At 41.6% G+C, this 277,603-nt stretch overlaps 5 protein-coding genes across 7 annotated transcripts; 2 read left to right on the top strand and 3 right to left on the bottom strand.

Annotated features, from left to right (window-relative positions):
• The first annotated feature begins 2,522 nt into the window (after positions 1 to 2,522).
• On the top strand, positions 2,523 to 59,187 carry CD247 (CD247 molecule). Of its 2 annotated transcripts, none has more exons than XM_069849919.1 (8): positions 2,523 to 2,897; positions 49,874 to 49,980; positions 51,410 to 51,463; positions 52,856 to 52,939; positions 53,652 to 53,687; positions 54,682 to 54,738; positions 56,627 to 56,668; positions 58,095 to 59,187. In XM_069849919.1, the coding sequence occupies exons 1-8, from the start codon at positions 2,774 to 2,776 to the stop codon at positions 58,158 to 58,160; spliced, it is 570 nt and encodes a 189-aa protein (XP_069706020.1). In that variant the 5' UTR covers positions 2,523 to 2,773; the 3' UTR covers positions 58,161 to 59,187. The 2 variants fall into 2 exon arrangements, with proteins under 2 accessions (XP_069706020.1, XP_069706021.1); XM_069849920.1 differs by having other exon boundaries at positions 56,630 to 56,668.
• A 10,444-nt stretch (positions 59,188 to 69,631) lies between these two features.
• POU2F1 (POU class 2 homeobox 1) lies at positions 69,632 to 184,488 on the bottom strand. The gene is made up of 17 exons (XM_069869495.1): positions 184,416 to 184,488; positions 122,502 to 122,567; positions 115,158 to 115,258; positions 112,202 to 112,255; positions 110,322 to 110,522; positions 108,490 to 108,669; positions 101,352 to 101,478; positions 90,258 to 90,352; positions 87,761 to 87,934; positions 84,012 to 84,153; positions 80,533 to 80,678; positions 79,495 to 79,674; positions 76,735 to 76,840; positions 75,981 to 76,326; positions 74,990 to 75,078; positions 73,108 to 73,782; positions 69,632 to 71,662 (listed from the first exon to the last, which is right to left on the bottom strand). Exons 1-16 carry the CDS (start codon positions 184,477 to 184,479, stop codon positions 73,472 to 73,474), a joined length of 2,382 nt encoding a protein of 793 aa, XP_069725596.1. The 5' UTR covers positions 184,480 to 184,488; the 3' UTR covers positions 69,632 to 71,662; positions 73,108 to 73,471.
• A 26,699-nt stretch (positions 184,489 to 211,187) lies between these two features.
• On the bottom strand, positions 211,188 to 223,984 carry STYXL2 (serine/threonine/tyrosine interacting like 2). 2 transcript variants are annotated; one of them, XM_069869474.1, is made up of 6 exons: positions 223,853 to 223,984; positions 222,984 to 223,117; positions 220,563 to 220,657; positions 219,219 to 219,450; positions 218,076 to 218,293; positions 211,188 to 215,902 (listed from the first exon to the last, which is right to left on the bottom strand). In XM_069869474.1, the coding sequence occupies exons 2-6, from the start codon at positions 223,094 to 223,096 to the stop codon at positions 213,063 to 213,065; spliced, it is 3,498 nt and encodes a 1,165-aa protein (XP_069725575.1). In that variant the 5' UTR covers positions 223,097 to 223,117; positions 223,853 to 223,984; the 3' UTR covers positions 211,188 to 213,062. The 2 variants fall into 2 exon arrangements, with proteins under 2 accessions (XP_069725575.1, XP_069725586.1); XM_069869485.1 differs by having other exon boundaries at positions 222,984 to 223,121.
• A 6,123-nt stretch (positions 223,985 to 230,107) lies between these two features.
• Positions 230,108 to 239,584, top strand: GPA33 (glycoprotein A33). The gene is made up of 6 exons (XM_069852601.1): positions 230,108 to 230,238; positions 234,788 to 234,939; positions 235,813 to 236,023; positions 236,577 to 236,735; positions 238,810 to 238,923; positions 239,451 to 239,584. Exons 1-6 carry the CDS (start codon positions 230,205 to 230,207, stop codon positions 239,582 to 239,584), a joined length of 804 nt encoding a protein of 267 aa, XP_069708702.1. The 5' UTR covers positions 230,108 to 230,204.
• A 16,266-nt stretch (positions 239,585 to 255,850) lies between these two features.
• MAEL (maelstrom spermatogenic transposon silencer) lies at positions 255,851 to 268,925 on the bottom strand. The gene is given in 13 exon segments (XM_069849921.1): positions 255,851 to 256,542; positions 256,545 to 256,577; positions 257,374 to 257,452; positions 257,705 to 257,837; positions 258,733 to 258,795; positions 260,005 to 260,146; positions 260,709 to 260,763; positions 261,590 to 261,717; positions 262,725 to 262,766; positions 263,278 to 263,433; positions 265,362 to 265,464; positions 267,572 to 267,658; positions 268,791 to 268,925. Coding segments are annotated over 13 exon segments (1,299 nt in total). The 3' UTR covers positions 255,851 to 256,399.
• Positions 268,926 to 277,603: the final 8,678 nt, after the last annotated feature.

Genomic DNA, 277,603 nt, shown 5'->3' on the forward strand with positions numbered 1-277,603 from the left:
CATGCAGCACTAGGTTTTGGTACTAATAATACTAGTAATTTTAGTATTGGCTGGTACAAAATATAACAATTATTAAATAAAAGCATAATACTGCTATATCGTTGTATTAGCCTTCATTACTCTGGACAGGCAAGGTGATGAATTTCCTGTTCTCTTTCTTCCAAGAACTTCAATTTACTTTGCTTTCAAAAGGCTATAAATCCTTACTACTTACATGCACCATAACTCTCACCCCGCCAGCTGTCTTCATGCTGTTGGGAAATAGTTATCACCAATCTTGTTCTTGTACCTGCTGGGGATGCACATTCCTCTTTCTAAGAATTAGAAATAGAAAAAAAAAAAAGTAATTATTCATCGAGATACTTGTGCTTCCTCCCAGCCTAAGCTCTGATCCTGAAATCTAATAATAGTATTACAATTGTAAACACTCAGCAATCTTCTGTCGAGCCAGTTGTTCTGTGACAGGGGGAGGAGGCTGAGTTTCAGGCTTTAAGGTGCATCTAAGTCATGTTTTCAAACTTTTCTAGTTCATGGAATTCTAAAATGTACTTTTTATTTCTATTAATGAAGTGAATTTTCTTGTTTGTTCACATTTGAAAAGAGTACAATAATGTGATATTTCTTACAAAGTGAGAGTTGGCATCACTGTGTCAAGTGGTATGATTTTCATATAAATGCCCTAGCACTTGCTGGAAAAATTACTTCTATTATCTCCTTTTCAGGAAGATATTTCTGAAACTCCAGATTTCACCCTTCTTAATTTCATTGCATTATGCTGGCTTTCTTCTCCCGTCTGTTGTCCTAAATTATTCATTTTATTAGCTGCTGCTCCTTCTTAATAATAATAAAATAGTAGTAATAATGCAATGAGACGTGTTGAGGAGGAAGTACTGCTAGCCACACCTTGTCTCTGCTCTCACTTTTTTTCTCATGCATTCTGTGGTGGTTGGTTTGGTTTTTTTATTTGTCTTTTTTTGTTATAAAGAAAGCCAACATCACCCACCACCCCCACCGAAAACCCAACCAACTCCAAGGTGTCCCTGTTTCCTGGTTCTCTTTGAGTTCTAGTGCCTTGTTTTCCCCATCTCCCTAAAGACTTAATTTCTTTATCTGTAAAAGCTTAACTGCCCTGGCTTTAATAAGACTAATTTGAAAAGCATGGCGAGGTCCTCAGGTGAAAGCATAATGAAATGACTTAATGTTGTTAACGTAACTCAGTTTGTGTTTTCCCACCTCATAGTGCAAAACGTTTTCCGGAGTGGCATTTGCTGGGTTACTGCTAAAGCACGCTTGTTCTGTTGCCTGTGTAGTTTTCCACCCCTGCCCATGTAGTGCTGCCTTAATACCGCCTGATTTGATTACTAGCGTGACTTTGCAAGGAAACAAGTGTTGTGATTCTCCTGGCTCGGCCTGCTACTCACCACCACCCCAACCACTTCTGACCTGAGGGTCAACATCAATCTAGCTAAACAAAGGAGACTCAAACATAACCCATTCCTACTCATGGTTTTGTGTAGCTCAGTGCAGCGATCTTTAGTCTCCTTAGAGCAGCAGAAAAATGAGGGCATTTTCACTTTTGCGCTGGGTTGCTGGGCTAGTCAGCACGGAGCACGTACGTGTGCTAGCTGGAGCTGCCTACCCAGCCACCTGGTCCCCACAGAGGAGGGTGATGGAGCATAAGGCAATGTGGGAGGCACTGCACTCATGCTGGACCGAGGATGTGCACCTGTAGGAAACCAGGCTGCCAGTGTGGCTGCTGGGCAAACGTGCTTAGGTTTGTGTCCAAGGACCACGTTGAAAGTCGAGCCTTCAATGTGAGGCTGAAAAGCCTTCTTAGCTCCCAGACCACAGCTGCCTTCAAACCATTTGTCTTGGTACTGGGGTATGTTGGTCTGCCTTGGTATCTGTCTCTAGAAGACAGCTTCAAGCAGCAAGAATGTTGAATCCCATGGCCCACTTAGTAGGTAGGAGTGGCAGCTGGAAGCTGCCAAGTTTTCTGTTTCAAGCCGAGTGAGGAAGAGATGCACACTGTGCTCTCCCGCAGAGATGACACGGGCTCTCCGCCCTACAGGCTGCAGTGGCTCAGAAGACAAAATGGTTCCAGAGCTCTGCACACACTGGTGCCCTTTCACAGTACAAAGATGTGGTGTGCTCACATCAAAAGGCATCTCTGTTTCATGGATGGGTACAAATCAAATGAGCTAGGCAGGGCCAGTTGTGCCGATGTTTTATGGCTGTCTGCAAGGATGTGCAGAGTCCAGCTCACCCTAATGCCAGCCACCCCATGGACCTGAGACTGCAGTCACTTCAGGTTGCTTACAATAAGGTCATATTTCAATTAGGTTTAGAAATGAACTTTATATCTCTACCAGTTTAGCCAGCTACTTGTTCAAGAGTGACTATAACTTAGAATTTTAAACTTCTATTTATGCCATACTGCACACTGAGCATAGTTATGTAGAATCCCTTTTGAAATCAGGCCAAGTTTGATACCACGTACACTTTTTAGGCATCTTGTAAAGATCAGCAGCTGCTGACTAGGATGACCTAGGAACCATCAGACAAAGTGAAAAAACACCCCACCAAAAAAACCCATCTTGCAAAGAGGAAAAGAAAGAAATGATACAAAAGGAAACCCCAAGCATCAATACCAAGAATGTAAACCCCAGCCCACAGAGGAAGGCGCATGCTTCAGTGCCACTGCCGGCAGGTGGACTCCAAAAGCCCTCATAGGAGGTGAGCTTCCTGTGGGGTTGGCAGACGAGCAAAGCCCATGGAGGTGCCTCCTCTCCTCCGCACCCCTGGCCTCCCACTCCCCAGCACTGCTGGGGCGAGCAGGATGAATTGGAGGAGGTTCGTGATCTTTGCTGTCTTACAGGCACAGCTCCCAGTGGCAGGTAAGGCAGGCTTTTGCTTTATGAGGAGGTATCTTAAATCTCTTTTGAGGAAAGAGCACTTTGTTTCTGTGGTGGATTCCCCACTGCTTTGGTAGTAGGGGGTTATGTGCAGAAGGACCTCAGCCACATCTGTCCTCCTAATTGTGGCTGGAAGCTGCAGAGGCATCTGCACGAGGACCTCGGCCATGTCTGTCCTCCTATCAAGGCTGGAATCATGGCTGCTCATGAATGAGGTGGCAGGATTCATATTGAGCTGCCCTGGGATAAAGAGACCCTCAGGACGGCTGGGAGGAGGAGGTGGCAATGAGGGCAGCCATTGCTGTCCGTGCAGTCTCTTCTTCTGCCCAAGTAGTTGCCACGGCTGAACAACAACCCATAGTTAAATAACGCTCTCGGCGCTCACCTGGGTGGCTTTCCTTATGATTTAAAAGGAGAAGTTTGGTACAATAATGAAGATGTAGTGATTTGCAGTAATCTGCACAAGAGAGGCTTTTAACTTTGGTAAAATTAGAACCGTGCTGCTGGGGGGTTGGTTTGCAGGGAACGGCATGAACAGCAGCCGAGAAACAGGACAGGGGAAGAGATGAGACAAAGCGTAGGGTCCTTCCGTTCCTGTCTCTGCTAGACATGTTGTAAAATGAGGTCATTTTTACCTTTATCTACGTTCTCACAGTTGTATGTATGCTGGTCCCGCCTGGGCAGAAAGTGAAGCAGCTTTGTTATGCACAAATCTTCAAATTGTATTAATTTTGGGGGACAGGAATGTGTCTCTTGGTAGGTTAGTAGATCAAAAAATCAACAAAACTTACACCCAGAGAATGTCTGGGCTTGGAGAAGTTGATCAATACTTGTAGGCCACGTCTGAACATGTAATAAAGCAAAACCCCACAATGAAGAGTTTCCTCCATGATGTATGTCCTAACTGTACACAGTAAACACCCATCCTTACACTGAAGAGCCTCAGTGACTGCCACAGGCTTCTTATTTGCGAATTTTCTGGAGATTAGAGAAGGGTTTCGCGGCCATTTCCTAATGCTGTGGAAGCACCTCTTGTAATTCATGGAGGTTATGTTTCTGGAGGATTTTAAGCAGAGCTGCATATTCTGTAGCAGACATACCTTCTGTTTCTCTGCCATTCAACCTCAGGAGCCTCTCTCCCTTTCTGACACTTGAGAATTATACTGTACTTTAGTATGATACTTCTGGTACTTAGATTTTCTACGTTGCTCTCTATCCGTAGATGCTTATAGGGCTATAAAGATATGGAAATTGCTTTAGGTCAAAATGCACCTGCAAAAAATGTTTCTGTGTTTTGTCCTTTTAATCTGTCACACGATATCAGTAGTTTAGGCTCCTGTTTGTATGTTTTTAGTGGAAAACTTCCACTGAAAAATAGGCAATACAGTTTGTAGATGGGTAAGGCTAGCACTGCAGGCATCTCTGATGCAAAGCTCTTGGGGGTATCCACACTTACAAGGAATACACGGAATCAAATTTTGAACTAGCTGCTGTTGCCATTGATTTAGAGATGGTTGCCTGTGGATTTGAGGGGAAGTATTTTTGAGTGGATACCTGCAATAGTTGGAAGAATAGTAGCATTTAGTTGAAGAATATAGGTAGACTGGAAGAAATGCAACACAGAACTTGTGGAGTTGTTGATAAGTTGTTGATGCAAAATACACAGTAACAGAAATGTAAGATCACCATGAATTTTGTTCAAAGATGAGACCAAACAGGTGAGTTTTTGAGCTCAGAGCTATGAACAGAAACAAAGATCTGCTGCTGCCTGGCATGCTTTCAAGTCTTCTTAGAGTGAAGTGAAATTTTACTTTTTTCATAAAACTAGCTCAGACTGGACAGAGATTCAGCAAGCTGCATAGCCACCTAACAGTGAATTCATTCCACTTGACTATAATGCATTTTGTGCTTTTTCTTCAAATGGTCAGTTGAAAAATGCTACCAAGATTGGAACTGATGAACTTGCAAAGCCTTTCCTTTTCATCTTTTGAGTACTGAAATAAAGATGTCAGGCATGTGAAAAAAATTGTTTCAAAATAAGTAATTCTAGAGATGGGCCACAAATTCTGATGCAAAATTTGAATTATTGACACCAGATCACAAATTTCAGAATGCTCAAACTTAGCCTTTAAGCAATTACAGAGCGAAACCATATACACACATTTCGTTTTCTGTGTTTCCCTCTTCAGAGGTATAGAAGTGTACATCTGGAAGTTTAGCTGAGGTCCTCCTATAAACCCTCTGTTAAAAAGTGCATAAGAATAAGTAATTTGAATTTCTGAGCAGATTACTTCATCATTCCTGTTGTTCATTGAGACATAAAAGTATAGAGAGGCTTCTAATGGAATACAACAATCAAAATGGCAAAAATCTTTGTGCAGTTTACAGAGCTTTTAGTCTGAAGCATGACAGGTGTCAATGGCAACGTAACAGTACTGTGGGCAATGTTGGAGAAATGCTTTTTTTTGTTTTTAAAGGCTGATAACACTTTGATTTGTGCAAATACACAACACATGCATATAAATATATGTGCAAGAGTCCTTTGAGTACGGCCCTTCCCTGCTTTTCACTTCTTTACAAAATCACTTTTCTCGGCATTGTCTGCTGAGCGGAATTGGACAGTGTCCTGTTTTTTTTGCTAACTCTGCAGAAACTAAAATGCGTCAGCCTTTGGCAGATATTACTTGCACAATTTATTTTTGCAATGTTTTGCTGCTCTGCATGGCTATGTCTTCTGCCCATTGAGTGCCATGATGCCAGGAGCCTTTTTTTAATCGGTTCATGGACAGGTAATGGGTCTTAGGTTTCGTTTGTTCCTTCTTTCTCATCAGATGACTTCACAGGTCCACGAACTACAACTTGTTTACAAGCCTAGCTGGGAAACGCGAACAAGTAAATAGAGACTATTTTGGCTACTGTCGCCATGTCCTTATGCGCTGTCTTAGGTTCTTTCAGCTGAGTTCTTGTTACACCTCAGGGGAAAAAAAACCAAAAAAACCAAACTAAAGGCTTAATTTTACATGTTTTATTCCTTTTTTTCTCTGCCTGTTCACAATGATTCATTAATAATTCATGGAAAAATCTAAACGGGCACATTAGCAAATGGAACAGAATGTGGGCAAATGTAGCCTGTTCCTGTAAAGGAACAGTTGTTGAACCCTTGCAGTGCTAGATTCAATTGTCTAATGGTCGTTATAGAATAAGTGCTTTCTATCTGAACCCTTCCAAGCAAAATTCTTAATGAATGATGTAACAAGTTAATGATCACATTCCTTTTGGTTTCTCCTGTATGCCAGATGGGAATTATATACACAATACAGAAAGCTATCTGAAAATATGCTTGTATTTATCCTGTGTAAGTGTGTTCTTAAGTAAGATGGCGATAAAACACCAAAGTGGGGAGAATACAAGAGATTCACTAGCAGCTTAAAGGGGGTGAGAACTTGATTTACAGATTAACGGTCATGTGAGGAATGCTTTTGACAGCCATTCCTGTTATTCACAGACTAGCACCATGAGTAAACCATAGCAAGGAAAAAAAAAATTAAATCCCTATAAATAAGTATATATAAGTATATTCCTAACTAGCTCCAAACGGTAACCAACCACTCTTTAAAAAAGAAAAAAAAAACCCAACTTGCTGGCAGAACTGCAGATAACTATCGAATCCCCCTCCACTCCTCCGATTCATCATATATCTGAATGTCTATATTGTATGTAGATCTGTAAAATGCATCAGCTATTCTGGCAAGAAAATAGAGTAAGTTTTTAGGGTGGCATGAATGGAAAATGCAACTTCTTAAAAGTACTTCAAGTATTTATCCTGTTAAGGTTTTTACTTTGTCCATTTGCCTGTGTACTAGTATGCATATTGTTTTTCACTGTTCTACTTCTATAACTTCAGTCAGCACCTAATTAAAGTTTTGCTGATGTTTCTTTTTACCATTAAGAAAACAATTTATCCTATTCCAGAGTCTCTAAGAAGCTGGAATGTTGCAGATTTTTCTGATTTGCACTATTGTATAATGTAATATTTTTCAGACAGGTTTCAAATATTGCTTTCTAAATTAAATTCAGTTCTGTTCCTTAAAAAAAAAATACATAGTATTTTTAGCTTTTAAAATACAAAAGTCCAGAACTTTTTTTTTCAGGGAAGCAATGAAGGCATTTATCTCCACTTTGCCCGATGCAACTGATTTATAACTTCATATATAACCGATAAAATGAACAGGAAAACTAAAAGCTTAGTTTGCAATTCTTCAGCCTGCTCTCTCAAATGCACAGATCTCTGGAGACAGTGGAAATGCATGTGTTTAGCCACATACCACGGATATATCCATCTTTATGAAAGTTAGACTTACTGATGTGTAGTTCTTGCAGTCCTTTGACAATTTAGCTATTAAAAATAGAAGTGAAAATATCTTGCTCCTAAGCCTCAGAGACCTCAAGCACAGATGTCTATGCAAGTTTTGCTTAAAAGGTGGAAGTCATCTCATTTTTTGAACTATAGATTGGAAATATTTGAATCCCTACAAGTTTCCTAGGAATAAACCATCAAGGTTTGGAAGCCCTTTTTGTATTCTGTTCTTAAGATGTCGTTATACAATGAGAAGAAGAGCAGCAAGTTTGGAATTTTCCATCTTCATGTACTTTCGGTATATGAAGAGTGTGATAAACATTGTCCTTCTGGCAAACAGATTCTGAAGCCCCATTAAATGCTTTTACTACTTCTTTCATGGGATATAATTGTAGTGAAAACTTTATCTATGTCTGACTCCTTCTGCGTAGCATAACATTTTTTTCATTTGTTATATTTTTAAATGAAGGAGAAGCCGTAATGATAACAGAACTCTTTGAAAACTCAGATAGCACGGAGTTGAAATATACACAAAATTAGAATTTGAAGGAAGCTGACAAAGGAAAAATGTTGGACAATTTTCAACAAATAATAGCTAAACTATAGTAGGGCACACTGAATAATTCTAGAAGGTGGCTATTTGTCAGCACCTGCGGGTTGGAGTTTTTTTAAGAAATATCACCATAAATTATTTACTTAAAACCCAAGCTGTTGTCTTAGGTGAAAATCTTCACTTTCACGATAAATAAATAAATGTTTTTAGTTTCCTAGTCAAATTTCCTAGCTTGTAAAGGAAACCTTGAAAATGCAAGCCTGCCTGGCTCCAGAAACAGAGAAGGAGCTAAGCAGCTGTATGACCTGTCACTTAAAATTTTTTTTAAGGCAATTGCAATTTTTGGGGGTGATAGACCAGCCCGGCTCAGGATACCACAATGCTCACTGATAACGGCTTCCTGGTCAAAAAGAAAAGTACATCAAGCACTTAGAACCGAAGAACACTTAGAGAAGTTTTCCTAAGAACCCCAAAATTTGAATCATAAAAGCAAATTAACACATTTTATTATTTTAAAATCAAAGTAATGGACTGTAAGACTTTTCAAATGGGATAAGATGTGATATCCACAAAATTAATGAGGGATTATTAATCTGAGTGATATTTTAATTCTTTTTAATTAAGTGTACATTAGCCATTGAATAAAGGAAAGAGCTGTGTGACTAAAAACCCTTTTTTTATTTGTTCATCCAAATTTTATTATCATTTTTTTCCAGCCAGGAGCATGGATATTTTGCATTCGTTTCACTTGGAGTGTTGCTGTCATCGGCATGACAGCCAAGACCTGAAATAAACAGTGCTAAACATTCATAAAAATGTTTCCCAAATACTTAATGTGTGAGTATCAAATTCATTCCGGTCCCCCATGGCATATATCTCGTCACACGGCAAACTAAGGCTTGGGAGGGGCAAAAGAGCAAAATGTCCAGAAGGTAGTTATTCAATGGGTGAGAGCAAACCCTTATACTGACAGAGATCCTGCAAGTGGATTGAGATTCTTTGCACGGGCATCTGTATATAGGAGTGGGGCCCTAACTGGTTACATACTTTGTTTGCAAAATGTTTATTTTCAATTAGTTAATTTAAAAATTCAGCTGAAACTAAAAGTTAACATACAATAAATTATTACTTATCAAATCAACTTGAAGAAATAGTTTGGTATAGAGTGACAATGTCACTTTTCACATACTCTGAAAACATCACTTCACTGAAAGAGACCAGTTTCCTAACAATAGATACTGCAGCTCCTAGTTATCAAGTATTTGTTTTGTCATTCAGAAATAGTTGAATGGTTTGCATGACGTGTTTAAAAAGAATACATAAACTGGAATCCAGTAAGGGCTGGGACCTTACAGCTCACAATTAATACAGCAGATTTTTATACCTTTGTGAAGAAAAATTTTGACTTGTATCATATCATACATTGTAGTGGATAATTACTATAACATTAGATATTTTTTTCCGTTGCATATCAGTAAACTTCAGACAGAAAACCCAACATCAAACCTTTGGGAGAAATAATTTCTGTGTATATCCACTGTGTCTTGTTGCGATTTATTTTGTTTCCCATCCAATCATGCAAAACCATTTGCAAGAAAGAAGTCTTACCATAATTATGTGGAGTAATCTCTCTCTATTTCTCTCTCCATGATGCAAATTTGCACAGAATCATCACTTCGGGCTTTTATGTAAGTAACGTATGATAATTTCAGCAGCACCTTGTGCAGGAATGTACATACGTTCCTGAAGACTGAAAAGTAGAATAAAGTCTTGCAAGATGTGTTAAGAATCATATTCTGAAGGAAGGAAGACAGGATACAGAGAAAGAGAGAGAGAGAGAGAGAGAGAAATGTTATGTAATTGGTATCTTGTAAAAGAAGTCTACCAAAGCTAAGGAGATTCTAAAAAGCAATCAAACAATTCTGCAAATTATTGCAATTACAATTGCTCTGTTCATAAAATGTCTTGTAGCAAATTAATTTGAGTGTACAGATTTCTTATGAACAACTTGCTGTTAATTTTTAGGATTCATTTGCCATTTTATGTTATTTTATGGCTTATTACCTAGAGGTAAGATACCCGACTGAGTTAGTGTGCATGAGGAAACTCGTTCTTAAAGTCTAAGCTGTTATGGACTAAAACCTGTTAAAGGAATTTGTAATAGGAGATTTTTCAGGAGAGGTGTAAGGGAGTGGTGCTTTTTCAATAACGTAAGTATATTTTTTTCTCTGTTTTTTTTTTATTACTTTTTATTACTTTTAATATAGAATTCGTATTTCTCAGGAAATGCAAAAATTCCTGCAATTAATATTGGTTCATCACTTAATAGTCTGTTGGATTTTGAAGAGTTACAAATGCAATACAACCAAAGTAATTCAGTGCTAATTAACTGACTTTGGAGGCTTATTCTAGTGATAGATCTGACCTCACACTTGTTTTTTCCCTGTGGTTTTGTCTCCTCATTTACCTGTAACACGCTCTTTGTTAGTAACAAGCTTCCCTGGGCACGTGAATTCTCTGCATAAGTTTTGCTGGGGGAGTGGGGGGTTGCTCTGATGAATAAAGTATAAGAATTAAATCTTTGCAGGTGGTAAGCTTAAAGAGAATTGATGAAAGTAAATGAGATAAATGCACCATTTTCAACAACTGCCCTCTGATTTCCCTTCTCCTGAGAAGGAAAGGGAGTAATACACTGTTACAAGTTGCATAATTTTTAACTTCTAGAAACTATTGATGTTTCAAATGTAAAACTGAGCATTTGTGCTATTATGAATGTGACTATACTCGGTGGACCAGAGAAGAAAAGCAATGTTAACGCATCCGGATTTCAAGCAGAAGGTCAAACACCATTCCAGTTACTTTAAAAAATGAGCATCTAATATATGCCACAAAGGCTTTCTGGAACTTAACTTCTTGGAGCAAGCATCTCAAATGAGGAAGAAAAAAAAATCTGAATCTCTGTCAGTAAAATTAGTTTTAATTATGCTTTCAGTAGGACTCAATCTCACTTCTGTTTGAGATGGGAGCGTTTCCTATACGTGCATATAACCAGAATTATTCAGCAAAGACTAGCACACAGCCTGGTGCCATAACCTGTTCCATGTTAGTCAAGGTGCAGGTGGGTGGCTGCAAACTGCTGGTGAGCCATAAAATGTACTCGCTTGAAAGCCTAAACAACTGCACAGAGTGACGGCTTCTTCATCCACAGTTTTGGCAGATGGCCTCTGCTTTCTCCATCAAGCCCAATTTGGTTTGCTGAGAATATGGATTTCTCTTTCCCTAGCAAATTAGGAATAATTTTATTGAAAATAGCACAATATTTTCCATTTTCTCTCCATTTTCCAATTTCTGAGAAAATTCAAGCAAGTTGTTTTAAGGCAACTGCCTCCCAGATTAGCAATGCTGTCTTAGATATGATCTGAAGTGCTGATGAAGACTGCTTGTAACTTCAAAATGATGGTCCATGCCCAAAAGTTTGAAAATAACTACAGATCTTCAAGAGGTTTGGGGGTTTTTTTTGGCAAGACCTTTAGGTAACATAGAATGAAATGTGAAAAGTTATGCATACTAGGTTTGTTACTTGACTTTTTTTCTAAGGTGCATTTTGATCACATCTCTGAGCATTTTTCCTTAACTTGAATGTTAAAAACCCAGGAGATTTTTTAAAAAAATCCTTCTCTCTAGAAGAAACAGCTGTAATTTACCTTGTTTTGAATTCTCTCAAATTTCAGATGTGTCTAGTATTAATGTGAACTAGATGGAACTGGATTTTTCCCTCTCCTGTCTATTCATGCAGCTAAATTAATGTCTTTTCTTCTAATAACTCAGACATTAATTTACTACTTGCCTCAAAACCCAGCAGTGCTATAATGTGCTTGTTGCTGCTGTTAGCTATGTCTCTTCTGACGGAAAAGCAGCAGCAGATTTTCAGGCTTGAGACAATTTTTTTCTTTTTTTATAACTCTCTTAGGGAACTTACAGATACGAACCTTCAGCCCTATCTTATTGTGACATCTTTTCCAAGATGTTTTTTTTCTGATTTTATCTTTCTCAGCTGCAAAGAAGCAGCTAACAGGTTTGCCCCCTTTCTCTCTTGCTTTTCCTCTTACATCTTGGGCCAAATACCTATTTGCTAAACATGATGGCTTTAGTAGAAGGAATGTCAAGTTTAATTTAGAGCTTAAAGGGAAGCAACAGTCTGCAAAACTTTGCTGGATCCCCCCCTCCCCCCTTGTCTGCCACTGGAGTAAACCAAACCCTTCTGAAGTACTTTTGTGAGACACAAAACAAAGTCTGTGAGCCATTATTGTTTTGCAGTTGGGGAGAGGGAAACCCAGATTCAAGTTCTTATTCTGTCTGACTCAGAGCAGAAGCTTGAATGGGACTCCCATGTGCCAAGCCATTCAAGAAACATTTGATTTTGATGAAAACCTCTAACAGGAGACTGCAAACATTCCCTAATTAATATGCCATCAGAATTTACACTTGGAAATGTTTCTGATGAACAAATGTTATGTTGATAAACCTATGCAACAAAAAGAAAATAAGTCACAGCTGCAGTGGTATTTTATAGCATCAGTTTAATCATTCACAGTCAATGAAGTACATGTATTTTTGTTCTGCAGAAGACTTGATGATGTTCTTGACTGTTTTGCAAAGCGTTCTAAGTAAGGGTCAGTGCTACTGAGTGGGGTGTTTCCCCATCCATCCTTGCAAAACTTGTGCTGTCTCTAGTAGTGACTGGGGAGACCTTGAACCTGGTGTTCAAAGCCAGGTTGGATGGTGCCTTGAGCAGCCTCGTCTGGTAAGAGGTGTCCCTGCCCACGGCAGGGGGGTTGGAACTGGATGATCTTTAAGGCCCGTTCCAGACCAGCCCATTCTATGATTCCATGACTCTGTTTCAGGACTATCAGAATCCCTAAGCAGGCTCCTGTGTGTAAGACTGTCTGCAAAATGGGGCATGGAGGTGGTGCTGCTCTCTTACGAGTGGGTATGCAAGAGTAACATCAGTATGAGTACTGGTAATGTATGCTTATAATTTGATGATTCTTCCACTTCTACAACCACATATTATTACTTATACAGGACAGGAGGATTTAGAAGAAGGTCCTAGATTACTAAATCTTAAGGGTATGAAGAGATCTGAGGGAGTCAACCACATGAAATACAATCAGAAGAGGCAATTTGAGAAAGCCCAGCACACGCTCTGACCTGTCTTGAAGGGAAGGATTAGCTGGAGCCAGAAAGGAGGGTTTCGGGTATTTAAAAGGATTTGGCAAGTAGCTTCACCTCTAAAGGTGCTGTCTATATGCTGTAACAGTAATGTGGGGATAGTAATTAATTTCTGTCAAACTTTCTTCTTCTAGTCAGGTCACATCAGTGTTTTAGTAAATGCCGTTCATTTAAACATACCTGAATTAGCTTTACGCTAGCTGCATTCTGTAGGTAGCTCCCCAGTGATGTCAGCTGGAGTTTTACTTCAGGCAAACTTCTTGGGCATTTACTAAACTGCTCAGCCAGATTTTTGCAGGTCGCACAAAGATCTGTGCTAAAGGAAATGCGCTGTTACCAGCTAGCTGAAAAACAATTTAGCAGTGTTTTTGTGAGCTGCTGCTGCCTCCATAATGACTAGAGCATATATAAATGTTTTGGAAAGGAGAACGTTTCTCATTCTGTGCCTGTGGGTTCAATAGGGCTTTCAAGCTTCGAGAACATACTATAGTAAAAGCATAGTAGTGTTCAACTTTGTGCATAGTTAGTAAGTATCTTATACCAAGGAAAACAGTGTCCCTAAGTAGGCATGCTATCAAGCTTTTAATTGTCAATTTGCATGCATAAGCATTACTAAGTGATTTTGTTGAAATCTACAGTTAAATAGTATTTAATTCCTAAAGCAGTTTTGTTTTGAATTTTTATTTTTCAGTGTTTTTCTGGTTTACTCCTTGTTATCTTGTTTTCTTGTAGTTGTAAGTATTTTTAATGTATCTTCTGATGCTTTTTAATAATCTGATTAGAAATATTGCCATTAGGATACTAAGAAAACTCAGTGTGAATGGAAAGTAAACTTTTTAAATTGGAAAGTTTGAATTTTGGTATCTCATCTAAAGGATTTGTAGATAATTCTGACAATTCCCATCATTCCCACAGAGTCTTTCTCCTCTTAGTGAAACAGATAGAAACACAAAATGGAAAAAAGAGGTCACAAAAGTTTTGTACTTTCAATTGTATCTGATTTATTGTGTAACCTTTAGAAAGCCACTGGAATGTGCGTAGGCTTTCCAATAGACCAGTGTCCAAACTTAATCAAGATGGACCACTCTGTTAGCTGTTTTTATTAACTCTAAATTGCTTATCTGGTTGTTTATATACAAATAACTTTTTCTAAACATGTTAACATGGATGGTCCGGAAGCCTATTGCTTAACCAACAAAGAGTTTTATTTGCCTGTTTTATGATGGTGTTTTGAAAACTGAGATCTATTGAGAATCCTTTAGAGCCTCCAGTGTAATGTATTTTATATATGGAAATTAAAATATTAGCTGTCTCTAATTTGCTGTTACGTTCACAGTGACCTGTGCTGCTTACAGGACACCCTTTGCTTGTTTTATGAACAGTGACAACCTTTTTACTTCATTCTCGTTAAAAATCCTTCTAGATTTGATTGAACTGATGAGAGGAAGAAAAAAGTTACAGAAATGCTGTTAGCGTTCCTGAAGTGAAGAGGGAAAAACAATGTCCTGTACAGACAGTGTGTTATTTCACACTTAGAAAGGATCTTGTGCTCTTTAGAAAACATGCTCTGGAGATGAAAAACATTTACTGTTCTCCATGCAACACATGCATGCTGTCATTGTTCAAGCTGGTACAGCTCTTAACGTGATGATGTTTAAAGCTGGTGAGTGGGTGTCTGAGTGTTATTGTTTAGAGACTGCAGTACTGAGATTGCAAATATATTTGGACAATGATTGTAGTCACTTTTTACGCCCACAAGAACACCTACGCTAGGACCCTGATGATTGTCATCTCTAAATATCTCATTTAGACTAATTAAAACGTACGTTATTTTTAATGGAAACAGTTCTTGTTATTTCAGTAAATGCTGTAGATCCACTGTCAGCTATCTGGCTTCCTATAACTAGATGCTGCTTTTCTCACAGGTAGCTCCTGGCTACTGAGGCCTTGCCCTATACATTAACTATTAACCAGGCATCAAGGCAAGGACTTCCTTTGGGACTGACTGCAGTTTATTTGCTCAGCGTGTGCAGCCTCTTTTGCCTCAGGTGCTGAATAGAGCACCTCTGTCTTGAACTCCCTGGTCTTTGGCTTCTGAGAGGCAAAGTTGCCTAAGGGAAGATATACTTCAGCAGAGCTTTTGTTCAGGGTGTTTTGGCTTATACAGGGTAATATCTGTAATGTGGCTTGGAAAATTCTCAGTGCATAGCAACTTATCTGTTATCTGTGTCGTATTTGAGAACCAGAGAGGTGTGAACATTCCTGAAAGCTTCTTTGGATTTATTTTTTTTTTTGAAGCCTTTCAGTACTGGGGTCTCAAGCTGAGAAGGGAGAGGGGAAAGTGTGAAATATTTGCCAATAGAGTCCTAAAGGCAAGTAGCACCTTAAATGGAGTTTACGTATAATTCATCAAAACATTACCTCTTAAACACCTGTGTGTAGCGTGTAAAAGAACACCCACTTGCATATTTGTGCAGAGGATTTGCGACAGGCGATGATTACTGTCTAAAATACACTGCGAGGAGAGTGGATGAAATAAAAATGAGTGCAGATTAGGAAAAACAGCCATAAAGTGGTTGCTGCATTACATTAGGGGGAGCAGAAGAAGGTGCCACACCATCTGAATAGTTTTGGCATAGGTTATTCTTGGGGCAAAGGGGGCAGAAACTGAATTCTTACCCGGCAGCAGTTTGCTAAGTTTATGGAATGGAATTTTTCAGATGGTGATCTGTAGGAGCAAAGGAGACCTTCTTAGGTCTGTTTTCTTATTTATGTATTTGAGAGATGTATAAGAATACCCAATGTTTTATCAAGCTTATTACAGACTTATTTATGCTATAGAAGTTAATAGCTGGGTACAAACACAGATGCTATTGACATTGCACAAGAGTATGTACAGAGATCAGGACAAAAATGTATGGATGTGTTTGTAAGCAGATCTGTTCATATGTGCATATAATAGCATTAAAATATGTTTAATTTCCCTTATTGAAGCCATTTTAAAATGTAGATTTAATAAGGATCGAAGATGATCTTTAGCAAGTGTTTGTTTACTGCTGTATGCATACATACTAGAAGTACAATATCTATTGATACTCTTTCATCATTTATGAGATAAACAGCAGTTTTCTGTGTCAGTGAAGTTCTAATATTACATACATTCAGCCCAAGGGTGTGTGTGTGTGTAATATTTCCTCAGCTGTGCCAGGAATAATGAAATATTTCTTTTTTTCATCTTGACATTACTATTTCAAAGGCAGTGAGTGCTATTGCTGCTGAGACCACCTCTGTTTCTGTCCTATTTCCTTTCCCTTTCTGAGTATTTACCTGGATTTAATCTTTTATAAGCAAATGATGTGGATATATCTTTCTAGTTATTTACCTTCCTACCAGTAACACATCTGAGATTTGTTATCATCTCTGTAATAGCAAAGACTGCTATTAAATTGTTTAAAAAACCAAATATAAATCAGCAAATCCAGAAATACCAATTCATAAATGCCTTTTTAAGTTTCATTATATTGTCTTTCTCTGACCATGCTATGTGTACATGTATGTTCTGCTACCCGCACATATGTAACGTTTTGAATGTGTCCAGTGCAAGTCAGTCATTCCCAGGTATCATTCCAACCTAACATGCTGAACTTATAACCTGGTCTCTACTTAAAGTCACTTTTTGAATGAGCAACACAAACCCCTCTCCTTTGATGAGCCACGTATGTATTAAAGATTCATCTGCTCTGATTCAGCTTTCCAGTACGAAATTGCAATTTCAACATTTGTTCTTTCAGCTAGTTTGCAAGTGCCTTATTCACCCTTTCTAAGGACTAAATCTTGTAAACCCTATTTGTGTTCTTATTTTTCATTAATCTTATTTATTTACTTGCTATTTTTAAATACAAATATGAGATCATTGCAACTGACCAATTACCTTATCTAATTCACAGAAGAGATACAGTCTCAATAAGAACTGCTACAACTAGACCAAATGCTTTAAGGTATATTTCTATTAGAATGATGTACAGGTCTTAACTAAATCACAAAAATTTTTGCTTGGGTCACACAAATATTAATGAAATGTGACATAGTGTTTGATTACACCCAGTTTCCTCTGATCTGTGAAGAAAAACTTTAACATAATTGTTGAAAAACAAGATCGGTACAGTTTTCTAATATAAAAAAGAGTTTCTATGTGCCAGTCACCATTTAGAATTACATTATTGAAAGTTAAGGGCTAGCAAACTTCCTGGCTTTAAAATATTGAATCTGTTGCATAACAAGAGCCTGCTAAAAGTAACGCTTTTGATATTATTTTAGAGAAATGTGTAATTTCCCTGCTGTAAGAAAGCTTTGAGAGAGAACAGAATTCTCTCAGTCTTCTATTGGGTCAGATTTGCTTTATTATCCCTGAAGGACAGGTTGAGAAATGAAAATACAAAGACTCGAAACCACTTTCCTCCAGCCTCATAGCGGAAGAATTTAGAATAGAAGACCTAAATGATTGTTACTGAGGATAAAATAATGATTTGACCAGCTCACCAGGTTTTCTGATTCAGATGATGTTCATATAATCCAGTGAAGCACATTCAATAAATTGTATATTTTAGGTAAGAGGAATATGTAAGAGCGATTATGTAAGCAATTAATTTCTTCCTTTAAAGCTGCAGCTATAACTTTCTGTGATATTTCTGTCTCCGATTGTTCTTCTGTTTGGTGTGAAAGTAGGTTGTTTTCTTTTTATTATGGTTGGCTTCATGTATCTGCTGTCTGGAATCTAATGCTATATTTTAGTAGCATTTATTTTTAGCAGTGAAAGTTATAAAGGAAAAATAACTGGTTAAAACTACTGCTGCTTCAGGAGAATTTAAAACTGAGAGTGGAGAAAGGAATAGTACAGATATTTATAAAGGAATTGTGAGACAGAAGATTTTTCCCGCATTGTCTATTCCTTTCATATACAGGCTCTCTGAACCTTCAGTGGTGTGGCAAGAGCAATGGTAGCTGCAATTAGATTTAAAGAAAGGGGTTTTCAGCAGCCTTCTTGCTTGGATTCCTTAAACAATAATGAAGTAAATATGTTTAATTTCTAAATTTTTGTTGTTGACAATCTTTGTTAGCCAGCTTACAGGTATGAAAATGTGACATGCAGGCTCTAAAACCTACATCAAAACCCGGTTTTCTGAATCATAAATAAGTCTGAAGTTTCTAGCATAACAATAATTGCCTTTGCAGTTAACGTTAAATACAAACAACTCATCTGTTGAATTCAAAATTAAAAAAAAGAACTTAATGTTTTTCTGTACTTATTTTGATACTACTTCAATAGAATGTTTGATTTTAGGACAGAAGATATCTCTGCAGTTGATCACAACCATGTCAATTCTGTCAGCTCCGGAAAGGTGTCGAGGGGTTGGTTTGTTAGAGGGGAAAGAAGTCAAGACAGGAAACCATTAAACCATTTATCTACTTGGCTGTATGAATAAGACTGAGACATGCTGGGCTACAAGGAGAGAGACAAGTCTAATTCGTTGTGCTGCCTGATAAGGGAAGAGTGGGGTGATGCTCTGCTGTAAGGAAATACACCTTTGATATGTCTTTTTCAACCAGAGAGGCCTTTTCACATTGCTCAACCCCAAGGTATATTGTGGGGCTAGGTGGTGATTTGTTAACCGAAAACAATAAAGATAATATTGCCTTGGCAGGCAGGAGACTGTGGGATACAGAAGGGAGGAGACCACAGGACCCTGGTTGTTGCTAAGAGCTGTAGATAATTGTGCTAAAAACAGACTTTGCAGGGCTGGAAAACAAGAAAGCATAACTGAGCTATTTGGGCAAGTGGAAAAGCAGTGCCTCAATGAGGCAGGGGTATAAAAGGGGTTGCTTTTGCTTAATAAAGATCTTCGATCAGCACTCAGACTCCGTGCCTCAATACACTGTATACAATGACTGTATACAATGACAGTATATGTCATTGCCACAGTTGCCTTTCCTTCTGCTCCATGTAGACCACTGCTGGCAGGTGCATTGCGTGGGGTCATAGTGTTGTGTTGTTCAGTGCATGACATGTCACCTTCATACCCAGCATTGTGTATCAGAAACTAACGGTGAGAGTGTTGCACCCAGTATACAGAATTAGTCTAGGTTGTACACCGGACTTTTTAGCCATTTAAACTTTGACCATTATTAGCACCTCAACAAATATCAGTGTTGGAATATGAATGGAAAGTCTCCTTAAAGCCTCATTGTGGATGGACTCTCTTGTGAATGCAGACAGAAAGAAGCCACTGTGAAAAATCAGCCAAGCTATGCTGAAAAATCAACTTTTGGATAGTTGACATTACATCATGGTTGAACACACTTTGGCCTTGCAGCATAGACAGGACTGTGAATTGCATCTTCACCTTGTCCCCCAATTATGTGATAGCCTTTAATTTTGGTTGGGCTGTAACATGATTTGGGAATGTGCCTTGACGCTATCTACACTGCAGAATAAACCATGTTCCTAGCAGGGCTGAGCAATTATCTTCTCATGAGTACCTTTTCCTTCCCTAGTGTAGACTTTTAAAATCTTCTAATGAATCAGCAGTTTCTACTAATCATGTTACTTTCAGTAATCTAATGATTTCTTAGAAATTTGAAGTGCTTCATAAATATTAATAGGTCCTCACACTACTCTTCTGAAGTGGTATGTTCCTGTAATCTCTTTCCTAATGGGGAAAATCAAGGCACAGAATGCTTAATTACCTTCAAGAAAGTCACTGGCAAAGCCAGCAATAAAGCTGTAATAAGTTCCCATGTCTGAATTTGTGATGGACTAATAGAATGGAAGACCACACTAGAGTGGGCAGGAAGCTATTTATGCAAAAGTGTATTTCAGGACCCTTTTTTCATGTTGCCATTTGTGAAAGAAAAGAGCGATAAAAATAGAAACCCATATTAAGGTAAGAAAAGTATCTTCTCACAAACTGTTGCAGCAAGAATAAAAAGAACTGGAAAATAAATGCAGTAGTGAAGCATGCCATGGATGTGTTGTATAAGATACTCTGCATATCTTTACAACAACCAAAAAAAAAAGAAAAATTGATCAGCCAAAGCAAAATCTGATTGAAAGAAAAGAAGTCCTACATGCAGTAAGCAAAGGCCCAGACATAGCAGTATGACATAGAAAATGGTTAAAATCCATTCAGTGCTTTATAAGAGGATGCTGGGGGTGCTGAAAGGTTACTGCTGGCCACAGCATTTCTGATGCAAGCCAGGATGCTGTTGGCCAACTTGGTCACCTGAGCACACCGCGGGCTAGTGTTCAGCTGGTACCCCCAGGTCCTTTTCCACTGCTCTTCCCCAAACCTGTAGCTTTCCATGGGGTTGTTGTGACCAAAATGCAGGACCTGGCACTTGACCTTGTTAAACCACATACAATTGACTTTGGCCCATTGATCCAGCCTGTCCAGATCCCTCTGCAGAGCCTTCCTGCTCTTGAACAGATCAACACTTCCACCCAATATGGTGTCATCTGCAAATTTACTAAGGAAGCACTCAATCTTCTCATCCAGACCATTGATAAAGATACTAAACAGAACCACTGACCCCTGGGGAACATCATTTGTGAACAGCCACAAACTGGATTTTGCTCTGTTCACCACAGCTCTCTGGGCTCCTCCATCCAGATAGTTTTTTACCCAACAAAGAGTACGCCTTTCTAAGCCATGAGCCACCAGCTTCTCTAGGAGAATGCTGTGGGAAACAGAGTCAAGGACTTACTGAAGCTGAGGTAGATAACATCCACGCCCTTTCCCTCATCCACTAGACAGGTCACCTGGTCATAGAAGGAGATCAAGTTGGTCAAGCAGGACCTACTTTTCATGAACTGGTGCTGGCTAGGCCTGACCCCCTGGTGATCCTGCACATGCCCGATGAGCACACTCAAGGTGAACCACTCCACAATCTTTCCTGGTATCAAGGTCAGGTGGACAGGCCTCTAGTTCCCTGAATCCTCTTTCCAGCCCTTCTTGTAGATGGGAGTCACACTGGCAAACCTCCAGTCACCTGGTACCTCCCCCGTTAACCAGAACTGCTGATAAGTGATGGAGAGTGTATTGCCAAGCTCCTCCAAAAACTCCCTCAGTACTCTTGGGTGGATCCCATCTGGCCCCACAGACTTGTGAGTGTCCAGTTGGTGTAGCAGGTCCTTAACTGCTTCCTTCTTATGCGAGATTTATTCTGCTCTCCGTCCCTATCTTCCAGCTTAGGGGGCTGAATACTCTGGGGATAACTAGTCTGACTATTAAAGTCTGAGGCAAAGAAAACATTAAGCACCTCGGCCTTTTCTTCAACCTCGGTAGAAATGTTCCCCCCTGCACCTAATAAAGAATGGAGATTCTGCTTTGTTCTCTTTTTGTTGTTAATGTATTCGTAAAAACTTTTTTTGTTGTCTCTTACCACAGTGGCGAGATTGAGTTCTAGCAGGGCTTTTGCCTTTCTAATTTTCTCCCTGCATGACCTAACAAGGTGCCTGTACTCTTCTTGAGTTGCCCGACCCTTCTTCCAAAAGTGGTAAACTATCATTTTTTGATTGAGTCCCAGAAAATTCTCCCTATTCAGCCAGGCCAGTCATCTTCCCAGCCAGTTCACCTTATGGCACCTGGGAACAGTCTACTGTTACGCCTTTAAGATTTCCTTCTTCAAGAATGTCCAGCCTTCCTGGATACCTTTGCCCTTCAGGACTGTCTCCTGAGATACTTTCTCAACCAGAGTCCTGGACAGGCCAAAGTCTGCCCTCTATAAGTTGGTGGCAGTGGTTTTGCTGACCTCACTCCTTACTTCACCAAGAACTCTGCAATTCCATCGTTGTTAAGTCCAAGACAGCCTCCAACCACCACATCTCCTACCAATCCTTCTCTGTTTGTAAACAGCAGATCAAGTGAGGCACCTCCCCAGTAGGCTCACTTACCAGCTGTGTCAGGAAATTATCTTCCACACTCTCCAGGAACCTCCTGGACTGTTTCCTCTCTGCCGTGTTATGTTTTCAGCAGATGTCCTGTAAGCTGAAGCCCCCCATGAAAACATGGAGTGAATGAGATTCATCAGTTAACATTTAGGCTAGTACAGAAAGGGCATTGGGAAAGGGAAGTATTATCTGATATGAGATACAAGATTTGGGACTGGTTGTCAAAAAGATAATCTCTTCCTACTACTCTTGTTACCGGGAATGCTACAGACGTGCTGGAAACCGCAAAAGTAAGACAGCAGGATTTCTCTTAAGCAGCTGCCTGTTAGATGGAAATGACAAATTTGGGGTTACCTTGTAGCAGCTGGACATCAACAGCTGACATTAGAAGGAGGTCAAGGTGAAAGTAACCACCAAAAAATAACCAAATACCCTGCCATGAATTTGTTCTTCTCTAGCAAAATGATAAATTGTGTTACAGCCAGAAGGGAAATCTCTTTGCTTTGAGTCTGTTTTTGTCTTGAAATGGCAATACTGCAACTGCTGTATCAAATTAAAGGCTTCGGTGGAAAGAAAGTGGATCAATCCACCTTTTTTTTGATTTATTTCTTATTTCTGGCAATATCTTCATAGAGAAGCACATTTTCTTTTGTTTCAAGCAAAATATATATGAAGAGCAGTAATAAGGTCTTGAGTTCTCAGAGGATTGCTACAGGACTGGGTAGCATGACTATGTTTACACAGATGTTCTAGGGTTTAGTGCCGGGTAGCAAACCCTCAACAAGGCTGCTACTGGTCTTCCCAAGGCAGCAGGATGGTTCACATTTGACCACCTCAAAATGTTGGCACCTGTAACTGAGAAGGTATGTAAATGTAAGACAGCTGGGGTTTTCCAAGGTGTTGAAATGGAGTGGGAGGCAGAGGAGTCACCATAGATCTTCTCCAGGCATAAAGGCTGAAAAGACTTTGAATGCCTTCACTGTTAGACTTGGAAGGCTAAGTTAATGGCAAGATCTAGAGTGGCTTCCAGGAAGGCTCTGCATGGAAAATAAAAATGTGGTAAGGTCAAAGCCTTCAAATTCGTACAATGAGTAATTCAATAATGTCACTTGTTTGCTTGGATTCTGTAGCACCTTGTACGGTCCAGAAATTAATGTACTCATTGAAGCTAAGATTAAAGAGACACACAAGTCTTTGTTAGACTGAGGTATGTACAGTCTTTTGGGGGCAATTGCTGTATTTAAGCAGGTACACCTGTAATGCCACAAACAGTATCATCCAAAACTGTGATGATTGAGGGCTGGAGCCCTCAAGACTAATGATTTACGATAGCAATTGAGTCTTGGTGTTGTCATTTCACGGGCACTAGGCACTCATCAATAAGCAAGACACAGCACCTATAGTAAAGCAGGTTGCTATTAGGAGTTTCGTGTGAAGGTAAACTCAATAGCCAAGTACCTCTGACAAAAGTCTCTAGGTAATTTGAAGAGAGAGGGCTCAGTATTTTTGTGCATTTGTTTTGGAGTTTTTTGTTTTAAATTTTCTGTCTGTCTCCAGAGACAGTGGTGTGTTCTCGCAAGAGCATCACAGAAGCTACTTCTCTTCCTCTGCTGACTTGTTTAGGGACGGAGAGGCATTTCAACAGAAACTGACCTCTTTTGTTTCCAATGCCTTTTGTGCATGGCCTCTGAAATGCACAAGTTTCAGGCTGCTTTCCCTTCAACTCAGCAGAAAATGTTAGTGTTGCTGATCTCTGTGACAGAGCAACGGGTGACAAACTGCCTTGTCATTTCAATCAAAGCCACCCACACTTGTCATTAGATTTATCCAGGGTTAAACCGTTCATTACGCACAAGCCCAGGCTGCCTGGGGTAGCTGTTTTTCTTAATCTCTTGTCATAAACGTTGGAGGTTGGAATGAAGGCACCTGCTGGCTGAAGTGACAGCTTCATTCTAGGAGCTAGGGACTCAGTTGAAAGAGAAAAACAAATGGGGATGTGAATTACTGGGTATGCAGTTCAGAAGAATAATGCATTTTGTAGAATTAAGAGTTTGTTTAAAGGAAATTATATAGCAGTTCTCACCTCCTCCTTTTTCCTACATCCCCTACTTTTTGCACACGATTTTCTATGTTCCTCTTGTTTATGAAACTGCTTTTTAGGGTTGTTTTGGGGTGGGTTTTTTTTTGTTTGGTTGTTTTTTTGGGGGGAGGGGGAGCCAAGAGACACTGCTGTTTTAATTGGAATATATTTAACAAAACTCGTTACAAATTCTTGTGCCAGCTTTTGTTTAAAAATGCAAGTACTTGAGAAAAGATGACATAGACCAAGTTGGTATAATCCATTTCACATTGTAACAGCACAACTCCAAATGCATTTTATTTTTAATTTGGTTGTGTTATGTCTTAGTGTTTCAACTGTCTCTGGATTGTAAACTTATTTTTCTTCATCTTGTCTCTGTGGTGTTAGGGTAATACCGTTCAATGCCTTATCTCTTGGAAGGAGGAATCTTGTTTTGAGTCTGACACTTACTTGCTTTGCCTCGTACTTACCCTGCAGCTAAATGGAGATGAAGATTTTTAAAATTTATTTATTTATTTTTCATTAAGTACCATGCTATTTCCTGTAAAAAGCCTAGCTATATCCCCAGGAGAATGCTACTCCCTGAGCAGCTAAGGGAGAAAAGAATAATTGGATTTTTCATTTTTTTCCTCAGCCACTGGAAATAAAATGACTGTATTCAAATTATTTTTAATAAATACTCTACATTAGGATTTTTGATATGATAAAATTTACTACAGATTCATTAGATCTTTGATTGAATTTTTATAATACGTTCAAGTGCTTGATATAGTGCACATGTATATTTTTATAACTTAAACTACCTAAATTCTGGCAATACTACCAATTGTGTTTTGCTACAGCGTCGTTTGTGATGACTCAAACATCCTAAGCAATTTCAGTGGCCAGTTTTGAAACAATGTAGTCTATTACAGAGTGTTTTCTTATTTTCTCCTAGTTTGTCTAACCCCATATAAATAGAAGTAGTATATAGGTAATAAATATATATAATTATATACTGTAGATCTTTATTTATCACACATATATTTTATATTAAACTTTATGTATTATTGATATATATAATATCTCAATATGCTGTATGCTAAAAATAAGTATATTCTAATATTGTTGAAGCATTCCAAGAGCACATAGCATACACCTCAAAGTTGCACTCTGGAGCAAGTCTTTATGATGGTGGCCGTTAAAATGAAGGCTTCTTTTCATATGGAAAAGCAACATTAGTCATCTGACATGCATAGAATCATAGAATAACCAGGTTGGAAGAGACACACCGGATCATCGAGTCCAACCATTCCAAACAATCGGTAGCTTGGCCTGTACGGGCATCTTTCCCTTGGTGCTCTGAACAGCATGACTTTTATCTGTGAAATTTCTCTCTGCTTGTAGAAATCCAGCAAGTAGTCTGGATGGTATTTAGAAGCATCCTAAAATTTTGCTGTCAGGTACCTGTTTTTTTCAGATCCTAGTACAGCATGGCAGGCATAGGCAGAGAGGTTTTAGAGCTGTTTGTTTCAGTTGAGCTGTCAGGCACCTGCGCATAACTCTGCTTGGTTAAATTTCTGACATGCTGGATGTGCCTCCTCCCCATGCAATGTTCAAGTGTTTGGGGGCCACCAGGAGAAGGACAGACCAAGGCTGTGGAATACTGCTGTTGTGGAGGTGTTTTGCGAGAACACAAATCCAGGGAATCCACAGAAGGACAAAGGAGAGCCAGGGGCCGAGAGAAATTATCACAGCCCCTCTCTTTTACCAGCAGAGAACTTGTGAGGACTCTTAGGGAAGAAGCAAAGGAGAACAGAGTAACTCCAAAGGATTTGTAGTATTGTTGTTAAGAAAAGAGAAGCAGAAGCCATCCCATATGATGGGAGGTGAAATAGTTCCGAGATAAAATGGTTGTCATTAGGAACTCATTAAATTATTTATAAGGTAGCAGCAGGTGAATCTTTTGAACTGATAATGTGAGCGGAGTGGACCTAGGCTTTCCATTGAGATGAATAAGAGCGGTGAGACCTCGGTGGTTACTCAGAGTCAGACCTTCTGTGGTTATATGGGATTATGTGGTTACTGATGCTCTGTTTTGGGTTTGATTGTAATTTATTGTTGGATAATTTAAAATTGGAAAGCTTTTCTGTAAGATATATGTGGAGGGGGGAGAAGGGAAGATGAAAAGAAGGGGAGGTGAGAACAAGGCAAATATTCTGTAAAAGGTTCAACTACTTGCAGAGACAGCCAAAGTGGGAACAAAAGGGAAAGAATCAGAGGATAAGCAGCAAAGCGTAAGATTAAGGGGAGAACTGTAGATATGATGGCCCAGTAACTTACCTTTATATTATCCTCTTCATGTTAGAAATGATCCTGGGGAGCCAAGCTGTGGTTCAAAGACAAGATGCAATTCAAACACTCCTTTGATTGTGACCTCTAAGGCAAAGGTAGAAATGACCTTCATAAAGTTTTGCTTACATAGATGAGGATGAGCACAGAATCCCAGAAAGAACTCTGGCATCATCTGCTAAAGACTGTGGTGGCTGAATTTCATACCACACGAAGCTGTGATAGCAGTAGCTCCCTTGCAGGTAAGTACATAGTTTTTAATAAACATCTATGTTGTTCATCTGAACCATCCACACCAGGGTTTGCTTTCCTCCTTTTTAACACTTTTCATCTCATTAATAATGTCAAATATGATACACTCAAGTATCATTCATACAGCGACATTGGATCCAGTTCCTTGAGCATACTGCTAAATTCAGAGGGAGCAGGGCAAGAGCCCTAGTCAAAACCAGCATGTGTAGGTTTTTTCCTGTATTTCTTTTCAATGCTGAAGGCATAATATGCTTGCAGGAAAATGTGGCTCTTGGAAGAAAGGAGATAGGTTGAAAGATGGTAGCTTAGCTACCATCAGAGTGCCCAAGATTGACATTTATCCCTGCCTTGCTGTCTGCATGACTAGACTCGATCCTGCAAAAAATAGTTATCTGGTTCTGTTTGTTACAGAACTGTCAATATGTCATGTTTTTGGCAAGTATCATGTAGTTTTGGTTTTGTTTATTTCTGAATGAAATCTAATTATTTATATAATCCTGCCTTTTTTTTTTTTCCAAAGCTTGCAGGGTTAGCAATTCAGTGGCTCTACTGTTTCCAACATGTCCTATTGAAATTTGCTTGTACCTTGTCAGTAGCTAATGGCTGCCTGACTCTACAGATGTTTTCTGCCCTTCTGTAGCAGGTGCATGACTCTTCACTGCGTACGCAGATTTAGGAGTTGCTGGGTGCTTGTTGATGGTCTCTTCATGACCTCATTGCACCCTCTGGTTTTTAGATCTGAAACTTGCAGACATGCTGATGAGCTGGAAAGCATTTCTTTAGCGGAAAGGGGTGTGTTGGCAAACATATTGGCCATAAGACTGGGGTGGAATAAAGTGTTGGTGATGATCTGTTCAGTAAACATCTCCGAGTGTTGCAGCGTCACCAGATTGTGACTCTGGAGAACAGCTTGGGCAGTGGAATATATGTAGTTGCACTACAGAGACTGAAAACAAGCAGAAGAAAAACCCATGCAGAGTCAGAAAGCTGATGACTTCTATGAACTCATGTGTTTCTGTGTGTGAGGTTGACTGGTGTGGAGTCCACACTTGCCTTTTATCGTAAGTGATAGCAGGCAGCTGAGCCGGTGCTTGCCAGGCAGACCTAAGCCACAGATAACTCGGGTCTGACATTTCAGTCACTGAATTGTCTCCATCTGAAACTGCATAGACCAAATTAAAAAATCAACCTGTTAATAAGTTTCATTTATAATTGTAGTGAATTAACTGATACGTGCTGATTTTTTAATGTCAGTGTAGCAAAGAGATGCTACTGAATCACACCAAAACAAGAGATTCCAAAATGGTGAGACTTAAAACTTTGTTTCTAAAAATGAAATCTTTTATATTTTGAATTTTTTAAAAAACAAGTTTCCTTATAACGGCAAGAATATTCTTTGATTTAGAAAAGACTATTGTTTGATATTTTAAAAGCTGACCTCATAAGAATTAAAGATTAAGTATGAGATGAACATGTACGTGGTCTTACTTCTGATATTTATAAAGAATTATAGTGAAAAGTTATAATGAAAAATATTTTGGTTTTAATTTTTCAGACAGAAAATGCTTATAAGTTGTAAACTCCTTCAAACAGGTACTTGGAGCTGTTGTGCTCTACGAGCACTTAAGCAAAGAGATTTTTAATAACTCCATGACACAAGTTAGCAGCATGTACTATTAAAACTGTATTTTTGCAACTTTCTTTAGTGTCCTAGGATCTTGTTTCTTTAAAATAAAAACAACCGCAATGTTACCAATAAAAACATTTTTATTTATAGCACATTGATAAACGTAGCTGGAACTTTTTAGCATGCAAATTCAGCTACCAGTATGGGGCATGAGGGTGTACGAATTTCTATCGCTAGAATGACTTAGAGCACACATACCATTTTCTTCCAAGTGCACTGGGACAACATAATTCAACTTTTCAGGGTTTTTTGGGGTGAGTTATTGGGTTCAACTCAAGGTTGAGAAGGATGTTCAAGCAGGCAATTAACTTCCCAGTATATGATAGAGCTTCGGTTTGCTGCTTCAAGGAGGACATAACCTGAACCCTGAGCAGTTACTTCTCTTTTAGCATAAATTAACACATCAAGTATGAAATTTAACATGTTCTTATTTCTGCAAAGAAAAATTTTCTCATGGTAACACAGTATAAATGCAAAGTACAACATAATCTGTGCTCACAATTGAAGACTTTAAGATCAAAAGAAAAGGGAGGAATAATGTGTAAATAGTCTATTTGCATAAAACTTATTATTTAAGTGAAGTTATTTAAGTTCTATTACTTAAGTCCTTTTTGTCTACTCACACATGAACAAGTTAGTCTTTTTTGTTACAAAAGTTAATGGGCTGTACTTCATTTATGTAGTTCATGTATTTTATCTTCTTGTTTTCCGGTGCCCTGTAACCAACTTTTGATGTCTGGGGCTCTGATATCTGACAAGACAGTTTTAGGCTGGCATAGTGCAGAATTTTGAAGGAGAGATGTAACAAGCTCTCCCACAGGGATTTTTGTTTCAACTTATTGATTAACAACCTAGCTTCTGTGACTGTGGAGACTGGACTTTCTCGAGTACCCAGAAGTTAGGACTATTATAAATAAACTCTCAGAGAAGGAAGAAAACAGCTGCTTTTATTGCTCTTTTCTCCATGCAGTTAAGGTATTAAACTCATCTCTCTGTAGAGCACTATACAAACTCTCTAGTGGCACAAGATACCATCTGCTGATTTCATTTATTAACCTGATTTCTTTCAGGCTCTGAAGAATAGATTTCTGACCCATCATTAATTTCTTACCTACCTAAAAAAGGTGAAAATTTTTCTCCAGTCCTTGGCTGCTGAGGTTCATGTGATTTCTGATGTCTTTAGGGTTTTGTTTCCTCAGAAAAATACATATACTCTTTTTGGACATCTCAGTGACAGAAAAACTTGAAAGTGTGTATGGCAAAGACTCTGATTAGTAGAAAAAAAAGGGATGCTGCTCTCTTTGTCATGGTCTTGGGGTGAGAGATATCAATGTAGTTCGTAGCAGTTTTGATTGCCTTCAATAACACATGTCCTAAATAAGAGATTGTTGAAATACTTAACAGTGGATTAGGTGTGGTGGCACATAGATGTGTGTACTAACATGTGCGTGTTGCTTTAAGTGTTAGCACTGTCCATGATTGTCTAGTGGCACTCCAGGAACGCCCTCAAGCCTGGACTGTATGAAAGGAAATACCACACACACACAGAGAAAATTACAGATTTTGGTGAGGGAGAACAGCCCAGTCCCTCTTTGTGAGTGGGATCCTTACTGTGCACCTTGGGCATCAACTGTTCCCTGGCTATAGAGGCACATTCAGAGTTGGTGGCAGGACTTGCCCACCAACAGGGATGGTTATCACCAGCAAGAACTGGACAGAAAATGCTGAGTAGATATAACAGTTTAAATTTCCACTGTTTTGTCTGTATTGCTTAGGTCTCTTCCTTTAAGTGCAGGAGGCAAATCATAAATGAATCTGCAGTAGCCTCTCCACTCAAGTGGAAAATATGTTATTATCTGTTTTTATGAGTCCATTTAAAGCTGCTTACTTTTCTTTTCCATAGCTGCCTTGACTCTTTCTCCTGCTGTTATCCAGATATTTATCACCCTTCCCAAAACTCCTTCCACTCCTTTCCTACCAGATGCTGAGGTGACAGGAGGCAAGAGTGACGCAACAGCAAAGCCAGGCTGGGTAGATGCTGAAGGTAGCATCACACAAGCACCAGGCATGCTCTTCCAGTTGCAGCCCAGAGAGGAAGGGACCGTGCAGAAGGAAACCCTTGGGGAGGTGGGAGCACTGTGCTGAGACCTATATCAAAGGTGATGTGGCTTCCTCTGCGCTGCGGTCCCCAGTGTCCCTGTTTGTGAGGGGGGAGGCAGGGAGGCCCTCCTGCAACCAGGCAAAGGAGGGCAGGTGGCTCCCTTTGTTACTGAACCTTTTTTCCTTTCACGCATGTGTCTGCCTGACTGAAAGTCACTGGGTGTTACCCGAGTGGTTTGGTTTTGCTGGGCATCCTCTCTACTCTGGTCTGTGATCCTCCAAGGCAATGAGAAGAAATGGCAGGGATGAGGGTGTGTAAATGGATCCATATTTATGCCTATACATGGATACATATACTCATGTATATGCACAGATACCCTTAGGATACGGTATTGCATGTATTTTCATATGAAAGGGAAAGACAGCAAGCATGTTGCACCAAAGTGCAGACAAAATGGCAATGGGTGAACTAAAATGTTTGAGCTGCTCATTTTAACTGACTAGTACTGCTGTTTTGGGAAGTCCCACATCTCTGGAAGATGGCATTGGAGCAGAATCCTATTCCATCTCTGAATTTCTTTCAGTATACCTGTCACTGGCTTAGCAATAGTCACTTGAGGAGCAGAATGCTCTGAGGCGAGATAAGTGGAAAATAAAGGGGAGAAGGCAAAACTGGTGTTGTTGGATTGGATTGAAGATATTTATCAAAAGCTCAGTATAGAGATTTTTATCTTGATTATTCCAACTCAAACACATTTGGAATTAAGTGACTTAATCTTCTTGAATAAGCAGAAAACCTTCAAATACAAATATTTTGTGATGCCTTTGCATTTCTAATTGCAACTAATACCAGAAGTTCTAAAATACTGCAGGTCTGTGAGCAGTGCTATATTTTGTGATTACCTAGAATTTGTCTTTCTTATGAGAAAGATATAGCCTAACCTCATAAGACTTGAATTTAAACTTCTGGATGTTCATTCTGACATCTGAATGACAGAAACCATGTTCATGTTGCTTGCTTATGGGAGCCAATACAGTATATTTCAGAGAATGCAAACAGGGCTTTCCTACCCTTTGACATAGCAACTTCACTTATTTTTCCCTAAATCTATTAAGTCGGTTATTCAGATTGAAACCTTCCAGTTGCGATTTGTGAAGGAGTGGGAGTTGGCAAGAAATATTCAGAAAATTCAGGTTGCAATTCTGGGTGCTTCTTATAAAAAAAAAATGAAGGGAGGAATGGGGAGGGAGAGAGAATTTATGTACCGGTGTTTACTCCATATGGATGTGAATTTCTTTTCCCTCTGGCAATTTCATTTTTCAATTACATTCAAAGCTACCTTATGAAAAGAGATCTGTATTTTGCCTTTTCTTAAAAAGAAAAAAAAAAGAAGAAAGAACAACTTTGTAGCCTTCTTTTTCTCTCTTAGTGTGTTGGGCAGTGTTTGCAGTCATGCTGCCCTGTTACCCCCTGAGTCTGGCTGTGGAACACAGGATCTTTTAGTGCAGTTTTCTTCTCCTGGCACCCAGGGTGTGCAAGGAGCCAGATTCTTCAGCTCAGGCAGCAGAGGTCCAGGACATATTAGGTGTTGAAGCATTTGGTACTCTCTGCTGAACTATCCAGGCATGTCCCATTTCACAGATGAAAGCAACAACTCCTGCGAAGAGAGCCGCATTTTGAAAACAAACAAACATCTTGCTTATAAAGAAAAAAAAAAAGGTGCGTTGGTGTATAAGATTGCGTCATATACGTATTGCCTTCAGGGTGTTGAAAGGGCTTTCTCTGGAGGCAGATAATTCAAAGGAAAACCAGTCCCTGCATACTCTGTACCATGCTGTGTAGTGGGGCTGGTGCTACGCCTGTGTGTGTGGTTGATCACCTACGCGTCTTCCTCCAGGGTCTGACACTTAGCAGAGGTGGGATGGTGATCAGCATTTACTGCTGCTTCTTGTGTCAGTGGGGTCACCTATCTGATTGCTCGTGGCATTTCTCAGGGGATTGCTTGCTTGCTCTGATCTCCTTCAAGCCCTAAGTTTGGGGAAAGGGATGCCTGCGACTTAGATTTAAGGAAAACGCTGTTGGTGTTGCCCTGTTGTAGTCAAGCACTTCTTTTTCATATTACTTTCTGTAAAAACAGAGACTGAAGAGCCCTGAAATTACCAAGCCCTCTTTTACACTTACTTTATTTTGAGGTAACAATTTCTAGCTTGGTTACAGCAGCTTTCAGCTACTTTGAGCAAGCGCTTTCTCAGACGCACCTGGTATTGCCTGTCTTTGCTAACAAAAGTCTCAGATGTGTGTTTGCTGGGGCGGTTGTGTAGGGGGGAAGATGTATATCTGTCTAAGGGAAGCGTAATGTCTCGCTTTGAGCCTCCAGAGGGGCTGAGGTGTGCATGAGTGGGGGACCATGAGCTCTATTTCGTCACTGCAGCTTATAAGTGAAAGGGACTCAGTGGGCATAGATATTGCTGTTGTTGTCCGACAAGCAAGCGTGACCCCCCGTGATTCTCTCAGAGGGGGGAAAAAATTCTGTGTAAAAAGTGTGTTCAAGCCATTTCATAATCTGCTTCATAGATGGGTCTTGGAAATGCACTCGAACAAGGAAGAAAGGCTGAAGGAATGGAATAGAAAAATAAACAAACATGAAGTTGCTGATTTTAAACTGTGCTGAGAGACAAAGAAGATGGAGATTTCTAAAAGAAGCAGCCAGCCAGTGCTGTGGCAGTGGAGCGCAGTGCAGCGGGTTGTGCCATGCTGGAAGGGAGCAGGAGCAAGGAGCAGGCTCCCTCCCTCGCTGAGCCCACGTCCTGCCTAGCATCAGGTGAAAGTAAACTAGAAAAATCGCAGGCAATCTGTTGGACAAATGGCTGCTGAGGAGTTCTGAAATGGCCAAGCAGGCCTGATGTGGGAGTCGTGTGGTGTGCTAGGGAGAGCAGCTCTTTGTGGTAAATGATGGGAGACATTCCGAGGCTGCACAGGGATGCAACAGCAAGGTATCGGAGCAAGAAAACGCGTTTGGTTTTCTGAAAGTATGTCATCAAGCTCTGATTTGTGTGGTCCACACTCACACTATACTTTGATCAGAAAGGATCAGATCTGTGTTTATCTAGAATACAAATGAAGGGCAAAGAGAAGCCATATAGTATCCATAATATCATATATTATCTATGCAGAGAAGCATATTGTTGTTAACAAAATCCAGTGATAGGATGGTTAGAGGCCAGGGTGGAAAGCTGTAACATTAGAGGTGAGGGAGCTGGATAGGTGCAAAAAAAAGGTGGTTTATCTGTCTGCAAAATCTAATAATCATTCTTTACTTAACTATGGCTATAAAGCTGTTATTAAAACCAGCCTGGAGAGTATGTAGTGTGCAATGCTCAGGGGGCAGCAAGCGTAAAGGGGTGCCCTTGGCTGATATCACGGCTCCACATTTTCTGTTCCTCTGAATTAACATGATCAGCACTGAGAACGTCATTAAACTGCAAGGGCTTTTTCATGCGTGGAAGTCCTATTTTGTCTAACTTTCTATAGTAAAGAGTAATTTTAAAGAACAGGAGAGACACCGAACAGTCTGTAGGTAACTATAGAAAATAATTAAATGAAATAGATTTGTTAGTTTTCTGTCCTTTTCCCCTGCTGAGATTGCGTGCACTCTTTCTTAGCCTTTTGACAAGTACTTGGGAGGTTTGTGCATCAATTATTTGGGTAGGATTGTTCTGATTTCAACACATAATAATCACTGGAATGCTTGTTCTATAGGCTTCCGTCCCTGCGTAACCTAATAAGTTTATAAAGTATATTTTTAAATAAAGTCAGACATGATTTTGCTGAAAGTGCTAGGGTTCTCTTTTGACTTAGAGTGGTGCATTTGTGATTCGAGGAGTTCTAATACAAACCACTAGGAGAGTATTTCCAAATTCTCTTGCAAGCAGCGTGTGGAACAGACTTCTTTCACTTTTAGATTTCTACTCAATAACAAAAATAAAATACAATTCCTGACTGAAATAAGTATATTAATTTTGCTTCATCAGTTGCAAAGTGAGTAATTATTGAACAAAACGGCTATACATTTTTTTCCATTAAAATACTGGTGTCATCAACTACACTAGAATAAGCACAAAACATTTCTGTGTTAATTAGTAGAGTTGGTCAGGGTTTCTGGAAGTCAACAGAGGTCACAAGTTGACACACAAGTGTTAAACTTTGGTGTTTTTTTATTTTCAATTTCAGCACTGATAGGTAACTGCATGGATGGTAAAATTTAAGCTGCTCATATGCTAGTGGAACATGATCATTCATCTGCCTTAAGTATGCAGAAGAGAAATAGGATCTTGATTAGAAGCACATTTGTATGCAAACTGACAAATGTAATTCCTTCACTAGAATTGCACTAATCTGCTAGGATAAATTCAAATAGCAGAGTTTATTTTGGTTTTTAAATGTAATTTGCTGATACTTCATAAAAAATTGAAAGTACAACTAACTTTGAAATATGGTTTGAAAAAAAAAACCCAGCTTAATAATTATGTTATGCCTTGAGTTACAAATTTGTTGCATGTGAATTCTAATCATGCCTGCTACCTGGTATCGGGTTGTTAGGCATATAGCATAAAGACCTTCAGAATTTAATGTAATTTCCTTAAAGCTGCAGAAATACTAATCTCTAAACAGTCTGTCTAGAGGGTGTTTCTATGCTGTAGTGGCTGAGAATTTTAAGTGAAGCAGTGTATTCAGTGCGATACTTTATTTAGCTTTACCTAGGTTATAAATCTCACCGTAAAACTGCCATTCACTTACTGTTCCTAAATAGAACACAATAATTTTCCCTAAGATTTCTTGAGTATTTTTTTTGCCTTATATGCTACAATATTATAATAGTTAATGCTAGAAATGTGGTGATGCAAAGAGAAAAAATAGTGCTTCCGAGCTGGTAAACTATGTCTTAAAACCATAGGGTTTGGATCACTGATTGTTAGAACGGTAATAAAATACCCAAATAGACAATTTCTCTGTCCCAGGTGGTTGGACTTACTCTGTTTTAGAGACTTGAACTGTTCTGATCATAAACTCACAAGACTGAAATACGTAAAAGTGGGGCACTGGAGGAGAACAAGGCTTGTAGCAGGGAAATTTCGCGTTAGGGGCCTTAGGTCACTATTTGGGGAAAAACAAAATTATCTTAAGTCTATGCAGTTTCGCTTATTATTTCATTCTTGAAATTTTCTTCAGTGTTTTCCCCGGCATATGAAATACAATGTATTTTTTTAATTTAAAATAATGTTTTCTCTATAGCTACAGCTGAATCTTGATCTGTAAGTATATATTTAATTTACATTTAAAGAGCACCATGTGACTGTGGGTACCGTTGTATTCTGTAAATTTCAGGTGACTGCATGGAATCTCTTAGGTAATGACATTTTGTGTTATGTCCATGCTGAAAACTCACTGACAGGACAAATACATAATGAATTTTTCCCCATTATTTTTTGTGAACCAGTTTTATATTCTAAGCAATATCAGGTAAAGCAGGTCACAAAGTCACACTTCTTTGTTTTATCCACTTAGACTTTTCTCTTAGACCTTTGTGTCTCGTGCTTGTGCTGTGCTCTTCTTCTATGAAATTGTTTGGAGAGTTAGATACGTGTATTTGGTCCTGTGTAATGAGAAAGCCATCTGGTCTTCCCTCATTTTTTTTGCCTTTTAATAAATCATTCTGATGTAGGTTTTCTAATGAACTTAGAGTAAATCAGTGTCAATTTTTGTTGATAAAATAGAAATATGTGCTTTGGGGAGCATTTCTAGAAAACAAGGCTGTTTAAAGTGAAATGTTCAGAGACAACTATTTTTTCTGGCCTTTGTATAGGCACGTGAAAATGAATTGCAAAAGAATACATTGTAAAGTTACTCTGAAAGCAGGCTAGAATACAGCAAAACTAAAGAAAAGTTATTTTCCAGAAAAAAAAATTACAGTATCATAGCTCCCCAAACTGAAATTTGTTACAATAAGTAAAGGTTTCTTCTACAATGAATATTGTGTTAGAAAAAAACATTTGTGTCTATCTTTTAATCATTGCTTATCGCCACACATTTCTTGTGTGTCTGTGAAGGTACAAGCATGTTTGCTTTGGGACTGAACCCATTTTCATTGAATTAAATGGTCTATGCTGACTTCTGTTGAAATCAGTGGTGTGGAGAACGAACTTACTCCATTACAGAATTTGGTCCTTAATGGGAAGAGAACCAGGCTATTTATTTACGTTCACTTGTGTTTCTTCCTCCATTTGGATGCCATAAACCTGAATATAATTCTCTTGAGTGCTATCAGTTTCAATAGCCTTACTTTCTTTGTCTGGAAAAACAGGGTGATTTCTCCAGTTTTCAAGGGATAGATTGAAATAATTAATGCACATCTAATGGCTAACTTGGGATAACACTTTGCTTAATGGGACTAAACCCATGCTTACATATACAAGAAACTCCCAGAGGCACAAATGAGGCTACTGCAAAGCATCTCAAGGTAATATTTGTCCCTAGTACCTTCCCTCTTCCCTTCTGTCATATAATGAATACGCACTAAATCCAGATGTGAACAAATTATGGACTAATCAAAGTTAATCTCAAGAAAAGCATTTGTTTTAAGAGGGAACAGTGTTTTGTTTTATACAAGCTCATGCATTATCTGTGCAGCCCAGCTGTGTGTGATGTACTTTTAGTAGTGCAATATACAATAAACCGTTCTGTGGCAAGAAGAAATTTTAATGGATAGAAGCAGAAGTATTTTCACAGAGAATGCATAGCAAGAAAGTCTAATGCTAAGGATCCTTTTCATGTTTAGGAGAAAATATATATCCTGTGGGCATTTGATCACCTGGAAGGCTTTCACCCCATCCAATGGCTCTGCAACTACCCTTTCTAACATGGTGTTCGAATGAAGTTACCTTAGCTACAAGTCTTATGACAAACTCCATCTCAGCTGTACATAGAAAGTAAACAAACAGTTTCCAGGCAGTCTTATCTGCACATCTTACGTCTGCACATCTCAGAGGGTTCCTGATAAGGCTTTTCCTGGGGAGAGAACAGGATATTTAAAGTAAATACTTCAAAATTTTCACCCATTTTAGAAGGAGCATTAAAGATCTTAGAAGAAAATGTTTTATGAGATTGACAAGCAATTTGATTAGTGTATGGATCATGCAATACATAATTCTACACTTACAAAACTAGTAAGAGTGATAAAAATCAGAATGAATATTATATCCCGTCTTTAGTGACCGTTTCATATATGTGCTCTAAAACTCTAAGGTCTGAACAGAATTGTTCTGTAAACTATACCTCAAGAGTGGCTAAGGGATGCTTGTCTACATTAAGAGGCGAGGAACAAATACAAGGAATCAAAATGCTCTAGAAATAGCTATGACATTCCTCCAGGAAAAAAAAAAATCAAAAAACTAAATACTCAACAAACCAAAATCCAGTCCTAACCAACAAGACAGGATTTGTGTGTCTGATGTTTCTGCAAAATCTTTTCCTGAAAAATCCCAAAGTAGAGCCAATAGAGTAAATTCAGTTCTGTAGCCTAAATTAGTTTACATTGCTGATTTACTCACCTTTCCAGGTTCCTTATACTGATTTACGTGACCTAGACAGAGCTTTTCGGAAAAGGACTCCTCTGTTTCTACGTGCTTTACAAAGTATGATGTACACATACTAAGCTTCACAAATAAGATCAGCGTTGTAGCTGACAGCAATGTGCGCATTCTTATCAGCCTTATTTCCTAATGCGATCAACCTTATTCAGTCACTATCTCTATCAGTTAGACCATTCCCACTGAATTTTAACTGAGGGGTTAAGGTTTCAATCGGTGGTTATGTTTCTTCAGGTTTTACGAGGACTGATGGAGGGAGAAAAAGGAGGCAGTGCTGGCAAGGCAGCAGTACAAACTCAGCAAGGACTAGTTTGGTTTAGGCTGCCATTGACTGGCTGATGGACCTCCACAGCTGATACCACCGCTGGGCAAGGCTGGAGTTGTGTGACCTGCAGGGATGTGAGGACAGGAGGTTTGAGGCGTGTTCAGAGATGCTGGAATTTTATTATAATGTAGGAATAAAAATGGAGGGAGGAGAGGAAGGAGAGATTTGCATCTGGGGATATAAAACAGAAAATACAAATTAGTATGATGACTGATTTCAATAACTTCTTTTTCCCCTCTGTTTCTGCTGACTTAATGTATCTATAATTCAATTTGTTCTTGGTTTAATTCAAGTACAGATCAGCTTCTGAAATCCCATCTCTCTACCATCATGTGTGCTTGACACTATAAACATAATAGATCTTTCTGTGTTTGTTTTGGTGGACTGATGTCAAACTCTAGTACTAGCTCTAGTGGGTTGACTGGTGCCGTATGAAGTGCCATTTTTCTTCCTTTACAAAAAAAATCTGCAAGAACTCTAGTGTGTTAGTGTTCAAATGCTTTCCTCTTCTACCCCTCTGAAACCAGCACATTTAAGAACTGTATGAAATCTCAGGATCTTTCATGTGTTCCTGTTGTCATTCCATCTTTTTTTCAGCACACAGAACACAAGCTGGCCACTTCATCATGAAATACTTGAGGAATCCATGGAGAATTTATGGATAGAGGGAGTGCAGAATTTGGCCTGTGCTTTTCAGACTAGCTGACCCAGAGCATTGCTATAGATCACTAAAGCTTTGCGCAGTATTGGCTGTAATTATCACTAGCAAATTAACTCGGAAATTGAGCCTTCTTTGGTAAAGGATTTCATGTTATTAGCAGGTCTGCAATACAAGTTTAAATACAGAGCAGTTACCTGGACAGCCAACAACGTATAGCACTTAAAAATTTACAACTGCAAAAAAATAAATGCTTTTCCAGAAAGCTTACAATGTTGAGAATTCTCTGCTTTACAAAAAATAAATGCAATTTTAATACCTGTATTATACATCAATAACAGAATTGTGATTTATTATTTTCCTAACCCTGCACCATTATATTATTAAATTCGGTATTCTTCTTAATTTCAGTTAGCTTTGCTTGGAAGCTCTCACATTCCCTTTAGCACAATAGTTCTGACCAATGAACAACAATAGAAATGAACTACCAGAATAAATGTAAGACATGGCTTTAGACTTTATTTAATATTAGAAAAAGTAGTTTGATAGCTTATCTCTCTTAACACTTTTCGTTTATTAGTGGTGATGTAGAGATATATGTTAATGTGTATATTGACTACTGGCATTAACTCAATAAATTTTAATCCTAGCAGCAGGCACTGTAGCTGTGCATAAAGCATAGTTGTTTACTTTCATCTCTGTCACAAGCACTGACGTAGGAAAGTTTGAACTCTAACTGTAAACATGCAGCAGATTTTCTGCTGATGAGACCTTGAGGTCCCTTATCCCTCTTTGTTCTGCCTTTTCCACAAGTCTGTCTCTCCAAAGAGAAGCTTTTAAGAAGGCGCAAACTCCTAGTGTCTGAGATTTTGAAAGCACTTCAATATTTTTGACAGTTAAAATGTTGCTTTTGTTATTCTTATCTTATGGGTGGCAAAATAAAATTATTCTGTAATGTCATTAATAATACAGAAATTCTTTGCTCCAATTTCCTCCACCCCACTTTAGGAACGCTTTGCTTTTTAACAGTCTTTAATTTGGTCAAAATCTACATACAGGCGCTTCTTATCTGCCATTTCCTACCTATGTATGAGAGGTTATGTCTCAAAATACAGCCCACCCTTTTTTTTTTTTTTTTGATCTTATCCTGTAATGCAATCTGAGATAAGGTTTTCTAAAATTGGGTGTAGTCCCTCAGGTGGTTTGTAATGAAATGCAGTGATGGAGGCATATCAGCCACCGTTATATCACTTGACAGAGGAGCATGGGCCACTGCAGTGAGTTGTTAGTGAGGACATAAAGCTGTGCCCCACTCGCAGATACCCTTTCTCTTAGCAGTGTTTCATTTTGCCACCAAATTTATAGATGTTTAATCGCTACATATTATGAAAATGTGAACGCTCCCAAATTAGATGAAGCACGTTTCAGAAGTGGAAGAAGTGATTCCTTCTTCTCTCATGGGGAGTTTGTGAGAGTCCTTGGGGTTAGGGTTTGTTCCGAGACCCTTTGCTGAAGGGCTTCATCAAGGACCAGGAGAGGTTTGTTCAGATATTTCCATTTTGTGATAGCTTATCCGTTGGCTCTTTGTTATGAGGCTTGTGAAATGCTTCAGGCTAGGTGTCATTCTCAGAGTCAAATATTTCCCAACAGTATTATTATTATTACTACTAAGCTTTTGTGAGCAACCATGCAGAAAGAATATGCAGGGAATTAATACTAAACCAAACCCTTAATCAGCCTTTCTCTTTACTTGGTACACTGTAGCTGTAGCATGGGTTTTAGTCTGTGCATTTTCTAGCTGAGGCATAACATGACATGCTTGGCTCCCAACTAAGTGGGTCAGTGGCAGGGGATTGAAAACCCGCTTTGAAACATCACCTTCCCCGATGTGTGCAGCTACTGCAACGAATGGAGCCTCAGCCGTTGGGGCCAGTGTAACCATCTTCCTGCCTGATAACCTGAGGCTGCCGCTGCCTCTTTAAGATGATTTAACTGTTTCTCTGCTAGACACCAAGCTTCACTAGTAATTTCTTCACTCGGAGCAACTGAGAAGCCTTCTTGCAAGTGGATGTTTATTCACGGACGGCAATGAAAAAGTCCTGAGACTCTGCGAGTCCTAAAAAGGGCTGCTCACTGTTGTCCTGCTGGATGAGCTGACGTAAATCTTGCAACCTTTCAGCAGTTTGGTATATATCTACCTTCATCATGATTCAGTTTCTATATTTATCTGCTGAAAAACATTATAGGAGGAATGTGTTGAAAGCCTTGGATGACGACCACCTGTGTTTGCAAGATGTTCCTATAGGCTTGACCTAAAAAAGTGGACGGCTTTCATTGTTGCTGGTTTGGTGCCCTTCCTGACACTGACTCTTTTGTCATGAGTTAGATATGGTGCTATGAGTGAGCTTAGGTGGATCCTGGAGAAAGGAAAGGAAAACGGATTTCATCCCAATAGGTTTAGCTGTGATGAGTGTGCAATCGTAGCTTTGACCATACATCACAGACGGCTCCTGTAATCATTGCAGCTTTGGTCTGTGTTGGCTGCAACACAAGGAATTGCTCATGGACCAACTCAGGTCTGTAGCCTTGTAGCTGTAGTTCTCCCTCCAGCACCTCTACCCTTAGTTCACATTGTTGTGAAGGAATTTTCCTACTTTTCTTCTCCTGCAGCTGATCAAGAGTTGAAACTGAGCTCAGTCTGTGACAAAAATGTCCTTTAAGGCTCTTATTGGGCTTGTTTATCTCAGCACTTAGTTTGACATGAGCTGTGAAATCAGAGTAGTCCCCACTGCTCTAACACTGAGACAAGAAGAAAATGCACTAAGTCTGTGCTTACTGACTGAGTCTCAATGTTTTGTGCACAGATATTTCTATGACTTCATCACCCAGCTACTTTCCAAAAATAGCGATAGCCAGTGTAAGCTTAATGACTTTTGGAAGTCAGAAACCAGGTTAAAAGGGGGTGGGGGGGCACCCGATTGGAAACTGATCTTCATGTTATCAGTGTATTTGGTTACTGGAGCCGTTGACAATAAGCTAGCTGCAGGATGGTTAGAATAACCGTACTTTCACTGCTTTTTGTGAAGTCTAACTTAGAAGTGTTAATTTAAAGTGCTAGAGGAACGTCTTCCATGTCTGTGAGGTGTTCACTGAACAGAGAAACACATCTGATTGTGATCAACAGGCTCTTTTGTCTGACTTTGTCTCTTTCTTCAGCCTTGCAACATGCAGACCCTTTGGGATTCCCAGTAAGCAGAGGTGTGAAGACTGAATTATTTGAAGTAATCCTGCATTGTGTGTGCTGGGTTGTAGGAGCTATACGTGAAAAGGCCACCTAATAGTAAATCAATCTGGACTGAGTTGCTGTTGTGCGATGCACAGAGAGAACTGGTAGGGGAAGGGAAGGGACAAGTGATCTAGAAACAGCGTTTGAATAAGTCTTGACTTTTGGGACACTTAACACCAGATTGGGTTAGACAATAGAGAAGTTGTAGTGGGGAATGTCTTTTGCATTAGCTACATGTGTCTAATCTAAAGCCCCTATAAAATCTGGAAGAGCTACAGGGCTTGCATTTGTCCCCTGAGTTTGTGGAGTTTCCAGGTTCTACAATCACCTTACACTTCAGGAAAGCCCTTTGCACCAAGTTCTTGCAAAACTGAGAAGTGAAAGCAGTTGCTTTTTCTGAGAATGACTGGCTGTTTTGGTGAAGTGAGGAGTCCCCTTCCAGGATGAGCAAGGCACTCCTCTCCTTTCTGTTTCTGACAAGGCTCTGGAAAGGTTTGGAGGGCAGAAAGGTAGTCTGATTTAATGATATGTTCAACATTAATCTTTTTCACCCTCGGGCTGGAATGGTAGACCGTCTATTATTGTTTTTTTGCACGCATTGAGTCCTTTTTCCACAAATCAGATAGCTGTTGGAGGTATTCCTGTTTTGGTCCTGTTACAGTACACTGGACTTTTTATTAGAGTCACCATTCCACGATGTGCTAGAAAATCTTTGGACCTTTATGGCATTATATTTTCCTTCTTTTGATTCTATTTCTATATCAAATGGAAACTTGCATTATTTGAACATTGTGATAGTGCCTCTTTGAAAGGGATCCTAGCAGGAATAGGAAGGCATCACCGAGATTCGTATTGTGACCTCACATTTCCGTAATGTTAACATACTTTGGCATAAAAAAGTAGAAGTTAATGACCTGAAATACTTTCCTTTTTATAAATGTAATTATTCTGGCTGCCTAACATCTGATAGTGATCATATCAGCAGTTTGTTTCTTGGCTTTAAAGCTGAGGACAACAGCAAACCATAATGCTGGACTTCGTGGGCACAAACTCATTGTGGCCTTGCTGTGTTTCATAAATATGTGATGGTGCATTGGTGGCAAATTCGGGAGTCTTCCTTAGGACTAAAGGAACTGGTGGTGAGGAAGAGGAAAAAAAAAGGAAAGTAAACAGCTTTTAACTTTTTTTTGCCAAGGCAACTGGCTAGTATGAAAAGACAAACCTGGAAATTTCTTCAGGAAACAAGCTCACTGGCATTTGCTGTGGTGGGGTTATTGTATCTTCCTGTGATTAGAGCTTGCTGGCTTTCCTTGTGTGTCTTGGTTTTGCAGGTACAGTAGTGGGGCTGCTTTATGTTCAAAGCATTACTTGGCCCTGTAATCTTAATATAATTTAGTGATCAACAGGGCTATCTTTGGTCGATGCACAAAGAGTCGCTGCCTGCTGACTTCTCATACTTGGTTTGATGCGAGGGATGCCTTTCATTCCACTCATTTCTGTTACCAGCCTGCCATGTGCATCAGACCTGTTAGTATGCCATGCCCAGTGTAATCTAGTCTTTTTCTTCCTTCAGTTAATTTTGCTCAGATTTTTTCATTGATGTGTCCAGACAATGGCATAGAGGAACATCTTCCTTCCGTGAGGAAGGGAGGATTTGGTTTCTGCCTCTTCAGTCTTGGAGTGTCCCAGGTTTATTATTTATAAATAAAACCTATATATATATATATATATATATATATATATAAAACTACAGCTAAAGCCCAGAATAAATACATTCTTTATGAACAGAATTATCTCTTACAAATTTAGGTAGCTAATGTTTAGGCATTCAGTCTGGGCTGTCTCTTCAGATGCAAGCCTGTACACGCTTGAAATAAAGCACCATGCAGTGTGCTTGTCCTCCTTCTTGTTCTGCCTTGAGCCCAGACACTTACTTTGAGTTCAGCCTTCTGCTTTCTGACAGCAGCAGCGAGGCAAAATCCACCACACCCGGCCTCTCCCTGTGCTCAGCCTCCATAGAGAAATCTTGTGGGCACCTGACGTGTGGTGTGATGGTACCTGCAGCTGTGAAAGTCAGTCCCTTGGGAGTGTCTGGGAAGACAAACCTGCAGCAAGAGGTTTTTGGATGATAAGGGGTAAAATTAAGGTGAATTGCATGCAGTGACCGCGAGTCCCTGGGGTCACAGCTGGTGGAGGATGGGGGCATCTGAGAAATGCTGCCTGCTTCTCTGTGGCACGTACCTGTGATAAGGTCTCACTTGGTGGGAGAAGGTGCTGCAGTTTCTGCCTTTATACACCCTTGTATGTAACTGCAGTCGCATCAATAAATCTCTCACGCTGGAACTGCTTTTCATGGGCTTCACTGAGAAACTCGGCTTTAGGGAAGATAAAACTCTTCATTTATAACCATGTTACTGAATTTTGCTAACTGCTAAAAAACCACTAATAAAATTCTTTGATGAATCACTTAATGAGGGCCATGTGAGAGAGAACATTTCATGGTGGACAGATTTGATCTCAATTTACAAGTGGTTCAGCTTTTATCTTCTGTACTTCTTAAACTGTCACCAGGAACCATGATCTAACTCAATCCAGACAAATGCCAAAAGTGTTGAAGGGGGAAAATCCTATTTTAAAAATAATGCACGGGCATGTTTCAAGAGCCCAGGCCGCGTTTCAGTGGTTTGCTTTGGCAGATCCCACTGGGACTGTTGGCACTGAGCTGGTGCTGGGGCTCAGCCCCGTGGACTGGGCTCTGGGCGGTTGTGGGGCACGGCACCCACCAGTTGTGCCACATTTTGGAGCGGGGCAGATGCGTCTGGATGTGGTTTTGGGGTCTCCCCAGCTACCACCATGCATGGAGCAGGACAGCGGGAGGAAAGACGCGGGGAGATAAACCCACAGCCTCGTGCAGGGAAGCTGGTGCTGGGCTTGAGACAGCAGGTTAGAGCTGCTCTCCAAAACCGCATGGTGCAGGGCGAGCTGCCGCGCAGCAGCACCCGCAGCACGGCCTCCCTTGTTGGCCCCCAGGCTTCCTCTCCTTCGGCTACTGGCGTTGCTCTCGGTCTGTTGCTGCACGTCTTTTTTTTCTCACTTGCTTGTCACTAGCAGTTTCTGTGAATTGTCCTGTTTTTTTTTTTCACCCATGAACTATAAAAAGCCAAAGGCTTCAGGGGGTTGCTGTATGGGTGCTGCTGGGAGGCTGTGGGGCAGAAGGGAGCTGTGCAAGCCTCTGGTCTGGGGGTGTGCATGCATGGACCTGAGTAGCAGGTCATAGAAAGCAGGGCTGTATCACTGGCTGGGAGAAGAGAAGAGGAGGGGAAAAACAAGCCCAGGCTTTGGAAGGAGGAGGTGCTGGGAAGAAACTCCTGGGTAGCAGAAGCGCAGCCTGGGGAAGAGTCCAAATGATGGTGGCAGGCACCCAAGGTTTGGGATTGAGAAGGGATAGTAACCTTGTCACAAAACACTGTAGTAGTGCCCCCCTCACTGACCCCGCTTCCTTTCCTGCTGCCTCACCTGCTGTGGCTCTGCCGGTCCTCAGCCTGTCAGCTCCTTGCATGAGGCTTTCCACAGCTTTTCCTGTACAAACGCCCCTCAGAAATGTAAGTTGCGTAGTTCTTTCTGGTTTCTTCAACATCGTGGGGGTCTATGAGTAAATGTCATCCCCACTGTGCAATGGGAGATCTAGCTGTGCAGCTGCTTGCACAGGAGCACGTGGTGAGCAAGGCTAAGTGCAAACTTCCTAATTGTTATTCTTCCAGAGCTTGCTTCCCTCTTGAGTGAGAGCACCACTTTGACCTCATCCTTAAGCCCTGGTGTATTTGGGTACCTAGATGTCAGCTTGTGACTCAACTCCTTTTTGATGCCTGGAGAGAGAGATGCTGTTTGTCTGAGCCACGTTTAAGCAGCAAGCTTGACATCCTTTACAGTGTATTCCCTGCTGGCCTGTGGCATGAGCTGTGCCTGTACTTAGGCATCTTGCTTTAAAACTGTACTATATTTTACTAAACTGAAATTTGGACTGATAAAACTCTGCTAGATGAATACTGAAAAGGTGCCGTGCAACTTGTGGTGGGCCCTGGGTAACCTGTAAGGTTAATAGAGTGGGGATTATCAGTGAAATGTTTATCTTTTGTGCTCTGCTCTGCATGAAGCAGCTGAATGTGACGGCTCCCTCGAGCCCGGCGGGCTCACCTCTACCTAACTCCGGTCACCATCCCATCCACCGCAGCAGTGCGACCTTGGCCTCAGCCCCTCAATCCGTGGCTCTGGGCTGATGGGAGGTAGAGGGGACATTTCAGTGGTGCTTAAGGGACTGGCTTTCTTTATGTCCAGAGGCAGAAACCCCTCCTCTAGTGATTTAAAAACCTGAGTTGATCCTGTTCACATGTGTGGATGCTAGTGTTTTAACTGCCACTTGTTCATTACGCTTCGTATCTTTTTGACCTTTATTTCAAAAAGCTTCATATCTTCTGTCGTTTTCTCTCTTGCTTTCTAATCCAGAAAGCTATTGCAAAGGTTATTGTTCAGAAAGTGCTTTGTACATTTTTTTAAAATAGATGCAGAAATCAACCCTATTAGGGAAGGAAAACATGTGAACTACTTAATATTCTTGGTTTGTTTCTAGACGTTGCACTTTATCGTTGTCTCAATTCACATTTTTTTTCCAGAAACCATCGCAGCCAGACAGCGTCTAGCAGGATTTCCCTTATTAGGCATTTTAGTTCATTACCAAGGGTGCCGGAGGCCAGGCTGCACCAGATAAGCGCTGCACAGGCACCTGGTCAGCTCCACAGAGTCAGCCAAGGTCCATCACAACTGATGGGGAGCTAAGTCCCCTACACTCTTACTTGTCCTCCATAGTCCTCTACATCCTCTGCTTGAGTTCCTCTTGGTCTGGGGGATTTATTAGAACTGGAGAAATACCCAACTTAACACGACAGTGTGAACATGCCCTGCTTTGGTATAGGCTGAGGAGAGTCAGGGCCAGGATCCTCAAAGCCTTTTCCGGCAGCATCTCAGATACCTCCAGGCTCTCTGGCTCTGTGCTGAACTATTTACCTTCCTTACATAGTGTTTCTAATCTGGTCTCAGGACTGGAAAACCCTGAGCTGCTTGTGGGCACGTCCAGCTCAAGGCCAGGGGATGCTGGGGCAGACGGCTGTGCTGCATGAGAGCAGCTGAATTACTACTAGAAACAAATTGCCTCTGGATGCTGTACAGCTGTACTCCTCAGCACTGCATTTTAGCTACCAAGTCTAGTGCAATTCAAGCTGGTTTTGTGTTGAAACAATTCTGACATAAAATAGTATCCTGTGACTGTTTAGAAGAAAAACTCCAGGAAGATAATCTCAGCTTGTTTGTTGGTTTAATATACATCATCAGACAAATAAATAACTTAATCCCTCTGTCTCCATTCCCCCCATGCAGATGAGGTTTTATAATCCTGAAAAAAAAAATGTGGTGAAGGTTATTGTTTATGAAGTGCTTTGAACCTTACTTTTAAAATAATAGAAATGGAAGGGAAAAAGGAAAACCATCTAGGATCTTGATTTATTTCCATGGATTTGTTTCTAAACATGAGTTAGGAAAAAAAAAAAGCAAACTCCTAGTTCAGACAAGCAAACAATTCTACTCTTTGGAAATGCTGGGGGTTTTTTTCTGGTAGGCTTTCAGTGGGACCAGGGATTCTATCATCATCTGCTTGAGAACGGACGTTACCAGGTACTCAGGCACAGCTTTTCAGTCACACTTTATACAAACTGCACACTCGGGCAGCGTGAAAGGCCATCATTGTTAGTTTTATTTCTGTGAAGGAGGCTTCCTTGGGGTGATGAGCGTGCACTGCCTGAATGTCATCTGCAAGCTGCTTCTACTGAAATTGTCAGTATGGCCCAAAGGGCTGGGCAGAAACCCCAGCGTTCTGAATGGTCCCATGCTCCGCACTGGAGCAACTCAGCACCTTGAAGCACTGTACTAAGCATTTCAACTACCTTCCAACACATGTGGTTAACAGGAATTGCCATGCTTTGTTCACCTTAGGAAGGAGATGAATCATAACAATTCTTTTCAATTTATCTTCATTGAAGGGCATCACAGGCTCTTGATCATCTTCGCCTTTCTCTTTTTGAAGTCCCTCCAATTCTTTGTACAAAGCACAGCTTATATTCCTTTTTTAAGTGATTTTTTTTTCTCAATAACTGTGCAACGTAGCCTTTCCTTGGAGGTTGGTTCTGGAGCTGTTTATTTGGACTATGGTTAGACTTCTTGTCTTGAATTTTTTTATTTCAGATAATGTGGGAACTCACTATGTGTTTATGAACAGGTACAGGGGCAGTTTCATCAGTTCTAGCTGCTGAAAACAAACGATGTTTCTGTGCCCCACTTGATGAAGTTAGGGTACAAACATATGCAATATCAGCTAGGAAATGAACATCAACAGCTTCCAAGTACAAATTTTATTGAGCTTTCAATTAAGGCAGTAGCAGATTTTTCTCCTTCAGCAAAGTTTTAACATTTCTTTTAAAAACAAATAAAAAATAAAAATCTTTGAGGGGGGGAATCCTTTAACAAGAGACAGCCTGTTGAGACTCCTGTACAGAGGGACTTCAGGTTTATAACTTTCCTCTCAAACACAAAGCACTTTAGAGTGTCTCATGGATGTGTCCTGACATCTGGGGTTAAAAGTCTCTCTCTCACCTGCCCACAGTTCCCTTCTCATGATTAACGGCCTCCAGCATCCCCACATGAGGAGCTGAAGAGAAACCTCACAAAGACCCTGTAGCTTTATGGTTACAATACATAACCTGGGATACGGGAAAGGCACTTTCAAATGCCTCTTCTCAATAAAGTAAAGCAGAAATTTCAGCCTGGATTTCCAGCCAGCTATTGTGGTGTTGATCTTTCTTTTCATTTAAGATAAAATTTTGTCCTGAGAAGCCCTTCCCTAAAATTTTGTCCAAAAGGATGCATTTTCTCTCACATATACACGTTTTAGTTGATGAAGGAATCCCTATTAGGAGATTCTGCTGGGTTTTCCTGGACAACAAATTCTTATTGTGAGGCTTTCTTGCAGTGACTGCTGAGTTAGCCATCCTTGGTTATCTCCATGCAGATCCTGTGCTTGCTCCCTGGCCCATGCCTGTGAGCTGCGGGGAGCAGAGCCCAGACTCTGCAGGTGGGAAGCTCTGGGCGAAAACGCCCTTGATTAGTTGAGGGAGGTTGCAAACATTTCTGTCCTAGGAGATACTCCAACTCAGCTGGCTGGGCAGCCTGGTCTAAGTGACTCTGTTTAGAGAGAGGGTTGGACCTGCAGTGTTCCCTTCCAAGCTAATTAATTCTATAGTTCTTGTTAAAATTTCCATGTCCTTTGCAAATGGACAGACTGGTCCTCACACTGGCTATTTTTTCATGTAGTGCCATGTAGTGTCACCACGTTTATGTGTCAAGAACACGGTGATGCAAATGGCCTTGTTTGTTGATGTATCTGATGTTTCTGCACAGGTGCTGTACCAGTTCTTGGACTGACAGACCCAAGACTCTGCTACTTACTGGATGGATTCCTCTTCATTTACGCAATCGTCATAACAGCCCTTTTCGTGAAAACAAAGGTCAGTCTATCCAAACGCTGATGCATTTGTGCTTTGGTGGTGTGATCAAGTTTGGCTTAGCTGGAGAGTGGGGGTGGAGAGGAAGCGTAGCTCTTAAAATAAGATCTTTCTATCTTCTTATTTTATCTTCTTTGGTTTTGTTTTTTTGGGTTTTTTTTCCTCCTATTCCGGTGCAACCCTGAGCAGTCTCGGGGAGTTCTTTCTGAAGGCTCATGGATAGCGGGGAAGAGAGGAGAGTATTATGGTGCATTCTCATTGGAAAGAGAGGAGAGTATTTACTGAAAGTAAATTCAAGATAAATGCTGAGCTCACAAGGGGTGTATTAAAATGCCTCAAGAAGTCAGATATGTCTGATAGTACGAATTTGATGATGCAAATGGTATAACCCCAACAGCCAGGGGAAAGGAGTCACTGAGGTGGGACAGACACAACTTGATGGGTCGTTGTTACCATCCAGCAGCGGTGCCTCATCTAGGGAGACAGAGGCTTTAGCGCACTTCCACGAAAGAAGATAATGTAATGTGATGGAGAGCTGAGAGAACTTTCAGGGGGAGGGTGGTGTCAAAAGTAACATAGTTACTACAAATATGATTTTTAAAAAACAGTCAAGTTTATGCTGCACCTAAATACAAACCCTTCTAGAACTTTACTTTTAGTAAAGATTTTAACGTCTGTTAATAACTTAAGAAGGTTAAAGCAATACAGAGTGTCATTTGACACTGTTTTTTGAAAGGGCTGGAATACAAAGTAGCTGCTCTCGCTGACCTAAAACTGCTCCTTTTACCCGGGAGTTTCGCTTAGCAATTGACTGCTCTTCAGTATTGTGAGGAGCTGAGGCAAAGAGTGACTTTAGAAGGGCAACCCTTTACCTACCGGTTCATTGCCACTCACATGAACCTACTGTGGTGGCACTGCAGCCCCACGAGCTGGGTGCTGTTCCTCAGGGATGCAGGGATCCCCTGCACCCACTGAAACTCAGGACATCAAGGAACTTCACAGACAGAACTTTCACTAGAGGACTGGGGTCTCAGGAGGTGCTTTCTGTTGTGAGCTGTCCCAGATGCTCAGTTCTTCTTCACACAGTCTGCAATTATGATTTTATAGCCTGATAGAGCTACTTTGGATAGTGTAGGATTATGATAGAATAATGCAAAACGGACAGGTGGGGAGGGGATGAACCCAGGTGCTTTAGGGAGCTGTGAGCTGGTGTTATGTGCAAGTAGAATGGTTTGGCTGCTGGGAGCAAGCTGGCATACAGCTAAAAGTGTCAGTGCAGCAGCGGCTTGTGTTGCCTGAAGCCCAGTCAGCGGCACGGGTTGGCTGCTTAGGGGTTGCCCTGTTTGTGATGTGAGTAACTTCTAGAAGAGAGGGAACAAAAGGACTGAAGGAAGCCACTGTCTCTCTGCTCATGGCATGTTCTCTCTTCCAGCTTAGCCAGCCCTCTGACCCACAGCTGCAACCAGGCCAAGATGATCTGTATAATGTAAGTAACTACTGGGTCTGTTTGCTTTTGAATCTGCTGCCCAGACAGACCTTCCTCAGTGCTTAGAGATAGTGAACTGCCTGTGGATCAGAAAACCTTCGGATGCAAGCACTGTGTGCAGCACAGCAGCTGTAAGGAGGAAAGATAAAACCAGAGCAGGGCAGCTTCCCTCTGTCACTTTCCTGGCTGGATGCTAGAGAAATGGAGATTTGCTCCGCTGAGCTGAAGGCAGCCCAGGAGCCCAGCCCGGTTCAGAGACAGGGCTTGGTGCACCGCACCACCTCAGACACCTGTGAGAGCCCCACGTGTGTGAGGACACGGGGCTGTTATATAGGCACGTGCGCCCCAAGTTTGTGCCCAGCCCTCTGCGTGTGGCTTGCAGCTCTCACCGATGGCCATTCCTGGGGTGACTCGCAGGCACGTGGCTGCCCGTGTTGCTGATGTTATTTGATGTGGGCTGGAGAAAGGGCAAACGCCCAGTAATGCTGTGTTGCTGACTTTGGACAACTGTAGCTCTCGTATCATCAGGTGTGGAGCCTGAGTCATGACAGCCCAGCCCTCTCCATCCCCTGAGCTTTCCTGTTGCCTTGCAGCAGGAAACCTGCTGTACCAGCTCATGCCAGAGCCGTACTTCATCCTCTGTGCTCTGATCAGAGACAGATTCAGATGGCTTTTAAGGCAGTGAAAGAGGACAAAGACCCTGCCTGTCCTTCCTAGCTATGTTTCTCTCTCACAGCAGCATTACGCTCTAGCTATTTCTGCTATGTCGAGCTGCCTTTTGATTTTATTTTTTTTCCTCTCACGCTTTTGACTATAGCCACATCCTGTGATGAGTTCTGCTGTTTAACTGTGTAATGTATGAAGACTAATGCATTTTTTCCAGTTTAAGGAGTGTTGCCCATCACCTTTTCAGCAACACTGCCAACTGTGTTATGTGACCTGAAATCTCTCCTTTGCCGTGTTCCAAGAAAACTTTTCCCAGATAAGGAATGTGTTGGGCGTAAGGTTTCTATAGTTTCTTGATGCAGATTTAGACAAGCTACTCTGCAAGAAAAAGTCAGGCTTATGGATCTTCACCCCCCAGTGGGAGAGAAAACATGAAAGTCAGAGTTCCTCCCCCTCATGCTCGCTCCTTTTCAGCTCCTTTCTTCTTAAGAAAGGTTCTTAATGCAGTTTTGTGCCACGCAGACAACTCTGCCATTTCCATGGCTTAGTCGTAGACATTTTTGTTCACAGTTGCATTAAGGGTTAAAAATAATTTCTAGCTCAGTTAGTTATTGTACTCATGAAGTTGGACACCAAACTGGGTTCCCTTTCTTTTCCTGTGTTAAGTCGAGATCTGTTTTCTCATGATCGTAATATCCGTCACTGCTTTTTGCTTCCTTGTTTCAGAAACTGTCCCGTGGACAGAGAGATGAATATGATGTTCTGGGGGCCAAGCGAGGTGCAGACCCTGAGCTGGGTGGGAGACACCAGGTAACTTCCTCCCACACGCGCGCCTTCTTTCTTTTAATCTGGTTCCTTCCTTCTCACGTCAAACCACTGTTCAGACATGCCAGCAGTCATCGTGTGTTTGCTAAGCACAAAGGCCTTCCTGGAGAGCGAACGGCAAATTCTGTGTAGTAATTCAGGTGGCTGGCAGTGTGGCAGAGGCAGGAGTAAACCTTCCTCCCTTCCCTTTGATCTTCACTCCTTACGTCCCCCTTGTCACTTTGCTAAGAGCTTGCAGCCACCCAGAGTAAGAAGTGACACCCAGCCCCGGGGCGGATGTGGAGCAGGCAAGGCAGGAGTGGGTGTTTCAAGAGAGCTCGCTGCACGTGGTGCTGCGAAACAAGAGCCAACAAAGCAAAGCAGCAGCCAAAACAACCCTTTCTGCTGCAGAGCCCAACAGTTTCAAAGGAAAAGGGAGGGGAAACCTTCTTCATTGGCACATAGGGCTTGTCTGCAGGTGACAGCTGTAGGAATGGAGCAGAGAAGAGATAAGTCTTATCAATTATTAAAATTAATTTAATTTTCAGGGAACAAATGGTTTAAACAGAGCCTTATGGGTAGAGGCAAGGTGGGTGATAATGGGTACGGTCCATCCACAGCTGTAGCTGAGCCTTAGAACAAATGCAGTGGCACATACAAGGTGATGGGGGATGCTGGCAGCGCAACACGTGGGCAACTTTCTTCTTTTGTTTTACAGCAGAGAAGAAGGAACCCTCAAGACACCGTCTACACTGTAAGTAGAGAGAAATGGAGGGAGAGGATAGAGACGCATGACTAGAAATACGAGTGTATTTCATAGGAGACTTTTTCTCCCCCTACACAATTTCACCTTTGGTTCAAACTTAACAGCTGCTTTCAAAGATTTCTCTTCCCTTCTACCCTCTCCTTTTTGCTTAGAAAAGTTCTGCTCCTTTCTCCATGGTAGGAGAAAAACTTTGGCAGGTGGGAAAATAATTTAGATCAAGATACCTGCTGCTCCCTTTCCGTTAACCATTACTGTTGAGTCAACATTCGTCCCATGTGACTGACACTGCAGTATTTTATGTGCTTGTTCTGCAGCCTCTGACTGCTCTCTGGCAAAGGCCAAATGCCATTGCATCTAAGAGTGGCTGATTAGGAGCCTCTTCATTTAGTTCTCTGTGCTCTGAAGGATAGATATGCGAATGCTAAAGCTTGTGTCTTAACTTGGTGGTTGGTGTTTGCTGACAATAAATCTTGTTTCCAAGACTGGACTTTGTCATTACTGAGTCAGAGTCACTGATCACAGTTGGTCACAAGCATCTGGGAACTACTTCCCCACATGAAGGAAGGAAGAGCTCCTCTTTACTAACCTTCACCCTGCAGTGTTAGACTTGCCTTTTCCTTGGGCCCGAGGTGCACATTGGGGTTTGTCTCCTGAACTAATGCTGCTTAAAGCTTTTCTTTGGAGAGCTTTGATCGTAGTGTCTGGCAGCTGGTCTAGGTAAATGGCCTGGCTGAGGGTTGAGTTGTACTCATTAAAGCATTTGGAGATGAGGTTGTATTGATATGCTTTGCAGGTTTAATCGCGTGTAGCACCTACTTAAGCACAAATCAACTAAGTCCCACCACTGTCCTTTATTCTCTGGAATATATTGAAGTTTGGAAGGCAAGGCAGCCCCAGAAGTACAGACTTGGGGCTCAGTCAGTCACCCAGGGGCTGGCTCGGCTTTTCTAGTAACACGTTGGCTCTTTCTCTTTGTTTGCAGTCACTGCAGAAGGACAAGATGGGTGAGGCATACAGTGAAATCGGAATGAAGGGGGAGGTGAGTGCTACTTTCCTTCCCGATGAAAGCCTGGTATGAAAAATTCCTTGTGGCCGCTCCCTTCCAGAGCAGTAGCCCTGAACACGCAGCTGCCTTGCACAAGGAAGTCCCCCTGCGGCACCACTGAGAGCTGGCACCCATTTTGTGCAATTATTGGTGTGTTTGGTGCAGTAAATAAGATGCATAGCTATAGCATTACAGCAGCCGTAAAACAAAGCAGAGATCAGGCAGCAAGCTTTGTCCCATCAGTACTACTAACACAGCCCCTACACCAGCAGCGTCCCTGGGCAGATTGGATAATATCAAGAAGAAATATTTCAACTTCTGGACAGAACAATTCTGACCACAGCTGAGGAAGCAGAGGGCATGAGATGGGTGAGGAATTGTTGAGGGAAATGTCTGATTTCAACTATGGTGACGTCTGTGACCCAGCAACTCACGTTAGCTGAGCGTCCTCCTCCAGAGCAGTTCAGAGCTGGAGGTTCGATTTCCCCTCTATGGGCTGCTCTGCTTTATAGGCACAAGCATGCATTTGCAAGCTCCTCCTTGTGCCTTTCTCCAGGCAAGTAACAGGCAAAACATTTCTCCTTTCCCCACCTCCACTTTCATTTTTTTCAGAAGGAACGGATCAGTTCTGTCTCAAGCCGGCAGCAAATGGAGGGTTTTAGCTCTGTGCACCAGCCGCGGGGGGAGGGAAGCTTGTGTTGAAAAGAAAACATCCCTGTTTATAGCTAAATGAAGAACTGGTGTGACCACTCACATTCCATTTTATGTCAAAGTGCCTTGTGTGTAACCTCACATTTCCCTCTGAAAAGTGAAAAAAGGACATTTCAAAACAAAGTTTAGTGTTGAGAAATGCTGAAGCAACAACCAACGTTTCATCCCCCTCCTCCCTTTTTTTATTCTAATGCCCCTCTTCCATAGTCAAGTCTAGTTTACAAGCTACGGGTCTATGAAGTCTCACCATGTTTTTATGAACACTCCTTTGACTGGGAGGACAGGAACACCAAACCCTTTGCTCCATTCAAGACACTTGACCATTTAACAGGCCGCTGCAATTTTAATTGTGGCCAGCGCTACTCCTTGCCACGTGTTGGTGACAGAGTCCACACTCTGCAGTAGTGGCCAGCCATGGGGTTGGCGTGCTGGCCTCCATCCAGGGGGCTTTAGGCTCTGCTGTCCCTGCTTCTCACCTGGAAATTGCAATCTTGCGTGTAACGTGCCTGCCTTCCCTGGCAGCTGCTCATATCCCTGGGAATGCAGCAGAAGGGGGTGCAAGGAGGAGGTTTTTCTTTGTACCTGGCTGGTCTGAGTGGCCTTGTTTGTGTGCTCTGCTTGTACCACGACAGTCCCAGTCCCTATTTTACTGAATCCTGTGTGACTTTGGCCTCAGGCTGCCTTATCTCCTTTGAACACCTAGGCAGTTTACCAAGTGCATGCTGGCAAATCTACTCACCCATCCACTCACCCTGTCCAGTCCCTTGGACACCAGCTGACATGTAGCAACTCAAATTATGCAGCTCTGTTTCTTCCAGATGTGCCTTCAGTTCACAAAATAATCAGTGTCTATAGGAACGCTGCCACATCTCTGTGCATACAGCAAATCAAAGAAATAGCAGCATTATAACAGTACGACAGGAAAACATGTTAGCAAACCAAAATAATGTCCTTTTCTGTTTGTCATCCTCGCTGTTTTCTCCTCCTGCAGCCCTTGCAGCATGTCTGGGCTGGTCCAGCCCTATCAGGTGCTTTCCCTCCTGCGCAGAGGGTGTCCAGGCCAAGTGCAGCTGCTCACCCTCAGTACAGGACAGGAGAAGGCAAGGGTTTCTTTCCTTGTGTGTAATTGGAAAAGCACCCTTTAATCTATGCTTGTTTTTCTTTCCCAAAGCAGCAAAGGCGGCGAGGCAAAGGGAATGAAGGTGTTTACCAGGTAAGGCAACACATTGAGCACCTGCTCCCCTCTTCTGTCTTTGTGGCTTAATTGTAGCCTGTAGTTTCCTAGCTGACCACATTGTTCAGGATGCTTGATGAAGCAGAGCTTTCGAAGGGCCTTTCTGAGGAGAGGTACCCTGATTCAGGGCAAAGACCACACTACTAGTGCTGTGATAAAGCAGCTACAAGTTCGAAATACAACTGGCAGGAACACTTGTTCAGCGGCTCTGGCAAGAGAACCATTTCCCTAGTCTTTCCTCCTGGAGAACCACCTTTTGACAGCAGCAGATGGTGTGTACAGTTCTACCACCGAATAGTTTATTGCTTCAACGGAAACCTTCGGGTGGCCAAACAGCGGTCGTAACTCGAAGCATTGGTGGCTTAGTCCTTTTCCTGAGAGCGTGAAGAGCACAGCCTGGTCAGCACCTCCAGGCCCTTGGTGCTGCGCCGGGGAGTTTCACTGTTGCAAGGAGTCCATCATGGGGACCTACTGGGACCACCACACTTAATTGTTTTAAAATGCAATTTACTTCCTGTAGAAGCCTGTACATTGTCACTGACATGATAAAATTCAAATATGCATTAAAACGTTCTGATGCAGCACATGCCAGGGAGGCGGCTTATTTGTGGCTAATGGTACCTTTCATCCAAACCTGTTGACTGACAGTCCCAGGCAGCTGATGACAAGCACAATCTCACCAGTGTATTCAGTACCTCAATAAATATTCATAGCAGAGGAGTGAAGAGTAGGTAGTAGTTCTACAAGCAGGCACCACGTGTCTTACTAAACCCTCCCTCTGGAAGCCCCAGTTCCCTCTGCTCCGGCAGCCTCCTGGGCTGACCTGCGGCTCTGCCACTCTGCTCTCAGAGCAGTCGGTTCCACAACCGCAACAGGGATCTGTCACTCACATGTTGTAGTTCTTTTATCCCATCAGAGCAGGCTGGCAGGACTGCTGCATTGCAGGAGAGGCTGCGAGGGGATGCTTCCCAGGGTTTGCAGCCATCTACCAACTTACCTGGAGTCGCACCTGACTTCCCTAAGAAATTAAAGTGAAGTCCAGAGAGCAAAGTTCAGGATTTGACGTCTATGTATTTACTTAGCAGACAAAGTTGACTAGCGCATCTTACTAGTCCATAGTATGCAAATGAAATGTACTCTAAAGAGCTACATAAGGGGTCAGGATGAGTTGCGTAGTCATACATTCCTAATAGTTACTCAGGATGCATCTTGCCTTTAGGTAAGCGACAGCTATTGACACCATGCAAAGACTTAAGGAATCACTCATGAGTAAAAACCTCTGTTAAAAAAAACCAAAACAAATTATCACGCTGAGCCCCTGCCACCCTGTTCCCGACCAGTCAGCTTGGGAGAACCACCCAGCTCACTCACGCTGGTACCTCACCTGTTTTTTTCTCTTTTTCAGGGACTCAGTACGGCGACCAAGGACACTTACGATGCTCTCCAAATGCAGCCTCTGCCCCCTCGCTAAAAGGGAGTGACGGAGGGGATGGGCAAGGCTGAGAGATGCCCACCTGCTTTGGGGAGGAGAGAAGGGAAAGCCTTTTTCATCCAGAACAAGCGCTGTTTTCTCAGTTCAACAATCTGCTTTGGTTGGTGCACAGAGGGAATACGTCTGGACTTGGTCAGCCCCTTCTCCCTTCCCACTTGAATCATGTAACTGCAAGCTTTAGCCATGAAGATGTACATACCTGTAAAGTTGTTTCCACAAACTGGTTAGAAGACCGATTTTTCCAAGATTTGTGTGGTGGGACCAGACCACACCTACCAACACAGCTGTTCCCACAGCTCCCACCTGCCTCCCAGGGGTAGCAACACATGTAATTATGGTTTTATTGCATTTAAAGAACTTGTAGAGATAGGGCTGTAGTTATTTCCTGTAGTATTTAAGTCTATTTGACACAGGCCAGCTAAACTTTTTTGCTTCAACTTCACCTTTTAAAAACAGCTTGAGTGGGGGACAACTTCTTTCTTTCATTGTAGAAAGCGATGTTACTGTAGTGAAGGCCAGAGGCTGAATGGCAGGTTTTCAATGTGAAGAGAACGAGCACTAAGCCCCAAGGAAAGATCAAGCAATGGCTTTGCCACCCCTCCAGCACCTGGAGTGAAACAAGAGCCAGGTGACCTGGGTAAGAGACCTCTCAGAGGGTGGAAGATAGCCCTGTAACAATGGAAATAAGCAGAATAGACTCTGATAAAGAAAGTAATACTGAAAAAGCCAGGAAAACTCCCCCCAGAGAATCCCATTTGGCTGAAACTTGTCCTCTTGCATCAGCATCTACAACTATCACAGCAGAACAGGCTCCCTTGTAAAAGCTGGTGTGGTCAGAAACACACCAAGCCTGCCTCTTCCAGGTGATGGGAACTGTACAGAAGCCAATGTGAATATAGATTCCAAACCAGCCTATCATCAGGTCACCTTTCAAAGATGATGCCCATATCATTCCAAAGAGATACTAGTTCAGCATTTATGTAACGCATTTTTGATGAATTAATAAAAGTTAGCATCAAAGACGCGTGCGTGTGTGCAGTGAACAGCTGTGGGGAGGGATAGAGCTCAGCAGCTGGCACACAGGGGGCAGCTGGACTAATTTACACCCAGCAGCGCCCTCAAGGCCAGCTGAGGAGAGCACTGTTCCCATGGGAGCTTCTAAACAGATTGTGGGAGGCGGGATGGGAATTGGAGAAATGCTGTAAGCCCAAGTATAACAGACACCCACCTCCTGTTGCATCCTTAGCGTTGCCAGTGACAAAAAATATTCCAGTCTTTGGAATATTCTTCCACTTCTTAAGGGACTGTGTTAACAGCAGAAAAACTTGCTGAACCTGCCGTTACGTGAATTACAAGGCTGCGCCCAACTTCCTAAGCAGTAGAACACCAGCTGCAGTAGGTGCCTGTAGCATTAGAAGAATATTCCAAAGACTCCAAAATAGCGCAAAAAGAAGGTTAACCAAGAAATCCCACGCATGGCAATGAATGTTGCTTGCAAAGAATTTCCTGCTGCTCTTCTGCAATGACAAGAAAAATCTGAAAAGTGGCTGATGCCATAAACATCTGAGCTGAAAACTGCAGTAAATTTGCTATTGCAGAGCACTCTGGTCCTTGATGTAAGAACAGAGAATATTGAAAATATATATTTTTTTTTTTTAAATCATGATAACCCTGTTGGCAAGATGTGGAAGTCAAAAGTTTTGGCAGTCATAAAATACCAACGACTAAACAACAGGGAAGAAATTCTTAGGGAAAAAAACAAACCCAAACCTTTATGCTCTTTATATATAAAAATATACCTTTGTTTCAAAAAGCATCCAACACTTGTTTTGGGGACACTCTGCGTGGGTGTGAGCCAAGTCCTCTCTTTGCATTCATAGAGCAACCAAAGCCGTTTCTTCTTTTAGGAGAGGAGTTGGTAATACAGAGGTAAAACAAAAGCTTCAAGGAGAGTTCAAAAATACCTGGGCTCTCCTCCATTTTGACAAGACAGCACGAAAGGACGCTCTGCTGACCCCATTTGACACACTGGAGGAAGGGGAATTAGCCTTCCCCTGACACATTTGAAAAACTACAAACAAGCGCATACATGTTAAAACACTTGGAAAATGGTTTAATGATGTTTACAACAGAAATGAACTGTACAATTACAGTAAGTTTAATATATATAAAAAATTACAGCAGACAAATGCATCTACACAAAATCTACCTTTTCATTCTGATTTACTGTAATCTACACAATCTCTCAATGCCTACAGCTATCTGTAGGCAACCACTGGGAAAATAATAATAATAATAATTATAATAATAATAATAAAGGACATCTTTAAAGAGACAGCATTTCGCCTTCCTCCTCACCCCTAGTGTGATCAGTGAGGTTTTGAAATGTGTGGGACTCTCACATTTCAGTCTCAAGAAAAGCTTGGGTTGCGTTTGGGTATGGGTATTCCCATATGGCCCTTGATTTCAAGTGTTCTGCTGACCTGAAGCGTAAAAATGCAGTGTATGAGGAAGGGCAAGAGAAATAAACCTCCCAGCCAGTGTAAGTAAGTACGCAGTTGCGCAGCCTAGTGAAAACATTAAGACTGAAAACGTCTCTTATTTAGAAATGAAGCAAAAAGGGACTGCCCAGACGCCACAGACATTCACAACTCATTGTCTCCCGGAAAACTATTGCCGGACTTAGATAAATTTAAATGAAAAGGCTTGTTCTTCAACACCTGATTTTTCAAACAAAGGGTTAGTTTTCGAACTAATGTGTTAAGTATTTGCTCAAGACAAAATTTAAGGTACACCTTCTTTGGCCCATCCCTTAAAAACAGTGAAAACCCCTTCACGCTGAGAAAGAGCCTCAGGTCAATGGGGAAAAAAAATAAAAGAACATGCTGTCTCTTTAAAAAGAAGGAAAGAATCCCAGTTGGGAGCGGCCGTCAGTGAAAATGTGATCCAAATTGGCGGTCTGGTGGAAATTCCTCATGGAATATTATGTACAGTTTAAAAACCATCAGTTGTTTTTTTTTCATTTATGAACACCTAGGCAGTGAAAACTGTTATGTTAATACATACATAGACACACCCAAAACATACAAAAATACTATTATTTCAAACTACTAAGAATAGGACAAGTTCAGTTATTTCCATGCTATGACTTTAAGAGCATTACACTGAAACAAACAAGAATTTAAACGACAATTTTTTAATATCCCAGAAATATACCAAAATATACATCTAAGCTTTGGAATTACTGAGGTTAGACTAATGCAAGTGCTGGGTAATCGTACTTAATACACAAGTCTAAGGTTCTGCAGGAAAGAAATTATCTTTGGTATCTGCATCAGGCTAATAATATTAACATTTGGATTTTGCTTTGGGATAGAGCTTGTATGACCCTAGAACCAAACACCCCCCGATCAACTGAGATTAAAAAGATCCATGTAAAAAGTTCCTCCATTTGCAATCCCCCCCCAAAAAAGTTAAAAAGTCACAGGCATCTACCTAGCATAAAAGGTTGAGAAATACAATGCATAGTTGCACAGTGGTGCTGCAAACATAAAAAAAATCTAGAAAAAAGGAACTAGAGGAGAAATGAAAAGCTGCTTCTTTTTCTTTCAGGGATTTCTCACAACAGGACAGCCTCTTCCAAGCAGTGACAGGGGGAGGGGGGAAGCTCAGAAGTGCACCTCAGCGTGTATTAATCAACATCACCCAGCCCCCAGAGGGTTAAAGCACCCAGCAGAGCAGCCAATCCTGCACCCAAGTCTTCAGCTCCTCAACCCACCTGCGAAGCTCCCAGCCGGGCTGCCCCCTCCCAGCGCCTTCGCCCTGGATTTCGCCCCGGGGCAGCAAGTTTCTCCCCAGGGCATTTCCGAGGCCGGGCAGGGCTGTGCCCCTCACCTGGGCAGCCCAGGGGCCAGGGCCAGACCCTCACCCAGGCCAGGTCAGCCTCACAGATGGGCTTGGTGCTGAAGACACCTTTTGTCTTTGGTTTGTTTGTTTGTTTTGAGTTTATACAATCATTAGGAAATCTTTGGTTTTGGCTGGAAATTTTAAAAGAACAAAACAAAACAAAGAAACCGCCCCCTCCCGACTTATAGCAGCCACCGTGACCTGACAAAGCTTCTCTTTCCCATGGGGTAGGGGAACTACATTCAAATAAAGATGGACCGGGTTAAGGACGCAGCTTCTGGCCAGGCTGGGGAGCGGGGAAGGGATACAGGATTGTCAAATAATAAAGAAGAAAATTAAATATTTGGAGATTTCTCTTTTTTTAATTGTTTTTGGTCATGTTAAAAAGTGAGTAGCGTGTACGCAGCGCTGGGCTGAGGGCAATCAGGGCCCTGGAGTTCAGCACAGCCCCACAGAGAGTGGAGGGGAGAGGATGGATATTCACAGACTAATCAAGAGGACCCCTTGTAACCAAAGGAAATAAGATAAGATTGCAATTTGCCCTCACTTTGCAGTAGCTTTTAAGCAGCGACATTCAGAGGCGTTAGGGGGTCACTCCCCAGGTTGCAGGTCACGGGGCGCTATAGGCCAGAGTTCAGTGTTAATCAAAGGAGGGAGGGCAGACTTGGCAACTCTGTAGGGTTTGGAGAAAGTTAAAGCAAGTTACTCAGTTACGAGTTAGAAATGAGGTATACAACAGCTCCTGTACCTGTGGCGGATAAACACCCCACACCTACTCACACCTAGCCTTAGATACTACCACAGAGGAAGGAAATGGAACAACAGCACTGGCAGGGATGAAGAAGCTACAGCCCGGGTCCTTCCCACAGACCGCTGGCACGCGAGGTGCCCCACAGGGACCAGCGCTGCTCCAGACCTCTTCAAACCACCCATAGGCGGCTCTGCAGCGATCCCTTCCCTTCCCTGTTTCGCAGGGAGGCCCAGTCCAGCTCCCTAGGAACTCATGGGGAGCAGCCCTGATCTCCGAGTCTTTCACATTGCATTTTCCCCTCGGACTCGCTCGGGTGCAGGGAGCACCAGGGTCACAGAGGCTGACACATGGAGAGTGAACGGGGGAAGAACTAAAGGTTTTGTCTCAACTGCCTTGTTTTCAGGACACTGTCATGGGTGCTCTCGTTCCTAAACTGTGGCTCAAGGGTGTTGGGCAATCTCTATGGTTTGCCCCTTGGCATGCTGTCTCCAAGGTCTTAGGATTCCTTCTCTTCAACAATTTCAGATTTCTATAGCACCACAACATGCCAGCTTCATCCACGCACAATGTTAACACATTCAGGGAATAGGACTTAAGTAACTGCTGCTACAATATTCAGCAAAGGCAGTATGAATGCTAGAGAGGGGCCTACAACAGATAAGAGAAATTTGGGAGGAAAGGGGAAGCTAACTTGGTAAATTAAGTATTTAACGGTTTTATGTAAAGCTCTGCAGGAAAATATTCACCAGCAGACAAACACAGTTTTAAGACAGATCAGCATTTTGGTCTGAGCTACTTGACAATGTCCTGTTTGGTAGAAAGATGAAATAAGGCAGAGGGGGGGATGTTCCAGTTCTGGGGCTGAGCCTCAGCAGCACTAAGGAACGTCAAAGGGTATCATCTTCCCTCACCTCCCACAAGCTGTTTCATTTCCTTCCTCAGATTTGTTTTCCTTAAAGCACACCTTGTTTTCCACTTCTTTTGTTCCAAGTGCTCTTTTCTTTGCGAAGTCATTTCTTCAATATCCCTATTACCTATCTATAAATCTAACTAGCTCTTTGAAAAGTCACACAATATTAATACCACTTTTACATAATGTCAGAACAACAATTGTATTAGTAAAGCTTTCAGTGAAGTTCTGCAACCCGATTGGTGTCTGGAGGAAGAGTAGCTGGACAACCTGCCTCTCCTCCTTCCTCCCTTACTTTCTTCACAAGAGCTCACCAAGATCACCGATAAAACAACTCAGCCCAGTAGCATGATACGTGAACATGTACAAGGCTACTTTGGGGAGCAAAGAAGGGAGTCTTCAAGGTCCCCCCCTAAGAGAAAGACCATATGCAAAAGCTGTTGAACAGACTCTGATCTTGGACTATACTGCTTCCACATGTGAAGGAAAGAAACAGTTTTCCCTGACTGTACCCCAACATCAGCCTAAGACCTGCAGCACCAGGCAAGCCCCACGTGCCGTTTGTCTTCACAGAGCCAAAGCAACTCCATGCAGAAAAGGTGGGAGTACCCATAAGAGATGAGGTCCTTACAGAAAGGGACACTGACCCAAAGCTCAAAAAAACCCTTCCAGCTTTTCCTCTTACCCACTCTGAGAACAGCAGAGCTGACAACTTAACAGTGCCTTTGGTTCCCTACGAGGCCACTGGGAATTCTCCCGTCCCAGTGGAGTCGAGCTCCTTTAGAAACCCACCTCTCTCAATCACCACACACAACCAGGCGCACACGCTTGCGCACACACGCACTTGCACACAGAGCCACGCACACCCCTTCTTTCCTCCCCGACTCCATTGGCCTTGAAGGGAAATGAGAAGGGAGCCTTGGGGTCCACAGTGAGGGGGCTGCAACGCCCTCCCGAAGCAGTAACCACTCATTTTTCTGCTGCTCCCGACGCAACACCAAGACATGTGCCAGGAGAATGACCCGCTCCCTCTCCAACAACCCCTCAAAGCTCCTCTCCCAAAACTGTCTCACAGTATTTCAACCTCTTCAGGCATCTAGCCAGGCTTTAGGAGTAGGTTAGCTTTCACTTTTCAGTTTGGTTTTTCTTTCATAGTTTTTGGTCTAGACAGGATTAGCATTGCTATTAGAAACGGAAGTGTTTAAAAAGTTTTCCACATATTATCAAGCACTACAAGCTCTACATTCAGTAACAAGACACGGGGGATAAAAGGAACCTGTTTCACTTTTGCTCTCCCAGATAGATTAAGATGCGACAACCATTCTTCTCCCTCCCCAGAGTTAAATACAACGGCCCCGGTTCAGCTCTGGTGCAACTCAACTCACTGAAATGGATTTACACCACCTAGGCTGATTCTACGCCAGTACAGCCATCTTTTTTTCCCCCGAGCCTCCCGGACACACGCTGCCTCATCTAGATCCCAGCAAAGGGCAAGGAAAGGCCAAGAGGGAGGGAAGTGTGCGCACACTCGAAAGGACCCTGAACAGCAACCCAATCAGTAACCTGCATGCCACCACGTGCTGTGCTGCAGATTAGACCACAGATTAACCAACCAACCAACAATCCCAAACCCAGGAGCGACAAAATGTTTCCTTTGGCAAGACAGATACAAGGAAAAAAATTAATGAGCAAACATTTTCCTTCTAACACAGTCAACCCCCTTCTCTGCCCCAACATCCACCCACCCCCACCCAACCCTATAAAGTTGTAACCTATAAACAGGATCTCAAATACATACAGCATAATCATGTTTATCAATCATAATAAACATCAGTTCAACTAAACTCTACAGCTAGAATTATCTCCACTATTTATAAAGTTTGCTTTTCTCTTCTGATTTTTTCAGTTTAAAACCAGTTCTGCGACAATGCTAAGCTATGCTGAGGTATTTTATGAAGGTGCCAGAAGCCAGCTGCTACCCACAAGTATTGTTCTCAGAGCTATATGGTGCTACCTTTCGCTGAGGGAAACTGGGGAAAGGAACAAGGAGGGAGGAGAAGAGAGGAGAGAAGGAAGGGAAGAAGGGAGGAGGCCCAGATTACAGACGGTTCTTAGCAGGGTATTGCAGACAGAGCTAAAAGCAGCCCCAAGACAAAGCCCAGTAGTTGCTTCATTTTTAGGAATTTGGTTAGAAAAGAGGTACCTGGTATGTTCTACATCCTGAACTTATTTGTCTACTCAGCTAAAAGGTGTCTTTTCCCTTCTTCCACATTCAAACTCTTTGTAGGGTGAAAAGCTCAGAGCATGCGCCCAGTAAAAGCGTCCTGGGAGAAGTGGCAGACAGATCCAATGAAGATAGATAAGCCAAAAAACGATCAAGTTTTTCTCGTGTTACTATGTGTGTTTGTCTGAAGATATGCAAGCACAGGAATAGCTTCTTTTCATTGTTCCAAAAGCACTGAAATTACTTGTGAGGGAAACTGGCTCCACGTTCTGAAGGGTACCTAAGATATGAACATTTTAAGACATTGCAAACCATAAGCCAGTAACTTTATGAGAAAGCTTCTTTTGCCAAAAATCTTTTAAGTATTTTAGAGGTCTGCCTGCTGGAAAGAAGAGAAAGACTCATAGGCAGCAACAGGAGTGAGATTTAATGACTTGAAAGGGTAGAGCCCCTGCAAGGTACACACCTTGGATTCTGTATTGCTGTAGTAGTTTGGAAAGGGAGGGAGAAGCAATTGGTTGCAAAATTAAAAAGGAATTTGAGTTGGCTATGTGAGGACTGGCAACTACAAATCCAGTGGGGGGCAGCAGGCCAGCTGGCTCCTTTGGTAACACTCCACTCTAGGTAACAGCCAGGTGTCAACCCAACAGGTGTACCTAAGCCCTGCAGGTAAACATCATTTAACCACTGCAGGCAGAAAAAGAATAGGAAATAGTGACTCTTAGTAAAACGAATGTGGCAACAAACAGATCTACATTTAAAACTTCTGGTTTAAAACCAAGTATCATAGAAAGTTTGGACCAGACACCCTACTTTTGTCTGTCCCACAACACCCTAATGACCATGAGAAGCTACTTGTCTCTCTAAGGTGATTTTGTAAAGTAGACTTTTATCTAAGAAGATATCAATTCATATTTAAGGTAAATTAGTGGTTTACTGTCTGTGGCATGGTGTTCTGAATGGCTGCAGCTGTAACGGGTGTTCTGCTGCGTTTATAACAAAGAGAGAGGGAATTTCTGTTTTAAAGAATGTTTCTCTGCAGGAATGTGCACAGAGTTAAAGAATTAGCATTGCTGTCTCCTTCAGTAACTCAGCTGCAGAAATGTGTGTGGAGCCAAAGCACACCGCAAGGCTTACAGGGGTGACATTTAAAAATTAGAACGAACCAAAACATTATAGTTCAAAGAGAAGTAAAAAAAAAAAAGAATAAATAATCTTCCATTACTTGCACAATCGTTGGCATGGATGCACACAGAGAATTTTCTCTAACATATTTTGGTAATAGCCATTTTCTTTCTGGCCCCTGAGGAACATCAGTTATTTGTATGTTTGGTTTTTCTTTTAAAAAAAGGATTTAAATATCCTAAGAGACTTTGACAAGATATCAAAAGATCAGAAGAATAAAATTTTTCTCAACACTTGATGCTCACTGTAAAATATGTAAAATTAAAATACGAAGAGATGTAAAAGTAGAAGCAGTGGATTACTCTTGTTCAAATGAAAAGCTCTCATACTTTGAGAAAACATTTGTTCTTGTGTGTTAAGATCAGCAGAGAGCTGTTTTGCCCAGTGTTGGCACATCCCTGATTAACCTAAAAGGTGCAACAAATCACAAGTTGTAGCTGCAATTACATGAGGAGCTATACTGCTTTCACTGAAAATCTTTTTGTCAGCCTGTTCATTTAAAGATAAAATTCAAACTTGAAGCTTCTGATGCCCTAAGAGGTCTCTAATTCAAGCCATCAGAATATACGTAGTCTTCTTAATGTTCTGGAATTTTAGTTTTCTCTCACGAGATAACCTTGCTAGCACTCAAACAAAATTGCTGAGCAACAGCAGCAGCACACTCCTACATGAAGACTCAACTAACTTCCAAGCATGTTCTCCTTGCTGGTTCAGCTGAGAACTGATTTCCTGTTTGTGGCAAAGTCACTTTTTCAATCCAATTTAACTTGTGGGATCTTAAGAAGTAAGGGAGCTATGGTGTGTTGTCACAAGTTACCCAAAGAAAAACAAAAACATGATCTGAGGTTAACACCAGCCTATGGGCTGGAAAAATTCTGATCTCTTAAAAATCAGGTAGTTGTGCATGTAACAAGCATGGTATCTCCCCAACAATCTTCTGAGTGCCTGCACATACACACCATCTCAGAGCAATGTGACAAAATGTACTTAGACTAACATACTGCACAATAACTCAGACACAAAATAAATCCTCTGGTGGAGATTTAAATAGACAGATGTGACTCTTATAAGCAGCCAGATATCTGTGTAGCTTTAATGAACTGTTTATGAATCATTCTACGGTAACTACAGAGAGCACGTTCGGAGGAGATCAAATGTGTTAAAGCCAAACTGGAATTATATTTTCCTAACATGAGAAAAAAATTCATCACCAACCTACCACACCTTATCTTGAAGCCATTTTCTAAACAGTTCTGCTAGACCTTCAGGGCATATCTGCATTCATGTCTTGGTAAATCTTTTGCTTTTTGAGCTTGTGTCCTTGGCTATAATGAGAGTTTTTCACCTTCTCTTTTCTTGCATATGTCCTTTGGCATGCCTGCAACTATGAAAAGCAACCCACACATCTTTAAATACAGAGACACGGAGCTCTGAAAAAGAGATGACATTATCTGTTTCTAACATGCTCCAAAATTCCTTTTGGTCCTGTCTGACAAATCAGTACAGGAGCAAATGTTCCAGCACACAGCTAGAAGACGGTCTAAAACCAAACCTTTGCATAGGACATCTTCCCCTAAAACGAGTATTCAGGAATTACAACTGTAACCGTGTGACAGAAAATCCTCTCTGTTCAATGTATCATAGAATCATAGAATCAAAAAATCACTGGGTTGGAAAAGACCCACCGGATCATCGAGTCCAACCATTCCTATCAAACACTAAACCATGCCCCTTAGCACCTTGTCCACTCGTCCCTTAAAACACCTCCAGGGAAGGTGACTCAACCACCTGCCTGGGCAGCCTGTGCCAGTGCCCAATGAACCTTTCTGTGAAGAAATTTTTTCCTAATGTCCAGCCTAAATCTCCCCTGGTGGAGCTTGAGGCCATTCCCTCTTGTCCTGTCCCCTGTCACTTGGGAGAAGAGGCCAGCACCCTCCTCTCTACAACCTCCTTTCAGGTAGTTGTAGAGAGCAATGAGGTCTCCCCTCAGCCTCCTCTTCTCCAGGCTAAACAACCCCAGCTCTCTCAGCCGCTCCTCATAAGGCCTGTTCTCGAGCCCCTTCACCAGCTTTGTTGCTCTTCTCTGGACTTGCTCCAGAGCCTCAACATCCTTCGTGTGGTGAGGGGCCCAGAAATGAACACAGTATTTGAGGAGAGATCTCACCAGTGCCGAGTACAGAGGGAGAATAACCTCCCTGGACCTGCTGGTCACACCGTTTCTGATACAAGCCAAGATGCCATTGGCCTTCTTGGCCACCTGGGCACACTGCTGGCTCATGTTCAGTCGCTGTCAACCAACACTCCCAGGTCCCTCTCCTCCAGGCAGCTTTCTAGACAGACTTCTCCTAGTCTGTAGCACTGCACAGGGTTGTTGTGCCCCAAGTGCAGGACCTGGCATTTGGCCTTGTTAAACCTCATGCCATTGGACTCTGCCCAGCAGTCCAGCCTGTTCAGATCCCTTTGCAGAGCCTCCCTACCCTCCAGCAGATCGACACTTCCACCCATCTTAGTATCGTCTGAACCCACTGATACTGGAATCAAGAGATGTAACTGTAATATTGGAGGAAAAAGATCAAATTTGCTTGCTAAATAAATGTCCTGGGTTTGTCAGCAAGTTTGTGACAACACATGTCCCAGCAGACATGTCTCAGTAATTCATCATTTTCAACACTCATGAACTCAGACCAGAATCATATTTACTAGGTCTGTATGTGATGATTATCATCACTTTTCTGACGCATCAATTTCTGCTGTCAGCATGATTATGATTTAAAAAAGAAAATTTGCTAAATTCTAGTACATGATCTCATATTCTTTTCTTGCTCTGAAGCAGTCAATCTGATTTCCATCCTTCACTTAAACACTGGAGGTAGCCATTATCCACAAGACAAAACACTGCTAGGGATGCAAAGCAGGCTCCAAGAGCAACGGTCAGTCATTGGGATGTTTTAGGACAATGAATCAGAGCACACTGGTAATGGATGCCACGGGATATGTGCTGTTTGGGTTTTACATCAGCTTCTGCAAGAAAAACCAAGCCCTTTCTGGATATGTGGCTAGTCTGAGTTTCTAGTCTGCCTCAGAAAAACACTTGCTAAGAAATTCCCTGGAATCTGGGCCCCAGAGAGGGTGATGGGGTAGAGAGGAGGAGGGTAAGGGGGTATAAGGTGCTCACACCAAAGCCATGTGACCAATGCAAAGGTAGTCAGGAAAAAAGCAGATTTTTATAATAAATAAACCATCCAAGCTGCATTAGTGTTCCAGATATGTACTCAACAAGATCCTCTCCCAACCACAAACCAGCAAGAATGGGACATGAAAACTTATTCAGACAGCTAATGGCACAGTCTCTTTGAACTGTGGAGAGAGGATTTTACACTGATTTAAGGCCCACCTTTCTTTGTGTTTCCTAGACATACGCAAGGACCATGCCCCCTGACCCTGCCACAAAACCCTTAGGGAGTAGAGGATACACCGGAGAAAAGACCGGTAGTATTCTCCCTTTAACAAAAAAAGCTTCCTGATAAATTCTATATTTTTGCACAGGCATGAAAGTAAGCGGGAACTTTCAGAGTCGAGAATGAACATTATAACTGCAGCTTTCCCTGTCCTCTTACTTCATTGAACACAAGTTCCAAGGACTTGCATTCCTTTGGTAGAAACTGTCATCCGTGCTATGGCCTCCAGACCAATATAGTGGGTACCAGCATCTCCTCTTCCACTTCTTCTCCATCTCCCTGAAGCTCACCCAGCTATACCTATTACTGCTCTGAAGCTATTTCTGTGGGCCATTTCCATTTCTGCAGTATAATCCATAGCCCTAAAAGTCTCCTGCACAGCCTGAAGTTATAGACACATCAAAAATACTTAAGATTTATCCATACTGGTGGGATGAGGGTGGGACCTGTTGGATTAACACTCCCCTGACATTGCCATTCTATTTACACATCAAACAAAAGAAAACAAATTAAAATCAAGTTAAAAGTCTGCCCCAAGGATAACACAAATTACCAACCAACCAAAAATAAAAAAGATTAAAAACAAGCAGCAACTTTTATATAAAATTAATAAAAACAAAAGACAAATGAAAAAGAAATTGTCAGTAGCATCTATCGCCTCTCTGCATCTGAACTGCACTTATACAAACTAGTCCATTAGTACAGCAGCTTGCTAGAAATTGACTTTGGTTCAAGCTTAGTTTTAAAAAAATAAAACATAAAAAAATCAAAAACACATTAGAAACGGTGGACGGACATTTGTTAGTTTCCCTGCTTGCAGTTCACTAGTTTTGAAGTTTTAGGGATAATCAGTTTAAATATTCAGTAAAACAGGAAGGTGGAGAGCTAGAGATGAACAGAGCGAAAACGTGGTGGGGGGGTGAGAGATAATGGATTCTGCCACTTGAGTGCAAATGCAAATCCCACATGCTCAGGTCACAACCCAAGCATATGTAGAGTTTAAAGTCGCTGCCTTCTGGATCTTGGATGAGAAGCTCCAGGATCCCCCTGAATCATCAACAAAACGAACACAGCTGCATCAGCTTATTATTTTAGGACACTCTGGTGACAAAAGAAAAGGGGGCAGGGGAAAGGGACTCTTCTAATACCCTCACTAGTTAAAAGCAATTTAGTTTTATACACATGGCAGAAACCTTTAAATTCATCAGGAATGGAAAGTTCAAAGTGAACTGCATTGCAGTGATCCAGTCTTTTTTAAAAATCTTTTTTTTTTGGTTCAGATACTAGATTGTATATTTAAGAATATACAGATCTAACTTCTGTACGGTTCATTACTCTTCCTCATCCATGTAAATATCCTTTGCTAAACGAATCAGGATCAACCTTGAGAAGATTGTTACAGTGGCAGGCAAGCCCTGACGCTCTGTCAGAGATGCTGATTGCCGTTTTCACACAGCTAGCAGCATGACAGCTCAGAGACTACACGAGATCATGCAGGTATGTGCAAAGCTCCAGAGCCTACTGTGTTGGCATAAACGATGGTAACCTCTGTCCTCACACTGTCGGCTTCCGCGTTTTGCAGCCAGAAGCACTTTTTTACTAGAAAGTTTTCCTAAATACAATGTTGGAAGCATCAGAATTAACAGAAAAAGGAATATTGCTATGAATAGGGAGAATCTGACTTTTGAAATCCTGTACCAATTCACCTGGTGGGAATTTAGGACTGCAAATGCCACTTTACACGCTGCCAGCGAGCTGGGGCAACGGTATATGCTCTTAACAGCAAAATCAAACCAATAGAACAGAAGAGCCATCTGTATGTCACATAATCTAGACCTGGGAGGTCAAATCCCACTCTCTCCAGTAAACCAGGAACTACGCACACAAACCTAAAAGCAGAATTTGGCCAACTTGTCTAAATAATCGAGAGAAGGAGAACTGCAGGTCAGAATTAATTCCTACCTCTGCTTAAAAAGCAGAGACCAGCCTGGAAGTTTGCACGCAATGATCTCTACTGCCACACTGGGCTTCCTGCACCAATGATGAACATAAATTCTTCTGACCCTTATAAGTAACTATCAGACAAATTCAAGGATGAGGAAGCTGTTCAGAACGTTCCCAGAAGACTAATTAGGACAGAAAGTCTATTTGTGCTCCATTCTTCCTCTCCACCCTCCCGCCCTCCCCCCATTGCGTGGGAGCTCACTGAAAATAATCCAGGAGCAAATGACAAACGCGTCCAAACTATATATATAAAAATAATAATAATAATAATCATAATAATAATAATAGAGATACACCAGTAATACAGGCCTGCCTAAATTGTACCAGTTAAGAAAGGAACCCCCAACATGATTGATACGATTATAAACACCTTGTATGACATAATGGCCTGTACAACAGACCTATAAAATGATAATTAAAAAAAGAAAGATATTTAGACCAAAAAGAAAGAAGAAATTCCCCTTCCTATGTTTGCGTTGATAACCCACCTTAACTTGTCATTGTGACTGCTGGAAATGATAAGTAGTCCTTTCACTTTTTTTGTGTTTTTTTGTTTTTTTGTTTTTTGTTTTTTTTACATTTTTGGTTAGAAAGTTCTCCGATCCATGAAGCGATCCTGAAAAGACAGTGTTTATTATAAAATTAGGCAAATGTCTGTCCCAGCTTTAAATCCTTCCTGTTTTGCTTTTGTTTTTTGTTTTTTTGTGGTTTTTTTTTATCTTTTTCCTTCTCTCCCTTGTCCCCAGCAACACGGCGAGAGGATGCCCATCACATTTTCAGTTTATAAACCCCGCTGGCAGCCAATCCCACCGCACAGTGAAACAGACTGCTGGCAGCACAGCTCAGCCCGGCTCACTGTGCCTTGGAGGCAGTAGTGGTGGTGGACGTGGCCCCGCTTGCAGAGGCCACAGTGAGGAGAGAGTTCTGGATGGACTCAGCTGAGGTGGAGGTGGTATGAAGGCTGGCGACTGGTCCAGAGGCCCCTGCGGAGGCTGCAGCTGCAGAGACCAAGCTAACCGGGTTGCTGGTGAGCAGAGAAAGGTTCTGAGGGTTCAGGAACAGAGGGGCAGTTACGATGTTAGGAGTACCTCCGGCATTGGCAAACACCAAGTTTCCAGTTGCATCCAGTGATGTTATTGGAAGAGAGCCACCAGATGCAAGAGCTAAAAAAAGGAAAATTAAGCAGGGAGGAGATAAAATTAGCAGTAAGCAATAATACAAAATGTGCCTAAAAGCAGCTGCTCTCTGCATTTTCCTTTATCCGATATGTACATTTTCTACACCACTAACGACAGTCATCTCATCATAGGTAGTTCTTAAAAAAACCAACTCTGTATGAAAAGTGGACAAGACCTTGCAGATACTCAAACACCTATGTCGTTTTCTCCTAAAACTAATTCCATCATGCCTTTCTTCAAATCTTTAAGCGCAATACTGGTCTATGTTTCCTTGCCACAGAAAACCTGTACGTTCAGGCAATCTACACTGGAAAGGGTTGAGATGAGTGTTCACATGAAATGACAGCGATCACAAGATGAAGGTCATGTATCCTCAGAGCATAACATTTTAAATGTTGACATACAATCACTGTTACAACTTACTCTCACGGGTCTACAGGGTTCAGTCTGCCTTAGATTATGATCTCCTAAATTTATTTGTGACCTTACGAAATGGCTCTTTCTTGTACCCTAGAAACAAGATTTGGTAAGCTAGTTTAGAGGATATTTGAATATATAGGTTAGCAAGCTCTTCAGGCACTAACACAATCTAGTTTTTACAGATGACACACTATGAACTGAGAATAACTCCTGCTTAAGTCAGTGGAAACTTCTGGCTGCATGGCACTTTCAAAACAAATCTTTACTCCTCCAAATGAAGATTTATGGTTTTAAATTTCTACATAAGGACTTGAGGAAATAGGTTGTTGTGGTTTTTTTCTAAATACATATGAGGACAAGAAGTCAGGATCAAGCCTATCTCAGAACTGCCCTCCTAACAGACCTCAAAATAATGCAACTCTGCTCAAGCTTAAGCTAGAAGACCTATAAAAAGCAAATCTATAACCTGCTGGAGACACATGCCAGTGGGGAGAGGATTACAAAATAAATTCCAGATCACATTCAATATCTTAAACGCCTCCTGTAAACCTCTACAAGATCATACACAGTTCTAATCCCCTCTCTGGAGTTGTACTTTCTCCCTCCTTGGTGATACATGAAGTATATTTGTGCATTTAAATTTTGTAAAACCTCTACTCCTGTAACATTTATGCCCAGTGCTAAGCAGTCGGTGCTCTTTTTTGGTAGAGAAAAACAAAGCACATAAACTGATGTTGCATGACAGAGACACATTAAAAGAAACGCTACTGACCTTGAATAGTTGCCAGTGTACTGTTGCTCATCAGGGCTGGGCTGAGAGCACCACCTAATGTCCCTGGATTGAGACTGAGTAAGGCACCTCTGCAGGAAGCAAGATTGTGGAAGAAGAAAGAAAAAGTGTTACTTTTAGGAGAAGGTTGTCACTGTTCAGAAGTATACCATCATATTAACAACAACAAAAAAACAAAAACAAAAACCAAAAAAAGGAGGTTGGGGGCAGAGTGGGGAGGACGGAAAGACCAGAGATTAAGGGCTAATTTTAGTTTATTTTAGTTTGATCTTCATGATGCCTGAGTTGCCTTTCAACTGTGTGATCTGCAACATACCTAAAGTACAAGCACTGTAACTGCATGACCTGTATTGACTATTGCTGTTAAATATTCTTGTAAATTATATTGGGGAAATTGCCACTTGTTAGAGAGCTATCATCATCACCCAAATTCAGATAAGAAAGATGTAAACTGAAGAAGCAAAGAGTCATCTCTCAGAGCAATATTTTTAGAAGGAAAACTTCAACAACACATCTTTCACGCATCTTTTACAGCTTCTTGCTCATGACTGAGAAATGAATACAGAGGGGTGAAGTGGGTCTAGGCCAGCTCTCCATTTTACAATTAGTAGAACAGATTCGGTGATTCACTGGTAGGCTGCAGTTCTTAAGTCAAGCTCTGCAGTGGGATGGGTAATATATCAAATAACATTTCTGCAACACAGCTTTTTCACCCGTAAAAAGAGAACATTTGTGTAATCTATAAAATGAAAACAATATTTGTGTAATCCATAAAATGAAAACAATATTTGTGTACATTGAAGGGAACAGCCAATTACTATCTATACATAAACTTCAGAACTTGAGATAAATTACACTAGAATCACCAAGTGAACTACCAGAAAACAGTGACACACAAAAGCAATTTATCCCAAGAATTCTCATTCCCTCTTCTGTCATCTCTCCTAAAAGGGTGTAAATAATTCATCCTTACCCAGCTGCAAACTGTGAGGATGCCATCAAGCCTGGGTTTAGGCCTGCTGCAGCAGCCATGGCAGCAAGACTTGCATTTGCAGGCAACTGTGCAGCTCCTTGTAATGCGGCTGCTGCCGCTGTTTGCAACCCTGATGCCGTTACCATCACCTGGCTGGTCCCAAGAGGGGAGGACAAGGGAGTGGAGGTTGTCTGTGTTGTGCTGGTCTCACTGGCACTGGATGCCTCTGAAGTGGAGCCTGAGGCAGAAGGTGAAGGACTTGGGGAAGGTGATGTCACTGCTGAAGAAGCTGGAGGTGCTGTTGAAATTACTGTTGCCGTGTTGTTGGAGGTGGTTTCTGTTGCGCCTAGAAGATTGATTCTGGTTAGATCTGTCCAAAACACAGATATGACTCAACAGAAACCACTAACCAACTGAACTGCACACCCAGCTGAAAGAGAAACAAACACATTTCTGTAGGACTGAGAAGCACTAAGAATCCAAATGAGAAGCTCTGAATGAAGTGACACTTCCCAACAGGAGGCTGAGGAGCTCTAGAAGCTAGCAATGGAATGTAGCATATTTCATTCCAGCATCACCTGCGATTTTACCGCCAGAAAAGCCAAGTGAATGGTTACATAGACTGAAGTTTCCTAGTCGAGTTACAAGGAGCAACGAGAATGTCCTAGGATACTAGTGACGAATACTGAGCTGACCCTTTGAAGAGTTTAAAAGGTGAAAACGGTACAAGTTAACATTGGGGCAAGGGACTTACCTGTGACTGACATACTAGTTACAGCAGGACTGGTCAGAGGGAGCACAGGATTGACAGTCAGGGTTGTAGCTGCACTGCTAGTCACAAGGCTTGGCGTGGTTGCCACCTGGAGGTCAAAAAAGAACACAACTGCTCAACTGTTAAAAGACAAAAAGTGTTAGCTACTAGACTTAGATTTCTTTCTTCCCATCCTCTGTTGAGGAAGTTATCAGGGCAAATGCTGCATAGAAATTAACTTTTTAATAATTATGTTACTTTATCATTCAGTGGATCAGCCATAGTACCTTCTCTAATTACTAGCAATATCTTTATTCTTAATCATTCGGTATCTGAAGGGAAATAGAGCTATTACATCCATAGTGCCTCAGGACCACAAGCTAGCCCTCCCTCTCTGACTCCCACAAGACAGTATCTTGTTTTAATAAAGTCATTCTTATAGAAAGAGTTACAAAATATATTATTTCTGCATGGGTTTTTTTTTTCTTTCTCATTTAAACATCTTTTCCACTCTAAAACTCTTTATCTGATAAAATTATTTAAATGCCACAGCATTACTTAAAGGTATTTAGGGTAATGTGTTTACATGGATAAACAGAATGACATTTCATTTTTACTCAGACAAACTATAAGCTCTACTTTGATAAATTTCCTTGTGCCAGAGGAAGAATCTCTGAATTTTACAACATTCAAAAGACATTAACTAATTTTACTTGTGGACAGCTTATTACAAAAAAAGCTACAATAAACTGAAGACATTACAGACAAAAAAACATCAAAGACTTAAGGCTGGAGGAACTAGATTATGAAGAAAAATGAAATACAAGGAGAGAAAGGACTTTCTATGGACAAGAAATGGTATCCAACTGTAATATTTGAAGGCTGTTATACATCAATGAGAGAAACGAATCCTTTAGAATTGCCCAAGAGAAAATAGCCAAGGATATAGGCTAAAACCTTCCTCCTTTCCCCTCTCTTACCTTAAGTTTATTATCAGAGAAATCTCTCTCATGCTGCATATCCTCTTATAGGAAGTCAAATGCTTCATGCATTTTAAACACGACTGGGGCAACCGGGACAGATCTGAAAGCTTTCGGCCCGTCTCAAACAGCGTATGAAATAAAAAACAGCTAGATACATACTTCACTTCCCACTAATGCAGCCCAGACACCTTATCTGTCATCTGTCCACCAAACAATTAAGGCCAAGGTCACAATCCGTATTCCAGGGCAGTGAATGCCCTAGAATTAATACAGCAAACCCTGTGGTTACAATGACTGACTTCAGCCAATGCAAAAGTAGGCTGCCATCAAAAGGAAAATTTCCCTCCAACCCTGCTTCAGAGCCTGAACACTTGTGCAGCCAGGCTACAAGTCAGGTTGCTTATTTGGCCATACTGAAAATTCATCATTGTTCTTCGCATGGTTAATTTGCAGTCAAACTAGTAAACTAAGCCAAATCATTCTATGGACATGCAGTCTCCAGAGGTGACACAAGGATCAACAAAGCACATAGCTAGTGAAGGCTGGGGGCAGCAGGGCCGGAACATCCATTTGAGTGGCAGCACAGTTCTAAGAGAAGCTTACATTGAGCCAAACAGCTTAGTGAAACATCACTGAAAAAAATAGAGATTGTAGTTAACACCTCAATTTCTTACGCACAGTGGGAGTCTATAATAAAAGACAAATACATGTAGGAAACCTTTCTTAGGTTGCACTCCCAGTAAACTCGCATGGTTACTAAAACACGCTATCATAAATGTCACTGTGTTCTGCTTCGGTTGCAAGGCATGCAAGCCTCACTTTCCAACTGGGAAATAAACTAAAAAAATAATAAAAAAGACTAAGTACACTTAACACATCCCTTCCCCTTAAACAAAAGGTTGCATGCAGAGATCCTGAAACAAGGATGAGGGGAAAGAATGACATGTCACCAAAATTAATGATTTAATGAAGTACTGGAGGATATTAGCTACTACAGTGATGAGGGTGGAATAAATACTACAAAAGTATAGCTACAGCCTACATAAATTCCACCACATTCCTATTAGCATAGCTACTATGTAATCTAATAGCTACTGTTTCTATTTATGAAAACAGACCTCCATGGACATTGGTAGCAAAGGAGCTGAAGGAACCTTGAAGCATATGTTTTGTTACTCTTATTTTCATGAAGTTTGTGTTTACCTGAGGCAAATACAAGTGTGGGAAATTAATTACATGAGTATTAGCTAAATTTTTCCTTTGTTCCATGTCTTTTTTTTAATAAATCATTCCTAACTAAAAGGTATTACTGGATTTATGTGACAGAACTCAGTCTCCAAGTGATAAGCTTTACTGCTGCTCATCTACTTATCAGAGCAGCCAAAATAAGAGGGGAAGTATAGAGCTGTCAAGCATTTTTTTTTATTATTAATATTTTTACAAAAAGAGTTTGAGTAAGAGAGAAAGTCCAGATATAAAGCGGAGTCACTATCTGGGATATGTGCAAGGCAATAACCCGAGCTGCAAATTTGCTAGTGAACAGTATGTACTCACGAGCTGACCAAATAAAATCCCCAACTGAAGGCCCAACTAGTGTCTGATTTGTAAGCACTATCTCTCTTATAGAGTATGCAAGTAGGATATTTAAAATGCCAGTAAAATATAAATTTGTGAGAACAAGTCTGCTGTACAAAGAAGGTATAGCATGTGCAACCTCCACAGTGAGCACAATAGAACTCCCTCTTACAGATCTTCGTTAACAGAGTTTCTTGATTCTTACCAGTGAGGTTGGGCAAGGGAAAATTGCTTTGATGGGCGAGCTGCTGGTTCCACCACTGCTGGGTGGGTTGATCCTTTTCTCTTTCTGGCGCCGGTTACAGAACCAAACGCGGATCACCTCCTTCTCCATGTTTAGCTGGTCAGCTATCATGGTGATCTCATCCGAGGTAGGCTTTTGGTTCTGAGAAAAGGAAACAATAGTTGAAAAGCTGCGGAATTACCTTCTGAAATTTTACATTATTGCTTCTTCTTCACTAGGCAGAAATCTGGGTGAGCCATTTATATTCAGAATCTGGTGAGCAGTACAGCAGATAGATCACGATAGATGTTTCTGTGCTCCAGATTCGTAGCTGCAGGAACATTTCTACCAACAGCAAGCTGTGCTCCTCACACGCTTCTTTCGGGAAGGAGAGGTCTGACTTATGAGTTAATCCTTCAAGGAATTCTAGACCTTGATAAGGAAATATTTCTTTCAGTATCTCTTGGAAAGGAATCGGAGAGATTAACTACAGTGATAGTCAAATGAATGCCAAGTTATCTAGACCTAAAATGAAAGACAGGTAAGATTGAACAGGCTACTTACCGAGGCTATCTGCCCATATAGCTGCACAAAATGTACAAGAGTATGTGAAACGCGAAGTGTTACAAGAGTAGCATACGGACAGCTAAATACCTCAACATTATGTAGGGGACTGTCACTCCATTTATCTGTCCTCAGAAAAGGGTAATATACTTTGTTTCTTGATGTGCCAAATATCAAGCTTACATCTATAGCTCGGTATATCTTAGAATGTGAAATCACAAAGTCATTGAACTGCAAGAACCAATGAGCTTTGTTCAAGGGGTTTTGCGTTCTTATTTTTTTTTTAAGCTGAAGTAGATATTGATCTGTGCTTCTTGGCACAGCCTTTTTATGCACCTTGTCTAGTACAAGCACATTCCTAAATAGCACAGTAATGGGACCACTTCAAAAGATATGATTGTTAAGCAAATTTTCTTCATTTCTTTATAGAGTGAGCAGAGAAACAGGATCACTGACCTCCAGGAAACTCTTCTCTAAGGCCACACGTATGTTGGTCTCTATGCTGGTGCGTTTCTTCCTCCTACGGTTCAAGCCTTCGACCCCCAGCCCTGGAGAATTCAGGGCACTTGGGCTGGAGAGAGTTGAATCAGATGAGAGGTTCTCTGAAAAAAAAAGTAACATAAACTAGGAAATTTTATTTGAATGCAGTGCAGTCTAATGCAAGTGTTCTTCACCTGTGCAAGGTGTGTTAAAACCCACCATGTATCCTTTCCAGATATGTAGAGATTTCTGAAGATCACATGCATTAATCATTGTACTTGTAAAGTACAACTTATACTTGAAAGGTAAAAGCTGCAAGTAAGCTCAGGGGGTGCTCTGTGTTCCTGTATGCTACCACAGAATCTCTTTTGAAACACCTGTACAAAGTTTGTCGCCCTTATGTCATTCCAACCCATCCTCCTCCACCATATGTCACAGTTTAAAGAAAAAAAACAGTAACTGATACCCATGAGCCCCAGCTGTAAGTCACAGGCAGTTATGAAAAAATGTGAGCAGCCTAAAAGTTCTTTTACCCACCCTACAATACACTAGAGCAAGTTCATAGCCAGCTTCACAGTGCTCAACTTCTTGTCTCTAGAGATCTCTGCAGATACTCAGTGCTAAGCAGTGAGTGTGTGAACAGCCAAGTAAGTGAACAGCCAAGATAGCAGTTCCTCCTCCTGAGCTTCTTGAGTCTTGAGCTATCAGTCCCTAACCCTTTTTGGCCTCACAGAAGAGCAAAGAGACAACATGCTTGACTCCACTTTGTAGCAGAAAGTGCAAAATAACCAACAAACAGGTTCCAGCAGGGAATTTAAATAAAATGATTAATCATGGCTGGAGATCCCTCACTGCACTGGGGTTTGTGGGTGATAAGCAGGTGTTAAATTTCACAATGCCCAAGACCATTCTGGTAAGCTCAAACAGGCAAGTACATTCAGTTCATTATTTTCCAGATTTTTTTTCAGTAATGGCACCCATAAAAGTGCTGAAACCCCTCACCGTCCTGAAAATCTCACAGAACAAGTTGAGTTCTGCAACAACAAATTCTCCAACACCTCCAGGTAACTTAATGGAAGGGACCATTGGTATGCTCCTCCTGCTTGCTTTTATTTAAAAGTAATCTTCAAAAGGTTATCTGAACCTTTCTTCCAAATATTCTCACAAAACTGAACCGAAGTCAAAGACAATGGTTCCCAACTTCTAGACTGCGAAGGACTCTAATGCTGCTTACGATCCTTAAGTTAATTTTGCAAATCCCAGTATTTCTGGGATGATCAGGTGAACCAGGTGATCAGGCCCAGTCAACACGGGTTCACAAAAGGCAGGTCTTTTTCTCACAGCATTCTGCTTCGGAAACTGCCAGCCTCTGGCCTGGACAGGCGCACACTCTCCTGGGTGGAAAACTGGTTGGCTGGCCGGGCCCAGAGAGTGGTGGGAAATGGTGTGAAATCCAGCTGGAGGCCAGTGACAAGTGGGGTTCCCCAGGGCTCAGTGCTGGGTCCAGCCCTGATCAATGTCTTTATCAATGACCTGGATGAAGGCATTGAGGGCACCCTTAGCAAGTTTGCGGACGACACTAAGCTGGGTGGAAGTGTTGATCTGCTGGAGGGTAGGGAGGCTCTGCAAAGGGATCTGAACAGGCTGGACTGCTGGGCAGAGTCCAATGGCACGAGGTTTGACAAGGCCAAATGCCGGGTCCTGCACTCGGGGCACAACAACCCTGTGCAGTGCTACAGACTAGGAGAAGTCTGGCTAGAAAGCTGCCTGGAGGAGAGGGACTTGGGAGTGTTGGTTGACAGTGACTGAACATGAGCCAGCAGTGTGCCCAGGTGGCCAAGAAGACCGATGGCATCTTGGCTTGGATCAGAAATGGCGTGACCAGCAGGTCCAGGGAGGTTATTCTCCCTCTGTACTCGGCACTGGTGAGACCGCTCCTCAAATACTGTGTTCAGTTCTGGGCCCCTCACCACAAGAAGGATGTTGAGGCTCTGGAACAAGTCCAGAGAAAAGCAACAAAGCTGGTGAAGGGGCTCGAGAACAGGCCTTATGAGGAACGACTGAGAGAGCTGGGGTTGTTTAGCCTGGGGAAGAGGAGGCTGAGGGGAGACCTCATTGCTCTCTACAACTACTTGAAAGGAAGTTGCAGAGAGGAGGGAGCTGGCTTCTTCTCCCAAGTGACAGGGGACAGGACAAGAGGGAATGGCCTCAAGCTCTGCCAGGGGAGGTTCAGGCTGGACATCAGAAAAAAAATTTTCACAGAAAGGGTTATTGGGCACTGGAACAGGCCGCTCAGGGAGGTGGTTGAGTCACCATCCCTGAAGGTGTTTAAAAGATGGGTGGATGAGATGCCCAGGGAAATGGGTTGATGGCTGATAGGAATGGTTGGACTCGATGATCCTGGAGGTCTTTTCCAACCTAGTGATTCTGTGATTCTTTGGGCCAGAAGGGAAAACCAACTATGATATTCCTTGCAGCACTGGAATCATATAGAGTTGCTGGAAAATTTGGGGACCACAGGCTTATGGAGTAGAGCATTTACTGTGAAAACCTTTTATGTTTTCCGTCACAAATCCAGATTACCTAAAGATAACCCCTGTCAGCACAACAGAATGACACTTCTTTGTTTCCATGTAAGACAAATTTTCAACACTGCATCAAATTACTTTCAAAATTTCATAGAATACTGTAGGTGCCAGCATAAAGCTCTCTTCATTTGGGTTAAAATAGGAAGGCACACACCGGCCCTGCCATCTGTTTAGCAGATCCATCAGCTTTATACTATGTGCTGCTGTATACTTGGAAGAAAAAATTGGCTGACAGCACTCTGAAACACTTTCTATCTTAACACCTAGCAACACCTTCCAAGCTCTGTTTGCTGCTGGGAAAAGGAAGAAAACAAAAAAAGAACACTACCAACACCAGCATCATGAATAACTTATATCCCAGGAAAAAATAATTCTGGAAGGAAAAGCAAAACCTAACCCACAAAAACACTTCCTATGGGGAGAGAGTGTTTATACAGACCCTTGGAGAGAAACTAAAACTACATAGGGGTGTGGGAGGAAATGAATGCAATAAGCTCTGCCTATTGAAACAATAAACCATGCAACCCTCACTCTAGCACACATCTGAAAAAGGAAGCTAGAAGAGGATTAGAAGTTATATGCATTAACATACATGAAGAAGGAAAACCATGACACATATTACACCTCACCTCATGCAATTATTTAGCTGGTTGCAGAACACAATTCTAGAAGTTCACATAGGAACGATTTCAGATGCTTAGAAACAAATGAAAAGGGAAGTATGGACCCTTATTCCTACACCCTCATTTGTCCCGGACTGTTACGAAGATTGGTGGCTTCATAAAACCATAAGGGCATAATTGAAGCGTTTTTTCAGAATCCTACTGATTTTGGTAGGCTGGTGAAGAAATACACAGACTCATTCACCTGCATCATTGAGCCACTTTTCCAGAAGTGGCTTTAACTTGCACATGTTCTTAAAGCTGAGGTTCAAGGCTTCAAAGCGAGAGATGGTAGTTTGGCTGAAGTCATTTCCATAGAGTTTGCCCATAGCGAGCCCAACATCACCCTGGACAAAGAAAGAGAAAAAAGGGATTCACTAACATAGGCACTTCCAAAGCAAGGAATCCTGTCATTCTTGTGTTCTCTTAGTGACTGTGTGGGATTTCAGTTCCCCAGCAACTTGCTACCAAGATTCATGCTAAAGCAAATAACCATAAAGAAATTTCAAACCTCAGTCAGTTTAACCATATAACTCTTTCCGAGAAATCCCTGATGCTTTGTCTTCTTAGCATTATCACTGAGCAGAACGATCCACTGCACATTAATTTGTAATTTTTTTCTCAGTTCTTTAAAAGAAGGGAAGTTCAAATTAGCAGAAATGCAGTGAATTCATGTTCTCAAATTAGTAGAAAGCACTCTTGAAAAGATGTCTGCAAACATATATCACATTAAAATAGATGCAAAAATATTCTTATCTGAACCTTTTTAGTACCTTCTGAGGTTCAAACCAAACTTCTCCCCACAGATACACATTTCAAAGCAGACAAGAAGCTGAACCATTTCAAATAAAAATTAACTGTAGCCTTTACTACCAATACTCATCTGCCAAAAAGCTATCCAGGAGACCTCACAGACAGGTGATCACCTCTTTACACATGCTCTTACTTTTCAAAACTCAGTTTTAGCTATCAGACATCATCCTTATATATGAAAAATATCTGCGTGTGTATATATATACACCTATATGTAGTTTAGACTTGGAAAGTCTTGTATTTTTAAAAAAACAAAATTAAAAATCAACCCATCCTTGATTGTTGCCATTAAAAACACCATGTTTTCTTGTTTTGTTTTAAAGCTGGAAGGCCCTGCCCTTTGAAAAAAATTAATTATTTTTTAAGTATGCTACTTGATCTGAAGTAGTTTAATTTAGATTTTTATTTATTAACACAAAAAAGTATGAAAAGTCTAGAAGAAGAGACTGAAAAGCTTGAGCACAGTTAGTGGAGTTTAATTGCAAGTGGGTTAGTTAGATTGTGCGTAAAGCTTGCTTTCTTTCCTTTTAGGTCAGATCCACAACCATAGCTTGATATAAGTAAACTAACAGCATGCAGACTGGCCACATTGAAGCAAGAAAGAGAACCACCTTTGGTAAGCTTAGTAAACTGTGCAGGTTGCACAAAGAAAACCATTTCCTTCCTAGAAGAGGACCAGAACAACCAGTTTGTATGCCCTTCAATCAGAGGAAACGTGGGAACTCAAATTTATACCTCTACCCATATGCCAGGATTCTGTGCATTTTAAAACTCATAAATCATTCCAAGAGAAGTAATGTGGATGCTCTAGTGGGTTTATGAAGAAGAAAATCTGGCTATGCAAACCATTTTAGAGATAAGTTGATTTATGTCTTGGCAGGAGAATGTTACAAAATTTGCTCCAGTCCTCTGATTAAATTTAATTCTGGTATTTACGTTGCTCTTCCTAACATTTGCTGTCTGATTTCAAATGAAGAGTTAACCATTTCTTTGTCAATAGTTTTCAATGCCAAAAGGCGGCAGCATTTCCGCTATAAGCAAATGAATTTAAATATTGGGATGAAATTTTTCTGTATTGGGATGGGCCACTGAAAGGATGGATGGAACGGAGGATAAAGGTACTGTACATATCCGATCTACTTTGTAGGCTGAATGAAACTCCAGTACTGACCTGAAACTGATTATAAGGTACATCACTGTTGTGTGTACTGGTTTGTTAAGAAGCTCAGGCAGACCACTAGAGAAAATACCTTTTACAGAGTAAAAATAACATTGTATAAATTGTTCGCTCACACAGCTCAAATCTGTGCCAACCAATTAGATGCATACCTGCAAAAATGCTAAGATGCAGTGTGCTCATTTTAAAGGAAAACAATTACACATCATCCCCTTTTCAGGGTGGGAGAATAGACAGAACTGCTGAAGTTTAAAACTTGTTATATTGCTCACAAGACAGAACGTCTTAAGTGATTAGTTTGCAATGCAAACTAAACCTTATCATTTTTTTTTGAAAGGCAGGGGTGGCATAAATCTGAAAAAGCTTACAGTCCCACTGGAAATAAATTTCTTCTATCATCTGAAACGCAGTCTATTTATCCAACTATAGGAAATCACAATAATAGAGGTCTCTAATTATCACCCAATTATGCCATTAGGTAGAAATTATTACAACTGCCTAATTATACACATGCAAGCTCAGAGTAGGAGAGGAATGATCAAATGCAATTTTATCACTTTCTCAAGATTCCCCTTTTTTTAAGCTCAAAAGCAAATACTGAAATGAACGCCTGAGCAGTTGTGTTCATTTTTCTTTACCACGAAAATTCACAACAGGGTCAATTAGAAGGGTTAACCCATAACTTTCCAAGTCTAGTTGAGCCTTTATAATCATCTCACAGCAGGGCAGATTAAACATAACAGCTAAAAATCTACATGAAGCTCCTCAGTGAGGCTGCAAGGAAGCTATTGTATTTTACTCTATTCTGTTCTATTCTAGCTCTTGTGTGTGTCCATCACTTCTATTTCTGTGCCTCCCTCTAGTGGAAAGAAAGAAGGGAAGGAGGCACACATGCCAGCAAAATGCACTTCATTTTACTAAGAACATTCTGTTCTTGAGTTATAATTAAAATGCTGCCAGGAACTTTCATTATGAACCCTGATTTTTCAAGCATTCAGGCCTCTGCCAGAAAAATCAATCTGACTTCAGCACATACTTTCAGCTAGAGTAGATTTACTTATTCCGGGGGTTGAGGAAACAAATCACAAGTGTTGGACTGACTGCTTTGAGCTCAGACTTTTAAACACCTACTTTGATTGTCGCATGCTATTTATTCTAGCAAAACCACACTGACTCTGGCCAAAATTATTACTTCACTGAAAAAATATTTTAATTTGTGGGAAAAGAAATCATTTTGATATTAATAAGAGAAGACTCTTGGATCCAAGCAGCACTCATCTTCAACAGAATTACGGAACATATAAATGCACTTTCTACTTTTAATTGTACTCCTCATTCAATTGCTTTCACTATGTTCAACATTACTTTTCTTCGGCTCTATGGGTATTTTCTGAGCTTTTAAGCAAACGAAAACAAATCACAATTCCAGTTCACCTCTGTGAGGAGGGAACTTCAAAGTGACGGTCCTTTCAGGTTTTGTTTAGGAACCTTAGCAAAAGCATTAAATACCAAAATCGTTGATGTTTAATAGGACAACAGGCTTGAGAGATAAAAACCCTTTGACGCCCAAAGCAACTCCACAGTTGTGACATACTTTTTAAACACACAGAGCAGTTAATTGTGCTGTATGATTTTTGGAACTTTGTACTTCTGAAGGCAGCTTTAAAGTGCTTTGTCCCATTCATTTTACAACCTATGGAATGAATAGCACACATGCAATGACATCTGAAGCTGGTAAATGCATGTACCTGCTGGGAAAATGGCTATGCTTTAAAACCAAGAGGGAAGTAAGATGGATGTATGGCTTTTTCTGTTATTTCTTAGAAATCCCCTACATAAAGGCCAGAGCATAACCCTATTTAAGAAGGTTCTCCTAGGAAAAGGTGGAATCGTAGTCTCCCTCCAGACTTGAAAGATGAGACCTCAGATTCCACACTGGCAGGCACTAAGGTACGCGGTCTTACCTGAGTGAATCCAAGTTTGATCCGTCTTTGTTTGAAAGTCTTGGCAAACTGCTCAAGCTCCTCAAGGTCACTGGGCTCCTCCAAGCTGGGAGTGTCGATTCGCTTTGGTGTTGACTGGCTCTGTGGAAGTGGCTGAATGGGGGTCGCTGCTATTGTGCGTGTTGGGGTTGCTGGCTATTAAGACAGAGAGCAAGGAAAAGATGAAAATCAGACTTCAAAGAATAATCAGCAAAAATTAAACTCAGAAAAGGTATGTGAGGTTTCTGTGAGAAAGATCAATGAATTTGACATTTCTAGCAATCTCAAAGCTCCTGAAATTTATTTACATTCCTCTCAAGAACGAGCAATCACAATCCAGGAAACTGTATTAGTATGACAGCCTTTTAAAGGCTCTGTCAGAAGCAATTACAGAAAAGTAAGAGATGTTCAATGCAGCAGATAACCAACAACTTTCCCTTGCTACAGAAGCTGCTCAAAGAAAGGCTGAACACTCCTACTTGATATAGTTCTATCATTTGCAGACAGCTTGGCATTCATCCCCTTTTAATCATTTTAAAATTGAATCTACTGCTTGTGTGAGGTGGCAGATTGTCATCAGCCCAAAAGATTCAAGTCTCCTATTTAATCTTGGAACAGGGAGCACATACAAGGGCAACAAACATGGCAAGTTTCCTCAAATGCCATCTCTGGTGACTGACTCAACTCTTCCAGTAAGAAAAAAATAGATCCCCCTCTAACTCTTCTGTTGATACTTGCAACAGTAAGAATGAATGTACCGGCGACACAAGAAATGGAGCAAAGGCAACTTGCAGAAAATAATTCTGCTACGGTCACATTTTTCTTCTATATAAAAGGCTAATTTTCCAGGAGGTCCACACAAGGTTCACTATTCCTGAACATTGATACACTAGGGCATTTTGCTATGCAGCCATAATAAGGATCTGAAAAACCTAAGCATCATCGAAAATATTCACAGGTGAACAAAATGCATTAAGATCTGGTATTGCACAGTTCACGCTTGATGTGCAACAGGGACATTGGAAACATGTTTTGAGTGCCTAACTCCACCTCCTTATATGCTATAATGAACTAAGATGCAGAGACAAATTGTTTACTATAGTTAATTTCTATTCAGTTCAGCTGAGGCTCTTAAGTAAAGTGACTTCATGCTTTTATTTCCTATACCCAGTTCTGAAACCACAGGCTCCTTCCAGGCAGGTAAGAACAGCCTCAAGTCTACGCAACGCTACAGTACTATGCAAAGGTCCAGAAATGGCTGTCCTAAAAGAAATGGCGTACACATAGCTGAGTCTTTATCTAGCCCCTTATGTTGTTTTTGTCCCGACTTAGTGCAGTGTTTTGCAGTGCGCAGCAGATGGTAGAGGGAGGTCAGGATCTGTAATTCCATTACTTGAGAAATAACGTGATCATATATGATCCTTCTAGGATTGCAGATATATGTGCCACACTATAAAGGTTTTTTAGTATTTTTTAATTTATATTAAAGATAGTAATTACTGCAACATGTCTTTTCTGACTTCACCGCCTTTATATAATTTATTTTCTCTTTGTAGATTTGATACTTTTTTTAATCCAAATATAATCTTTAGTAGGGAGTCATGCTGCCAACTGAAGTGTAAACTACAGAGGCGAGACAAATTCTATTTTCCACGTGGTGCATGAAAAATATTGTAGGTGGTATAATAGAAAATGTAGTTTTCTAAGACTCAGACTCAGGCATCTTAATACAGGCTAAAAATTTTTTATATGTAACCAACTCAGCAGGAAGATAGCATATGATATTGCACAGTACTTGAGAATCAGCATGCAGTCATGTAACTAAACTGCACAGTAAAAGCCAGAGTGAAGCAAAATTAAATTTGCAGGCATGTGGAACCTTAAAATTGCTTTTCTTACAGTCTGAAAGCTTAATCATAGAGCTTTAATATTTTAACATATATCTAACAGAATATTTTAACGCATTTTTAACAGTCTCTTCACTTTCACAGAAAATAACTAAAAAGACTAGTGATGACTTAGCAGTAATAGCAAAACAACTAAGCGACAATAAAGACAGATTTCCGCAGCAATCTTTATAAAAATACACTATACATGTCAGTAATCCTCTTTTTGAGCATTTTAAGTGGCCCACACCTTGCTCCTCTGAATTTCACAAATTTGTAGATTGTCCAAGAAAGCCTTACAAGAAATCAAATCATGCTTTAGTCCCACTAACTCAAGATAACATTCAGAGACATCTACAGCTAAAAATAAAAATTTAAAATTTGGAAAATTTAAAAAAATTTGAAATCATGGAAGGAGCCACATTAGGGTAGAAACTACAAAACTGAAGTTACTGATACTTAGACCTACACTGCATCAATCTAGAAACACAAACTCTCTATTGTAGCTACAATACTCCAGTAACTAAAACCATTCACTTGCAATAGTTCGACCCCTCTTAAAGCTACTCATCAACTGCAGAAATAAGCCTGACCTGCGAGGCAAGGGTGATGCTTGGCTGAGACTGCAGGAGGTTGGCTTGGCTTTGCTGAGGTAGTTGCGTTAAGAGATTCTGCGCTTGCAGGAGACCTGGAGAGAGAAAAGGGTGGGTTTGGCTTATCATTTAAAAAGACTAAAACACAAAATGAGGTGAAACAAAGCTCCTGTCAAACAATCAAAGTCACAACAAATTTGAGATGTGAGCCTTCACTTCATCCCTGCATAGATATCTTGAGACACTGGAATTTGAGCCCAAAATTCCCTTACATTTCCTGAAGAACGTGTGGTAACAGAACCATAAAAGAGAAAAGTCTGCACTAATCTCCTCTACAGAGTTTGTAATGATCTGGGTTATCCCATTTCAGCATGCAGGAATCATTTATTGCCCCTTTCAGCTTGTGGATGTGGGGTAAATGTCTTCCTACAACCAAGAGCTAACCAAGAATTAGGGAGCCATATAAAAATGAACAACTGAGCACTTAATCAGATCAAATCCAACAACTGAATACTAATCAAAACCACAAGTTTGGCTCCTTGATGACCCTTCTTCCTCTTCGTTCACCCTGTGCCAAGAGGTAACTGACTGTGGTAAGCTTAAGCAGACCCCACCTGAAGACAAAACCATCTCACATAACCTTCTCCTGGATGAAACAAAGAAGGAATCTTTTGGAAAAGTAATCAGAACTTAAAATTTAGGCAAGACACTGAACACTGTTAAAACTGCACAAAGAAAATAAACATTGCATTGAATAAATTAAAACCCCTGTTATTATGAAAAGGTGACAACACTACAAAAGAGCAGGGACTGATGCAACCAATAAACAAAATATGCTGTCATTCTAAACGTAAATTCTCTTACAGTTTGTAATTTGCATGGTTTACTGAATCTCTCAGGAAACTGAGATATAGGCTTGCATCTATATATTTTAACTACAAGCTATATGGTTTGGGATTTTTTTGCATTTCTAATACTAAAATGCATATATTTTTAAGGGGTAAGAATCTTGACAAAAATATACCTGCAGTTAGTCAAATTTGTCAATTTTATTCTGAAAAAAATACTGTTGTTCTCTAGACCACTCCTGGCTACGATTGTCAATTTCTCCTATAATAATTGAAGTATCTAACTAATTAAACCTGCACTTACTAGGCATCTTCAATATACCAAGCTCCTAAAATCAGGGGAATAAGAAGGCACGACAATAACAGATGGACATTATGGTCACTCAGAAGACAGAACAACAAGTAAGTACCACTTAAATTCCATAACTTGAGTTTGACATGGTCTGTTCAAGCTCATCAGCTGGCCTACCACAGAGCACACCTCTCCTGACCAGCTACCTCTTTTCAGAATACTGGTAGGGGACACAGGAATTCAGGACTTGGTATATACCGAGTAAGAAAATAGGTGTTGTACCTGAGATGAAGATCATAGGAGACATGAAAAGAGGGACTACCATGGGGTAGGAAAGGAAAAATATATCCTCAATGAGGGTTATGTAACTACAAAACTCTTCTGATAGTGATATTACTGTTTAATACAAAAGCAATAAACTGTTGAATATGTATTTTAAATAGAATGTGTCGCTCTCAAAATGCTCAAGATCTACAAAACGGACATTTATGTTGTACCACAAAACCAACATGTTCCAGCTGTGTTTTTGAAAAGCCACAGCAAGGGAATGGATGAGCTTAAGGAACTTGCAATACAGCTACCTACTACAGTTAGATGGGGCTTTTTACAATGCAAATATTTGTTCACTTGAAAGATGATTTCAGCTGCCCGAAGTATTAATTAGTCAAGTCACCTCTAAGTTAAGAGGTTTTGATCCTCATTTAGTGACACTGAATTTTAGCTGACAACTTGAAACAGGAAGAGGCAAAAGCCACCACAATCACACTACAGAGCAGCTGACCAACAATGAGACAAAAACCAGACCATGATTGACCTCTACTCCACTGGTACCGCCATTGACCACAAGTTACTGACTCGTTTTATGACTGTAATCAGAGTAATTAGAATTGTCCTTTTATGAAGTTTTGTGCTCAAGAAAATCCCAGAGGATGTTTTTCTGGCAGCAATACTTTTGCTGAAGAGCACAAGCTAATTACACTCTTCCTCATTTTACTCTCATGCATATGTTCTGAAGTAATTATTGTTGTGGGACAACATAAAATATTCCAAACAAGTTTCATCTACTCTGTTTTTTACATTATTTTGTTCTATTTAAGAACTACTGATCCAAGGTGTTGCAGGCAGAAACTGGAGAAAAAACAAATGAGTTGAACCTGCAGCTGACTGAATCAACGATCAGGGGATGAGGAAAGCACTGAGCTGTTCTGGCAAAATATGCATCCCTTCCACTGACATATTTTTTTCAGACAATTGCTGTGCACATGCTTTGGACTCGTGTTGGTTTCCGTGGGTGGGCAACTGCAGTTTTGTTCTTTTTAGACATGACTTTGACTAGTCTAAGCTTCACCTTTGTTTTTTCTCCAAGAACAAACTACTGGGGCCCACTTGGTCCCAGATAACTTCAGTGACTTAATTTACACACAGCACAGCCTCTTAAATGCAGACTAAGTAAAAAACTACTACTTTTAGGCAACTGCTGAGATACGGGTGTTCCAAACTGTGCTGTTCCCTCAGGGACTCATACTGGCATCAATACTGACCAATAAAGCTGACTGAACAAAATAACAGTTTTCTCAGCAAATAAGTGGACAACACCAAATACAGGGAGAATGGTCAACAGGCCAGAATTGATGGAACAAAAACGCTGGACAAATGGAATTTCATGAAGAACAATGCAGGAAAGACGCAACCTCCTGCATAGGAGCCAGAAAAACCCTGTGCAGAAGTACAGGGCGGGGACTGGCTAGGTACAAACCAGCTTCACAGAAAAAAAGGCCAAGATCACAACAATCTCATGCAATACTACAGGCTTGGGGAAATGTAGCTGGAAAGCTGCCTGATGGAAAAGGACCTGAGGGTGCTGGCTGACAGTCAGCTGACATTAACCAGCAGTGTGCCTAGGCCAACAGCCTCCTGGCTTGTATCAGAATGGTGTGGCCAGCAGGACCAGGGAAGTGACTGTGCTCCTGTACTTGGCATTTGTGAGGCCATACCTCAAATCTTGGGTTCAGGTTCGGGCCCCTCACAACAACAAAGATATTGAGGTGCTCGGGTGTGTCCAGAAGAGGACAGTGAAACTGGTGAAGAGTCTGGAGCACAAGTCGTAGGAGAAGCGGCTGAGGAAATTGGGTTGTTTAGCCTGGAAAAGAGGAGGCTGAAGGGTAACCTTATTGCTGTCTACAACTACCTGGAAGGAGGTTGTAGTGACATGGGTGCTGGTCTCTTCTCCCAAGTAAAAAGTGATAGGATGAGAAGAAATGACCTGAACTTGCACCAAAGGAGGTTTAGCTTGGATATTAGAAAAAATTTCTTTACTGAAAGAGTGGTGAAGCATTGGAAAGGCTGCCCAGTTTCCATCCCTGGTGGTGTTCAAAAAACACGTAGACTTGACACTTTAGGACATGGTTTAGTAGGTAGAGTGGTGCTGGACTTGATGATCTCTGAGGTCTTTTCCAACCTTAATTTATCTATGAAAGACCTGGGGATCCTGGAGGACAATAACGAATATGAGCCAGCAATGTGCCCTTACCATAAAGGCAGCCAACCACATCCTGGGCTGTATTTGCAAGAGGGCAGCCAGCAGGTCAAAGGTCACGATTCTTCCCCTCCATTTGGCACTTGTGACACCACATCTGGAGTACCGTGTCCAGCTTTGGGTTTCTCAGTACAAGACACAATGACATCCTGGATTTTGTACATTCACGGTGGCTCACAGGCTGGAACACCCGTACAGGGTATGGTTGAGAGAGCTGCTTTGTTCAGCCTTACAAGTAGACTAAGATGAGATCCTATTGCTGTCTTCAAAGATAGAAATGGACTCTTCTTGAGGGTGCACAGTAATGAGATATAATAGACAAGCTGGAACATTGAAAAGCCCAACTAGATATAAGGAAACAAGCATGGCCAGCTGTTGAGGCATGTATTTGAAAAGGCTGAAGAATCTCCATCCTTGAAGATCTTCAAAACTCAGCTGGCTGAGGCACCGAGCACCCTGCTGTGATTGGACCTGCTTTAAGTAATATTACATGACCTCCAGAGGTCCCTTCCAGCCTACACGATTTATTGAATGGATGAAAATTAATATTGTACTTGTAAACTTTACAGAGAGAATGTTTCTAACCCACTCTTTTGGCTTCTAAGAGCCCAGTGATATTACTGCATTAAATATGACGTATAAATCACCTACACAATGCTCCAAAAGAATGACTGTGTGGAGGTAAGTAAGGATTTATGCAAAAGTATGATGCTTTAGAGGCACTCTAATTTTTTTCAAAGTATTTAAAGTAAATGTACCTGCCATCATCCAGGACTTTTCCTGGAATGTCTACAAATAGCATGAATAATGGCCCAAGCCAAAAAAACTCTTCCTGTCAGCTAACAGTCCCCAAGGACCGATCTAGGGTTCAGTTGTTACTGTCTAAAATCAAACAAAAGATAAAACAAACATTCAAGTGCAGATTTTTTCAGCATAATTTTTTAAAAGTTGGCCCAGAGGCATAATACATAATTCATCCCTAACTGATCTCCCAAAACAGTGAATTTTTTCATCTAAGAAGAACTTGACTGCTTTTTGTCTGCCAAAGGTGTTCATCTTCTCACAGACAGATCCTGAAAGTTAGCTTGCATCAAAAAGCTTGACATTACAAAGTCATATATTGTTTAACTGGAAAAAAACTGAAAAGGAAGAAGGAAAGGCATCATTGCATATTACATGCAGTGCCGTTTAATGAATTTTGTTGATGCAAATAAACTTCCGGGCACTTGGTATATTTCATTTTATAAAACCCAGCTCTTCCAAAATGGGGACTTGAATTTGGAATTATATTGGGATCCAACACGGCAGACAAAGCATAACACTAACCTATGCATTCCTACAAATCCATCTCACAGAGGTGTTAAACTGCCACATGCTGCAGCATCTTTGGCAGTACAGAGATACCCTTTAAGATCAGTTCAAGAACGTGACACAAATGTGCTGAAGTTGGTGGTACTTGGTGGGTTTGAAGAGTACCAATGCAGCGATTCATGCAAAGCTGCTGCCACGCTACTTCAGTGAAAGTCAACGTTTTTACCGCTGATGCTGTTTGGAGCAAAGACTTCATCTCAAAGAGGACAGTAAATATTAAGCATTTCATTCATATCTTGGTAACAGGTATGTAGAGCATAGGGAGAAAAGTCATCATTTAAGTCACTGCTTCCAAGTTCTTCCTCACTCCCCCTCAATCTCTGCCCTCTTATTTGGAGAATAAGTTTGAGTCAGCTGCACTTTATTCAGCTGCTGGGTTAGCAAATAAGCTGTCATTAAGAGTCTCTTGACAATGAAGAGCTGGGTCTCCTCATCTGCATATTGATGGGACCAAAGTACTTCCACCTGCTTCACATAACATATTAACAAAATAGGGAGGAGTCCTACAAGGGTAGTGGAGGTGCACAATCTCAGATGAGATGAACATTCATCCATTACAAAAATGACGCATCTGAAAGGCAACTTGAGGCATCTCCCTCCATTCTCACACTGGATGAGGGAGCTACACTCTAATTTATGGATCCAGAGGGCAGCATGGTAGGTACTGACATTTAACATTCATTATCCCATTATAAAAAGGTGCTTGAAGGTTGGGCTTTTGGTTTAGTGTTTGATAGGAATGGTTGGACTCGATGATCCGGTGGGTCTTTTCCAACCTGGTTATTCCATGATTCTATGATTCTAAGTAAAGTCTCAAAGCCTTTAGGACAAGTACGCAAGAACAGAAAAGGACTGGATTCGGCCTGCTAATATAATCCCAGGTATTTTCACGATTAAAAAATGAAATAATAAACAAGGTCTTTAATAATAAACAGTTATAACTTGAGAAAAGGTAGGCCCACTTTCAGTGTTTAAAGCTAATTATCAGCCTGCTTCCACATTTGCTTTTCTGGATACTTTCTTTATAAATATTGTTTCTAAACTCTCTCCTTGACAATAATGCAGTCTTTTCTCAGATTTTACTTCTATTTGCAAGATTAATGTAAATGAAATGCAGCATCATTTCCCCTCTCCATTCAGATTTTTACTGATATGATTTTTATTGGCAACGTCTTCAGAGTAGAAAGGCAAATGGTCATCTGATGAGGGTAATATTTCTAAGAAGCAGCTATAATTGCAGTAAAGGATGTAGAATTGACTATTCCAGAGACAGATCTATTAGATACGAGAACAGACACAATCACAGAATCACAGAATAACCAGGTTGGAAGAGACCCACCGGATCACCGAGTCCAACCGTTCCTAGCAAACACTAAACCATATCCCTCAGCACCTCGTCCACCCGTGCCTTAAACACCTCCAGGGAAGGTGACTCAACCACCTCCCTGGGCAGCCTGTTCCAGTGCCCAATGACCCTTTCTGTAAAGAATTTTTTCCTAACGTCTAGCCTAAACCTCCCCTGGCGGAGCTTGAAGCCATTCCCTCTTGTCCTGTCCCCTGTCACTTGGGAGAAGAGGCCAGCACCCTCCTCTCTACAACGTCCTTTCAAGTAGTTGTAGAGAGCAATGAGGTCACCCCTCAGCCTCCTCTTCTCCAGGCTAAACAACCCCAGCTCTCTCAGTCGTTCCTCATAAGGCCTGTTCTCCAGCCCTCTCACCAGCTTTGTTGCTCTTCTCTGGACTCTCTCCAGAGCCTCAACATCCTTCTTGTGGTGAGGGGCCCAGAACTGAACACAGTATTCGAGGAGCGGTCTCACCAGTGCCGAGTACAGAGGGAGGATAACCTCCCTGGACCTGCTGGTCACGCCGTTTCTGATACAAGCCAAGATGCCATTGGCCTTCTTGGCCACCTGGGCACACTGCTGGCTCATATTCAGTCGGCTGTCAACCAACACACCCAGGTCCCTCTCCTCCAGGCAGCTTTCTAGACAGACTTCTCCCAGTCTGTAGCACTGCATAGGGTTGTTGTGCCCCAAGTGCAGGACCCGGCATTTGGCCTTGTTAAACCTCATGCCGTTGGACTCTGCCCAGCGGTCCAGCCTGTTCAGATCCCTTTGCAGAGCCTCCCGACCCTCCAGCAGATCGACACTTCCACCCAGCTTAGTGTCGTCCGCAAACTTGCTCAGGGTGCACTCGATGCCTTCATCCAGATCATTGATGAAGACATTGAACAGGGCTGGACCCAGCACTGAGCCCTGGGGAACCCCACTTGTCACTGGCCTCCAGCTGGATTTCACACCATTTACCACCACTCTCTGGGCCCGGCCATCCAACCAGTTTTCCACCCAGGAGAGTGTGTGCCTGTCCAGCCCAGAGGCTGACAGTTTCTCAAGCAGAACGCTGTGAGAAACTGTGTCAAAGGCTTTGCTGAAGTCCAGGAAGACCACATCCACAGCCTTTCCCTCATCCAGTAGCCGGGTCACTTTGTCATAGAAGGCGATCAGGTTAGTCTGGCAAGACCTGCCTTTTGTGAATCCATGTTGACTGGGCCTGATCACCCGGTTCTCTTGCATGTGCTTCATGATAGCACTCAAGATCACCTGTTCCATGACTTTCCCTGGCACTGAGGTCAGACTGACAGGCCTGTAGTTTCCTGGGTCCTCCCTGCGGCCCTTTTTGTAGATGGGCACAACATCAGCCAGCCTCCAGTCCAGTGGGACTTCCCCAGTCTTCCAGGACTGTTGGAAGATGATGGAAAGGGGTTTGGCCAGCACATCCGCCAGCTCCTTCAGTACCCTAGGGTGAATCCCGTCCGGCCCCATAGACTTGTGACTGTCCAGTCGGGCTAGCAAGGCTCTGACCACCTCCTCTTGGATCACGGGAGCCTCATTATGCTCCTCTAGCTCCTGGGTTTGTACACAGACGGAACGACCCTCCTTACGACTAAAGACTGAGGCAAAGAAGGCATTAAGTACCTCAGCCTTTTCCTCATCCCCTGTTACTGTTGTCCCTTCTGTGTCCAATAGGGACTGTATGGTCTCCCTAGTCCGCCTTTTATTATTTATATATTTGTAGAAAGATTTTTTGTTATCTTTCACTGACTTGGCCAATCCAATTTCTAGCTGAAAGGTATATAAAGACTGTACAAGGTGCTCCATTCCAGCCTGTGACTGTAATAATAAGGTTGGAACAATAATTGCTCTAAATACGAAATTGTTCCCAATTTCCATTTTCATTAAATCTTCTGCACATCTGCTGAGGCTTGAAACAATTCTTTCAGTTATGACGTCACCTATTGCAAGCCATGAAAAACAGGAACTTTACCATTTGTTTCATGTAAGCCACTGAACAACGAGAAATCATGTGGAAAAGGAAGATGACTCTACTAGACATGGCAGTGGATTTATGGAGAGAATTCCACATCTGCTAATTTGTGTTCAAGAATGGTAACAGAATAATAGCCTGATAGTCAATTAACATTTTCAGCGTTGAATTTTCTAAAGTTTTTCAGAAGTAGGACCTAAGCCATGATGTTCAACTCCTTCCAACATCTAAATACAACTGCTTACACTACTCCATACCCCACCACCTCTTCAAGTAAAAGAACTTTTCTTTACTTTATGTTTGTCTTCTACAATCTTGCTTAGAAATGCTACTCATCACTTATTTCCCTCAAAATTATTCTCTTGTATTAAAACCAATGTTTCTTATGTACATGACTACATAGCACGTGCAAAATACGTAGTATAGTCTGTAAAGCAACAGATTTCTTCTAGCATATATAATCTATAAATAAATCTGAATTTTTCAATTTAGTTACTAAATGTGAGAGTGTGTGTGTATAAAGCTGCATGTGATACTAACAAGGCATCAAAAAAAAAAAAAGCTAAATGCTGTTGGATTTAAGGAAAGCTCTCTCCTAGTTTCTTTGGAATGCTTATTATTTTATGAACTTGACAAGTCAAACAGTAGGACAAGAACAACATGAAAAAGTCATCTGCAACAGCAAACAACAAATAAACACTTTCTCAATCTTTCTCATAAATGATAACATGCTGTTTGAGATCTTCTAACAACAACCATGAAATACTGCAAAAAGCCATACCAAAAATTGAGATAAGTGCTATTATGACATACATGTTGCTTTATCATTGAGTACTCATGAAGAAAATTAGATCCATTCAAGCATTTCAGTTTGGAAGGTTGTCACACGCTAATGGCCTATGGTCAGAAAAAAGAATATACACCTTCCTACATTTTTGAGCTATTCAGTTGTCCAGGCTGCACATTACTAGTAAAACATGGTGTTTCTACACATACTGCATCACTGATGACAGCAATATGCAGGTCTTCAATTGCAGTGAAGAAATAATTTTCAGAGATGGCCCCTGGAAAAGGTACTATGAAAACCTCTTCTGGCAGTTATTCTACTTCAGAAAATTTTAAACAAACAAGCTTCCTTCCCTTCTATGATGCAAACAGCTCATTTAGAGAGATGCATGTAATTTGCTTCTGTTAGTTTTCTTCGTGAAGCATCTCCAGAGAAATTTTAGAAAACTAGCAGAAGTTAGCTGAAAAATGGAGGCAGACATTAATACCAGTGAGTTTTTCAACACAATGCTTTTGTGCTTGCTGTTGCCTTAAAATAACATATTTATCTAAATAAAAAGTGCATTTTAAAGAGCCCTTGAACTCAATTCTGGTGAAGTCTGATTTCTTCTACAAGAATATGTTAAGCTTACAAGTTCTGCTTCATTTTAAGAAGCTAGTATATCACTAAGTGCCTCCATGAGTAGTCTTTTAGCCATTTTCTACCAGTGCTGGTACAAAAGCCCTCCTGAAACAAGTCCTATTAAAAGAAAGTTAATTTTGACTAACCCTTTATACAAATGTGAGAGCATTCAGACAGTGAGACAGGTTCAGCATAACAGAAAGTCAGTTCTATCCAACTCCCAGTACAGAAGAAGGAAAGCTGCATGAAAAAAATTGAAAGGAACAGAAGAAAACAAGGTGCAAGGAGCTGCTTTATAGGACAGACAGGCTCAGGAGGACTCTTCAAGTATAACTGGATTTGCCTTCTGAACAAGAACTTTGGATTACCAGACCTCAACAGCTAAGTAGAGTTCATGTAGAAGAGAAATGGGTGGGGGGAAAAACACCATTGGAGTATATCAGCCTAAGAGACCATGGCCAAATGCAGTTTTCTATGGGCATCAAGCAGGGCGCAATTGGTACGGTGATGTATTGCATCTTGAACACATCGCTTCTTAGAGCAAAGCTCCTGCACAACTTCTTAACTGGTCTGGCACACTGCACCCTACCACTGCTTTGGTTTGCCATTCCTTTTGGGAACGTAAGCCACTCCCAGTGTACTGTCAAAACATTATTTCTAACAGTTGCTATATAAAAATCGAGCATTCTAGCTCTTTTCCCAAAGTGTAACTACTATTTCAGTTTATGATAAAATTCACTGTACCCCTTTTAGGCTTAAGGACTTTTCTAGTCTCCCACAAGGGCTCTTGATTTTGTAATCTTAGTCTTAGAATTTTCTAGCCTTTTTAGCACTGACCTAATCCTGACAGCACACACATCCTCCACAACAGTTGACAGGAATGGTTGGACTCAATGATCCTGGGGGTCTTTTCCAACCTAGTGATTCTATGTGACTCTGTGTGTAACTCCACCTCTCAGGATTCCTCCTTTGAGTCCTAGAGAGTTGTTATCCTCCAAGTGCTCTTCCCAGTAGGCTTACTTCTTGAGAATCTGACCCAGAAATTTCCCAGTATTTCCCAAGAGGCTTTGCTGCTAACAAATGTTCCCATAACACGATCTCTGGATTCATCCTCCTTGAGAAGTGAGTTACACAAACTCTGACAAAGCTAAGGTGACATCCAGAAAGTGACAATCTGTTAAGAATCTCCTAACTGCAATACTGTCATGTCTCTCTAGGGAATATGAACCACCAGTGAAGGTCTATAAACCACCTCAGTTTCACCTTTTCCTCTAGAAAGCTATACATGATTTTATTTTCTGGCAAGGAGCACTTACCCTGCTGCCCCTGCGGTGTTTGTGAGATGATGAACTGTGCTGGCTGCAAGTTGGTTGTTGGGTGCACCAACACAAACTGTTGCAGGTTGAGATTCTGCTGCTGAAGCTGCTGCAAGTGCTGCAAATCCTTAAGGAAACAGGGGAAGGGGAAAAAAAAAAAAAAAGAAAAGGGAAAGAAAGAAAAAAAAGGAGAAAGGAAAAGAAAGAGCTGTGCGTTAGACATTTAAGTCAGCCTCGACTCTCAAGGTAATTAGATTTCCCATCAACCAGTTACATCCTAACATTTAGAGATAAAAGTGGATGCCAAAGCAGGTTTACCACTGAATATCCTTTAGGCTGACAATTTGAATTTCACTGTCGTTCAAAAAACCAAACAGAAACTGTTTGCCAAACAACCCAGCAGAGTATTTCCAGCACTGCTCTGCTTTCTAAAAAATAAAAATCAATCTCCCTCCCCTGCAAATGCATTAATTTTCAAGTACTCTAGACTCATCAGTACCTGGATTTCTCAGACTCATTTTTTGAGGATGCAACTCCGCTATAAAATTCATTGTTGACAAATCAAGCACATTAGCTGGGAGCTATTTTTGTTTATACAACAACAATCTGCAATTAGCACTATAATCAGCAACAGGGAAGCAAAAAAATTACAGATTCCTAGCTTGCACTCCAGTTGTCAGGTCAAATTTCAGGACTAACTCAAATAGTAAACAAACATTTCATTAGTTTTGAAACAACTTACAGTAAGCTTAGTACACATGGCTATAATTAAAGTTAAAAAGCATAACCCCAAACACTGTACTCTTGTACAACCACCATGTATTTTATGTATTTAAACCATTAATTCTATAATTAAACGACTGGCCTCAACTCTGAGAAACTGAATCATCCAGAAAAATGTTTCAATTTGCCAGAGAATGAAAACATAACAGAACCGCTTAAAAATATACCCCCAAACTAGGCTTTTTCTTTTTATCTTCTTCGAACAGGACAATAAGAAGAGTAACTGAAATTTGAAAACTGAAGCCCAACATGAAGCCAGCCAACATAACAGAGATAATCTATAGTAACTATCTACACACACACACACAAAGAATCCTCCCACCTCCCTGAGAAGCTGGTTCAAAACATCAGCCAAGCAGGTGTATAAAAGCCAGAAAAATCTCCCACATGTGGAACCTCCCACAAAACAAAACAAACCAACCAAAAAAACTCCCCAACTCTATCTCGGAGACATTATGCAGATACTGAGATACCTGCTTGCAAACAGATCCTGTCTTTCTGGGTGAAACTGTATTAGAGGATGTTAACAATGCCAGTCCACTCCTAAACCTCAATCTGGCTGCTCGAATGGAGCTGCTCATTTTAACATACTTCCTAACATACTTGAGTTAAAGTGAGCCAGACTAACAAAGACCTGCTTCTTAAGGCCAGTAACATAGCTCCCATACATTTTGATGGATGCAGGTTACTGAGCACTCACACAAGCTGCTCAGCCAGCAGATGTGAAAGGCCATTAACTGACAGCAATGGAGATAGTGATGGAAAGTCAAGACAGACTGACAAGGATAACTTCTCATTTACACAATACAAGCATCTGCAGAATATAGCTGTCTGCCTATGAAACCACATCATTTAAAAACTATAAACTAAGACTTAAAATTTGCAACAATCTCCTTCTGGGGAAGAAGGGTGGGGGAGTGTCAGTGGGTGAAAAGGAAGACTAGGGAGAAAAAAAAAATAGAGTCAATTGATTTATGAGACCATAGACAGGCATTATAAGAAAACGACTACTTAACCTGCATTACAAAGACACTGGCCATCAATCACTTAGGCAACTTGGTCATGTTAAGTCAAAAGCATGCAGTGTAATAATATGGTAGACAGACACCAGATGGATTGACCAAGCAATGCTCTCTGAGAAATGGAATCTCCCATTTTATAAGAGAATGGCAAAAAGAAAAAGTGCCCCCCAGCACCACAGAGCTTTTAAAGTTGGTAGCATTATTTGCTTTCAGAAAATTTTAGAAGTACTGCAACCATTCCTGTGAGATCAAGGAAAACTTCCTACCCAAAAAAGAGCTACAACTGCTATAGTTTTTCTCAGGAACTCCATGTTTCTTCTGACTTCATATCATAAAGTTACACCAGTTAGAATTGCTACTGAAAACTCACTTCTTGATGTGGAGCTCCATACCCCTTGATTTACTGTGCTGTACTGGTTACCGTTACAAACTGAGCAGACCCTCCAGCACAGAGGGGCTCACACTGAATTGGATGTGAGGACCAGATGCAGAGGAAGAACAGGCTTCTTCGGTGGCATCCAGCAGCAGGACAGCAAGTTCTGCGGCGGGGTGGACATTTGAGGCGGTGGGGCGCTTCCCTGAGTCAGAAAAGCCCAGGTAAACCCATGCAGAAGTGGGGCGGGCGGCACCAGGTTCCTAACACCCAGCAGTGGCCGGTCCCACATGAGATTGAAACAGTCCCTTGGGAGCACCGCAAAGAGAAGCGGGGCACGGTTTATTGTCACGGGGCAGTTTGAGCGGCAGTCTGAGCAGGCAGGGCACAGAGAGGGGCTATAGACTAGCCAGAAGACACCAAGAACCATGGTGGCCACCCGGCAGAAGATTAAAGGCACACCGGGTGCTGCAGCAAGCAGGATGGATGCTGCCACCCAGACAGAGCCTAAGTGGGTGCATGCAGCTACACTGAGACCCTGGGCTACAGGCAGTGCCCCACTCCCACACAGGCTCGTGCCTCTGGTACTAGCTCCACTTGTGGAAGCTGTGCTCGTGTTGGGGAACTCCTCCGCATGGTGGCAGAGCTGAGGCAGGAGGTGAAGAATCATAGAATCACCAGGTTGGAAAAGACACACCGGACCCCAGCTCTCTCAGCCGTGCCTCATAAGGCCTGTTCTCCAGCCCCTTCACCAGCTTCGTTACTCTTCTCTGGACTCACTCCATTGCCTCAACATCCTTCTTGTAGCAAGGGGCTCAGAACTGAACAGAGTATTCGAGGAGCGGTCTCACCAGTGCCGAGTATAGAGGGAAAATAACCTCCCTGGACCTGCTGGTCACGCCGTTTCTGACACAAGCCAAGATGCCACTGGCCTTCTTGGCCACCTGGGCAAACTGCTGGCTCGTGTTCAGTTGCTGTCAACCAACATCCCCAAGTCATTCTCCTCCAGGCAGCTTTCCAGCCAGACTTCTCCTGGTCTGTAGCACTGCCTTATGAGGAACGGCTGAGAGAGCTGGGGTTGTTTAGCCTGGAGAAGAGGAGGCTGAGGGGAGACCTTATTGCTCTCCACAACTACCTGAAAGGAGCTGGCCTCTTCTCCCAAGTGAGGTGGTTAAGCCACCTTCCCTGGAGGTGTTTAAGGGACGGGTGGATGAGGCGCTGAGGGGCATGGTTTAGTGTTTGATAGGAATGGTTGGACTTGATAATCCGGTAGGTCTTTTCCAACCTGGTGATTCGATGATTCTATGAAAGAGTAGTGCAAGCTGACTAAGGCTGTGAATGCTGGGTGGAAGAAAAAGAAATTGAGAGGCTGAAGGATGTAGCTAGAGGTGGATAAGAGAAAAAGCAGAAACGCAGAAGAAAGAATTTTTTGAAGAAAAGCAAAAGAAAAACAGACAGGTTGAGGACTTCCCCCACAAAACCAAATTAATAAACCTGCCCTAAAATGACCAAGTAGATCTCAGATGATTTAAAGAAGCACCATAGGAGATGGAGTTACACACAAGAAAGAATACAAAGAAACAGTAGCAGTGTGTTTTTAAGATAAAAGGAGGAGAGCTTTTTTTGTTTAAGATCATAGCATTCATAACATAAGGTACCCAGCTAAGACATGGCAGCTCTTATCATCAGGCTTTTAGACTTTAATATGAGAAAACCATTTTTAAATTGAGGCTTTAGAGATAACTGCTATGAGCAATCTTATTCTCTGCATCTGCCTTGGTAAATGGTATCTTGGCTGAGTCTTATTAAATGTAGAAAGAAATATAATTCTGTAACACAGAACAGAAATAATACCTCCAAGGCTAATCACTCTTAAATAGCCCTATCGGCCCCTCAAATTCATTGGGAATCCAACTTTATTTTTATCTTGGGAAAGTTCTGTTATTTAGTTAATTGTAGCACTACAATAAATCTCCCGAAAACAGCCATGCAAACAACACCTGACACCGTTTCCCTATAATGATCTTTGTTTTCTCAGTGGTAAAATCCGTGTACTAGCACAAGCACACAGAAAGAGACTGAAAGGCTTTTGGGGAAACACGCACGTCTTCTGGAGCTGCCTAACAGTTTTGAAAGATCAAAACAATCCAATTCCTACCCTGGCTGAATAATCTGCCAACAGAAGTGCTACATCTTGATGTGAGGAAGAGTTTTTTTTGTTACTTGTTTGGTTTGGTTTTATTTGTTTGTTTAAATAATCTGAAGTTCTAAATTCCATGCCATTATCTCTAGTTACAACTTCAGTACAAAAGTAAGCACCCCTGTAATTTTGAGGTTGACATCATATAAACACTGATCGTGGATCACGGAAACACAAATAGTTTACAAAGAACCCCAAAATTTGGTACGACTCTCTGGTGACAATTCAACCTGAGCCCAGCAGCAGCACTAACATCTTACCAGACTGCTGCAGCAGGTAGCTTACATTAACTGCAGTGCACATTAAAGAAGTCATGCTTGTGCAATTAGTTAATTAAAATAAATATGGTAATCCCCCTGCTGCAGAGATCTGCCAGTTGATCAATTATTCAAAAATCATCAATTAAAACAAACATTTAGCTATTTATGTAATCAGCTATCTGTTTACAATAGCAACGCAAACAAAGCTGAGCACTGTTCATAAATAGTTGTCAGGATGGATCAAAAAGCACGGCGTTATCCACCTACAAAAACAGACAGCAGAGGTTTTCCATAAAGCATCTCAAATTATCCAATATCTGCACAAATTATGCCCTGCACTTTCACCATAAGCAGCAGCTAACAAGATTCAACCATACTACACTTATACATCATTACAATTAATTTGTTCTAGGATAGGGTAAGTGAAACATTCGAGTAATTAGGAATGCCAGAGAACAAGTGAAACTTCAATTTTTTTCCCCCACTGTGCTACAAATACGTGTTATATGATGGCAACTACATGATTCTGTGCTATTTTTCCATAGACCCTTTAGCTCATGGACACACACAAACCAGACGATGCTCACTTCGGAAGCTCCTATTTCACAGCACATGCCTTATCTTTTCAACTCTTAAACAATTCTCTGAAGATTTTGCTAGCTATGGAGAAAAGGACAGTACTAAATTAATAATTGTAAAGGCTTCATACATTTTCATCGCTTCCCACTGAAGTGGAAGAACAGGACATCTCACACACGTGCAACAAAGCCGTCAGAAGTATCCGCTAATTTGGGGACATATTTAACAAAGGTAAAGCCAGGAAGATCAAGGTACAGAATTTACAAATATGAAATTTTAATGCTCCAAACTTCAGTAAAGCAGATCTTTCCATCTTAAGCTGCACACTAAGAATACAAAAGGCAGGCAAACTACAGATCACTTACATTTAGGTTAAGAATCGCATAGCATCAAATGGGGGAACTCTGTGACAGATGCACGGAGAGAAGTCAGAAGCTAACCGTCAGCTTCCTTGACACAGGGATTTCCCATCCTTTTCTCAAAATCCATCTGTATTATTGGCTATAGACAAAGGCTTAACAAAATTAAAAGATTATCTTGGGAGCTACAAGTTTCCTTGAACATTATGTCGTTGAGCAACCTCCAGAAAGTGAAGTGGGATTCTTTGCTAAAAGAAGTGTTAATATCTGGTCACACATCTCTCAGTGCACCAAGAGGCTCAGTGTGAGGGGTCCATGGGACACGTCAGTACTGGCCTCTTAATGTGGGATGGCATCACTCTGGCCTCTATATGGACAGACAGAGAGGTCAGAACTTCTAGGCCATCACCACAGAAATTTGCCACTTCAGCAGACAAAAAAGCCCTGACAGCAGGACCAGGCTCTTATTTAGCTAGTGGATTAGCACAATAAAGGAACACCACATTTCACCAATGGACTTCACAGATAAATGCAACGTTTCCATTCTTTTACTTAATCAGTCCTCTTCACTTTTTTTGATACTTCATATCCCAGTTGAATGCAAGTGAAAATAATCTGAATAGAAAACATCAGGCTATCTTAAAGAACCTGCACACTGTAAGCAGCAGCAACTTTGGAGATTATATACCCAATGTACTTTGTACAGCTAGACTAATAAAGCTGAAATATTACATGGTGAGAAGCTTAATCTATGGAGAGATGGACCTCAGCATCAGCAACACAATCATCTATTAGTAGCACTAAAGTAGCATCTATGCTGTACACTCAAGTTACTCTTGTCCAGAAGTCTAAGGCGTTTCCACACTACAGATGCTATGCCCACAGTCAGTAGTGCTACATTCTCCACACTGGATTAGGCCAATCCTGCAAAACCCAGGAGAATCTTTGTGACTCCTAGTAAGTAGAACTTCCTTGGCAAGCAGTTCTTGAGAATTAATGGGTCTTTAGCAGCAAACAATAAAACTGGACAGATTCCAACACCAGACTCATTCTGGCAAGTCTTCCTCTAGACACACAAGAGTGCCTATTCTTTGTCACTGAACTCTGAGCATTAAGCACCAAGTCAAAGTAGCAGACAAATGTGTTGAATCAAACTTTCTTCAGCTCTATCATTTTGCTGTCTGGATCTAACAAGCATCCTCTGTGACACGTAGGTATCTCTTCCCATCCATACACGTCTTGACAAGTGTCATTTCTATGGGGATCTTTCTATGTTCCTTTTTCTCCTTTCTCAAGCTAGCTATAAGGAAGAAAAATCAGAAAACAGAGCATCTGGTCAGATACTGGAACAAACTCAGAAGCCCTCTGGAACTTCTGAGCAGCTGGCATACATTCTTTGCTAAAACTATTGACTTCAACCTCATCAGCTAAGGATGCACAAGGAAAGACTAACAGTACTCAAGGACTCTAGAAACTCACTGAATAAAGAATAAAAATATTATTTGAATGATGCAGTTAGTCAAACCTCTTTATCTTCCATCCTCTCAAGCCTCACGGCTCACCTGTGCAATCTGTATTGGCTGAGATAGAGGGATCTGCGTCATCGGCGTTGCAGCAGAGGCCGAGATGGTGGCACCAGCAGCGCTGTGCTGCTGACTGGCTGAATGCTGCACTGCAGCCGCCAGCAACTGTGCCTGTGCCTGTTGTAGCAATAACTGTTGCTGGGCTGGCGTCAACGTGAGCTATAAATAATTAGAAAACACAGCCATTAATAATGGAAAGAGCCACTTGAGCTACAAAGTCAATAGCGAGCTCATTACCAGTTATATTAACTAGGCATTCCTAGAACTATGACTACAGTTCAGACATTAACTGGCCATTGACTGACTCTGGACTTAACTACGGACGGCTGGCTACTCAGTGTAGGAAACAACCTACCACAGACCTGACATAAGCCAAACTACACGAATGCAAACATTTGCACTTACTAGCATCTACAGAACCTAACTTTACTCCTCACAATCCTACTGGGAAATCCAGGAAATAAGTAATTGGGTAGCAAGCAAAAGAAAAGAATCGGTATTGCCAGGATTTGAAAGGAAATTTACACCCAGCAGAACAGCAAGTGATTAGTCAGATGAATGAGAAGCAGGAACGCTGGCTATGGCTACTGAACAAACTGATAACATCCCAGCTGCTTCACATTAGCATGAATCCCTGCCATATTCCATCATTTCCATTATGCCCTAAGATACAAGTAAAGAACATGAGCTCCATTTGTTTCTCTCCAAGTCTCCCCATCTGCTTTTTTTTTTTTTTAAAAAAAATAGAATAGAATTGGCAAGTTTACATCCTTTCCCTTTCCCAAACACACATTATCTCTGTGAAACAGGTGGCAGTAGTCTCTCCTTTACATGTAAATGAATCTTGATGCCCACATTTACTACAATCAATATCCTGCATAGGCCTGGAGTTTTGAATGCTTCACTACTGCAGAGAATCATAGATAAATGCAAACTGGTATTTTTTGAGAATGAGGAAAACGCTAAAACATGCTGGGTTTTAATAATGTTTTTAAAGTATCACTTCTAAAACTTTCAAATGTAATTAACCAAATACCAAATAGGATGTTTATTTACACACTTCGCATACAGTAAGATTTAACAACTGAACACGAAATCAAGACATCGTTTCATTCAAGTGCAGAGGTGATCTAACCTAATACTTCAAAACATAAATACATTGTTGGAGCAACTGCCCTAAATTTCTTATTAACACGTGACCTCTTCAAACTGCAAAGGTGATTACGTAGAAGCAAACTCTTTAACCAAACTAGCCCATTCACAAAACTTGCTCTTTTTCTAAATGACTGGAAGCATTTACAACAATTCAGAAACACCAGTAATTCTAAATCAACAGTTATTCCATAATTACTGCCAAAGCCTTGCAATTAAAAAACTCAAAATTGGCAGGTTAAAACAGAAGGCTTGAATAGGCTTAGGCAAACACTAATATAGTTACTTAAAATGAAACGTCTTTGAGAAGAGGAAGCATTACTGTCAGCAATTCCCATAATTTTTATTAGCACTAAGCTATCTGATAAGAATTAAGTCTTATGCTCCCATGCCTCGTTTTAATCTTGAAAAGAAATAAAATGCCTCTTTATGACATCAGTGACTTTCTTACTTGAATACACACCAGGTTTTAATTTCACTGCAGAATCAAGACAGCTACTGAGAACAGCAAGAATGATATTTTTTTTTGTTGTTTTGGAAGTAAATACTTTGCAACAGAAAACAAAAATTACAGTCTGCTTTTTTACAGGAACATATTTTCTGTCCCCTCTTTCACTCAAGTTTCAAAGTTAAAGGAAATGACAATAAGTTTCACTAACAGTTCTATGGGGACTGCCGTAGATACTGCCGTCGTTTGCCGGGTAGGAGGCTTTACTGCCGTTTACTTGGGTAAATCTTACCCCAGTGATCTGTCCTCCGGCCAGCATGAGCTGGGTCTGGGGTATGGCCGCCTGCACTGAAGGCTGCTGGGAAGGCTGGCTTGGCTGCTGAGAGTCCCCAGATTCTTCATTAGATTTAGACTAGTCAAAAAAGAAAAACAACAACAACAACAATTCTTTATAGCATAAAACAGAAGTTGATGTATAACACTGCTATATAACAGTGCACAATAAAAATCTTTCATCTGCATACAAAAAGCCTTTGGGTTTATTTTAAGTGTGTTTAAGCAACGGCTCTGTGTGTCCACCATCTCAGCTACGACTGCTCAAACATGTCTGTAGGAAATGCGGTTTAAACAAAACAAAAAGGCTCTCAGGTCTTTTGTAACTCCTTGACATTATTTTCAGGTCTTATTTCATTCTGCGCAATGCAACTGCAGCTGACACTACATTTCACCATAAACAAAGAAAAGGTTGTTAAAATTATTCATTGCCTAAAATTCTAAACAATGGAATGAGGGAAAGGAGATTGTGTTTCCATTTTCTATATCTGCATCCTGCACCTCTAAGTCACACTGCTGGCTTACATGGAACTGGTTTGAGAAATCCTCACAGGTTTATCAACCTACCACAAAACCCATAATATAGACAGTGCTTTTAAATAATCAAAGTTTAGCATTTATTTAATCAAATGCTGCTTTATTTTAAAAGACAGTGTGCGGGGGGGGGGGCGGTATGGGTTTTGTTTGGTTTTTGGTATGTGTGGTTTTTTTTTTTAAACAGAAGAAATCGCGAAGACATGAGGGAGGAAATGCAAGTGCATGAAGAGGGGGAGAGAGTTTTATGATAATTAAAACCAGTTATGCAGAACATTAAAATTCTGCATAGATTTGCATATTTTCCACCACCTGTTTTGGGGACTGCAGAGCAGGCTAATTAACATAAAGGCTCTGATTAATTCTGCCAGTCATTGAGCGATAATTACAGCGCAGGACTGTAAACATTCTGCACTGGAGATACAGCCTGTTTGCCAACATCTCTCTCAGGGATGGAAGTTTACCATGGCAACCAAGGCAATTTTCTGCCTCCTTCTCTTAGGAAGGAAGGTCACTATACCTCCTCTTCTTTCCAAATTGTTATTATGTATAAGTGGGTCCACATTCTATTGCATTTCATGTAATGCACTATCTACATTCTTTGATAACAAGCAATACTGAAATCAGTTTTTAAATAAAACTGCATCCCTTGCCCTTTAATATAGTATTGAGAAGTAGCAGCATGTTAACTGATACACTGAAGTGTTCAGCAGCATAAAAAAGTTTGAAAGCTTTGTTCTCTCACATACATTATTAAACATCAGTTACTCTGACTTACCCTGAAATACCTATGTGTTATTTAACAAGAGCCTACACTAGCCACATTACATCGTCAATGTTACATTTTACTCCTATATTTAGCTATCAGAAGCAAGGACAAATCGCAAAAGCAATACTTGCCATGTCTAAAATAAGTGAATAAATGGAAGTACATGAAATATTCCTGGAGTTTTTTAGTTTTCATGATACACAACCTGACCAAAATCTAGTATAAAATGGCAATCGCTGCATCTTTCAAAGAACTCCAGTTTCTGAATGCTTTACAATTCTGAACCTGATTTACAGTTGTAAAACTATTATTCCTTCATACCTATCACTTTCAAGATCAGTCATAAGGAAAAAACAGAGTTAACTAGAGTAAATGAATTAAAAACTATCTCTAATGGGACCATAATGCTGTTTGGAATGAGAGAAGGACAAGTAGCAGAAGGAACCTGTCTTTACCTGTACATTTAAGGACTGAGCAGCAGCCTGTAAACTTGTTCCAGCGAGCTGGACCTACAACACAGTGCAAAAATGGAAATGAAATAATGTAGAAGCCACAGAAAACTTTAGTGATGTAAGAACAACCTTCCCACCCACATCCCAACAAGAACTCCCCCAAGAACAACGCATGATCCTCTAACACCCAAATCAGTGAAATAGGTTGTACTCCAGGTAGAAAAAAAATCTGTAAGACTCCTCCACAGTGTTAGCTGTCTACCTCTAGCTGAACATATTCCTGCCATGGGATCTAAACATCATCAAACCGAGTTGAAACAGAGCATTTTCAGGTGCACGGGCTAACTATTCCTACTCCTGTTACATAAATTCAGGCTTCAGCAGAGAGTGTTAAGCTCTACTCATTATCAACCAACTTTCTAATATTTCAGAATGGGTTTTACCCCAAATACATACAGTGCATTCATCCACTTCCTTATATGACAGAGGAACAATTACTTGCATAGCACAAAACCCACGGCATAAACACTCTTCCTCCAATCTGCTCATTCAAGTAGTTGCAGACCTCAGACACTGAGAAAAAGGTCTCTATAGAGAGGACTGGAGGCACTTTACAATGACTGTGATTAACAGGTCCAAAGAAGTTCTTATGGGTTAGCAGTGAAAAAAACCTGATGTTTCAGAAAGTGAGATTTTAAAAGTGTGTTATTTTATCTCTAATAAGGATTTTCTCTGTACAGCAGATGACAGATTTTTCACTTACTGAAGACTGTTTCAATCACTCTCACCTTGTTTCTACCACCACTCCTACTACAAAGAAGGAATGCTGTGTAATTAATTACCAATACTTCCAAAGGTCAGAGTTAGAGCCTGTAGCGAATTTTATCTCTGGCCACCTTTGAAAACCACTGCTCATCTGAAAACTAGGCAACACATAAGGATACAATAAAGCAATGCAAAATGTAGCACTCTTGTCTCTGTGAGAAGATATGCCCACATAACAAACATCACAGAAGAGAGCCCACATAAATATCTGCAAGCACAGGAAGAAGAGTTTTAATTTAGATTGCAGCACATGAAATTAATAATGGAGTATTTGAACAGGTAGCCCTTAAGAGACACCTTGGAAATTTTTCCTTCCACTCTAGATGAAGGTACTAGACTTATTAAGCATGTCCTACATCTAAGCCGATGCTCCCAGAGAAGCTCCTCCTCATCACAAGCAAAACATAGTTTGACACAGTTGATGTAATCTTAGCTTTTAACATGAATTAACAGCAGAGAATAATCTAAACAATAATAGCCTGCCATCCAAAATACACTCAGAAATAATACGTTAGAAGTTACATAATAATCACAAAACCCACATGAAAGACTACAGATGGATCTCACTCAAGTACAGCCAGCACATTCCTGAAGATCTCTTTGAACGCAAATTGGACACTCCTTTCACCAGACAACAAATTTTCTAATCAGAAATTAAACTGTTCCTGGATGTTGCCTATAACCTAGTATTCTGTATTGGTCTGGAGGAAAGCACGGTGTGTTAAGGCTGAATAACGCCCCACCTCACAGCAGCCACACCAGAAGAGGACAGTTTGACAATAGATTCCCACACACCTGCAGGTGCATAGAAGAATAGCTGAGATTTTCCTTTGAACTGATGTTTCAAGAAATGAATCACACCTTATCAAATGTGAAGTTATGAAGACTTTGACAACTGTTTAAATAAATACATTTCCAAAGCAAGATAAAGCTCTCTGCTAAATACAACTACTGTCCTAGATCAATCTATATAACAAAGACACTAAAACAAACACACAAAATTCTGCAGAACAGCTGTATCTGTCTCCCTGTTCAACACATACTGACAAACCAGTCAGCTTCTCTCCACATAAAGGCAGTCTACAACAGCCTATTGGTTCAGCAAATTCAAACACTGGCACTCCCTAGGTCCTACATAACTCAATCTACTAGGAAAATTGTAATTATGTGACAAGACGTGTGGAATGTTCCATACAATAAAATGGCAGTTCAGAGCTCTTAAAGGAGGGCATAAAAGCTTCAGTACGTCAATTATACCACAATAACTGTGCAACCTCAGACCTCAAACATCCAAGGTCAGCCAATTAGGTACAGTAATATAAAGTTTAAACTTGGTGCTGAGGAAGGGAAAGAAATTAGGACATTTGTTTTCATACATCAAGTGTGAACAGATAAAAAAAACTACAAAAAATGCCCCTTATACTTCTCTTCACCCAGGGATGCTCCATTTTGCTTCAGCCTACATCTGAAGTTCAGCTTTGATTCCCTAAACACAGCAGCAGCAGAACAGAGTGATAGTAGCAGAAGCCTGAATATCATCCGAAAAATGGGTCCTTGAAATAACTTTACAAAAACCATTTTAGAAACTCACAAACCATATATGCTTAGTAAGTACAATCACTTTGTATTTCTAGTTAATGCATAAAAGCTTGAAAGACTGCAGCATAGTGCTGACTACCATTCAATACCACTTCGGGTTTCTTAACTAGCTAGTGACAGTTTCAGAACTTTGGCAGCTGTTGGGTCAATACAATCCTTTACCAAAAGGATTAAATTTTACTTTACCTTTCAGTGTGGTATCTCCACTGGGGTTTAAAAACAACAACAAAAACAAAAAAAAAGACCGATGACCCCACAACCATCAAACAACTTTAGGCACTCTCAAGTCCCCAGAAAGGGGCTTTGTAGTTCTCCCAAACAGGTCTCACCTTACCTTCACATATTCTGCAGCCCAATGCAAAAAATCAGCACCACAATAAGAACTTTCCCCCATCCAAGCTATTTAAGCATGTGGTCTAGCTAGTGGTTCCTTTAAATGACTTCCCATCATTAACAGAAAGAAACAGAACACATAAGTGTAGCTGCGTTCCTACCTGCTCAAGTCTTCTCTACTTTGAAATGAGTCTTCTCTTACCTGATGAAGGTGCCCAAGGAAGGCCTGGGCCTGGGCCGTAGAGATTGCTCCTCCGACAGGCACAGGCTGCTTTTGAAAGTCCAGGCCATTTGTTTGCGTGCCTGGAGAAACAGATACGTAAAGAACTGCTAGTTATTACTTTTACAAAATTGAATAAGAATTTAAGTCTCCTGCTATTCTCTCAATACTATGTAGTCAAAAGATACTCTGAAAGTAACAAAAATTGAAGTCTTGTACTGAAAGTGGGGTTGGGGAAGCAGTGCCACTTCCAGGCTTTGATGAATATAACATTCATGAGCAGAAGAAAATTAACATCATATTTTTTTTTAGCTTTTATCATCTTACCTACTCTATGTACACTATCACCCCATCATTCTCTACCACGGATTGAGAACTAAATGGGTGCATGCTGCTAAGGTTAAACTGTGTTTCCATTATCCATGCCCTCTCTATCCAGCAGCTGAAAACTCTTCAAGTTCAGAAAGTGGCATGTACAAGGTTCATATAAGGTCACCTTTCATTAAAGACAGGTAAAATAATACTTGATGAAATAAGAAGTAGGTCAGTTACAGGCCACAGTTTCACTATTTTGATAAAAGATACCTCCACATTGCCATGAATATTTATGCAGAGCTCTCATTACAGAGATAACTGTCTGGGCTTGCTTTTTTCCTTGCTCACTTTCATATAACTAAAGCCCGATTATTTTCCTACGTTTTCACTGTCTTCTTCCTAAACAGCTTAGAAGCCATGAAAATCTCCAAACTATTCCCAAATAATCTGGCTGTGAGAAGAGAAAAGGGTGCGGGAAGGAAGAACAACTTTTCCATAACAAACTACCACAGAATTCTCTTCGACCAAGATGAACTACAAACTTTTCAGAATCATTCTGTAGGGAGACCGTAAAATCAATATTGGGCATTATCAACAACTGGTTTTGTGTTTTGGGTGTTAGTGCTTACAGTGGCTAACACCACAGAGGGAGACTCTGCGTGCATCAAACTGCATAGAATTTCTAGAATAGATGCAATCTTAAAAACTGTATGAGTGAAATGAAGTAAAACCAACTTTAGACTTGTATGTTTACCTTTTGTAACAACCAGATTATGTTCAATGCCTATGGACAGGTGTTCAATTAAGTTTTACTTCAAAATTCCTTCCATCATCTACATTTTTCACCATGAAAATCTGAGCTATCTACTAAGTCAAACAGAGTCACAGTTGTTAAACAACAACAGAGGCTTCCTACTTCTTAGAAACATCTGCAAAAGCAAGTAGGCATAAACTTTGATTAGTTAAGTACTCTATCCTGTATTTTACATAGGTATTTTGACTACAAACAGATTACACAGATAAAATTTCCAAAGAAGAAGTCATTGTTCAATTAAACACAGATACAGTGTGGACATACAAGCTTTCTAGCACACAGGTAAGGTAAACCTAACGTGGCCCTTCAACACATTTTTGGTGGAGGAGCTATGGAGGAAGAGTTAGTCTGCTCCCAAGTTTTTAACTCTTATGCTTTCAGCCAGGACTTACAGACTTAAGAGGCATATGTGCAGCCAAAGATCCACAGAAGTTAAAAACAAATTTTAAACTACCTAAAATTATTTTGCTTAATGAGTCTAAAGTGCCAATCCAAAGTGAAAGGAAGGACTGCCTGAATAATCTGGAATGAATGGAACTTGATCACACTTCTCCAAAGAAAGGCAGATAAGAAAGTCTGCTGAAAATAACTAGAAGAATCTCTTCTATTCGCTTTCTTTCCAGTAAACTGCAGAATTCTTTCAAGGCAGAACGCCAAAGGAAGTGAGAAGATGATTGGGTAAATATATTACAGAATCATGGAATGGTTTGGGCTGGAAGGGACCTGTGCCAGTGCCTCACCACCCTCACAGTAAAAAAGTTTCTTCACAATATCTAAATCTCCCCTCTTTCAGGTTAAAACCATTCCCCCTCATCCTATCCTGCACTCTCTGATACAGAGTCCCTCCCCAGCTTTCTTGTAGCCCCTCTTTCAGTACTGGAAGGTCTCCCTGGAGCCTTTTCTTCTCCAGGCTGAACAACTCCAACTCTCTCAGCCTGTTCTCATACGGGAGGTGCTCCAGCCCTCTGATCATTTTGTGGCCTCCTCTGGACTCGCTCTAACACACGTAACAGAAACAAAAATAATTCCTGACAAATAGCTACTGTCATTCAAAAAAACAATCAACCACCTCCTCATTTAAGCAGATGGTTTCAGTTTTCAATCTGTGGCCAGGGACACTGCTCCCCTCTCCCCCCATGAAGGAAAAACAACACAGATAAGAAAACCTACTGTAAGGTAGATATTCCTCATTCCAAATGGAAACCTGCAGGGGTCAAAAAAATTATTGGTTTCTGAGAGGACTAGCTGGAAGCCTCACCTTACATAAAGAGGTGAAGTTGTTCTAGTTAACTATACTTCAGAAAGAGTCTCAAACCATGATACCATATTAGAAGAGCAGTGTTGAGCAAGTGTGCAGAACAAATGCTTCAGGTAGCACTTCTGCTGACTCATAATATAGAAGTTTGAAATTACCCTCCTAGGGTTGATAGTTTTGAACAAAGCAAGTTCCAAGACTGAGCTTAAAATCTCTATGGGTCCCGAAAAAACACAGCTTAGACAGGTACTAATAGAAAACAAGGTTTTCTTTAAATTCAACGTTGGAGGACTTCAAGTCCCTCTCCTACACCTCCCCAAACCAAACTTGGAGCAACAAACCCCAAACCCACACCTGTTCACACTTGGTTGTATCTGTATCTTAAGCCTTCTTTGGTATTTGGAAGTATAGTGTCCCATCCCCTTCAGATGCAGCCTTAGTTTTGGAAGGAATGGTACCCAGGTTGCTTGCTTTTATCACAGGATGTCTACATCTTTAGAAGAAGAGCAGTGAAAATGAACGTTGAGTTGAGTATATGAGAGGCCTTGTTCTTAGTGTACTCATAACGATGTGACACCACTCCGGTGGAATCCAAAAAAACTGATAAGGAGTCTGGAAAACAGAGCAGTCAGAAGCAGAAGTTCACCACTCTGCAAGGACATAAACGGACCAGAACGTCACTTCTGCTCAAGGTAAGAATTAAATGCTAAAACCCATGGTGATTAACAGACATGGCAGATGCAATCACAAGTACAGTGACTGTAGCAATCCCAAGTATTTATGTCTTTTCCATCTCCATCCTAGCTCCCTTAACTGCTAGAGCTCATCTAACAGCTCACTAACACAAAAAAAACCCCAAACCAAAACAGGAGTGGGAACTCTCCATCTCCCCTAGTTCGTTCCAACTACACTGTCCCTGTCCTGCCCCTTCTGGTATTTCATGGACAAAGCAGCAAGACAATTCACCTTTTTAACTGAGTTCCCTTTTTATTTCTGGCCAAGTGAATTTTCTGCCAGTAATGTGTGATGAATTAAACTACCTTAGGGCCCAGCAAGCAGCAGATAATGCAAAGCAGGGCAGATCAGAGATGCGTTAGTAGGGAAAAGAGCATCCCCCGCATCAACAAGTTGTTAAGACTGAATAAAGCTCAGGATGAAATTTCACCCTTACAGCCCAAGTCCAATGCAACGTAAGCACGTTTAAATACTGGTATAAATTCAGGCACGTGCTTAGCTACTTCACAGAGTTAGTTTGGATGAAGACTAATACTATGTACAACTAATTTTCAGCTGAATCAAATTTTTCAACCATCCCACTCCGTCCAACTCCAGGGAAAGGAATAGAACATGAAGTACTGGGACACCCTGAATATGGATTAGTTCATGCTGCCTTGGAAATATGCCTGCAGAGGGTAAAGGCATGACAAAATGAAGCAGGCAAGGTAACACTGCACCTACAGTCAGAAAGATGTACTCTCAAAATCCAAGACCATAATCAGACATCAGTCTGAGTTTACAAATTGTGTAAGAAAGGATAAGGAGTGAGGTCTAGGGGGGAAAAGAACTCAGGAAGGTAAGGCAACAAGGAGAAGGAAGATTTCAAAACTAACTTGAGTTGGTATCTGGACTGTGCTCTGGGAGACATCTTCCAGCACCAGCACTGCATTTCCCCATCTCTCTGTGCCTGTGTTTAGAGAAGTATTTCCAGTACTCAGAAATCGTTAATTCCTTGTCCACATTACTAGAAAGAAGCTGAACACCGATATTTTCCCAGAATTTTAGCAGTTGAAGAATATTTCATGGTCCTTCATCCATTATCCTATATACTTTCTTCTTATGAAAACCAGAAAAACGATCTCCGGAAATGGAGTAGTGCAAACAAGAATAGTAAGAATCTTTCCAAATACTACATTCATGAAAAAGATTATTTTGCTGCTAAGTCAATGCATGTCCCAATACTACAGTTTCCATAAACATTACAGCCTTGGTTTTTACTGTCCTGCATTCACATAGTTTAAAAAACTAACAAAATGGTTGACTTGTTTTGGAATATTTTATGCTGCAACCTATAAAAAGGAAAGGTAAAGGTCTATCTGTTTACCGTAAGGCACTCTTCTTACTCCTCTCTCTTTTTTTCCAACAGAAACTGAGTAGACTGTCCACCCACAACTGAAGGGTGGAAAGATTTGTGTAATTCTGCAACACAGACTACCAGTTGATCAATTCACGTTCTTGTGAAAACAACCATCCAACTACTCTTGTATTCAAAGACTTTGTTGTTGTATTTAATTCACCTGAAATACAAGCTGCTTTTTTGGATGCTTAAAAGGATGTGGTTATCACAAAAGTTTTAAATTAAAAAACTGTTTCAGGCATTTTATTATGACCAAAGCATTCAGGGGACTTTATTATGTTCCCTAAATAGTCAAGAGTTAGAAATACAAAACCCTAATTTAACTTCCATGAAACTTAGCTGCTAGCTCAAAGAGCTACTGATGTTAATTCATCTTTACCAATGACAACTGTTTCTTTTCCCCACTTTCCTGACAACACTAGCCCTGCCAAATGTAAATTCCGTGCCCTACAGTCATTTGTCTTAAAATTTTCCAGTAGCACCAGCCTACTACAGTTTAAAACAGGAAAGACACAACTGAACACCCACTGGGTTCAAAAGACAGACTAGCAGTGCTCATACAGAAGATTCAAGTGATTTACAAATATCACTGGAAAACAGTTACAGAAAAGTTACAAAAATAAGAACTTTGAGCGCTTACAGAAATCACCTTCACACGTTTTGCTGCAGAGTCAATGCTCCCCAGATAATCAACGGCACTTCCAGTTCTCTAGCATTTGAGCTGGAAGCAGACTTCTTTTTGCTAAGCGTGCACAGAGCCTAGAACCATAATCTAAGTGCCCTAACCATAAACCTAGAACAGCATTCTCTGGGTATTCCTTTCAGCATTTAACATCTGCCAGCTGACTAATGCAAACGACCCTTGAGCCCCCAAAGAACACCACAAATACCATTAATCAGTACCTCTAGTGGTTCATGAGCACTATATTTAAAAACAAAACAACAACCACAGAGCAAAGGGTCCTCAAAAATTCTAGATCATTTCAGTTTGCATAATTTAAGAAGTCAGGAAACAAAACTGAAAGGAATGATTTGGAACATTTAAACTGCAGAAGGAATGTTTGCAGAAGGTCCAAACACCAGCAAGAATCAAATTTTTGTAACAACTAACCTTTTAGAGCATAAAAAAAAGTAGACATTGTACCCCCTTTTATAATGAAAGCACCAATGCACAGCTTTACAATCCAGCAATTTCTTTAAAGCATGACCACCACATTCACACTGATGAGTATTTGCCCAGGACAGCAAAGCCAGGCTTGTGCTGAAGCAGATGCGATACTGTGATAGTGGGCTACCTCTGAATAAATCAAGTCTTAAACAGCTCAGAATTTAGGTTAAACTGCTAGTTAAAGCTGCACTTCAGGAAGTGTGTTGGGAATGCACTGCTTGGAGAAAGCATACACAGGGAGCTGTGGTCATATAGAGCAGGAAGTCTGAATTTTCTCAGAAGTTTATACTTACCCTCCAGCTACAAGGACTCTGTAGGGATATTTAAAACCATTGTTCTCTTGATGCTGTTTACGATTATTAAACATTTACAGTGCATATTTTTTTTTAAATGAAGTTTTATATAATCCTAAACCAGTATTAAATACATAATAAATCATTTTTGTAATAAGAATTGATATCTCCCCTATTACAAATACAATGGAAACGATAAAAACTGAGATGCCAGAAACAAAACGCGCATTAATAAGTGAGCAGAACTCCTTTTAACTGACCCCATGCATTGGCAGAAAACCTCCAGCCTCTCGGATCAGTATCAGGAACATTCAGTCACTCTTAGCTGTATTAAAGCCTTGCACAAAGAACGAGGAGACAGCAGCACAAAATGAAATAAATTGTTAATTTCATCACAACTCCAGAGTTTAAACTAAAATTCTTATTACTGAACGAAGAGGAGAAAAAATAATTTTCCTCATATATGGTAACTATACTTGTCTCAAAGCAACAAGAATAGGTTTCTTCTCATTAAAGCCTTCTCTTCCCAAATGCTATTCCGAGCTCAGAGAAGATTCTGAGTTAGATAAACTATTTACTTTCCATTCCAAACTGTCAATTCTCTTGCTTCCAAAATGAACATTAAATTGCCTCCAGAAAGGAATTAAAGTATGAGATAGCGTGATGGAGTTACAGTGGCTTAACGGGCTTGTTAAATGGCTTAGAACCTGGCCACGTCTTAAGGATATGCCAAAAGTCACATTGGCCTCGACAGAAAGGATATTCTACCCAGCCAGATTTCAAGGTTCTGTTCTAACACTCAAAGAAATTACAGAAAAGACAGCTAACTTTTTTTTTTTTTTTTAATGTTGAGAAACGATGCTTTCTCCTCTTGCCTTGTTCTGGAGAACTGTTGTGAGAGCTTGAATGAAATCTAAATTGGAAACAAGATCAGCCAGCGGCCCACATCTGCCAGGGAAAATTTCAACCCAAAAATAAATGACAAAGTTAGAGGCGCTGAAGGTATGCTCTGCCAGGAAAAAATGAGAGTACTTATGGAGAACTAGTGCCACTAGACCTTCTTTAATATGAAAAACATTACAGACAGAGGAAGCGGGGAAGGGAAATCTTATATACAAAGTGTGGGTAGTGCTTTGATACAGTAGGTGTGAACAATGCCCTGCGTGCAGAAGGGTTAATGACAAGAGCGTTCAAGTCTCTAAAAACAGTAGTAGGGGGATTTTGATCTTCATTTGTTTTTTGTTGGTTTGTTTTTGTTTTTTTTTATTCCTGCAATCTGTTAAAGACATTTTAATACCCATTCAATCCCACAAGAAAATATCTGTGCACCAACTCATAATTTCTTACCTGTGTTCCCATCCCCACTCTCCATTGATGGTTTACTGGTTTCTGACGGATTGTTCATTCTTGAGTCTGCATTAAAACAGAAATAAAGATTAAAAAACACAGTTAAAAAAAAAAAGGACCAAAATAAAAAAAAACCAAATCTATTCATATCTTCTTGCCCAAAAGAAGCACAGGACATCAGGAATTTGATATGGACTTTACCCTAATTCAGATTATAACACAAAAAGAACAGTAGGCAAAACACAGTACTGGATCTTCCAGATAAGTATTGTTTCGAAATTTTGTATGTCATTATTCCCATACGTGAAAACATGGTGTTAGGGGAATAAAAGACAGCATGCTGGAGGGCAAAGATAGGCGGGAACTTAATTTTCAGTACAATGGAAGTCACAGAAGCAAAAAGAGGTGGGAAGGAGAAGGAACAATGACTACACCAAGGTTTAAAAAATACTAAGTCTGACCACCATGGCCTACAACATTCTTGTGTTGGTGGTGCGTTATGTCCCCCCAGTAAGAGGAAGGAAATTCAGTCGTGATAATTAAACAGACACATTTTTCTTTCACAGGAATGTCACTGACATTAAGTTACTTTGTATTTCCTACATATTCGCGCAAAACCATGCAAATGTAAAATAATTCCTCTTCTTTTTTCCCTCTGGATTATTCTTTACATTGTAAAGTTCACTCTCGCTTTCAAAGCCTGTCAGCTGAATACAGTGCAATGCAGAGGGCCTCTCCAGATGGCAGAGAATATAGTTTCCTTATATAGGAAACTACACAGGTGTTCTGCATACAGCATCAGCTCTCCAGCTTATTACCTCTTCTTTTCTTGTTACCAACCTCAGTGTGCCACATTATCACATAACAAAATTACAGAAAGAATCTCAAGACTAGCTCATTAAATGAAGTGTAAGTAAATCCTTAAGCACATTCTTCCATTACTATAACCAGTTAAATATAAGTTCAATGAGAACAGAATTAACCCTTTCCTCTAGGGTACTCTCTTGCTAGGTGCTTAAAAGGTTACCTCTGTCATGTTCTTCACCCAAGCACTGATTTCCAAAATACCAAGGGGCTGAAGAAGGATACTGTAACAGCACTAAGTGCTGCATCCTTCACCCAGATATTTCCAGGAATGCCCACATGCTTCACTACTTGGCAGTCTACGTGAGCTTGAAATGAGAACTTGGACTACTGTCTGCTACTGCCCAGGGAGACCAATGCCACCCTCAGGCTATCAGAACCAGGTGTGACAGCACCAGGAGAATACAAGCACAAGCCAGGAGGAACAAAGCATGTGGACAGGGCCTAAATGAAAACAGGAGTCACAACAAAGTGTGGCTGGGAATGTGGGGTGGGAAGAGGAGGGAACTAGTCAGAAATGCAGCATGTGTGAGAAAAGGTAAGAGTCATCAACCTCAGAAAAACTCCAGTAAGAATTAGGAAACACAATTTAAGACATGTCAATATTTTTAAAACAAATGTAACTTTCCACATAAACAACTGCTGCAGCTGAACACAGAAGGGCCTAAAAAACTGTAGATGGTAACAAACAGGAATCTTCCTCCAACAAGTTAATTCAACCTCTCCAGTGCTTCAACTCCACTCAAAAAATTCCTATGCCTAAATCTTTCAAATGTAAGTCCCATGTAAAACTATCTGAACTATCAATATTACTTAGTATAAAGGCAGATTTGTAACTGCTTTTTGAAAGGACAAGTGAATGAGAAGAACCTTACTAGCTGAGCGCTGCCAGCCCACGCTTTAGGAAAAGGCTGCAAGTTTTGCCCCATTTTTCACAACGTCTGGTTTGCAGATTCAATCTATGAGTTCATAGTCTTGAAAGACAGAGCTCTGCTAAGGTTTTGGATACAGAACTATTGCTTCCCATCATTCTCCACATTTGGATAGCATGATCCACACTCTAAAACCAGAACCCAGGTGCAGAAATGTTTGTTGTTGATGTGCCTCCAACAGATCTGTGTAAAACAAAGATAAAGTATGTTTCTATCTAGAAGCTGCATGTCCCTTAAATCGAGTTTATAGTGGTAGCAACAGCACATTCATTTAAAATGACGATAGGCAACGTTCATTTGATAAAACAGTATTAGCTTGTTCCTTGACACACAGCTGGCTGCTGAAATTAGTTTAAGTCTGGAGAACGCTGAACGGGAGACTCTGCTTTGGACACAAACACAAAGAATACTCTTTCAACAGGAATATGAGCAAAGAGGGCTTTTAAGTCAAATACATTTGGTTGTAGAAACTAGGCTAACTCATGGGGCTGTTGCATACAGGATGTATGTTTTAAGCCCGAAACACAAGGATAGCCTGAACTCATGATAGCACTGACCACAGATGGGAGGAGCCCAGGCTGAGAAGACTCTCTCAATAATGTGGTATTGATTCACTGAACTACTTCAGAAAGCTCTTGCAAGAAAACCAACACAGAGCCTCCCATGCTATTTTTTTGCAGAATCAGGTATTAGAACTACCATGCAGGATACTAATATAATGGGAGAATAAACAAGGCAAACTGTGATGTGCACGGAACTCCAAGCAACGTAGCGACTGTTCCCTCTGTATGAGGGGGCTCACACAACAAGACCTCCCGCATAACTACCAAGTTTGCTCAGGACAAAGATATAACTGTTCAGGCCTCTTTTCATAAAGCAACCAAAACATGTTTTTCTGTCAGGCTATGATGCAAAATAAATGCTTTTAAAAAAGGTTCTCAATGTTTCCCAGTACTAAGCATACACAAAGTTTACTCAACTACCAAAAGCATGACTCAATAAAGAATATTTTATTGTAAAGATTCATGCCTAACAAAAACCTCAAACGCTACTATTGCACAAAACAGCAAGCTGGATCAAGAAACATCCTTCTGGTACTGCTCAAGTTCAAACTAAGGATAGCATCCATTATTTCACCAGCTGACTATTTCTTGTTCAATCTGTGGGGCTTCTGCATGTAAAGAATCAAGAACAATGCCGCTATTTCCATTGCAAATGGTATGACACACATCTGAAGCACAAAACGGCTACCAGCAAAACAGACACATATCCGCAGGACACTAAACCTACAGATTCATTATACGTCAAATAAAAAGGTTATTTGGCTTATACATGCTCATATGATTTCTGCTTTAAAGAATAAACAAATGAAGTGGGCTAAAAAAACCAAATCATAATACCCCCAATCTTTTCTTTTTCCTTCAGATCTTAGTCGGGCTTTAAATAAAGGCCCTGGGCTACAACTTCTGCCAACATTATCTAAAAACAAACTCCACAGAAGGAAGGATCGAAAGCAGCAGGTGCGTGATTGAAATCGAACTCTCAAGAGTGAATACATTCGTTAGTGCTACTCTGCTCACAGGGCTGAAGGTGTCGTAAGGCAGTACCGTGGCCAGGCTTTCACACACCCTCTGTAATGTTTCAAAAGGTCTTCAGAAGGAAGAAGTAGTGGACACTGGACCAATTGGGAGTATTAGGGACTGTGCACAGCTAGTAAAACACAGAAAATCTTAACACGGAGTATATCATTACTATTTCCTTTCACCCATTAAAGTGAAACTGCCTAATACTCCACCAGCACCAGCAAAAATGATTCACTGAAGAGTATGGAAAAAAACCAAAGTTCAATATGAGCGAAAACATGCAAATACTTCTCCAGAAATTAATCTAAACTAAAACCCCACTTCATATTCAGAAACAAATACTCCAATGTCTGCTTTAAGATTTACCATCCAAAAATACATTTGCTTACTTTGAAATATAAGTTCTTGCATGAACTTATATAATGGAATCAAAAGAATAAGGAAAAAAACCCTGTGCTTTCAGCTTTGAGGAGACAGCTTTGAAACTAAATAAAACCTATTCTAAGATTGGGATGATCTGTTATTATAAATAACTTTAAAAAAACATGAAAAAAAAAATTACGGCATGTCTGTTCTGCAGTCCTGATGGAATCTCAGTGCAGGAAATGTATTATCCCAGTAACCTTAGGCACAGCTTGCATCGGTATCAATGGCAACCACTGTGGACTCCACCTTGTTTTCTATTATGCATGAAGAACCTTGCTATTACACTAAAAATACACAGACATAATATACATTCTGCTGGGGAATGACTCAATATAGCTACTAAGTTCTTTGAGACAGGGACTCTCTCTCATTCATTTCAATGCTCTAAAATTCATAATACACAGATATGCAAGTCAAGTCCAGTGTTTGTTAGAAGACAAATGCTTCTAAGATTGAAATTCCAAAAGCAAAAGGTCTGTATTAGTATCATTCAAGCCTAGCAGCAAATCTCTCCCGTGCAGAGGAAGCGCGTTCTCCTGGAGTGAGGGAAAGAAGAAGGAAAAAAAAACCAAAAAACCCAAACCACGTATTTCCCTTGTACAGATCTCTCTACCTATCTACCAGGCAGCTCCTTGCTGCCGATTCACTGGTGAGCTTCAGCCTTACAAACACCTTCCCTAGCTTCTGCATATGTGATTAAGTCTCTATGCATAGTCAACCTCACAGCCTCTATTTCCATATTAAATGCTTATAAGAAAGAGCTGAGCCGGTACCCACCTAGAACGTAGTCGCTGCAGTCCAGCATTGCTGTGGTATCCTCTACAGGTTCAGATAGTCCAAGGAAAGGGAAAATGGCAATTTCTATCAAATCTACGCTACTACTCTCAACTGAACAAGAAAGGGAGTGGGGAGGTGGGGGAAGAAATACAACTTCAGTTACACCATAGCAATCTTCAACTGAACAGGGAAACTTCAGTTGCTCTGTGGAGTTTTAGTCTCTCCTGCTAGCTGTGTCTGACATTGTCAAGGCGACTGAAGCGTGAAAAGTTCCCCTTTTAGTAATAAAATAGAAACAAAGATTGCAGCTGGCAGTTTCCATAATGAAGCTTAATCAGTATGCGCCTGATTAGGGCCTTATGCAAATCTCCCCTCGTTAGCACAGCAGCCAGCACTTTGAAGTCCATGAACAATTCATTTGCAGAGTACACTGAAAGCGCTCCCTGCATAATTTAAATCACGGTATAAATATTTATCAGCTCATTTGCATATTAATTGGCAGTGCATGAAGGGAAAAATTATCTCCCGAGTGCCAGCATAATAATTAGGGAACAAAATGAATTTTCTTCCAATAGCTTGGCTTCTCAGCCCTAACTCAAGCACAGTACCACAGGGGAGCAGGGAGGGGAAGAGACAGAGTTCTGTTCAAATGCCACTGAAATGACACGTACAAATTAGAAACAACTCTACAGACTTAAGCACCTTTAATCTTACTCCTGCTGGCAACAATAACTTCAGTAATAAAGGGGATTTGGAAAGAGCTTTCTACACAATCCAAATAATCCCACGAAAACAATTAGCAAGGTAGAAGCTGAACACAAAGCTGTCAAACCGGTGCTTGCACATCTGCATGGAGTTTTCCACATCCAAACACAAACTGTCACAAGAAGGTCCTGGGCAGGAAAGAGCGTACCACCAGTGCAAGGAAGCAGCATGATTCCCTTTAAACAGCTGAAGAGCCTGGCAATTCATTATTGGGTAATCCCTTTGCCATGGCCAACTTAACAGCAGTGGATATGTCAAGTATTGTGTAACAGTTGACACCCACTAATCTATCCCAAGTGAAATCAAAATAGATTTAGTCTTTTTCTTTCCAATGACTTCTAGGAAAAAAACTCAAAAAATCTATTACTAATCCCTTCCACAAATGTACACAATACAGCTGAAACAAAGCTTACTGTGGAGCTACAGCATTTGAAAGCGGCACTTTACACACAGGTTGCATCTTTGAACCACTCCACAAAAAACCAGAACACGCTGCTGCAACCACAAAGTACACTGGGGAACTGGGAAGAGGCTTCGGTTTATGGAGGAATCAATCTTCTTCTCCAAAAGCGATCCACAGAACTATGTGTACTAATGAACTGTGGGGCTACATTAAACCATTTCAAATAGTTTGTTTGCCACTCAAATACTTCTGTCCTGAACAACAAGAACATTCATATAAAAAAAAAAAAAGTGTAATGTGGACATCCCAACATTTAATATTCCATATTCTGATCAGAAAAAGACAATTTGATGACGCGGGTGACTACAGGGTTGAGCCACCCACCTCCAGATATTAATGTAAGTTGGGTTTTTTCTTTCTTTTTTTTTCTTTCTTTTAAGAAAGCTAGCTGTACTTTTCTTCACACCTCTGAAATGAATTCAAGCACTCGCTCTCCAAACAAGAGGGAGTGAGAAAAAAAGGGACTTCTCAATCATCCAGTACTGACTGAAATTTATTTCCACGCTTGACCTGTTTTTCTGTTCAGGTTCATATCTCTACTTAACACAAGATGTTCCCTGCTATATATTTAACACGAATGATCTACACTTGAAAAAGATTGCAAGAGGGAAGGTGCTCTCAACTGCAGGGAAACAACTGCATGTACTGAATAGGTTTTCCTAATACTTTGTTTCCAGCTTGGTTTTCTACTCATTCACGTGTCCCATTGAGACCTCTGAGGCACATCTCCACGGTTTGCAAACCTTCAGTAAACTTCACTCTTCCACAGATGCTTTTGGAGTGCACTTGGAGATAATCCACTTGGTCCATTGGAAGAGCCTGGACACAAATGGTATAACAAGCCAAGCAGTTCACAAAACAAGTGCCAGCGTAAGCAGTGGCTGAGCTGAGGCAGCCAGCAGCACAGTAAGATGACAGCAGTGTCATCTTTGGGATCCTTTTCAAATGAGAGTCTGTGCTGAGGTGGCTGAACACAGGTGCAGTACCAAAAGCTTCCTGCGGCTGCAGGAAGTGACCGTTAAGAGCAGGCACATGTAGTGTTGGGTGACTCATGTCAAACAACAGAACAAGCAAACAGCAAACAAAGGCTTGGAAAGGGTGTACCTGAGGCAGTGTCAGCAAATGCGCTGGTGGTACCGCAGTACCACTATCCATACCATCGACGCTGCACTGTCAGCTAACGAGGACAAGGCAGAAGTCTTCCAGCCATTCCCAACTGGGTCAACCAATCTATGTTATAAACACTAACCTCTACCCAAAGGTTTATTTGAGCTGTAACTTGCACTAATCTGCTAACTGAAATACAACCTTATAAATTGACTTTTCAAGCTAGCAGCCGGCCAAGACAAAAGTATACTGTTCTTCCAGTTAGCACTTCATTCCTTTACTATTTTATTATCTCTTCTTTTATTTAAGTTCTTAATTTTGGCCAAAAAACCCATACTGTTTCATTCAGGCCACACTACTGCAATTATTTATCTAGTAGACTTCTACAAGAGGCCCAAAGACAGAAACAGGTTTGGGTAGAAACAGTGCATACCACTCTGCTTCAAAACCAATGGAATATGTTAGTTTAATGTTCTATTTAAGTTCTGTTATATCCTCAGCCATTCTTTTCTTTCTGGATTCTTATATCAAAAGTTACTTAATACTCTGAACTGAAATCATACTTCTGGTACTCCCATTTAAGTAAAATACTATGCTGGGCTTTGCACACACAAGTTTTATTTTTCTTTCAAAGGCACCTCTAAGAAGAGAAAGTGGCACACCTTGTGCTCATCAGTGTAAAAAAAATCTCTCCATATCCCACACAACTACAGACATCTCATAAATTGTTTCTCTCCTCTGCAACCAATTCTACAATTCTTAAGTGAATTACTTCTCCTCACATAATTATATTCATATAAAACCAAAAGAACTAAGTCACCAACACAGAGCCAGGTATGACAAAGGCAGATACTCTTCAGTCAAACGCTTCAGAGTCTGCAGATAAGGCTTTACAGAACTCTTTCTACCTCATTCTCTTCACTTTTTATGAATCTTCCATACCTTCCCATTTCAAAGGAATGCTTTTGTTTTGCTGTTTGTCCCACCAATACATCACTTCATTTATTTGGTTCCAATTATTACACTTGATATTTCAATACCTTATTTTGGGAAAGGGAACCTCATTTTCCACTGCAGGTTGTGCAACTCTTGGTAGACCTCTTTGCATCTTCTCTTTCATTTCTCCTCCTAGTTCTTTCCATTTATTATACCCAATTGACTGACTGTAAACTCGACAAAATTATTCCCTAATGTCATCTATGGTAAATTTGTTAGAGATAGCAAAAGTTGTTACAAACTAGAGGGAAAGAATATTTCAACCCTTTTATTCAGATGGGGTCAGTGGTTTGGGCAGAACTAAAAGGATAAAGAGCAAAGTTATTATCAACAGTGTTTTGTTCAACACCTTTATAAGTGTTAAGCATCTTCATTTTTATTTAGATATGTTTCCATATATTGAGAGCATGTCATTTGCTACATGCCCTCAATGACAGCTAGGAAATTTCTGCCACTAGCCAGCTTGGTGACAAGCGTGACCTTTGCAAGCTTCGAGGGTTGGCCTTTTGATACCACCCAATAAGCCAACAACTCATTATTTCCTTTTTGGACAGGTACTTGGAATGATACAAGGAAACGAAATACAATATTAACTATAACATATCAGCCTACTGCCTTCATTAGGGTATCAACACCTAGTATATTCTATCTTGAAGAATCATTGAAGAAGCCTAGTTACCAAAGACCTGAAAACAGTGCATGACTAAGCACAACATAAATGAATCCTGGCAACGCTCAGAGCAAGGCTGGCTTCCATGTGCCACGCCAGACAAGATCATGGATACAGGTAGCCCTACATTGGCACTATACAGTTACTACATCTTAACTAAAAACATTTCCAGGTCTCCAGTCCACAAGCTAAATGAAACCTAATAAAAATTTCATCAAACAGAACTCCAATGTACCATAAAAAAAAATTTATAAAAGTCATGTACTTCAATAAAATAAACTGTTAATAAAGTTGGCACAATCTTCTTAGAGTAACTACGGGCAGACAGCAGCCTGTTCATGTTTAGGGTTGCAAACTAAGCTCTAATTTTAGCCACCACCCTTGACTTTGCCCAACAAAATTGATTTTCCCTGAAAATTGCTAATTTTGCTCTGAAAGCCAAAGAGCAGTTGCCTGGAAAAGTCAAATAAAATTGGCCTGGTTTAGAATTACCAGTCATTATGTAATTGTTATGAATTGGAATTTTGGACTACATACATTTTTTTTCTCTCTCACAAACTCAAATCACAACTATCCTTTCAAGCTTTTCACTGCATAAAATGTCTTTCAAAATTGTTTCGTGTACCTTTTTTGGAGAAAATGAAGCACGCAGATAGCCAAGCAGGAATGTTAATTCATCTTATCAGTGGAGGACAGCAAATACTCATAAGCACCTCACACAGTAATATAAAGGGGTTTGTTTGTGGGTTTTGATTTTTAGGTCTCGCTTTTTCTTTGTCCACAGAAAGTAGCAACTATGATGGTTTAAGTCATTTTTCTATAGTAAGAAAACTGTTCATGACAAACAGTACAGCACCACCATATGAGAAGCAGAAAAAAAAAAGAGGGGGAGAAGAGTGGCAGGACGCCGGGAAGAGAGAAGATAAATACCCTTATTAAAAAATTACAGTGCTGTAGTTTTCACAAGCAAACTGAGCCATATTTGAAACTCATGGTCAATTCTCTCATTCTGGCATATCATCTGAATGGTGTTCTCCCCCCTTGCTGCCTGCAAGCCATGGCACATAAACAAATACAGAATCACTGAATCACAGAATCGCTTGGGTTGGAAGGGACCTTAAAGCCCATCCAGCTCCACCTCCCCTGCCAGCGCCTCACTACTCATGGTGAAGAAATTCCTCTTTATGTCTAAACTAAATCTGCCCCTCTTCGGTTTATACCCATTGCCCCTAGTGCTATCGCTACAAGCCTTTGTGAACAGTCCTTCCCCAGCTTTCTTGTAGCTCCTTCAGGTACTGGAAGGCCGCTATAAGGTCTCCTCAGAGCCTTCTCTTCTCCAGGCTCAACAAGCCCCATTTTCAGCCTAGGTCCTTTCTTAAAATGTTTTTCTTTCGTTCTGTTGAGCACTTTCTTTTCCAAGCAAAGGATATAAATTCAGCGCAGTTAAGCTTTGTTATTCAAAGTCACAACTTTCACCCATAAAATTGTCATAACATTTCCTTAGAAATCATGGAATGTTTTGAAGAGTAGCAAACATCAGGTTATTAAATCACCTGACTTAATCACTCATATTTTCAAGGTTTTCATCACTATATCATAATATCTTGAGACCTCCTACTCATTTATTTCTTTACATGCACCAAACTCAAAGCATCAGGCATTTGAAGACAAATTTGTGTTAAACTAGCACGTTATGCTTGTTGTAGAACTGTTGCATGGTAGCACTTCTTAATATTTGCAGGAGGGTATTCACCATCTTTAACTAGAAGCTAGAACAGAAAATTAGCAAATCACGCTTTGATTCCACCATACTTGAGGCATGGTTCTACCCCATTACATATTCATTGCTCCAGTAAACTTGCACGTGATAAGTAGCACGCAAAGTTAAGCAGGATTTTTTTTCCAAAATACACACAAAAAATTAAAATGCCAATATTTTAAGGTTTGAAGTTATATCCACATATACGTGGCTCTCATCTTTCTTTAAAATTACTGGTTTGTTCAATCTGAAATTCTTCACGCTAATAAGTACTGAACAGCTGGAGCAGATGTATTATAAATAATAAATGAGTAAATACCTCATATTTTATTACTTTCACGAGATTCTCTTTCCTCACCCTGCTTTTCAAAAAAGTACTGCAGGACACAAAGTAGAGAAAGATCGAAATGAACACTGAAGTGAAGTTACATGAACAAAACACATGGGAGAGCTGAAAACAACGATCAGTAAAACCTCAAAATTCAGCTGACGAAGGAAAAAAGAAGCAATCTAAGGGCACAGGTCTGCATAACAGCAGGACAGAAGCAAACAATCAAAAAAAAAAAGCTTTTATGGGACACTGCAGTTTGAGGCAGTTGGAGAACCTGGGGCACCACCAGCCACCATGAGGAGCGAGGTGATCCCAAACATCCCCTGGCAGGGGACACCAGCCCATGGTCATGTATTCCTTGGACCTAAAGTGGTCGTGTCTTACTAGTCACACGCTGGGGTGACATTTATGGAAACACATCTTCTGCATACGAAGTGGCTACTGAATTTGTGCAGATATTTGAATGAACATAGTTCACGCTACCAAAGCCTCAGGCAATGAAGACAGCATAAATATTGCTACCTTCAAATTGCTACTGCACTACATACAAAAAATTGCCAGTATATGAGTAAAATAAATATTTTCTAATAGGTGAATCACAACATAATTGATCTGGCAAGGTATGAAGGCTAATTATGCCAAGCTCAAATACTGAACAGCAATATTAGTTTTAGCAGCACCATATGTGCATTCCAAAAGCATTAGAGTTGCCTCCCATGTCCACCCATGTAACAGGGACAGGCCCTCAAAACTTAACATTATTTTTAAACTCACCTGTAAATCGAAACACAATGCCTTACACAAACACGCTGTTTTGCCGTTCTCCACTTTGACAAAGTAGTAATTACTAGTCTGGCCTGATGAATAGGGACTCTACGATGAGCAGACTAATTCAGTATATTACTTTAAGCATACGATTCAGTTCAGTGCAAACCCCAGAGTCTCCATGCCACTTGTCATTAAAAACATTACAGGTCACACTCAAAAATACATAAATCAAAGTCACAGATTTAAGTTTATTATGATTTATGCTGGAGACACTGAATACATCAAGATCAATAGTGGAGAGAATTTAGCTTTAGTTAGAACTAGAGCATTTGACAAATTAACAGGAAAAATCACATGCAAAACCTGCAATTCATGGTATGAATTGGAGTTGCCCTGCTGTTATCACCATCCTTCGCAGAAACTGCTTTTGCTCTCTCTTCCTTTAATAACTGTCTCAAATCTGAAGGAGGATATTGCTTTAATGCCCTCAGCACACTGATCCAGACACTATTAACACCTGTAGGAACCACAAGACATGTCATGAGAATGCTTTTTTCTGAAGCTTGAATTATTTGATCTCAAAGAGGAAAAGGCCAAATTCCAGACAAGCTGCTCTGTATGTTACAAATTGAACAAAAAAATTGCCAGATGCAAGATCTGAAGAAAGAAAGAGTCATTCACACTGCAGACATCGAATCCGTCCATCAGCACACCTGTCCAAGTAGATCTCATTTTGGATGGTCAGGGGTAACATTAGAATGCATTTGCCATCAGTCAGAGGAAAAAAAAAAAAAATACAAAGTTCCAGGGCACCTGGGTTTTAAATTTATGATAATTCAGGAACAGTAGAGAGTGAAAATCGCAGTGTAACTACACGAACAGCACTACCTACATCAGCTTTTCCAGGAACCACTCACAAGCCCAGTTCTGCCAGTTTTAGCAGCCGTGCTGCGTGCTAAAGCAGGAGAGGAATTGATTAGCTTTTCCAGGAAACAACCAAAAGAACGGGTTTACTAGCAGAAATGCTGAAGTGCGTACAGCCTGACTGCCACCTGTGGCTGTGTTTGCAGAGGATTTGCTGGGACAGCACGCACATTGTCTTTGCAGGCCCAAGGATACACAGCATTGAAGACAGGACTGTCTCATTTATTTCTCCCAGAACCCACAGTGGAGGTAAACTTTTCTGCACTGCCCCAATTTCTGTAACTTATTTTGATTGTGTTAGGTTGACAGATGCAGAATCCTCTCAAATGAAATTCATCATCAAGTCACAAATTATAGGGTAAAAGAACTGAACTGAAAAAATTAGGTTAAAAGACCTAACAAAAAAATTTTAAGAAGTGATACCCAGAATACTTTATTTCTTAGTTGTCAATTCCTCAATAAAACACAAGATTCACAGATGTGTATTTCACTGCTTCACAGACAAAAAAGAAAAAAAAAAGTAGAACCCTAAATGCCTGTGGGTACCCCAGCCATGGGACACACACGCTGAAACCGCAAGAAGCCAGCAGGCGTGCCAGTAGCTGCAGCCCTGCTGCGGTGCTGCCTCCTCTCGTGCTGCCACACACACAACTATACAAGTGATCTGTGTTAAAACTAGTCTAGTCGCAAGGAAAAAATACAAACCCAAATCAGTTCCTTAATCTAAGGGGAGAAATGTTTATCCTGTTGAAGCACCAAGGCAGCAAGTAGTCAGCAACTGGGCAAGATTCTGCTAGCAGCAGTATTGCGTTCAAACATTTATTGTCCCCAGCTTAAATCCACTTGTGTTACATAATCATCTTATGAATTCTATCACACAACTTATATGCCAAATAGAAGAAATTAAAATCTCGCAACAACTATTCATTTGCTCTTTCAGACACTGACTCTCAGCCCTAACAGTGACAACTTGTATCAATCTGGATATTTACCTATGCACAGATCCCTTCAATTCCACTCCTGAGAATAGTCTTTTTGATTTCTGTCTCTCACACACGCTTTTTCCATGCTCAAAAATGGAAGTGTGATTCCTATGCTGTAAAACTTAACTATATTATCACTTATTTTCATCAGATGTGTTGAAGAAAAGATTAGAACTATAAGGCTTTGAAAGTAAAGAAAATGGGGAGTGTTGACAAGAAACTCACAGAACCAGCAGCGGAGTAACAGCTACAATTATACCATTACGTAGGGCTAGCACAGACCTGACTTAATGTGCTAGACCCCATAGTCATGGAATTGTTCACCTATAAAAAGCCCATATGTTGGTCTACAGCATCACGACAAGCTGAAAACTTGAATCTTCAAGGGAGAGCAAGGCTCTGGTGACCTTACAATAGAGCAGAACTGAAAATGCTTACAGGCAGATGACAACCCATTAACCCTCAGGATTATTTATATGTGTGTGTACATATACATGACATTTATGTTTTAGATATAAACATACGTACTTTATATATTTACAACATACTTATGTGTTTTATATAAAAATATATACTCTGCATAATATATAGTGTACATATACTATGGCTTATATATAATTTTTTTTTAAAAAAAAAAAGTACCAGGATGCTGATTTCCTATTTCTCAAAGCTTCTAAGCATCCTGTTCTGAAAACAGATTACATGTTCCCATAATATATTCCTGAAGAATGGTACCAAGGCAGTTTGTCAACCCAGTGGAAGAAACAGCATAAAGAGCAAGCTGGCATACAGTGCTGTTTCAATCATATTTGTCCAGTGTTGGTCAACAGGCAAGCTGACGTAGTGAGAATGATGTAAGAAAGAAGTGCTTAAGTACCAAGATACCATCATCCCCCAAAATCCACCCACAAAGAGCCTGAGAAGCTGCCAGCTGACCACTGCTGGTGACTTGAATGAAAACTATTCCACAGCCTTCTTGGGAAGCTACAGTCTGCACTGAAAGAAGAGTAATTCAGTATTCATAAAACAAAACAAAAAATCAAGCTAAGCTTGTCAGCAACACTCAATATTGCACTGACATTTTAATATCGCACTGAAGTGAACTAAGACGTAGTTTTAAAAGAACGACTTGCATTCCACACTGCCTTCACAACCCCTCACCATCACAAGGAGATTGCTTATTAAAAATGTGGAGAAAGATATAAATTATCTGGGATTTAAACTAAGTTAACGGTAATAATACAAAAGAAAAAACCCTCTGTGACATTACATTAGCAACAAGCCTCACAACACTGGCAAAATGCACGAAAAAGACTACAAAACTCGGAACCCTGCGTGAGCCTACAAGAACCATGAATACAAGCAGCTTTTCCATCCAATGTGACAGCCTCAAAATGACAAGCCCTTTTTTGCCTGCCTACTGGCTAGTCTACACTCCTCTTTTCTTCCTTTTGAATTTCCCCCAACTTAAATTGAATGCAAATAAGCCAGGTGTAGTCCCCAGAGCAGTAATCTGCAGATAGTCCCCACCGAGTTCCCATAGCAACTTGCACAGCTGGCCATGAGAAAGAGGTAGTATCTGCTTCATATTGGCTATACAGTTTAAACACTCAGTCAGTGAAACACCAATGACGGCATCTTGTAAAGAAAACATCTACTAAAAAGCACATTCATTTCTCCTTGACTAATACAGGAAAATAAAACTCTGAATATGCTCCTAGTTCAGCAACTGCTCAGAATGTAAAGTGAATATCTGTTATTTACAAGGAGACGCCTGTGAAGGAAATGGCTCCACCCTTCCACTGCAAGGTATTGAAGAAACACTACACTCTCTAGAAAAAGTCTGCCATTCTGTAAACTGTAACCAAGAATACACAGCTGAAAGACAGAAGTCAGAAACCCAAATACAAATCATTCTGGTCAAGCTGTGAGACTTACACAAGACAGTCCTCTCTGATAAGTGCTTTGTAATATTTCCACTTTTAATTGTGCTCTTTCCATATCACCTTCTTATTCTCATTCTAAAAATCTAGTTACCCTACGACTGACCAACAATTGTTCATCACATGCAAATCCTATTCTTTGTTCCTTACCTACAAACATATCTCACCTATTCATTCCACTCCTTTCTGTGAGTCCACAACTCTTCTCCTTTACACTTCACCCCAGCCTTCTCACTGTGTCCCTTTCCGTATCTGCTGGATAAACAACAGGGAGAAGGTGCTGGGGCTAATTTGGAACCAAGGGTGTACTGACAGGCCACAGGTAAGTACAATACTTGTTGGTCAACTGACCATATAAGCAATGCAGATAAATGCTATGCTTTTTCTGCTCCTCTCTTTTCTGCTTTCTCTCTTCTTCTGGAACATTAGGAGTGCCTATACTATTGCACATAAAGTCAGGATCTTATCTCTAACTTATTAATCTGTTTCAGGAAAACTGCAGGAGCTTAGTATCATTGAAATATAATTTTTTTCAATTTGGTTAAAATTGGCCAGCTGTCTATGGGAGAGAGTAGAAAGGAAAAGTCATAAACAACACAAACTTCTCTTTCCTTATGAAATCTGGCTAACAAAAGTAACAATATGATGTTTATCTGATTCCAAAAGAGCAGGCAGTTGACAAGAAATAAGAGTCAGTATCAGTGAGTTCTGCTTGTGCTGACATTATAAAAATGCCTGACCTTGTACCTGGCTCAACCATCTCTCTGCAAACGATCTCCGTTTTTCAAGGAGAGCAAGACAAGCTCAACCAGAAACAGTCAGTTTCTAATTATGCAAGAGGCCACCATTATGCCAGCTGTCTCATAAGAATATACATTTATGTATGAAAGTGGAAATATAAGCGAACAGGAGAAGTTCAACATGCATACTGGAAGCTAGCTATAAATGTTATTAATCCATTGACATATATAAGACATTGCACACCTGTGAGGTTCATACATTACCCCATCTGTGGGACCTAGCCTTAATCCATCACTAACTTAAAAGCTACTCATTTGATTAAGTAGTTCTACTTTTCTTCTCTAGCCTCTCTGCATTCCCTTCCAAATTTCTTTTCAGACTAACCAGCAGCACTTCAAAGAAACATCTGAGCTGGTGGCATTAAAATGACCAAGGAAACACACAGAGCTTCAGAGTACAACCACCAAGCAAGTGAAACATGCCATTTAGTGTTAAAAATTATGACTGTAAGCCCACTCAATTGAAAAAACAAATCACAATCCATTTGAAGAAAAAAAAAATTAGTATTCCCCTACAGGCCTGGCATAATTTGCACTTTAAGACCCACAACATATTAACATTAACAGTCCATCGTACATTAATAAAAGCTAAAGGATGAAAAACCAAAGTCTGTATTACAAGCAACAGGTTTACATAACTTACATTGCTGTTCAGGTGGCAGAGTGTGGAATTCAAGAAGCTGAAACATAGAGACATTTTACACTGGAAGTGTGCACACCATTTGGAAAGAATTTCAGGCGTAGTACCAGCTAATATTGGCATAATAAATATAAATGTATAATGTCAGGTGTTAAGGAGGAGACACTATAGATGCAACCATGCACAGACATGCACATGCTCTCTCTGCTCATATGTATCTATCATCACAAAGAGGCAGGTTTTGCACATCTCAAAAGTACAGAAGATTTAAGCACATATTGGTTCAGTCCTCTATAGCTCTTATCTCTGATGTGGTTTCTGTTCATGATAGTCAATGCACACTGAGGACAAACTTGCAATGAAATTGCCCGTATGTAACTAGAACATCATTAGGCCATCAGCAGTAACCCTACAGGTGGTAACACTTGCTTATAAACAGCTTAAACAGGGGAAGGAGGAATGGGAGAAGAGAAAAGTGAAGAATGAAGGGTTTGACTTCTGAAGAGACTTGGGGATGAGCAGAGCAATTTAATTAAAAGGAAGCCACTAAGCTCTCCTGTGTAACTCAGGCCTCAGCTTCCAGGTGATGGATTAGACTATCAACACTGCATTCTGATAAACATGTTTCAAGAGATGGAGCTATACTATTTTCTTAACTTTAGCTGTTAACTTGAAGTCCCTTTTTCATAAGGCATGCTTTAAGACTGAAAACACCTAGCATCGGTTTGCAACAACTCAAAGTTTGTTACACACCTTCGGCTGGTTAGAGACGCTTCCTTAAACAGAAACCCCCTCATGTACTGTCAGCAAGTCACTGTCCCCTCGGTCTAACTCGGTTTAACCAAAGGTTCTGTATTTTAAGTTCAGTTTGACAGGCTTTTCACACACTGAATCCATCACAACTCTTCTCAGAAACATCTCTAGCTTTATTAGTAACTCTTCTGATGTTACAAATTTTCTACTAGCGCCACAATTATAAATGTAGTTAAGACTAACCGTAAGCATTGGAGTTGTTATCATAGCTACAGTCTCACTCCAAAAGCCATTTCCAGTCTGCCATTCATCACAATTCTATTCATTTTTAGAGTTTGTGTGGTTTATAGCACAAGCTCCTCTTTGAAACGTGGAATCTACATTTCTTTTGCTAGATATTTAGCAGACATTGTATTTGGCTAAATTAAACTGCCTTGTTCATTTCCCAGAAAAAAAAAAGCTGGTGCATCTTAGATCCCTTTGTAGAAACAGGTCTGATAGCTGCAACTCCAATTTGAAATCTTTAACAACAATTTTTCCATGTTTCTTCACCATCACTGGCAGATACAGAAGAGTACTTAGTGAAGAAAAAGACACAGCTAGTACATTTTGACTTTCCATTAACAACTACATTGAGATTTTTCAGTTATCCTGTCCTTAATCCTTTTAGTATGTGTTACTATTGATTTTGTATCACTTTAATTTGGTAATCAATGAAGTCAGCCATTCTAAATCAGATACATTATAAAAGAGTACATTTTGTCAATACAATTACAAAACAAAGCTTTAATCTTAACAAGAACTGAAAAAGCTTACAGCAAATTCATCTGAAAAGAGTTTCCCTACTACCCCAGAAAATTGTATAAATTGACATTAGATTATTTTTATTGACCAAAACTTGTCTATCAGCCAATAAAATTACCTAATCACTCAAGTAAGTGCAACTGGCCTCCAGGTTTTGAAATAAAACCTGCCCCATTTTTTCCACATTATTGACTCACTCATTTTCCCACCCCCCCCCGCAGCTTCCTTAGCCACTTAAGATTTATGGACATAACGAATACATAATGTCAACAAATTAGAGAGATTCCTTTCCAGTCATACTGAATGCAAGCTGCCTAATCTGGCAGATTTTAAGAAACCTAACTCATCCAATCTCATACATTCCTCTTCCCCTCTGTACCCATTTACTTCAAGAATGGCATTTCCTCTCTGTTTTTAGGAAACATGGCCACACAAAAGCAAGTAAGTATCTAACCAGGGTCCAAGACCGCATTCTCACTTGTAATCCTGATGTTGAAGAGTTAATAACACCTATGACCCTTTCCTGAGGAGCAAGCAAGGTAATTTTCAGTCATGACAGCCCAACTTTGTAAATTCAGGGTGTGAGAGGTTTGGACGATCTCTCAAAACAGGTTAAGAATGTGAAAACTTGCTAGCGATCCACATCATAACATAGGCTCTCATCCTTGCATGTTTCAAAAAGTGCTAGTGGACTACAGCTCCACGCGCTGGGTCTGTCAAGCTGGCAGCTGGCTCCCACCAAAGAGCGGGGGGCCAAATCTCACCGTTTTCTCTTTTTGGGCGTTGGTGAGGGGGTTTGGCACTACTTTATCAGGCCACACAGGTGCTTAACTAGCAAAGGAATTTGCCAAGAGAAAGAAAAGCAGGGGAGTGGTTGGGGAGCTGGGAGAGAGGTGCTGCTCCTTTCAACAGCAAGCTGTGACGGTGGCCCACTTTGCCTCACAAAATCCTATTTGCATAAACATTCATCCTTTATCATACAACCATAATCATGTAACAAACGTTGTGTGTAAATTCTGCAGTGGAGGCATTTATTGGCATTGCTTGAGCTTTACTGGCTCACTAAATACCAGTAGGAAACATAGATTAGGGTATCGTTCCAAATAATTCCTCCTGAACTTGTATTCCAATAGCTTGAGAAAGGTAGATATTGTAATTCCACATGACTACATCAGATAATGCTCCTCAAACCCTGCTACTGCCTACCCACCTTATTTGCCATCTCTGAGAGAAGACAGACGGCTATTTTTCAGAAGGAGCATACAGTGAGCAAACTGATGAAGCTGCAGCTGGGATTCCTGGTTTCCCAAGCCAGTTGGAAGCTACTGAAGACCAGAATCATTGCTGGACTCCTCTCTGCCTCATCTGGGCAGAGGCAGGAGTGGAGGCAGAAGCCATGTAAGGAATTCGTTTATTTTTCAATAAACTTTTCATTAAAAATATCTACAGCATTCTTTTAAATAGCAGGGCATAGACAGTCATTTGCCTGTCATGCAGCAGTAGAGGTACAACTTAAATGAGTCATCATCAGTGAGTTTATTCTTTTGATTTCCCTCATTTTTATACTACTTTAAAAATATCAGCCATCAGGTTTTGTGCATTTCACAGAGATCTGTTCTCTCAGAGATTATTTGACTTACAATAGTCAACAGGTAGACTCCAAGATCAGGAAGCCACTTCAAACAGCATTCCTGGCAATCCCTCTTTCAAATTTTACCTCACTGTGCAAGTTGGGAATCTTACAGCATTACTTCAGCTCACAGCTAATCTATCCTACCAACACAATGAGTCGTCAGTTTTACTATTAAATTAACAGTTAAATTAATAATTAATTGCTTAATTATTTTCCCCTGCTTAATTAGAAACATATATCATATTAAGGGCCCCTTTTATTGCCGCTGAGCTCATCTTATTTGTTTTCAATACGTATTTTTACTAATATACTTTTATTATATTATCACACCTTAAATTATATGCGTTCAGTTCTAATTCACGCACCCACCACTTAGCTGTTAAAATTCTCTAATTGATAACGTTAATACCCCCCATAAATTTCACTCCTCTTCACTAAAAATTTTTGTCATACACTCCTAGTGCAAATAATCATCCTTGCTATTTCTTTTTCTGGTTCCACTTTGATTATGGAAGACCCTATCCTTTCCCCAGAGGCTCTCTCTGCTGGAAAGAGATCTTGTCCATAACTAAATTTAAGCTTTGCTTCTCTAAGCAGTCTTTGCAACTACCCACTTCTATTCAAATCAACAGAGAGCATCTGTTTAAGTGCTCATAAAAACTGTTGCAAAGACATGAATTGCCTAAAATTTGCCTGACTATGATTAATACTATGCACAAGAAACCTCGCAGTGGACACCCATGGAACAGCCTACTTACCAGAGAAGTTTCTTCTTAATCCCCTTTAGTTAGCACTTTATTTGTTCCCTGTTGTATAATGGTTTTCAATTCTTTACAAAGGCTTTACAAAGCTTTCATTTAACCTAACATAATGTACTGTAAATGAATAATCCCTTTTCTTTCCTGATCCTGTTAATCTTTTGGCCTCAGTTACATCTCACAGCAGTGAGATGCAAATGTTAATTATGCAAGAAGTGCAAGACCTGTATTTTGATTTCCATCTGTCCAATACAAGTCCAGCACAAGATGCAGATAACTGAGTGCTTTCCTATCCCCATGGGAACATGATTGCCAGGAACATACCAAGAACAACATCTCATATTGACTCCCAGAAGCGCTAGTCAAGTACCTTCCACCCTTTAGAGCCTCCATCTCCTCTGCTGATTGATGTTTTTCACAAACTCCTGATTTTTCTCACTAAGTCAATCTTCCTCAGGCCTGAAGAAATACAGTCTTACTCTGACTGGTGTAACATCTCCTCTTTGTTGGCATTATGTATGTCAATTACCCCATCCACATAACTTAAATGGATGTAGAAGTAGTTGAAATATGTTATTAATGTGACGGTGAAAACAACTGAAGTTGACAAAGTTGTGGGCTGACTCCCTTTTTCGCTGGCCATACTTCACTTCCCACAGGGTGATACCAGCACTCAACTGATCCCACAGTTGGTGAGTTTAGCAAGTTCAGAGAATTGGGCAGTGGGAAATTAACCCTTCGGGAAAACAAGTTCTGCAGCTCAGCTCCCCAGCCTGGATGACTACAGAGTCTGAACAGGGCAACAGAGCAAACACCACTAAGGGTGGGACTGAATAGAACCAATCTACTTTGGTTTAAATTGTTTAAACCACAGGCTCACAATACATTAAGATTTTATGACCAATCTAATCTAATGACTGTCCACCACTGGACTAGAAAGTCCTCATTTTCTTTCCTTCCCCCAGTCACGAGATGGCTCTACCTCTTCCCTTACACTAGCCCTGGGGCTCACCTAATGAGGGGGAGAGACAATCGAACTCTACAATCCAGAAGAAAATTAACTTGTTAAAAAGGTAACAGAAAACTATTTTTCTTTCAACTGAAATCAGCTATGTGCAGAGGTCAGAGTCTGAAAACAGACATAAGGACAGAGTCACGGAGTGGGAGAGAGCAGGGAAATGGTATGAAACTTAAAAAGGTTTGTGTAGTAACTTCAGCATAAGAGTGAAGAGACAGGGCACAGGAATGTATACTGTTAAAGTGCCTAAAGAATGAGGTTGCAATCAGACATACATATGTACTTGAGTCACCATCACTGTTGTTGGTAGGCAGCTGCTGCCTTCTACGCTACATTAGTGATTGTACGCTACAGCATTAGCTTTCCTCACAAGTATAGCATTGGACTCATCAGCTAAAAGTCTCACACTGCAAAACACACATTCTTACTTTTTCAGCTTCCTTCAAATACAAGACAATGTGTAAAATCCAGCGCATCAAACAAGAGAAAGCCACAGCAGATGTTGCCACAGTATCAAGACACGTCAACACCAACTCAAGGCACCTGAAACTTCTCCACAGAGAAAGCTCCCCGCTCAGAACAAAACCTTCCAAGAAAATGGCTAAATACTATTTTCACTTTTTGATAACGTTATCCAAACATGTTTTCCCATTGAATATGCTAGAAATGGTATTAAAATAAAGGCAGTGGAATGTAATTAAAGGTTCTTTTTCAAAGTACTGGTATCTTGCAGTTCCTGCGGTTGCTTTTTTTTTTTTTACACCAGATTATGACTCCACCTACAAAAAAAAAGCTGTTCTGCATGTCCTAATTTCCAGAATAGCTTAAAATCTGCATCATCTCAGAACAAGAATCCATGTGGAAGAGAAGCCACCTTTTTGGCAAGCATTCCTCTGTGCAATCATGTCTTCTGAATCAAATTCTATGCCCCTGCACTTGTTTCCACCTCTGCTCTACTCCCTCGGTTCTACCAGCATGATCACTTGTATACTTTTCCAGGAACAGGATTAAAGAATTGATAAATGCTAGAAGTAATTGTACAGGTCACCTACAAAAATACTTGTCTTCCGTAAGGGCATATTATACATACGTATGATAGATTAAGGATGAGTTTCTCCAATTCACTGAGCTCCTGCAAGAAGTTTGTTTATAAAGGTCTCTTCTCTGCGTTCATTATCCAATAACTGACGAGTCTCATTCTTACTGAACTCTTTCCTTTCATGAGATGGTAGCACAGTTTCTTCTACTTGACCATCTACCCGGGAATGCTCAAATAACCTTGTCTCCTTGAGACGTCCATGTCCCTGACAAATGTGACCAACTGGATAGCAGACAGAGAAAAATTATAAGATAGGATTAACAGTCAACATAATCAAATAATCTCAACATTCTTTAGAAACCAGGCTTAAACATACTCCCTGCCCAAAACATCCTGTTCACCTATGAGGTTTAATAAATCTCATAGGCTTTTAGTATACAGCCTAAATTACAGACTGTAAACAGGTTAACAAACAACAAAAATACATTCCCAAAGAAAGAAAATATGACCTTCTGTCAGCACATAATTTTTTTCCTTGCCACCTAGAAACTATGTGAAAGCATATTTACCCTCCTCTTAAATGTTTCTTTCTGCTTTCTCCCATTCCACAATACGCTGTGTGTTTATTTCACAGCCTCTCACCCCCAACTTAAGGGACAGGCCATTCTCTTAAACCTACCTTATTAGCTTTACAAATGCACCAAGGTCAAGGTATACAGAAAAAATTCCTAGGGCTCAAAGCAAGCACAAAGCATGGAAATGCTTGAAATAAGGGCTGAAACAGTACGTGCTCTAGGAGTGCATGTCTGAAAGAGCTGGACTCACACAAAGGGGAAAAGAAAATGTTGCGTTCCAATTTAATCAAAATCCACTGGACACAACAGCTGACTCCGCAGCCCTGGTGACCCTAAGAGTAATTTTATTAGTTATACGGAAATGGCCGTTTTCAAGTTCCAACTTCCATTCCTCCCTACTTCTCCACCTTGCACATGAAGAGGAAGAAATTTAAATAAGCAGCATTTTTACAGGTTCCTCCTCAAGAAATTCTCTCAAATAGAATGAGAGTTCCCTCCCTTTATTTGGAGCAACACATCTTTTTAAGAAGCACATGCTGAAAAAAAAAAAAGATTTAAAGCAGCACTGGCACTTGGAACTTCTGTGTGTATTAGAAAAGCTCAAAACACACCTGAAGAAACATGGGAAACTTCAGCGCACACACATTTCCACAAAATCTAGATTTCAGTACAGTTTACGTAAATTTAGTGGGAGTAGAGTAGGCAAGTCCGTCCCCGTAATGCTTTAAGTATCTGCGGCACAACAACTCATTTGTGTTCAGTTTTCACCTGAAAAAATACAGTTATCTGTGAAGACAGACTATAACACATTACCCTGTATATTGGGCATGGTGGGATTCCTGCCCCCACCATCCGCCAGGTTGCACAGACCACTCTGGTGCTGCTTAGCGCCACCACTGACGCACTCAAAGCAACACTTTCGCTCCCTTCTCTGGGCTACTATCTGATCCAGTGGAACGCAGGCTTCGTAGGGAGAAGTTACTGCATTGTATAGAGGCAGTCATCCAGGACACCAAGGTGTTCCCTTTGGCCTACCTGAAACTGCTGTACCTGGAAAAGAAACTCCCTTATCGCCTGAAGAAGGGGACTGATAACCGCTCATCTGGAGCAGGCACACTGGGGGAGGGAGTATCCGTTGTTGCAATGCAGTGATCCAGAGCGCTTAGGTGCTCCCCCAGCATTCCTGGGGTCCCACGTGCCTGGGAAGAGGCCCTTTCACTGCCTGAGAAAGAGATGGACCATCAATCAGACCCCTGGCAGCTTAACATCCCTGATACCTGGACTGGGGCCCAAGCGAGATGGTCTGATACAATTGGTAGAAATTACCAGATACATGACGTCTTTCAAGTGCAGCCAAAGTGAACATTGAAATACAAAAAGAATAAAAAAAATCAAATATCTGACAAAAGTCAATTATCTCAAAACCCTCCAAGTATGCAATTACGTAGAAAGCCCTTTGAGCTCTTCCAGATCGCAGCAGGCTGAGACCAGTAATCTCCCCCTTGGGGAGGTGGGACACCTCTCGGCTGCAGTGCACGATCTCATTTGCTAACACAGCAAATTAAAAGGCCTTAGGCAAAGTCATTCCCCAGAGAGAGCCGACCATCACCTGTCGGAAATGCTGGTGCATTGACTGTGAGTATTCTCAACTCAGATCGGGAACCTTTCAGATTTCTTGAGGTAAAACCATTGCCTGTCATTGAGGTAAAACCATTGCCTGTCAGGAACGCTGCTGCACTATATAAAACCCATTTTTTATACATTTGAAATATGAAATCCTATTATTTAGGAAAAAGTAAAAAGGAGTAAAGTAAAAATGAATTTTAAAAAGCCTGCAGAGGAAGAGAAATAAATTCATTTAAAAGCAATCCCTCCATGTTGAACAGCCACAAACATTTTGAGCACCTACATCATAACTGCTCACATAATTAATTCAGCGTAGCAGTCAGAAACAGCAAAACTGAGACAGCCACAGTTCAGCAGTCTACACTTCACCGTAAGGAAATTTTTCCTGAAGACAGATGCCACCCGGAGGAACAAAACCAGAAAAACAATCGGCTGCCTGACCACAGGCAAGGCAAGAAGAGATTAGTACTGCAAGCCCCTCTCTCCTCTTGAGACTCCCAGCCTGAATTCGCAACCAACTCGCACAACCAACAGCGGCAGCAATTTTCCGAAGGAAGACAAAGCAACCTGCACTCTGGCTGCAAGTGAAAGAAAAAGCAGACTGTTCTCTCAGAAAGGGCTGCAGGAAGAAAGCATACATGCATCTCCTAATGGCAAGCACAACCGTGAATGCTACATATCAGTTGCCTAGGATCACACAAGTGTGCAGAGTGCACCAGTAAGCCAGAAGAAAGGGGGTTTTGCTCACTACCTGTAATTTTTTTAAGTGGATTGTCAGCAGTAATTCTCTGTTTAGGAAACCTGTGTTCTCTCAGCTGAGAAAATTATGCCTTCTGGGGAAAAGAACTGCTTGGGCCATGCCCATAACTCCCACGGAGAGCTGAGCATTTAGACTTAGCAACTGATAAGCAGCCACAAACATGACAGCTTCATTTCCTTTACTTTCCACTTTCTTAGACCATGTATTACTGCACATCAGAAAAAGTAGATCAATCTGGAATAGCAATTAGTTCTGTTAATTAAGCTCTCCAAGCATGAATGTAGAAGATATCCATGAGACTTTAATGTAAAATTGCACACTGCAGGACTACTCTCTTCCAGTATAGGTACTATATCTTGAAACAGAATCCGGAATCAGTGCTTAATCCTAGAGAAGGAACTCCATGCACAGCAGCTCCAAAGTGCAAATGCCACGTATAGAACTCTCCAGACTCCACCAAGAATATCAACAGTTACTTCAACAGTGTTACAATATATGCTCATACAAATATGTAATTTAGAAAAAGTTCAGGAGGTGTTTGTTCCCTAAAAGTAAACCACAGAAAACAGGTACAGACGCCTTACATCTCTCTGGGTAACAGCTTAGAGGCATATTTTAAGTGCTCGACTTCTAAAACCTCCTCCTGAAAAAGGATCTTCCTGAATTCACTACGCACACGTCCCAAAATCAACACAATTGACTCCTGTATAGGCAGGGAAATACATACAGAAGGAAGGATCCCGCTAAAAGAGTTTAGACTATGGCAATAGTCCCATCACATCTAGAAAGACTATTGTGTCATGGCAAGCAGAAAAAGGTAGAGATCTAAACAGAATATAGGTTTCATGGCTTTCTTTGCTACTACTGTAAAGAAAAAAAATCTATAGTGCTCGCTGCATTAACTTTGGGCATAGGAGACCTGTTCAGAGTTCCTCATTTCTAACCTATGGGCAAGTCATGAGAAACTCCACGAGCAAAAAATCAGGCACCGATTTGACCCTGCTGGTACCTTTAACAAGGTAATTCCACAACAAGAGAAGAGTACTGTATCTAAATATCTTTATAGACTTGCCCTTAGTGCCTCAGTTTATTATCTGTAAAAATCCTTCCTGCCTCACAGGATATTGTAAGGAAAGATCACGAGGCGCTCAGATACTGCAGCTGCAGTGACAATGATCTAAACCAGAGACATGCGGCTTGATTCCAGTCCCAGTACAGAGAAGATCAGCTAGAAATAGTTCTGACTGCAATGCAAGTCTTTAAAAATCTCTACATTCATACCTGCAGCACAATAAGACCTGAAAGGGCGGAGAAAACAAATAGGTTGTAATGAGTAAGGATAATCAAGACTGTGTCAGTGACAACCTTTAAGGAAAACAAAGATGAAGAATTAGAGTTGGCAGAGGTTTTTTTTTTTTTTATAACAGGGGTGGTGGTGTGTGGGGTGGTGTTGTTTGGGGGTGGAGGGGTTGTTTGTTTCCATTTGTGGATTAGGTTGGGGTGGGCATTTTTTTGAACATACAACTACGATAAAAATGAAGCATACAATCTTCAGAACAGCTCCCTGGATTTGACTGCAGCAACCTGAATTGGGATGCCTGGTTCTGCATTGCTGTAATTTTTAGAGACCACTCAGATCTGAAAAACATGGCCAAGTAATTTCAAGATCAAATAGTCAAGTGACTAGAGACAAAACAACCCCAACCGACAAGAATAAATCACAATTAATTTTATCAATTACATCCAAAAGCTCCAAAACTGGTTGCCACTGTCTTTATCTCAAACAACAATAATGTGTGGGAGATGAAAAGAAGGAAGGGATGCTGTAATGAAACAGCCTGACCAAGGTCACACAGGGGAGAAAAAAAACACGTCTCAAAACAACAACAGCAACAAAAATCCCAACAACAAATGAACAAAAAAAAACCCACAACAGAGCTGAGGGCAGAAGCCAGCACTCCCATGCCCAGTCAAGGTGATGAACCTGTCTTCATATTCCTGAGGACTCTAGAAACAGAAACACACAGAAAACACAATGATTCTCTTCTTCTAATGCAGGGAACAGTCTGCAAAAAAAATACCAAGTCTCCAGCACCACAAGCTACACTGTGTCAATAACCAGTGTTAAATAGCTATGTATTTGCAGCTGTACAAAATAATTCAGATTAACTTTGTCTTTAATAAAAGCACATTACAGTCAAAAAGGTGTTGATCATTCTTATACACAGGCAGTCACTGTAAGCCCTTCAGCGTAAGTGGTTACCACAAGGTAATTTGTTTGCATACAAGTCCTGTCTCCTCTTTTCTAACACCCAGACCACATTGTCGTGGCAAAATGGGAGGCAGTCCTTTCCTAAACCGCTATAGCCTGAAAAATTCACACACCAAAGAGGACTCTCTACTGAACATGGTTCAAGGGATTTTGTTAAACCAATTTCTAATTAACTTCACACTGTTTTACCCTTCGAAAGGAAAAAATGAAGTGTCAGTAAACAAAATTTCTTCACAAGCCTGATAAGAGATTGATTTAACAAATAGCAAAATGGTAACAAACTATGAAAGTTTTACTTAGTATTCAAAAATCCAACAAACAACAATCGTTTGCAAGTTTCCTTTTTATGCTACTGCCTAGCAAAAAAACCACTAAATATAACAAACAGAAGTTAAACACAAAAAGAATAATCTCCATATTATAACCTAAAGCAAGCTATTGAAAGAGCCCAGTGAGAGAGAACTCTGAATGTTAACTACAGTTCTAAGTGCATAAAGTCTTGCTCATTGTTGCCTGCAAACTAAATGTGTATGCTTTAACTCCATACATGTTACATTTCGCATGGTGAGGATGAGAGTGTTTATACAGCTTCAAAGCTCTTCTAGGAGTTACCAACCCTTTGGGAAGGAACAGATGTTGTAGATTCATGTCTCCTGGATCAAACCCATGAGAATTTCAATCCCTAGAATAACCAACCTAGGTACTTCAGAGCTCTGGTAAGCAAGCCTTTCCAGAATGACTGAAAGTTCAAAATGAAGAGAAACCTGAGACACTTCTGGCAGCATCAGCGAAAAAGAAATAAATTCCTTTTTTACGGAACTAGAGAAAGTTTTAGACATAGAAAATAGAGGCAGCAAATATTCAATCTGAAGGGCTCAGTCGCATATGGTGGCTTGGCACTTGTACTAAGGAGCATTCAGGGTATCACAGATATATAAGAATGCCGAGATCCTGAAAATGTAGAGGCAAAGCGACAATGTTCATAGAAGCCACACTCAAATTAAAAAAATTGAAAATAAACCTTTTTTAAAAGTCTCTTCCAGGGAGTCACAGGAGTTTAGGTCAAAACACTGGCATGGAGGCTAGAGAGGAATAGTTACCTGCTTAAGACTCATAAAGCCATCCAAATTCTTACCTGTAAACCTACAGTTCCACTAGTCCCACGTCCACAATCCTTCAAAAGAGCACATCTAGGTGTATCTCAGATGGTTTAGAGTTTCATAGCTCTGCGTATCACAGTGCTTTTTGAAGCTTTAGTATGGATCTCAACTGAATTCTGTTTTTATGGATCTCAGAACTGAATTCTGGTTTTCCAAGTGCCAATACAGGCATGCAAAACCATTCTGAAGACATCACCATCTTATTTCAAGAGTAGCAATGTAAGTGTTTTCCACGGCAGGACTCTGCCTCGAGGCAGCAGGTACCACTGTTGACAACTTACAGTTCCGATGGAAGTAAGGCAAGGCACAACATTTTGTGTAATGAAAACTAAGCCTCTCACTAATACGTCCTTTCATTGGTTATTTCAAGAAGTCTTCAATGGAGGCTGCCAAGTCTTTACTTCTACTTTGTCACTGGTCTTTATACAGAAGTTACCAAACAAAACTCAAAATTCAGGTCCTAAGTCTGTTTTGTGCAGACATATGATTGAAAATTCACAGTGGCGTCTTCTGAAAGTACAAAGATGAGGAAGAACATAACCTTACAGAATTTAAAGACACAAGTTATAGTAAGATATTCCTGGGAAAAATCATTCTCCTGTAAGTGTTTGAAGGAATACTCAGAAGCTGCCACTCTCCATTTAGAGAGCTGGTAAAATGTTTTTACATAAAAGTTCCTTTTCACCTTCATAGAAATTCCATGATACAGCCCCACCTACCTCAGAAACTCTTACTCTTACCCTGCTCAACACAGAGCCTTTTAGCCCAGCAGTCCACACACCAGCCAGTGGTGGTGTGCGTGCATTGCACTCAGTATCTGGCACAATTAAAATGAAAGCATCTCCATGCTGGTGACTGGTAGTTAACACTAATCAGCAGTTGCTGTAGCTAAACCTTGGACGTGGCAGCTGCATTTCACCCACTGTTCTACTTTCAGCATCCTGGCACACCCCCAGACCCACAACTTGCTGCTCAGGACAACGGTGAAGATCTGCTCCCAGTGCCAGCCGGAGATTGCTCTGATCAGTGAGCAGAACATCCTCACAGGCAGATGGGGAGGCAGGCTTGGGCTCAGATTTGTGAGGCTGGGGAAGATGACTACAGGTACAGCTCCATGACGGAGTAAGAGGACATAGGTTAAATGACAACAGGAGAGGCCACATGACAAATGGTGCATAGTAAGCGGGAGGGGGAAGACTGAACAAAGGTTCATCTTCCATACTCGGGCAGCTGTAGCCACTGCCATTAATCACAGCATCCACATCTACCACAAGTAGATGTACTACTGCTGCCTATACAATATTCTGCCAAAACATCTGAAGCTACAGAATCCATTTTAAACAATCCATTCTTGCATAAAATATGGATAAAAATAAACCAATTGTATACAGAAAGTTCATTAAATGCCAGCATCACCTTCCTCTCCACACAGCAGGAGGCTAAGTAGACCAATTACAAATGGATGGGGAAGCGAGTTTAATTCCTTTGTGGGGAAGGAGGTGTGTAAAACCTTGTTCACATACAGAGCGGAGAAAAATTTGACTGATTACAACCAATAACATTTACTGTCAAATTTTTTATGCAGCATGATCAACAGGGGGAAAAAAGAAAGAAAAGAAAAAAACAATCAAACTTCCCATGAAAAGTCAGATTTCAAGGTGGATTTTCCTTGCCTTATAATCTACAAAATAGACTGATAAGAGTAATTGTTATTTCTTTAAGTAGCCTTGTTGACGTTTTCTCTGGAATTACCTTGTTCATAACAGTAAAAGCATATACTCTAGAAGGTGAGGTGGTAGCATTAAGAAGCAGTGCCAAAAATAAAAATAGTGGGGCATTTTCTGTTAATCATTACGTATTTAACTATGTTACACAAGCTAATAAAAATACTTCACGTCAGTGAACATGCAGAACCAGAAGATGAAAGCAGGCACATATACCAGACCTTATAGATGTTACTGAAAATCATTTATTTGGAATTAAGTAGAAGCTGGAAGAACAAATTTCAGTTTCCACAAAAGACTTGTATAGTGTGCAATATCCACACAACTCAGGCATAAATTATGCTATCCTGCATCAATTATGTTCATCTTTCAAGACTCCACAAAAGATACCTTTTTAAGCTATTAGCAAATTCTGTCATTTAAGTATTAAACAGTTTAGCTGCAATTTTAGGTTTAAGAGACAAAGTTTTACCCTGGGTTTGTGTATATGCATGCATACGTTTCTGCACTATTTTTAAACTTCTCTTCAGTAAGAAGGGCCTGCCTGACTTCTTCTTAAAAGAGTTCACATTTTTAACCTGTCTAGGGTAGAACTTTTGCTGGTACTTTTTCATCAAAACTCTGGAACAGATTGCTGTCCAAAACGAAGGAAAATAATCAATCAAGAAGGCTTAAGAGAAGAGTTCTACAGCATTAAAGTCCTGTGGCACACATTTCCTCCTAACGCTGATATAGTCCTATTTCCTTGTTTGTTTTTGAAGTAAACAGGAAGAAATTATGAACTTCCCTGGGATACGTAAGTAAAGCTGGGGCACAGAGGCAACACGTTGAAAAGAAAAGAAAACATCTGTATTTCCTTTCCATTCTCTTCCACCTGAAATAAATTCTTTGGCTGCCGTTTGTCTTCTTTTCTGGAAGCATTTACACAGTATCTAATGCTATCCACCACCATGACTACCCCTGGGGCTTTTATGAGGGTGGGAACAATCAGTATAAGAATTACCAGGGACATCAAAGAGACAAAACATTCATTGAAGAGGGAAGAGGAAGAGAGTGTGAGGTAACGAGGGTCCTACTGTATTTACCTTATGTGCCAAGCATGTGGACAGCAATAAAAACCATGTAGGGAGCAATTTTGGTCAGAGAAAGAACACGGCAGCCTAATGGGAGGCCTTTGTTCTTCAAAAGGGTCTCCTTTTCCCCTTTTGTGCTTCACTTAATTCATGGCATCTGAGCTGCTCTTGAACTTGACAGACAGAGAGAAGGAGGGGGGAGAGATGGAGAAAGGGGGAGACAGAGACACAAAGAAAGAAAAAAGAAAAAAGGACTTCAAAGAGTTTTCCTTTGAAAATTCAGTTGTGCCGTATGCATTGCGGAAGGTTTTAGATTCAAAAAAAGGGCAGAAAACATTTCATATAATTTCATCGTGGGGATAAATTGTTCAATGCTCTTATTAAGAAAGCCAGAAGAAAGGAAGAGAACAAAAAAATGTTAAAAATAAATCTGAGCTAAGGAATATAAATAAAATGGAATTACTCCCCTGGGTGCTCTTTTATTTATTTTCACATTAAAGCCTGCTCTCTGTGGACCCCGATACGTTTATCAGAACCTTCTCAAACCCATGTGGGTTCCAGCAGTAACCTGCCAGGTACACATTCTCTAGGCAGTCCCTGGGCCTGGGGACACCACCACCTCCTGTGACAGCAGCTCTGCACAATTCCTTAGCCTTGCTGACCATGGGAATCAACACCATAATTCTGCAGAAGATGAAGTGGCCCAAACTTGGCTCTCTAAAGGACAAATACCAGAGTGCATCCAAGCCAGGCTCCTCCTCTCCGGATCGCTGGGCTCCCACAGCTCACTGACCACAGTTCATATCAGCTCCCACAATAGATTCGGCTGCTCACCCGCTTTAAATATACATGCCGTGGGCAATATGTATATGAAATAATTCATAACTGCAGACCGCACTTTTCTCAGGCATCTTTTTCTGTCTGCTGGGCCACCTCTCCCGTCAATGCTGTGCATCTACCACTCACACACCGTTTCTATATTCCTTTGTAGTTTTTTTATCTATGATGCACATACTGAAAATAGTCAAAAACTGCTAATAGTATTTGCAATAAAACACGAGACTGCAAAATGTACAGACTTGTGTCAATATCACAATTAATTATTAATAGATAATTGCTTTAAGCTAATCCAAAAAAGCATTTTTAATGTGTAAGGATCTTAAGTTGTCCCTTATCGACAATTAAACCGTCTTCTTCCCGATTTACATATTCTGACAACGTAAGCACCTACATACAGCACATTTCCAGTGTGCAAAAAGTAACAGTAAATCCATAATGTAACTTTCCTACTTGATAATGCCCTTTTCATCCCTTGATTATTCTAATTTGAGAACAGATCTTTTCTTCATCTGAACAAAAAATGTACCCAAAATCAAAATTTTTAAATTCATTCCACAACTCAAAATGCTTTTCTTTCTTCTTCAAATATGACTTTAAAGTACACATATTTTTATGGATATGGATTTTAATGAGCCTCACAAGGCTAATTTTACTGAGAAGTCCAAAGGCACAATTAGACTATGGAAATTATACAAAACTGCATACTTATAAACTGACAAGCAAGTAAGTCCCGGGCAGACTGCCAGCACAGCCACTGACCCAGCAGAGTTTTGTTGTCACTGTACTTCAGAAGTTTGTCTCACATTGGCAGCACATTTATAACCTACTATGCTACCTGTAAGGTAACCTGGTACCATGGAATAAATTTGGTCGAAGTGTTTCTTTATCACAAGCTTGTTCTCTGCGATTGAGAGCTGTGTTTTCTGAAGTAGTTATGTTTGGTTTGGTTGTTTTAAATGAGGGAATTCCACTGGAGAGAACTACAGAGCCTGTACCTATTATATCAACTGTACAAGCTAGACAATGTATTTCCTATTATAGATACTAAGTAGAAGCAATACTGATGGAAGTAAAAGGGCTTGCAGAGCAATTTAGGTAATTGAAGACAAAATCTCAATCTGTTTTTTGCTCCAGGAGTGTGAGTATTAATCAAATTTATAAGACACCTTGAATACTGACAGTGTTAAAGTAGAGAGCACTGCAATACTTCTGGTGTTCTAGTTACAGAAATGTAAAACTTGAGACCATTACTAACATAACTTTGTGTAAGAGTAGAACCCAAAGATTCTGCTGCCTCTGCTTGGAACTCATTTGACCCCACGCTTGTTTCTTTGCAAGAAGAAGCTTCCCTTTGCCACCCAAAAGTCTCACACGTACCTGATGATAACTGCAGCCACAAGTATCTGGTGATGACAGACAGTATTTAAACTCCTACAGCTGGCAAAGCAAATATATTAATAACTACAGGGAATCCTGGCTGTTTCTGAGTATTCTCTTGTATTTAAAAAAACCCACACTCAAACACATTAAAGTTACTTATATTCTGCTAAACCCAGAGTTTTGACCATCTTAAACATGCCATGCTGTGAATACTGGCTTGTCTACTAAGCTTTCATACATTTGATCAAAGCTTTTCTTACGACTGGGACATCTTCAAGGAAGGATTTACACGTGATAACTTTTCAATGCCTGCAATAGGAGACCATCTTACTATCTTCTTCTCAGAGCATTCCTGGGATCCCTCTCCTCCCCACACTCAGTTTCACAGAACTTGCAGAAAAATTTCTAAATACATCTGCCTTTTTTACAAATTAATCAAAAGCAACTAAAATATTAGAAAGTTAATCAGAGAACTGGAAACAAAGACACACCACTACTTAAACAAAGCTAAAAATTAATTCTTTCCTGCAATAAGAGATTCAATTCATATAAAACCTTTCTTATTGCTTAAGCCAAATAGCTCCAACAACCAACTCCAGACACTTCTGAAATGAAAGATGGAAAAAAAATAGCTTCACACACATAGAACATTTCAAGTATATGGATAGAAAATACCAAATAGTAAGACAACCAACACCTAGTGACTATACTGACTGACAGAAGAGCCAAATCACTCCTTCAGTAGACCAGTCCTAAATAATTTTACTGTGTGCATACTGAAGAACAAGATGTTATGCACGCTATTGAAAAAAAGAATTTTAGAAAGCAGTTATCACTTAATATCTGGGGCAACAAGCAGAGAATAGTCATATACCACACTTGAACAAGTCATTGAGAAAGAGTTTATAAAGCAAGCCAAATAAAATATACTGCATTAATCCACAAAAGAGAAGTCATTCATCATGACATTGACTGGAGGCAGTAGCTGTATTATTTTAAAGTTAAAAAGAAATCTCATCTGTTTATTTTGATAGTGCAGCTTCCAGGCATATGCTCACTTAGCTTTCAGACAAGGAATATGTATACTGTATAAATAGCTTTCATACAGTCTTCCTTGTCCTGTGAGGTGCACAGCAATCACCTGTCTACTTAGAGGCTTTCTATTCTGAAGTCACTATGTAGATTATGCATTCTATCTTAAACTACTTCCCTTAATTGTGCATGTCTTTCAGGAACACTTCAGAGAATGTCTCCAGAAATTGCTGCCATGCTACCAGAACCAGGTAATTGCTCTTATTTTTTTATTTTACTTTAAGATACATCAGATTTCAGGGCGATGACAGACCTATGATAAGAAATTTTTTTAAATAATCACCTAATAATCATCATCATCGTAATCCCTCTATATTCTCATCCTCTTCCACTTTCTTGACATTCTTTCCTAATCAAACCACAGCCCCAGAAAGATGAATGAGCATGAGCTCTAGATTTGCTACTGGTGTCTGTATAAAAGGCAAAACTACAAAATCTAACCAGAACTGGAAGCAATCAGGGAAAACATCTCTTCATTCCAAAGACACTTCACTAATATCAGATTGCTTCTTTAAACCTCTAGCAGACTAGAATCAGCACCATTCTATACTGCAGCACGTACGGGTTATTACACAAAGTTCTTGGCTTTCCATCCTTTCCTAATGTCTGTACACTTGACCTCACCACTGCACTTGCCTAGCAAGAGGCAGCACCAATCGATCTAGCTTGGTGGTAGGTGGGAGTACAAATAAAAGGAATATGGATGGGCATGGAAACATGAGATTCTCCCTGTTCAGCAGCAACCCACACTTGTGTCAGTTTAAAGAAAAAAATCACCCCAGAACTAAGGCCATCGTACCGGTGCCAGTTTCCCAAAACAGATAAGCCAGGCCGTGAGTTAGCTGCACAAAGGTGATGACAAGAATTGCCCAAAGAGTAAATCGTCCCATTGCTTCCCTCTGTCAGATAGTTACTGTGTGACATTGGGGGAATTGGTTCCCGTAGACGATATGAAGGAAAATCAACTCTGAAAAGAAGGATATATTTCCACTCAATCTGCAAATTAAGACACCTTTATTTTAATTGCTCAATTACAAAACAAAACATTGCAGGGAGGAATAACAACTAACAGCCAAAGACAAGATGATCTTCTTCAGCAGGGGCCAGGTATCAGACAAACTGTCACATGAAACTGTACTAGAGGTAACACTTCTGCAGGATTTAAGACTGTGCTAAAAGGAGCCATAATAGATGAAATCCATCCTCAAAAAAAACCCAGTACCATCAAAAGAAAAAAAAAAAGGCAGTGAGATCTTCATTATATTCCAAAATACAAAACTCTCAACTTTTTTGGTACGAGACCCTGTAATGTGACAAATTTTACCACTGCTTACCTTTAGTACTCCTACATATTTCTATATATGCCTGTGTCAAACTGAGTTTACCTGGTAGATGCCACATATGCATGTCTTTTCCATCCACTCTCACTATGCTCTTATAAACAGTATGTTCCATGGAGGCAGACGCAGGGGATATGGGCTGCAAGTTTTTGCAGCTGAACAGAGGCACACTTGCACTTGTTCTACCTGCCTTCTTTTTTTGACGCTTTCATTAACTGGCAAGTCCTGAATGATTATGAGATTCTGCAGCAATATTAAGCTAGCTTAGTTATTTCTTCTTCCAAAATTTGTCAGTTGAAAAGTCAATGGAAAAACAGTGTGGTCTAAATGAATGGCTATTGCCATCTTTGCTACTTTTTCCATAAAGTAAGAATGTCTCTAAGATAATAAGGTATCCTAAAGAAGAAAACGCTGCCGAGGTAGTTCAGCTTTTCTATATGCATATTTTAATCAGACTTGCTACTGACACTAACGGAGCAGAACCCTACAGGGCAGCTGCTGTATCACTTCTCTCTAAGCCAACAGTGCCACCCACCTCCAGCTTTGGGAGCTGTAAGCCTTACCTTTTTTTCTCCGGCCAACCCATCCTTCTCTCACAGCAGCTGCTGCTGTTGGAAGAAAAGAAGCTATTGTTTGACTGATAGAGATACACTACTGCTTACAGAAACAAACTTAGACAGCACTTCTGTACCCCAGATAAGGTGGGGGTTGGTCGATGTAGAGTACAACTTGTTGAGTAGTCTCAAACTCTGCTGAGGAATTTAAGTAAGCTTCCCAAATCTGATAAGGCAGAAAAACAAGGAACCATGCCCTTATCCCAAACAGTCAGATGAAGCTTATGAAAGCAGCAGCCTTGAGACCCATGGCTTCAGCATAATCCAAAAGCTTCAGTTAAATAATGCTATGAAAACTATGCATTGTTTTATCACATCTTGATAATGCTACATTCTATTTTTTGTACTGGAAGAACACTATCTCCCTGACATCTCCTTTAAAATTACTCTGTCAGAGTCTACCTCCTGTCTTGGCACAATGACTTCCATGGCAACTAAAAACACCCTTCATGCTTATTTTAGGGAAGCCGGGAGACTCATAAAGGAAACTAGAGCAGAGGGAACAACTTCTTTCATGAGAATGCTTTGTGCATCGTGCACCTATGGGTATTTAAACAAAGATTGACTCATTTCCTCTGAATTTATTCTATCCTATTTTACTATACTGAAATGGCAATAGTGGACATTTGACATCACCTTCATTTTAACAGCAACTGTTTAAGTTATCACAGATAGATGACTATTGCTTCACAAAAGCAACAGCTCATACCAGGCAGTTTACAAATAACACCTAGAAGAACGTTCCTTAAGTACTTCTGACAATTACCTACCTTTTGCAACGCGCTGTTGGTGACTCTTCACACAGCTGTCCCCGTGTATTAGTAACTGATTTGGGTTAATAACAAAGGATGCTTTTAAGAGCACTCATTATTAATTCAGTCAGAAAAGCATTCTGTTACAATTGCTTTTATATCTGTATGGCATTTCTTTTTCACAACACTGATGTAAAAGAGCCAAAGCTTTCTTAGTAGCCACACTTTCCTATTCTTACTAATTCTTATTTTTGAGAATTCAAAACAAAAAGATTCCTGTTAGTGTTGGATCGCTACGTCTATGATCTTGAAGTGTTAGTGAGCTCCAAAATATCCAAAGGAGCTATCCAAAGCAATCCGAATAGCACAATGCAGATACTTGACATCAATCAGAAGACTGAAGACTGAACAGACAGTGCAATAAAAGCCAAAGGCTGCAAAGGGTTATTGTATTATTGAATAATGCCCCGTGAAAAATACAAATTGAATATTGAATAATATAAAGCAGAGTGGGAATTCAGGAAAAAAAATCTGAAAGTAAAAATTAAAGACACTTGCTATTTCTTAGAGCAGTAAAAGTAAAGGAACATATCTTTGTGCATTGAGCGGTATGTGGTCAGAAATACCTTTTATCAGTGGAACAACAATAGGGATTACTTCCTCATGCAATACTTCCATTGAAATATTAAGGGAAGAAGGGAAAATTTCTATTACTATTATTTCTATTTATTCAGTATATTTTATCTAATGATCATAAATATATCCCAAACATTAAAACTTAAGTACCCAACAAGGTAGGGAAGTTTTGTTTTGGGGTGTTTTGGTTAGTTGGTTGGGGTTTTTTTACTTGAAAAAAGTGAAGGCACATCAAAACCCTACAGAGCTTAAGAAACTGAGGAAAGCGTAAGCTAGGAAACTTGCTTAAAATACCATTTGTAGGCAGTATAAACCAGTGAAAAATCTCTGAAGTCCTAACCTCAGTTCTCTGAATTTACTGACATGAACATATTAAAAAGCAGCATACCAATATTTTACTTGGTAATCAACCCTAATTTTAAGTATTTTATTTCATGTTATCTTCTGTTCTGCTATGGAATCTAGTATCTCAGTTTCTCTCGTCTGTGAACAGACAAACTTGTTGCCAAAATAATAGTGCAAAGCATTTCTTTTAATGCATATTCTGTATTTTCTTTCTTTGCTCCCCAGTTAACGGCGTGGTATTTATTCCATTGAACTGGTTTTCTTATTTCCTATCTTGCCTACAACAACCTTAAATAGAGAGCACATTACGTATATGAAATATCTTTAAGCTGAATACACGCAAAGTAAATACATGCAACCTTAATATAAGGAAGAAACAGCAACACCCCAGGGCAGAACTGTGTTCAAGGAGAAAAAGGAAAATCTGCTAACAGTTATGAAACAAACCCCATCAAGGAATTCCAGTTGAGACAAATAATCTCTAAATAACAATAAAATTAAAAATTGGTGATAACGGCTAGGCACCAAGAGTTGCAATGCTCCTGCAATAGAACAGGCCGTGCCTTTCCATTACAGGCTCCAAGATCAAAGCTCAGAAACATGGAAGCCTCTGACTTGGAAAGCAGAAAGACAATGCCAAGACCATTGGTTTACTACGCTCCTTTAAAAGACTAGGTTTTTCAGCTTTCAGGAAATTTCCACAAGCACACCAAACTTCTGATTTGGAAAAGGTAGCATCCAGCAAGGAATCTAAATATCCTTATTCATCCCCATACCAGCTACATTCTTTCATTCATACAGATCTTTAAGTTTAACCAGAATCCCAATGAACAGATATGCTGCTCCTCGAGGTCGACATGCAAAAATAAGTTTGTAACTATGAATGAATTATAACAACATTCCCAGACCTTGTGTTAGTGCCACGATGTCATTAAATTAATTCAAGATATTACAGCTAAAAATACATTCTCCTTTCAGGTAAAGAGCAACTGGGTACTTAGTACTGTTGCTGGACTGGACCCATTCATTTAATAGAGTCGAAGAAAGCCAAAGCCGTCTTTTAAGTTTCATAATGACAAGTTCCCTATTCTGAAATGAAACAAAGTAATTGGAAGTATGGCTACCTCACAAAAGGACAATTCTTTACCTTGTGATATAGTTTCTTTCCCCTCAGTCCTGTTAAACAGCACATTAAATAAGTTACTTGTTGTATAAGGGCAAGCAGCCTTTCCACAGAACAGCTGACACTCCATCAAATGGAAAAGGAGTTCAGAAAGTTTCTTCTCCTTTGCACATGTGGATTATTGATTATGGTAGACTTGAGACAGAACAGCAGGCGCCAAGTGCTGAGTTCTCAGGGAGAAAGTTAGTAAGCGTCATATCATTTCTCAAGATTTGTCCGTTCACTCTTACCTTGAATTAAAGTATGTCATACTGAGAAGACACCTCTAACAAGCAGAGCACATCCTTCCCGTGCTAGCTTCACATTTGAGACTTCAGGAAGTTAGAGAATACCTTTGAATTGCTAACTGCCATCATCTGAAAAGCCAGGGAAGGGCATTTCAAAATTACTGTTTTAAATATCAGAATGCCCCATTTTGCAGCAAACACATGAAAATCTTTCTGCCTCTAATGTAAGTTCTGGCATTCAACTGCAGCTTTGCACTGTGCTGCCAATTTACAATCCCAACTTATAATGCATTCACAGACTTTCTATTCCTACACAGACTTTTGAGGGGCAAAAAGCTTCCTCCCTAGAACTCTATAAATACAAAACAGGCTTTTATTACTGTAAACTTGGACTACTTTTTCAAGTCAAAACACTCGTAAGCTTTCACATGCTAAACATTTGTTTCTGCTCACTGGAAGCACTAATGCTACAAAGCAGTCAGGCGAGCATGTTTGTTGTTTTTTTTATCCTGTGCTTGAGTCTCTGTAACAGCACCACCTATCCTTACCTGACAAACCTGTGCCTAAAGAACTTCTGTGTGCCTAGAAGTGACACCACGTATTATGCAGCTTCCTGTCCTAATTCCCATTACAAAACACTTCTTACTCAGTTATAAGTAGAGCACACATCGATGCTGCTGCTCAAAGTCATCAAAACCACTGGTTTTAGGAAAAGAAACTATATACACAAGGGCCATCATCTGCCTTAACCACTCATTACATAAAAATCAGAATTGCCCTGCAGAAGCACTATGTCTCTGTTATCCAAGCAGACCTTATTAAAGCCTAGGCTAGAAACATGTTTCCCTGGTACTGTTTAGAGAAAACAATGTATCTCAAGGAAAGAATTATCCATGTATTCTGATCTAGCACTGTTCCACTAGTTTTAATGGCACAGCTGAAACAGTCAGTGACCATTACCACCAATGAGCAGGAACCAGTCACTTCAGACACAAAGTTTTTATCTATGATCCTGCAATCCTGGATAGTTAAGAACTTTCTCATTTCTGTCCTGTAGGTCTGGGGAACAAAAAAGAGAAGAAAAAAAAATACTGACACTCTGGGTAAAGACATTTTTTCAGAGGAAAAAAGTCCACACCAAAGTATTCAAGTACCTATTTAAACGTGATCAACTCCAATCTCCCAATTGCCAAAAGAAAACAGTAACCTAAGGCTAGCATTACGTATCTCACACAAGATCTTCTTTCACAGGGTGCGCTGGAGTGTCCTTGTGCAGGTACTACTCTGCCTTAAGCACCCTGCAACCATACAGCATAGCTTTATTTTTGCATTCAATGCACTTGGGCTTTGTGAGGGATGGAGCGGGCAATATGAAAGAAAGAATCTCTCTAAGAAGACCAACAGAATTAATTAACAAAAAAATGTGAGACACTGGGGGGGTGCAGACAAAAAAGAACAATGCTGAACAGAATCAGAGATTATGTCAAGCTAACTAAGTTTACGTCACAAGGGACAAACCTCAGAATAAAGTCATCAGAAGAATTACATTTCTATGATAATGATGAGGGGTGAATATGAGAGAAAAATGGGAGGAAACCTGTGTAAGGTTTCACTCATAGAAGACAAAATTAAAAAAAAAAATTATGTTTATTCTTTCTGTTTATTCATAAAGAAGAAAATACTCCAGCTGTTCATTTTAAGAATTTTTGCTTTCTATTTTCTTTTTGAAACTTGAAAAGTGATTTCAAACCAGTTCTTACAGCTTCCTCTCCTCATTAGAAAACTCTGATCACAACTAAAAGCACTGACACCTGGATGAAGTGAACTGTTTGCCAGTGTTACCGCAGGAAGAAAAGAGGAGAATTCATCAGTTGCACTACTGAATGTGAGTTCATTTATAAAGAAAAAAATGCGCATCTTATTGAATGAAAGCAATATGAAAGGAAAACGCCTCTGCAGTGGCACATCATACTAGTATTTAAGTAGTCAAGTGTACAGGGTATCTTTTTTGCTAATATAGAAAGTAAGTAAATGCAATAAGGTTCTCAAGCAAACGTTCTGGAACAGAATATATCAAGCACCCTAGTTCTTCCTACAAAGTCCGTATGTCTTCTTTCTGGTTCTAGACATTGCACAAATTAAAATACAAACCTGCTAACTGAGCTCAGCCAGTTAAATTGCACGGTCTCTAGATTTTAACTTCATTCTGGATCAAAGAACAAAACTATTACAATGCATGTGCACTTAGTAAAATGTGATGGTAAAGGGAATTCCTTTATCTTAAGGATATATCACATGTAAAATGTTCAACATGCTCTTAAAACTGAAATCATCCCTAGAAATCAAATACAGAACCTTGTGATGCTCTCAGAACCCAATAAATGCTGTTTATCTCTGCTCTGTGGGCTGTGAACAACTATTTAAAGAGAACATTTTGAAGATTTTTTTTTTCTCCAGTCTGACTAGATATCAACCTTCTATGTTTATTATGCCCACCGTATAAATAATAGTTGCTGTCTACATATAAAAGACGGTTTTGATTGTAAATGTCATCTTTTTTTCCTCCTTAATCAATGCTATCTGATTATCAGAAGCCAATGCAAACAGCACAAATTTGTGGAGCAATATGAAACACCAACCTCTACCTAAAACCTTGAAGTTGTGTTACTTGAACACTGTACTTGCTCCAACTGCTCTTTTTAATTCCAGGCATTACTAGATAACCGAATGACAAAAGACTAAATCCACTGATCCTAAGATTTCTCCTTCACAGTTTGTGACTTTCCTCTCAAAAAGCATTTATTCCAACAATACTGCACAATTATAACCAGGCAAGTATCCCTCCATACCTACTAGACCATAGACACAGATGTGAAGTGCACCCACATGATACACTATTTATAAAGAATAAGTAGAGAATTCTTTTCCTGCAGAGTTGTTATTTTTCTGCTGTATCTTTCTCCAAACACGTTTTGATGGCTTATTCCTCTGCTTTTGTGATTCCTTTCCTTTCCCCAAATCTTTTCTCCACCACAGCACTGCAACAAAAGTAAGCATGTGTGTGTTTCATAAGCAAAGAATCTTAAGCAAGGCACCAAAAAAAGAAAAGAGCGTAAAAAATCTCCTCTCCCAAGCCCCCCGAAACTACACTTATCTGGAGAAAGCAAAACCAGAAAGCAAGCTTAATCATAAAACCTGTTGTTAGGTTACTGAAATTAACATCTTCTCTCTGTTTACTACAGAGGCAGCTCACATTTTGCTGCAAATGCAGTGTTTTAAAAAACCGGACCACCTAATGACATCAAACAGGGCCATTTCAAGCAATGCTATCACTAGTGGGTTTCATTTACAATAATACAGAACACAGACAAATCTTTGAAAGTTCGTAAAGACATAATCATTACACATGGTAATCTGTGGATACACACGGAGCACTGCTTCATGCCTACTATTTGGAATGAAAGTCAAACTTTAACAAACTACTTCTTGTTAACGATGTACTTTAAAACTAAAACTTGTGTGTTGATAGGAAAGTTATTTCTCAAAATTTGCATTTTATTTTAAAAAGAAATTAAGAACTCAACAAGGTGTTCATCATGACACCTTCTACATAACAGCCCTTAAAATTCCAAAAGGGCTATCTAAAGCAAACCTCCACCTTTTCTTTCTATTTAAGTAGGATATTGCAACACTTTGTTTCTTCATGTTTGTACCTCAAGTACAGCACCTTCTACCATGGTTTAGGACAAAATAATATGCAAAGTAAGACAGTACTTCAACCGCTAATGGTAGGTGTCTGTTTCAGTAAAACTGCAACTTCTTGCCAGAAGGACAGTGAACTTCTTTATCAGGGAGCTGTTGAAAAAGAATCCCCATTTTTAAACTACAATTTACTGCATTTCTATATTTCTGTATGCAAAATGTTTCACTATTAAAGCAGGCACAGTGATTTCCCAAACTGATGATTTGATGTCTGTAATTTAATGATTACTGTTGAAATGTGATTAATTTTATTATCAATTCATTCAATGTCAATATAGCAAGCAAGAAACAACAACAGTCAAGGTCACCACGAAAAAACTCTCACGTAGCACAGATGCTGGTAGTTAATGGTGAGTTGAAAAGTTATGCACTTCAGTACAACCAGGGTATTGCATCTGATGATTAAACTCAAAGATTGTCAGAGAACACAGTAATACATGAAATGAGGAAGTGTCGATTTTTTTGCTTTCCCAACAAGACAGGGGGGAAAAAAGGCATTTTATTGTCATAGCACTTCCAGCAAGTTGATATTAAAAAGGAGATTTCATGCCAAAGTCGGCTTTTTAATCAGATAAAGGCGGCTTTCCTATTTCCCATTGTATAGATCAAGTTGGCTACAGGAGCCACACAGAGCTTTGAGTACCACATTTTTCCGTGAGGGTTGTATCGTTTGATCATAGCAAAGCACAAAGACTGCTGGGTAATCTGAATCAGAGCTGCAGAAAAAAGGGAGCCAGGCAGCCTGCTGAGGCAAAGATAACCATGTCACCCCAGCATCCCACAACATTCCCAGTCAGGGACCTAGATGTAGGAGGAAATCACCCATCTCCATTTACAAATCTGTCAAGGAGGCTTTCACACGGCTCCCAATATATGCAGTATGTTTTCTCCAAAGCTGATTTTTAACAGTTTTAATATATGATTGTTAAGGTCAGCCCCCTGTTCTGATGAAGATTCTCCCGACTGCTTTCAAAACATTAATTTCAAATCCTTCCTGCTTTGAAAGGTGATACATAGAATTTTCTATGTAGGCCTCTGCTTGCTTTGCAAGCAATTTATGAAGCTAATAAAACCCTGTCCTCTAAAGACAGAGTTTTTTTTAGAAGACAGAACACATCTAAAACAGTGTTTCTCTAGCTGCAATGCTGTTCGTGGCCTTTTCCAGCAGACTGGAAGCAGCATAGTACTGGTGGGTCAGGTCACCCGATATTCAGAAGGATGAGAGATGAGCCCATGGACAGGTTAACAGGTCAGAAAGGACTCCTGAGCAGGACTGGGTTTAGAAGCTCAGCTTTTCACCAGGTACTGTCCCTGAAACACCTTCCTGGCACTTCCAGCCTCCTAACATTTCTACAGTAGCAAGCAGCCCTTCAAGCCTCTGCTTTCTTCTGTTAACTACTCTTTCACAGGCTCTCATTCTGAACCGAATTTGGTTCTGGGCTGTGAAGCAGGCAGTGAGCAGTGACCCATCCAAGCATTTTAACACTTTTCAATGAAATACTTTTGAAGCTGCTGACCTAGAAAAAAAAAGACTTCAAAGCTGCAAACAAAAATTACCAAAACACCACCATTAGGCCTAGCCCCTGAATAAACTAAAACCACTACATCCTGGAAAGCAAGTTAATTACTTTACCATATTTCCATCAACACTGCCTTCTTCTGTGCACTACCAGTATTGGTGATAACTCAAGAAACAAGTTCTAGACACTCTGTCTAAACAAAGCACGTAAGAAGTCTATCACATGACTAGGCACTGATGTACTACCTTGGTTTTATGCTGTATTTTTAAGCAGAAGCAACAGCACTGAGACAATTCCAATTAGCTCATTTATTTTTCAAGTCCCAGTGGGGAAGAATATAACTGGTTCACATAGAAGAGATTGGGGTAGAACTGAAAAAAAAGGTAGTTACTATTACAAGAAGTGGAATATTTTGATTTAAGATAGAGTCAAGCTCATCTAAGTAACTGTATTTTTTGAAAGTGAGACAGGATGTCCCTCTGCCAGCATGTTTTCGTTCAGTGTTTTTCCAGACACTGTTCATTCATTGGAAACGGGAAAGTCCTGTGTTCAGTGTGGACCGTGCCGAGCAGATGCCTCTGCTCCTGTCATCCCCTGTTTGCAGCCTTTCCCCATCTCCAATGCAAGGTCTGGCAGAGCTAGCTCCAAAGCTCCAAATCAGAAAGAGATTTGACTGTTGTGAAGTTCATAATAACTTTAAAATCAGTCCTTGGAAAGTAACAGAATACGCATAAGATTTCTGGGAAAATTTATCCATCTGCACATGAGTGGGAAATGCATCCTGTCCCAGCTCCTGTCTCACTGCACACGACTGATGGAGATCGCTCCCTCATGTTGCGTTAAAACAATGCTTGGTTTCTAAAACTCCAAAATAAGTCTTAGACTTTATTTGCCAGCATTTTCAGGATCAGTATAAAAGAGAGCACTGAAAGTTTAGGTTGTTTCATTTAATAATTCTAAAAGAAAACAGTTGGGGTGGTGGTAGTGTTTTCTTGTTGTAACTCCACACTCTTACCCCCCGCCCGCCAATCCCATTCTCTTCACTGTTAAGTCTGAACAAAGTGCAACAGGTTCCTTTCTGATCTGTCTACTGCAGATAGGCCCTATGTCCATACATTCATTAAAGAGAGCAAGGGACTCACAGGAAGACTTACGATTTTTCCACTCCAAGTTTCCTTTTGCTATCACACAGATTTTGTAGAGGCAATCACTAGCCTTTCACTTCTTCCGAATTTGCATTGCGAAGACACCTGCAGTGCAGAGCTTTAAGTTCCACATACTTCCAATTTGGCATTAACTACCATAATACCTCTTCTAAAAGCAACACTCGTTCATGAAAACACTGCTGGGAACTCAATGATCTAATCCCCACATGACTAAAAAGTTACATGCACAGTTATGTCAGTTTGCCATTAAGAAAGCTACTATTCCTTCCAACAGCTCAATCCCAGAATCCTAGGCTATCTCAGATTCGAAGGAACCTCAAAAGATCATCTAGTCCAGCCGTCTGTGGGAAAGGGAGCCTAGGTGAGATCCTCTAGCACCTTGTCCAATCACATCTTGAAAGCCTACATGTTTAGAAAAACCTTAACGTCTAGAAGTTAACAGAAACCAAAAAAGCCTGTATAAATTATAAAGCCTACTCTGAGGCTTATGTAAACCTAGTCTGAAGACTAAAAGCTTTAGCAATCAAGTTATACCAGTACTCTTAAGCTAATAAAACTCTCCATGTGCACAGGCGTTCTAGCAAGATAAAAAACGTTTGCCGTTTTGAAAAAGCATTAAGAGAATCTATCACAAGCTACCCCATTGCTAGCACAGTTATACCAATTAAAGAAAAATAATAAGCACAGCTATTACCAACATCAACCAGCAAACCTTCAGGCACAGGACCTCTGCATTTAGGCAATGGGAATGGTATCTGCAACAGTATTTGCAGTTTGCTCCCTGTTAGCAGCTCGTTAACAAAAAAATCTCAATCTCCTATTCTTAACGTGAGTTGCAGGAATGCCACAATTCAACTTCCATGATTTGCTTATCATAAATGACAGGCTACACCACAGCGGTTTTTCTTTTCTTTTCTGCAGAAAGACAACCGTAACTTTGATTTTCCTGCTATGTTTTTCATCTTCCTTACATGCTGTCCATGACAACCTCCTATTTGCTAGTGGGTGCTTTTCAAGTCTCCATCTTTCTTCAGAGGAAGAAAAACGTGAAGAGGTCATTTAATTCTAACCTCAGCTAAATGGATATATGCTCAATACAATTTAATGCAAATGACTGCTGCAGCAGTAAGCCACGGGAAGAAAACAGCACATCCTACACCTTCTACTGTTACGTGTGCTTTCAGTACATTTATATCAATATACTTGGGCTCCCATCTATATATAGAAACTACCTTTGTCAAACTAAGCCAAAGGTGAAGAACCTTTCACTTGCCAAGGCCAAGAAAAGCCTTACAAAAAAATACCTGGCATACCACTTTAACGAACTTTTGAGCTATGCACTGATAACCTAAAGCCAGATGGCCCAGAAGACTCATGCAACCTTTGAGTTAACCCAATAAACCAGCTCTAAACAGACAAACAGTTATGTCAACAAAAGAAATACAGGCTAGTTAAACTCCATGTTCTTATTGGCATTTTTACTGGGGCTAAATTTGGAAGTCAGATCACTTTAAAAATAGAGAGAAATTGCTAAATACTTCTCTGACTATCAGAAGGCAATGGAGGACAGGGTAAGAGCATGAACCGAGCAGTCAAGCTTTGCTACCTGCGAAATGGAGGTGCACAACCTGGTGATAAATGGAAGTGCTCAGAGACCAGAAAACAGCTGACCATATCCCTAAGGCTGAGGGGCAGGAAGGTTCCTGGTACAATCTGCAAGGCAACAAACCCTTGAAAAGGGACTAAGAAAACATTCCATCTGCTTCAGAAAAGAACAATACTAAGAAAGGCAAGCCAGAATTGTACAAATTATGCTGGGAGAAGCCACATAACAGGACACTTAGTGTCAGTTTTAAAAGTACACACAATTCACTGGCTGAAAATAATCAAATCTGAGTGACGAAAACAAAAAAAGTGTTTTCCTCTTCATTCCTACCAGAAAAGATTTTGGGTTGGTATAGCTGAAACAGGTTCAGATAAATAAAAATGCATGGTCTCAGTTTCTCAGGCTCTAGGGGTGAATTTCAAAGTAAGCAGCAATTAGATTTACTTTGAGAGAGAGATCTGAATCATATTAGTCATCATTATGACCTAATAAACAAGGCACAGTATCACGCATAGATGCTTTCTGGTTTGCTAGCAATATTTGAAGAAAACTGAGAATAAAGATAAAATACACTGCAGTGAAGTCACTGTACTGAATTCATGACATCATAATTGTTGCCATGGCAACTAGCTAGTATCAAGCACAGAATACTGCCTTCACTGCAGAATCAAGGAACACCTGTGCTGCCACAAAAGAAATGTTCTTATTCAAACACAAATCTAGTCAACAACACAGGAAATAAGATATTACTGTAAGTAAATTGCCTCTTCAATACCTCTTATTTTGTTCACCTGGTGTGAGACTTCTTAAATACTCGGACATATATAAAGGGGTCTGATGAAGTATATACGTGATAAATAGTGTAATTGAAAAAACGATGTTTTTCTTCCACAGTGCTCCTCAGTTTTTCCAATACAGAGTACTACTTGTCTTTGCACTTTCCTCTCCTATGCATATGACTGCAGTCATATACCACAAACCTCTGCTCAGACACAAAACAGAGGGCAAAAGCTCCAAAAGAAAATAAATGTTTTCCAGTTCTTATTTCAAGAAGCCAGACAGACAGTCAAATTGGAACTGCCACACAGCCGCAGCACTGATTGATAAAGGACGTATTCCACATTTAGAACCCACAACTCCTTTTGTTCAAGGAATGCCCCAGCAGGGCCTTCAAACACTAATTGTGCATTTTTTATGCATTCACTAAACACAGTGCTTCAAATCTGCAGGGCTCCAAGAGCAGCCCGAGAGTAGCCTTCTTGTAAATAAAAATACCATCTCTTTTCCTCTAAGCAGTCTGCTTTTACACGAGGAAGAACTGCTATTCCCAGCCTCTCTTCATTCACAAATATAAAAGCTTTAGAAATTAAAACTTAAAAAAAAAAAGCCTTGTAGTTGACAATTTATCAGATGACAATTACTAAATGCACAGATGCCACATCTGATGTTGCAGCCTCAAATATTTGTTGAAATAAATCACTCAGTATTACAAAGGCACATGAAGGAAGACACACATGAAAATTAACTTCTTCATACTAACTTGCTGAATAAGCAAGTCAGAGCTGTACGTCACTAATATCAGACAGCATTTCACAGCTTAGAGCTTATTAGCACTGAAGAAATTGTTTCAAAACACATTTTAATAAACAGACCTACTATATAGTAAGTATAAAGTATACCTATTTGCTACATCAATGGTTCTTAAAGAGCAATCCATAAATTACTGCTGGACCAGAGAACACTTCCACACAACCACATGAAATTAGTCAATGTGTCTAAAAAGTTTCAGGATGCATTGTTGGGTTTTTTGACTTCTAAGACAACAGAACTGCCTTACTTATCAGTTAAATAACAGCACCGTATATCTATATTCTTTCCTTTGTTGGACACTTTCTCTATCGCTATCAAGAACACTGATTACACCAAAACCAACAACAGAAATATTGAAGTAACCTGCCTCTCCAGTCCCTGCTCCTCTCATAAAGATTGTCTCTACAAATAAGTATTATGCAGAGAATACAAACAAACAATAAAATGAGGATTTTCAGATACAAATAATTAATAGGCAATTGTATCCCATACGTTTGCCTTCAATGTTCTCCTAATATATTTCACACAACCGATAATGATGATCAGTACTTGAATGAGGATGCCATGAAAATCCCTAACTAACCTTCTGCATTACAAAGTGTAGTTGGGAAGCAACTCCAGTTGACAACACATTCGAAGGAAACTGTCCAGTGTGTCAATATACTTCCTGCCAGTGAAAAGTAAAGAAATTAACAACCTTCCACATGTTTTTAAAAACCTTAGGAACAGATGCTGCCTTTGGTGATAACAATTTGCGTATACAAGCATACATCCCAATACACCAAATACAGTTAATACAACTGCCACAAACTCTGAAAACTGGAAGAAGCAAGTTGATAAAACCTCAAGCAAGTTACACCACAAATGCAGAGTTCTCATCTTCTCTGCAATTCTGAGTATAAATTTCTCAACACGTCTGTATTATAAAATTTAAAGACCCATTTGTGATGTAAATACAGGACAAATATCAATGACCTTCCCTTCCTCAGTAGTAAACACAGCACTTCTAGTTCCAACCCACACAATACGAAATCACTACTTAATAAGTACTGAAAAAATACCACTGTGCCTGCAGTTAATTTTGCTTTTGCAAGATTGACAGATTAACTCATCCCTTAATAAACTAACGTGTCTTCTCCCAGTGCACAGAGAAAATTATGGATTCTCTCAAGAGTTTAGAGGGTTTTTAATATAACTTTAAAATGAACTTGTTGAATTAGGTTTACCCCAAAGTTCTTCTGTTAAGTCTGACTTTTGCTCATGTTAACACTAGATAGGGGAATCAGAAGGTGTAATGCTGGCCCCCCTTTGTACAATGTATTTTTTCCTTGTATTCTTAATTTATCAAGCTCATAAAAGAAGCAACAACTTAAGAATTTTCTGCTTTGATTTTTAGAGGTGTCCACACCACTTGCAAACCTGACTAGAGACACCACAACACAAAGGAAACGCTACTCGCCCCTCCTCTCTACCCCCAGCAAATCAGCTTCAGAAAGGCTAGGGGATTTAAAAATGCAGAACTAATTCTAACTCTTTTTGCCTTTATTTGAGGTTCCATAAAGGAAATCCTTTCCACTGTTGCAGAGTTCGTCATTCACAATTACAAAAAACTTAAGTGTATAAGCACTTATATACAATGCTATGTCCTTTAAATTTAGCTGTTAACTATTTATAAACTATGTTTACTATAGATATTATTAAAATGTGTTACAAGATGTGCCTGGATCCATTTTCAATTTTAACTATGTTGAGAATGACATTAGTGAAGCAGTTTTTCCCAACGCAGGCATGGTTGAAGCGCGTTCTCAGGAAGCTTTAGGACACTAGGATTTAGTCAGTCCTTAGTATATTTGGAACAAGTCCCTTCTGCACCACTGAACTGAACCATATAAGGTGCCACCATGTTGCAACTAGATTCCAAGCCAAATTAAATCATATCATGATAAAACACAGCATTTTTGTCTCTCAGAACTGAGAGGAGATATTCTGTACAATGCTATTGTCTCTCGTAATGAGAAAAGCAGTAGTCTTGAAATAAAATAAGCTCAAGAATTACGCAGATTTCTGCTGCCCGTCTGCAGGATAATTCTCAAACACGCTCAAGACTCTCAGTGGGTCTTAAGGAGTTGAGAATTTGCTCAGTTGTGGATCTTTTCCATGAAGTAGTAACAGAGGCTGAATTTTTATTACTCTTCCCCTTATCTTCCCAAAGTAAGGGAGTAAAAAGAGCTTCCAGTTCTCTAGTTCCCTGGTAGAGAAATAGGAATTAGCAGGAAAGGCCTTGGAACAACCTCTAGAAATGCACAGAGCAGACAAGGCACATCATCTTTCCTGAGCTTTTTTACGGTGCTCCTGAGCACTTTAGGACAGAAGAAGAACCACATGTGAAACTTAAAGACAGACTGAGAAGTAAGCGGGAAGGTCTTTTTGTTTGAAAGAGAATATTAAAATAACCATACTGGCTCAGATCTACAAGGATCTACTTAACTCTCCTCCAACACCAGTCACTAGCAGACAACTAGGAAAGCGTACAAAAACAGGGCAAGCAGAGGGATAGTTCCTTTGATTACATTTCCAAATGCCAAGAATTTGCAGTTCAGCACTTGCCTGAGCCAGAAATGAAGAACATGCAACAGACTGCTTGGCCTTTCTTTGTACAACCTTGCATACACCGAAAAAAGGGTAAGTGGCAAAGGTTAGTTTAAAACCAGATAAATTAAAAACTTCTGCAACTTTAGAAGATGCAGTTTGCAAAGTTAACTAAAATCAACTTTATAAAGCAAACAGGTTTCTAATTTATACTTGCCTCTCCCCCAATATGCTTTCATTTGAGAGCTTTGACTAAATTCTGCCCTACAACTCCTGCTACTTCAACACATTTTCCCAGGGCAGTGCTTGGCAAAACATGATAGACAATGGTGCAGCCTGGCAGCTGATGGCTTCTTCCTTACTTTGGTTCACTCACCTTAACCAAAGAGGAGCTATGCTGGCAGAATAATAATCGTTGGATAAAGGTTAGCAATGATGCAATTCAAACAGCTTGCCACGTGACCCAATGTGACTGATTTGAAGTCAGAAGCTACTAGACCTCAGAGTAAATAAATATACCGAAGCATAAGTTCTCAACTGTTCTGAAAGACACTCCTAAATTCCCAAGTTTATCTAGCTTTGTTGCTGTAAGTGCTCTAAAGCAAAGATTCTGACTGAAATGGAACAGCAAGCAATGATAATCTTATGATAAAATCTGCTTAAGAGAAATGACTTGTAAATTGCACGCTTCAATTGAAATACTGGAAATAGTCATAGCAATTTACAGTGTGTAGTTGTAGATCAACATAAATTCAATAAAACCAGAAAAGCATCACTGGGAAGTGCAACAAAGTGAAAAGTACCATGTCTTTAACACTGAGAACAGACATTCTCATTCAGAAACAAATGTAACACATGGAAAGTTACTGCTCCTTTTGCCCTCCCACCTCCAGATTCTCCACACAATCTCAACCCATTTCTGGCAGAAGCTAGGACAGTTTTACACAGTCTTTGTCAAAACAGACAATAGCCCAGAAAGCAATGGCCCAATACTCCTCCTGCTTACGTTTCCACTTCATTTTGGCAGCAGCCCACCCTTAAATTGGATTAAGCGTAACATGAACTATACCCTCAGGTATTGCAACAAAGCAACTCAGATGATCCCTCACTCATAGATTTCAATCAGAATTACCGGGGCTACTAGGCATCTTAGATCACGGTCTTTACTAACCTGGCTAATTTTGACTGAAATGGCTTAGACAGTAACTGAATGGTCAGACCCACCAACAGACGCAAGGGGACAGGAATCTCCAACAGTCAGAAACAGTAACGTCTTCTGCTACAACAATCAGCACAAGAAACTGTCCCCAGACCAAGCTTTCTGGTACTTTATCTGAAGCATGCATGTGTACATGCATTGGGGATGGGGTAGGAAATCGTTCTGGAGGAATTGGTAGAGGGGGGAGCTAGCATTTCCTGGCATTTCCATATCTCTGCAGCCTTATAAAGGAGCAAATTCAAACACATATTCAAACCCATGTCTGAAAATTCAAGTAGAAGTGATAACCTAAAGATCAGCAGATAAGAAACAAAATTATGACTAATTACAAAGGCATCTTTGCAACAGGATTCCTGAAAGAAACCCAAATCTTATTTCTCATTCACTAAACTGTATTAACTAATAATATAGAAACGAGCAATTCAAACATCTGAGTAATTTCTACCTGTATTCACTGCATGCTCCTCTCCCTCAGCCTATATCCAAGTAGCATAAAACTGCAACTGCACACTGGTATGGACAGGCACAAATTACTAAGTCACACAGTATTTTTCAGATAAAAATGAATCATCAAAAGGACTAAGATAACAAGTAGCGAAGGAACTCACTGCAAAAAGGACAGTGGCTTCCTAACAGCTCTTAAAGAAAAGGAAGGGAAAAAAGAAGCAAGCTCTATCTCCAGCCTGATTCAACAGGTTTTTCTATGCTTATTTTTAAGTCTTCAACTGTATTTACTATTTTAGTAACTTAGCTGTTCATATTTTCCTTTTCTGAAACTTTATGCCCTGTCAAACAATGTCAAACATGCTACATATGCTACTTCATTTCTATACAGTCAAATCTAATTTCTGAGAAGAAAAAAAAATAAAGGAATGATGAGCAAAAGATTCCTTGTCACAATATCACAATTTATAGAAAAGATAAATCTGTCTCTCAAAGTGATCATATTAAATGGCTGAAGCAGTTACGCTTGGGGTTTTTGTGGGTGGCTGGTTGCTTTTTTTTTTTTTAAGTTGCTTTATAGTGGTACCAGTCCAAAATGTAGCAGAAGTAATAGCAGCTGTAATTTCCAAAGTATTTTTGACAAAATGTCGTTATAAGCCACAGTCCTTTTCAGAGACATGTCTCACTGTTAGCAGCACTAAAATAATGGGAGCCACTCAAAGATCTCATCCACAATTTTTATTTAAGAGTTTCTGCAGTGGCTACCATTAATGCAATCATACCTGTGGACAGCACAAACCATGTCAAATATTCAATGTCTACTGGTTTCTAAGCTGCTGTTTTACTTTGGTGCAGTTTCATCACTGCCTTCAGTGATCTATGCACAGCCTGCTGCTAGAATAGGGTCTGCAGTATAGTGCCTATGGCTACACATTCCCATCACTTCCCTTGGGCCACTATCATTTTAGATCAACTGGAGCTCATCAGGTCAATCAACTGTGATTTCATAGTGGTTTATGCTACTCAAAGCAAAGCTATGCGATCCAGCTATGCTTACTGCTGCGTTTGAAAAGGGGAAGTTTCATTTCTCTTCCTTTTTTCCCCTTCCTCCACTTTCACTCACACAGTTCTACCCTCTCTTGCACCTGAAGGCATTCATTGAGTCAATTTCAACTCACAAACCAAAGATCTAAAATTATCTGGGGCTAGTTTTCCACCAGGTTAGCAAGTTAAGCTAGAGCATCCTGGAAACCAGTAAGTGCTAGGTTAGGTGCCAAGTAAGTAGTAGGATCACATGCTTGAGAGCATGACTCCTCATTTACGCCAATAGGAAAGCCATGAGAGAGAAAAATTATGAGATGACTTGGGTCAACACGCATGCTTCTTGCTCCCTTCCTTGATTGGTACTGCTGTTTGTCTAATCTCATTGTAAGCCAGTTCAGAGAGCTAACCAACAAAAAAACTATTCATTATTTTTGGCACCGCTTGCTTTCTGCCAATTCAATTCCCTGAGCTAGCGTGGCAAAGGAATCAGGCAAGCATCTGCACCAGTGTAGAGAAGGGGGCAGGAACACACAGGGAGATGAGGACAGGCTCAGGCTGATTTAAACTGTCATTGAACTGCATACCCTACAGCAGATCTACATCACATTGTAGTTAGAACTGACAGTAATCTGTGCCTGTACAACAGGAGGCCTTCATCGCTGATGAGAGCACACGGACAGTACCAGCACTGAAATGTTTTAAGCAAAGTTTAACCTGGGCACAACCTTGCATGATTACATATAAAAGCAGAAGACTCATGGTACCCTTACCTTCAAAAATACTACAGAACATCAGCTAATTATTCCCTCAGCAAGACCTTTGTGCAAAGGTGCTCTATTGTTCCCATTACACAGATGTAGCCCAGAACAGCAAAGCAAGCAAAACTGGTGACTAACTCAAAACTGGAACCCAGCACCAAACCAACACTTCATCACTCCACTGTGTTGTTTATTAAGACTATATTATTTCAATTAGCCAGTAGCAATCTATAAAAAACTCCTTTTGCAAAGGCTCTGTAATGCACTACAGAGCTCATAATTTATAACACAGTTATGTTAACAAATATGGATATTTCCTGGTTATTTGTGAAATAAGAAACTAGGGAAAGGAATAATACCAAGATCTTAAGTAATTATTTCCTTTTCTACAGAGAAAAATAAATATGCATGAAGCAGCATGAGGATTTATTCACACAGGAAATTTACTGCAAAGAACTACAGAAAGAGAAATACATTTATGTACACTTCTTTTTCTCAGATTAGCAATTCTCAAACACCTTCAAGTGAAACATAAGCAATTACTTAATACATACTAACCAAGAGCAGTACATTTCCTTAAATTTATCTCCCGTACTCAGTCCAACAAACCCCAGGCTTAACTCGCCCTGTGTAACAGCACAGCACAGCACAACAGGAAAAGAGGTGGGAAAATTTGTGAACACAGAAGCAAATCTCTGCAGTCGTAAACAGCCAGCACTGTAAGTCTATCCAGCTACACGAGATAGCCTTTCATCCACATACTAGCTTAAGCACCCAAACCAAACATATCACATTTGGGACACTCAAGTCATACTTAATTTTGTTCAACAACTCCTTTTGACAACAGCCTTGTCACAGAGACTGAAGATATGAATGTCATAAAAGACAGTCATTTGCCAGGACTGTCACCGATTCTCAGGATAAAAATAATGAAGCTGTAAGTGCAAACAGCAGAGGCTGTCTAATTGTCAGCTGTATAAAATATCAGTATCAAGATTATTGTCCTATAGGCAACAATTTGAGAACAGAAAATAATGCTGGGGAAAAAAAGATAAGAAAATGAACTGACTAGATTTGCAGTTTTGAAGTCTAAAACTCCACAGGAGCCCAAATTGGAGGAAAGGAAAGCAAAGGAAAACTTACTGTGTGCTACAAAAAAAAAACTATCATGAATTTGCTAGAGAACCAAGAGAGAAACCCAAAATGTCTTGGAGAGAAGATGAATTCCACTTAACAGAAACAAGCTGGATGGCAGATCAACAACTGTATTCTGGACAGCATGAGCAAAACATTTACCCCAAAATTCTTTGCATCCTCACACGTATAAGCACAGAGGAGACAGCGAAAATGTGCTACTTGAAATATGGAATTTATAACTTGGAATCTGACAAAGATTACTTCAGCGACAAAGGTGTTCAACATCTCATTTTTCTTGGCAATGCATTATTACGATCAAGCAGAAGTAGGAACACTTCTTCACCAAACAGAATATGTGGGTGCTTTGTAGGTTTGATGGATAGATTGAGTTGAAAGCTACCTCACCAATTCCATCAAGTGAAGGAACTACAGACATCATCACCGTTACTTGCTAAGACAAGCATTCAGAAGCTATCCAGATTCAGCATCAGGAAGTCAGCATTAACACTTATTTGCTTGAATTACTACTGCAGGCTAATCTTTGAGAAATTGTTAGAGACAACAAACCTCAGAATTTCCTTCTAGGAAGCGAGAAACAAGCTCCAGCTTCTCTAAATGTGAAAATGCCGTATCGACACACACCTTCCCAATTCTGCTCCATTTGAGGTAGCACGGCTACTAACAAAGCTTAACCTATTTTCAAACTAGCTGTTAAGATTGATAAGTTTTGGTTAGTTTTAAAAAAAAAAAAAAGGAAAAAAAAAAAGAGGAAAAAGGCAGAGACACCTTGATAACTGAGAAGAGGTAACGAAGGAGTGGAACTATTTCATGGGAAGGACAAGCCTTCTTTCTTCTGTCCCTAAAAAAAATAAAAGCTGCAAGGACAGCCAAAATAGAACATATTCCCCTGGTAACAATTAAGAAGCACTGGAACAGCAGCACAAACCTCCACCCTCACCACACCCCCAGGTAGAAGTGAAGAAAAAGAGGCTCTTACTTCCCCACCCACCACTGATAAAGAAGATCCAAGAAGCAGCTTAAAAATCTGACACCTGCCAGTGATAAACTAACATAGAAGTCCTGACTCAAGACTGAAGGGTAATACCCACGCACTGGTCTTGGCACCTTCTGACAAGTGAGGAAGACACCAGGGTTTGGGAAAGGGGCTTCCTGCTACCATGCTGCCTACAGGCTTCACTGGTAGCAGCACATTTCTATCCACATCCCATTCCAGTAAAATTTTATGCTACAACACAGCCACGCAAATGTATGTTTGAGAGAAATATATCCGTATTTTGGCATGTAAATACCTGAATTCAGAGTTATAAACCCCAGCCCAGCGATAAACCTGCACAAGGCCACTGTCCAGTATTCAAAACTATAAAAATTACTAAAACGTCAGTGACAAAGAAATTTTGTTTGCAAGATGCAATGTACATTTTTATCACGCTGGATAAAATATCTAGAGTCTCAGCAGTGGTTAAATTGCTGCTATAAAGGAAATTGTCCTCAGATAAATGGTTTCCCTATGAGAAGGTTTCAGTGTTACACCTCACCCCAGGTCAATAAATCAAATTAACTGCACCTTGTCCTCTGGCCAATGACATCATCGGCTTGACCACATCTTGTGAAGCGAGTGCAAAAACATATGCTATTTAAGGCATGAAATCATATCACTGCTTTTTGTCCAGGCAGCCTTGTGCTGTTGGTCTGTGAAACGGTCAGTCACCTGAACAGTCTCATTACTGCTTCTACAGATTTTTTCCTTCTAGTATTCCAGGCCTGTCCTCACCACGAGTGAAGAAAAAAAATAAATAATCCAAGTAGTTATTTTTGAAACCAAAATGCTTCTCATTAGCTGCAGCGTAGTATTTTGTGACAGATCAAATTTGGAAGCAAACTACAAAATATGCCACCTGCATTTGTATACGAACACTCTTCCGAGTTATGTTTCAAAGATGTTTACATGCTAATCTGGCACAGCTACTTTGAAGTACCCTGCTGTTAGGTCCTCTTTCTCCACAGGGTGAAAACAATGGTCACTAATGAAAACCCATACAGTTTTAGCTGAAACCTATCCCTGCATAATATTTTTTTTTAACTTACTGCCTCTTTCTAATAAAGTAGTCCATTTGTTTTCTTTCTAAGCAGACTAATATCTGGTTGAAAACTGAATTACTCCAGACAATTTAAGAGGATTAATTTCAATTTTCACTTGGTGTTCTTACAACACAATCACAGAAAACTTATCTTCCTTTCAAGGCCCTGTATTGCCTAGTGCAGTATCTTCTGCCTTGAAAGCCAAATCTAAATGAAAGGGAGAAAAAAAAAAAAAGGCAACAAAAAAAGCCAACCCAGAACAGTCAAAGATACAAGCAGTGACAAAAGCATCTGACACACCGCACTGTTAAAACTGCATCCACACTAAGCAAAAAGAAGGTGAATAAGATTATCTTCAATGTATTCAATTCTGTTTGTGTTCAGAGGGAGGAAAGCTGTTCAGATTTTGAGTGTCTTCTATAGCTCTCTCAGTGCTAGGAAACGTAAATTAGAAGCAACTCTCCTTTAAAGGAAAAGAATCAAGGACAAAGGGACCAAAAAATGCCCAAGCCTCTGAAAAGCAGATATGAAAGGAACAGCTTTACAGTCTTGAGTTGCTATAAATTAAAAATAAGCTCCTTATTTAAAAGACATGAACGTTTGAGAATCTACGAGCAGATCTGATGCTGCTCAAGCCCCAGGAGGTTTTTGTTTTTGCTGGCAGGGGTGCAGTGGAGATGGGGGGGTCATTTTGGTTATTAGTAAATAAATCAAGCAGCAGAGAGCGAGGCCTAAGCGCCTGCCAGAGGAGCCAGGGCCTAGCTCTCCCCCCTCCCCTCCTCTCCTCACACAGCCTGGGTTTGATCTCGGGGCCCTGTGGGTTGCCAAGAAAATTTAAAAAAAGCGAGAGAGCGAGAAAGAAGAATCATATTGAACCACAAAAGCACATGGGGCGAATGTAAAATATAAACACGGCGTTGGGCTCTGAGTGGCTGTTATTAAAGGTCTGAATTACTAAACATGAGAGGCGGGGAAAGCCAGGCGGCCATTTCAATAATATAAACCTCCCCGAATTAGACATTATTCAAATGAGGAGGAGAAGGAGAAGAGCGAGCGAGGGCCGGGACGCGCACCCCAGCGCCAGCGCAGCGGGGCTGCCCGCGGCGGGGGGACCCCGCGCCCGACCCCCGGCTGCGGGGGGGAGGGGCAGGAGGGCAAACCCGGCCCTGGGGGGGGAGAGGGGCGAGGGGGGCTGAACCTGCCCTTTGGCGGGGGCAGATTTAGATAAGAATCCAAACCGCGCTGCCGTCCCACCCCTCCCCGTGCCTGCAGGCCCCCGGCTCGGGGAAGGGGCGGGGGGGACGAGAAAACCGAGCCTTCCTCCCTCGGCCGGCCCCAGGGCCCCGTGCCCCGGTCCAGCGGCGGGTGTCCCCGCTTCCCACGCCGCCAATATGCAAAGCGGCTTTACTGGGGGCGTGCGGGCCGGGGAGCGCGTGTGTGTCGCCCCCGACCGCTCCGGGGTGCGGGGACGCCTCTCCCCCGTTCCAAGCTTTCCCATCCCAACCGCTTTGGGGTGCGGGGATATCTCCTCCCCCCAGTTCCTGGCTTTCGCACCGCCACCCCCATTCCCAGGTTTGCCACCTCCGACCGCTTTGGGGTGCGGGAGTATCACCCCACAAGCACACTCCCCCCCCATTCCCATCTTATCACCCCCCCACCATTCTCGATTTATCCCACCCGAACCGCTTAGGGGTGCGGGGATATCTCCCCCGCTTCATTCCCACCTTATCCCACCCCGACGGCTTTAGGGTGCGGGGATACCACCCCCCCTCAGCTCATCCCACCCCGACCACTTTGCGGTGCGGGGATACCATCCCACCTCCCATTTCCAGCTTATTCCACCGAGACCGCTCCGGGGTGCGGGGACACCACTCCACTCCCCATGTCCAAGCTTATCCTACCCCAACCGCTTGGGGGTGGGATGCGGGGTTACCTTTCTCCCCCCACCCGCAATTCCCAGCTTATCCCACGCAGACCGTTTCGGGGTGCAGGGATCCCACCACCCCCCCACACCGGCCTCCATCACCCCATCCCCCCCCTCAACCACCACCACCCGCCACCTCCCCCGCTCCACCCCGGCGCGCGGGTGGGCGCGAGCGCGGCTCCGCGTGCGGGGCAACAGCGGGAGCGCGGGGGTCTAGGGCGGCGCGGGGCGGGGGGGGGGGGGGGGGGGCGCGCGCGTTTCTCCCCCCGCCTTCACTCCCCCCCCCAAGCCCCGCACCGCGGGGTGCGCGTGCCGCGCGGGGAACGCCGCTTCCCGCCCCCCCCCAGCCCCTCACGCCCCATCTTTCTCTTCCCCCCCTCGTCCCCACCCTCCCCCCGCCACGCGCTGCCCCGGGTGCGAAAGGGAGTTGCGGCTCCGCGTGCGGGAGCGCGGGGTGCGCGCGTGTCTCGGTGCGTGTCTGTGTGTGCGTGTCTCTGTGTGTGTGCCTGTCTTTTTTTTTTTTTTTTTTTTTCTTTTTTTCCCCGCGCGGGGAGGCTTGCTTTCCTTCCCCCCCCCCCCGCCGCCTTCCCTTTCCCCGCTCCCTCCTGTGCCGTTAATTATAATAATCCTGAGTACTAATAAATTATGCTAAGCGGGGCGGGCGGGGGGGCCGCGTGCCGCGAGTATGAATATGAATATGTAAAACGCAGTAATGATTACCTGCCGCCGCCGCCACCGCCGCCGCCGAACTCTCATCTTGACTCGCTGCTCCTCCGTCCGCCATTTTGAATATTTTAACCAAAATCGGCCGCCCGATAAACCCTCCCTCGCTCCCCCCCCTCCCCGCTTTCTCCCTCCCTCCCTCCTCCGCCTCCTCCTCCTCCTCCTCCTCCTCCACCCCCCCCCCCGGCCCCGCGCGCGGCCCGCACTGCGCAGCCGCCAACCCCCCGCCCGGCGGTCTCGCTCTGCGCATGCGCCAATCTCTCCCCCTTCCCCTCCAATGCTCCCGTACTGCGCAGCCTCCATCCACCGGCCGGCCGCCTTGCTCTGCGCATGCGCTACCCTGCCCCCCCGTCCCCCCCTATTGCGCAGCCTCGAACCCCCTTGCCCGGCCGCCTCACTCTGCGCATGCGCAGTTGCCTTCCTTCGCCCACCCCGCCCGGCAGCCTCGCTCTGCGCATGCGTAATCTGCCTTCCTTCTCTGCCTCTGCTACGCAGCCGCCCCCCCCCCCCCCAGAGCTGCCTGGCGTCCTCGCTCTGCGCACGCGCCACGCGCGCTCTCTTCCCCTCCGCCCCCCCGCCCCCCGCCCCCCCTATCGCGCAGCCTCCAACCGCCGCCCGGCTCGCTCTGCGCATGCGTCATCCACGCGCGCCGTCTCGCGCTTCTCCCCCCTCCACCGGGAGCGATGCGCGCATGCGCCGAGCGAGCAGGCCGGGGCTCTCTGCCCCCCCCCCCCCCACGCCCCTCCGCGGGCTGTTGGCGCGCGGCACGGCGCATGCGCGGAGCTGGAGTCGTGGGGTGGGGGGGCTCCGCTTAACCTTAACAGCGTTTCGCTCGCGTCTCCCCCCGCATTCAACGCGATGCGGCGCTAAGCGGGGGGGGGGGGGGGGGGGGAGCGCATGCGCACTGGGGGCTGCGAGGGGGCTGGGGGCGCTGGGCTGAGGCTGAGGCGGGGGCGGGAGATGCAAGGGGGGAGCCGCTCCTAACAAATGGGGGTCATTCCAGCCCTGCCTCCCTTAGCCCAGGGGGAGCAGCGGCTGTGGTTAGCCCTGGTACTAAAAGAGCAGGCGTCGAGGTGACAACGACACCTCCACATGGAACGCGGGCTGGAACACCAGGGAAAGGGGCTGTGTGGGAGCTCTGCTTCCCCGAGCGTCACGCAGAATTAATCCCCCGTGAATTAAAAAAAAAATATGAATGGCACGGAGAGAAAATGAAAGAACAGGACCTGCAGTGGTCCGCTTTTCCTCTGGAAAAAAAGAAAAAAAAAAAAGCAATTGCAATTTCTCTCTTTGAGAAATCCAGTGGAACGTGGCGCCTCGTTCCGGGCTAAGGCACCTGCTGGAACGATGCTCCTGGGGTGTCTTTCTCAAATATGTTGTCCTTTTCCACTTCCCACATCGAACTGGGGTTCGTGCCTCCCTCAGTGAAAAGAAGAACAGTAAATAATAAAGAGACCGGAGGGACCGAGAAAATACAATCAGCTTTATAGTCAAGGCTTCCAAATGAGGACAAGCAATCAGCTAAACATGATGGCAAAACTTGGTGCCGATTCTTGACGCATTTGGCAGAGTAAAAATAAAGCTTGCTTATATTCTTAATATTGCATAAATATACATTATCCCTGAGCTGTGTAATGTACATCTGTAAAAAAAAGAGAAGAAATGGAAGGTGGTATAGGGTAGCATTCATTAAGGGCTCAGTCTTAACATTTTCCAAGTCATTAACTTCGATGGGTCAGAGTCCAAGCCAGGTTTTCCTTTGGGGCTCAAAACCTTGCGGAATAAAAGAAAATGCCAAGGATCCGTTCTTGCACGCTAGTGCTGAAGAAATTATGAGGCAGTCACTAGATTTTTTTTTTGTTTCATTGGTAGGGAAGAGCCAAAAAGGAAAGGCTGAGGGAGGGAGACAGCAGGGTTTCTCTCCAAGGACTGAATCAGAAAGGTAATTTTGTTATTTTTATTTAAAAGTAAGTTCCTCTGGTAATGGGATTTTTTTTTCTCTTCTGTAACGTCTTGATACTGTAGAAAACATTAGTGGAAATAGACTGTGCTATGAAGGAGCAAAACCCTTCCCCTAACACTAATTCTGCTCTCACACACTCATTTAATGATATTCCATACCAGTAATTAAGCAGGTTGTCTTGCAAAGATCCGTGTTTAACTTGCAGAACTGAAAATGTAAACAAAAGCATATTGTTGTTCTCCTGTTCTGTTCAGCCATGATCCTCAGGGCCAGTTAATCCAGTTTTATGGCCAGGTTATACCAGCACTGCAGCACACAGTGGCTGCACCATGACAGATAAAGGTGTAGAGAAAGGGCTGCCTAGATTAAAACTGCACAGCTCTAATCCTGCCTACACTGAATATTTTCTCCCGTATCTTCCCATCTCACCCGTAGACTCTTCTCAGTCCTGCATGCTACTTCGTAGTAACCTCCTCTCTGATAGCAGAGGCTACTCGCTGGGGAGAATTTGCTCCCATTACCACACCTGATTTAGCCTTTGCTCTTGCTCGGCTTCTGCACAGTGAGCTGGAACCCACAACTGCCGATGAAGAGCTGTCTGAAAACAAATAGTTATTAGGGTGGTTTTATTTCTAGTAGTTACTGACCTGCTCTGTGTTTTCTAATTGACCAGCTATAAAGAGAACTTCATTCTGTTTAACCACACATCTGCTTTCTCACTATCTTTAAATGTTGCTCTGGACCTATGTCTGCATCCTCTTCTCCAGTTTACTTTGAATGCATCTCTATCTGATGCCTTCCCCAAGGTGTCATACATCCCTGTGGCTATATATCCAGGAAAGCTGGCCAAATCATTAGTGATGAATAATTTATCAAATAAATTTTACCTCTATTTCAGTTGTGAGTTGTCTGTGAACAGCTTGTGATTTCTGCAAACTTACTGTTTGATGCTACTTGCCAAATAGCGCCTGACTGGTGTCTCACTCGTGAGCAACTTGCTGGAAATACTTGAAATTTGAGATAATTGGACACAAAGATGATATGAAGCTTAGTCCTACGAGGATCTGAGCACTCTGGATTCATTTCACAAAAAGACTTAAGTGGGAAACCGAGTTGTCTGGTTGTCTGGCCAGCTCGCGCTGCTGGTTAAGAACACGCTTACATCCTCTGCTGAAACAGTCCAAAGCAGCGAGCTCTGCAGTATATCGGTGTTAGCTGTTTTGACTTTGAGCCAGATACCTCGTAATTCCTAGACCTCCTTAGCCTCCTCTATTTGTGCCTATAACCCCCAATTTTCTATGATGGCTGTATTACCTTCTGAATTTTCTATCTCCTGCTAGAATTAATTCAGTAGTGCTTCAGAGATATATTTTTTTAAGGTGTGGACACAGGGGGCAAAATAAACACAAATTGCAGTATTTAGGCAAAATCACATCGGGAAGGAGATTCTCCTTCTCCCCACACAGCTCTGATGTATAGAGAAATTAAGATTAAACCTATCTGCTCTGCTCCAATTCCACTGTGCCGCTCAGATGTGAATCCCAGATGCTGCTTTTCTCACACAATGTCCCTTCCTTCTATCACGTTTTCTTCCCATTAGATTTCTCTCTTCAAGGAGGCCCTGTTTGCAGAGTCATATTTGCTTCAGCTTTTCCTTTTGTCCTCCAGGTACTGCAATGGAGGCTTCTACCTCTAAACGGTCAGTCTTTGTCCATTACACTTTTATGCACACCTCCCCAAAACTTGCCCAGATTGCCTCACCTTTAATTAACCTTGCCTTTATGTCTCTGTGTAATACACACCCTTACAGAGAGACCAGCAGTCTCTCCGTTACAGCCTCTGTAATAGTTGCGGAGGTTACAGTCTCATTTTTCTAATGTGCTGCAGATATGAGCAGCAAAAGACAGTTCATGCCTCAAAAAGCTTGCAATTTAGAGAGATGGCAGCCAAAGACCAAGGGAAAAATAGGAATAGTAGCAACTTGATCGAGGAGGAGAAGCGAAGGAAAACAATATAAAGACTGCATGTCGTTCCTCCATCATCACAGCAGAGACATCAGTGTTACGCCAACCTGGGCCTGGGAGCGCAGAGGCTGTGCAGTCCAGTACCTGAAAAAAACGCTGGTTTTCCTTTCTCTTCAGTGTTGCTCCCTGCTCTCCTCCTGTTGCTAAGCGTGGAGGAGGCAGTCCACCCTTGCCCTCAAGGCCTGGGACCCACTAATACCTTCTCTTTCCAGTGTTACACTCTGCCCCTCTTCAGAGCTCCTTCCTACATGCCTTGTGAGTGCTGAGCACGAACAGCGGAAGAGGAATAGACTGTCCATTGCCTATATAGGCTATTATTTCCCCCTGCACACTCCCCTGTCTGCTTCAACCAGATTGCTTTCTAGCTCTGTTTCTGTCCTTTTGTTGTCTCTGGATTGGAGAAAGGATGAGCCCGAATTTCTTATTTCTGAGAGTTGTCACCCTGTACTCTGAATCCCCCAGCTAATGAAACTGTAGCAGGGAAGTCATTCCATCTCATAATACTCTGCCCCTCCCAGGGGCAGCTGACTGCCAAAAGGATATAAGAAATGGAGCACAGACAAAAACAAACATGGTTTTCATTTTCATATTTTAACACACACCCCGTAATTCAGAACCTTGACACATCCTCAGGAAAGGGAGAGGTGATCACTAAGAGGACACTTATCTTCTCAGGTGGGTGTTTTAATCTATTTCTCACTCTCTGCTGCTTTGGGTGCACTTATTTTTTCTAGCTCAGTTTTTTGTATACATTTCAATGGTTGTCATCAATGCAGCATCCGATCACCTTCCAGTTTTAATCAATTACAGCTTACAAATCACCACCTTAGAAGGTTCAGGAAATTACCACTATGCTTTTTTAGCAATAGTAAAACTGAGGCAAAAAAATTAAGTAACTTGTCTTCAGTTGCATGTGTGGCTGTGCAGCCCAAGGAGAGGAGGCCCTGATTCTCTCTGTTGTGCCTCGATCAAAAGACTCCGTTCAGCTTGTTGTTCCTCTTATGGAGATCCATAAGGCTGGCTCTGTCTTTGCTCACCTCTCTGCTCTGAGAGGGATGACAATGGGGGGCTACAACTTCATTCAGATCTGATGGGGAGTGAGATTTGCAATAGCCTGATACAAGTTGCTACTCAAAACTGCCACAGATATGTTTTCAGAGGTTTTCTCTGCCTCCCCTTGTTACATGATATTTTTTATAGAATCATATAATAGTTAGGGTTGGAAGGGACCTTAAAGATCATCTAGTTCCAACCCCCCTGCCATGGGCAGAGACATCCCACTAGATCAGGCTGCCTGATTTCGGTTGAAGTTTATTAACTAAGATTTGGAAAATGCTCAGATATTACAGCAAGGGTGGCTGCAGTCTGGCAGACCCCGTATAGAAGGATAAACTCTGGTTTGCACTTATATGAAAAGGAGAGCTGAGCTCCTTTTTTTTGACCAGGCATACAGCACACTTTCTACTGTAGACCTTGGGAATACTTTGGTGCACATTACATCAGGAACCAAATTGGTTTTGACCTCAGTGAAGAGGGGGCCATCTGACACCTTTCAGCAACTGCAACGTTTTCTGTGGAGAAGATGTAGCCGATGAAACAAACACACAGCTGGAGTTAGGGTACTTTTGAAAACATTCTTTTTATTCTCTACCCCCCTTTCTTCCAGGACAGCGTCTTTGCTTATTCCCTCTTCAGAAAGAGACTTTTCTGGCACACAGCCTAGCCTGGCTGGAGATTAGGGATTCTCTCTGCCCCTTCATCCTTGAATATTTCCTTTTAATTTCACAGTTTAAATTCCAATTGTGTAATTACATTCTGCCTACCCCCGAATTCCTCTGTAATTTCAATTGGACACGGTGTCCTTCACTCTCTAGGCTGAACTCTTGCAGTGCTGTGGGGCACTGTTAAAAGGCTGCCACGCTCCACTCTAGTCCCATTTCATGTAAATGGGAAAAGAGAATGGACCCAGATCCCTTTGAACTAAAACTGCTGCTCCATGTAGGCGAGACAGGGTTTGCAATAGAGTGACAAGGCAGTTTTACCCCATGGCAGTACACTGGGCATTTTTTACAATGCCTCAGTGTGAAGAGGTTTTTGGAGTAGAAGTCTAAATCTGTCTGGAGGTATTTCTCCCCTACGACACCGTACCCATTGAGCTGAAATAAAGCTGTACAGGGACCCCCAAACCACTACTTTTCCAAATCTACGTGGCTTGGGAGTACCTGCTTGCGCTGTTTGGCATGGCAGAAATGCCACAGTGATTTAATTTAAATTCAAGGAGTTGCATAGCAGTGAGAGGACACCCAGCACAGATGCCTAGTTCAGTAAAACGCTTCACAAAAACTGGCAAGTCCCATGCATTGTATGACTCAACCCCAATACTTCTTGCAGATTTTGCTGTGCTAGCATTGTCCCTCAATGCCTGCCCTATGGCAGTCACTGGAGTCCCACATCCCTATTCGTTCTATCACAGTGTTCCTTTTTTTAAGTGTTGATATCTACTTTTACATCCGTGTGAAAATATTTCTGCTTCACTTGCCTCCTCTTGCTTTCCACTTTTTCCCTTACTGTGGCGCTGTGGTCAGTGTGCTTGTGTGCGGCCCTTCAGGTATCAGACCTTTCCTATTTCCACCAACTTCTGCTGTGGTCTTCTGTGGAAACTCAGGGAGGAGAAGGGGAAAGAGCATATTTCAACAAGAGAATTTTCCTCCTTTGTCTTGTCTTTTAGAACAAACTTCCTCTCTTCATAGAAGTTCTGTGACAGGCTTATGAAAAGGAGTTGCTCATCTGGTTTAAAGGGATGCTCTACACGGCTTAGCAAAACGGAATTGGTTTACTGTAGAAACTGGTATTATTTTATCGTCTTCCACCACAAGCCATATTCTTTTCACCATGCGTACACCATTGTCAGGGGAACATGGGGCTGACACCATAATTAGCGACAGTCCTTTACCAAAGCTCATTTTCCTTCACTACAGAAATACCTTGGGTAGTTGTCCTACCACACAATAATAAATCTTTACCTGAAATAAACTTAATCTCCTTGCTGGCAGTGCTGTATCTACATGGAGCCCCAGTTCCTTCGAATTTTGGTGGGACTTCTGCTTCATATGTTCTGCAGATTCGGTCCTGTTCCTGTGGTAGAAGACCTGAGGCTGCCGTTGCTGTCTCTGGTGAACAGCAGATGGATCAGGTGAGATCAAGTAGACCATATTTCCATGTTCCCTTGGCTAGCTTATACCATTAAAAGTGAGTTGTTGTCAGGAGAAAAGACAGCATATAATAACTAGAGTTGGGTTTTGTTTGGCTTTGAGTCATAAATCTGAAAGGAAAGAGCCATCATGTTCATCCCCAAGTTTGTCATACAGTCAGCAAGGGGCATGGCGGTAGCATGGGCAAGAAAATTAAACATGTGAAGGTACAAGTGCCAGCGGGGGGAAGTCACTGTTGCTTATTGTCAGTTTTGGTGTGACACAGAAAGTTCAGCTAATCCTCTTAGTTACAGAGACACAGGGGTGGGGGGAGATTGTTATCTCAAGCAATTTGCTGGCTCTACTCCTTTTTTCCTTCGAGTTTCTTTTCGCCTAATTGAGCAGCATTTCTTCCTGGGACTGATTTGCAATAATCCTGGGGCCTCATCTGGGAAAACACTGAAAAGTACAGAAAGGAGAAGCAGCCCAAGTGAGGCAGCTATCACCATGAGCTTCTCTCTTCAGAAAGCTGTCAGGTTTGGCTCCAAGCGCTGAGGATTAAAAATAAGGTAAAGATTCAAAGTGATACAGATGAGTTTGCTCATCAGAGCAAGTGATCACTTGGAAAGGTGTATCTCAGACATGAGCTAGAAGTGTGGGTAATTAACAGACATTCAAAAAACGAGGAGCTTGATGGTCTGGGGTGGAGCAGGGGTGAGGATTCCACTGGAGTGCATCAGGAATGTGTTGATTCCACTTTCATTGCCAAAGGGATGTATCTGCAGTAAATCTAATTAAGAGTCAAAAGGTGAACAAGAACAATAATAACTGGGGAGGTTTGTTTTTTATTTATCCAGGAGATAAGGACTCAACTACAGGAACAGAATGAGAAAAAGGCACTTCTTTCTGAGCAGATAGTTATTCCACCCACGCTCACTCATCATCAAGGTTTTAATATTCTGTTACTAAGGCTATTTAACAGTTTCTCAGCCTCCAGGCTGTTAATGTTTGTGCAGACACTGCCAGTTGCCACAGGTGTCTTTTTACAAAATACCTGAATAATTACATGGGATGATCCTGAAGATGGCAGTAACCAGGAGCCGTTCTTCAGTAGACTCCCAGCAGTGTTCCTGGTGCTGGAGCAGGTTTGGTGTTACCAGTAGGAGGACATGTATGAAAAATCTTACTTTCATATGCAGACAGATTTTAGTCCCTGAAGGTATGAGACTGTTTCCAGCTCCATCATCTTACGCCTCAGGGGAGTGATTCACTCTGGAGAAGGTTGAGATATTACTGTTTTCATCTGTCTGCGTTAGTAGGGTGCTGGAGGTAGTTAACCCAAAGAAGAGGTGGCTGAATGGATGGTGTGTCCACTGCTAACTGTTTCAGCTCGTAGCCTGATTCACTAGTGTAAATCTGATTTCAAATGATATCAACAATTTACTCTGATAACCTGGACTGAGGACTCAGAAATGTGTGATTAAATTCAAGGTTGTATCAATGTATTTTGCTGTGGTGGCTAAAAAACTTACTTCCTTTGGCTGTGGAGACGGGTTACCTTTTCAGTTAGGGCAGCTAAATCCAACAGAGACTGTGAATCAGTGCTGTCAGATGAGAGAGAAAGGGCCAGAGCGGACCCCAGTCACAAAGCTATTGTAAAATACGTAGTATAGTGCTTTTAAGAGAAAAGATGTTTTGCTGATGTCCTTCTACCACAGGACAAGGAAGTGATATGAGTTTGATACACCTAGACATCCTTTTTGGTTTGGCACAAGCTTTTCAAGTCTCTCTGCTGTGGGCTAAACTGGGGCCTTGGAACACCTCTGTGCTCACAAGATCAGAGGGATTCCCAGGGTTTGTCCCTGCCTGGATCTGGCCTCTGTCGCATACATGGTGCCTATCACTGATTTCCAAACAATGGAAGCCCTGAGAGTGGATCAAACTTGGAGAATGAGGGCCCCAGCATGTGCTATGTCTTATACCTTCATGTGACTTTGGTGTGTCTCTTCACGCACACCTGCATCATAGGTAATAACGGCTGTTTCCTTATTTCATGCTCATATTGTGAGAATAAGTGCAGAAAGAAGTGTAACACTACAGAGATGAAGGCATCTTTAGTTGATTTCTTTCAGTTCTTTTACTTCATTAAAGATATTGGTAAAATGTTATCAAAGCCAGAATTTGTTTTTCCAAACTGTGCTAATTTATGGTTGACTTGGGGCAGGGGGGACAGGAGCAGGAAGAAAGCAACTTATACCTGTGCTACGTGTGACCAATCTAAAGCAGCATTTTGACCACAAGATACAGAGAAACACTCTGTGATGAATTCCCTGAAAGTCTGCAGTGCTTCAACCAGCACAAGGAGGTAGGAGTTGATATGGGGCTAGGTGAATTAACAATTGATGAATAGGTTAACAATTGTTTAGCCTTTTAGCAATTAGTCAGCTCGAGATAAGCACAAAGAAAGGACTAACACTTAAGGGTAAACAGAATAGTAATAATTTAGCCGATGCAACTGATGCTTAAAGAATAGCAGAATAGAAGCTTATAGAAATAAGCCTTTATGTAGGAAGGGGGTCTGTTGCTAGATGATTTCTGATAAGCAAGACAAGTCATCTGGACCTGTGATAAGAGCAGAAAACAACATTGACAAGAATGGCAAGGATCCTGAGAACATGGATTGAAGTTAAAGGAAGTTAAGACAATCAACTTCATCCCTGAGAAGACACTGCACAGGCACAAACAGGAAAAAGACTCTTCTCAAACTCATTATAACAAGAAGCAGCGAAAGGTTATGAATATGTATAGGTGTTTTTGGAATATGTAACACTTTACTGTATAAAGCCAAGACAAGTTGCCACAACGGGCATACACGGTGTTTTTGATAAATAATTCTCCCGTGCATCTCGGCGCTGAATAAACATACCTACTTTATAACTTTATAAGTTATAGAGTCTTGATTCCGCATGTCAGAGCAAGGAATTGGTGGATTCACAGGTCTATCTCTTCCTCATACAGGTCTGCACAGCTTGCTAGTTGCATGCAGGACTACAGCATGTTCTTTAAACCTCTCAGTGAGCATTTCAACTTGTAACACTGAAGAGATTTGGAAAACTCATGCAGTTTTTTAGGCACAGGTACGCTTCTTGAATCCTACTCTATAGTATCAGACTGCAGCTCTGACAGTGTGATAGCATTTATAGTTGCAGACTGTGAAGAAATGAGAAATTTATGAAACGCATACATAATGACTTAAAAAACATGTTTAATAAATATTCTTGTCATTCTATTTCAGATATATGAGTGTTAGATTTTTGTTAGTCAGCAAATGAATGTCTAAAACCACTGGAAGAAAAAGACAGAATTGCAGCTGAATATCATGAATGAAAAAACATTCACCACTGTGAATAGGACCATCGTATCTCCCAGTGGCAACTCCCTGTCTTCCCCTGATTCTGCCCCCCTTTTCCCTCCCTCCTCAAACACGTACGCATACACCATGGGAGGAATGACAGCTGTTCTTCATGGAATGACAGCCCAGGGATATTGCATCCTCCCTTAAAAAAAAGCAGGCAAGGTACAGAATAAGGTCAGTGAAGGGAGACAAAGGGGTCTCCCAGAGATGGCAAAGGGTAATTTATTGACAGATGAGATAGACATTACTACAGAAAAATATTAAATGGATTCTTTTCCCCTGTCTTTGAAAGGGAAAAAAGTGGGAAGGGTTAGGAAGGACAGATGCCAGAAATAGAGACAAATTTCCCAGGAGATGAAAAAGAAGACCTGAAGAAAATTAGGATCGTGACGCAGTCAAAAAATAAACAACAAACCCAAATCAGAGCATCCAAAAAGCTACAGAATTCTATCCTAGTATCTTGTATGGATACAACAAAAAAGAGCAGCAGAGAAGGAACCCCACCACTATCACCGGCCTTGCTTCAAAGGCACTCTGTGAGAGAAGAAAGTGCTGGTAAAACAGAGTGCCTGATTAAAAGCCAGTGTTTGAAAAAGGCTGTTGGGAAATCACAGAGCTGTGCATGCACACAACATCAGCAGCGAAGAAGACTCTGGGAACACTAATCAAAGTGAGGCTGAGGGAGCATATGGAGCATGGAGATTTTATTAAGCACAGGAGTGAGACAGGGTTCATATAATGGGAGCAGTGGAGCTCAGGAGATGGGAGGGAGGAAAAGGCCAGGTCTTCTGGTGAAATAAACTGGCATAATGCTGTCACCTTTGACAGTATGTCAATTCCCTCTGCAAGGAACAAACCTGAGTGAGAGGCTTAAATAGTGGATGATATGAACTTAGTTTCTCTGGCCTGGATTCATAGCTTTCACCAAAATAATTGTGCAGAAGAGTGCAGGAAAAGCCACTCTACCTTGGCACTCCATTTGGGGTTCGGTAACTCCATGTTGCCCCCAGTCTTGACAGGAAGGATGAGTTCCTGGGGCTTGTGACATTAGAAAGGTTTATGATTCTCACCTGTCAGGGCCAGACTGGTGATAGAGGATTCGCCAAGGAAAATTTCCACAAAGATAAAAGCAGCAGAACAAAAGAAACGTGAAAGAGAACAGCGTTAATTTACATTCATAATCAAACAGATATAAGCCAAACAGTATTTTATACCACTCCTTCATGCAAGGAACATGTTTTTTAGAGTGCTTAGAGTCTGTGTGGTAGAATAAGGGAACAGGAAGAGTCTTCATCCACTGTAATGTGTGAACATGCAGTATCTTTTTAATCCGGTCACTGCCTGCATAAATCTTGGCAAGACATTTCCCTCCGAGCAAGTTCTTCTGCTGGTTGTCCAATCTCACCTGAAATCATGATGGCCCTCCCATTCCAGCAAGCACTTGGGTTTACAAGGTGATGTCTTATCATGTACAAATCCAACAGAGGTATAGGGCATTGCATTGGCCTCCATGGTAAGCCGACTACTTTCCAAAGGAAAAGTCAGGCTAAAAAGTGACAGAATTAATACTAAACAGAGGTTTTAAATTATCTAGACTCATCCCATCTCTGTGACTGCCATGCTCATGGCCGAAGGGAATAATGGCCAGTCTCTGTTGAATTTGAAGCTTTGATACACCAGAGGCATTTGCAATCTTTTGAGCCTTGAGAGAGTAAGACAAAAGCAAAAATAAAAGCTGGCACTTTGCTGAATTTCACTGTTAAATGCTAAGGAAGTGTTAAATGCTAAAGAAGGCTTGTACTTTCAGTGGGTGATTTAGCCTAGCTTTCGGCTAGAAGGCTGCTGCATGCTTGAGTGCAATCTGCCACACAGAGCCAGAACCAATCTGATTGTTTATGAGTCATTTCTCAAACAGAAAAACATGGGTAAACCTGCCACTTTTGCCAGGACTGTGTGCCCCATTCATGTGATGGCCTGCATTTATATCTGAAACCACCTGGACCATCACGGTGTGACCCGGATCCAAGTGATGATCTAGGCACTGTGAAATTCAGTGCAGCACATCTAGCTTTTGGGGACTCACCCCTTTACCGATCCTGCAGTTCTCTGTTAGGTACCTGGCTTCCTTATGCAGCTGTCCTAACACCACCACAATGCATGGGGAGTCTCTTTAGAAAATAAATAACAAATGCCAAGGACTGGGTCTGTTCCATTCTTAAGGTGGAGTTCTACCCTGGTATATTTGAGGATTCCCACTGAAGTAGAGTCCTGCTGACTCTTTTATCTTGAAGAGAGCAATTTGAGTGGCCACAGGGCAGTTATTAACACCATGCCCCACCTCTAAAAAAGGATTAGTTTTCTGTCAACTCAACAAGTTGATCTGACAAGCCCCATACTCAGGTCATTGTTAGATCTGACAAAAGCAATGTGATGCCTGTGTGCCGCTTGGAGGCCAGAGAAGCTCAAGCTCCTCCAGGGGAGGTTTAGGCTGGACATTAGGAAAAAAATTTTCACAGAAAGAGTCATTGGGCACTGGCACAGGCTGAACAGGGAGGTGGTTGAGTCACCTTCCCTGGAGGTGTTTAAGGGACGAGTGGACGAGGTGCTGAGGGGCATGGTTTAGTGTTTGATAGGAATGGTTGGACTTGATGATCCGGTGGGTCTTTTCCAACCTGATGATTCTATGATTCTGTGAAGGCAAGGTGAGGGAGATGGGACCACCACTTCTGGCAGCAGTCTGCAATTATACTGGATTAATCATAAACATGAAAACTAAAACGAAGCACTTATTTTTAGCCTGGGCTGAACTTAACTTTACCTTTGGTTCTTACACCAACAAAACATAGCCCAGAAGCAACAGGTGACAAAAAACAGAGTGGCCTTTTCAGCACAGTAGCTCAGTGTTCATGCCTTCTCAGAAGATAGGAGATACCTCTTTAACTCACTGAGAGAACCTGAATCTGTATCCAAGGAAGCCACAGGCTCTTTCCCTATGCTGTTGGTAGTTCTGGAGTGAGAGTCCCACATTGACTACATCCTTTTGAATTGATCATTTAAGTATTTTTTGGACCAGCAAGATGAAGCGCAACTTTGTAGATTAGCAGTCGGGAACAGTAACTTAGGAGTAGGGGGAAAGCCTGCACTGACAAATGCTTAACTCTTTCACATTGCATATTCTCTGGAAAAAGGCCTGAAACATATGTCTGCCCCTCTCAGTCAAATGCCTTAATCACCAGTTTAGGGTGCTCTCTGGAGGCCAGTGAGTATTTAATCGTGCCACACATTGCTGAGGGATTGCTTAGGGAGACTGACTTTGGCAGTGGGATGAATTTAGCCTGATCTTTTGAAATCTTTTACGGGCTTCCTTTGCTGCAGTATTGGTGTATGACGCTAGGCTTAGTTTCTGCATTTCAAATACACTGACAGATGCAATCTCTTTCTCCCAGCCTGGGTCTGTTTCTTTCATTTAATTCGTACGTCTTCGAGGGAGAACATCTGGACCTATGCTGCATGCAGTACATACTACAATGGGGTCCTGATGCTAGTTAAGACCACTGGATATTAATGGAGTAACAGTAAATAAATATATCCTTAGCTTTATTTCTAAACCCAAAAGGATGCAAGGAAATAAAAGGTCATAAAGGGCAAATATTTGGAAGTGTTGAGTGTGGATATCAGATGGAAAAGATCCTCTCCATGAAGGGCAGGAAAAGCACGACATCTCTCTGCATCAAGGTCAGCAACAGACCTCAGGCAGAACTCTTCTGTAGTCCAGAGGTGACCATGTTCTCTCACGAAGATTTGTGGTCTTAAAGGTGAACTAAAACACCCGTTTAAAACCCCAGTTGTGTGTGTGGCGAGGAAAGAGTAATGATTCTTGGGGAAAAGTGAAAAAACGAGCTGAAGGCAAACAAATTTCTGTTCCTGTTTCCCCATGTGTAAAGCTGGAGTTATGTTCTTTGCTAACTTGGGCAACCAACACTGCAAAACAAATTGGCACCTTCAGATAGAAAATGCCTGTGTTTGAAATTCAACATTTGTGCTTTTTCCTTGATTGAACTAATTTTTTTTTTAAACATGGGACTGCCTTTTTCTAGTGCTTTTGCTGAGAATAGCTATGATTTTTTTTTTTCAAAATATAGACTATTTCACTGAAAATTTCTGGGAGAAAAAGCATTTCCATTTAGCAGTAGCATTAAAGTCCTTGAATTGGGTTACATTCTGCTGCCAATGCAGTTTTGGGGACTCTTGGAAAATATTTTGAACAGCAGGGAAGAAGAATGATTACCACTACACAGTCTCTCAGTGGTGTGAATACTAGAATACTATGGTTATTTTCCCTTTGACTGTTTATATCCCATTTATGGTGTAATCATACCAAATCAAGTTATAACATGGTCTTTTTTTTTTTTTTGTGAAAATAGAATCTACCTTTTTTTTTATTTTATTTACTGTAGCTCCCCCTAAGAGCTAAGGAATTTCCAGGCACTAAGCAAGGATGATCTCTTCTCCAAGGCATTCATAACCAAAGGAGAGACAAGGAGAAAGGTGACTGGGAAAAATAATAGACAAGATATTTACTATTTCCATACACCTGCAATAGCTCTATTGTTGTCAACACTAGAAAAAATGGAATTATGAAGAGTCTTAATTGTGGACAGCAGAGAGATTTGCCAATGAAGTGAGGGGTTATTTTGTAGTGTGGGATTGTCATCAGACAAATCTGTGGGTGCACGTATGAGAACAAGCCAATTAAATACTATTCTTGTTGCCTTATCCATACCAGGCAGTGGCACTGTTTTTATGGGATTAGAAGAAAACACTTCATTGTCTGAATTTGGAGTGGCAGTTTAAAAGGGTAACAGGCTCTGCTATGTTACAGATCACCTGTTGGATTGCATCTGCTCCCCAGAGAAAATCAGGTAAGAATTAGCCAGCACTGAACTCCTGGCTTTCCAGCATCTCTTGTAGCAAGCTGTGGGGAAATCTGCTAGCTGGCACTGAGGAGGCTTGGACATCTGTCACCTGAGAAAGCAGAAGACACAGAGAGTTCTGCCTGAGATCCACTGCTGTCCCAGCTGCTTCTCCAGTGAACCTGTGGGAAAAACAGTATTGCTTCCCAGTGCTAAGAAGGATGCATACAGACCAAAAGGACAGTTTACTAAACCGATCCACGGGAGTTAGCAAAGGAGGTTCTTTCAAAGAGACAGGCATGTTTTCCATTCTTTACAGTATTGATGCAAGAAGCAATTACTATTGCAAAAGTGGAATGTTCTGGTTTGAGTTAAAGTAGAATCAGTTTTCTAACTTCAGTTTTGTCTAAGTAACTTCATTTTCTGAAAGCTGGCTGCACATTTTTCAGCCATCCTGTTTTTCAGACAGTGTTTTTTCTAGAAATGATAACACCTTGTGTTAGGTATATGTGTTGAGCAGATGCTGTGTGCTGTGTCTTCTTCTGTAATAATTTCCTTTTGCTTATAGTTTCTACCATCTAAGGAATGCACGGTCAAATCAACAAGGGAAGTTTTGTACTTTGGAAATGGTACAAATCAGAGGAAATTTGGGTGTTGTGAAGTGCATAATAATATTAAAATTAGTTCTTGGAAGTAATAGAATATGCATGAGATTTCTGCGAAATCTTATACATATTCATGTGGATGGGAAATAGATTCTGTAACCAGCTCTCCTCCCATTAACACGTGATTTGTGAAATCATCCATGTGTTCAGCTCTGTAATAAAGGTTACCTTCTTTCTAAAATTCCAAAAAGGGTCTTAGAGATTTTATTTTCTGGTATTTTTCAGTATCAGTATGATACCATCTCACAATTGTGATTCCTTTTTGTTGTGAAGAAGAAATGAGCTTAAATGAAAAAATATGCATTGGTTTACATTATCTTATTTATATGTACAAGCAAGCTTGTTTGCTTTCTGTTTGTTTGTTTGAGACCTTGGCCTTCCTGTGACTGTCCACTCAAGTCCTTCTCAAATTTTGGCTAACCCACCTCATGCTAAGGCCTGATCTGTATTAGGAGCCTCACCTTTAGGTCAAAGTCAGAGCATGAGGTAGGCAGGACGGATGGCTAGGAAGAGCTAAAGGGCCATTGTGCAGACATGATCACTTGCAAACTGTTGTCTCCTGCAGCCTTGATTTCCTGTAAATTTGAGAAATCCAAAGGGACCATGAGGTTTTATTGGTGTCACAAGGGGAATCTCCCTTGGACACCCTCTGTGGGGGAGCACAAACTGCTTTGTCATGTCTGTTGAGGCAGTTGGTGTGAGTGTAAAGATATTTTCTGTGTCTTCATGTGTCTCTTTGTGCCTTGAAAAACTGGATACTGAGTGGCAACAACTGGGAGAAGAATCTGAGAAAGAGGGATGGCGAAATCCCGAGTGGAATTTGTTAGGGGCCAAGAGCCACTGCAGAGATGCTAATATTTGGCAGGAATTTGTCAGGTGGTGGGGTTATTGGAAGTCAAAGCAGGGGAAAGATGGTATGTGCTGGCTACTAGGCAGTTGTCATAGAGCAGCAATGGGTATGGTTGATGAGTTGAAAGGGGAAAATGTAGTTTTGAAAAGGAAAATGACAAAAAGAGAAAAAGGAAAGAATACTTGGGAAGTAAATTGTAAGCACGGAGAAATGCCAAAGAGACTGCTTAGAAAACAGATCAGCCCTAGATAACTGCAGAAGCTAAAAAGCCCAGGAAGAAGTTGATGGAAGTTACTACACTAGACCTGATTAAAGTCTTGAAAGAAGGAATAAATCACTAAGAATAATAAGAATCAAATCTTGGCCAGCTTGTAGTAAGAAAGAATGTGATTATAACAGGAGTTTAGCTTGTTTACTAGTTGAAACAAGGACAGTCCTCCAGCAGGAACAAAGGACAGACCTGAGCTCACCAAGAGGACACAAGAGGAAGGAGATAAGATAAAGAGCATCAGAGGATTCTGAAGACACAAAGGAACTGTGATGCACATTGAGAGTGGGTGATAAGATATGATAATGAGTTTTACATATTTTTAACCAATATTTCCCGAATATTTAACCAATGTTTCTCGGAATCTGTATGAATATGTATGTTTAACCAGTATAAAAGTCCTGTAACCAGCCTCAGTGGGCACACACATTAGGTGAAATGACTCCCCGTGTGTCCGATGTCGTATTATGTATTAAAGCAATACCTGCTTAATAATCAAATTGGCATTTAGTTTGTCCCTTTTCACAGCATCAGTCTATGGTGTCATGTATCCCTGTTGGGATGAGGATATCTGGAGACAGAGTTAACCCAGGACTTGGATAGCAAAGATCTGGACAGCTGAGCCAACCAGCTCTACCTTGCCCCACGTGAAGCTCAATCATTATCATTGAGCCTGGGAGTATTGTTAGATATTGTGGGGTCAAATATTACCACTCTCTTATGGGCTTGCAGTTTGCGCTGGGGAGGCACAATCCATCTCACTGACCGTGGGGGAAAAAGAGTGTGGCCCTGGGCCTTGGCAGCCAGCCTGCAAACTGCCCTGCTGGAAACTGTGATTTTATTAGTGACTGAATGAGAAGGACCAGCACCCATTGCCCTGGCTGCTGGAGAACCCCTTTCCGCAGAGCTGTGTCCCTGGGAGGTGATTTGTGAGCCTGTAGACTTCTGATCTGTAATAAAGAGAGCTGAAGGGGTGTTGAAATCTTTAGGTTTAGCCATTAAGATGGGCTTAAATAGTAGCATTTTCCAAGAGGTCCTTCACCATATGCTAGCAGATTTACCAGTATACGCCCTGGAGGATAAAAACCAGGAGAGAACCTTAGCTAAAGTAAACGCAATAAAAAAGAGCCAGCCTGTCTCCATGCAAAAGGGGAAATTGGGAAATGCCCTCAGTTAGTACCGAGTAAGAGATTACAGAAAAACCATGTTTAGAGAAGGGGCTTTCTCTGAGCCAGTTCAGTGGGCTGCCAACTCCCTTTCTGGGGAAATCTGGCTGGGTTTCCTTCATCCCTCCAGCACCTGTGCCAGGAGATGGAGGGGACACCATACAGTTTAAAAGGATAATGACGAGGGAGCCAGAGGCTGCAGAGGTTATGAGCTCAGGCATCTCTATCAGCACTAACCTAGACCATGAACACGCAGGAAACTAGGGTTGGCACTTGCTTCAGTAACAATTCTGGCTGCTGCTGCTCCACTGCTCCCACTGCTGGAGATCCCAGTCCTGAGACATTTGGAGTTAATGATCCTTACCTTACAACATTGCTCATTGACACGAGGGCCCAAATATCGATAGTAGATAAGGACACTTACAAAGGGCAGCCGCCGCTTAGCAAACAGTTCGTTTCCATTGTAGGTGGTAATGGGAAAATCACTAACCGCTCGCTGGTCAGGGCTAAACTAATTCCGTCTAATGGACAGAGAGTCCATCCAAACTTACTTTTAAGTTCCCGTAATATTGAACGGTCAGCCATGGGTAGACTTGGGGTAAAAAGGGAAAGAGAGACACCACCCTCTTTGCCCCACAGTTTACCACCTACAAACACATCCCTGACTGTTAATCTGTTGCAGGCAGCTGCTCCTCTGTGCCATAGCAAGCCAGTTAATATTCCACAATACAAATTACGTTCTGATGCTATTTGTCCTGTTTCTGAATTGATTAAGGAGCTAGAAGACCAGGGAATCATTGTCACGTCTCATTTCCCCTACAATTCTCCTTGATGACCAGTAAAGAAACCTAATGGCAAGTGGTGACTCGCAGCAGATTACAGAGCCTTGAACACCGCCACTGAGCTGCACTGCAGCTGTTCCCAGTATAAATGATATTGTCGGTTTTATAAATGAACTATTCTCTGTGCTGAACCAATGGCAGCAGGATGCTTTGAACACCTCAGTGTGGCACCCAGGGGGCTGGGTGAGGTTTCAACACCCACCACTTAGAAAACATTGGATCACTTTGCATTACTTTTGAGGGAAAGGAATATGGAAAACTGTGGATACTGTGGGAGTGAAATTAATCATTACTGAAAGTCAGATCCTATCTTGGTCTTCCTTCCCTCTCCCTAGGAACCATTGAACTCTTGGACAAACAAGTGAAAGCTGTCATCCAACCTGCAAAATACGAAAAGTATCCATCTAGGAAATACACTAAGCATTCCTTGGAACTCTTTTTACGGTAAAGTGCTATCACTAGAGATAATGTTGACAATATCTAAAAAGTCAAGAGCCCTCACATGTCGGACAATTCTAACCCTCACATCTGTCATTGTGTCACATAAATGTTGATGCTCTATGCAATAATCAAACAAATCCACAGAAGCTGGTAACCTCCACGACACTTTCAGATACACACTTTGCTCAGCTCAGGAGTATGAACAGCCATCTCTGTTTATAAGATAGGGATGAGGACCTAGATAGGAATATCTGACTTTGAGTTCCTAAATCCTTTTCAGGCAGTAGAAAAATAGCTGGATTTTATTTGGTGTTCAGTCTCTAATAGCCCCAGATTACCCCAATACCTTTTCAGAAATGAGTGGTGAACTTCAGTGGAAGATAAAGGTCTCTAAGAATATAATAGAATAGTTTTCTCAGGACTACTCTCATACTTCTACAGCCTTTTTTTTTTGTTTTAAATATAAGGGGAAGTATTGATGAACTGTAGTTTCAACCAAGAGCTGACTTTCCTAGTGTGCTCCAGGCTGAAATCTCTGAAAGGCAAAAATGCTCACTTGCAAGCTATCTCCACAGCCCAGATCAGCAGGCAGCAATTAGTTTCTCAGGCACTCACTCTTCTTTCCATCTTCTTGATGGATATTTCATCTGAGGTTTTGCTCTCCTCCTTCGCCTTCTCTTCACCTCTCTGCCTCTCTTTCCAGTAAGGCTATGATCTGTCAAAGACTCTCAATGGACAAGACCTATACATCCCATCACAACACTGTCATTGACAGTTACATTAGAGAAACCAGGATGAAAAGTCTTTGGAAGGGAGAGAAGCCGTCGTGCTTCAGGGCATAGACTTGAACTCTAACCAAGGAAGAGACATAAAGGAGGGCTCTGGCCCAGGCAAGGAGAAAATTTTACTCAAGGCAGGTTATTCTATAATTACCCACTTAAACTTTCTTTATACTTTCTGAGATGCATCTTGTTCTGGCCAACATCTGAGAAAGAAGGGGTGTATCACTGGTCTGATCAAGCAGGGGAATGAATTTCTTCATTCTTTTTGCTGGTGCACTGAGTTTATAACATTTTCTGAAACCACAATGAAACCCCTTTCCAAACATGACCCTTGCTCTGCCAGTGATAGCCAAAACTCCTTTCCTTAGCCCCGTCCTTCACACTTTCACAAGCAATACAGATGCCAGTACAAAGGCAGGTCAAGATGATAAGAACAAAGCCTTGAAGACTGCTGTTAGATACCAGCTTTACTTCAACAGAGGAGGAAATTTTCAAAGAGGTGAACTCTTTCTGTCTCTCTCTCAGGCACGAGTCTCCTGGGAGGAGAAGAAAACAGCTTTCATTTTAGCGAGTCATGATATTTATGGCCCTTTTATGGGTTTTGTTTGAAAATATAAAAGTAGATGGACTAAATCTGTTTCAAAAGAGAGGAGATGGGAAGGGGAGAGACAAAGCATATGAAGGGCACCTGGGTCTTAACCATCTGCCCATGTTCAAAAGAAAATCAAACACCTTCTTTGTTTTAATATGGACACCTTCTGCCAGTTATGAGGATAATGTCTGACCTTTTCTTGCATAGACCCTTTTATCCCTAATGACTTACAAATTTTGTATGTACACTGCCACCAAGAACACTCACCTTGGGATGAAACACGACAACTATGTAATTATGCAACTGCAGCACCATGCAACTGTTCAGGTGTGATTGCTCCCCGGAAGCAGACTTTCAGATCACGTCTCCTGCAGAATTGAAAGCTTTATACAATATTCCTGAGGGACAACTGTCAGCTCCTGCTTGCTCACATACCAGAGTCTCATGTGGGCTTTTATCCATCCTATTTGTGGCGTCTGTTCAGCAACTGAGGTTACACCCTTTTGAGGAGCTCCTGCTTTTCATATGTGGAATCTCCTCTGACCCTTTGCCTCTAGGCAATATGTTTGATCCAATTCACAGACTAAGGAGCACATGCCTGGCACAGTTATTGAGGGAGGGAAGTTTAAGTTGAAGAACTAGGGTTTGCATTTAGTTTTTAACGTAGTTAGGCTTGTGATCATTTTATCTGCTCAGGAACTGAACCTTCGTAAGTTATGACAGCTTCTGGGAAATTTCTATGAGCAAAATGTACAAAGCTCCTCATTAATTGTTATTTTCACAAAGGCTGTTGTAGTTGCATAGAGCTCTCCTCTCAAGCAAAGAGGAAGAGATGTTCTGCCAAATTAATAGTTGACTTTTGACTGGATCCGAGTTCAGATGCAGTCATTGCAAAGATCAAATTGTTACAATGGTCCACAAAGATGGACCAGTCACACAATGTTTAATACCAGCTGTTGTGGACTGCTTCTTTCTTTGATGTGGTGCCCTGCTATAATCAAATTAAGAGATCATAAATAGGAAATCTCTAAATTAGGCATGTTCTTGACAGGATGTGACCTAAAGCATATAGTTGTCTGGCCAGTTGTAAACAGGTTTTGCCCCCATAGTTATTTTCTAATATTGCTCAGAAGTCCAAAAAGACTCTTAAGACATTTGAGTTCCAGGTGGATGCTGTTGGTACTTGAGGATGCTGTAAAAATGGTCAGTTCCTTTAAATGTTTCTGTCCTCTAACTAGTATCACCTATGTCTTGGTTCAGTTTTATGTCTGCACACATGCCCTTCTGACTGGAGTCATCCTTCCTTTCATGGTTGCTTGTGCAGAGTCCTTGGTAAGTTTGAATCAGGTTTTAAGATTTATTGATCTGGCCTTGTCCATTCTGTCATGTGTTCTTTGATTTAATTTAATGACCATAAAGCAGTCGGGCATGTTGGCAAGAAGGGTGTGCTAGAAAAAAAAAGTGATTGATTGATTGATTGATGGATGGATTGATTATGTAGAGACATTGTTCTCTCCATAGTTAACAATTAAGCAAGTTTTCCATTATGCTCATTTGTGTCTTCCACAGCATACACACCTTAACTATAAGTAAACCAATCTGCCTGCAGATATCAGTCATGTATGGAAGAAGTTACACCCTTGTGTGTTTTAAAGATATGTGCAAATAAAAATCTTTGAAATGCAATTCAGAAGGGAAGCTTCAAAGCACAGGCAGGACGGCCCTTTTCCCACTCTCTAAGACAGTTTTCCCATTTCACAGCTGGATAGCTTGGCATAGACATCCCAACATTTACTTTAACCTGTTGGTCCTGGGAAGAACTGAATTCATATTGTTACCTGCATTTATAAGTCACAAATAATGTTTTCCCTTTATATCTCTGTGGGTGTGTGTGCATGCCCTGTGGCAGGGGAACAGCAGTCACCAGAAAACACCAAGCTTAGAAGCTACTGAGTAGTTATAAGAAGGGGATAGACGCAGGGAACATGAAATCAGCTCCTGAATACATTGAAATACACCACAGAACAAAAGGCAGTCCAGGAAAGAAAAAATAAAAATAGTAATCTTCCACGTGCAAAAGAATTCTGTTCCTACTGGTAGCCAAAATGATAGGGTGTTCATTTAAGTAGATTATGCTAATATTGGCAATACACAACCTAAATACATGTAATTTGAACCTCTCTCCATTTTTTACATGAAGAAGAGTGTAACAAATCTTATTGGCATTTAAATTATTACTCCTGGGCAAATAAGTTAGTACCTTGCTGAGATGACTGGGGCAATTCACACAACATTCAGAGCTATGCTCCTCTCTCTCTAGAGAATTGTTAATTTCTTACACATAGTTCCAATTTTGAGTGTTTTCTTCACAATTAGAGCCAGAGATTTAACCTGCTTTCATTTTTCCAAATGTCAAGTGAAATTCCAGAGAATAGGTAGGTAGCTCTCAAAGAGATTTTGCTGGAGTACATGAGCGTGTAGTGGCTGTTTCCAAGCCCTAGACTATATTAATCACGTGCTTTCTTCATCTCTGTTGGACTGTCTATAAATTTAGAAAGGTCATGGGTACGGTGTTACCATGTTATAATGTCTATATTGAATGCATTCCAGCTAAACCCTTTATGGAAAGGCAGGCAATGCAATATAACCATCCCCAAGTAAAACTCTTTGTCTCATAATTCACCTGGCTCTTCACTACAGCTGATGCATAAGCATTTCTCAGGGAGCTGTAAAAGAAGGGAATGGTGCTAAACTCCTTTTAAAATTATCCAGTCTAAGCTCCCTTTCAAACTTGCTTCTGCCACTTTGAATTCCAAGTCTAGCACAGATGTCATTTTATCATCTCTGTCCCACTAATGTCTCTCACCCTTTCAATTTCTTACAGTCCTCTTCACGTTTCTCACAATCCTGTAATTTCTGTAAACCCCCCTATCTCCTTTCTTCCCACAGAGGTTGCCCTATAACCTTTCCCTAGATTTTTATACACCTAAATAAATTACTATTTAGCATTAGCCTCTTCAGTTTACATACATATCTTACTGTCTCTGTCCATTGTAGGTCCCCTTCTTAATTTGCCTATTGTCTCCAGATCTTTTTTGGAACACTTCTTATCACCTACCTATCCAGCTTTCACCACTTTCTAATTTCTTACTTCACTCAGACCAACATCATTAGGTTTCTCTCTCATGTATCCCTCCTTAACTTCTCTGCTTCCCACACACCCTGAGTTTCTACGTTTTTCAAAGGACATTGAGGAAACAGAGCAGCAGAAAGGAGAGGCCGGCTGTGAAAAAATGCAGGGCTTAACGAGACTGAGAGACTTAGTGCTAAGATAGCAGATGAAATTCAAAGCTAATAAATGTAAAACATTACAAATAAGAAAATGTAACATATAAAATTATGATCTCCGAGCTGACCATTGCCATCCAGCAACAAGATTTTTTGGATATAATAAATAGTTCCATGAAAATGTCACCTTAGTACTCAGCAACAGTCCCAAAATCATGCAAAGTGTTAGGAGTTAATAGGGAAGGAAGAGAGTAAAGAATAAAGAAGGTCATTAAGCCACAGGATAAATCCCTGCTGCACCTGTATCGTGAACATCATGTGAGGATTTTGTCTCTCATCTCAAACATGACAAAGCAGAACTGGAAAGGGTTCAGAGAAGGGTGGCCAGGATAATCAGAGACACGCAGCAGCTCCCATATGAGGAATGAGTAACTCAGGCTGAAAAACAAAGGATGGCGTATAACAATAGAGCTGGGCAAAATCTTGTGGGTCATGTAGATACTAACTAGTGATTATCTTGGCGTCAAAGGAGGCTAGTGGGCAGCAGGTTCAGATCAGACAAAAAGGAGATGGCGTACAGTGCAGAGTATGTTGTGGGACTTCTTGCCACAGGAGATCAGAGAGGCTAGCGGGTACAAGGCTATAATGGCTATAATTCAAAAATGAGTAGGGACCTCCATAGAAGGAAAATCTATCCAGGGCTATTAAATATAAAAATATCACATTTTGGTCAGGAAGTCCTTGTGTTGCAAATTATTAGAAGCTGGAAGATGATGCTGGGGAAATATCACTTCTATCGCCACTCTTACATTCTTCCCTAGGTATTCACTGTTGTTCTCTGTCAGAGACAGGATATTGAGCCAGATGGACCTTTGGTCTGACCCCATATAGCCTTTCTGATGTTCCTGTGTTTATATTCTTAACTGGCTGTATGGATGCTCCTTGCACTTTCACCTTCCACTATACAAAGCCAGAAACCCCCCTCCTACCTACAGCAGCACACTGAGGCGGAGCAAAAAAAATATCAGTTCCAGCGCATCTTTGCTGAAAAATCCTTCCTAGATAAATTTGGGTACTTATTTTAGTGTCAGACCAGTGTCATTGCTGAAAAAAAACATTCATTTTGCAGCTCTGGTCACCTGAAACAATCTGTGCAGAACTCTCCCCTTTCACTGATTCACTATCTCCTTCTAAATTCTCATCTTAAAACCTGACTTTCTAGCCTGCCTTCAACCTCTCCATTTCTGTCTCTCCTGGTTATTGGTCTCATGACTGAATGCTTTAATATTTTCACCATGCAAGGTCTTTATGTCACTGTTTCATGTAATTTATACCTGTGAGCTGGAGCCTTTCCCATCTCGCTTTCTAGCACAGGCCATACACTGAATGGAGTCCAAAATGATCCCCACCCCCTTATTGCTTTGGGGGTTTGGCTTTATTAACAAGGATATAAGCAATAAGAAAATAAAGTTCAGCTATTTCTAAGGCTTCTCCCTCATGACTGCTCAGCCAGCATCTTAGATGGCCTCTCCCCAGCAAACCATTTTTATCTCCCTTTTACACAAGTGAACTAATAAGCCACCTACCTCAGTGAGTCAGCAGAACCCACTTAACCCTTTCCCAGAAGGGTCAAAACTCGCTATCAGGATGGTTTGGCTCAGGCTTGTTATAGAACAATATTCTGCCCCTCAGTCTTGAATAATTTATTTGTGCGGCAGACCTAGATTACTGTTTAAATCAAAATGCTACCCAAACAAAGGCTGTGCTGCACAGTGCAAAATGAAACCAATTACTACATCATAGAGTGCTCATCTTTTACAGCCCAAGATGCCCCCTACAGCACTGCAGAGGACAGGCAGTTCTGTTGAGAACAGCAGCCAGACAGAGGAAGCAAGGGAAAGATTTTTTTTTTCGGAGGGAACCAGCTTTGATAAAAAAGTAAATTCAGTGCCAGAAGGGTTTGTACACTTCGACTTTGATCCATGGAAACTTAACACCTTTTCTACACTGAAATTAAAGCAAGTTCCAAATACACATATATGAGTTGTTTCCCGTACAGCAGCTTTACCAAGGATGAAGAAAAGAGGAAAATGTCAATCCTAACACACATTGCAGAAATTCAGTGTGAAATCTCAGAACGTGGATCACAGCCTGGAATTCCACTACTTCAGAAAAATACGACTCACACAAGTACGCAGGAAAAAAAAAAAAAAGGAAATGCATTATATTATATATTACATTGTTGTAGAAATGCATTATAAGCCCTAGAGCCCCTCTGTATGCCCGAAACATTAACAAGACCATGTTCCTTATGTACTTCAAAAATGTAATCTGAGTTTAATAAAAAAAAAAACCTCACACAAGTAAAATATGTTCTTCCCTTTATTTTTCTACCCCCATTATTGTTCAATCACCTGATTTTGAGACTCTGTTCACCTGACAATAAATAGCTATCATTTACCCTAGTCTTGGCTGTCAGAAAGAGTCATCTTTATCTTCAGAGAAGCAGGGATAATGTCTAATCAGTGAGTTATAGTTGAAAGAAATGATTCTAAGGTTAGGAAAATTGGCAGCTGCATTTTGTTATCAGTAACCATTATTTAGATAGCATTGCTGATGTGCACAGCATCACACGGACAAGGACAAAGACCAGGCCCTTGTCCTGCGGAGCTTACTGTCTATATTACACAATTAAAATAGAGAGAGGTACTAGCAGAGTGGTAATAGTGAGCTCAAAGCATCACAGTGGGAGGGAGAAGGGGTAACAAGAAAAAGACAAAACTTCCTGTGAAAGAGCAATACTGCATCGTTCCTCCATTGTTGTTTCATACTCAGCTCTGCCAGAGGATATTGTTGTTTCAAAATACAGTTTATACAGAAGACGGAACAGCCAATTCCACAGTAGAAATCAGGAGAAAGCGGCCTAGATGTTTATAAGAGAGAGGTAGAGGATGACAGCGAGTTGGGTGCTTTGATGCATCAAAGACACAGTCATAAGATCTACACAAGTGATGCTGCAGCAACCGTGGCAGGTTGTGTCACACAAGCTCACGAGGCTCTGCAGGGCACAGAAAGACCTGAGGCTCTTAACCTGGTGTACTCGGTTAACATGAGACTGTACTCCTTCCACTCACTCTGAAAAGTGGACTCTCTAGCTCATGATACAAACACGCTAACTACAACACACCAACTAAACCTACCATCTCCTAAAAATGAGCTTCCATGTATCACATTCAGCAGACATACAATTTGTCCTTATACCAACACTTTAGTTACACATCATTTTATTATGAGGTCAGTTTGTGTATCACTCTCTTCCTTTAAGGCAATCCTGTTGAAAATTAATACATCACAATCTGACTATAGACATAAAAGCACAGACTTAGCTGAGCTCCACACACAGACCAAACTGAAGTGAGTACTTCAGAAATCCATCTTAACTCAACACTAATCCGAATACTAACTCTATCTCTTTTAATACATAAGAACATAGTTTTTTAGACAGCTGCTAATATTACTACATTTTCCCCTTGTTGACCTAAAGCAGGAACCAACCAAACTGGAGCTGAGTTTACTCCATCTAACAGAAAACAATGGCACCACAGGAATATATTCATTACTGCACTGAACTTCTAAAAAGATGGAGGCATCTTCTTTGTTCTAGTATTTCACTTTGCTTCAGCTGCTTAGTGAAGTAAAACAGTATATATATTCCCCTGGACTGTCTTATTTCTGAAGACGTTCGTAAGACTGGTGAAGAAAAATGGAGCCTACCTGGCAATATCGTCTCAGTGGTATAGAGTAAAACTGATTAAAAGAGGAAGGAACATTCTTCAGGTTCCTAGAAAACGCAGTTGGCTTCTTCCATTTATGATCAAAAAGACCCTAGAAAAGACATGTCCAGTCTTTAATGAGACTAGGAAATTGAAATAACCAAAATGGGATGTGATTGGTCTTTTGAATTTAGGTGCCACCATTACTTGCTTTTACTGCTGAAACATTGTCTGGCTCCTAATGGCTTCTGACACTGTGTTCCTACCTACATTGATCATTTAATACTAGCATCTTCTTTCGACAAACCACAAACACTTCCAAAACTTGACCTCTTCCCTTTATCGCTTTTGATTAAGAAGAGAACTATCTTCAGGAAATGCCCTACAGACCACAAAGGATTATCAGAAATATAATGATGAATGATTCAGGGACTCTGTGGCTCTGCTTGTATTCCTATAATCTGATCTTGGTCACTCTTCCCTTCTCCGTCGGAGCTTTGCTGTAGTTTCTTCTAGTCGGCTTCTCCAAGCAGCAATAATGGCATCATCATCCATCTCTTCTTCTTCTTCTTTACGTGTGCTTCGCCTGTACTGAGAGAACTGTCTAGATGCAAATCTTTCTTCACTTTGTTCCACTTTTGCCTCTTCTGTTCCATCCTCTTCAGACTTTGAAAAGCTCTGGGTGAACTTTCTCTTAGCTCCAAACTCTGACATGTCTGACCTGGCCTCCTCTTCACATGCCTCCACATGACGAGATCTAACTCGACCCTGTGTAGATGGTTCAGCTGATTCAGAGTCAAAGAAAGGTTCAGGTGTTCGGCTGAAAACATGCAGCTCTGGGCTCTTTTCTCTAGAACTTGTCTCACTGACCCTTGACCTTGTGAACTTATACATCTTTTTGTCCTCTTTTGCAGAAGCAGAGGAAATTCTTGACATGGTTCTCAGTGAATCTCCCTTTGACTCGTAGGAAGAACAGCTGTCAAGCTCTTCTCTTTGGGATCTGGAGAATCTGTAGCTGGATGTTTCAGAATCCACCTCTCTAACTTTGGATGATCTACTATATTTCTCTCTAGCCTTCTCACTTTGATCATAATATGGTGGTGGTTCTCTTTCTGCTTTCAGGCCATTGAGCCACTTGGTAATATCAGTCTCTATCTCTGACTTCACTGCACCTGTGTTTGCAGGTTGACTGGATAGTTCAAAGACTGTATCAGTTCTGTCAAGATCTGCCCGAAAGGGGCGCCTGTGGCTGTTTGTTACACTCTCTCTGTCATCTTCTATTTCATCTTCCTCTCCCTTGGTCTTCTTTTTTTTAAATAAAGTGCTACGTTTATTGTCTGTGATCACCTTTTCAATTTGATAATCTGACATTTTCTCTCTCATTTCCATTTGCATCTCCTTCTCCTTCCTCCTGAGTTTCTTTAGGTCAACGTCATCAGCGAAGAGGCTATACAGGGGCTTGCTTGTCTGCATTGTCTTCATGTTTGAACTAGCCCCTTCTGTCCTTGCGCTCACTGAGGTATTGCAAGACAGCACAGACTGAGACTCAGCCCTGTGCATGTCTTGCTGGTGAAGCTGAGAGGCAGCAAGAGGTGAGCCACTCTGAGCACTGAGAAGAGAAACCTTATCATCATCTACCTGCCTGCCAAGGTTTCCTGACGTTACGCTGGAGGCCATTGCAGATGACGGACGGGACAGCATCATGATCTCATTTTGCTTTTGAGCAATGGTTTCACTGACCACGTTAGCAATCCAGTTCTGAATGCTTGCCATAGATATCATGTCACCTGGGCCAACCGGGAGAGTGGGAGGGGGTATATTTGTCATCTGAGGCTGCATAGCCCCTGTGCTGCCCCTGGTCCGTGATAGAGATGAATGGTTTGTCTGCATACTCATTGCAGAAGCTGCATCCTCGGCACCACTTGCAGAAGGTGCTGAGGACCAGAAAGCTGACAGTGGGATACTCCCATTCATCATACTGTCTGTCTCCCAGCTGCACATGGACTGGCTTTCTTCTAATATTTTCTTTGAACGTTCCAGGAGCTCCACACGCCTCTGCTTCTTTTTGATTGAAGCAGAATCCTCACTTTTGGCAAATTCTACAAATTCTTCCTTGTTTTCAGTGCCCACCTTCTTCTGCCGCTTCATTTTCCAAGCCTGGTAAGCAGTCAGGTCAATATCTGACAAATTCTTCCCTTCTGTCCCCTCCTCACCCGCCTGGCTGCCATTTTCTGCTGGAGATGGGGCAGAAGATGATGATGATTCTAAATCCTTCTTGTGAAAACCAAACTGGATCCTCTTGACCTTCCACCTTTCCAGAGGAGTCAACTTGTCTTTGTTCTTTTGGCAGAAATTGTAAAAGGAGCTAGTGTCTGAAAACACACTCTCCTCATCCACTTCCCTCTCCTTTCTTCCTATTTCTGGGGATTGTCTCTCCCCAACAATTCTGTTCTTAGAACGATATCTCTGAGATGCTTCCTTCTCAATCTCCAGAAGCCTCTGGTTCCACATGTCCCAGGTACTCTCGGAAGACATAGAGCCTGTGCGGTTCCTCCTCATACTGCTAAAGCTACTGGCTTCCAGCTGTTGTTTTAAAGTTCGGATCTCAAAACTGCTCACACTCTCAACATCACTGAATTCACCTGCTGGGTAAGATCTTCCTCCCATGTTGGAATCTCCATCCTCCTCCCTTGGTGGACCTTCCATTTGGTATTTCTCATTTCTGCGCCGCCAGTCATGGATCCTCTGATCCACATCCTCCTCAGCTTGTTCTCCTTCCTGATCTAGAAGCTCTGGAGACGTTCTTCTTCCATGGTTAACTCCTTGTTCCCTTATAGGCAGGCCTTGTTTCTTTCTCCATTCCTCATACAACTGTTCCTCTTCCTCCTCACTGATGAGGGTGGAGTGTTTGGAAACCCGGCTATTTTTTCCTGTCGATGAAGAGCTCATAAAACTACCTATGAGGCTGTTGGTGTCCTCTTCTTCTACTGTGATGGAGTGGGCTTTGGCTCCCATGATGCTTTCTGAGTCCCCAGCTCCAGATAGCCGGGAAGAAGTCCCTGCATGGATAACAGGACTTTGACTAGGAGTGACTTCTTCATCTCCAGTGTGCTCCAACTCTCGTTCCTCCAACAATTGCTCGTTGAGCTCTCTTAGCTGTTTCAGAAAGCCATCATTGGGGTAAATGGCACGCTTCTTCCTCAGAGTCATCAGAGCCTCCAGAATGGTCATATGGTGGTAGATCATCAGGTAAGCAGCCACCAGCACAGCCGAGCGGCTGATTCCCATTTCACTGCTGACAAGGATTTTGCCTATAGATATTGAATATAAAAGCAATTACTATTTCCAAGAACATAAAGAGGTTGCTCTAATATGTAACACAAAAGCATTTTCTGAATAGTGTTAGAAATTAGACAGATTATATGCTTCAGTGACTGACACCCATACTAAGTATTTGTTAGCTTTGTCTCCATAAAAATCTAGACACATATTAATAAAAAACACATTAGTTTTGAAAGCTGTGGGCAAGCACCTTTTAAAACAATCTAAATAATATTTGTATTTTCACCTACACACTTCACTTCCTCACATAATCAAAAAGCAAATAAGTATTAGAAAGACAAGTGATAAGGTATTCTTGACTTGCTGGCTGACTTAGGGTAAGACATTTAAGCTTTCCATGCTTCAGTTTCCCCATGTGTAAGGAGGGAGATATTTGCATTAGCCTCCTGGAAGGTGCTGGGAAGAGAACTAAACAACTCAGGTTTTATAAGGCACGTTATAAAACTTAAATACAAATTTATATTAATTTAATTGTATTTTTGCCACAATCCAGATCTGCTGTTCTGCAAGGTACATTCAAACAGTTACACGTAGACTGGTTGGAGGCCAGAGTCTTAGTATATCTCAGAACAGGAGAACCAAGCAACTAGCAGAAGAGAGCTGATTTTGGCTCTGACAAAGCGATACAGCTGCCCTGAACTATTGAGAGCCATCGTTCTGCAAATAGCGACTGCGAGAGCTAAAATCATAGCTGAGCATCGGCTTTATGGCATGGCATTTACACAAAAAACACATCTTGCAGAAAACTAAGCTTTGGCACAAAGGAATTGGGTTTTTACATGTTTACTTTTACAGCAAATTACAGTTAGAAAAAAAAAGCTTGTAAATACAAAGAGAGTGTAAATGAGGCTTTGCTGGCTTGCAATAGCTGAAAGGACTGTTTCTAAATGTGTGGTAAACTGTGTTTGCACTGAAACTTAATGAACCCAGTTAAACCACCACCTTTATGACTATTGATATGCTACTGCAAGTATTTATCAAATGTACCTATTCCTACAATTCCAAAATGTCTTTTACACCTTTCTTAGTATCAAAAGGCTCAGTTGCCTTCTGAATGTTTTCACAGCCAGTAGAGACTATCTAACAGCTCACCGAAAGGGGGAGATCTCATTCCTCTGCTTTCTTTCAAGGCTCCTTTGTCCCCCTGCATCCTTGCCTGTGCTGTCTTCGGGCCCTTTAATGAGGAAGTTCAGGTCACCAACCCAGTGGAAACCCATCTCTTCCCTGCTGGGCTGTCATTTTTGCTGGATTAGTGAGTTGAAGGGTCAATGAATGCCAGCAGCAGTAAGCGTCTGTACTGTGCCAAGGGTAGCGATGAGCGTTAGAAGGAAGAACGTAGATGGGTAGAGTGTCCCTCCTTGCATCGTTGGTGCTGAGCTATTAAAACTGACTCAGCTTTTCTTGCATACCAACAAAACCTCTCACTTTTCTTGCTGTTACTTTTACTAGGAGGTAACTGGTTGTCTTTCTACAAAAATTAAATGCATTGAATACATATATGAAGAATATCGGTGCTATCACTGATTGTGGTGGTCATTTTCGTATTGAATTCCATATAGATACTTCTAACTCTCCACTGAAGCTGCGACAAAATGACCAATATGCACTGGAGGCCCACAGAATAACAGTTGCCATGGCATTGGTGTCCAGGAAATTATACAACAGCCTGGCTGCAGACATACAGGGGTTCAACCCAGCTGTTTGGATTGTTCTAGTAAACCAGCCTGTCCTTTTGTAGTAAGCATCCTGGCAAAACTGAAACTCACAGTGTACAGGAATAGATCAGTGTATAGGATTATATAATGTCAATTAAAATATATATGTGTGCATAAAGGAGCTGGGCTTCACCTCTCTGCAGTGGCAGGGTACTTTCACAGCAGCTGAGGGAGGTGGCTCACAGCCAGTTTGAAGACCGGGCTTGCAGCAGGAGCTGCTGGGTTGCCTCGTCTAACTAGTTTGCCCACTCCTGTTTTGGGTGAGGCATGGCAGAAATGGGCAAGAAGCGTCCACTGTGACTGGATGCAAAGGACAAAGTACCTGCCTTCTACTCAATTACAAAGGTGGCATTGGTTGTTTATCAGAGTAGTGTTTCCACCATTAATTCCCAAGCATCCTGGAACCACTGTAATCTTCTCCTCTTACCCCTGTAAGTCAGCAGTGCTTCGTCAAGGAACTCTGCAGCTGGGCGAAAGTGTTTGGAGATATCCATATCTGGAAAATCATCCACTTCGATGCCCAGGTATTGGATATTCAGACCGTTGTAGAAACTTGGTCCTGTGTATACACCTGTACCATGAGCTGCGTTCAAGACATGCGTGATCCCCAGTCTCTTCAAACGGCTTTTGTTCACTGCAACGCTTCTTCAGAAAAGAAAGAAAGGTGTTAGATACTGGTGTGCCTATTCCGAGTAGGAAAGAAGCTGTCTGCTGCAAGCACTACAGAGCTCCTAGTCTGTGTTACTTATCCAACACAAGGCTCCATTCAGACCTTAATGTCCTTTGAGAGTTCTACAGGTATTTCTTTCCAGTGCGAACCAGGAAGAGAAAATGAGAAACCTGCAATCACCGGTATTGCTGCATGCTCAGCTTCCATTCCAGCTTGATTTTAAACTCATTCTGCTATCCTAAGTTCAGTCTGGTTACTTATTTATCAATTTTTATCACTCTTTAATCGATACTTTATGCTATACCCCCTTCAAATTCTGTTCTGGTCATTTGTGCAGATGTCTCAGACAGCTGAGCCACGGCACAGAGGACCAAGCCATTTATACTCAATATTATACTCAATTCATTGGGAACTGGAACAGGCTGCCCAGGGAGGTGGTTGAATCACCTTCCCTGGAGATGTTTAAGGCACGGGTGGATGAGGTGCTAAGCAGAATGGTTTAGTGTTTGTTAGGAATGGTTGGACTCGATGATCTGGTGGGTCTCTTCCAACCTGGTTATTCTATGATTCTATGATTTGCTATGGCATTTGTTTTTAACTCTCTTTTACATAACAAAGATTTCAGTCCCAATTTCAGGGCCAAATTCCAATCAGAACAGTGTAATTCGGGCTTTTTTCCTCTCCTAAATTGTCAAAGCATCAAAACAGCACCAGAAAGCTGCTGATTCGAATCCAGAAATATTTACTTTTCAGGGCACAGAGATCTTTGAGAGCATATTCCGAAAAACACTTTGGGCGTTTCTAGGGATGAAAGGTATTGGATGCATGCAGTACATGTTATGTCTGCAATGGTTCCATCTGGGAATCTTGTGCAACTTTATGACAAAAGCTGACACTCACTTTTCTGCTATGAAGACATTAGGCCAGACTTCATCCACAGCATCCCTGGGGGTCTCCAGCCTGTCCTTCACAAGTGCCCTCTGCAAGTCCATCACACATGGCGTGTTAAACAAGCTGGTGTCATCAATCTTTTCCTTAACTCGGTTGTACAGGTCTTCCACCATCAACTGCTGCGCAGACTCCAACATCCCGGGGCACACGGAATCTATCTTTGTGTCCTTTGTCTTCAGTTCTGGAATAAACTGACATTGTAACTAAAAGCTTGTAAAACCACAGCAAATATATGACCTATCATCCTTTGTTCCTGGGACAAGCCTTCTGGCTTGCTTTTTTTCCCAGTAACATCACACCATCCTGTCTGCAACGTGTACACGTACATGCTGATCTAGCAGCCTCAAGGTAGTTAATAATAGGAAGAGCATATTGAACTGTCCTCCTAGTCAAGAGACCCACACTGGCCAAAGGCCTGAGCATTAAGGGCATGCTTATTCCTGCCACAGAACAATGCAGTCACTCTCTACAGCTCCCTGAGGAGGACAAGTGGAGAGGGAGGCGCTGATTTCTTCCTGGTATCCAGTGACAGGACATGTAAGAATGGTTCAAAGCTGCATCAGGGAAGGTTCAGATTGGATATTAAGAAGTATTTCTTTACCAAGAGGTTAGTCAAACACTGGAACAGTGACAGAGAATGGCCTCAAGCTCCACCAGGGGAGGTTTAGGCTGGACATTAGGAAAAATTTTTTCACGGAAGGGGTCATTGGGCACTGGAACAGGCTGCCCAGGGAGGTGGTTGAGTCACCTTCCATGGAGGTGTTTAAGGGACGGGTGGATGAGGCGCTGAGGGGCATGGTTTAGTGATTGATAGGAATGGTTGGACCCAATGATCCAGTGGGTCTTTTCCAACCTAGTGATTCTATGATTCTATGCTCTGCTCTGCTCTGCTCTGCTCTGCTCTGCTATCCTATCCTATCCTATCCTATCCTATCCTATCCTATCCTATCCTATCCTATCCTATCCTATCCTATCCTATCCTATCCTATCCTATCCTATCCTGCTTTGTTTTCTGTCCTGTCCTGTCCTGTCCTGTCCATTGCAGTGAGCAACCAGCAATCAAACTGTATTCATCAATACGTGATTCTGCCATGAATTCAGTGCACGTTTTTAAAGGAAGTCACCAGAACTCTCTGTGAAATGTTATTTCTTTGTGGTTTTCACCTCTAGCTCAGGTCGGGATTTCTCATAAAGGCTTTTTTATCATTTTAGGATCTCTGGATGAGAAAGGCAAAACAAGTGCAACACAAGTCTCTATTACTTGCAGAGTTCTATTACCCTTCCTCCTCTTACCTTCATTGATTATTTGTTTGGCAGCCACAGCAGATGACAGATGGATTGGCTCCATGAAGATGCTCTCTGTATCAGTGTCCGATATCATTGAATACCTGCCAACCAACCACACCACCTGTTAGGCAAATGCCCTCCAGTGGGATCCCACCTCCAGGACTTTAGCCCATTGCATCCGTTCCAGAAGACAGCAGCAGAGAACTGAAGCAGGGAGGATCCTTTGATAGCAGAAGGGAAGCCCCAGCACTTCTCCCATCCCTCACCCCTACCCTGCTCTCCAGCATGGTGCTACAGGCTTCAGATATGCCTTGGTACCCAGTGTTTGCAGGACACAGACAGGTCCCATGGGGAGGAGCTGCAGTGGTCTCGGAGTGTAAGAGAATGGACTGGCATAGGAGTTTTTGGGTAAAGAAGATTGATGTCTGATTTAAGACTGGGAGAGGGATGGATCACAAGGAAGTCTCACAAATAGCTCTTGCTTAGATGGACAGATATAAATATTGTCCTAACTAGAATTTATTGAATAATTCAAACCAGATTATGCTAGAAAACTGTTAGTGTTGGGTTTTTTCTGTTAACTAATTGCATACAAGCATCCTTTGAGTTATCACAAGCTGAAATGCAAGCACTAAAATTGAAGCCTGTGAATCAATTCCTCAGTACTCAGTACACTGGTCACTTCATAGCATGAATCTGTGGTCAGTCTCTCCACTCATGTAGTTCAGTGGTCACAAACAAGTATGAAACCCACAAATGCCTTTGAAACGAGTGCTGTGACCCACAGTGTGATTTACATAAGTTTTTGTTAAGCAAAAAGAGCCACAATCTTGAAAAAAAAATATATTTCCATCTGGGTCCATATGTACAGTCCAAGTAATTCTCTTCATACTTAGATCATCTTAATAAAATATTTTACAAGGCTTTTCCCTTGATGCTTCATATTTCCTTCCAAATAGATGGTACAGAGCATCAGGACAAGTTTGCGGCCATCACAGAAGCTATCTGGCAATGCAGGCTGGCAGTACTTGCAACACAGTTTCCATTTAATTAAAGTAGGAGAGGGAGGGTGATTAATGTGCAGTCAGGGTGCAGCAAAGTGTCTGGAGAACTAAACTGCTTTCATGCTTCAGAATAAAAATGCAGGGCACAGCAACTGGAAACTGTGTCAAGGGCTCGTTTAGGTCATTTACTGAAAGTAATCCTTCACCCAGGGGAGTGGTGGAGTCACCATCCCTGTAGGTGTCCAAAAATTGTGTAGAAGGGGTGCTTTGGGACATGGTTTAGGAGCCATGGTGGTGGTGTGTTGATGCATGGGCTTAATGGTCTTAGAGGTCTTCTCCAACCTTAATGATTCTATGATTCTTGTCTAGGTTTTGAATGGCAGGGCGGGGAAGGGCAGGGCAGGAAAGGGAAGGGCAGAGAAGGGAAGGGCAGAGAAGGAAAGGGAAGGGCAGAGAAGGGAAGGGCAGAGAAGGAAAGGGAAGGGCAAGGAAGGGAAGAAATAAACTGGATAGGCTTCTGCTCATTTTGAGTGACTGATGAGCAGTAGGAGAGTAATCTACCAAGTTCAATACATAATTTTAATTTTTTGTGAGCTCAGTGAACTTGCTAAAAATGTTTAAATGCACGTAGATAAATGAAATAAGCACTCTGTCTTCATTTTTCTGTAGTGCTCCATAGTTAATGGGAAACATTTCCTAACCTCCTACTTGTTGAGGGGCACTGAGGCAGGTTCTTTTCAAACTTGATCCATACTCTCTGCCTTCATCTAAAGCATCTCAAAGTGTACAGGAAGTCCCTCAAGGCATTTTGCTATAGGATAAGAGTACAAAGGGATGTATTTTTTCCTTGTATTAGGAGAAAATACATCTAATCATGCCTGTTTTGCATGGGAAACTCAATTTCCGCTTGCATTGCAACAGCCTCCTGTTCAGTGCTTGAAGCCTTTAGCTAAAGATGGCTCTGAACCCAACCCAAATCCAAAGACCCTCAGTCTTTCTGGGGCTGGGAAAGGCTAATATCACCAGAAAAAATTCTACGGGTCCCTAAAATGGGCAGAAAGACAGGGCTGAATTTGTGAAGAGTTGAAACCTGGATCAAAAGTTTCAGCGTTGGGGTAGGTGTGAGCGGATGAGACAGGGAAGAGTAATGATCACCCCACAGCGATGCTTTCTGCGATTTATCCCCCCCGTATGCGCACACACTCTCAGTGGGATGCATTAATTAGCATGCGAGTCCTGCCTCTGCAGTTTCTCTCACCACCGGGACACTAACCCCCAGCACAGGGATGGGAGGGAAGCCCTGGGCTCCCTGCTTCATCCAAGTGCCTGTGTGGAGAGGAGGCGGTGGAAGAGGAGGTAAGGCAAGGTGATCTACCACATGCTACCGGGAAGCCGTGGCATCACCTGCAGCAGGGGTACTCACCGGCTGGGCGAGGGGCTGCGGAGGTAGTGAGCCTGCACGGCCTTCACGTCCGGTCCCTCGTCATCCTCATCGGGTACCACCTGCTCACTGTCTGAATCTCCGCCACTGGCCATGGCAGCTGAGAGAAGGATCCGCTTGCTGCAAGGGGAGCACAGCAGGAGGGGGGGGCATTACAGAGGTTCCACGTGGGAGAACGTGGCGTGGTGGTGGCAGAGGGGGTGAGGCAGAACGGGCTTCCACATCTTGCTCCCAGCACCCTGCAAGCAGTCCTCGCTGCAAGCCAGCTGCCCTGGCTCCTCCATCAGGGTGCCTGCTGTTCCTGAGGCCTCGTGCAGCTCCCTGGCTGGAGCCCAGCGAGTGCCGATGCCCTTCTTGCCTGTGAGTAAGCGAGCAGCAAGGCCAGGAGGGCAGGGGTGGTGGGACAGAAACTCTATCCCCTCCCTGGATGGCTCAGCCCATGCATGGTGGCTGGAAGACGCTGAACACAGCCGGAGCCAGACCAGAAGGAGCGTCAGGGGCAAGAAACATGAGCCCTCGTCTCCCCAAAATGAACCGCTCCTAATACTCGAGGCTGAAAATGCTTTAAGCCTTGGGACTTTGTCCTTGTAATCCTTTGTGGGGAGGCTGCCGTGCCCACGCTGGGTGTGGGAGAGCCATAAGTCAGTTAGGAGAATGAAAACACAGCAGCCGACGCTTCCCCTGGTCCGGACAGAGCGCCTCCGGCCTCGCCACACCACAGCAGCCGGTGGTGGCTCCGAAGGGCCTCAGGCGGGGGGACCGCAGCCATGTGCTGCCGACGGGGCTGAGGAGCAGCTGCTGTTCACAGGACAGCGAGCGGGGTGGCAGGGGAGCGAGGGAAGGGCACTTACCCACTGTGCCCAGGCGACTCCGCTGGGGGTTCTTCTGGAGGCACAGCGAAGGAGTCCAGCGAAGAGGGCAGGGAACCTGGCAGGGAAAAGTACTGGGGGGAGAGAAATCGTCTGCCCCCTCTCGCTTTCTCTGTGGCTTCTTCATCAAGGGGCAGGACAACTGTCAGCACCAAACCTTTATCAGCTTTCTAAATATAGCGTTGTCCTGACGCTGGCTGCTGGATTGCACGAGGAAAGAATTCAGTGCCTCATAGATGGCAGCTGGTCAAGCACTTAACTCCTTCCCCTCTGTGGGCTGGATCCTCTGACATTTTCCAGTTGCCGGAGGAGCCCAGAGAAGAGCCCAGAGCCAGCGAGGCTGGACCTCCGCCTGCAGGGAGCATCCAGGCAAGTGAGGTCCCACCAGGCGCAACTTGAAGTGCTGGTTTGACCTCTGATGTCCTTGAGAAACACCGTACAGGATGAGCCACTCCAAGCTTAGTAGAAACAAGCTAACTGTCAACTACCTGCACTCCTGTAAGGTCTTTGATTCAACATTCTTTGTTTGAAATTGGAGAGAGATGGATTTGATGGAGGGACTGTTCAATGGATAAGGAATTGGCTGGATGGCTGCATCCAGTTACGGTCTACTGCTCAGTGTCCAAACGGAGATCAGCAACAAGAGTTGTCCATATGGGACTAGTACTGTTCAATATCTTTATTAATGACATAAACAGTGAGTCTGAGTGCGCCCTCAGAAATTTTCTTGAAGACACCAAGCTGAGTGGTGGAGTTAATTCAGCAGAGGGAATTGATGGCATAAAGAACATTGACAGGCTTGAGGAGTGGGCCCAGATGAATCTCAGGAAGTTCAACAAGACCAAATACAAGGTCTTACACCTGGACTGGGGCAATCCCAATGTCAGTAGAGGCCAGGGGATGAATGCATTGAGAACAGTCCTATGGAGAAGGACTTGGGGTTACTAGTGGATGAAAAAGTGGATGTGAGCCAGCAATACGTGCTTGCAGCCCAATCGTATTCTAGACTACATTAAAAGAAGAGTGGCCAGAAGTGTGGTTCTGTGAGTGTGTGGTAGCTGATTTTTGTTCTTGGAAGAACCAGGGCTGAGGTACACCGTGTCTTATCCTATGCTTTATCAAAAAGGAAACCTCCAGTTTCCACCTCTTGACTCCCTAGCAAAGTTCACAGGCCAGACTAGTCCAAAGCATAATGCGATGACAGCTGAAGTGCTGTTTACACGTACTGGGGGCTCCAGTTCCGAGTCATGCAATGTTGATTCCTTTTGCAAACAAACAAGCAAACAGGAAAGGAAGTGGAAAATAGAACTGACCTATCTCGTGCCACAGATACCTTTGCTGCTGCATCGTGCAGGGCCTGCACACCCTCCTTCCTTCTTACTTGAGTGCTGCATCCCCACATGAGGGTGGGACCACATCTGTAGGACTGCCACATCATGGCAGGCAAGAGCCATGAAACAGGCACTCAAGGATTGGTGTGCTCATAGCTTAGACTTGTGTTAATACAGTTACCCGTGTGCGCAAGTAGGAACGAGAGAGAGTAGTATATTGAATCTTGGGTCTCACATCAAAGGGAGAAATGGATTACTGATTACAGGTTTGAAGACATTCCAAGTTTCCTGTACCAAAAGAGGATGAATTGTGCTGATCCTACAGCTGCCTCCTCTGGGCAAAGCAATTTTTAGTCACTTCTGCAATGCAGTGCTACATGTGCTAATGACTTCTGATTGAAGCAGGAAGGGATCCAAAGATGTTTGCCTGTGGACCTCCTTATTATTGAAGAGCAGTGTTTTCAAAGGACCTAAGTGTTGTGGAAGCACATATACGAGTAGCATCCAATAAAAAACGATGCTTCTAAGTCACTGAGCTGGTTCTGAAAATCCTGTTTATGAACCTTTACAGTACAATTGCAGCAGAGGATGTTGGCAGAGCCTGAAAAAAGCGGAGCCTGAAAGCTCTGCCATGCCCACTGCAACCATTCACGTGTAGAAATGCAGATAGGAGTGCATACGTTGCAGGCTTGTGGAGAATACACAGGCAGCCTGGCAGTGCTTCCTCACTGCTTGTTACAAGTTGTTGCCTTAGGGAATCAAGATGACCACGTAGAAGAGGCAAGGATGCTAGAAATCTTTGCTAATGAATATATACACATGCAAACATAGCAAAAAGTGACAAGCTGTAGGTTGTCTGGCATCTGTCCATTGGTGATTAGTGCATTCATTCATGGAAGAACCCAGACTGGATATGGCTAGTTGCTGTCCTCTTGGGTGGAAAAGAAGCGATCTTGATGGAAGGATCCTCTTTGTCTGTCTTAGCTTAACAGGAGTTACTGTCATTAATTGTGTTAGCACTATGCTACCTAAGTGTTAATCCTCATCTGCTTCTATAAGCAAGCCTTATCAGAGCATGTATTTTTGGCAAGACAGTGAAGCCACACTGGTTTTATATTAAAGTTTTTAATGGAAATGGCAGTTTCATTTAAATAAGCTAATAATATCCCCTAAAAATCCTGTATATCAGCAAAAAGATTCCCTAGAGTTGCAGCCATCAGCAAAAATAAGACTTTAAGGGTTTGCATTGCCCATGGGTAAGTGATGAAGAAGTCAGTGTGCGTCAACTTATGCTAAGACATAGGTCTATTATAGCCTACATAGGGCTGTGGCAAAGTTGGCAGTTCTTGTGGTGCCAATGTCTGTGAGTTTTGGCAGCTCACACTAGACAGGGAAAGAAAGTCAACCCAGAATCAAAATTAAAATATCTTAAAACTGCCAGCTGTCCCAGTCTTTCTGTTTGGGCAGTTTTACTGGCTTCTCAAAGGTAAAATGTACATTTGCCTCTTGCATTTACAAAGAGCTTCTGAGGTCCCCAACAAGAATGTTGGGGAAAAGTGACAAGATAAAAGCACTTAAATACCTTTTTGAATCTAGGCCTAAATAACTAACAAAAGCAATAAATAAAGTTCATCTAAGCAAGTTTCTTAATATCAGTTTTCTGTAAGTATCAGGTGTTGAAGCGTATGCTCTCTATGATACCTAGGAAACCAGTCTTATTTAGCAAAGTCTCCAAAACAACAGAACATGGTCAATCTCAGCACCAGCCTATTTACTTGTAATTCATCTGAGTGACTGGTAGAAGCAGGGTAAAACTGTTCCCACAGTGAATCTTTTCCACACCAGTATTTCCAAATGGCCACCAGTTAAGGCAGCCTGTCCAAGTTATGGACTGTGAGGGGAGGTGTGGTGCCTGTCCTTCTATCCTCAGTGACAAGACAGGCCAATACGTCAGAGAGGACGCACCTTGTTACTATTACAGTCAAATGACAAATTTGTGTGAAAATAATTCATTTGTTTTAGGGTTAACATAAAGTTCTTAATCTACATAGCATCTTTTAGACAGTAAGGTTACTAAGCTCAGACCTGCTTTAGGTATTTGAACAGCTATTGTTATAGGCACCGTTTTCAGCCTAGCTCTGCAAGAACTTTCCAGTATGGGTTTTGTATTAGCCAGCTGCTGAAGATAAGAAAATGGACTAAGCTCTGTGTATTTCCACAAGCGGTGGGATTAACAAGCTTGGTTTCCAATGGACGTGTGTCTTGCAGTCCAGGTGCCCCAGTATGATAACCATCGGTCACAGAGCCATCAGCTCTTGCTCCCTGTGTCTTCTCACTACACCGTATTTCCTTGTCTGCCTGACTGTGCAAGAAGCAAGAGAGAACACAGTTAGGTGCATTGATTGTGCAACCACAGATTCTTGGAATGGAAGACAATGATTAATGCCTAAGAGGTACCACTCATTTAGATTTTTCTCTTATCCCAACTGGTTTGGGTTGCTGATTTTTATGAGTCTGAAAGGAACTTCCCATCTTTAAGATTACTATCTATGTCAAAATTGTTAAAATCAGTCAAGTGGATTTTGAAATTAATGGGGAGAAGGAAAAGAAGCTGCATAGATGACAGTGAAAGCTTTATGTCTGTGAAGAAGCTAACAACACGCTTACCAAGTTTCGTACAGTATCTTGGTACAGAAATTGTAACCAAATTATTTTCAGTGAGTACTCAATGCTGATATATAGAGAACTGAGAAATAACAGACGAACTATGGGCAGATGGTGTACACTGGTGGCCTTCCTGTCACTATCTCTGTTCATCAGATTCAGTTAAAATATTAAATGGGAACAAAATCAAAAGTGTGGCAGCTGGAGTAAAGATCCTACATGTCTCTTCCTGAAGGTGTGTGATAAAGTCACAAAGATCTTAAAGTCTTTAAAGGAGGTAAAAGTTTAAGAACCTCATCCTTGCGGGGAACCTCATCCTTGTGAACTCCAAAGAGGAGAGACTACTGACCTTGCTCCAGTTTCGTTTACATCTTAAGTCATTTGTAGTTAGCATTTAGAGGTTAGAAAACACTTTTTTTAAAGGCTCTGCTCTCTTTGTGGAGTCCTTGTCATCTCCTAATGCCTGCAGCCTATCAAAGATGAGATGTATACAGCAGGATGGATTTTTCTATTGGCTGTCCTCATTTGGAAGATTGCCAAAGAATACCATTTCTGTACTCTGATGTGCTTTATTCGCTTTGTGCTAACAGTTTGTTTGAAGAGAACCGAGGTTATATATCAAGCACAGAAGTATAACTTGTCCTTTCTATCAGAGGGATTTGATTTCCAGCCTCCCATAAGTTTCATTGTCTTGGAGGTGTTTTGAACAACTGCCATACAGACAAAAAGGCAGTCTTTAGGGTGGCTTTTGGCAGGCTTACCATGCAAGTATGGGGCCAGCACAAGATCAAGACCCGCATCCCCTTTACTGGACTAAACATGGGTATCTCTGGTGCAGACATCTGCTTTTGAGGTAGCCTCCTTCAATAATCAAATCAGAGTTCATCAGTATTATCACTGAATCATAGAATCATAGAATCATAGAATCATAGAATCATAGAATCATAGAATCATAGAATTAGAATCATAGAATCATAGAATCATAGAATAGATTGGGTTGGAAGGGACCTTAAAGATCATCCAGTTCCACCCCCCCTGCCATGGGCAGGGACACCTCCCACCAGCCCAGGCTGCCCAAGGCCCCATCCAACCTGGCCTTGAACACCTCCAGGGATGGGGCAGCCACAGCTTCCCTGGGCAACATGTGCCAGTGCCTCACCACTCTTACAGTGAAGAAATTGTTCCTAATGTCTAGTCTAAATCTGCCCCTCTCCAGTTTATACCCATACATGATGCCTTAAGACATGAAGTCCCCATCAAAGATGCCTAAAATGATCACTCATACCCTAAAAGTGACTTTGTCTCTCAGATGGCTCGAAATAGAGCATAGATGACTATCACAGATGGAGACATCCCTTTCTGCCTCTTGACAGTGAAGAGTTTAAAAGCCATGCTAGCCAGCTGCACTCAATAAAATGTAATGTCAGGTATTTGCCTGAGCTGCCATCAGTCCTCCTGTTATTCTTCAGTCAAATATAGTAGCAGTTATTTGTGCTTTCCAAGTGCCTATACAGAAATACCTGAGCAGTGGCTGGACTTGCGCTGCACATGCTTCAATGGATGCACAGCCAGCATGCTACAAGCCATGGATTGGTTTATCTAACAGTCTTTTTCAGTAGAAAGGTAGAAAGTCCCTTTGGTACCTACAGCTGTTGTACAAGCCACACACGGGGACAACTGAGCAGTAGGTATAAGACTGTGGCTAAGATCCATTTTATTTATGTTTGGATAACTCATTAGTCATCAAATTCTCATAAATTATATTCTTACAGGTGTTTAAAGTGAGTGGAGCTGGGCACTTCAGTTCCTTGAAATCTGGATACTGGCGGCTGCCTCCGTTGTGAAACAATGCCTTCAATACCTTTTTAACTCTGGCCCTAAGAACCCTTAATAAATATTTAAGATTAATGAGGCTTATCCTCCCCTAGTTATGTGTCATCACATGCATGACTTCAGTTGCTGTATTGCACACTCCCAGTCACCGCACCCTTCTGTTTGCCTCTTCTCTTGCTTTATGTACCTGCACGTTAGGAGAAACAGGGAAAGGCAGTTTAATTGGGGAAGAAAGTTCACAACTAGGGAAGGAGTTCACAGGTGTCTCTGCCTCCAGGCAGAGAGCAGCAAGTGATGTCAAAGCTGACTGGTGATCTGGCTTGTCATTCTTCCTGGGAGGGGAGTGGCGGACTGGAGAAGCAGCACTTTAAAGAGACTGAGGAAGCGAACCTTCGATGCCACTGTGAAGCAGCCCTTCAGCTAAAGCCAATTACTTACCCAGCCACCTAGAGATTACAAGGAAGAGCACCTTGAGGTGAAACAAAGGAGAGAAGAGGAGGACGGCAATGAAAAGACTTTGGCTGTTCATTTTCAGTGCAAGTGAGTACTAATGTGGTTATGTCCTCAAGGGTTGGGTTGAAGGAAACAGTGCTACAAAGCCGGAGTATTCCAATGGACTTCGTGTCTTTCTTTTTTGTTTAGTAAAAGTTCCTTCATGTTTATGATGAGGCAGGTGTGTTTACCGTCTCTGTGCTGGATGTCCAGACTCGCAGGCATCTCCTAAAGCCGCAAGACAGTGTTAAAAACAGGGAAAGAATGCCATCCTTAATAAGGCTGGAAAATATTTTCTAAAAGCAGTTTTAATGGCTTCCATTAAACATAATTCTGAAGAAGGAACTTCCTCAAATGGAAGTGGAAAAGTCCTTTGGTTTTACTCTTTCATACATAAATCCGCATGTAGCATACGTCTCCACAAGCCTAAATCCTACTGTTTATACATACTCCAATACAACTTGTGATCTCTGTATATTGTTCATGTCAAGGGGATGCACAACAATCCCTACTAACCCATAGAAATCAGCTAGCTCACCCTTGGCTTTCATCACAGACTTGCCCTTTCTCATCCTGCCTTGCAGAGCCTACAGTCTCAGTTCCCCTGGTTTTTGACCTGTCTCATCTTCTCATACAAATGCTCCTACACCTTCTTCCAGGTTTCATACAAAGCTATACACATGGGTTTTTTTACTAAAAATCCTGAAAAACTCACTACAACAATAAGACCCCCAAGAAGGAAATTCACAAAGTTTAATGTAATTGGAAAAGGTGGATGTGCTCCACATGCAACAAATGTGACTTGGATCATGATTTGATGGTCATTATGTAAATTGTGTGGTGCCATTGGTATTCATTCTCCTTTTTCATTATTTTCACCATTCATGCTATCCAAATTATAGATAGGAAACTCTTCGGGGAAGAAATATATGCGCTGGGTGGAGCTTTTCTTGCCTGTTTGAGCAGGACTCAAATGGTAGTGAGTCAAATACTGGCCTGCAAAAGACTTCTGGAGAAGGTATAGCAGATTCTTGCACTGCACTGGAGTGGAGAAGCTGCATGGCACATGCCAGAGCTGCCCTGAATGAACTGCATCACGATCTCAGCACAGGCTGAGACACCTGCTGCACAGCTTTTCACTGCAGTTGTGTGTATAACTTGTACTGTGAACTTTTTGCTGAAGGAAAAGCCCCAAATGGTTATTCTGAATGAAAAAGAAATAAATCTACTTTTATTGCAAATTTCAGATTTAAGAGGTTTCCCCTCTCCAACTTTGGAATTAAACTTTAGCCAAAATCTGAATTAAGATATTGAGAAATTAAAAACCAGACCATTTCCTTGTAAAAGTGAAGTAAAACATTTCCACTTTTCCTGCTTTTCTCACTAGCCACATCTACCAAGACAAATCAGCAATAATTTCTTGATCAGAACCTCATTTTTTTCCAGCAAACAAAATAGTCCTCCAGTTTAATTGTTTCCAGTTCTATTAATTGACCTTCATTCTGTTTTAATTAACACTTACTCAGCAAGGAATGTGAATGTAGACACATCACTTTGATTTTCTTCTTCCTTTGTACAAGTGCAAATGTTTAGGTTGAACAGACAGAGACAAAACCTTTCACAATTTCTTAATGTTATAAACATGCTAACTGATAATACAAAAAAAAAAAAAGTAATCCTGAGGCTTAAATCTAGATGCCGCCACCCCTCTAGTACTATAGAGGCTATTGGTTCTCTCTGTTTTTGAAGTTCTTTCAGACTTGGCCCTTCCCTCCCTTCAGCTGTACTTTGAATAGATTCTATTTTCTCTCAGGGAAAAAAAACCCAGCCCTTGAAAAATAAACCCCAGTTTTGACTGTGACTACGTGGGTGTCGGTGACTTTGTGAAGAAGTGAAACATGGTGAGAAGGGGAAAGGAGGAAATTGGCCTGAGTAAATGGTGTCCCAGAATGAAACTGCAGCTTTCCTGAGAGCCAGAAGGAGCCCGAACAGGGAAGGAGTGGGAATCAGAGAGAGATGTGGGTGAAAAACAGGAGAGCATCAGAAGAATTCGGGCATTAGGGTGACAGCGACAGATGAATAAGTAGTCTTGCTGTGTCTCTTGTATGTGGTGTTTTGGTTCAGCTCTTCTCTGACCTGCAACGAAGACATGTTTGGAAACAAACAAGGATCTCATTTATTGTAGGATTTAAGCGATCCAGTTGGAAGAAGGATATGCCCTGGTGAGGGGAAGCCCTAGGGCTGAGCAGTCTCCTCATTGCCTCGGGGTCAGGGACTGGTGGAACCAGTTTCTGAGTGAGGAGATGTTTTGCTCCATTTTGTTAGTACATATGGTGGTGCTTTTCACCTAAATACAGGAAAAAATCCTTATCCAATCATGACAGGAAAGAGAAAGCTTTCATAGGCATCTCTCATATAAAGGGCACGATGACAAATGCAGTCAGAAAGAGTCCTGGGGCTCTGCAAACACAGCCCTTGCACTGGGTGCTCCAGAGCAGAGAAACACCTGGGAGCGGCTGCAATAAAATCATGCTAGAAATACTTTGCCCTACTGGTTTCCTTCTTATAGCTGTCAGCAGCTGTAAATGAATTAATGCGTGAGAGAACAGAAACCACTACCGCCATGTCACAGAGGGAGAGAGACTAAACCGCATCCTTCACTAATTAACTGTGCAAGGCCTCAGAACAACTCCATTACAGGACCTGGAATGCAGAAGATCAGAACTTCAGCTAGAAGCCTCCTGCTGTGGTCACTGGGCTTCCTTTTCTTACCAGGGCACTAACAAGCACAGAAGGCAGTCTTTGCACTCCTGCTGACAGTGTCTGAAGCTGCTTCTGAAGACGGTCGTGGAAGGGAGGGCATCCCTGCTTGGCAGCAAGGAAGGAGGGGTACTGGGGAGGGGGAGCTGCTGTGAAAATTCCCATCAAACTCCTCTCAGGAGAGGGAAGATGCAGCAGTTCTGGAAGTACAGGCCATGTCTAAGAAGACACTTGAAGGTCCATTCGCTATGGAGAACAGGACTGGATCCAAGAAGCTGTTACAGAAGCTACAGAGCAGGGAGCAAGATCCCTATGCCAACTGTTCTGTGTTACCCTGTTACCTGAATTGCTACCAGCAGGTTCCTAGGGCAGCAACAACAAAATATTCTGGGTCCCTACACTGTTATTTCCTAAGGGATACTATCAGTCACTGCTGCTATAGTCAAAGACCTGGTAGTGCTCAACTTGCCAATGGCTCACTCTTGTTGACCTATTGCATGTGTTTGTGTTTTCCTGTCTAAAAAAACTGCATGTATTCACAATTAGTTTGCAACTCAAGGTGGAATTGTAACATTCTTTGACTCTCCCTTACGCATCACACGTCCTTATGGATCTAATCTGGATATAGATATGGCAGTATGAGGACCCAATGCTTGCTAGATAGAAACTTTTCAAATCCTCTCCCAGGAACACTGTCACAGCCTGGTTCTTCCAGAAGCAAGCCTTCACCACCTCACACAGCGTGCCCCTCTCTGGTAGAGCATACATCTCTGCCCTCCTCCTCTTTCCTCCTTACTGGACCATGTTCCTCTTTGTCATGGGAGTGCCTGTGAACAGCTTCCCTGTACTCTCTCTAACCAGTTTCAGACTCAGATTTTTTAAAATTATTTGGTTTGGTGCCATAAAAAAACCAAAAACCAAACAACGCGCCCACCCCACCCCAAACTGTAAGGAGAAAGCAGTCGTTTTTAAACTTAGGTTCTCACAGGCATGAAGGTTTTCTACAGCAGGGCAGAGCTAAACCTCCAGCCCGATTCTGAGAATAACTAAGACCTGTCACTAGCTAATGCTTAGGTATGATGATCAAGTCCAATGTAATATAGCGTACAAGAAACACCTACTCTGTGCTCTGCGTGCTTCACCAGGGCACAGAGGGATTTCTGTTTTATTCAGCTCTCAGCTCTTTCTGTGCTCCACAAGCAGGAGCTGCAGTTCTTGAAGAAAGTTGACTACTAGCTTACTAATTTTTAAAAACAAATAGCTATTCTTATCTCTTCTTTCAAGCTCTCTTTGCTTTTCTAGGTTTTCCTCTTTTCAGGACACTACATGAACAGGTTTTGATTCCCTGGCACAAAATGTGACTTCTGTAAGGATCTGGATTGAGGCAAGTTCTTTGACAGTTTTCCTGATCCCTGAAACTTGACAATATCAAATCGTTAGTTTAGCTTGAATCTGTAAGAGTGCCGGTGCGCTTGTATTATCTGTTTATCTGTCTCCCTCTGTACATTTGGAACTGTCAAAGGATGTCAGTCACACTGAAAGAGGGCCTGGGAAATAAAAAAGAATCAACCATCTTTATAAAGTCCATGGCAACATGTGTTCAGGTAAAGAAGAGGGAAGTGAGGAAAGGAGAGCAGAATTTAGCTCCTACCCATCCTGTGCAGCAGCTTCCTATAATCAGTAAGGCCCAGCATATGTCACCTCTTGCTCAGTGGGGAATGTCATGGGCAACAGGAGGGATAAGGGGTTGTGGTGGTGTGTAAGAAAGGCCACGAGGCAAAACATGTAATCCAGATGTTGTTAATTTTGCTGACTGCAGAATTTAATCTCTTCCTAGTTCTGGTGACTGCTCATGCCCTCACTGTGGAAACACCCGACAAGGAGATAAAGGTGGCACGAGGGAAGAATGCTACCCTCCACTGTCACTTTAAATCGGGTGCTTCTGTTTCCCAAGGAGATGTTGTTATCTGGAGGAAAATCAACAGCATGGTAAATCAAGTTGCATAAAGAAATATATGATAGGGCAATCCAAGGTGGGGGGTGGGAGGAGAGATGGAAGCAAGACTGTGGGTGGGAACGCGTGTTGGAAGAAAAAAGATTCCTTCAAGACTTTCTTTAATCTCAGAACCATGCAAACAGAAACTCTGATTCTATATGCAAGTTATCCCAAATCTATTGCATTCCTATGTCTTGGTCTTGCAACCGTGCATAAAGGACACATCACTCTATGTACTGTGGGTCTACATCTGTTAAAATACATGAAATACTCAGATGCTTTATAAAAAAAATATATATTTTTCAGTATATATACTATACATACATATTTTTGTATATACATATCTTTGTACTGTATAAAAAGTTTCACATTTGGTGACAATAGCACACAGAGAAATTATTGAAGTTTCTACTCCATATGAATATTAAGTTGAAGGTAAGGAGACCCCTAAAGTTCCTCTTGCTGTTTTGGGAATTAGTGAGAGGGGAAGCAGCCTTTGGAGATCTCCTTGCAGTAACAGCCAAAGGTTTCCTCTCTGAAGATCCTTGCTTGAAAGCAAGGGACTTTGTGTAATCATAGGAGAATTCGATTGACATATGGATCTCAGACAAGTCTCATGGTGTCCTGTCATGGAGAGGAAAGATGAATAAGAAATCAGTTGTATCTGACTTCAGACAAGGTGGGAGAAGGGGATTCCAGAACCTTCTGAATTTCTATGTGTTTCTTGGCTTTTTGGCAAACTGGGGCAGTTTAAGGCCCTCTTTTCCAAGCTGCTCTTCTCTTAAGAGTAGGCTAATCCATTGAGTTAGGTTGTATGCTCTTACAGAAGAACCTGAGATTGATCATTTTCTCTCCCCCTCTATCAGGATGATGCTGTCACTAGGTATTTTGATGGACTTGTACAGTACGGCAAGGGCTATGAAAACCGTATACAGTTTAGTGGTGATGTAAACAATGGGGACATCAGTATCACCATTAATGAAGTGACCATGGAAGACAATGGGACATACACATGCAATGTTCGTCTAAGGAATGACCCCCCTAGGCAGACCGCAACCATGGCTGTTCTCGTCCTTGGTAAGCATGATGGAGGCAATGCCAGATCCATTAGATAAAACACTTCCTTTACTCTAATATCGACATTGTTTTAGACAACAGATTTTCTAGCAGAAAAAAATCTTTCCCAGGAAGTAGTGATCCACTTTGGTCTTTTCTTACTACTACGGAAGTAGGATGGAAGGCTTAGAGCACCCAAATCCCTGATACTGGACTGTACAAAATAGTTTTTATAGTTGTATCACTCGCTTTCCCAATAACCCTTGCCTCATTACAGGGCATTCTTCCTTCCCCCTGTGGCACGTCATACTCCAGTTATCAAAAGATGAGCTACCCAACACTATTAGACATATCCCAAAAAGCACCTTAGAATCCCTACTTGGCTGACCAGTGCCAAGAAAGAAGAAACAAAGTACAAACAAGTTCACCCCAGTTCCTTTGAGAAGGAGGTGGTAGGTGCAAGACTGGCCTCTGTTTAGTTTGAATAAAAAACACAGGTGTGGGAGATGGGTTGAATCAGGAAAAAAAAAATACTTCCGATTCATAAAATTCCTTCCTTTTTTCCTTCTTTCAGTTGCACCATCCAAGCCAGAATGCAAGATTTTGGGGACAGCAGAATATGGACAGACAATCAATCTGACCTGCGTTTCACACGAGGGCTCCCCAAAGCCCAGATACACCTGGCAAAGCTTCAATGTACAAAATCAGCCCCGTGTACTACAAACAACAGAAGGTAGGGGAAATTCAAAGACATCAAGTCTTGGAGCTCCCTGCAAATCAGGGTTGGAAAGATTTTGAAATGCAAATGCAAAAACACACTTAAGGCTTTTTCTAGGAAGTTTTCTGACTAAGATCTTGAAAAGTTGTCCTTTTGATTCAAGAACCACTCACAAGTAACTTAGGAATAACATCAGTTTTTCTAACTGCTGTGTCTTCATATTGCAGCTCGCTCAACAATGACCAGATTGCTTTCTGGGGTGAAGGCAAACAAAAGTTGGCTCTGGAAGCTACTTTTCTTCCAGAGATAACTCCTCACCTAGAGGAAGGTGGCAGGAGAAACAGCTACACCATTCCTGCTTTTAGCATAAAAGAGGCTTCTCGTTCTATAGGACTGTCATACAAGCCCAAATATTTTATTTGTTTAAATTTTAAGTCGGAATCTGAGGGATGAGGAATGGAACTGAATTTCAACCACAAGCCCTTTGATAGAACTATTCACACAGAAACGAAGATGTAATGCTCTTTGAAGTGTAGTAGTGACAGAGGACTCCGATTTATTCCTCTGAACAACTTTGTTTTTTCCTGATGTATTCAGCTCCAGAACAACTGAGTATTTGAATCTACCCTTCCTGGTTTAATTATTATAGCATCGCTACAGAGGTAAACTAAGTATAATCAGACATGACCGGATAATCAACATTTACTAGATGATTCTTTCATAAATTATGCAAAAAATATCACCAGGGACACAACCTTATTCATTTGACTGGCCACTAAGTGGTGCCAGCACATCATGCACAGCCCTGAACATCCCAAGGTTTGTGTCTTATATCAACATCTGCCTGCCTGCTTCTGCCATCATCCTGTTCTTCACTGGGACAGAGGTCTCTCCTGATCCATTTCCACCTTATTTCTGTTTTCATCAGAGCACTGATGTCCGAGAAGCATGCTCACTGTGCCCTTCTGCCCCAAGCTGGCTGGACATCCTACTGCCCCTAAAGTTCTATGCTAGACAAGTCCCAGCACTGCAGAGTGTGCAAAGTCCCTTAGGAATCACTCCAAAATTGATAGTATGTGACCAGTATTTTTCCTAATTTGACTCTCCAATTACATTTGATTTACTAAAGGAACATTTACAGTCCCGTTACAGGCTACAACTCAGAAAGCTATAAACATCACCCTGCAAAAAGAAAAAAAGTAAGCACAGACAGTATGCAGAGAATGGAAAAAAATAATTAAGCAGTTTGTTTTTTCTTGGTCTGCATGCTCTTTTGCTACCTAGTGCTAGACACAATCAGAGACTAAACAGAATCCCAGTCCCACAAGTGGGCTGAAAAGAATTGAGGTCACAGGAAAAATAGAACAGGAAAGCTGCTGCAAAGTATTCAGAGCTTTTTGCTTTTAGAGCAGGAATCTGGATTTTTATCAGAATATCATAAGAAAATCACGTGGACTACACACATAAACATCAGCTGGAGATGTAAGAAACAAAACCTGACTGCTTGCTAAGCATTAGCATATGGTTCTGAGCTCTGTTAGGTTGGACAGAACACATCAGTATCATAGCAATCCCATATCACTGCATTTCTTTTCCTTCATTCATTTTCACAGCCTATGTGGCATCTCCCAGACAAGAAAACTACTTCTCATACTGCTACATAATTCAAATTTTACATCCTAAGAGCTGGAGGATTGAGGAGCTTTTTGTTGCTTCACAAGTTAATTAATCAGATGGCTAGATGCCAGGTTGGGCCATCTTATAATTCTCAGCAAAATCCAAAGTAAAAAAGCTTCCACTATGCACGTGTCTTTACCCTCCACCTACAATTTTCTTTCTAAAAGGAATGTTCAAATGCCACGTGTTCCCTGTAATCAAAACAGCACGCTTCTGTTTGTCCTCCCACAAATCCCACTAAAACCTAGGGAGTAGCATGGCAGCCTCTGAGCAAGATGGAGCAATCCATCAACCTCAACAACCTCTCACCACTCCCACTACCTGGGGCTGGAATTGAAAGGCTGCTGTCCCCCACTTCTTTCCTTGCTTTAATTCTTTTCTTTTTTTGGACTGGGCTTGTGTCTTGCCACAGGACAACAAATAACTCTGAAGAACATCTCAGCGGATACCTCTGGCTTTTACATTTGCACTTCAACAAACATCGTGGGAAAGGAATTTTGCAACATGACAGTCACCGTTATGCCACGTAAGAGACGGGGTTGCTTAACAGAAGAGTACAGAAGCAGCACCCTAGCTAAGTGGCGAACAGAGGCAATGCACACAGAAGTATAAAATTCTGCTTTCTCTCAAAGAAAGCACCACTTTTTTATACCCTTAAGACAGATTCTCAGCATTGGTTTACATGCTTATAGAGCACTCACTAACTCAAAGGGTTAGTTCACAGATTACAAAAAAAAAAAAAAAAAAGCATAGAGTGAGACACGCCTGAGCCCCCAAAGCCTGAATCTAAAATTTATCAATAAAGTGGAGAAGTCGTTCAGATCCAGGGGCTTCTCCCTGTCACCATCTAACTGATTGCTCCTGCAGACTTATCAGCTACTCAGTACAGAAGTGATTCCAGTTATTGTAGTCAAATAACTGTGGCTTCCACTCAGTCTGGATATGGTAGCAAGATGTGACATCTGGTGGTGGGGATGTGAAGTCCAGTAATCATGCTGATTGCATTTTATATCATTCTAACTGCAAAGGACTAATTCTTTTCTTCCTGCATAGCATCCATGAACATAGGTCTTTACGCTGGCATCATTGCTGGAGCTGTTGCTGCAATCGCAATTATTAGTGTTATAGCCTATTGCTGCTGTTGTCGGGCGGACACGGACAAGAACAAGGTCTATGAGATGGCGTAAGTACCTTCCTCTAGAAAAGTGAATGGAACATGAAGGGTTCACATTCTCCTTCCAGCATCAACACAGAGTAGAAAGCAAGGGAGAAAGGAAGAAATCAAGGAAAGCGTGCACCACTTTCTCCTTTCAGTTCCTACCCTAGTGACAACCATCTCTTCTCACAGAATATGCCCAGTATTACAAGACACATTTGTGGTCTCTAGGGTAGAACCCAAGCATTCAAACCTTGAAAATGAATTAGCAAGTCAATTCAGTCAAGTATGTAGAGCAACTAGATAAGCAAAGCCCAGGCTGTTTCTCATTTCTCTGAATCCCTATAGCTGTTTCTGTCCTTGCCAGCCTAAAGCACCATGAGGTGTGGTGTTCAGAATTATTGCTCCAACATAGAAACCTTTTGTTTATTCTCATGATGGAAACAGAACATTGGAGGAAAAGCGGGATGAGAAAAGATACAGCCTTGTCTGTACATACATGCTGTGGGGAAAAAAAAAGTAGCTTACGCATCTCTCGCATCACCAGCAAGACTTAATTGATGGATTTCGGTTTCCTATACTTCCAGGTTAGCTTAGAGCAGTCTAAAATCATTCTAGCACAAAATCTCTTCAGTAGAATTTCTAGCTTGTTTTAATTAATATCTCTACTCCTAAAAAATGTTTTAGGGAGAGAGAAGATAGAAATGAACCCGCCATGGAGATGCCTACAAGCAATCAGAGAGCAGAGGACAGTGCTGAAGATGCATGAAGAAGGAGTAGGAGGTGGCCAATTCCATCTTCAGAATTTGCTAAGGCACAGATACCACTGTAGAAAAGAAATTAATCCCTCTTTCTTACTGAGAGGAGGTTTATTTGAATAATAAAATGAAAGCTAATGGCCCTGCCTTCAAGTTCTGGAAAAGAATATCCTTGTCTCCCTAGAAAGAAGTGCCTAACATACAATGAGTAGTAATATATAACCTCACAGCAGAAAAATGCATATGAAGCACTGTTTCACCCAGTCAACCTAAAATAAGCAGTCTTCTAATCTTCCCACTTTCTGAAAAAAGAAGCTAGTCAGGTCTATTTGAAGAACAGAGTTGCTGCTGTATCCCCAGATCTACAGAACATTTCAAGGTCACCAACTGCAAGCCACAGAGGAAGGGCAGTCTTGCTTATGGTGTTACGCAAACGTCACAGCTTTCAGCCTTGTTCAGTATAGAAATTATTTTATGCAGAGTGAAGAGAGCTGGCTTCTAAGGACATCTTATTAAATGTGTTCTTTGTATATATTATACATGCACATATAAATAAAAATATGGAAAAAAATTACAGATGACCAACGGAAGTCTCCTGTTTGGAACAACAAGGCATACTAGTGGAATGGATAAGATAAGAAGTTAGATGGATTTATAACTGGCAGCTGATAAGATCTATTATAGAAACAGTCTAGTAGCCTAATATGCTGTCAGATTCCTGAACTTATGAGTTCCAGCTCACAGAGTTCCTAAGCACTAATTTGCATTACATTATCCTTTCCTCCTGTTGCGTGGCCAAGGCAGAAATAGTGCCTTGCTCCTGCTGCTGCTTCTGAAAAAAAAATGACAGCGTGAGAACATGTGCATGGTAAGTCCATCAGTCCATCTATAATAAAAAGAAGAAAAAGGGGGTGGGGGGAAGAAGTAACCTTTTATTCAAAATTGTAATAATTTAATCAGAAGCCCTGTACATGCAAAATGTGCACAACTCTGGAGAGAACTCCCATCACTGGTATCTTATCTTTGGAAGGGAACGGACTGTCTGTCTCTGTCCAAAAGTCTGTCAATATTATTGTGGTATTAAAGCTAAGGAAGAGCTGTTGTTTTCTTTAATAAAAGAAGACTTTCAATACATGACTTGCACTACAATATTTATCCTTTCAAAGACCTCTACTGTATCTTTGACTTCCAAAACCTACTGCAATGCCTCCCACGTGCCCTTTACCCCCAAGTAGTTACTTTTAAATCTGTAACAAAAATCTAAAACATAACGTTAGAGAAGAATCAGCAATCCTCCTACAGACGGGCTGCATTTTCTAGATTTTGAACTATGCAAATCAGACTGCTGGAACTGTTATTCTGACGTGCTCTCTGGCTGCCTTTGTTCTCCACAGTACTTCAAATAAAATTATTCATTTGTACTAATAACAACTGCAAAGACCAACAACCAGCGTTCTTGACAAAGGAGGTACAAATCCAAATCTCTCTGGCAACGAACAACCTGAAATGCAACTCTGAAAGATGTTTCGAGGACCTGTTCCTGGGCTCTGTTCAGATGCATAACAAAACATTGCAAAAATTGATAGCTAAGAAAGAATTCTACACACAGAAGCTGAAGCCAGATAAAACCTAAGCTGCATGTCTCAGAAACAGGGATGATAGGTATTTCATTCTCTCAGAATGGAACAAGCAAGTATAGAATGAATTATCTAATGAGCAGTCTAACAAGTTTTTACCGTGAAACAAAAGCTGTTTGTTTTATAAATGTTACAGGTGTAAGTTAGCGCTTCCCTCACAAGCACCTTTACCCTGGGGCTGCAATGGGCTCCTGCTGAGGGATATTAGTGTGGATCCTCAAAAGATCTTAATTGGAAAGACCAGCAAAAGGATTTGACAATTATCAGAAGAATTTATGGCCAGAACCTGGCTCTGGCCTCTAAACCATTTAAATTCTCACTCCGTTACCTGTCCCATACTACTTAATTGCTGCTTGTCAGCTGAAGTCTTAAAGTAACATTCGTACATTGGTCATTTTATCCATAAAGAAAAATGCAAATTATCATATCTACATTAAGTTATCTGAAGAAACCAACCACAAAATATAGAAGAGATTACATAATGACCACAAACCCCCATGAATTCAGTTCTCTGTAGGCAGGTTCCATAAGAACTAGCAGGAAAAAAGCAAGAGAGTCAAACTTGAAAGCCATTAAAGCAGAACTACTGATGTTCTGCAATGCTAAGCTCAGTTCTACATTGGGAAATAAACTAAACAATAGCGCATAGACAGCTGAGATACTTCAGTGCTGCTTATAATTTTTTTCCGTTCTTTTTTTTTAATAAGACTAACATTTTGGAAGTTGTGTATTTATCAGAATGCTACGTGTGCTTTTCCTCAACCAATTTGTTAAATTCAGTCAGACAGAAATATACATATTCAAATTCCTATCTTACTCCAAGGATTTCCTGTGACTGAATTAATTACTTGTGTCTTGTATATCTTTTAAAGCAGGAGTAATTCCAAGAGCCTCTAGAAAATTCATAACTTTTAACAAAATTAAAGACTTACTAACATATTCAGGGGAAAGATGGGAAAAACTAGCAATAATTAATTTCAAAGAATTAATGTATCTATGCCCAACTGCACTATTCACTTCCCTCAAAAGCAGGAAGTAGGCAGAAAATGAATGACTGAGCAGGGAAGTAAAATCCTACCTTACCCTTTACACAGCCTATAGTAACTTACTGTCTAGTTATGTTCAGCTCTCACATGGGAGAATGTACTCGTGTAAGCTTTACCTGTGCATGAACAGGAAGAATCAGGACACAAGGATCTAAGTCTTCACCAAACCATTCTCCCTTCTGCTGAGATCTGTTACCCCAAGTAGAACAACAACCACAATAAGATTTTCACACATCATTACTTAGCAAGATTTGTTTTGGCAAGCATATCAAAAAGACATTTAAAAATTACCTGGTTTTCCTTCTGACCCTACCTTAGCAATCTACAACAGAGCTTTTAATCTATAGTGAACCATATGAAGGAAGGGAAGAAGTCCACTTCAGCAGTCCAGTAACCCCATGAAAAGCTATCAGGACAGAAATCTTGCAAGCAATTTGAATAATTGGCTCATCCTGCACTTCAGAAAGCAGCTACATCAGCGAGGACTATAATACATATTTCCCTTTTCTGTTTAAAGGCGAAGAACATCTCCTCAGCACACTGCTATTTCACTTCCCAGCTTTAATTGTTTCTGTACACATTAATATTTTTACTTGCTTATAACATTCTGAAGGCAATATACTATGCGGCTTACCAGAGGCAAAAGTAGTTCATTATTTGTTCCTAATATCAGTCACTTGGCTTTTAAGATTTATTCTTACCTGGGTGCTTTTCAACAAAGGAACTCAAAGGTCTGCTGAATGCTGCAAGCAAGTCTCTATCATTTGTGAGTGACAAAAACAACAGTTACGTGACCAAACTGGAGAGACAGATCACCACAACACAGGAGAAGCATGGAGATAAGGAGTTCTCTGATACACCCTGCAAGGCAACTGTTCTCATCAACACTCTTCTTCCTATCTCACCTTCCAAATTCCTCTTTCTTTCTATGTTCCCTTCTTCGTTTTCAGCTTTCTTCCAAGCCAAATTAATCTCCTGCCAGTCCTGACTGTACGTTGCAGGGATTCCTCCCTTCCTAAATTCAGGACTTAGCTGCATTTCATAGGTTCCTATCCGCCCACTCCTCCAGCCTGGGTAGGTCCCTCTGTACAGCAGTCCTGCCCTCAAGCACATGAGCTAGTGCTCCCAACTTGGTGTTCTCTACATGCAAGAGTGCACTCCCTCACCTCCTGCAGGCCGCTCCAGACACTAAACAGGCTGTAGCATAGACTCCTCCAGTACCTCAACTTGTTACTGGCCTCTACATAGAGTATGACTGGTTTTTTACCTATCTGGTTGTCCACCCATCTAGAATGTAAGATCCCAGCTTGGATACAGGTGTACTGTGAGAGACTGCACTGAAAGTCACTACTGACCACTACTGTTCTTCTTCCTTTATTCACAAACCTATCACAGAGAGCAACAAGGCTGGTCAGGCACGTTTAACATTGCCAAATACATGCTGACCATTTCCAGTGACTCTCTTCTCCTTCAGATATCTGAAAACGTGTTCCAAGAGGACTCGCACTGTTTTTTCCAGGGAGTCCAGTGGAGCTGAGCGGCTTGTGGTTTCCTAGATCACCCTTTTGACAGGTGAGTGCAATATTTGCCTTCCATTGCTGTGGACTCTGTGCTCTCCATGACCTTTTGGAAGTGAAAGAACACCCTTGGAAAGGTACCAGCCAGCTTTCTTAGCATCCTCAGATGCAGCCCATCTGGCAGTAGGGACATGTATAGGCCTAGAAGTCCCAACTGACCCCTGACATCATCTACTGCTGGTGTTCCCTTCCCTGAACCCTTCCAAGTAGAGATATAGGAGAATCATTAGTAGTAAAGAATGAAATAAAGAAGGTAGTAAACACCTCAGCCTTATCTGTGTGAGTCCAGCCACGTTACTGATTCACACACACCATTCAGCAACAGGATCACTTTTTTCCATTATTCAGTCTTTTACTGCTAACAAAGTCGTAAAAGCTCTTTGTGTTGACCTTTATCCCTTGCAAGCTTCAGCTCCAGGTGACCTTTGGCTTTCCAAACATCATCACTATGAGCCTGGCCAGTGTTTGTGGATTCTTCCTTAATAGCCAGCACCTGCTTCTACCTCCCACATACTGCATTAGAGCCATGGCACAGCCGTGAGTTCCCTATAAAGATAAGGCAGCCCCAGCCCCCCCAGATCCACCTGCATTCCTGGGCTCTTCTTGCAGCTAGAAGACATTGTTGTTAATGAACTGCCAACCTTAACGAACTCCTTTACTTTTCAGAGCCGCCCCTCAGGGATCCAACCACTACCCATTTGCTGCATAACCCCCAAGGTCTGCTCTCACTGCCTTCCTCGCTTCACAAAGTCCTGAGAAGAATATTCCCAGCGTTACACAGACACAAAAGCCGGCACTGCCACCACTTATTACAAGATTCAGTACACAATTCAGAACTGATCAGACAGACAAGAGTTAATTATCTCGCAATTCTTGTTGCTAGAGTAACAGCGCTACTTTTCTATGTATTTGTATCATCTGTTCCAGGAAAGACATAGCAGCAGTCTTCTGTCTGATAAAGTTCACGGTATGATGAGCAAACCGTCAAGATTAATTCTGGATGTGCTGGAACCAGTACTACATTTATTATAGCCCAACACAAGGGAATTTGGAACTTCTCTCTGCTGCTTTTTCACCTGTTCACTAGGAAGGGGGGAAATTATTTGAAACTAGAGAAGCTTGTGGGAGCTTCTAGGACAGAACCAAGGAAAAGTGAGGGAACAGAGATAATACACAGACTAATAAACGTGTTTGCCAATTTCTTTGTTTTACTGAATCATTGCAATAAAAGTGAATTGGCAGCTCATTCCAGGGTGAAAGTGAGGGAAGATAATCTTGCAGAAGACATCAAGAGGGCAGAAACCTAGTAACAAACTTGTTTTGCCCCTACCCCACAACAGTACGTTTACTCTGCAAAATGGAAAGATGTTGTTAAAGCCTTTGTGATCAGCTGCATAAACCTCTATCCAGCAACTAGAAATATAAAACTCAGTTTCACACATGCATTTCAGTCACTTAACTTTTGGGGAAAGCCTGAAATTCTTTCTAGGGGAAAGGATTAGAACTTTTTAATTCAACTAACAGGTCAAAAAGCACAGTCTGTCTCTATTAATGCAGGTTTTGAAAAAATACATCAGGAACAGAAAACCACCGCTATTTTGTAAGTAAATCTAGACAGGGCTTCCTTGAACACAGGTTTTCATTCACTCAATACAACTTCTTATTTGGAAGAATCTGACCTTCTTCATAACACCACCTGACTGCAATGGCTCAAGACCCAGAGACCCTGAAATGAAAGCAAGTGTTCTATTTGTGTACGATTCTGCATGGACCTCCCTTGAGAGAGGTGGCAAAGAGCACACCCAGTGGAACGAATATCAACTGTGTAACTTCACCAAGAATCACAGCACTACTTCATTTAATTAATTAATCGTTATTACATCTTTAGTGGTATGTCAATCATAGAATGGTTTGGGTTGGAAGGAACCATAAAGATCATCCAGTTCCAACCCCCCTGCCATGGGCAGGGACACCTTCCACTGGATCAGGCTGCTCAAAGCCTCCTCCAACCTGTCCCCAAACACCTCCAGGGACAGGACATCCATGACTCCTCTGGGCAACCTGTGCCAGTGCCTCACCACCCTCACATGAAAACATTTCTTCCTATCCTATCTATCTCTTTCAGAAAGCTTAAAACTGTTCCCCCTTCATCTTATTCCTACACTCCCTGATACAGAGCCCCTTCCCAACATTCCTTTAGAGTAACAGAAGGTCTCCCGAGAGCCTTCTCTTCTCCAGGCTGACCAACCCTAACTCTCTCACCCTGCCCTCATAGGGGTGGTGCTCCAGCCTTCTGATCATCTTTGTGGCCTGCCCTAAACTCACTGTAACAGATCCATGTCTTTCCTGTGCTGAGGACCCCACTCCATTATAACTTCCACTAGTTATAATGTAGACCCTGGAACCGGCACAAGTGTTGAACCTACAGATCATAGAATCATAAAATCATAGAACAACCAGGTTGGAAGAGACCCACCGGATCATTGAGTCCAACCATTCCTATCAGACACTAAACCATGCCCCTTAGCACCTCGTCCACCCATGCCTTAAACATCTCCAGGGAAGGTGACTCAACCACCTCCCTGGGCAGCCTCTGCCAGTGCCCAGTGACCCTTTCTGTGAAGAAATTTTTCCTAATGTCCAGCCTAAACCTCCCCCGGTGGAGCTTGAGGCCATTCCCTCTTGTCCTGTCCCCCGTCACTTGGGAGAAGAGGCCAGCACCCTCCTCTCTACAACCTCCTTTCAGGTAGTTGTAGAGAGCAATAAGGTCTCCCCTCAGCCTCCTCGGGACTAAAGAGATTGCTTGGCTTTTCTTCCCACAAATCACTTACTATCCAGCTTGTATAGAGTTGGTCTGTACGTGAGAGCAGATGGAATACAGAGCTCTTCTGGGGGGGATAGACAATGAACCAATCAGGATCTCACGGGTTAGACACAGAGGAGACCAACATGGGTGACATCCTAATGGACGTCTGCGGCAGACAGCCTTATTGGAAACACACAAGCCCTTCTTCAGGCAATTGGAAAAAGCCTGAGACTCCTGATACAAGTGATTGAGAAGCCAAGAAGTGAGGGAGGCGCTCTCTGCTAGACCTCATACCTACAGGCAAGAAATAACTGGCCAGAAATATGAAGGCTGGGGGGCAAACTTAGCTTCAGTGACCATGAGATAGTAGAATTTGGGATCCTAAGAGGAAGGGAAAAAGCAGGACCTCGGGAGGTCTTTGGCCTGTTCAGAGATCTGCTTGGAAAAATCCCATGTCATATAGTCCTGAAGAGAAGAAAGGAGCAGATTAGCTTTCAAGTATCATCTTCTCCAAGATAAGCAGGAAAACAAGCAGAGATTATAGAATCATAGAATCACAGAATCACGAGGTTGGAAAAGACCCATCTGATCATCAAGTCCAACCATTCCTATCAAACACTAAACCATGCCCCTCAGCACCTTGTCCACCTGTGCCTTAAACACCTCCAGGGAAGGTGACTCAACCACCTCCCTGGGCAGCCTGTTCCAATGCCCAATCATTGGAAACAGACAGAAGGCAGCAGCAGGGACAAGTGATTTGGGAGAAATGCAGAGATGCTGTGTGAGTATGTAGGTATGGGGTTAGGAAAGCCAAAGCTCACCCAAAGCTAAATCTGGTGAAGCACATGAAGGGAAACAAGGACTGCTGTGGGTGCATCTGATTTACAAACTCTTCAGGCAGGATAGGAAGGGCAGGAGAGGAGGCAGGGTAGCCCTCTTTGTAAGGGAGGACTTGGACACTGTTGAGATGGATTGTGGCGATGAGGAGATTGAGTGCCTGTGGGTTAAAATCAGAGGAGCCCACCAGAAGGTAGATTTTGTGATGGGAGTCTGTTACAGACCACCCAGCCAAGGAGAAGCAGCTGATGAGCTCTTCTATAAACAGCTGGGGTTAATCTCTAGATCAATGCCTCTTGTTCTTGTGGGAGACTTCAATCTGCCTGATATCTGCTGGGTGTACAACAGAGCAGAAAGGAAGCAGTCTAGGAGGTTCCTGGAGTGCATAGAAGACAACTTCCTTGCACAGCTGGTGAATGAACCAACAAGGGAGGGTGCCCTCCTGGACCTGCTGTTTGTGAACAGAGAAGGCCTTGTGGGGGATGTGGCAGTAGGTGGACGCCTGGGACTAAGTGACCATGAGATGATAGGGTTTTCTGTTCTAGGTGAAGTGAGGAGGGTGGTTAGTAGGACAGTAGCATTAAATTTCCAGAGGGCAGACTTTGATCTCTTCAGAAGGCTGGTTGGCAAAGTCTCATGGGAGAGAGTACTTAAGGGCAAGGGAGCCCATGAGGGCTGGGAGCTCTTCAGAAAGGAAATCCTAGCAGCTCAGGAGAAAGCCATCCCCATGTTCCGGAAAAAAAGCCGGCAGGGGAGAAAGCCAGCTTGGTTGAATAGAGAGATCTTGAGTGATATCAAGGAGAGAAATGTTTATGGGCTCTGGAAGAGGGGACAGGCCTCTTGGGTGGACTACAGGAGGGAAGTGAGATTGTGTAGAGAAAAAATCAGAAGGGCTAAGGCTCAACTAGAAATCAGATTGGCAAAGTCTGTGAAAGGTAACAAAAAATCCTTCTATAAATATATAAATAATAAAAGGAGGACTAGGGAGGCCATACAGTCCCTATTGGATGCAGAAGGAACAACAGTGACAGGGGATGAGGAAAAGGCTGAGGTACTTAATGCCTTCTTTGCCTCAGTCTTTAATTGTAAAGAAAGTCGTTCTGTCTGTGTACAAACCCAGGAGCTAGAGGAGCAAAATGAGGCTCCCATGATCCAAGAGGAGGTGGTCACAGAATCACAGAATCACAGAATAACCAGGTTGGAAGAGACCCACCGGATCACCGAGTCCAACCGTTCCTACCAAACACTAAACCATATCCCTCAGCACCTCGTCCACCCGTGCCTTAAACACCTCCAGGGAAGGTGACTCAACCACCTCCCTGGGCAGCCTGTTCCAGTGCCCAATGACCCTTTCTGTAAAGAATTTTTTCCTAACGTCTAGCCTAAACCTCCCCTGGCGGAGCTTGAAGCCATTCCCTCTTGTCCTGTCCCCTGTCACTTGGAAGAAGAGGCCAGCACCCTCCTCTCTACAACGTCCTTTCAAGTAGTTGTAGAGAGCAATGAGGTCACCCCTCAGCCTCCTCTTCTCCAGGCTAAACAACCCCAGCTCTCTCAGCCGCTCCTCATAAGGCCTGTTCTCCAGCCCTTTCACCAGCTTTGTTGCTCTTCTCTGGACTCTCTCCAGAGCCTCAACATCCTTCTTGTGGTGAGGGGCCCAGAACTGAACACAGGATTCGAGGAGCGGTCTCACCAGTGCCGAGTACAGAGGGAGGATAACCTCCCTGGACCTGCTGGTCACGCCGTTTCTGATACAAGCCAAGATGCCATTGGCCTTCTTGGCCACCTGGGCACACTGCTGGCTCATATTCAGTCGGCTGTCAACCAACACACCCAGGTCCCTCTCCTCCAGGCAGCTTTCTAGACAGACTTCTCCCAGTCTGTAGCACTGCATAGGGTTGTTGTGCCCCAAGTGCAGGACCCGGCATTTGGCCTTGTTAAACCTCATGCCATTGGACTCTGCCCAGCGGTCCAGCCTGTTCAGATCCCTTTGCAGAGCCTCCCGACCCTCCAGCAGATCGACACTTCCACCCAGCTTAGCGTCGTCCGCAAACTTGCTCAGGGTGCACTCGATGCCTTCATCCAGATCATTGATGAAGACATTGAACAGGGCTGGACCCAGCACTGAGCCCTGGGGAACCCCACTTGTCACTGGCCTCCAGCTGGATTTCACACCATTTACCACCACTCTCTGGGCCCGGCCATCCAACCAGTTTTCCACCCAGGAGAGTGTGCGCCTGTCCAGGCCAGAGGCTGACAGTTTCTCAAGCAGAACGCTGTGAGAAACTGTGTCAAAGGCTTTGCTGAAGTCCAGGAAGACCACATCCACAGCCTTTCCCTCATCCAGCAGCCGAGTGACTCTGTCATAGAAGGCGATCAGGTTAGTCTGGCAAGACCTGCCTTTTGTGAACCCATGTTGACTGGGCCTGATCACCCGGTTCTCTTGCATGTGCTTCATGATAGCACTCAAGATCACCTGTTCCATGACTTTCCCTGGCACTGAGGTCAGACTGACAGGCCTGTAGTTTCCTGGGTCCTCCCTGCGGCCCTTTTTGTAGATGGGCACAACATCAGCCAGCCTCCAGTCCAGTGGGACTTCCCCAGTCTTCCAGGACTGTTGGAAGATGATGGAAAGGGGTTTGGCCAGCACATCCGCCAGCTCCTTCAGTACCCTAGGGTGAATCCCGTCCGGCCCCATAGACTTGTGACTGTCCAGTCGGGCTAGCAAGGCTCTGACCACCTCCTCTTGGATCACGGGAGCCTCATTATGCTCCTCTAGCTCCTGGGTTTGTACACAGACGGAACGACCCTCCTTACGACTAAAGACTGAGGCAAAGAAGGCATTAAGTACCTCAGCCTTTTCCTCATCCCCTGTTACTGTTGTCCCTTCTGTGTCCAATAGGGACTGTATGGTCTCCCTAGTCCGCCTTTTATTATTTATATATTTGTAGAAAGATTTTTTGTTATCTTTCACTGACTTGGCCAATCCAATTTCTAGCTGAGCCTTAGCCCTTCTGATTTTTTCCCTACACAATCTCACTTCCCTCCTGTAGTCCACCCAAGAGGCCTGTCCCTTCTTCCAGAGGCCATAAACATTTCTTTTCTTCTTGATATCCCTCAAGATCTCTCTATTCAACCAAGCTGGCTTTCTCCCCTGCCGGCTTTTTTTCCGGACCACAGGGATGGCTTTCTCCTGAGCTGCTAGGACCACCCCTTTGAAGAGCTCCCAGCCCTCCTGGGCTCCCTTGCCCTTGAGTACTGTCTCCCATGAGACTTCACCAACCAGCCTGCTGAAGAGATCAAAGTCTGCCCTCTGGAAATTTAATGTTACGGTCTTGCTAACCACCCTCTTCACTTCACCTAGAACAGAAAATTTTATAATCTCATGATCGCTTAGTCCTAGGCGTCCACCTACCGCCACATCCCCTACAAGGCCTTCTCTGTCTGTTGTGGTCAGAGCCTTGCTAGCCCAACTAGACACCCACAAGTCTATGGGGCCGGATGGGATTCATCCAAGGGTATTGAAGGAGCTGGCGGATGTGCTGGCCAAACCCCTTTCCATCATCTTCCAACAGTCCTGGAAGACTGGGGAAGTCCCACTGGACTGGAGGCTGGCTGATGTTGTGCCCATCTACAAAAAGGGTCGCAGGGAGGATCCAGGGAACTACAGGCCTGTCAGTCTGACCTCAGTGCCAGGGAAAGTCATGGAACAGGTGATCTTGAGTGCTATCATGAAGCACATGCAAGAGAACCGGGTGATCAGGCCCAGTCAACATGGGTTCACAAAAGGCAGGTCTTGCCAAACTAACCTGATCGCCTTCTATGACAAAGTGACTCGGCTGCTGGATGAGGGAAAGGCTGTGGATGTGGTCTGCCTGGACTTCAGCAAAGCCTTTGACACAGTTTCTCACAGCGTTCTGCTTGAGAAACTGTCAGCCTCTGGCCTGGACAGGCGCACACTCTCCTGGGTGGAAAACTGGTTGGATGGCCGGGCCCAGAGAGTGGTGGGAAATGGTGTGAAATCCAGCTGGAGGCCAGTGACAAGTGGGGTTCCCCAGGGCTCAGTGCTGGGTCCAGCCCTGTTCAATGTCTTCATCAATGACCTGGATGAAGGCATTGAGTGCACCCTTAGCAAGCTTGCGGACGACACTAAGCTGGGTGGAAGTGTGGATCTGCTGGAGGGTCGGGAGGCTCTGCAAAGGGATCTGAACAGGCTGGACCGCTGGGCTGAGTCCAATGGCATGAGGTTTAACAAGGCCAAATGCCGGGTCCTGCACTTGGGGCACAACAACCCTGTGCAGTGCTACAGACTAGGAGAAGTCTGTCTAGAAAGCTGCCTGGAGGAGAGGGACCTGGGGGTGTTGGTTGACAGCGACTGAACATGAGCCAGCAGTGTGCCCAGGTGGCCAAGAAGGCCAATGGCATCTTGGCTTGTATCAGAAATGGTGTGACCAGCAGGTCCAGGGAGGTTATCCTCCCTCTGTACTCGGCACTGGTGAGACCGCTCCTCGAATACTGTGTTCAGTTCTGGGCCCCTCACCACAAGAAGGATGTTGAGGCTCTGGAGCGAGTCCAGAGAAGAGCAACAAAGCTGGAGAAGGGGCTGGAGAACAGGCCTTATGAGGAACGACTGAGAGAGCTGGGGTTGTTTAGCCTGGAGGAGAGGAGGCTGAGGGGAGACCTCATTGCTCTCTACAACTACCTGAAAGGAGGTTGTGGAGAGGAGGGTGCTGGCCTCTTCTCCCAAGTGACAGGGGACAGGACAAGAGGGAATGGCCTCAAGCTCCGCCAGGGGAGGTTTAGGCTGGACATTAGGAAAAAATTCTTCACAGAAAGGGTCATTGGGCACTGGCAGAGGCTGCCCTGGGAGGTGGTTGATTCACCTTCCCTGGAGGTGTTTAAGGCACAGGTGGACGAGGTGCTGAGGGGCATGGTTTAGTGATTGATAGGAATGGTTGGACTCGATGATCCAACAGGTCCCTTCCAACCTGGTTGTTCTATGATTCTATGAATTGGAATGGGGACCTGGTCAGAATGGACAAGGATATTCAAGGACTGAACGCCTTCTTTGCTTTGATCTTTGCCTGTAAGACAAGCAGGTATAAAAAGGTATTGCTGTATCTGCAGTGTATTTGTATATACTTAAGAGAACATCTCTGCTAAATCAGAATAACAAGGTACTGGTGAGAATATTCTTAGCTGAAGCTGAGACAGTGGTCACAGGAATTTCTTCCACATTCATTTCAATAAATTGCAGAAACTTAGGTGAGAGTGGACAAGCCAGAGATGAATGCCAAGTCAGTCAAATTCACAGTATCTACTACACAGAATTAGTAACTGCTGTGCATTCTACATGAACGTGCTTTATTTTTCAGTATCAGTTACATACTCTTTGAATAGAACGTAAAAGAATGTGATTACAGGTTAATACACTGATGTCAGACTATATCAAAGCCATCACCGCAGTTCACTGCGTTTTCATGACCCTCAAACTGTTCTCCTAGCCAAAACCTTTAGAGAGAGCAGTAACACATTTCAACTATTGGTCTACTTACTCGTACAACAAGAACAAAGGTACCTATTAACTTTCTAACACGTAAGCAAAACCAGGACAAGTTTTACTCATTGCTGTCACAGGACTGAGTAATCTACAGCAACAGAACAGAAAATGAGGTCTGACAGGATGTGTTAGACATCTCCTCTACAAAAATAACTCTGTCTGTATGGTACTTACACACAGATATGCAGAGGGCATTAAGTTACCGTTACTTTTTACCATGCGGAAAGTGTATGTTTAGAGCTCTCAGGCTGCATCACTTCAACTCTGCTCAAGACCCATTCTGCCTTTATTTGGTTTTCTTTCCCTTTGAGAATTGTCATGCAGGTGGGGAGAATTTTATTCAGATTTAGACCCACAGTTTTTGCCTTACCAGTACGATTCCTTGGACTTAAGAATTATGCCAAGTCATCATCTTTCCCTCCTCTTTACGTTTCCCTTAAAGAAGAAAAGCACTACTGTATTGTGCTTATTAAGTGGAATTTATTTTTCAAGAAGCCAAACAAACAGGGTTTCAAATTGCAAAACACCCAGGGAAGCAGAGCTCCAAAATAAAAGAGTCATCTGTCACCCTCCAACTGCTGTTAGGGATCCCCCCAACATATGCAGAATATTTGTATTAAATGGGCTACATTGAGGGCTCATCATACAGCCCTTACAGTTGTCACTACAAAACCCACCACAGGTTGTTGGTTATTACAGTAAGAAAGACAGTTACTGCCTTAGTTAATAGCCCACTGCCTACGGCACATAAGTAGGTCTTCTACAGCTTAAATACAATTTAAGATTACAGGTGATAAGGTGCAGACCTGCTACAGAACCCTGACTCTGTATTCCTTCCATTTCCTTCTTTATCTCAGTCTTGAAGATCTGGAACAGCTAAAGCATAATAACAAACGCTCTCAGATTTGTGTACTTGTACTTACACTCATACTGAGTAAATACTTTAATAATAATGAATTCTCTTCTTCATAAGAGCCAAAACATCTAACTTGTATTGCAACACTGGTCTCTGAAAATAGTTCAAAGATGATAGTTCTGTACATTTTCAAATTTCAATGCAGCATTGGCTGTCAGTCAAGAAACTTTAAACTCAAACAACTCTATTGCAATGCAGAGAAGCCTTTACCACTACTAAACAGACACTCTCACTCTGTTACAACATTCCCAGATGCTTCATTAGTAAATCTCAGTCTTAGATGTTTATTGTCCACTATCTGGTGAAGTTTTAAGGTAGAACAACAGCCTCAAAGGAAGGAAATACAGAATCATTCAATAAAGTTCAACAACACAGGCAAACTGTTAGGCAAGAGGCAGCAAAATGGTTCAGTGACCCTGCAATATTGGAAGAAGGGCCTCAGCTGTATCAGGTACAGTGCAAGCAACCATACGGATTTCCAACTAAACCAGCAGTTGGGCCTTTTTTGACATCCTGATCAGTGTGCTCAAGTTTATCCATGAATGTGCTGATCTCTTACTTTGGTTGGGAGGGTCTGTTCAGGTGCCCCTCCCTCCCCTTTCCATTATGCAAAAGAACAAACTACATAATTTTGCGTTTCAGTCCTTACGAGGAACAAAATAAAGATCTTTTCACAGCTAGTTGCTATGGAGATAGTACTTCACAACTGGACCTCAGTTGGAACAAAATGCAGAAGCAACTCAAAAAAAAAACCCAAACCAAGCTCTTAGTTCTGAGAATGAGTTGCCTAAGGACAAATGGACTAAGGATGAGGTTCACACAACAGACAACATTTTGGAGACTAGTCCAAGACTTGCATCTCCACAAAATGAAACACCTAACTTCCTAGCAATACGTCAGTCCCCCAGTTTTTACGTGACTGGTATCTATCCAGCCTGACTAAACTTGTGAAATTACATCTGCAGATTAATGTATCAGTTCAGATTCAATATTCCTCTCAAAAAAAAAAACAAAACCACAAAACAAAACACTTAACACCTACACTCCTTTTCATTCTGTAGGTTTGAGGGATGTGCTTTTTTTGAGCAAAGAACTGATACAAAGGGTAAAAAACCAGCAAAAAACACAAACAACTATGTTGTACTTGTTCCTGATGTAAATAGCCTCTAAAATAACATTAATAAACGGATATATTTGCTACCACATTTCTTCCAAGACATTTTTATAGAAAGTCTTGTTTTTTGCCTTAAAAAATTCAACTTCTTCATGGCTAGAACTGGCAGATTATTACATTCGAGACTGTTACACTTTTAATTCCTCTTGTGCAGACCTTCATACTTTTTAGAATTTAGTGTACAACAGTCTTTCCTCTATCTTCCACATGCAGAAGAAGGGAAGGAGGTTATTAAAGAAGAAATAAAACAGTTGCTTAAAGCCACACTGGCCACTAAAGAATTATTCTAATCAAATTGTATTGACTAATTAATCTCTGGAATTTCAACTCTGTCCATTAAGAAACAGAACTAATATGGCACGTATTTTTTAAAGGACAATGCAACAGTCAGGGCCCTTCAAAATAAGTCCTCCTGTAGATAATAAACAAGATTTTTGTTGTCTTTAAATCCAGTCAATAGTTTTATCCTTCTAACAAAAGCTTGAACAGTCAAGGGTTGCACATAAAATGAAAAACTCCTGTCTGGAGAAACTGCTGGTTATCTTTGGGAAACAAGGGAAAAAAAAAAAATCAGAATTGACAGCTGTCCTGGATGTAAAAAAAGATTTTCTATTACTGACTCTGATAAAGCACATCCACTTCTCAGCAACAGAATTCCTCTTCCTTGCACGGTAGTTGTTTCATGAGAGAAGTCTTCACACCACCTGGAGGATTACCTGTTAAATTAAATGTAATTGCAAATCAAATGAGCCTTTAAAGTTTGCATAAATGAATGAATGTGTTCCCCATACACTGTAGTGCTGAACCTAGTTCTAATAAGAAGTCACAGGGGTTGTCTCCTTTATAAACACCAAGACCATAAGATCTCATGATTTACAATTGGAACAGTTTCGGAGTTTAATTCAGCGTGTACTTTATATGCAAGAAAATAAGCTGCAAACTCAGAACTCCTAGTTACTTGTCTTGCAAACTTGACTCTTCCTCATGGTTACCGGTGAACTGCCCAGATGAAATGCACTCACATGCCTTCTATTAAAAAAAATTGTCTCTGAAAACACAACTTTAAAATGAGCAGTCTTTATAAACTGAGTTCTAATAGAACATGTGCAACAAGTACAAGCCGAGTCTGCACATATAATGACTTAAGAGCAAGGAGAGTATTTTAAAGATGGCCTTGCCTCAAAAAGCACCTCAACATATGGGAGCAGACTTCATGCAGCATAAAAATACAAGGGTATAAATCAGAGAGCAATATTCATATGAAAAACTAAATTTTGAGACCTTCCTGACCATAAGATTGTATCCAGTAGGAATAGGGCAGCTCTTTATGCTTATACATCTTCAGAAATTCGGCAAAATCTGCATGCAGGGATAAGGGTAGCTCACGTAGAGCTGTTTAAGCATTACACCACGGACACGTAACATCTGAGCCCAGAAATCTGAAAAAGCAATAACTAACTCGCTTAAGTTTAAATACCTTTCCCCTTACAAATGTGAAAGTTTCAAACTCACAATTAGAAGGGACAAGCTCTTGATCCTGACTTAGAGAAGTGAAATGCTTGTTACATCCAAAACCCTCAGCCTTCATTTTCTGTATGAAGAAATAAGCAAAGTAACATACGTGTCTTCTAAAATGCAGCATACACAGTTATCCATGAAAACTATGAAACATGGTGAAAAATCCACATGAAATAACCCAGCCAGATTATTTTTCTTTCATCAGTCTACCCAACATAAATCACGAAAGCTAGCATTCAAAAGAAGATGCCCAACCTGAAACTTGCAGGTTTGAGCACTGGAGCTAACTAGAAATAAAACAGGATACTTGTTTAAAGAATGTGACCTGAAGATGTCCAGTATCCAGTAGAGCCATCCTGGTAAGCATGCTTCCATCACAATCAGAGTCTTGAAGAGGGAGGTGAGCTGCTGTCAGAGGCACTCCATACACACTTGCTAAAGATTTACTGATGCAGTAACTTGACCGAGAGAGGAAACAACAAAAAAAAGAAAACAAGAAAAATTTGGCTAAGAGGACCATAATGCTTAAGTACAGAAACACAGCATTTTTAGTTCTTCAACTGGCAAACAACAGCAACCACAGACTGAGGCACAAGGTGCAGATGGCAGAGGGCAGAAGGACATTACGGCAGCAGTAAAATAGTTACCCTGAATCCTTCCAAGACCACCAGCCTATCCTACAACTGCAAATGAAATTAAAACAACTGCTTCCCTACACTACCAAGTGCAGCCACTGAGAAGTGTGAAAAGCAACACGTTTTTTGCAAGGTGTAGCCATACATGATGAGTATTCTGAATTAAAGACTACTCATTATCTCTCTCAAAATACCACTACTACTGACTGAAATCTTAAATGGCATTTTCTTGTTTCCCAAGTATTTACTTTCCCTTTCCCCACACCAAAAAGACTACAGAATCTAATGTATCTACACTATACATAAGGTAGTACAAAAGTTTCCAAAGTAGAGATATACTAGAATATACTCAGAATTTCTCACCAAATACAGGTATACCAAACCTCTGAAGAAAAGCCGTCAATTCTAACGTAATTAACACTTCTCTCAACTCTCAAACAGTAGCTGGAGACAGGGGAAGGATCACTACAGACTGATGGACATGATTATCACAGAGATTACGTAGATCTAAGTGCTAAGACTTACAGCATACTGCTAAGCCATACAAACAACAAACAGAAATTACAAGCAGAACAAAATCTTGGGGCTACAGGAAATAAATAAAACAAGATCTAGAACAGCAGTGTTCCAGGCAGTCAGAGAAGTCAAAGTAAAAAATGTGCAACTATAAGAAAACAAATTGTCATCACACTGGAGATAACTCCTTAGCAATACTCACGCCATTTTCTTACAGGATGCCAAAGCACAGTACACTATGTCATTCTCTTCATGCCACTTGCACCTACATGAAATGAAGTTCAGACTTATTTCAGAAGCATTTAGACATCTTTAACCAACACAAATAGTTAGTTTGGTAGAAAGGTACAGGAACAAACTTCAAAGATGTTATATTTTTGCATCCAGGACCACTTAGTGCCTTTAAAATTTCAGAGGACTGGCATTCAATAACTAAGCTCCAAGTGGCTGATGCAGAGTTAAAAGGCATTCTGAATAGGCAACCTGCTGCATGCTGATGTGGGGGGAAGGGAGAAAAGAGACTCCCAAGAGATAAATGTAATTTTGATACAAGAATTTGAAGTTTCCCATTAATGTGAAATAGTTCCTCTTTGTATAAACATCCCCACTTTCCTTTCCAATCGTGTGTTCTAAAGTACATTTTTCCACTCTCATTAAGGTCTCCCTCTAGTGTGAAGATACTCATGGAAGCAGAAGAACTACCTATGTATAAAAAGATAAAGTGATACTGATTATTCCAATGGATCTTCACACTGTAAGCAGACTTAGAAGAAGTCTCTCTTTTGTAAAATAACTAAGTCTACTCCAGTTTAAGATTAAATTATTGGTTCTTTCTTAGAACAGCAGCAGAAGAAAAGTTAAAGTATACTTCCAAGTTAACTGCGTCACCACTAAATATTGCCCTGTAACACCACAAGCTACATACCACTTTTTTGTGCAAAGCCAGAAACCACTTATTTGTGCAAGACACAGGAAAAACAAATAAGAGGGAAAAATCCTAAGTAAATAGGAGTCCAGATGTGTTATAAAGAACATTCATTCCAGAAGAAAAAAAGACACAATCTAGGTTAACGCTTATGCTCAAGAACTTGATTCATACCACTGGCAAACATACCTCATCCCTCAGAGTAGCAGCATGAGGTATTTGATGCTTAACAACAGCCAGGTCCCATCCACAGTTCTAAGAGTGTCAGAATATTCCCACTTCTATGATTTCCAGTTAAATTTCATAATACAGTTTATTCCCATTTTTTATCCCCTTCTTTAAATTAGGCCTCAGCATTAAAAAGCCACTTGTCTTTGCAATTCTTTTGAGAAATTATTTTTCATTTCCAGTTGTACGCATGATATGGCCAGAAGCATTTCAGATTAGAATGCTTCTAGAACGTTCTAGCCTTCCAGCGTACAAGCTGCATGTCAGGCACAAAGACACGTCAGGCAAATACACATTTTCACAAGGAGGAAACCAATATACCTGGTGTTACTGGAGAAATCCCACAGGAAAGCATCCAGTTCTCTCCACACGCAAGTCTTGGATAGCTCCACTTGATTTTTCTTCTGGTACAGTTTTGTTAACAGGTCTTCTACAGCAAGAAGCTCAAGATGGCTCTCAATGCCTATAACTCAGGCAAAATCCAGGTCAGGAGAACAAGAGTCAGTGAATATTCTGCTCAGCTCACTTCTCAGTCAGTCCCTGTTCACTGCCCAACCTCCTATTGAAGCTATTGTAAACTGCGACAAGTTATTCCACCAGTGGTACTAATGAAACCCAGCTACCCAGCAAAGTGGGTTGTCCTTTATTCCCATAATTTTCTGCATCTCCATTATTAAATATCCCAATTGCAGGCCATCTCTCCTCTAAAGCTCTTAGTTTTCCCACATTACTGTATGCTCACCTTCCCAGTAATCCCACTCATTGAACTGGCTGAGCAAGAAACAGTGTATGTTATTGTATGGATGTGCTCCTTAGCCGCTTAGTTGAGGACACTAGTGTTTTGCTGTCATTGATGGGAAGGGAAAAAAGACAGAAGCACACAAAGTAGTTCTAGCCACTAGTACCAGCTTTTATGAAGTCTTTGAGACCCAAAGATTTTCAAATACCCATGTCCAGGATTATATAAACTTTCTTTCCTGGGGGATGGGGAGGAGAAGGGGAGCGAAAAGTTATCCATTTCCCACCTGTTAGGCTAGCCATTCGTTTGAGACACCAGCTAATTCGGAATCTGTCATTAGACTAGAGGAAAGAAAAGTTCTGTCATACTGAAGAAGTACAGGAAATAATTCTGACACCTGCAAGACTTCTGACTATATCTGAAAAAGTCGCCTCCAAAACAAAATTCAATGTTTATGGGAATGAATGCACACTGTTCCTGAAAATTACCACAAAGACAAACTAAATGCCACAGAGGTTTTCCAGCCAAACACTAGGCAAAATTCTGGGCTAATGTTTGGGGACAGGCTAACTCATACAACAGCTATCTGTATTAATTGCTCTGAGATACTTTTTTCATGTGTATTTCTTCAGAGCCCTGGATTTACTGATGCAGCCCAAGGTCCTGACCATCCCCACCTTTTTAAGGATTAACATTAGACTCAAATGGGATCAAAACATTAACATAGCTGTCAAAAAGCTTAAATGCCTCTGAAACCTAACATTTTGTTTTGCTGACTGGCAAATGAAACTTGAACAGAAATTAAGATGTACAGTATTCTCACAGGCCAAGTTATAAAAACAAAAAAATTCCTTAGAGAAGTATGATTATGTGACTGTTATTCAGCACAATCAATAACTCTACCTTAAAAGCCCATAACAAGTCAAAGCAATTTTACAGACCAAGTGTAATGATCATCAGCACAATGGTGCCAGAAGTGCAGGCTGAAAATAAGAGGGCAGAAAATAAGATCTTCCTCCATGGAACAGGAAAACTTTGGAAGAGAGTGAATTTTCCCAGGCATTTGCACTCTGATTAGGTTTCAGACTGAAGCATCTCCTTTGTCATCCAACAGGAGTGAAATTATAGGTTTTAACCTAGAACATCTTTCTTGGACCGTGAACATACCCTGCAGCAGAAGCGAGGTCGAACACCTCTGGATGGCTGGACAAACTCAAGAAGCTCCCGTAAGACAACTGCGTAACTCGTACGGGGAAGATGAAATCCAGATAAAGGGATCTTATGAGTGGTATCACCTAATGGGGAGTGGGAAATAAAAAAAAAACCAAACCCAAACCAGACAAGGTAAAAGCAGCACTGTTTCCTTAACTGTTACAATTCTCCCCTCTTTTGTATCTTTATATATATATACACACACGCATAAATATATATATATATATGCATACAGGTATGCACACAAACACACACACCTCCTCTTCTCTACTCGCATTGTCTGTAATTAAGCTATCAAAACTGTACTTTCGTCAGCAGAAGAGCGGTGGGTCTGGCCTGCGAACAAACACACACACTTACCCCTTTTAAAAGGCCATTTTCTAAGTATTTTGACATAGGAAAGCATAAGCCAAGTTTGCTCCCTCTGTACACAAGGGGAGGAAGTGTCCTAATAGAAACAAACTGGAATCTATAAACACTAAAGAGTCACAAGGGAAACAAGGCAGGCTAAGCCAGACACAACACCACTATAAATACTTAAACTTTGCTGATACACGTAAAGCTGCAAAACAACAGCTTTTAAACACAGAATCACCAAATTGGTTAGGTCAGAAAAGACTCTTAATATCACTGAGTCCAACTGTAAACCTAACGCTGCCAAGTCCATCACTAAATCACATTCCCTAAGTATCTTTGAGTTACCACATCAAGAATTACCACTTCATGCTGAAGATATGTGCAAGCACTAGCAAGGGAAGCATACTCTGCTCAGGTGGGCCCGAAAGCATTTAAAGCTATACAAAGTTTTCCCATTTAAGAAGAACATGCTGCAGTTACTATCGAATTAAAACAGAAAGACAACTGCCATTGACAAAACCATTTTGGGTAAAGCGCTCTGCCATTTGTGGGTACAAGAGACATACAAAATGTGACTGCAACAAAAGCTGCTCTCATTCCTTCCTCTTCATAATCTGGCAAGTTCCCAGGATGAGAAACTGTAGACTTAGAGAACATTTGGATACAGATCAGAGAAGCTGAGTGGAAAACCGTACACCTTTACATAGCAATCTTTTTCTCCACCGATACTCACCAGCAGACTGGCAGTGGTACCAAAAACCTCGTGGCGGTATTTCTGCAAGAGAAGCAGGGAAGAAGGGAGAAAAAGAACAATCACTATCCAACAATGACAGATCCTTAATTCTCAACTATAAGCCATAGTTTTATGTACAGAAAGGAACAGTTTTGACTTCCTTTGTGGCCTTGCACACATGCCATAACTGTTTTTGAAAAAGTTATTTTCAGCGATATGCCTTTTAAAAACCAAAATAAGTTGTATAGCATTGTGTGCTTAAGTCTAATCAAGACAAACATTCACCAGAACGAAATAAAAAGAAACATCTGAAGGTCCTCCTGGATTTATTACACCCTCCTTGAAGCTTCACACAGTTCTGACACTTAAGCCCGTCTCTTCAGAACCTGTCAGCACTGCTCCAATATTTTAAGAAGTCCAACCACTTATAGGCAAAGAAATAAACCTGTCTTAATATCAGAAATGTAATCTGGGTAGTATTAAATGATACTAGAAAGCTTCCCTCTCACCCCAAAGCAAGATGAACTTCTCATCTCCCTATCTTGGGACTCACCTGGATCTATAAAGTGATGGAAGTCAGCCATTACGCCATCCTGTAGGGAATACTTGACACACCCAATCTCGCAAGGAAGGAAGCGTTGTTCACAGACAGGTGGCAGCTTGCCATGGCTGTAAATGTTCAGGAAGTAGAAGACGTCTGTGATCACAGCTGAAAAAAAACCCCACGTTTTCAGAAGAGCCACCAGAGGTTACAAAAAACCCTCCTGGCCTCACCCCATCCAGCAAACGCTTCGGTGCACTTCATCATACAAGGGACTAAAGCAGGGTAATGACCAAATAAAGCACACAGATCTTTCTCTGTATCTGAGATGACAAGGTAACTAACAGTTATGCAAGAATCAGGCATACTGGTAGTCCTGGTACCTTTCACAGATACTGCTGTGTCTACATATCAGGGCAGTAAGAACCCAAAATAAAAGCAATAAAAACCCCCATGAAACTCTAAACCCATAAGAGTATTAAGAGACCTGGAATCCAACAGGAATAACTATTCCTTTTTATGATAGGTCTCTTCACACTTTAGTAAAACAAGGTTAGAAAAGAAAAGCAGTAACTGCAAAGCAGCCTCACAAGCTAAATACAGTAACTTAAGTGAGTTAAATGAGCTGGTAATGATCTTCCAGGGTAAGGGAAAATGAGAATTCTGCTAATTAAAAGGACTGCTGCTTCTTCACTAAATGAACACCCAAAGAAGGCAGCAAGAATACACAAGGCAAGTGTTAAGAAATAGACTTATAGATTACTAATTCTAAAGTGTCCAACTATGAAAAATATTTCACAATACACCTTAATCCTTCTCTTCATCATTGTCACATAACCTTCTCACTGACATTTGAGGTAGCTATTTAATCCTTATCCTTAAGTTCTACCCTCATCAAAAAATCCTACCTGTTCTACAAAATAACAGAGATGTTTAAAACAGAAAGGATGTGGTATGCCAGGTTCTATGGCATTCAACAGCAGTTGTCATTAGCTGGTGCTCTCTTACATAAATCTTAATCTCTACAAGCTACAGGGTCACAGGAAAGATACCTCTCCTAGCTACAAGGAACCATACAGGACTTTCACTGAGCAATATTAAGGAGCAGTATTCATAAAACATCTCAGTTATCCCTTACCATTACCCGTCTCGTTCAGCTTCAAGATCAATTGTGTCAGCTCAAGCCACCATGTTCAACCTGATAAAATTCGCATCACAATGACAAGGGACCACGTTCTTGGACAGGGAGGACTCTAACAGCTATTACACTTATTACGGAGCTACTCTTTCCTGCCCCGCCATAACCATGACAACATGAAAATAGTTCAAGAGACTTGTTAGGTAAAAGGCTTCAGCTGAAACTTCACCACACAGCAGACACAGCTTATACTAATCCGCTGCTTGACTCATTTTGTAAGCACTACCATTTATCATTTTTCAGGATAATGTAACATTCACAGGGAAAAGACTACAGATGCATTCATTATTCAATTCTCATCAAAACATCCATTTGAAGAAGGGGCACAGATAAGAAAGGCTTAGTTTTCAAGAGTTCTTTGAGTAATGAAGTAAGCCAGGATATTATAAAAGCACTGACAAAGTACATATCTCCTTTATTATTTTCCCAAAGAGGCCAGGTCATCATTTTATTTAACATCACTATTGCAGGAATTCTGAACTTTCATGTATAACAACTTTTCACCCTTAAAAATTGGTACAAGTATTCTTTTATGCTGAACTTTGGTTATGCTTTGTCAATCAAACATAGGGGTTGAAAAACTACCTTTTTCTTAAAATCCTTGAAGCAACTGTAAAGAAACCATTAGTGGCTATACTCCAATCAAGCTAAAAAACAGAATATGCAATTATCTGGGGGGAGGGGAAAGGGGAGAACAACTACACACATTTGCACTGGCATTACCTCTATACTACAAAAGACCTTTTTGCAGCTGTAGACCCTTAGTTTCAAACAAAGCAACAATTGACAGAGATGGCTATTAAGTAAATGTAAACAGCTTTTGTATAGGTACCACTAAGAATATCTATAAAGGGCAAGCTTTTATCTACCAGGATTAACTGCTTAAGTATTACCATACCCTGATCATTCTCCCAAGACATAGCAGTAGCATCTAGAAATGAAGTATCACTGGGAATATTTGCTGTCAAACAAGCAGGAACTGGATGAGCCAGATTACGTGTCTGGAAAAGAGGAGAAAGTTTAAAAAAAAACAAAACAAAACACAAAAAACCACCCAAAGAATCCTAAGATCCAATAAAGAACTTCACCTCCTACTAAAGCAACACACAACATCCACTGACAGTTACGATCAGGTGGAACAAGCCTGCAGTTTAGATATGAATGCACATGTACTTACAGACCACAAAGGCAAGATTTCTCTTCCAACAAAGAGAGGGAGACAGGTATCTTAACACCTTGGTCAACTCATTACAACTGGAAAGAACTATGGCTACATTTATAAAATCTAGTTTTTTTAAAAAGTGAGATTTTGTTAGGTTCAACCACTTATCACAGGCAAGAAACTCCTCAAATGGGAATTTCAAAACTTTATGAAAAAGTTTGGCACATACATTAGTTGTCTTTGACTAGGAATGTAATTAATGAAAAGCTAACAAAGTCTCAAAAAAGACTTCTCTGGCACAGAGCAAGTAAGAGGGGGTGCATATGCCCATTAAGCACTGCAAATCCATGCATGAACAATAAGCTTTTAAGAGAACAGGAAGAGAAACCTGGCAGCCTTACAGAATTCAATCATTCAAGACCCAACTTGGGATTAACCTCCCCATACAGCTACACTAATTCCAGATGACCATCACTGCCAAAGGTTGTTAATTATCAGTTTGAACTATTTAAAATAAAATGAGGAATCGGTCCCATGCACTACACAATATCTGTGGATGTCTGTGTACAGGGGTGTGATCAATAAATTGAAATCACATATAATCACACACACACGCACTTCTCCATTTCCATTGACAGGCAATAAGAATGATGTTCTGGATTTTGGTAAAGCAATTATTCCTTTCCTTGATTACAGCCTTCTAAAACACTACTACTTGTGGAAGGAAATACAGAAGCCTCCATTTATGACTTAGTTGTCATTTCATGTAGCCCTCCATTATCTACGAAAATGGATCTTCATTAATCACATACCCCTAGCCAGCTAAATAACACAATGCTCATGGCATTTTAAGCAGCTGTTTCCCATAATCAGAAAACACTGCCTAACATCTTCCTGCTAGTTTAGATTGTCTAAACTAACCAACCCACATCTAGCAGTAACTCCAAACTACCATCATCCTGTCTTTCTCTCTACCAACAGGTGTTTTAAACTCCTAAAATTTACCTTCACCAGTGATTTGTAGTTTAGTCAGTATCTAGTAACATGGGACAAATAAGTAAATACATTACTATCCATTTACTCAATCAGGGCCTTTGCTTTGATGTATGAGTTTTTACACTGACAACCAAGACCAGAATAAAATAAGCACCTCACAGAATACAAGCTCTGAAGAAAACTATGTTTCAGGGAACTGCTGAGAGAGAGATAGAAGGAAAAATAAAAAAAAGGGGACATACATACGTGCCTTTTCAAGCCCATAAACAGTAGAAAGTATCAGTTTAGCACTATTTTTTACTACAACAACATTCAGCTTAACATAACTGTTCACTTCTACATTGTAGAATTTTGTCCTCCACCACAGCATTACCATTTGCCCCATAATCAAACCAATGCAAAAATAATGGCAAGGTATAACTATTCTTTTTGTACGTAGGTTGCAACATTTCATTGACCTGGTTAATCACACAGCCACTCGAGAATGCCCTATCAGCTGTGCGTGAGATGCAGTTTCAGGCTGTCAACAAGAACCACCTAAATTAAGGACGTCCAAGAAGCAAAAAACAACATGAATCTATAACCAGAAGTCACCCAAATTTACAGCATTATAAATTAAAAAAAACCCCAACATTGTAAGTTAGTCTGCAAAAATACTGCTAAATGCGAAACTAAGTTGTTAGAGAACTACATTTTAATTGATAAATGAGCCCAAAGGAACCAGCTTATACTAGTTAGAAGTGGTATACAGTATACATCTTCAATTGAAACCAGAACAATTTTCTGTGTATCCTTCGTTACAGTATGGGCTGTGACAGCAGCCATAACCTTCAGGTCAGAGGCTACGAAGAGCATATATTCCACAGCATCACAACTGACCAAACCCCAACATCACTTACTCCCCTCTCTTATTTAGCTACACTGAAGGGTGTCCCTTTCTCAGGATTTACCTTGTTTGCTGTTTCCTGACCGCGTTTCTTTTCCTTCCATTTACGAGCCTTCTCTGCATATGCCGTCTTTTCTTCCTGAGTCAGCAACTTGAAGGAAAGCAAATTGTTAAAATAAGGTTTTTACTGCTTCCTTCAAGTAGTCTCACAAACAAACGCCACGTAAATAAACTAGTTGTGCGTGTCCAAAGGACATTATCAATGCTCGGCAAGAACTGCCAACTGCTAACATTGACTCAAACATTTCCAGCAGCTTTCTTCCTAATGACACCATAACATTGGATGCAAAACATCTAGCAAGCCTATGCCTTTGAAGCACCTCCAGACAAGGAGTGCTGCCCCATCATGCATGAGAGGCCTTCTGAAACTATCTTGCCAGCGAAAGGTCATAAGAGTGGTTTGGGTTGGAAAAGACCTTAAAGCTCATACAGTTCCACCCCCTGCCGTGGCAAAGACACCTCCCACTGGATCAGGCTGCTCAAAGCCCCATCCAGCCTGACCTCAAACACTCCAGGGGTGGGGCATCCTTGACTTCTCTGGGCAAACTGGTCCAGTGCCACACCATCCTCACAGGAAAAAAAGTCCTTCCTAATATCTAATCTAAATATCCCCTCTTTCAGCTTAAAACCGTTCTCCCTCATCCTATCCTGCACTCCCCGATAAACACCTGCTCCCGAGCTTTCCTGGAGCCCCCCTTTAAGCACTGGAAGGTCACTTTAAGACCTCCTTGGAGCCCTCTCTTCTCCAGGCTGAAGAACCCCAACTCTCTCAGCCTGTCCTTCTGTGGGAGGTGCCCCAGCCCTCGGATCACCTCACTCTAAGAGATCCACTGTCTTCCCGGTGTAGAACGGTGTTACCCATTGTAGTGTGGCAGGCGAGGGGAGGACATCACAGTGCGTGCTGCTTCCCTGCAGCCAGCTGAGGCCACTCAGGCGCCCGCTGGAGCTACTAAACACACAGCAGCTGAGCCACCCACTGGTCGTCCCCCCCCCCAAGAAAAGGCCACCCTACTTTCTAACCCCTCCTGTCAACCTGCGCGGGCACATCACACAGATCCACCCCACGGGTGCTGGCTTCCCAAACAGCTGAAGGCCGCTCAGAAACCCACAAGCACGGCGTGGCTGGAGCAGAGCTGTGCCACACGCCTCCTCCCCGCTGCCCCAGCTGCCTCAACCCCAGCTCCTGCCCCCGGCCCCCGCGGGACGCGGCCCCTTCTCCTCACCGCCCACGCCTGGGAGCAGTGGGGGATGGCTTCGACCACGGAGGCCACGGGCAGCCCGCGGCGCCGCAGCTCGGGGAGCTGGTCGCGCACGAAGAGGCAGTAGGGGCTCCGCAGGCCCTTGCGCGGCGGCGCCATCGCGCCTCACTCCCTCCCGCCAGCCGCGCGGCTCCCGCCAAAAGGAAGGGGTGGGCGGGGCCACCCGGGGGGCGTGTTCCGAGAGGTGAGACGGCGTGGGGGGCGTGGTTAGCAGAGGGGGCGTGGCCACAGGGGGCGCTGCAGGATAAGAGGAGCGCACTGGGAGCATTAGATTGCACCAGCTTCTTCTAGGCATGGAAAGTGCCGGCTCCCTCCCCTCCACCCCCCTCCCTCACAAAATGGCAGTATACTGATTTTTCAAAATGTAGAAGTCATACTCCTTTGTATGCTCCAAGTCTGAATAATGTCATCTATGTATTTAATGAACAAATGGATGAATAAATAGATGAATAAAACTGGTGAGACCGCTCCTCGAATCCTGTGTTCAGTTCTGGGCCCCGCACCACAAGAAGGATGTTGAGGCGCTGGAGCGAGTCCAGAGAAGAGCAACAAAGCTGGTGAGGGGGCTGGAGAACAGGCCTTATGAGGAATGACTGAGAGAGCTGGGGTTGTTTAGCCTGGAGAAGAGGAGGCTGAGGGGTGACCTCATTGCTCTCTACAACTACCTGAAAGGAGGTTGTAGAGAGGAGGGTGCTGGCCTCTTGTCCCAAGTGACAGGGAACAGGACAAGAGGGAATGGCCTCAAGCTCGCCAGGGGAGGTTCAGGCTGGACATTAGGAAAAAATTTTTCACAGAAAGGGTCATTGGGTGCTGGAACAAGCTGCCCAGGGAGGTGGTTGAGTCACCTTCCCTGGAGGTGTTTAAGGGACGGATGGACGAGGTGCTGAGGGGCATGGTTTAGTGATTAATAGGAATGGTTGGACTAGATGATCCTGTGGGTGATTCACCATAGAAGGTGATTCACCACCCTGGTGATTCTATGAAATGTATAGTGAAATCCTTCCAACGAGTCGCTACATTTATTTATGCAAACCAGTGTGTTCATATGTATAAGGAAACCAAAAAACGAACAGAAGAAGAAGAGGCCAACTGGAATCCCATATCTGAAATACATCTTCTGGTACCCTGTGTGAAGGACTTCTGGAAACGTGTGGAGATAGTCACTTACAAGTGGTTGCAGCTATTTTGCCTAGGCTGAAACAGGCACCCTGTGGGATCTCGCACCAGGGCCGGACACTGGTGGGCAAGGTGGCTGCCCTGCAGCCTGCATGACCTCTCCCACCCTGGCTCACAGCTTTCCACTCCTTTCTGGAGCAGCCTGGCTCCTGCTGCTCCCTGACACTGAGCTCACAAGAAGCTGACGCTCTGTAAGACAAAGTGATCAGGGTGATTTGCCTACTCTGACACTTGCAGTAGTGCTGAAAGCTGAGCTGAGGTGCTGGGTGAGAATAAAGAATGACCGATCAGTAGGGACTCTGATGCAGGAAGGAGTGGCAAAAGAGGTGAAGACCAATATCAGTTTAAAGGCCTGGGTTTGTTTTTTGATGGTCAAGAAGTGTGGGTTTGGGTTGTTTGGTTTTTTTTTTGTTGAGTTTGGTTTTTTTTTCTTTCATCTATCTCATTGGCATAATTGACACTTCCTTCACTGAAAGTTTGCATAGTGAGTCACGGTTCAGATAAGATAAATACTGGAAATAACCAGATCTGCATCATCTTGAGGAGTTACTTCCTCCCCTTAAACTTTCTAGTGATCTCTCAAAAATAAATTATCTTCACTGGCCATAATGAAAAGAAAAAAAAAACCAAACCAAACAAACAAAAAAGACCCCAGAGGAAATTAGCAGGGCAATAGCTTTATTTAATCGGTTTAGAGTCGGGATTGTGAAATCTGGTTGCCTGGAACAGAGGACCCTACATTTGACCGGAGAGGGGGCTACTGAAATGGCAGTGTTGGCATAGGCCCAGGTATTGGCCAAGTTCTGTTCGTCGCAGGCATGTGGTGTCTCCCACTTTTCTCACTATTCTTGTCTTTCGCAGGATCCCCTTCAGCATGTGGTTGCAGTTCCTGCAGAGCCTTCATAGCACAGCAGAACTAAAGCTAGGACGCTGCTTTTCACACAGCCGTCTTCCGTGGAGCTACACAGGCAATCTTGGTGAAAATGAGTGATGTAGCCCTGACTTGGAAGTTTCTTTCCAATCCTCTATCCTAGAGTCCCCTTGAATTTACTGTAAACCTGGACACAAGAATAAAAACAGCGATAAAACACCTCCATGCATTTCCAAATCACTGGAAAATCCTGCCTATTCCCCTCAGACTAGCTGCTTTGTTCATCTTCAGGTTAGGCAATGTATGTCTGTTTAACTCCAAAGGAAGTAGTTGTTTAGGCTTAAATCTTTGGCTTAGCTGAATGTGTATGTCACTGCTGGAACTGTTGGTAGAAAAGGTCGGATCAGATTGCTCTTGCATCTCATTGCAGCTGCCTTATCTGAGGGTTAAAAAATGCTGATGCGGTTTAGCTTTCTGGAGGTTATTCCATCTCGCTCAAACCTGGTGAAACAGTTTGTTTTATGTTTGTGAGCCACTTATGACTTTGCTGTTAAACATACAGTTGGAGTCAATCGCATTGTTACAAAAAGTATAGAATCATGATGTAAACTTAGTGAGTAAAGATGAGCAGTTTTAGCCACTTGCCTGTTGTGGAAAATCATTTATATTCTGGTCTAGTTCCTCATACCTTAATGCTAAATCTCTGAGGAGAGACTGCAAGAAAGGTCTTGTAAATACAAACTTCTGCACAGTCTACTTTCTCAGGCAGAAAGGCGAGTATTTACTGTTATATCACTGTAAGAGTTGTTGCTAGGAGTGCGTCTGTGCAGATTTGTTTTGTTTTCCTTCATACCACGTTCTTTTCTCTCATCTGCAGCTTTGGGACCCACTCTTTAGCAGCCCTTCCTTTTAGAGAAATTTGGATAACGCGTACATCAACTGTTTGAAAAACACAAGGCTCAAGTAATAGCTCTCCTAGGGCTAGAGGTGTGGTTGGAAAACAAAATTCATAAGCAGCAGAGAAAGGGAGGATTTTCCTAAGAGGGGTGGGGGAGAAAAAACAGGGAACAGGTCATCTTCAGAGCACCATGTCATCAGTATTCTTCCCGAGGGCCCTGAGGAGAGCCCTAGGCCTCTGAAAGAACTCAGTGTTTAACTCTTCAATTATCTGCTGTTCAGCTTAGCAGACAAAGGAATTCTCTGGACCATTTATACTGATTTGTAAATAACATGTAGCACTGGAGCCATTCCAGCAGATAAAACCAAGCGTTGTGCCAATATTTATATATTACTTTTTTTTTTCTTTTGTTTTAAGTACTTATTTCAATTAAGTGACTTGATAACGTGGAGACTTAATTCCTACGTGCCTGGCCTTGGAAACCCAGCTCCAGAATTAGGGGCCTGTGTTTTCCAATCAGTTAATGGAATTTGTCAGATATCTCAGGACAGGGTCTATGTACCCTAGTACTATGTAGAGGGAAAACCTCTCCTGAACTTTTCTGCCAGTAATATATCTTCATTCATTCAGGATTCATGACTATAATCTTTCTAAGGTATGTCTTACAGCTGTTTGTTGGAAAGAAAGGGTAAAGTTATTCTAAAAACCATGGCTACCCGCTTACCTGCTGTTCTGGAGCACTTTCCCACAAAGTGAAATATTTGGTGTTTTTGTTAGAGGAATCAGGCCAGATCCATCAGCCCATGAGAGGTGAGGTTTGACACAGCTCCACACTCCCAGGTCGGACTGAAGTGAGGTCAAGCATGCATTCCCAGTCTAACACGCCACCTCCCCCTGTGGTTTTGCCATTAAAAATGCACCATTCCCTGCCTGGCTCTCAGGGCACATCACCTTCTCACAGCTAGTTCAGCTTGATTGTTACTACTATTGATGTGATACAATTTGTGGAATATTTTGAAACTTCACAAAGTGGAATATTTTGATTTAAGCTAAAGTATATTCAAGTTTCCTCTAAGTGGTTGCAGTTTTTCAAAGTTAGACAGAATGCCCCTGAGATAGCATGTTTTCTTTACAATGGTGTTTTCTAGACATTGTTCTTTGAAGATGATATCATCTTGTGTTTAGTATGATCTGTGCTGAATGGATGTCTTTTCCTCTGTAATCACCTCTCTTTGGAGTTTTCATCCATCTTAAAGCCAAGGTCAAGCAGGGAGCTGGAACCAGCTCCAAATTAGCAAGAGTTTTGACTATTGCAGAGTTTCATAACATTAAAATTGGACCTTGGAAAGTAATAGAATATGCATAAGATTTCTGGGAAAATTTATACACAGGCATGTAAGTGGGAAATGTGTTCTGTAACCAGCCTTTGTCTCGTTGCACACAATTGTTGGGGGTCACTCCTGCATGTTGCCCAGACGTGATAAAGGAGTCTCCAAAACGAGTCTTAGAGAGTTTTATTTATTGGCATTTTCAGTATCAACACGGTTACTTGCATGCACGCTCCCTGGTCCCTGGACCCCTGGTCCGCTCTAATGGATGGCAATTCTTGTCACTCACTCAGGCCTCCCCAGCTGGTGGCACCCAGCCACACGGTGCCTTGCAGTCCCAGCCCAGCTTCTGGCACCCAGACCTTCACTCGCTCCTGCTGCAGGTCCCATGGACACACGGGACCCCCACGACCTGCAGTCCCGTTCCAGTTGCTGACGCTTAAGTCTATTCACTCCCTTCTCTCCAGTCACTGTCACCCAGGCACATGGGCTTGACTAGAGGCTGGCACTCAGACTTCCATACAAACACACCCAAAATAGGAAAGTCCTTCACTCAGATAAAGAGTTACAAAGGAATTTAATAAGAAGATAAGATAATGCTGTGCTGAGTGGGAATGGCAAACAAGCACATGATGCAGCAAACTGTTCACACACAACTATCTCCTTATCTCTCTATTTTGCCACCCTTGTTCCTTCCCAAATCACCTAGATCTTTCCCGTTCTTTGCCTTTGGTTCCTCCCGTAAGCATCCCATAAGAAGTCTTGTGCAATACCAAAATGTTTTTCTCTTGCACCCCATATTATAGGCTGCAACCACCCTCCTGAAGTTGCTGTGGTGTTGACTCATGCCTGCACCCTGGGGCTGAAGCTTTCCTGAGATAGCCCTGGGAGGGGCCTGGACAGGTTTCCCTTTCCCTTGGAGACCTTAATTTGGGTTCTTATCTGCCATTATGTCCCTGTGCTCCTCTGGACTTGTGGGGACAGTCTTCGATGGGCTGATGCCTCTTGTGATGAGCGTGGGAGGAGCCAGGGCAGGGTATTATTTGGGCTACTCCTATGCCATTGTCTCTGCACTCCTTTGTGGGTGTGTGGACAAGCTTTTAGCACATAATCTCACAGCTGATGTCTTTCTCAACCTAATTATGGAGTTTTTAAACTTACAGTTTCCCTGGAGATGCAAAGTGGGAACTTTGCCTTTCTAGTCCAGTAATTATTGTTTCATATGTAATGCATAAACATTTCAGGGATCAGAACCTGCAGTATTCCCCTTCTCTAGGTGAATGATTTAACTAGTAACCCAGAGCCATCAGTTTTCTCTTTGTCTCACTCCTTTGACCCTAAGAAATCTTGGGTTTCTTTCTGAACAGAGCCACAACTGCAAAAGGAGCAGAGGGTGCATTTAGTCTCAGCTGTGATTAAAGATCAGTCGGGGTCCTCTTTACAAAAGCTAAGGCATATCCCCCTAGCCTCATTCCTTTCCCTGCTTTTGCAAGGCTTTGCTCAGTGTTAGACCTATGGTGAACGTTTTAGATCCAGCCTCACAGGTGATATCAGCAACTCTCTTCCAGGTTTCTGCGGGGAACTCAAGTGAGAGCTGGTATTCTGCCTGCTCTTCAGAAATAGTGGTGTTTGTGGTGGGAGTTCCATTGCAGCAGATCTCGGGCTGAGGGATGGACAAGACTTGCTGCACAAGCGTAACCCTGCTGACCAGTATGTCCCAGAACCACTAACCCCATACAGGGTACATAGCAAACAGCTGCCTGTGTACAGCTGCGTCCCCTCTATGCTATAAATTTCCAATACATTTAATGCTGTGGTTCCAGTGAAACCACCACATTCATAGAATCATAGAATCCCAGGTTGGAAGAGGCCTCTAGGATCATCTGGTCCAACCTTTTTAGGTGATATGTAGTTTAAATGAGATGGCCCAACACATTGTTCCAGTATCCCGGGAAAATACCTGATAAGACAAGGTTTTCAGGTAGGAAACAGGGACCTGGCTGTGCAGTTCTAAACATTAGGCACCAAAAATTTTCCAAAATCTCATTTTGGATCTGGCCCTAAGTAGGATGACCTGGGAAGTTAAAGACCTGTCAGACTGACAGGAGTCCCAGGCAAAATAATAGAAACGCTGATACCAGAGTTGCTTCAATAATGAATTAAAGAAAAGTAATGTAATTAATGCCAATCAACATGGGTTTGCAGAAAATAGATTCTGTCACATTGGCTTGTAATTGCATCAAAAAGATATTAAGTGTGGTTACTAAAGGTAATGCATTCAGACATGTGAGACATGTGACTTGACAACACAACACTAAATCAAGCAAAGCCAATGATACAGCTTCCCTATTTAAAACCTTAGCTTAGGAGGTCTCAAAATGTAATGTTAAATGAGGAACTGTAATTGCACATTGTCATTAAGACCATTAGGTCTTAGGTAATTTCTTGGCTGCATACTTCTAAATATTTGTTGGTACCTTAGAAGGAAACATACAGTCATCATAGATACTTGCCAATGATACAAAGATTGAGGGAACAATTAATAACATTGAGTGAGATATCCACTAAAGAGAAGCTCCCCACGTGATGCTGTCACGGACTAACACCATGATCCCTCAAAGGATAAACAAAGAAATAATAAGCAGGAGCGATGATGCTGTAGTGCTTCTTTTTTCACCTTTTTAATAGCTGTGCCTGGGATGCTCTCTCCAGATCTATGTTAGCTCAATAATATAGCAAAACAACAGGCTGTTGAACTTCCAGAGAGAATGTTCACGTTGCTTTGATCATAATCTGTCATTGCCTCTGTTCAGAAATCCCGAAAGAAGGCTCTTCCATCTGGCTTGGCAGCACTAGAAGGTGAAATTAGGTGAAATCAGGGGCAGGGTGAGGTCCTTTTAAACCCAAAGTATTCTGTGATTCTTTTTCTAACAGATATGCTGTCATTCAACTAGGATGTAGCATGGCCAAGTGATATGGTCTGCTTTATTAAGAAAGCTGAATTTGACTATCAAAAGAGTCCCGTTTGTGAACTTCAACTCCCTGAAGGTATTTGTGATGCCCACAGGTTCTCTCCAGCCTCTCTAGAGGGTTTATACACTTGTTATCTCCTTGGATATCTGTAGATATGCAAGCAGAGTTTGTCTTATTCCTGTTCTGTGTATTTTTGCATATAGTGGCACAAAAGATTGTGAGCCAGCATAATTCACTCATGACTGTGTGCCTATATAATAACTTCAGAAAACATTATTGCTGCTATGGACTTAGTGTTTTACTTAAATGAAAATTTCAGCTTCCCTCTGAAAGAGTAGCAAAGGTACCCACACTATGATTTTTGTTGTCTAAAAAAGAATCAGGAGCAGCATGGAAAATTTATACGGAGGACTGAACGCTATAAAAAGATGCTGTTCTCTTGGGTTTTTCTGATGCTGAATTTATGTTATGGAACTCAAGGTTCATTGGCATGAGAAAGTAAAATTCCCCCATTAAATATTCTAAGCATTAGTTCGTAGAAACACCGTAGTTAAGAACAAAAGCAGTTTATATACCCATATCACTCACTCCTGATGTTAATGGGAAGTAAAAGCTCTGTATTACTGTGCTATCAAATGTAGCCAGGCAGCTCAGAAAAAACAACATATACAAGGGAGTGCATATATTTCAGTGATGTCTTGCTGTGAAAGCTATCAACAATTTAATAAGACATTTCAGCATAACAAAGAAAACAAGGAAAAGTTCTAGTTAGTAGCTATTCTGAAAAGAGTCACTAAATACTATGATGCATCTCCTAATATCTTCTGTAATGTGCTGGTCTCAATACTAAATCAAGAAAGAAATGTCTAATGGCCGAATAGAATGTGACATCCCAGAAAGCTGTTGAAATCACTGTTTCTATGGAAATTTCTATGAGGGAAATCCAGGGGGCTGAGTGGATGTGCAAAAGTGTACATGAAGAGGAGTACTCTCATGCCACATAGCAGATTTTCAGGGATATTGCTGAGATGGGTCATTCTGAGTGAGGTGCTGGTGTGAATCATTCCAGATGCTGGTAACATAAAAAGCTGACTCTGCTTATCAACAAAGGAAATGACCACAAAAGACTGGTATTGCAAGATGAAAAGATGAAGAGACAAATAAAGTATTTGGCGAGAAAAGAGCCAGCAGCTGCTACAGCATGAGTAAAAAGTGCATTTGTTTGTTTCCCTATTGTTCAACTGAACTTGTTCATGATCCCATTGCTCTGAGGAGAACTGCTCCAGATCGGATATCACTTATACCCAGCACTGTCGTAGCATGGTATTCTTCCGATTCAGTCTGGGGCCAAATTTTGCAGGACAGGCATGGGGAATTTGGTCATTAGGTACCAAGGTTGTCAAGTGACCAAAGGAGATGAGGGTTGAAGTCTACCAGTCCACTCTTTTTCTAGGGGAAGAGAATACCTGCTGAGCTGTGATTTTAAGCAATCTGGCTAATTGCACAGGAATTTTTCAGCTGTTTGAAGGCC

Source organism: Phaenicophaeus curvirostris, chromosome 1 (genome assembly GCF_032191515.1).
Source record: "Phaenicophaeus curvirostris isolate KB17595 chromosome 1, BPBGC_Pcur_1.0, whole genome shotgun sequence".
Taxonomy (NCBI): Eukaryota; Metazoa; Chordata; class Aves; order Cuculiformes; family Cuculidae; genus Phaenicophaeus; species Phaenicophaeus curvirostris.

Coding starts and splice junctions, on each gene's coding strand:
- CD247 (XM_069849919.1), top strand. CDS start 2,774: ATGGAGGTGCCTCCTCTCCTCCGCACCCCTGGCCTCCCACTCCCCAGC. Junction 52,940..53,651: donor AGCTGGGTGGGAGACACCAG/GTAACTTCCTCC, acceptor TTTGTTTTACAG/CAGAGAAGAAGGAACCCTCA. Junction 56,669..58,094: donor GGAATGAAGGTGTTTACCAG/GTAAGGCAACAC, acceptor TCTCTTTTTCAG/GGACTCAGTACGGCGACCAA.
- POU2F1 (XM_069869495.1), bottom strand. CDS start 184,479: ATGGCGGACGGAGGAGCAGCGAGTCAAGATGAGAGTTCGGCGGCGGCG. Junction 87,935..90,257: donor GCATCACCCTTGCCTCGCAG/GTCAGGCTTATT, acceptor CTGTCTTAATAG/CCAGCAACCCCAACACGCAC. Junction 79,675..80,532: donor TAGAGAAGAGTTTCCTGGAG/GTCAGTGATCCT, acceptor TCCTTTTCTCAG/AACCAAAAGCCTACCTCGGA.
- STYXL2 (XM_069869474.1), bottom strand. CDS start 223,096: ATGGCCAGTGGCGGAGATTCAGACAGTGAGCAGGTGGTACCCGATGAG. Junction 219,451..220,562: donor CAAACAAATAATCAATGAAG/GTAAGAGGAGGA, acceptor AGTTTATTCCAG/AACTGAAGACAAAGGACACA. Junction 215,903..218,075: donor AGCACTGCTGACTTACAGGG/GTAAGAGGAGAA, acceptor CAATATCTATAG/GCAAAATCCTTGTCAGCAGT.
- GPA33 (XM_069852601.1), top strand. CDS start 230,205: ATGAAAAGACTTTGGCTGTTCATTTTCAGTGCAA. Junction 230,239..234,787: donor GCTGTTCATTTTCAGTGCAA/GTGAGTACTAAT, acceptor ATCTCTTCCTAG/TTCTGGTGACTGCTCATGCC. Junction 236,736..238,809: donor TGTACTACAAACAACAGAAG/GTAGGGGAAATT, acceptor GTCTTGCCACAG/GACAACAAATAACTCTGAAG.